The sequence below is a fragment of the Rhinatrema bivittatum genome, chromosome 7 (genome assembly GCF_901001135.1).
Source record: "Rhinatrema bivittatum chromosome 7, aRhiBiv1.1, whole genome shotgun sequence".
NCBI classification, from domain to species: Eukaryota; Metazoa; Chordata; class Amphibia; order Gymnophiona; family Rhinatrematidae; genus Rhinatrema; species Rhinatrema bivittatum.
The window spans coordinates 305,466,525-305,701,073 of NC_042621.1; the positions used below are offsets into that span (position 1 = coordinate 305,466,525).

Below are 234,549 nucleotides of genomic sequence, written 5' to 3' on the forward strand. Positions count from 1 at the left end.
GGGCTGCCGTATAGATATGAAGAAAGGGGTAGGTGGAGGTAAATTAAAAAGAGCAGCAGTTACTACCCTTATCCCATTACCATGCATGATTTTGATGCAATTGCAACATCACGCTCCACTTCAATCAGATTCAAACCACAGCCAGGGCTGGACCCTGACACTTACAGTCCTGATACACAGACATTGGGTGGGGGGACGAGGGGAGTGCCGGACTGCTTCTAAGGTTAAGCCCAACAGCAAAGCCTTATCTGAATGATCAACGCTGCGTGCCCTGTAACAATGTCATGAGCAGTAGTTTTGTTACGGGTTTGGCAGTTGCTTAGTTTTGATTGTAAATATTACTGCCCTTAACATAAGGCTTGGGGTTAATCTGCACGGAGCAGCAGTTACTACCATAAGAAGCTCGCTGCGCAAACTGAATGGATCATGTTGATATTTTCTGCTTTCATTACGATGTTACTATCAGGCCAGTCCAAGTGTTGAGCGCAACAGAATATTTTAACGAGGTGTCACGCTACCAAGGAGGCGCTAGGGACAAATGTGCACCTCTAGCGCCTCCTTGGCAGCAGGCGCCCGGGAGAGGTGGCTGTCAGCGGGTTGTAGGAGTGTCCATTTTCCTGACCTGTGCACTGCCATGGCTTAGGATAATGGACGCTTGTTAATTGAGCTTACCTTTTCCTCACCTGACTGTCGGCGCACTTTTTTTTTTTTTTTAAGTTTAAACCTTTTGGTTCCTCTTGACTTAATACTACCACAGTATTTTCTACTTTTCTGTACACTTTTTTTTGGGCTGGCATTAATTTCTGAACGTAAAAATGGGCGAGTCACGTGCATTTTTTTTTTTTTTGATCTGGGGAGAATAGCTAATAGCTTCATCAACACTGAGCACATTCCTCATCAGCCATTCCAATTGTTTAACCATTTATAGTGGCATATTTGGGCAAAAGCAAAATTCCCATCATTGCCTCCCAGGTGTAGGCTCCCCAGCCTAAACCCATACCTGCCTTCTGCATAAGCTACCCAAATATAGAACCACCTCTGAAATGTGTCCAAAGTGAATTCAGTCAAACCCCCATTCAGATTGCTAAGGGGGAAGATGATAGAGGTCTATAAAATGAGTGAAGTGGAACGAGTAATTTTTTTTTTTTAGTTTAAACTTTATTGATTTTTTTCAATGATTGCATCATGAAAAACATATACAACTATGTATCCCAATATTCACAGGAAAAACATTTACACCAAATATATATTATATATAATTTTATCTATTGGCTTACATATAACATAATAGGGGGAGCAAAGCAAATAATTTTTAAAGAAACTTAATATCTATATAGTCCCAATTTTCCTACTTGGGACTACAGTCATCCATTAATTAATCAATAAATGGATAAAGGAGATTACATTTCTCTTTAAGGACCCTTTACTCTTAAGTTTCAGGTCTCGACTTATCTAACAAGAATGTCTCTAAATGAACTGGATCCGTGAACCCACATTTTTTCCCTTTATAATTTATATAACATAGACAGGGAAATTTTAAGAAGAAAGTTGCCCCCAGAGCCACCACACGATGTTTCAGTGCAAGGAAGGTTTTCCTCCTTGCTTGGGTGGCTCTAGCGACATCCGGGAATATTTGGATCTTGTATCCTCAAAAAGAGACATCCTTGTAGGAGAAAATTTTTTCTGAGTAGCTTATCTTTGTCCTGTTCTGATAGAAAGGCAATAAAAAGAGTAGCCCTATTCTCGATTATGTCTAGAGATTCCTCTACGAAGGTTGCAATACCTAAACTTGGTGGGTTCTCTACATCATTATTTTGAATATTCCTCTTTTTTTTTTCCTATTAAAATAATGTTTTAGATTAGGAATTTTTTAAACATTTCTAGAGGGGAAAGCAATCAAGTAATTGGAAAATTCACCCCTCTAAGATTTGTTTTACCTCAATGAGTTCTCTATGCGTTCTATTTCTCTATGAATATTTAAACTATCTCGCATAAATGTAGTTTCTGAAGATTGAACTAATTGCATCTTATCCTTTAAATCTGATAATTCTTTTTCATATTTTGAAACTCTAGTCCCTTGCTCTTTAATTTTCTCAGTATTAAGATTTATCACAGCTGACAATGATCTATTCATAATGGCAATATTATTATCTAATTTTCCATACATCAGACAATGTAACATTATCTGGAAGATTTTCCATTATAATGCTACTTGAAAGAACTGGATTAGATTCATTTGGTAAAACATTAATTAAACATTTCTCACTCCCTTGGTTTCTTGCTTGAGTTACCAAGCTTACTTCCAAAGGATTACATCCTACCAGTTCTGTCACCTGTTCAGAGGAAGGGCTCTTACTTGGCTGAGGTGGTAAAGGTGGTCCTTCTCCAGGGCTAATGGAGAAGGACCAATACCTCCGCAATTAAACTATCTTATGACTTTTGATTTTAAGTTATGGCCCTACTCGGGCCTTTTTTACTCTATTTACTTCCAAGCTGTAAAGCCTCCAAGTTTATAGTCCTTGTTCAATGTAACTTTCTTGCTCTCTTTCTGATTATAACTTATTGTTCCGTTTTTTGTTACAAGTTTCTATCCCTCGTTCGATGTAAACCGATCTGATATGGTATTCAACCATGAAGCTCGGTATAGAAAAATGTGAAATAAATAAATAAATAATGGAAGCCAAAGAAGAGCTTCCCATTGTTCCCTCATTTGGATCATACCTCTGTCTAACGACATGCTGATCCATTGGGCCAGTGCTGATTTGAGACACTGATGACGACGTCAAAGTCCTTGCCTTTCTCTTCTTCCCCATTCGGAAGGAAAATTCAACAAAGACAGATTCCTGGCCAAACACCCAAACTCACCCGGACTAAGCCGCAGCAATCCACGCGCCGGCGTCGTCACAGTGCCACGCCACAGCAGATTTTGAAGCCAGTGGCCACGCCACTTCGACGTGCTCGGCAGCATCCTCCTCTGCCGCTGATGTTACCAAAGTCCAGGGCTTCCTCTCGGCAGGCAAATCCCAGATCCACCAGATGGTATTAGGGGAAAGTCCTTTCTTTTAGTGGTAGGTCACGGGGAGAGGTGGCAGACAGCCCACTCCTTCTCCTTCTATCTCCCCGGAACGAGTAAATGTTAATCGGTTGTTTGCTCTTTCAAAAAGTACAAAGACCAGGAGGCACACAATGAAGTTATTAGGTAATGTATTTCAAAAATAGAAAATATATTTTTTGCTCAACACATAATTAAACTGTGGAGTTGGTTGTGTGAGAATGTGATGAAAGCTATTAGTGGAGCTGGGTTAAAAAAAAATTTGACAAGTTCTGAAAGAAAAGTGCATAAACCCATTAAGGTGAACTTGGGGAAATCCATTGCTCATTTCTGCTTATTGTTTTTCTAGGGGGGAGGGGGATATGGCCAGGTACTTGTGACCTGGATTGGCCACTATTGGATATTGAGCTTGATGGACCTTTGACCTACTCCAGTATGGTAAATCTTATGTCCTTGAAAAAAGAGACTGGCTATGAGCTTTCAAACTAATGGATGCTTATACCCACCCATTTCCAGGTCACAAAAAGTCTCAGATTTGTAGTTGGGGATAGTCTCCTTCAGTACTGCATGTTGCCTTTTAGCCTAGCATCAGCACCCCCGTGTCTTTATAAAAATGTCTTGCCGTGGTGTCAGTGCATCTAAAGCAGGCTGGGCTTGCACATTTTCTCCTACTTGGACTATTGGTCTGCGAAGAACACATCACAGGTGCCTACCACAGAATTAATGTGCAGAACCATCCAGGAATTGCAGATACTGGAGTTTGTCATAAACTACTGCAAGTCCTACTTGAGCCTGTAATTGCAAGTGCAGTTTAGCAGACTAATGCTAGTCACAACGTGGACAAGTCTTTCTTCTACATCAGAGGGCTTTTGCATTAATATCTGTAGTAGGAGAGGATCCAAGTGAGTTGATAGGTGTCAACATGAGACAGGTTGAGTTTGTAGGATCTCCGGGTGTAAACAGTAGAATTTACTCCCTTGGCACATCTTCATATGAGGAGAGTCCCGTGGACCCAACTCACAGTGACTTCAGGCCACTAACCATCTTCAGCTAGCATCCACATCATTCAAATACTCAAGACTCCCTGGCTGGTGGCAGATCCATTTCAGCCTGACCTGAGGTATACCCTTTCAAATACCTTCAGTTTAAATTGCCCTGAGCACAAATGTGTCCAACCTGGGGGGTGGGAGCCCATGTAGAGAGGCTCTGAATTCAAGGCCTTTAGTCTGCTCAGCAAAACCTTTATCAGGTTAAACTTCCTGGAGCTAAGGGCAGTTTGATGAGCTCTGAAGGTTTTCAGAGTTGGTTGGCCACCAAAATAATACTTTTCCAGACAGACATGGTTTGTACCTCCTGCATCAAAAGTCTGTCCAGATGTGAGACTGGGCTATATGAAGAGAAAGTCCTGGCAGACAGGCTGAACTGGGTCCTGGATCCCCTTGAACCAGGCATAGGAAACTGAATATTCGTGAGTGGGTCATGCCTGTGATAGATATGTTTGCATCCCCTCAGGATGGGAAAGTCCAGCATTTCTGTTCCAGGAAAGAGACTTGAGGCAAATTAGCCTTGAATGCTCTTGTCCTTAGTTGGGGCCAGGACCTACTCTATGTATGACCTCCAGTTCCAGTGCTTGCAAAGTCTTTTTGAAGCTCTGAAAAGACCAGAGGACTATGATTTGGTTCCCACTCCTATGTGAGCCATCCAGCAGGGATTCACACAGGATTAAGGACTGCTGTCCCAGCCCAGCATCAGGTCCCTGGCTCTCCCAGCCGTGATGGTCAGAGAGTAGTAGCTTTGCAACCCTTAGATCTTTAGGAAGATGTGTCGCTTTGTCTTCTAGCTCCAAGGAAGGCCTCCAAGAAGTCCTTTGAACCAGTGTTTCCCAAGCCTTTCCTGGAGGCACACCTAACCATAATGGATATGCATGAGAGAGATTTATATACTTTGCCTCCTTTTCCACTGCCTTCAAACATACTGTGATCACACTACTCAGAAAACCCACTGTCTTGCCAGTTATTGTCCCATCTCCCTTATCCCTTTTGCTTCCAAACTACTTAAATGTGCTGTTCACCATCACTATTACGACTTTCTTTCATCTTAAGCCATTCTTGATCTACTCCGGTCTGGTTTTCACCCTCTACGTTCCACAGAAACAGCCTTTGCCAAAGTCTCCCATGACCTGTTAATGGCCTTTACTTAATCCTCATCCTCCTTGACCTACCTCTGCTTTTGATACTGCTGATCACATTTACTCCTTGATATTCTGTCCTCACTGGATTTTGGGACTCCTCCCTGTTTTGGTTCTCTTCTTGCCTCTCCCATTGCACTTTTAGTGTTTATCTCTATTGCCACCCCTCAGAGATCTGGCCTGGGCCTCTTCTCTGCATACTAATTCCTTTGGTGCTCTGATTTATGTTCTTTATGCTGCTAATTCCCAAATTTACCTCTCTGCACCAGAAACGTCAGCAGGAATCAAGTCCCAGATCTCAGCCTGCTTGACTGACATTGCTGCCTGGATGTCCCACCACCTCCTGAAACCAAGACGGAGCTCCTTATCTCCCCCCTCCCACTCCATGCCTACTGCTCTTCTTCCTCCTTTCTCTATTTATGTGGATAACAAGTAATCCTCCCAGGCCCCTCAAATTATAACCTTGAAGTCATCAACTCCTCTCTCTCCTTCTCTACACATATCCAAAACACTGCTAAAATGTGCCGTTTCTTTCCCTACAGCAAAACCAAAATCTGTCCCTTTCTGAACACAGCAGAAGAACGCCGCTCTCTCATCATCTCTCTCTTAAATTATTGCAATCTGCCTCTCACAGCTCTGCCAGTGAGCCCCTCCTCTCCATTACAATCCAACCAAAATTCAGCTGTGTGACTTCTTTCGCCAAAGCCACTACGCCTATATAACCCCTCTTCTCAAGTTACTATGATGGCTGCGTATCTGTTCCTGCTTACGGTTTAAGCTCCTCTTAGTCACCTACAAGAGCCTTTGCTCTGTGGCTCCTCACTACCTCTCCTCTGTCTCGCTTCACTCCTCCTGGTGCACGGCACGCCGCTCATCGGACAGGTCACTCCTGTCTGTGCTCTTCTCCTCTACTGCCAATGCCTAACTCTGTGCTTTCTACTTGGCTGCACCATGGGCTTGGAATAGTCTTCCTGAGCTGAAGCATTACGCTCCCTCTCTCTAAAACCTTACCTGTTTGAGGCTGCTTATAAATCCTAACCCCTTATTTGTCCTTACAGCCTCATGAATTTTTTAACCATTCTATTAATAAATTAAATTCCCCAAGTCCCTTTGTCTTGTATGTTTGTTTTGATTAGACTATAAGATCTACTGAGGAGGGACTTGTCTCTTGCATGTCTTTGTGTAGTGCTGTGTACATAGAGTAGCGCTATAGAATAGTTTTAGTACTAGTAGGTTAAGCAGCTGAGAGAGAGTAAAAGTGCACTCTTGTCTTTTTACCCAGTGACTTCACAGGCCCTTGATTTTTTCATTTGATTTATATTCCGTATTTCAGGCAGATGGAAGCGGATTACATTCAGGTACAGCAGGTATTTCCCTATCCCCAGAGGGCTCATATAGGGATAGTAACTTTTAAATAGGTGTGTGGGTGCACATTTGTGCATGTGTGTCGGCCTGCAGCGCATGTTATAAAATAGCCTGGCCGTGCACATGCGCACCTAATTTTAAGTGAGTGCACGTGTGGGTGCGCAAATCCTGCTTCTACTGCGTAAGTCGGATTTTAAAAGGACTGCACACCCACACAAAACCCAGTTCACCAGTTCCTCCAGCAATTTGCTCAGTTAACAGTTAAGCCATTCAAACCCCCCCCCCCCCCCCCCCCCCCCCCCCCCCCCCCAATTTCCCCCAGACCATTTAAACCCCTCAGGAATGGCTCTCTCCTTTTATTTTATGACTTACATGAGTAAAATTCTGCAGCAGGGGACCTCAGTGGGAGCTGGCAACATACCTGGACTTGACCAACAATACTCAAATAATGATTTTAGTTATGAAATTGTAACCGAACTTTATTGGCACCTGTTAGAATGTACGATATCCTACGTTTACTTACCGTAGTCTATGTGCCTATTTGTAAACCGTTGCGATGGTATATAACTTAGCGACGGCATAGAAAAGTTTTTAATTAATTAATTAAATCTCTTGGCCAGGCCCCGAAACGCCCACGCCCCATCCAGACCACGCCTTGCCCCTTTTTGGAAATGTTTGAAATTGTGTGGGCCGTGCCATCTCTGCGTGTATGTGGCTGCTTTTGCAAATACGGTCGGCATGCGTAAGCCCAACTTCTCTGCGGATCCCCTAATTTCAGCGTTTGTACCTAAGGCCGCGGTGCAATTCTCTTCCCTGTAGAGCATAGGGAATAAGAACAGCCACCTCCAGCTCTGGGAGTTCAGCTGCAGCTCGCTTGCTTTTTGTTGGCTTCTGTACTTGACATGTGGCTTAAATGGAAGGGAAGCAGGTGAGCTGCCCATAACTTACAGATAGTTTGTTCAGCTTGCAGGAGCAGAACGCAAGCCTTCGGCTTATGTTCTATCTTCTTGGAGCTAGGATCTTTAGCAGTAGGTCTACTAAGCATTTTTCCCATGGCCACAAACGGGGAAAAAACATTTTAGTTCATCTAGTCCTTTTTACTTTCTTCTTAAAGCAAGGCTGTACTATAAGCAGCTGCTATACTGTTCGGGGGCTGGACCACTGGCATGTCGCTCAGTGTCCAAGTTTCCAGCTAGCAGCTACCTGCAAGGACATTGACACTACCACCGCTCTGTTTGCTGTACTGGAGGGAGAGAGACCAGAGTATGTTTGCCAGCCTCTCTTCCTCCCAGCCAGCTGCTCTAAAAACTATAATGCTAAGTAGGTGTGGTGCTGTAGCATGGCACTATACACCTGAGGATTCATTTCACTCGCGGTTGCTTTAGCAGCAGCATTGGAGGAGATGTCGGTAAATGATTCTTTTTTGGACGTGTAAACTGACCCAGCCTGTATAGCAGGTTCTGGATCATAGCATGCTGCTGTGACTCTTTAAGCTGTAAGCAAAGTGTAGGCATGCTGTGCCGAGATCGCAATTGAGATGCACTCTGCTGAAGAATCACAGCACCTACAGCCACCCTGGTGGCAGGATAAAGAGCTAGCCTCGCTTGCCGGCATCTTGGGACTACCAGCCAGCAGAAGCAGGCCAGCATGGACCGCAGGAGTCAAGTGGCACCTTATAGACTAACCAGTCTATTGAAGCATGAGCTTCCCAGGACAGAGTGCATTTCAGCAGCTGCAGGTCCGCACGGGTAGTTGTTTCGTATTGTGCCTTCTTCTGCACCCTGGCTCCTGGACTGTATTGGTTTTACGTGGCTGTGCTGTCATTTGTGGCGGAAGCAGCAGGGAGACGTCAGCTGTACCGGGGCGGCGGGATGTTGCTAAAAGTTTTACTGCAGGCCGTAAGACCCTCATGCAAGGTTTGCTTTGGGTGGGTTTTAATTTTGTTGCTTCTACTAGAAGGGGGATTGTATTAGGGTTTGAATATATTTTGAATTGTGATATTATCCTTTTTATTATGTTGTAAATGACCCTGGTTCCTTTTTCAGAGTGGGCTGGTATAGAAGTATATTTTAATAAAATTAATTTGGAGAAAGGTGACTTGGGAAGGTAAGGAAGTATTATTTTTGCAGAAAGGGTGGGTACAGCTTGTACACTTTTCCTGGTGCTGGGGTGGAAATTCAGAATTTAAGAAGGCCTGGGCGGAGCAGTAAACTTCATTGCATAAAAAAATTGGAAATGCAGGATGACTACCAACTGATGAGCCAAGTCCTATGGATATTTCAGTATTAAAAATGAGAGCAGGTCAGCTGCACTGAGATGGGTTTTTTTTTAATTTTTAATCTTTGCTTGCTCTTTAAAAATAAATATAATATATGAAGACCAAGCATGGAGGCATTTTGCCATTGTTGGTTTGCTTCTCTAAGCTAAGAAAGCCACCCAGGCCTCCTGTCCTGTCTGCCCTGGAAAGGAGGTGTGAAATGGCTTCTGCTGGTTGTCCTGTTAAGTCTCTGACGCTCCCCTCCCTTCCTCCCACACACACACACAGGCGCGCATTCTTGTTGGAGCATCAGGTTTCTGTTTGGCTTACCCTCCGCTGACATCAGAAAGCCAGAATATGTAGAGAAGGGAAAGCAGCCCTGAGCTCCAGCACAGAAGCTATAAACGGCAGTTCTCCCAGCCGCAGACTAAGAACTTGACATTAAAGGCCCTTGGTGAAATCCAACAACAGCCCCCAAGGTTTGTTTTATGTCCTACCAGAGTATCTGAAGTAAATAACTGCTTTGTTATTAGACTTTATTTAGCTTGTCCTTTTGCTGCCAGCCATGGCTACTGGAAGTCCTCCAGTGTGCTTGAAGTGAGCTCTGAGTTGGATGCCCTTTTGACCTGGTCAGCTGAGTAGGAAGCTAACTGCCTCTGGAATTTCAGGACAGGTTCACCCAGTCCTGGTTTTACTGCATTAAGAATATTACCTTTTCCCAGCAATAGCAGACTGAATTAGCCATGCTGTCTGGGAGCGTTGCGCGACCGGCAGTAGGTGAGTTTCTCCTAGAGTACAGAGTTTTGAACTCTGTGCGGCTGCACAGTGAGGTTCCCAAGCGATTGCCCGATTTACCTCAGTCTCTTTTTTTTTCTGCAAGCAGGACTGCACACGGGCTGTTTTCTCCTCTCCTCGTCTCTTCACAATTTTCAAATGTTTTCGATTTTTTCGATTTTTCAATTTTTGAAAGCTTCAGCGATGGCTCTGAAGCCATCGGGATTTAAATATTGCCAATGTGGCAAAATTATGTCCATCACCAATGGACATAATTATTGCTACATTTTCTTGGGCCCGGAGCACGACACAGCCTCACGTAGAGACTGTGGTCGGATGTCGCCCCGGGCCTGAAGACAGTGCGCCGAAAAAATCACGCGCCTATGGTCCCTTCATTCTTCACCAGGCCCGGCAAAGAAAATAAAGAAGAAGATGCCTAGATGATCGACTTCGCTGGAAGGGGATTCGGCCAGGTCGGTGCCACCACCAGGGCCACGAACGGAGGTCGAGGCCTCGATTCCCTCGGGGGATAGGTCAACTGCATCATTGGGGGACAGGGCTCTGTGCCCCCTCATTCCCGCTCCTCGATGCCGAAGCGCTTGGAGCATGGGAAAAGCAAACGGAGCAGCCACATGATGCATGGCACATCCCATGGCGCATCACACGGTGCATCAACGCCACTAGGTGCATCGGACGGTGCTTCAGGGAGAGCTGCTTCGCTATCTGGGTCATCTCAACATGATGTTCAAAAACGAAAACACGTTAGCCATCACCATCACGGTAATGCAAAGCTTACAAAACATCAGGACCCACCTATAGCTCCACCATTGACCTCTCCGCAAGATCCACCTCAACATGAGCACCATTCCAAACAGAAGGCCAAGAGGAAACATCTCCAAATGACAGAATTCCCACGTACCGATTCTGATTTAGAAATAGTTCACCTGTCTACTAATCAATCGTCAGAGGGGGAGAGTTCTCAATCTGATTGGTCCTCTTCTCTGAGAACTCAATCAAGCCACCATATGGAACCATGCCGCCCTTCTCAGGATTTCTCTCTAGGAGCGCTGCCCCCTCCTGCAGAACCACTTCCTACGCCTTCACATCATACATTAGCATCAAAGGTGATGTCACAAATTTCTCTTGCTTTGACTTCTTTTTTCCATGCTCTGGAAGAGATACACCCACGGATTCCGGGTCCACCGTCTCCAACTTCTACTCCACATCCCCCAACACTCCTGCCACCAAAACAGAGAAAAATCACATCCAGTTCCAGAAAATCCAGACTCACCACATTCACCATGGACTTCATCTTCACCTTCGTCATCTACAGGTTTTCCGTCAGATCCCCTCGTTTCCCGAACCATATTCTCCTTCGGAGGATTTATCCTACGCAAAATTTATAGAAAAAGTAGGATCTCTCCTAAACATTGAAACAGGAAAGGTTCCCGACCCTCGGGCGGAGGTTCTCGGAATCCTGAAAATATTTGAAATGCCGACTGAACCAACTGCCTTACCAGCACATGCAGTGTTAGATGCAGTTCTACATAAGATGTGGGAAAAACCCTTTACTACCTCAGTGGCCTCAAGGAAAACGGATTTAAAGTACAGGATGTATAATTCCATGATATATGACTCCACCCAATTACCCCATAACTCGGTAGTGGTGGAATCGGCACTATTACAAGCCAAAAGATCAAAACTCCATGCAAATTCACCACCAGGGAAGGATCATAAATCCCTGGATGATTTTGGCCGTAAGGTATATATGATTCCTCCATTCTGGCCATGAAGATACAACACCATCAATTTTACATAATACAGTATCTCTTTGAATGCTTACAGAGATTACATCCAGTATGTGTGGCTTCAGATAATTCCTTACCACAACCATTCACAGACATGGAGGAAAGTCTCCGACACTTACTCCGTTCAGTTTATGAGTCATTTGAGTCATCGGCTCGTTCTTCAGCGACAGCAATAGCAGCACGTTGCATGGTATGGTTAAGAGCTAGTTCCATAAGGGACGATGTCCATGACAAGTTGGTGGATATTCCTTGTTTGGGGGACAATTCTTTTGGTAACAAGTTTGGTAAGACAGTTACCCTTCTGAAAGAGCAGACTACGGCAGTTCAATCCCTGACTTCTTCAGACCCGCATTCTTCTTCTAAAAGATTTTATCCTTCATACCGAAGAAGACCTTATCAAGGGCACCTTTCAGACCATATAACATGTACGGGTCTCAGTATTATCAACATCAATGTTACCAACCTCAACCACAGCCTTCACGTGGGCGACCTCACCAACCACGTCCACCAAAACCAACTCCAGCAGCACCACCAAAGCCAGCACAGTCTTTTTGAGTTACCCAGAGCCACCATCACCTCACTATATAGGAGGCCGCCTTCAGCTATTTTATGCCAGCTGGGAGGCGATTACTTCAGACCGCTGGGTGCTAAACATCATAAAAGAAGGTCAAAGATTAAATCTGTTAACTCTTCCCACACTTCTGCAAATTTCCTCTCTCAAGATCATATCAAAATATTCAACAGATCTACAGGAATAGTTAGTCAGTCTACAGGTGCAGAACTCAATCTGAGTACTTCCAACTTCATTACAAAATCGGGGGTTTTACTCCCCATATTTTCTCATTCCAAAAAAGTCAGGAGGTCTTCTACTCATCTTAGATTTGAGAAACCTCAACAACCGCATTCAAAAAGAAAAATTCAAGATGACATCTCTCAAGAGCATTCTACCCCTTCTGCAACCCAATGACTGGCTATGCTCCATAGACCTGAAGAATGCTTATTCCCATATACCCATGCACCCTTCCTCCTGGTAGTACCTTTGTTTCCAAGTTCAGAACATTCATTACCAGTTCACAGTCCTACCCTTTGGCCTTTCCTCAGCCCCGAGGATGTTCACAAAATGCTTAGCAGTGGTGGTGGCTCATCTCCGACAGCTCTCGATACAGATTTTTCCCTATCTCGATGACTGGCTGTTGGTAGCCTCGGATCAGACTACCTTAAAGACTCATGTATTCCAAACAATCAATTGTCTTCAGAAGCTGGGATTCATAATCAATTACGAAAAATCCCATCTTCAACCTACTCAAGTTCTACAGTTCATTGGGGTGCTCATCAACACTGTACATAAGAGGGCGTACCTACCTTCTGCCTTTGGGCAGCTTCTCTTCTTGCTTTTCTGCCATCTTCTGCAGCCCGGAGGCTGCCGACGTTTTTGCCACTGCGGTCTGGAGGCCGCCGACATATTTCCTTTGTGGCAGGAGCCATTTTGCTGTAAGCAATGCGGTCCGAAGACCGTCTGAGTCATTGTTGGATCTCTCTTTTTTCTACCTGTTTTGGGAGACCATGTACATGGTCCGCGACCAGCCATGTCGGGCTGCGTAGGGCGCACCGGCCGGCATGGTCCACAACCAGCTCTCATCGGTTGTGTAGGGCGCATATCATGGCAGTACCTGTTCAGGATGGGTGATCTTGTGACTCTTCGTGAAATCCTCATGTACCTTGAGTCATCCTTTTAATTCTTCAAGCAACTTGTCTCCGAGATGCCCTCACGAATCTTGAGTGTTGTTCATTCTATTCGTCTTCGTCTGATGTCTTCATCCTTTGACCACCATTCGCCCTGTCGCAGTTGCTGCTCCATGCAGCAGGTCCGAAAGGGTTAGGAGTAGTCGGAGGACCACTCATGAGACCAAACATTGCGTTGCCTGGATCTCTCTACTGCGTATAGGTGTGGCAGTGCTCAAGGTCTATCTTCACCAGTCTGCACTCGGACGTCTCTCACCTGCCTCGGCGCTTGCTGGAGCTCCTCTTCAGCTGCGTCATCACCCAGGGCACACGTATACCAACAGAGATGGGATCGCTCCCGCGCTCCCATATCAAAGAGTCTCGCTAACTCCATGGCTGAAGTTAATCCTGCTAAGGCTACAAAATGTGCCATCTTGGAGAAGCGATCAACGGTGACCCAAATGGTATTGTTCCCAATGGAGAGTGGTAAGTCTACCACAAAATCGGTTGTGATATGTGTCCAGGGTTCATCCGGCGCTGGCAGGGGTTGAAGCAGACCCCAAGGACGTCCGGCTGGAGGCTTTTGCTTGGCGCAGACAGCGCAGGAACCCACATAAGCTTGTACATCCTTTTTCATGGTTGGCCACCAGTAATACTGCTTTAACATGGCCAAAGTATGATGCTGTCCAGGATGGCCGGCCAGGCAGGAATCGTGCACCCACTTCAACAGCTTCTTCCTTGGATTTCTAGCCACAACCATCCTCCCAGCGGGTACAACATGAGTGGCTGCAAGAACCAGTCTCCCAGGATCAATAATGTGACAGGGTTCGTCAGGCACATCCTGAGGGGAGAAGGATCGGATGTTCTTCTCTGCTGGACGGTATTTCAAAAGGAAATCAAATCTGCTAAAGAACAGTGACCATCTTGCTTGACAGTGATTGAGTCGTTGTGCATGACTGAGGAACTCCAAGTTCTTGTGATCGGTGCACACTACTATCTGATGTTGTGCGCCTTCCAGCCAAGGACACCACTCCTCAAAGGCCAGCTTAATTGCGAGTAACTCTTTGTCTCCGATTCCATAATTGCTTTCGGCAGATGAGAACCTGTTGTTGGGAGTCCCAAATTCAACGTTACGACCTTTACAGCTATTGCAAAATGCCGCAGCACGGGTATTGACCAACAAAAGAAAATATGATCATATCTCACCCGTTTTGAGAGAGCTGCATTGGCTACCAATACAAGCAAGGATTCAATATAAATGTTTAATGTTAACACACAAACCAGTATATGGCAACAACACTGAATGGTTAAATGCTTCATTGCGTATACATACACCAGCACATAATTTAAGATCTTCAGGGAAAGCATTATTTATGATTCCTTCACCTAAATTAGCACACCTGAGCTCAGTCAGAGGGAGGACTCTCTCCCTGCCTGGCCCAAAAATTTGGAATGCACTACCGTTGGATATAAGATCAGCACCATGCATCCAGAAGTTTAAAAAACTCATAAAGACATGATTATTTGAACAGGCGTTCACGAAATAAAGGAAGATAGCAGTTAATTATGGGTATAGATCATTAAGACGCCTATGTCACCTCAGTATTGGCTATATTAGAGAGAGGCTCTAAGACATTAATTATGGGGGTAAAAAAATAAGGTACACTGAGAGTTGGGGATATGGATGGAAATCTACCTTATAAATGGGCTCTGACCGGCCCACAAATGCGCAGTAGAGAGCAGCTCTACCGCGCATGTGCGGGCGAGCACGTCAGCCAGAGTTTGCCTGTTGACAAAAATGGCGCTGGGAGGACCCGTAGCAGTGGTGGCGGCGGCGGCACACGCGTGTGCCATCTGAAGGGGTTGTGAATGAGCTGGGAGAGGAGGGGAGTGACTGAGGGGAGGGGGAGGGAGGAGAGAGTGAGGTGAGAATAGAGGTGGGAGGGAGAATGGGGGAGGAGAGGGGGAAGTGGAAGGGAGAGGTGGAAGGGAGAATGAGGAGGGAGGGGGAGGTGGAAGGGAGAATGAGGGGGGAGGTGGAAGGGAGAATGAGGGGGAGGGGAGGGGAGGGGGAGGTGGAAGGGAGAGGAGTGGGAGGGAGAATGAGGGGGAGAGGAAAATGAGGGGGAGGTGGAAGGGAGAATGAGGGGGAGGGGGAGGGAGAGGGAGAGGGAGGGGGAGGTGGAAGAGAGAATGAGGGGGGAGGTGGGGAGAGAGGGGGAGGGAGAATGAGGGGAAAGGAAAGGGACCGAAATTTTTTTTTTAATGTAGCCCGTTGTTATGGCCTTAACAGCTAGTAATGATATATTAGGTGATGAAATAATACATAGAAAGGAGTAATGTGGAGTGAGCTATTAATTTTAGGATTAATTTTATTTGTTAATTGTTTTTATATTTTTATTCATTTTTAGGACTATTTTACTGTATTGTATTTGAATTGAGATGTATTGTAGGTATCGACAATTATTTGTTGTGCTGTTAACCGACCTGATATCTTGTGAGGAAGGTTGGTATACAAAAATGATCAATAAATAAATAAATAAATAAATAAATAACCGTCTTGAGAAGAAGGAGCAGGGTTGGAGTACATTGGATTCGCTGTACTGGCTCAAAACCGCTCCCACGCCGACGTCCGATACGTCGACCTTGACGATGAATGGGCGATGCGGGTCTGGATGGCGGAGGCATGGCTTTTTTTGAAAAGCCTCTTTGAGAGACAGGAAGGCCGAGAGAGACCAGTTGGCAGGGTTGGCTCCTTTTCTGGTTATTGCAGTGAGTGGGACCGTCGATGATCAATAGTTCTTGATAAAAGAACGGTAGTAGTTCGTGAAGCCCAAGAAGTGGCGCAGTGCCTTCAGGCCTGTAGGTTGGGGCCAATCTCGGATGCTTTCTAACTTCTTGGGGTCCACCTGAAACCCGTTTCTTGAAACAATGTATTCCAGGAAGGGTACAGATTCCTTGTGGAACTCACACTTCTCAAGTTTCACGTATAAGTGCTACTCCCATAGGCATTTTAAAACCTTCTTGAAATCCTCTTAAGTGTGTTTGTAGGTCCTGGGAGAAGATCAGGATGTCATCAAGATACACTACCACACATTGATATAGTAAGTCCCGTAATTTCATTCAGACCCCTATAGTCGATGCAGGGACATCTTTTTTTCCCCACAAAAAAGAATCCTGCACCAGCCGGGGATTTGGAGGGTCTGATAAATCCTTTTTGAAGATTCTCTTGAATATAGACAGACATGGCCTTAGTCTCAGCTACAGAAAGAGGGTAAACTCTTCCTTTTGGAGGCTCTGTATTGGTTTTCATGTTTATAGCACAGTTAAAGACTCTGTGAGGTGGAAGTACATCTGCCGCTTGTTTAGAGAAGACTTCCTGGAAGGAGGCGTATTGTGGAGGTAAACCTGGTAAAGATGGTGTAGTAGGCATGCATATTAGCGGTGAGAATTCTGCAAGACACCGGCCATGACAGCCAGGCCCCCACCGGGATAATTCCAGCGTTGCCCAATTAAACTGTGGCATATGATCTTGTAGCCAGGGTACTCCAAGTACCACCAGATGCATGGCCTTTTCCAATACAAGGAATGAGATGGTTTCAGAATGTAAAGCTCCTGTGTGCAGGCCAATGGCCTGGCTAATCAACGAAACCTCTCCAGGCAGTGGTTCCCCATGGATTGAAGACAATAGCAATGGCTTAGCTATTGGTGTGGTAGGAATCCGTAGCTGTTCTACTAAGCATTTTAAGATGAAATTTCCTCCGGCTCCGGAGTCTATAAGGGCAGGGGTCTGAAACTCAAGGCTTCTGCAGATAAGTGAGACTGGTATAGATAATGGAGAAGTTGGAGTGGTGAGGCCTAGGAGGAGTCCTCCTGCGGATCCTAGGCCTGTCAGTTTCCTGGACAGATGGGACAGGTTTGAACGGTGTGACCTGATTGGCCACAGTACATGCATAACCCCATCATTTGTGGAATTGTCTTTCTTTAGAAGTTAAATGACTTAATCCTAGTTGAATAGGCTCATCTTCTTCTAAGGGAGCAGATGGAAGGCTTGAGGCAAATGGCACAGGTTTAGGACGGTTAGCTCCCGGGACGGGCTTCCGAGGACTCTTAGCCTCTTGAGTCCAGTCTCGAATACGGCGGTGTATTCTCCCAGCCAGTTCCATGAGAGATTCAAGGGTATCAGGCAGATCGCGAGCCACCAGCTCATCCTTTAAGCGAGAGTTGAGACCCTCTATGAATATAGCACGTAAACATCCTGTATCCCAGTGTAGTTCGGATGCTAAAGTCTTGAATTCCATCACATAGTCTGTTAGCAGCTTATTACCTTGCTGGAGATTAAGCACAGTGGATCCAGCGACGGTCTGGCGAGCCGGATCATCAAAGACAGACTTAAAAAGTTTCAGAAATCCTGATAGGTCATTCAGGATAGGATCTTCACGTTCCCATAACGGTGAAGCCCAAGCCAAGGCTCTTCTCTCAAATAGAGATAGGATATAGGTGGTCTTGGAGACTTCTGTGGGAAAGAGGGTAGGTTGCAAAGAAAAATGCATACTACATTGGTTGACAAACCCTCTACACATTTGTGCTTCACCCCTGAAGTGGGTAGGCGTGGATAATGGTACGGTGGTCTTGACAGTCACCACCGGAGACAGCAATTCCTTCACTGGAGTTGCCGAAGTATTCAGTTGTGCATGTAACTGATTGAAGGCAGCAGCCAGGCTTTCCAGAGACCTTTGTTGCTCAGTGGTCCGCTGGGTTAGGCCAGGAATGGCCTGCAAGGCTGCGAGCTGAGCCGAGTCCATGGAGTTAGCAATCTGTTGGGATTGTGGCATATTATGGACTCTTGGTCGAAATGACGATGACTCCTCCCACGGGGAGGGGCTCCGTGGGGAACCACAATGATTGGCTAGACTCTAGTAAGCAGACACTGAGGAGAGAAAGCTTTATTATACTGCAATTGATGAGTAGAATCTTGCCCAAGGAACGGACAGTGCTTTAGTTCAGAGATATCTCAGTGCTCAGATGGTCTCTGTAGATGATGGTCTCACCCAGCTGTAGCAAAGGTCTGGTAGTGTTCCACAGCGCAGGATAGGCCGTGAACCTGAAGGGTGGAATGAGGAGAGCTGGAGCGTAGTGATACTCACAGAGTAGCAGTGCTGATACTCCCTTCGGTAGTAGAATGAAGAGAGGGACCTGAAGTCCCTGGTGCAGGATACCCTGAGCAGAATAGGCCCTCGAGGTGCGAGTACCTAGGAGCGCCGAGAGTTCCTGAAAGAGAGCAGACAGGAACCCCGAGGAGCAGGAGTCCTTAAGGTTAGGCAGATTAACCCCGGAGGGTGAGTAGAAGCAAGAGGCCCCCGAGGAGTGGGTACCCAGAGCTTCCGTAGTAGTGAGATACCCCGGAGGGTAGCGAGGAATCCAAGCGAGCAGCTTATAAGCGGTCAGAGTAGCAAAACCGAAGCCTTTTACATCTCCTGTAACATCCAATGAACTGATAGGGGCAGCCCAGGGAGGTGCAGAAATTGAAATTCAAATGGCACCTCCTCGGGCCGAGAATGGAAGTATTCTTTATTCTGGTGTGCAATTATTACCTCCAGTTCATTTAGATAGTAATATTTGTTCGATGGTAGTACCCGACAATGTTACTATGGCTGACCTGGGTAGAATGATAATGAGATTAGATAATAATGTTATAAAAATGAATGAATCATTGATGACTGCTATTAATACTAATAGTAAGTTAATTGATGATCAAGTGAAAATTGTAGAAAAACATGAGAAAGATATTCAGAGTTTAACTAATAAGATCCAGTTAACTCAGAATTCTGAAAATGTATTTATACGAGATAGTATTACAATGCATAAGGAAGTAGAGTATATAGAAAACTTGTTGCGCTCTAAGAATATGAGAATTATAAATTTTCCAATCACTCGGCTGATGTCCCCTTGGGAAATGTTTAAAAAATTTCTCAAGGAGATATTGTTATATCAAGATGAGGAAATACCCAAAGTTTCAAAAATTTATTACCTAGAGAAAAAGGCCCCCAGAGTCACTGGTGAGCAGACTGGTATTGGGGAAATCCCATCTTCAGTGGGGGTGTCGACCTTCTTAGAGGAGTCAATCGACATCATTAATAAAAGAGCAACTCTCTTTATATCATTTATAGCCGAGCAGGATAAAGAAAATATATTTAAGAAGTTTTTTAGATTAAGGAATATGTTATTTTGTGGGCACAAGTTACAAATATTTCCAGATGTGGCTAGGGCCACACAAGCAAGAAGAAAATACTTTCTTTCATTAAAAATGCGGGTACTTGCAATAGGTGCCACATTCTTTTTGAAATTTCCGTGCCTATGCTTAGTTAACTATCAGGGTAATAAATATGGTTTTGTGGATCCTACACATTTAGAAACATTTTTACTAGATAAAAGTCAACCTGAGGTATAGGGGGAATAATGTCCAGAAAAATAATCAATCTCCCTTCTCTTTAAATTATTTCGTATATACATATTAGAACAAATAGGTAGAATACCTTTTGTTATTATATGTAAGATTGCTTAAATATTTGAATGGTATAGATCTCCCCCAATTATGGGATATGTACTCAATGCAAATGATGATTTAATATGGGTTTTTGTAAAGTAGTTGTGTTATATTGAAGTACACATTTTCTAATTTTCATGATGTATATAATTGTGAAAAATCAATAAAAATTAAATTAAAAAAAAAATAAAAAAAAAATGTAGGCAGCATGCGCGCACGTGCCCTAGGAGGCCTCAGGAAGAAGCATGGGGAACGGGGACGCCCATGCTGGCTCAGAGACGCCGAGGGTTTCAGCAAACTGCAGCGGAGGCAGCCATTCTTCCAATGGAGGAGGAAAAAGGTAAAAGAGAGGTGAGGCAGAATAGTCGCGGCCGTCTGTGACCAACGGACGCAACACTATTAGACCACTGTTAAAAAAAAAAAAAAAAAAAAGAAAAAGTTGTGCAGATCCATTAAACCTTTCATATTATTGCCCGATCTCGTGTCTGGTCTTTATTGCTAAAGTCATGGAATCAATGGTCCTGAATAGGCTGCATAAGTTCTTGCATGACCATCAAGTTCTTGACCAGTTCCAATTTGGCTTTAGAAAAGTTCTCTGTACAGAGAAATATTACTTTACAGTTTAGATGCAATCAGAAGAGGTCTTGATAGTGGACAGAAATTTGTGCTAGTGTTGTTAGATATCTCCTCAGATTTTGACACAATTGACCACCAGATTTTTCTTTTTCGGTTGAAAGAATATGGGATATATGGAACAGTTTTAGAATGGTTCAGATCCTATTGTCTGATAGGTCACAACATATAACAGCGTGTGTGAAAAGTTGTGTTTTCATTGACGTTAATTTTACTTCTACAAACTTTAGCCTAGATTCATCATTTTGCTATAAAATTGCGAAAAATAGTGCCTGCAATAAAAAAAGGGGCGTGGTTAGGGTAATTTTCCTGATACCATAGCTATTTAGCTAAATGCGTGTCACATCTCTTGTGAGAGAGAGAGAGCTTTATACGGCTCTCATATAAGTAAACTATTTATACTACTGTAAGAGGGCCAACTAGTAACTCGGGGTGAGGATTTGGTGGTGGCCTAGGGTTTGGGGAGAAGTTTTATATGCACAGTCAGAGATATGAACAACAAAGTAGACATAGTGAAGATTTTATGTGATTTGGAGTAATGAAAGGTATACAAACATGAGATTTGTACATTGTACTCTCGACCTAGCTTCATAGCTGCTAGATAGAGAGTGCATCAAGGTAGGCCCTAACACCCGCAATAAGGCCCTAACGCGATTTGATGAATGACTCCCTTTGTTTGCTCTAGGATTTTAAGTCACTGTTGAAATATGCTAACTGTCATACGGTAGAACTAGCTTTGATTTTACCAACAATTGATTCCCTCAACTCTTTATACATTGGTCTGCCTTCTTTCACTTTGAGAGAACTTCAGATTCTTCAAAATTCGGCTGCTAGACTTATCACGGGAAGGGATACGAAAGATCCCATTTCACCAGTTTTACATGACTTATGTTGGCTGCCAGTTCAGTGGCAGATAAAATACAAGATTGTAGTAATGGTACACAGGTTGCTTGTTATTGACTCGCTCCCCTGGACCAATGCCCTACTTCATATTTATAACCCAACTCGCAATTTACAATTGGCTCAGAACTTGATATTTTTTATTTTGGTGAAGTAAGACATTTTTACTATGTTCTCTCACCCTAGCTTGATGGACTCTAAAACAGGGTACCATCAAGCTAGGGTGAGATTATATAGCACAAAATTTCATCTTTGTGAGACTTTCCTTGCTCCAAATAACGTCAAATCTTCACCAAGGTGTACTGTGCTGTTCGTATGTCTCACTCTGCATGAAAAACTGGTCCCTAAATCATAAACCACCACCAACACCTTACCTCAAGCTATTAGATGGCCCTCCTATAGGCACAGAAATAGTTGCACACTGTGAGGGTCTCCCCAGAGACACTCTTCTCTCTGTCTCAAGCTCAGAAATGCAATTTGAAAAATTTATCGTGAATTGTGTCACAGCCATTTCGGTCATATTGCACAGCTTAATGCCAGGAAAAAAAATATAGTTATTTCCGGCATTAAAACCATGCAATATTGTCCCTCATTTTCATAAATCCCACCCAAACTCCTCCCTAATCCCGCTCCTTCCCAAAATTTGCATTCGCACCATGCGCTACCATCATTATTGCATGCGTTTTGGCATTAATGCAAGCGTTAACTAATTATTGCGTGCGTTAACGCCATAACGCATTTTGATGAATGACCCTGTAAGTTCTTCCCAAAAATATTTTTTAGTTCTATCTGAATCAGCCATAACACTGCCCACCTTCCTTCTAAAGCCTCATTCCAACAAAGCACTTTGTCCTTTTATGCATAGAAAGGTCATCTTCAGTCAGCACATAATCTCAACTTGAATTAAGCAAGAACTACCAGTGAAGAAGCAGTTCCCACATCGATTTCTGACTGTGTTAGCATTTGTTACAGCAAGGCAGATCTTCCACTTCCTGATAAAATCAAAGCTCATCAAATATGAGCTACTGCAGCTTTAGTCGCTCATCTGCTGGTGAAATATGCAAAGCAGATGCAGGGTCTCCTGGCCACCCTTTGAGCAAGCAGTACCCAAAAACCTATTTAAATGTTAGCTTCAGCTCTCTCTCTGTCCTCTGTTCAAACAGTTGGCATAAAAAAAGAAGGCTATTTTAGGCAGCCCTCAGCTTAGGAGTCCGCACATGTGTGGCTGAATTTGTCTCTGCTTGTCCATGGAGAAAGCAAAGCTGCTTACCTGTATGGACCCCACCCAATCCCACCCTCCTCCCCAAAAAGTTGAAGCTTAATTTGTGGAAGACCGAGGAGGCTTGTGTGGGGAAACCCTGCCCAGGCTGAAAGATTTTTCTGCCTCAGCACCATGGGACGACGTCCCCCCTCCGCGTGGCTGATTCAGTCTGTCGTGCAACTTTGCTTTATTTAATGGGAACCTCTTAAGAATTCCGTACCTATCAATAAATCAGTGCAATTCACCTACGAGATGGGAGTGGGAAGAGGAGCAGGGTTCTCGCTCTTTCCAGGGTCTGTACTGCCCTCGAGCCCCAGCCTTCATGCGCAGGGCTGTTCATGCATTCTCGGCGAGCACGACCTGTCCCATGGCGCTGTGTAACCTGAGAAATAAAAGCATCCACTCTCTGATGAGCGGAATCCAGGGCTCAGCTATTTCTAGCATATGCACAAGTCCAAGGGGAAAAGGCTAGAACACATATACTGAGTCATGCCAGTAAATGGCTTGCTTGCCTTCCACAGTGATTGCTAAAGAGACACGCCCTCTGAGGAAGAAACAGAGGCTGAATGAGACATGCCCATCTGCTGTCCCTTGGTGATTAAAAGGACACAGACGCAGATGCTGTCTCCCTCTGAGGAAAGGAGAGAGTGGGGCCTGTGTCCCTCTCCAAGGAAAATGCAGGCATTTACCAATGCCCTGAGGATATGACAGGATATGTGACAGTTGAAAAGAGACAGCAGCACCTTGACACACTTGAGGTATGAATGCAGCACCCTGAGACACCCACAGTATAAATACAGGATAGACAGCTGAAGAGAAACCTCAAGGAACCAATTATTAAAAAACCTGGTTATGTGGCTATAATATATGTTAAATAAAATGTATACTACACCTTCCTTCCTGACAAAAATAAGTATATCAAAAGTATTTACATAAAAATAAAATATAATGCTATATAGAGAAATCTGTGCATCCCCTCCCCTTAGAATCTGAACGATAAACAAAGAAACAGCAAAGATTTAAGGCGAGGAGTCTCCAGTGGTCTCAACATTGAACAGTGATGGCGTAGACCCAGACCATGACCTCAGGATGCTCCTCTGCCACTGGCTCTCTATATGGTGGTGGTAGCGGTGGCAGTTCAGAAGGAAGGTCTCCTGGTGCATCCTTATCTAGACGACTGGCTGATCGGAGCAAAGTCGGCAGATCTATGTTGACAGTCGATTCACAAGGTTTGCAATGTTCTCCACTCTCTCGGCTGGGTTGTGAACGTGGCCAAGAGTCATTTGAACCCAACACAGTCCCTAATCTACCTGGGAGCGAGGTTCGACACCCGGTTAGGCAAAGTGTTTCTGTCGGAAGAAAGGGTGCTATCTCTTCAGAACCGAGTTCGACAGCTGTTGCAATTACGAATTCCCAGAGTACGGGATTATTTGCAGGTCTTAGAGTCCATGACTTCAACCTTGGAGTTGGTTCCCTGGGCTTTTCTCCATATGCCGAACTCCCCACGGTGCCCTCTGATGACATCCGGAGCAGCTCCCTATTTAAGGCTTCCTCCGCTGCCTCTCAGATGCCTCAGCAATAGGTCGCCTCCTTTGGAGTAGCGATTTGCCTCTGCATTCCTGGTTCCTGATCCTTGTCTCCTTGTTCCTGGTTCCGCTGTGTGTCGTTAAGTTTCTGTGTCCTGTTCCTGGTCCCCGCAAGTTTGGTCTCCTCCTAAGTTCTTGTCTTCGTGGTCTGCCTCCCCTTGCTTTCTTCAGTGTCCTGCCTGCCTTGTTGTTCCTCTTCTCCTCGCCCTTGGGATTGGACTCTTGACTTTGAGTTCGGTTTGTACTTTGACACTGCTTGACCTCCATCTGCCTTTCAGCCACTGCCTGCTCATCAACTTGCTTGAACTCTGCCTGCCCAGACCTCTGCCCGGACTATGATGCATTAGTGCTGAGGTGGGGGCATGCACTGTGTGAGCACAACAGTAGTGTGTTAGAGAGAGTGTGTGTCTGTATCACACAGAGAGCGACACATACATACGGTACATACACATTGTGTCAGAGGGAGAGTACATGTGTGGGTGTCTCTCTCTGACACATACCCACTCTCTCACTCTCAGTGTGTGGGTTTATCTGTGTGTTTGTGAGAAAGTGTGTGAGAAAAGAGTGTATGTCAGTTTATATGGCCAATAAAGTTTCTGAAATCTATAAATCTATTTGTGTGTCTGACATTGGCTGACAGTGTGTTAGGATTGAGGACCCATCTCAGCTGGGGAACCCCCAAGGGAACAGTCCAGGACTCCAGGGGAAGGCTAGACTAGGGGATCTTCTGCCTGTACCAGCCACCTTCCCCGCAGAATGAGCCCTTGGGTTCTGGTGGCCGGCAGGACTCGAACAAGGGAGAGACCTAATGCTAAAGCTGGACTGGAATCCGGAGTGGAGGCAGAAGTCAGGCAGGAATGAAGCAGCAGGCTGCAGGGCTGATGCTGGACAGGCCTGGAGACAGGAGACCGATGAGACCTGGGATGCAGGCTGCAGGGTTGGAGGCTGATGTCTGGTGGGTCTGAAGCTCAGGCAGGAACCAAGGTCTGGGATGGAACACGAACAAGACAGGAGTTAATGATAGTGGCAAGCTTGAGACAGGAGGCCTGGAGCCAGGGAACAAGGCTAGAGACAGGAGGCCTGGGAGCCAGGGAGCAAGGCTAAAGACAGGAGGCCTGGGAGCCAGGGAACAAGGCTAGTGACAGGAGGCCTGGGAGCCAGGGAACAAGGCTAGAGACAGGAGGCCTGGGAGCCAGGGAACAAGGCTAGTGACAGGAGGCCTGGGAGCCAGGGAGCAAGGCTAGTGACAGGAGGCCTGGGAGCCAGGGAACAAGGCTAGAGACAGGAGGCCTGGGAGCCAGGGAACAAGGCTAGAGACAGGAGGCCTGGGAGCCAGGGAGCAAGGCTAGTGACAGGAGGCCTGGGAGCCAGGGAGCAAGGCTAGAGACAGGAGGCCTGGGAGCCAGGGAACAAGGCTAGAGACAGGAGGCCTGGGAGCCAGGGAACAAGGCTAGAGACAGGAGGCCTGGGAGCCAGGGAGCAAGGCTAGAGACAGGAGGCCTGGGAGCCAGGGAACATGGCTAGAGACAGGAGGCCTGGGAGCCAGGAAGCAAGGCTAGAGACAGGAGGCCTGGGAACCAGGGAACAAGGCTAAGGACAGGAGGCCTGGGAGCAAGGCTAGAGACAGGAGGCCTGGGAGCCAGGGAACAAGGCTAAGGACAGGAGACCTGGGAGCCAGGGAGCAAGGCTAGAGACAGGAGGCCTGGGAGCCAGGGAACAAGGCTAGAGACAGGAGACCTGGGAGCCAGGGAACAAGGCTAGAGACAGGAGGCCTGGGAGCCAGGAAGCAAGGCTAGAGACAGGAGGCCTGGGAGCCAGGGAGCAAGGCTAGAGACAGGAGGCCTGGGAGCCAGGGAACAAGGCTAGAGACAGGAGGCCTGGGAGCCAGGGAACAAGGCTAGAGACAGGAGGCTGGGAACCAGGGAGCAAGGCTAGAGACAGGAGGCCTGGGAACCAGGGAATAAGGCTAGAGACAGGAGGCCTGGGAGCCAGGGAACAAGGTTAGAGACAGGAGGCCTGGGAACCAGGGAGCAAGGCTAGAGACAGGAGGCCTGGGAGCCAGGGAACAAGGCTAGAGACAGGAGGCCTGGGAGCCAGGGAGCAAGGCTAGAGACAGGAGGCCTGGGAACCAGGGAGCAAGGCATGAGAAGGCTTTGGAAGGTCACAAGGAGTACAAGGCGAGAACGATTTGGGAAGCCTCAAGGTAGGAGGAGCCAAGCAGACTGAGACTCAATGACAAGGCACTGAGTGTAGACTGAGGCAAAGCTAAATAGGCAGAGAATTGCTGAGTCATGAGGTCACCAAGACTAGAGCTGGAAAGAGGGTAGAGGCAGCTCCCGGAGGACCTCTGGTGGTTGGGAGGCTGCATGACAAGCAGAATCACAACACAGGGTAATTGTCTCATTACTTTCACTAATTCAAGAGCTGCTTGGTTGGCCAGACCAGGACATGCGTGTTAGTATGTTAACTGATTTCAAGGGAAGGAATGGGATCTACAGCTTTGTTTACTCACTGCTGGTGTAGAGTATGCTCTATTTCTTAGTTATTTAGGAAAAAAGTGACATTTATTGTTGCAGTCGGACACTTCTGGCGAGGTGGTGGACCCTTGGGCTGGCCTACCTAGGGTGACAGGGCAGGCCGGGAGGCGGAGCCACAGGCAGAGGTGTTCACCCGGGAACCAGGAACCCCCCGGCAGGAGCCCGTAGGGCACTGGGCCCTCGGGACTTGCAGTAGTGAGAGAGAGTCCAGAAGCAGAGCTAGGTGTAGGCCAGGACCAGAGTAACAGTAATGATAGGAAGTCCAAGGTACCCGGGAAGCAGAGGACCGGTTGTACAGGCCGAGGGCCAGCTGAAGACAGGGCAGCTGGCGGCAGCGGGATCTGTAGCAAAACCGGAGACTGGAGCAGGCTGTAAACTGAAGCTGAGTCTGTAGCAAACCGGAGGCTGAAGCAGGCTGTATGCTGAAGCGGAGTCTGTAGCAAACCGGCGACTGAAGCAGGCTGGAAACTGAAGCGGAGTCTGTAGCAACCAGAGGCTGAAGCAGAAACAGGCCATGTTCAGAGGCTGGCTGCAGGCTGAAGCGGAGTCAGAAGCAAACCGGAGTCAGAGGCAGGCGGCAGGCTGAAGCGGAGTCAGAAGCAAACCGGAGTCAGAGGCAGGCTGAAGCGGAGTCAGAAGCAAACCAGAGTCAGAGGCAGGCTGCAGGCTGAAGCGGAGTCAGAAGCAAACTGGAGTCAGAGGCAGGCGGCAGGCTGAAGCGCAGTCAGAAGCAAACCGGAGTCAGAGGCAGGAGGCAGGCTGAAGCAGAGTCAGAAGCAAACTGGAGTCAGAGGCAGGCGGCAGGCTGAAGCGGAGTCAGAAGCAAACCGGAGTCAGAGGCAGGAGGCAGGCTGAAGCGGAGTCAGAAGCAAACCGGAGTCGGAAGCAGGAACTGTGAAGATCACCTGGAACGCAACTAAGAACAACTATGCAGTTGTGAACCTCGTTGCAAGGCAATGAGAGAGAGTTTGAGCGTCAGTTATATCGGGACTTGGGCGTGACGTCAGCAGCACAGGCGGGGCCAAGCTTCCGGGAGTTGAGCGCTTAAGACGAGCGTCCTCGCGTGCGCGCAAGACGGAGGGGAAGCAGGCACGTAATGGCGGCCGCCACGTGGAGTGAGAGACGCCCCCAGGGTCCAGAATGAGCGGAACACGGCGATTCCTGAAGCGGAGGTAGGCAGGGTTGAGCCCTAAGCGGGGGGAAGCGGTGGAGACCGCAGCATTTATTTTGGAGATATTTGGGCTTAATTCTGCCGGGTTTCAGAGTCGACCTGGCGTGATTTAGGAAGCTGCAGAGAAAGTGCATGAGGGAGTCAGATACCTCTTGGGTCCGTTTTGAAAAAATCCATGGGCTGATATTTTCCTGCAGTGCACCCCTGTCTATCACATCCTGTCTTCATGAAACTACAAATGCGTAGGTTTTGAGAATAGAGAACATCCAAAAGAGTGAGGAGGTGCTAGAATTTAAAAGTAGATTATAAGAACATAAGAACATGCCATACTGGGTCAGACCAAGGGTCCATCAAGCCCAGCATCCTGTTTCCAACAGTGGCCAATCCAGGCCATAAGAACCTGGCAAGTACCCAAAATCTAAGTCTATTCCATGTAACCATTGCTAGTAATAGCAGTGGTTATTATCTAAATCAACCTAATTAAAAGCAGGTAATGGACTTCTCCTCCAAGAACTTATCCAATCCTTTTTTAAACACAGCTATACTAACTGCACTAACCACATCCTCTGGCAACAAATTCCAGAGCTTAATTGTGCATTGAGTGAAAAAGAACTTTCTCCGATTAGTTTTAAATGTGCCCCATGCTAACTTCATGGAGTGCCCCCTAGTCTTTCTACTATCCGAAAGAGTAAATAACCGATTCACATCTACCCGTTCTAGACCTCTCATGATTTTAAACACCTCTATCATATCCCCCCTCAGCCGTCTCTTCTCCAAGCTAAAAAGTCCTAACCTCTTTAGTCTTTCCTCATAGGGGAGCTGTTCCATCCCCTTATCATTTTGGTAGCCCTTCTCTGTACCTTCTCCATCGCAATTATATATTTTTTGAGATGCGGCGACCAGAATTGTACACAATATTCAAGGTGCAGTCTCACCATGGAGCGATACATAGGCATTATGACATTTTCCGTTTTATTCACCATTCCCTTCCTTATAATCCCTAACATTCTGTTTGCTTTTTTGACTGCCGCAGCACACTGAACCGACGATTTTAATGTGTTATCCACTATGACGCCTAGATCTCTTTCTTGGGTTATAGCCCCTAATATGGAACCTAACTATAGCATGGGTTATTTTTCCCTATATGCATAACCTTGCACTTATCCACATTAAATTTCATCTACCATTTTGATGCCCAATTTTCCAGTCTCACAAGGTCTTCCTGCAATTTATCATAATCTGCTTGTGATTTAACTACTCTGAACAATTTTGTATCATCTGCAAATTTGATTATTTCACTCGTCGTATTTCTTTCCAGATCATTTATAAATATATTGAAAAGTAAGGGTCCCAATACAGATCCCTGAGGCATTCCACTGCCCACTCCCTTCCACTGAGAAAATTGTCTATCTAATCCTACTCTCTGTTTCCTGTCTTTTAGCCAGTTTGCAATCCACGAAAAGACATTGCCACCTATCCCATGACTTGTTAGTTTTCTTAGAAGCCTCTCATTAGGGACTTTGTCAAACGCCTTCTGAAAATCCAAATCCAGTACAACTACCGGTTCACCGTTATCCACATGTTTATTAACCCCTTAAAAAAAATGAAGATTTGTTAGGCAAGACTTCCCTTGGGTAAATCCAAGTTGACTGTGTCCCATTAAATCATGTCTTTCTATATTCTCTATGATTTTGATCTTGAGAATAGTTTCCACTATTTTTCCCGGCACTGAAGTCAGGCTCACTGGTCTATAGTTACCCGGATCACCCCTGGAGCCTTTTTTAAATATTGGGGTTACATTGGCCACTCTCCTGTCTTCAGGTACAATGGATGATTTTAATGATAGGTTACAAATTTTAACTAATAGATCTGAAATTTCATTTTTGAGTTCCTTCAGTACCCTAGGATGCATACCATCCAGTCCAGGTGATTTGATACTCTTTAGTTTGTCAATCTGGCCTACTAGGAGGTGTATTGGTGTTTAGGGCCTGATGTAATATTTGCAGTATGGCTTTTTCATAGGTTGGGGGCTGGTAATTATGATATGGAAGGCTTCCTATATTGGAATTGTAGTTCAGTTTATTCCTGGCTTTCTGTGGGCCAAGTCCACCCCCAGTGCACTTTACCATAGGCCTAACACCATATGGGATCCAGTAAACTGCCTTGATTACTATGAGAAATGTTGTTTATTAAGTCTATTAAACTATTATTAGTGAAAGTGTGTTTTGTGCAGTGTAAGCCTATATAATATATATGTTGTTATGGGAAGTTAATAAATTAAAAAATAGAAAAGAATGCATAAGTTTTAATTATGTAGGGAGGGGAGGGAAGGGGGAATGAGAGGCTGTAAGGTTTGTCTAGGGCATCGTATACCCCTGTATCAGCCCTAAGAGAGGGTGTGTCTCACCCATAGACCCCCACCATTCACCAACCTCTCACACCCCCAGGGGGCAGATCCTGGGGAAGGGTGGCAGGCAGGCAACAGGGAATGGAGGAGTCCTAGTTCTAGACCCAGGAGGTGCTGCCCCCAATAAACATATCTCCAGCGCCCCCTACTGGGGACTCCAAAGACTGAGAACAAAAAAATAACAGGCCCAATAACTGAGTGTTTAGAGCAGTGAGCTGCAAACAAGGGAGGCCAAGGTTCAAATCCTACTGGGGGGGGGGGGGGGAGAATTTTGCATTAGTGCAGAATTCCCCCAGGACTAAGAGTTTGCCTGAATGAAGGGTGAGGTGGCCATGTCAGGAAAGTTTCAGGGGGCAATTTTGCTGCCTCAAAGTCTTGCAGCCTGAAGTGGCCGCCTCACCCTGCCTCATTATAGAACTGCTCCTGCCAATAGATGGGGCCAGGATACAGCAGTTCAAGATTGCTGCGTTTGCTGATGATTTGTTGGTGCATATAGGGAATCCTCAGAACCCACTGGAGCACCTGTTGGAGGAGTTTAGTGCTTATGGATAGGTCGCGGGGCTCTATCTTAACTTGGAGAAATCGGTAGCATTGTTGGTGACTGATGACGCAAGAAAGGCTTGCGGGACCGATTTCCCGATTCCAGTAGCGCAGGATTCTTTTGAATATGTAGGGGCTCAGGTACACAGAGATCCCACACATACATGTACTGAATTTCGTTTGCAAAAAATACTACAATTTTTCAAAAGTGGATGGACTTCCTTCTGTCTTTAGCCGGGAGAGTGAATATTTTTCAAATGGTGATGTTTCGTAAATGGCTGTACCTATTTCAAGTGTTTCCCATATGCTTGAGGAAAGGTGACTGGGATAAATTAGATAGATTTATTCGTTAATTTCTTTGGCACCATAAGAAGCCTCGAGTAATGCTCACAAGCTTAATGAAACCATGGGAAGGGGGGGAGGGGATGGGATTTTCAGATTTAAAAGCCGACAAGTGTTGTTGTTTGTAAGGATTTTGGGTGGACCCCTGGACTCTGTGGCAGATGACTACGCCCACGGGGGAAGGTCCGGTGAGGGGTCACAGGTCAGGCTTAGCTTAGGACACACACACACAGTTTATTTTTTTTTAATTCTTTATTTGTGATTTTTAACATTATATAGACAACATTATAATTATCAATGAACCAGTCATTTTCACTTTAAAAGGTATTTGTTTGCTAACCTCTAACGAGTTAGCAAGGACTCGAATCATACTTCTTGGTTACGATTCGCCAAGCTGCTCTGCTTTTCAACTTACCAGGAGTACCCGCTCCACGGGGGCTCCGCTCTCTCTTCTTGATTTCAGATTGCCTGAATACTCAGAAGACTCCTCATTGCCTGGAAGGGATCGCAGACGTGAACACAGTGGGGCGGATTTTCAGAGCCCTGCTCGCGTAAATCCGCCCGGTTTTGGGCGGATTTACGCGAGCAGGGCCCTGCGCGCCGGTAAGCCTATTTTACATAGGCCTACCGGCGCGCGCAGACCCCGGGACTCGCGTACGTCCCGGGGTTTTCGGAGGGGGGCGTGTCGGGGGCGTGTCGGGGGGCGGGCCCGGTCGTCGCGGCGTTTCGGGGGCGTGTCGGCAGCGTTTTGGGGGCGGGTACGGGGGCGTGGCTACGGCCCGGGGCGGTCCGGGGGCGTGGCCGCGCCCTCCGTACCCGCCCCCAGGTCGCGGCCCGGCGCGCAGCAGGCCCGCTGGCGCGCGGGGATTTACGTCTCCCTCCGGGAGGCGTAAATCCCCCGACAAAGGTAAGGGGGGGGTGTAGACAGGGCCGGGTGGGTGGGTTAGGTAGGGGAAGGGAGGGTAAGGTGAGGGGAGGGCAAAGGAAAGTTCCCTCCGAGGCCGCTCCGATTTCGGAGCGGCCTTGGAGGGAACGGGGGGAGGCAGCGCGGCTCGGCGCGCGCAGGCTATACAAAATCGATAGCCTTGCGCGCGCCGATCCAGGATTTTAGTGGATACGCGCGGCTCCGCGCGTATCTACTAAAATCCAGCGTACTTTTGCTTGAGTCTGATGCGCAAGCAAAAGTAGGCTGATCGCGCTTCTTTTAAAATCTACCCCAGTGAGTTCTATTGTAGATAGGAATTGGTACTCGCTCCACGAGGGCCTACATTCCTATAGCTCTGAAGACTCCCTTCCGTCCAAGACGTTATCGCAGGTACGGAGATCAAGAGTTATATTGGCAAGATTGCAGATAGGAACTGGTACTCGCTCCACAAGGGCCCATGTTCCTAGAATCCTTTATAGACTCTCTTCTACTCTAGAAGCCATTTCATATACAGCAATTGTGAGTTCTTATTACAGACTGTTTATAGGAATCAGTGTTCACCTACGGCTCCTGTTCCTGAATGTACTGAAGACTCTCTGTGGCATAGAGACCATTGCAAACATCTACTATTGTGAGTGTACCATCTTGTATCCAGTATACCCTGTCTACTCACTACTTCTAGTCTCTCTCTACAGCTCAGTATTAGAAGGACTTCAGCCCGGTCGGACATATCGACTCACTACTGCCACCACTGGTGGTTCAACTTCCAGTCTAATAAAGATCTACCTGTGTGTTGTCTATACTCCAGCCTAGCCGGTGGTCCCTCTCAGGATCTCCTCCTGGGGGCGGTGTCATCTGCCATCGGCCCAGGAATTCACCAATTCCACTACGAGTGGTATCCTACAGACCGTCACTCTTTGGGAGCCAACCCACTACAGATCATTAGCATCGCCTACAGAGTATTATAAAATTGCTAGCTCCTCCCCTTGGAGGAGCAGCATTGAACACCAGGAGAGTGAATATTTTTCAAATGGTGAAGTTTCGTAAATGGCTGTAGCTATTTCAAATGTTTCCCATATGCTTGAGGAAAGGTGACTGGGATAAATTAGATAGACTTATTCGTTAGTTTCTTTGGTGCCATAAGAAGCCTTGAGTAACGCACACAAGCTGAAAGAAACCATGGGAAGGGGGGGAGGGGATGGGATTTCCAGATTTAAAAGCCTACAAGATGGTGTGCCTGTTCCATCATGTGGGCAATCGGATTATGGACTCAAATGTTTACAAGCCTATGGATATGGAAAGGGCAATGATTTACCCTTATGATCTAAGATTTATTCTCCATGTCAATAGGTCATGCTGGCCATTACAGGCGAAGAAGATCGTACTAATTCATCCCATCATCCAGGCCTGGAAATGGCTGTGTATGAAGCTAAAGCATAGTAATAAATATCACATTTCTTGCCGTGACTTCATGAAGAGGCGTCTAGGTTCTGGCAAGGAAAGGCTAAATGGGTTTGGAGCTTGGGTGTGATGTGAGCAGTTAGACGGAGGTGAAGCTCACTGAGGACTCCTGATGGAGAAGAGGCTTCACCACAGGCTGAGTCAGGTGGCCAGTGAGGAGGTGGCTCGGCTATCTAGGAACAGAACTCACTGGAGGCCTCTGCTGGTGGGGAGGTATCATAGTGGACAGGATCAGGGCATGATGAGGCTGCACGGACATTGTGTGTTAGTGGATGAGTGGACACCTTCAGTGTCTCCAAGGATTCAGCTATTTCTGTCCTTGGGGCGTGCTCTATGTTAGTGGGTGGGTAGATTACCTCTGCTTCGCTCAGGATTTGTTGTCCCTTTCCTGGGAGTTCTCTAAGTTAGTGGGTGAGTGGATGGATTTCCTCTGGTGTCTCCCAGTATTTGGCTGTCTGTTTCCCCAGGAGTGCTCTGTGTTAGTGATTGGTGGATATTTATTTATTATATATGTAGCCCCACCCAGGGGTGTGGCCTGTGTAGTTTTGGATTCCTCCTATGTGAATAGACTGAGAGGGACTTCCATGTGAACCAACAAACACAGTGAAATAAAACACTGGTTTTACTTTTGCAGGAACCAGAGCTACATTAAGAAGCTGTGTGTAATAGGTTAAACACATAAACAAGTACAAACATCCATAACTAGTATGAACAATTTTACAGTAGCATTCTGACCTTAGAATTAACCATGTATCGTTGTATTTACTGATACCTAGGCCTAGTATACCTTTAAATTATCAGTGAGCTCTTTCCTCAGGAGACCTGCTGGTTTTGGTTAAGTAGAAAGGAAGTGAACCAAGCATATACTGCACCTTTGACACTAATAGCTTTCAAGCGTGTTACTAATATCTAAAGAGATCTACACACCATCCTGCCCTGTATCTAAGCTCCTGTGAAGCTCATTCGTTACATCTCTGTTCTATAACCCTGACAGAAACCAGTCTGTCTGCTTGCTAAGATGTACTACACGCTCGATTAATTTTCCTAGAAAAAGCAAATGAGAAACTGGCCACAGGTCCAAAAATTGAGAGAAATCTGAAGATTCTTTTGTTAAAATAGGATGAACCACAGCTCTTTAAAACTGGGAGGGGAAAACATCCTCTTCTATAAAGCTATTAACAAGGGATAACATAAGGATTGAGATTTTGCTCTGTAGCTTTGATAATGTAGACTGGTATCACATTTAAAGGAGAGCCAGAAGGCTTTGTTGATGCCACCAATTTATGGATTTCTTTTGGGGTATGAGAATAAAAATTTGGAAGTAAGGAAGAGGTTAGAAGTTGATCACTTGCCTCCCCATCAAAGTCTTCATCCTGATCTATTCTGTCTGAATACAGGGATTTCTCCCACAGGGGCAGTACAAGACTTCATGGCAAAGCAGGACAAGGTCTTCTGCCTGACCAGCCACCTCCCCCTTGGGTTGAGCCCACAGGTTCTGAAGGGCCGGCAGGACTTTGGCTGGGGCTGGAGACAAGCTGGGTCTAGATGCAAGACAGGCACGGGCTGGAGCTGGAGGCAAGGAGTAGAACAAGGTTAGGTGGGTCTGGAACAAGGCAAAGCAAGACTGGGAACAGACAGACAACAAACAAGAAGGCCAACCAGGCCACAATGCAATGCAAGATAAGGATGGAAGGCCTGAAGGCTACAGGACAAGGCAAGGCAAGGATAGAAGGCCCAAAGGCCAAAAGGCCAGGCAAGGCAAGGAGAGGAGACCTGAAGGCCACAAGACAAGATGAGGCTAGAATGCCCAAAGGCTACAGGGCAAGGCAAGACAAGGACAGAAGGGGACACAAGGCCAGGCAAGGCAATGAGAGGAGACCCAAAGGCCACAAGGCCAGACAAAGTAAAGAGAGAAGACCCAAAGGCCATGGGGCAAGACAAGGTAAAGAGAGAAGATCCAAAGGCCACAGGGCAAGGCAAGACAAAAGCTAGAAGGCCCAAAGGTCACAAGACAAGGCAAAGCAAAGATAGAAAGCCGAAAGGCCACAAGACAAGGCAAGAACAAGAAGACCTGAAGGCCACAAGGTAGGAAAATTAGGTTCTTACCTTTGCTAATTTTCGTTCCTGTAGTACCATGGATCAGTCCAGACAGCTGGGTTATGCCTCCCCTCCAGCAGATGGAGTCAGAGAGAAAACTGAAAGCACCCCCTAGATATACTAGTGTGCCACCTGCGATCCCTCAGTATATGCGATATCAAAGCAGAAGTACAAAACTAACCATCGCAAATGCCACCCCCAATAAATTTCCATAATCGAACGGATTGTAGTGCAAACTCGAGGTCAGATCAAATAGTAACCTCCATGAACACAGACAAACAAACAGAACAGCAGGTTGTAACATCTACAGAAAACACTGACAACCATACAGTGAAGAACAAACACTTCATCCTTGGTGTGGAAAACCACCTGGAAATATAAGAACACGAGCGGACTCCCAGAACACCGTGGGCGGGCGTCTGGACTGATCCATGGTACTACAGGAACGAAAATTAGCAAAGGTAAGAACCTAATTTTCCTTTCCCTGTACGTACCAGGATCAGTCCAGACAGCTGGGATGTACCCAAGCCGCCTCAACTGGGGTGGGACCCTGAGAGTCCCGCTCGAATCACGCTGCTACCAAACGACTGTGAGGACGGACCCCTGACATCCAGGCGATAGTGCCTGGCAAACGTATGCCAAGATTTCCAAGTGGCCGCCCTACATATCTCCTGGGAAGAGACCAAACGATTCTCAGCCCACGAAGTCGCCTGAGCACGCAACGAATGAGCCTTAAGCCCATCCGGAACAGGCTTACCGCAGCTAATGTAGGTGGATGCAATGGCCCCCTTCAACCATCGGGCAATTGTAGCCTTAGACGCCTGAAGACCCTTCTTGGGCCCATTCCACAACACGAAGAGATGATCCGACTTTCGAAAATCATTAGTAACCTCCAAATAGCGCAGGAGAATTCGCCGGACGTCCAGGCGCCGCAAGTCCTTACCTTGGGGAGACCGCAAGTCCTCCGCCGAAAAGGAGGGTAGCTCAACCGTCTGGTTGACATGAAACGCCGAGACCACCTTAGGAAGAAAGGACGGCACGGTCCATAAGGAAACTCCCGAATCAGAAATACGCAAGAACGGTTCTCTGCAAGAAAGAGCCTGAAGCTCCGACACCCTCCGAGCCGAGGAGATAGCCACAAGAAAAACCGCCTTGAGGGTCAGATCCTTCAACGAAGCCGAATGAATAGGCTCAAACGGAGCCGCACACAAACCACGGAGTACCAAATTCAAGTTCCAGGAAGGACAGGGAAGCCTAAGAGGAGGACGCAAGTTCCTAACTCCTCGCAAGAACCGAGCGACATCTGGGTGACATGCAAGGGAGGACCCTTCCAGCTGACCTCTCAAGCATCCCAGAGCCGCCACCTGAACGCGAAGCGAATTATACGCCAAACCCTTCGACAGGCCCCCCTGTAAGAACATGAGGATCTGAGGAACGGTTGAACGCTTAGGCGCAATACCCAAACCAGCGCACCAATCATGGAAAACCTTCCAAACCCTAGCATAAGCGAGTGTAGTAGAAGACCGATGCGCTCGAAGCAGGGTAGACACCACCGCATCCGAATAACCTCTCTTCCTCAACTGCTTCCGCTCATAAGCCAAGCCGCCAGACAAAAGCGATCCGCCAGTTCGAAAACTACCGGACCCTGACGCAGGAGATTGGGAAGATGACCTAACCGTAGAGGGCCGTCCACCGCCAGGTTGACGAGATCCGCGAACCACGGCCGACGCGGCCACTCCGGAGCCACGAGAATTACCGGACCTTGATGGGACTCTATGCGTCGTAACACCTTCCCCACCAGGGGCCACGGTGGAAACACGTACAGAAGAATGCGACGGGGCCACGGAAGTACCAGCGCATCCACCCCCTCCGACGCGTGCTCTCTTCTTCGACTGAAGAAACGCGCCGCCTTCGCATTTATCCGAGTCGCCATGAGATCCAAGTGCGGAGTCCCCCACCGCCGAGTGATGAGACCCATCGCCTCCGGGGAAAGCTCCCATTCTCCGGGATCCAGACGTCGTCGACTGAGGTAGTCTGCCTGAACGTTGTCCACGCCCGCAATGTGGGAGGCCGCTAGCCGCGACACGTGGCGTTCCGCCCAGGCCATCAACAACGCGGCCTCTGTCGCCACCGCACGACTTTTCGTGCCTCCTTGTCGATTTATGTACGCCACTGTGGTCGCGTTGTCCGACAGAATCCGTACCGACCGGCCGCTTACCTTGGGAAGTAGGCGACTCAAGGCCAGACGTACCGCCCTGGTTTCCAAGCGGTTGATGGACCAAGTGGACTGGCGCGCCGTCCAGGTGCCCTGAACAGCTCGGGATTGGCAGACCGCCCCCCAGCCGGAAAGACTGGCATCCGTTGTCACCACCGTCCAAGATGGGGGTTCCAGGGTCACTCCTTGGAGCAGGTTGTCCGGATTGAGCCACCAGGAGAGACTGGATCGGGCCTCCTCCAGTAGAGGGAGCTCCAGACCAAAATCCTCTGATCTGGGATCCCAACGAGATAGCAGAGATCTCTGTAAGGGCCGCATATGCGCAAAAGCCCATTGCACCATCTCCATAGTAGATACCATATGCCCAATGAGCTGTAAATGATCCCGCACCGTGGGAGTCGTGAGAGCCAGCAGGCGCCGTACCAGTGTCATGAGATTGAGCATGCGCTGATGAGGAAGAAAAACCTTGCCCACCAAGGTATCGAATCGCGCGCCCAAAAACTCCAGTTGTTGGGTCGGCTCGAGTCTGCTCTTCGCGAAGTTGACTACCCAACCCAACGACTGAAGTTGACGCACTACCAGGGAAACTGCCCGTTTGCAAGCCGCATGCGACTTTGCCCGGATGAGCCAATCGTCGAGGTAAGGGTGCACGAGTACTCCCTGCCGACGAAGAGAAGCCGCGACCACGACGAGCACCTTGGTGAACACTCGCGGCGCGGTGGCCAGACCGAAAGGAAGGGCACAAAACTGATAGTGGGACCCTAGCACCATGAAGCGTAGGAACCTTTGATGCCGCTCTCGGATACCAATGTGGAGATAAGCCTCCGTCAAGTCCAAAGAAGCCAAATATTCTCCCTTGTGGACGGCCGCAATAACAGACCGTAGAGTCTCCATCCGAAAGCGAGGCACTCGCAAGGCCTTGAGATCCAGGATCGGTCGGAAGGTACCCTCCTTTTTGGGAACCAGAAAATAAATGGAATACCGACCTGTCCGAAGCTGGCCCGGTGGGACCGGGATCACCGCCCCCAGAGCCTGTAGGTGATTGAGCGTTTGAGCTATAGCCAGCCTCTTTTCTATCGGACCGCACGGCGACACCAGAAAGAGATCCCGGAGGGGACGTGCAAAATCCAACTCGTAGCCGTACCGGACCACGTCGAGGACCCATTGATCCGAAGTTATTTTGACCCATTCCTCCCAAAACCGGGACAGCCGACCTCCGATAACGGGAACGGAGCAATGGGCCTGCGCACCTTCATTGCGCGGGCTTAATGGCAGCGAAACTTTGTGAGGAGCCTCCACGTTGAGGCCTCCTGCCCCGAAAGGAAGGAGACCAGGGCTGGGTTCTCGTGGCCTGCTGTCTCTGGGGAAAGGTACCACCTCGTCCCGCACGGAAACGCCGTTGACCCCGAAAACGAGCCCTAGCATTCCCAAACGCCCGTGATTGACGCGGCTTATCCTCCGGCAACTTATATACCTTGTTGTCGCCCAGGTCCTTAATAAGCTGATCCAGCTCCTCTCCAAAAAGCAACTTGCCCTTAAAGGGAAAGGAGCCTAATCTTGCCTTAGAGGTGGCATCCGCCGACCAATGACGGAGCCAGAGCAACCTCCGAGCCGAAACAGCCGATGACATGATGCGAGCCGAAGTACGCAACAAATCATATAAAGCATCCGCGGTATAAGCGACCGCAGCCTCCACACAATTTGCCTGCTCAGCCTCACCCGGAGGAAGCTCCTGCGTGGTCAGCAACTGCTGGACCCATCGCAGGTTGGCCCTCTGCACGAGGCTGCTGCCCGGACACCTAGGGCCGCCACCTCAAAAATACGCTTCAGTAAGATCTCCAGCTTACGGTCCTGGAGATCTTTCAAGGCTATCCCACCCGTAACAGGGATAGTCGTATGTTTAACCACCGCCGTGACAGCCGAATCCACCGCCGGTGTCTTTAGGAGTTCCAAGGCATCCTTAGGCAAGGGATATAGCTTTTCCATAGCTCGAGTGACCCTCAGAGAAGACTCTGGCAGCTCCCACTCCTTGTAAACGATCTGTAACACCTTGTGATGGAATGGGAAGGTCTGAGGAGGAGCCCGAATCCCCGCCATGGCGATATCCCCCGTAGAAGTATCAGCGTCCTGAGGGGGCGCCGTCAGCTCAAGCTCTTGCAAGACATGGAGGATAAGAGAGCTTAACTCCTCTTTGCCAAATAAGCGCAGCACCTGGGGGTCATCCCCCTCCACGGACAGCTGTTCGTCCGCTGCCAGCAAATCCGAAGGCTCCTGGGGACTCAGAACCGGTTCCGCGTCCCCTGCGCCCTCAGCCCCCCCCCGCGGGCGGGAGACACTGGCCCCGGAGGACCCCACGCCCGACGGATTCCCCTGGGGCAAGGAAGGTTTAGGGATCTTGGGGGGAGAAGGGACTTCTGCTTCCCAACCAGATTCAGCCTGTAAGAACGCCTTGTGCATCAGGAGCACAAAATCGGAAGAAAAAGGCACCGATCGTTTTAAATTCCTGGCAACAGCCCCTGAAGGAGGAGGGGGGCGGGGGCTTCCCAAATCGGCCGGGGACCGCAGATTTCGCTCGCCCGGGGAGGGGGGAGGGGAGGTTTCCTCCGCCGATGCCTCCGAGTCTGCCTGCCGCGTGGCCAAGATGGCTGCCGCACTCCTCCCCGATGGAGGAGGGGCCGAAGAGCGGCTGCTAGCAGCGCCGCAATGCCGCGGCGAAGGAGGCAGGGAAAGATCGCTGCGGGCAGCGCTCGGCCCCCGGGAGGGTCCCTCGTCCCCGGGGAGACATCGGGGACAGAGGCCCTCCCTGGAGAGTCGCGCCCCCGCTCCCGCACAGGCCACACAGGCCGAAGATCGCGGCATCACGGGCAGAAAATGGAGCCCTGAAGAAAAAAGGCGCCAAAACCGAGGTGAGTGCTAACCCCTCACCAGCCCAGTGCGCCGGGTGACTAAGCCACCCTCTCCGGGGTCCGCAGAGGCTCTGGCAGGCCGGGGTGTAAGGAACAAGCCCACTGCCTGTTACCAACAGGGCTGTAGTGTCTAAAATCAAAAGTTCCTTTTTTTTTTTTAAACCCCCTTCAGGGTTGGGACCCCTGGAATTGGGGGGGAGGGTGACCGGCCCACCGGTAAGCTCTCCCCCAGCCTCAAGGACCGTCTAGTCCGGGAACGTTCATAGGGTAGGTCCCTATGTGCCTGCCCCACACTGAGCCCAAACCGCGCTGCGCACAACCAAACACACCACAGACAGGACAGAGAGAAGAAAACCAAATGATCTGTCCCCCTAATAAAACGTCTAGTTTTTCTTTTCCCCCAGTACGAACACACTGACCAGGGCAGGACCGCAGGGTTATGCCTCTCAATCTGCTGGAGTCAGAGAATATACTGAGGGATCGCAGGTGGCACACTAGTATATCTAGGGGGTGCTTTCAGTTTTCTCTCTGACTCCATCTGCTGGAGGGGAGGCATAACCCAGCTGTCTGGACTGATCCTGGTACGTACAGGGAACAGGCAAAGATAGAAGACCCAAAGGCCACAAGGACAGGCAGGGAAAGAAGAGGAGACTCAAAGGCACAAGGCAAGGCAAGGCAGAAAGCCACAAGAGCCACAGTGTAACAAGGCAAGGATGGCCAAAGCAAAGAGCCAAAGGCGACTTGATCATGAGGCCTCGAGTGCAGGGAGAGGAAGGGTTTTCTGCGTCATGGTGCCTTCAAGGAGGCGGCTAGAATGTATGAGTGTGGCTCAGTGAGGGCTCCAGCTGGCGGGGGGAATGCCTAGCAGCCCGGATCCTTACACATCCCTTTCATTCCCTGAGCTCCTAATTGTGTTTTCTGTACAATTAGGGGAACTTTTTCTGCTTTTTTTATATGTATTTATAAAGTTGGGGTCTATAGGGCCAGCATGTTAAGTTATTACAGAATTTTATTAAAGTCATGCCATAAAGAAATATACTCCACACCAGTTTCACTCTAGCCTTTAGTTGATTTCAGTTTTGTTCAAGAAATTTATGCTGATGGAAACAGTTGAGGAATCCCAAAGAATTCTCCTATTCACTAGCACATCTCTTTTTCATAGAGTTTCTACATGGACAAACAGGATAAGTCATACATGTGGCTTGACATCACCGCATGATGAATCCTGCTTTCCACAGAGAATACCAGTCATAGTGGTGAAAACACCACATGGAACCATCTTAAATGCCCAGATGTATTCCATACATTAGAAAAGGCAGAAGGAAAGACAAATGACAGCCAGCATAGTTAAAAGGTGAGGCAAATGAGACTATTTTAGCTAAAAGAACATCTTTAAAAAATTGGAAAAAGGATCCAACTGAAGAAAATAGGAAAAAGGATAAGCATTGACAAGTTAGAAGTAAAAATTGATAAGACAGGGAAAAAGAGAATTTGAAAAGAAGCTGGCAGTAAAGGCAAAAACGCCTAATATAAACTTTATTAATATATCTGCAGTAGGAAACCTGTAAGGGAGTTGATTGAACCGTTAGATGACTGAGGGGTTAAAAAGGCACTTAGGGAGGTCAAGGCCATAGAGAAAAGACTAAATTAATTATTTGCAGAGGATGTTGGGGGTTACCTGTGCCAGAAATGGTATTTAATTCTGATGATTCAGAAGAAGTGAAACAAATCACAGTGAATCTGGATGATGTAATAAGGCAGATTGGCAAAATAAAGAGTAGCATATCACCTGGACCAGATGGTTTATACACCAGAGTTCTGAAAGAAATAAAAAATTAAATTGCAGATCTAGTAATTTGTATCCTAAGATTGGAGGGTGACCAATGTAATGCCAATTTTTAAAAGGGCTCCTGGGATAATCTGGTAAACTATAGACCATGAGCCTGACTTCAATGCCAGGAAAAATCATATAAACCAATCTAAAGAATAAAATCACAAAACATCTAGAAAAGCATGGTTTAATGGGACACAGCCAGCTTAGATTTGCACAAGGGAAGTCTTGCCTCACCAATCTGCTACATTTTTTTAAGGGGTTAATAAACATGTGGATAAAAGAAAATTATTACTTACCTGCTAATTTTCGTTCCTGTAGTACCATGGATCAGTCCAGACAGTGGGTTATATCCCCCGACCAGCAGATGGAGTCAGAACAGAGTTTGAGAGCGTCAGCATATAGAGTAGTGCACCCTCTGCTGGAGCTCAGTATTACGCATAGCAAAGCCCAAAAGCAAAACACAACATTTTGGATCCAGATCCGTCCCCAAAAAGGAACAGAGAAAGATATAAGTAAACAAACGGTCAACGGGACCACCAACAGTCAACTTGTGAGGAGCTGTGAACAGTAACAATAATCAGAAACAAACAGAATGAAAGTTACCTGGAAGAATCCGAGCAGGACCTAATGAAACCCCTAGTGGCGGGCGTCTGGACTGATCCATGGTACTTCAGGAACGAAAATTAGCAGGTAAGGAATAATTTTCTTTTCCCTGTACGTACCTGGATCAGCCCAGACAGTGGGATGTACCCAAGCTTCCCTAAACCGGGTGGGGTCCTGAGAGACCTGCTCGGAGAACTTGATCGCCAAAAGAACCCGTGTACTGAGGCGCCAGGTGTAGTCTGTAATGTCTGGAAAAAGTGTGCAACGACTTCCACGTCGCCACACGGCAGATTTCCTGGGAGGAAACGGAGCGAGATTCCGCCCAGGACGCCGCTTGGGATCGCGTGGAATGAGCCGACACGCTGCGAGGCGACACCCGCCCCGCCGCAATGTAAGCCGATGAGATGGCGTCCTTTATCCAGCGCGCAATAGTCGTCTTGGATGCCTGAGAACCTCTCCTCGGTCCTGACCAGAGGACAAACAAATGATCGGATACCCGGAAGTCATTGGTAACCTCCAGGTAACGGAGCAGCACACGCTTGACGTCCAGGAGCCAGAGAGACCGGGGTTCCTCTGGAGCGAACGCTGGAAGCTCCACCGTTTGATTGACGTGGAAGGCCGAGACCACCTTTGGTAGGAAGGATGGCACCGTACGAAGGGAAACCCCGGAGTCGGAGAAACGCAGATAAGGGTCCCGGCAGGACAAGGCTTGGAGCTCTGAGATCCGGCGAGCAGAAGAGATGGCTACCAGGAAAACCGTCTTGAGGGTCAGGTCCTTGAGGGAGGACCCCCTCAGGGGTTCAAAAGGAGGGCCCGACAGCGTTCGCAGAACCAAGTTGAGGCTCCAAGAAGGAAAAGGATCCCTGACCGGTGGCCGAAGGTGATTGGCACCCTTCAGAAAACGAGCGATATCCGGCTGAAGGGGTAGAGAGCAGTCCTTCTGTACCAAGACATTCAGGGGTGCCACCTGAACCCGGAGCGAATTATAGGCGAGACCCTTATCCAGACCATCCTGTAGGAAATGAAGGATCAGCAGGACAGTCGCCTCCATGGTTTGGACCCCGCGGTCGGAGCACCAGGCTTCGAAGACCTTCCAAACTCGAACGTAAGCGACAGAGGTCGAAGGCTTGCGGGAACGAAGCATCGTTGAGATCACTGTCTCCGGGTAGCCTATGTGGCGGAGATGGCGCCGTTCAAAAGCCAGGCCGCAAGACAGAAGAGTTCTGCCTGCTCGAAAAATACCGGCCCCTGACGCAGAAGATGAGGAAGATGGGACAGGCGAAGTGGGCCGTCCACCGTCATCTGAAGTAGATCTGTGAACCATGGCCGACGGGGCCGTTCCGGGGAGACGAGAATTACAGTCCCTCGATGATGTTCCAACCTGCAGAGAACCTTGCCGACCAGAGGCCAAGGAGGAAACACATAGAGCAGTTGATCCGACGGCCACGGAAGGGCGAGTGCATCTACCCCCTCCGCGCTCTCTTCTGCGGCTGAAGAAGCGTGGAGCCTTGGCGTTGAGAAAGGTCGCCATTAGATCGAGGCGTGGAGTCTCCCAACGACGGACGATGAGATGCATTGCCTCGTCGGAGAAAGCCCACTCGCCGGGGTCTAGCTGTTGACGACTCAGGAAGTCCGCCTGAACGTTGTCCACCCCGGCGATGTGAGAGGCCGCTATCCGGACGAGATTGCTCTCCGCCCACTCCATCAGGGGAGTTGACTCGAGGGAGACATGCTTGCTTCTTGTCCCCCCTTGACGATTGATGTAGGCCACGGTGGTGGCGTTGTCCGAGAGGATCCTCACCTCTCTGTGTCGCACCAGGGGAAGAAAACGCTGGAGAGCGAAACGCACGGCTCTCGTTTCCAGGCGATTGATCGGCCACTTTGCCTCCTCTGGCGTCCAAGTCCCCTGCGTGGCGCTTCTTTCGCAGACGGCGCCCCATCCCGCGAGGCTGGCATCGGTGGTCACCACCACCCAATTGGGAACCTCGAGCGAGACTCCCCGAGCCAGATGCGAGGGGACAAGCTACCAATCCAGGCTTTTCCTGGCTAATGGTGGAAGCGGCAGGATCACCTGATACTCCTGGGAGACTGGTTTCCAACGGGATAGCAGGGACGCCTGCAGTGGACGCAGGTGTGCAAACGCCCAGGGTACCATGTCGATGGTGGAGGCCATTACTCCCAGGAGCTGCAGATAATTCCAGGCGGTTGGTTCTTCCAAAGCCGAAAACCGAGACACGTGCTCCCTCAGGGCTTGCGCCTTGTCCTGGCGCAGGAACACCATTCCCCGCCGGGTATCGAAGCTCGCTCCTAAGAAATCCAGGTGTTGCGAGGGCACAAGGGAACTCTTTGGAAGGTTCACCACCCAGCCCAGAGAGCGTAGGAATTGTACTACTCTGGCCACTGAGGTCTGACCATGTGAGAAGGACTTCGCTCGAATCAGCCAGTCGTCTAGGTATGGATGTACTAGGATCCCCTCCTTGCGGAGGGCCGCCGCCACCACTACCATGATCTTTGTGAAGGTCTGAGGTGCTGTCGCCAAACCGAAGGGAAGCACCTTGAACTGAAAGTGTTGACCGAGAATCTTGAAGCGAAGATACCGCCGGAGAATGGAGAAATTACCTGATAATTTCGTTTTCCTTAGTGTATACAGATGGACTCAGGACCAATGGGTATAGTGTGCTCCTGATAGCAGTTGGAGACGGATCAGATTTCAATCTGACGTCAGCACTACATATACCCGTGCACGAGGCTCTGTTCCTCAGTTTTCTCCTTGAAAAGCAATTATGGATATATGTGTGTTTGGATAATTTTGATTAATTTGGTTAACGATTAACTTGAAACTTGATTACTCGGATTGGATGATGAGATTTCTAGCTGGAGACTTCTACGGCATTCAACTGAGAAGCGCAGACACCTGGTAATATGGGTGTCTGAACTAGAAATAAGTATTGGCTTACCGTGCTTGTGGTGCACTCAGGGGGAGGTTCCCCTGGGGCTTCTTGATTGCGAGGCAGCCATGGGCGGACTGCTGAGTCCATCTGTCTACACTAAGGAAAATGAAATTATCAGGTAAGTAATTTCTCCATTTCCTAGCGTGTAGCAGATGGACTCAGGACCAATGGGATGTACAAAAGCTACTCCCGAACCAGGCGGGAGGCTGCCCGTGGCCCATTTAGTACTGCCTTTGCGAATGCTGTGTCCTCCTTGGCCTGAACATCCAGGCGATAGAATCTCGAGAAGGTGTGGATGGAGGACCACGTTGCTGCCCGACAGATCTCTGCGGGTGACAGCATCTTGATTTCTGCCCAGGACACTGCCTGGGCTTTTGTGGAATGGACCTTGACTTGTAGAGGTGGGGGCTTGCCTGCCTCTATGTAGGCCGCCTTGATTACTTCTTTGATCCAGCAGGCAATGGTTGCCCGCGAGGCCACTTCCCCTTGCTTCTTCCCGCTGTGAAGAACGAACAGATGGTCCGCCTTTCGTACAGGTTCCGATCTTTTCAGGTATCGGACTAGAAGTCTGCCGACATTCAGGTAGCGAGGAAGGCGTGAGTCTTCCGAGTCCTTATGCTCTTCTGGAGATGACAGCGAGATGGTTTGGTTTAGATGGAAGTGAGAAACCACCTTTGGCAGGAAGGAGGGTACAGTGCACAGCTGTATGGATCCCGGCGTGAATCTGAGGAACGGCTCCCGGCATGATAGTGCTTGAAGTTTGGAGATTCGACGGGCTGAGCAGATTGCCACGAGGAATGCTGTCTTCAAGGTCAGGAGCCATAGGAACAGACCGCGAGTTGGTCTGAATGAGGCTCCCACTAGGAAGTCTAATACTAGATTGAGATTCCATAGGGGTATTGGCCACTTTAGAGGTGGTCGAATGTGCTTGATCCCTCTTAAGAAGCGGGAGATGTCTGGGTGGGCCACTAGGCTGCTGCCGTCCACTGCCGTCCACTCTGGGTCTGAAGCTAGACAGGGCGGCCAGTTGTACCTTGATGGAGTTGAGAGACAACCCTTTGCTCACGCCATCCTGCAGAAATTCCAGGATCATGGGGATTTTGACTGTCAGTGGAAGGATGTCGGGGTCCTCGCTCCAGGCTTCGAATATTCTCCATACTCGTATATATGTTAAGGAGGTGGAGAACTTGCACGCTTGGAGCAGTGTGTCTATCACTGGTCCTGAGCATCCACTCTTTTACAGGCGAGACCTCTCAATGGCCAGACCGTAAGCGAGAATCTCGTTGGGTCTTTGTGGAGGATCGGTCCTTGCTGGAGTAGATCCCTGTGTGGAGGTAGGCGTAGAGGGTTTCCCGCCAGATGTCTTCGCATGTCCGCATACCACAGCCTTCTTGGCCAGTACGGGGCCACTAGAAGTAACAGCCCTCTGTGGTATTCTATCTTGCAGATGATTCCATCCAGTAGTGGCCATGGAGGGAAGGCGTACAGTAGGTCTCCTGAGGCCAGGTCTGGACGAGGGCGTCGATTCTCTGGGACAGCGGTTCCAGTCTTCGGCTGAAGAACTTGGAAATCCGGGTGTTGGACCCGGTTGCCAGAAGATCCATGGCTGGTGTTCCCCAGTGGTTTACTATTCGCTGGAAGGCTGTTGTCAACAGTGTCCATTCCCCTGGATCCAGACTCTCTCTGCTGAAGTAGTCTGCAGTGACGTTGTCTTTTCCTGCGATGTGGGCGGCTGATATCCCTTGTAGGTTTGATTCTGCCCATGTAATTAGGGGTTCTGTTTCCAGGGACACCTGCTGGCTCCTGGTTCCCCCCTGGTGGTTGATGTAGGCCACTGTTGTGGCGCTGTCCAACATGACTCTGACTGATTTGCCCCGGAGTCTGTGGCTGAACCGTAGGCAGGCTAATCTGACTGCTCGGGCTTCCAGTCGGTTTATGTTCCATGCTGACTCTTCTTCGTCCCATTGCCCTTGAGCCATTAGCTCCTGGCAGTGGGCTCCCCATCCCTGAAGGCTTGCGTCCGTGGTGAGCAAGGTCCATTCCAGTGGGGATAGGCTTGTTCCCTCGCTCAGGTGGTCTTCTTGTAGCCACCATTGTAGTTGGTTCCGAACCTTCGCCGGTAGCCGGAGGGGGGCGGAGTAGTTTTGAGACATTGGGTTCCAACGAGGGACTGGAACCCGATGGAACAGTAGGGAATGTTGTAGGGGCCGTATGTGGGCCCTTGCCCATGGGATGACTCCTATGGTTGATGCCATGAGTCTGAGGACTTGGAGATAGTCCCATGCTGTGGGGAGAGTGGAATTCAACAATGCTCGTAGTTGTTCCATCAATCTCCTTCTCCTTGTAGGGAGAAGGGGGGTGACTTTGTTCCCTTTGGGTGTCGAACCGGACTCCCAGGTATTCCAATCATTGGGAGGGCTGCAGGTGGCTCTTGGGTGTGTTGACGACCCACTCGAGGTTCTGCAGTAATTCCTTGACTCTGGTGGTTGCTTGCTGGCTTTCCTCTGGCGATTTGGCTCTGATTAGCCAATCGTCCAGGTATGGATGCACGAGGATTCCCTCTTTCCTCAGTGCTGCCGCTACTACCACCATGATCTTGGTGAACGTTGGGGGAGCCGTAGCCAGCCCAAATGGTAGGGCCTGGAACTGGTAGTAATGGCCCAATATCGCGAAGTGTAGGAAATGCTGGTGGATGCGATGGATAGGTATGTGGAGATAGGCTTCTGAAAGATCCAGGGAGGTCAGGAATTCTCCTGGTTGTACCGCCCTTATGACCGCATGCAGGATTTCCATGCGGAAGCGGGGTACCTTCAGGTAGCGATTGACGGTCTTGAGGTCCAGTATGGGCCGGAATGTTCCCTCTTTCTTGGGCACGATGAAGTAGATGGAATAGTGCCCCGAATTTTGTTGGTGCGGGGGCACCGGTGTTATTGCCTTTAGGGCGAATAGTTTTGATAGTGTGGTTTCCACTGCCTTCCTCTTGGAGGGGTCGTGGCACGGAGAAATCACAAACTTGTCCAGAGGGATGCTGAGGAAGTCCAGGTAGTATCCCTCTCGGATGATGGATAGGACCCAATTGTCCGACGTTATCTCAAACCATCTTTGGTAGAATAGGGCAAGCCTGCCCCCTATGATTTCTTCCTGTAGATGGGTCTGCTGATTCTCATTGTGTGTTGTGGCTGGGGCCTGGTCCTGAGCCGGCTCCTCTTTTGTTGTCTCTGTTCTGAAAGGACTGCCCCTTGCTGGCGGGGCCGGGGGCTTGGTTAGTGTTTTTGCATGGTCTATAATGCTGGGATCCTCTGCCCTTGGGTGCCCGGGGAGAGGGGCATTGGTTCCTCTTCCTCCTGTCCTCCAGTAGATGGGGTACTGGGGACTTGCCCCATTTATCGGCTAGTTTGTCCAGGTCGCTTCCGAAGAGGAGTGATCCTCTAAAAGGCATTCTCGTGAGGCTTGTCTTAGAGGACGCATTGGCTGACCAGCTTCGGAGCCAGAGCTGTCTTCTGGCTGCCACTATGGACGAGAGGCTCCTGGCTGAGGTGCGCACCAGGTCTGAGGTCGCATCTGTGAGGAATGATATTGCTGGGTCTAATGCCTCGATTGGCGTAGTTGCTTCCCTGGCCATCGCCAGGCAGGCGCGTGATACCACGGCGCAGCAAGCAGCGATCTGTAGGGTCATAGCTGATACATCGTAAGACTGCTTGAGGATGGATTCCTGCCATCTGTCATTGGCATCCTTGAGGGAAGCTCCACCCTCAACTGGTATGGTGGTGCGCTTTGTGGTGGCGCAGACCAAGGCGTCGACTTTGGGAAACCTCAGGAGTTCCTTCGTCGTGGGGTCGTGAAGTTTGGCGGATCCCGGCCAGAAAGGGGCTCGCCTTGGACTCTGCTGTGTTGCATGTGTCCGGGATGGCCAATACCTTCAGACTCGTGGCTACGAAATCTAATAATTCATCTTTTGGGAAGAAGCACGTCATGGTGCGATGCGGTTCCGTTCCTGGAGGGAGTTCCCCTTCTTCCAGGGGTTCTGGTTCCTCCTCCGAATGATCTGTGTCCTCTAAGGGGAGGTATTTGTCCAGGGGCGGCTCATCTGGTGAAGGCCAGGAGGGCCCTGGGAGGTTCTGGGCCACTGGCGGGGGTTGTGGTTGTGCCACTGGTGGTCCTGTCTGTGCGTGGATGTAGGATTGCAGTTCCGCGAAGAATCCTGCCCAGATGAAATTGCCTGGGACCGCATTGGGTCAGGCGGCGCTCCCCGACGGCCCCCACTATGGAAGGGCCGAGTAGGGAATAGAGAGGTCCAGGGTAGTCTTGCTGGTAGATCCAGAGTCCTCTACAGGCTGAGGGGGACCTTGTCTCGGCTCCCCCCGAGCTTCTTCGCACAACAGGCACAGGGCGGAGGTCACCTCGGGCTGTGCCGCTCTCAGGTGACATGCCAGGCAGAGGACTGGGCCTTTAGCTGTCTTGGACAGTGGTGCCATGATTTGCGCGTGTATCCTGTACAGATGTGCGTGCTGGGAGGCCTGGTTATGCGTTCCGGGTGCGCCTACGTTGTGCGCCTAGGAACGGAAGATGCGCGTGTGGCTGTGTGCACGGGCCTAGTTGTGTGCTCGGCACCCTTTGTGCGCATTGCTATGCACACGGCGCATATGCACGCGGCGCTGTGCGCACAAGTATTTTATGTGCCCGGCTCGCTGCTGTGCATATGGCTCAGTTGTGCGGAGAAAGCGGCGACCAAGGGGGGGGTGGAAATGGCGCCGGTGACCACGCGGGCAAGATGGCGGCCCCCCCCCCAGAGGGTCTCTACGTGGGAGGACCCTCGAGCCGGATCGGGGTCTAGCCCGGACGGGGCTGCTCAACCTGATTAGACAGACGCCGTCTGTCTAATCAGGGACGATCTGTGCGGTTATCCGAGCCTCGGAGACCAGAGACTTAGAGAAAAGTTTTCTATCTTACCTTGTCTCGGTGCTTCCCGGTCTCTGGCCGGGCGGTCTTGGGCTGCGGGGGGAGAGGGGAATACCTTCACCGCCGCGCTCGGTCTTGCACCCGCTGCCTTTCAGCCGCTCCCTTTTCAGGGGGCTAAGTCCACGCAGGCGAGCGGGGCTCATCTGTAGGTAAGATTCTTTCTTTCTTTCTTCTTTGAATTTGGAGTTTGGTTTTCTAACACTGTGCACGCATGTGTGAAGTCCCGAACTGCTATGGAGACGGAAAAAACTGGGGCACAGAGCCTCGTGCACGGGTATATGTAGTGCTGATGTCAGATTGAAATCTGACTCCGTCTCCAACTGCTAACAGGAGCACACTATACCCATTGGTCCTGAGTCCATCTGCTACACGCTAGTAAACATCTATTTCACACTGTCGTATTGGACTATACAGTTGCAGGGATAATGTAGATATAAGAAAGCTCCCCTTGACCATGCATCTCCTGCCGCATTGCTAAAAATAATTTTCTTTGCTCCTGCGTAACATTAGCCAAGTCCAGAATAATCCAAATTCTTTGCCCCATAAATAAAGATTGAGCTTTCTGAAAAGACAAAGCACCTGATGCAACATAAATCATGCTCGAAGACAATGGAAACCAACAAGGCAGCTCTTCCAGCGATAACTTTTCCAATACAGCTGTTAAGTGCAAACTAGCAAGAGTAAGTTGGGCTGCTCCTTGTTCCTCATAGCTCCTCCCAGGAGACAGAACATCTGTGTGTGGTGTGGAGGGTGCTCAGTACTTCAGAGAGAAATTTCTTAAACATATCTCTTGGTGGATGGCCCAAAACCTTGAACAAATAATTAAAAAAAACAAACCCAAAAACTGGGAAATTCAAATGCTTGGAGTAGTTTTCAAGTTGCTCCATTTTCCAATGTAATATATTTTGTCCCGCAATAAGGCCCCCATTCATTGATTTTAAGTCTTTAATATCTTTCTCCAGAACCTCCAATCTTCCCTTAATTTCTTTTGAGCAGAATTCGTAATCTTCAGCCAATATAGTCATATTTTGTACCTGACTAGGGCACATTTTGAACTCAATGTATCAAGCCTTACCAGGGCCATCCAGATAGCATCCAAAGACATCACTGGCAGTTTCAACAAGAGAGAAGAGGGTCCACCAGCCACAAGTACCGCTGCTTCAGGCTAAGGCCTTGATTCTCCTCCACACTCTGTTTCCCACCGGTTGCCTATCACTCACCCTGCTCAGCTGAAGCCTTCTCCTTTCCCTCTAGTAGCAACACTGGTTGAGGGAACAGTGACAAGAGACTGGCTCTCTCCATGGGAGCTCCGGTACTTTCATCATCTATCAGTGCTGAACATACCATGGAACTGGAGTCACGTTCTCTACATGCCAGCGCTAATCGGCCAGCAGGGCTCAGCGATGTCTCCTCCCCCAGACAATGGCTAGCCCTCCACCCAAAATGCCAGCAGGACTGCTGCACTCCAAAGTGCCAGGGTTGCAGAAGACAAAGCCATAAATCCTCTACTGCATGAGGGAGGGCTTTCCAGTCCCGGACAAGAAGACATGAACCCTCACTTTCTTTTTGGGAGGCATAACTTCAGAAGGTAACACTAATATAGGGCAAATGCTCAGCACAACCACTCATGCTGCCATCATGCTCCTTTCTCCACCCATTCTTGACCCCAGCTCCAGTTCCTTGGGCCAGTAAGGGCTGGGAGTGCTGTAGAGACACTTAGGCTTCATTCCTGACCCTGGCTCCTGCTCCTTGAGCTGGGAGTGTTGTAGAGATACCTGGACTCCATTCCTGACCCTAGCGCCTGCTCCTTGGGCCAGCAACGGCTGGGAGTGCTGTAGAGCCACCTGGGCCCCATTCCTGAACCTGGCTACGAGTTCTGTAGTCACGTGGGCTCCATTCCTGACCCTTGGCTCCTGCTGCTTGGTCCAGCAAGGGTTGTGACTGCTGTAGAGACACCTGGGCTCCATTCCTGGCTCTGGCTCCTTGGGCTGGGAGTGTTGTAGAGACACCTAGGCTCCATTCCTGATTCTTGGCTCCTGCTGATTGGTCCAGAAAGTGCTGCGAGTGCTGTAGAGACACCTGGGTTTTATTCCTGGCCCTGGCACCTTGGGCTGGGAGTGCTGTAGAGACACCTGGGCTCCGTCCTGGCTCTGGCTCCTTGCGCTGGGAGTAATGTTGAGACACCTGGGTTCTATTCCTGGCTCTGGCACCTTGGGCTGGGAGTGTTGTAGAGACACCTGGGCTCCATTCCTGGCCCTGGCTCCTTGGGCTGGGAGTGTTGTAGAGACACCTGGGCTCCATTCCTGGCCCTGGCTCATTGGGCTGGGAGTGTTGTAGAGACACCTGGGCTCCATTCCTGGCCCTGGCTCCTTGGGCTGGGAGTGGTGTAGAGACACCTGGGCTCCATTCCTGGCCCTGGCTCATTGGGCTGGGAGTGTTGTAGAGACACCTGGGCTCCATTCCTGGCCCTGGCTCATTGGGCTGGGAGTGTTCTAGAGACACCTGGGCTCCATTCCTGGCCCGGGCTGCTTTCGTGGGGCGTGCAGCTGCCTCTACACAGCAGCAGGGGGCGGGGAAAAGCCGGTCAGCGCTGACAGGCTCGGGGGACCTCGCTCCTGTGCCCCTGTTACAAACCGCGGGAGGACGGTGGCGCCTGTAGCGGACGCACGGATAACCTCAGGGCGGCGCTCGGGGACCGGCAGGCGGAGGAGCGCGCTCCGGCACGACTCCGTCGCCATGGCAGCGGCTCGCGCTCGCCTGGTCGCTTGCCCTCCACGAGAGGCTGTTTGGGTGACGGAAGCGGTCACGTGGCGGCAGGGGGCGGGGCGGCGCGCGCGGCGGGCGGGGAACGAAGGCGCGCGCGCGCGCGCGGCACTGACCCTCGGGAGCCGCCGGAGCCTCCGTCCCTTTCTCCCTTCCCCTCCGCGGGGGGCGGCGGGGGCCACCGACATGGAGCTCTTCCAAGCCAAGGACCACTACATCCTGCAGAGCGGCGAGAAGGCGCTGTGGTGCAGCCGCAGGGACGGCGGCTTCGAGGCCCGACCCGGTAAGTCCCGCTCGCTCCATCCCGGCGGGGGGGCCTTCTGGGTGCTGGGTCACTGCGACCCGGCCCCTGTCTCCCTTCCTCCCTGACACGAAGCGCCCGGGCCGGGACCTTCTCCCCTCCCTCTCTCCCCCCGGGTGTGACCGGGCCGGGCTCTCCCTCCCTCCCCCCGGGTGTGACCGGGCTCGGCTTTCCCTCCCTTTTCCTCTCTCTCCCCGGAGGTGACCAGGTCAGGCTCTCCCTCCCTTTTTCACTCTCTCTGCAGGGGTGGCCGAGCTCTCCCTCCCCTTTTCTCTTTCTCTCTCCCCCCCCCCCCCAGGGGTGATTGGGCCGAGCTTTTCCTCTTCCCCCCCCGGGTGTGACCGGGCCGGGCTCTCCCTCCCTCCCTGAGAGGTGAGTCGGGGGGTGGGGGCTCCCCCCCCCCTCCGGTCTCTTTGCCGTGGATCGGCGGAGGTCAGAGCTGGGACTGGGACTCGGCGCCGGTCTGCATCCCCCTGCAAGCGAGGGTGCGAGCGGCAGGGAAGGCGCTCTGACGTCTCGGCTGTAGAAAGGGATGCGGTGCTGGAATTCACCTTTCTCTTTACCTTGGCGCTGATCTGTTCAGAGCAAGTGGCCCTTTGCTGGTTTCTAAGGCGGTACTGCCTGCTTTTTCAGAGGAAGGAAGCCCTGCTGCCTAATTCCCTGAAACTGGGATGCTTTGAAGGATAAGACTTCTCCACAGATAATGCTGTACACGGCCTTTCAAGACCACAGAGCTCCCCTCCTCAGAGGGAATGCCCCTTTGCACTGGATCTAGTTTGGTTGCCTCTATGTTTGTCCAATAACATTACATTATTACAACCTGCAGATAATCCAGTTTTCCCCAGTATGGTTACTGGAGTTCTGCCCACAGGAATGCCGGTCAGCAGCATGTTACCAGGGTTTACACTTTCCATGTATTTTCCTTTTCCCTGCTTTGTTGTGCATCTTGTTATAAACATTTTTTCTATGGAAAAATGTCTGTTCTTTATTTTGAGGATTTGATTCATGAGAGGTTTTAACACATTTAAAACATACATCTAAGTAAATAGATTGAAAAGAAGATAGAAAATAAATGAGCCTGCTGAATCAAACAATACATAAATACAAAACGTTGCTGGATACATCTCTGCAATCCTCAAGGTTTTCTTCACCTTGTTTTCGGTACCCTACTAGTCCCATAAACACGATGGGGAAATATCCTCTGGAGACCTCTGTGGGGATTGAGAGATGTTACCAGGCTAAGCCATTCAGGACTAAAACCTAAGTGTCTCTTATTTATGGCTTTTATTTTCATTTGCAATATGCTCTAGTGCTGCCTTCTTTGTCCTCCAGTTGCTTGCATTAGTGACCTACTTCGCTGCAAGCTTTGATCATTGACTCAAGAAGTCACATATCACCAGTTCCCTCTTTAGACCCGTGAAGCATTCCAGATGTCCTTCATATTCTGCAGTGTACCTGGTCATTTGCATACGTTCCAGGGAAATGTCGTCATACCTGAGATTCCAAACCCTTGCTTTCGAGCGAGGAACCAGGAAGGTTCAGCTTATGTCTGGAAAGGTGCCCTGGCATAATTTCTTTTTATACTTACAACTTCCTGGGGAAGATGTTTTTTTTTTTTTAACATTTCTCCCCTCCCATATTAGTGTGCTTGTTAATTCTGATGTTTCTGGTTATAAAGAACTTTGCTTAAGATGAGTTGAAATGTTTGTGACTCCCCTGCTTTTGGCTGTTCATTGTTATACATTCTCCTTGTTGCCAAGGGTAGAAATTTGTATAATTTCTTCTTCGTCTGTGAAATGTTGTTCTTGTGTGCAAGGTGAAGTATATTTGCTTTTGGATGTACCTTTATTTCCCTTGAACAAATGTTTGGTTTTACCTTTTTGTTTCTTAGTGTATGTGTTTGTGTAAAGCTTCTTTGCTTTCATGAATGCACATGTATATTAAGGGGTTGAGCTGCTTTGGTAAAATTACCTGAAAGCAGCATTAAAGTAAAGGGGATGTAAATGTTAAATGCACTCTGGGTAGGCCAGGTGGCCCCCACAGTCCATATGTGAACCCTCTTTGTTTCCTGTATCTGGTTATTACTCACTGGGCCAGCAGGGACTGGAATTACTATGGAGGCAACCAGTCTCTGGAGGGGAAGTAATTCCAGCCATTGCATTACAGCAACATCTTTAGCTGGGATTCAACATGCATGGGTGGATTATGAAGTTAGTTATTTGATTTATATTTTGCTTTTGCCTAAAAAGAACTGACGCTGTTATGACTGGTTTTTAGAAGGGCGATAGTGGGGCTTGAAGGAAGGCCCGTGCACACTCAGCATTTGGATTTTCTTATTATAAAGGGTGGTGAAGTGGGGCTAGGGTAGGCTGGGACTGGATTAGAATCTCTTGTATAAAGGAAAGCAAGCTAAGCCAAAGCTCTTATTCACTCAAAGGCCTTTTTATAAATACAGTTTTAAATGACTTGTAGTGTTCTTCCAGGTAAGGCCTAGGGGCCAGTGACAGCTCTCGTGGACCCTAGAGTGAGACACCACTCACCATGGCACCAGTATCACGTAAGGCAGATTTAAAGTTCCGCATGCAACAATCGCCTTATTATACATGACCACAGCTTCCTCACTATTCCATCGTGGTAGAGTCAGCCATGCAACGGGCTAAAAAATCAAAGTTGCATGCGTCGGCCCCACCAGGTATAGAGAATTGCTGTCTGGATGAATTTGCACGCAAAACCATTGAGTCTTCCATGCTGTCTGCACGAATCAGTCAGCATCAGTTTTACATATTGCAATATCTGTATGAGTGCATTCAGGTAGTTAAGGGCTTGCTTTTCACCTCAGAAATCTCTGCACAATCTACGCAATAGCCCCTTCTGGACATCGAAAAGGGCATTTGTCATCTACTTCGGATGGTATACGAGGCATTTGAGTCCTCCTCCAGATCATCCGGAACAGCGATTGCAGCTCGCCGGACAGCATGGCTCCATGCCAGCGCAATTAGGGAGGACGTCCACAGCAAACTGGCGAACCTCCCGTGTAAAGGGGGAAACCTCTTCGGGGACAAGTTCCAAGAGACTGTAGCGAATCTCAAAGAGCAGGTGGTTGCGGTCCAGTCTCTGGCGACTCCGTCATCATATCAGGCACTGAGGTGATATTTTACATCAGGAAGTCGGCAGTCTTTCTCTAGATGTCCCTACAGATCCTACGCATCCTACCGGCCTACCTCCTACCAACAGCAGCCTAGACAGCAGCAACCGCAATTGCAAAGAGGAAGAGGTCATGCTAGATCTCAACGCAGCACAGGACAGCAACCATCTGTCCCAGGCAAGCCATCACAGTCTTTTTAAAGATTTAGTGGCCACCACCACAATCTGTAACACCGCCAGGCAGAATCACATCAGAATAAAGGCATGGACTGCCATAACATCCGACCGTTGGGTGCTAGACATAGTAGAACACGGTTACCAACTACCATTTTCACATCTGCTCCCGCATCTGCTAACAATGACCTGTAGGAGCCATCAGTCTCAATTAGCGATGGAAATATGATCGCTACAACAACAGGGAGCCAACCGATCCATTCCTCTCTCGGCCCACAGCAAGTGTTTTTATTCACCATACTTCATCATTCCCAAGAAATCATGGGGTCTTCGCCCAATCCTAGACCTCTGAGATTTGAACAAATACTTGGTGAAGGAGACGTTCAAGATGGTATCCTTAAACACGATATTGCCTCTACTACAACCCAACGATTGGATGTGCTCCATAGACCTGAAGGATGCATATACCCACATCGATACATCCATCTTCATGGCGTTACCTGTCCTTTCAATTCAAGGGCAGTCATTACCATTATGTGGTTCTTCCATTTGGCCTATCGGCAGCCCCCAGAGTGTTCACAAAATGCATGGCAGTGGTGGTGGCCGTCCTCCGGCAGAAAGGTTTGAAGTTGTTTCCATACCTCGACGACTGGCTTCTAGTGGCATCGAGCCCGTTCATCCTTCTGCAGCAATGACAACAATTTAATTCAATGCTTAGATGAGCTGGGGCTGGTCATCAACTACGACAAGTCGGCCTTGACCCTTACTCAAATTCTGCAGTTCATAGGAGCACGACTGGATACCACTTGGAACCGGGCTTTTCTGCCAGAGGACAGACGATTGGAAATGCAACGACTACTGCATGCTCTAAGATTAACGCAGCGATCCTCCGCATGCCAGATACTGTCGGTACTGGGACACATGGCAGTGGCCATCTTCACGGTCTCCAACACGCGACTACACATGCAACAACTGCAGTGGGGGTTGAAACGTCAGTGGAAGCAGCACTCACAACCCTTAACTCAGAAGGTGACCCACACCACAACAATGACAACCGACATAACTTGGTGGCTCAGCAAGACTACGCTAACCAAAGGTGGCTTATTCAGCACTCCCCCACACAACATCTTACTCATCACGGATACCTCTCAAAGGATGGGGGGTGGACTTAGATCTCCTGGAGACACAGGCACTATGGTCCCTCCACGAACAAAATCTACAAATCAGTCTGTTGGAACTCAGAGTGATTCACAATGCTATACAAGCCTTTTTTCCACAGCTGCAGGGATGTTGGGTAATGGTATACACCGACAACCAAGTGGCAATGTTCTACATAAACAAGCAAGGAGGGGCAGGTTCATGGACCCTTTGCAGAGAGACACTGATCATCTTCGACCATGCACATCGTCACTCCATCCATCTGCAAGTGACTTACTTACTGGGAGTAGTCAATACCCGAGCAGAAAGACTCAGCAGGGTATTCTACCCTCACAAGTGGACACTCAATCAAGTGACTCTCGATATCTTTGCTCGATAGGGAATCCCGTCAATAGATCTCTTCGCCATAGAGATCAACGCGAAGGTTCCTCAGTTCTGCTCAGTGTGCCCACTCAGCACCGGGTAGCGCAAAATGCATTCCTACTCCCTTGGACGGAGGAATTGATGTACGCATTTCCTCCGATCCCTCTTATCACCAGAACCATTCAGAAGTGTATCCAGGATGCAATACAGCTGATGATTATAACCCCGGCTTGGCCCTGACAACCGAGGTACACTTATCTACTAGACCTCTCCATCGCGAAACCCATTCGGTTACCGGATCGGCCAGATCTCTTGATGCAAGAAGCGGGGACTCTTCACGTGACAGCATGGAGGCTGAGCAGATCCTCCTGACTGAACAGGGCATATCTTTACAAACTCAAGAGGTCATATTGCACTCAAAAAAACCTTCCACTATATGAACTTATGGATTCAAGTGAAAAGATATTCCTCTTGGTGCACATCAAAAGGAATAGAACCCTTGAACTGTTTGCCAGAAGCCCTTCTGGACTACCTTCACAGTATACAAGACAGGGTTAGCGATGGCATCAGTAAGGGTTCATCTCAGTGTTATTGCTGCCTATCATAGGCCACACCAAGGACATCCAATTTCTCTCCACCCATTGATCTCCCAATTCCTAAGGGGCTTACTTTGCCTCGGACCACTGATTGCTAAGCCTCCAATACCATGGAATCTAAACCTTATCCTGGAACAGCTGATGCTTTCCCCCTTTGAACCGCTTGACTCGGCTCATATAAAATACCTCACATGGAAGGTGGTGTTTCTCGTAGCGGTGACCTCTGCACGTCGAGTCAATGAACTTCAGGCCTTGGTCCACTATAGCCCATATCTTCAATTTTATCACCACAAAGTAGTAATGAGGACTCACCCATCATTCCTCCCAAAAGTGGTATCTCAATTTCACTTAAATCAATTAATTGCACCACCGACGTTGTTCCCTAAACTTCATAACAACGATAGGGAACGTTCGTTACATACCTTTGGGTTGCAAGCGAGCTCTAGCATACTATAAGCAGAGAACGCATTCTCCATCACAATTATTTGTCTCCCTCCATCCCAAGAAGACAGGTACTCTGGTAGCAAAAAGAGCTATCTCTAGCTGGATAACAGTGTATTAAATCATGTTTACTGTAACAGAATTGATCTCCTCCTTCTGCGCCAACAGCCCATCAGGTACGAGCAACGTCAATAGCTCATTTAAAAAACATACAGCCAAGTGACGTTTGCAAAGCAGCCACCTGGTCATTTCTTCCTACGTTCACATTGCATTACTGCCTAGATCAAAAATCGTCTAATGATGCCAAGATGGGCAGGGCAATTCTGCAATCCTTATCAGAGTGATCTCTTACTCGACTCTCCATACTAGAGGGATCACGCAAAGAACTGTCCAGATACATACAGGGCGTGATTGGAAGATTTGGATTCCCATGACAGCATGGCTAATTCAGCCCTGCTATTGACAGGAAAAAGCAAGTTTGCTTACCATAAACGGTGTTTCCGTAGATAGCAGGATGAATTAGCCATGCTGACCCACCCGCCTCCTTGGATTGTTGACATCTTCTACTGGCGTACCTATACTGCTTAATCACAAACTGAGGAGATTGCTGTTTCCTGCACGGGAACTCATGCGCAGCTGCACAGAGCAAAGCTCTGTTTCCTTCTTAGGAAGTTCCGCCTCCCGGGCCCTGATTGACAGTTCCCATGACAGCATGGCTAATTCATCCTACTATCTACGGAAACACCGTTTACGGTAAGCAAACTTGCTTTTCCTTCGCCGACACTGAATGAAATCGTGGTTTAGCCATGCGAGCAAGCATGCCAAACTGAAGCCCAGTAATACCCTAGTAGATTAGGAAGAGCAAATCCTCTTCCATTCTTAGTATGCCATTGGGTACTTAACTTCAACCTAGGGACCCTGCCCTGTCATATAACCCGTGATAACCCATTTATGTTTGCAAAAATATTCATGGGTAGGGTGACTGGCAAATGCTGAAATGGGTACATTAATTTTGGTAAAATATTCATTTTTAGAATCCCAATTCTTCCCATCCACGAAACATTTATTTATTTATTTTATTTATTTATAGATTCTTTTATACTGCGGTACGTATAGTTATACATCACCTCGGTTTACAGTGAAACAATAAATTAGCAACAGGCTTTACATGTAACATTTTAAAAACAGTAAAACATTTAACAGCAACAGGCTTTACAGAAACATGGGTTTTAAAGATAATATGCATACATCATTAAATGTCAACCAATAACATATTAATAACCATGTATTCGCAGGAGCAAATTAACTGTCAGAGGCAAGACCAACGTCACATTAAATACAATAGCCTGAATTGAATAACAGTGGGGGGGTATGGAATAGCAGAATGTAAATACACTTGGCGAGGATAAGAACTAGGAGATAGTAAGGAATAATATGGGATAGCTGAATTTAAGGTTAGATGAGATTCATAGAGTGAATGCTTGTTCAAACAACCATGTTTTAAGGTTTTGTTTGAAGGTTTTGTGACAGGATTCAAGACGCAGGTCCAACGGCATGTTGTTCCAGATTTTGATACCAGCTATGGAGAATGATCGGTCTCTGGTGGACACGTGTTTGATGTGTTTTAGTGGATGGAAAGCTAATTTCGCTTGGTGAATATTTCTAATTGGTCTGTTGGAGGTGCGAAAAATGAGCTGATCAGAGAACCATTGCATCTCTTGGTTGTGAATTGATTTGTGGATGAGTGAGAGAACTTTAAAAGTAATTCTGAAGCATACGGGTAGCCAATGTAGGAACATGAGTGCTGGAGTAATATGTTCATGCCGTCGAGTATTAGTAATTAAACGAGTAGCGGCATTCTGCAACATCTGAAGAGGTTGAATTGTGCTTTTAGGGAGACCCAGTAGTAGTGCATTACAATAGTCAATCTTTGGTAGAATTGTGGCTTCTAACACAGTCTGGAAGTCCTGAGGATGTAATAACGGTTAAATTCTTTTCAATGTATGTAACTTGAAGAAGCCACTCTTGATTGTGGTTGAGAGAATAATTTAGTTTTTTTGATAACATAAAATAAAAGAATAATTTAGTTTTTTTGATAACATAAAATCCTGTCCATTTCTGCATATCTTCTATATTTTCCTGCAAATTGGGGTATAGTTAGTTTTATAGATGACCAACCAGTGTTTAGGTATGAAAATGCCCAGTTATCTAAATCCCGTAACTGCCACTTTAAAATGAGATATAATTCCTGGGATCTGAGAGCGCTGGGCTCCCTCCCTATCAAGAATAATTTAGTTTTTTTGATAATTAATTTTATACCCAGATTCTTCTAATATCTTGAGCAATCGAGGGGCTGATTTCTGAATCGTCATATAGATTAAAACATTGTCAGCATACAAAGATATGCATCCATTAAAAACACACCCCTGAATAACGCTGTCTGTGCGGATAACCTGTGCCAGCACTTCAATAGCTAGATCAGGCAGAGGGGACAGGGGACATCCCTGTCTTGTGTCTTGTCCAATTGGAAAGAGACTGGAGAGAGAGCCATTTGTGAGGACCCTAGCTGCTGGTCTGGAATATAAAACCTTCATCCAATGCCAACTCCATTAAAAAAAAAAAAAAAAAAAAAAAGTTTTGTAGAAATCTATCTGAAACACATCAGGTCCCAGACTCCTGCCTATGCAACTAAACTGCTTTCAACTTCTCCTTCAGCGAAATAGTCTCAACTTCTTATTTTAGTCCTCTGTGACCTTAGGGAGACTGACTTTTTTAAATTTTTTTTTAAATTTTTTACAAGAATGCTTCTGTTGCCTCCTCAGTGCTCAGCTCTTTCCCTGCATACAAAGACTCATATATGTCTTGAATGTACTATTAATATCTTCCAGATTGTTAGAAACCTGCCCACTGCTTTGGCACATGCCAGAGATTAACGTGCTTTATTGCCTTCTCTTGAGCATGCTAGCAAGAAGTTTCCCTGCTTTACTATGTTCATGTAGTGCAGTGATTTCTCTATCTGTTTCACTTGTAGCACCTCTAACTCCCTTCTTTGATCAAATGTTTCCATACAACGTATACTTTCTAATCTTGAAACCTCCTTTATTAGAGAAGCTTGTCTAGCCATTTCGATCTTTTTCTGATGGTTTGTATAACTTATGATTTTGCCTCTCGGTACTACCTTCAGGGTTTCCCATAACGTTACAGGGTTATACAACCCCCCCCAGCCACATGAATTTCTTAAAACTCCCAATTTCCTTTTTTTTTTTTTTATCAGCTGTAAACTAGCTGCCAGGAATGGGTTGATGCCAAGGACTGCGATAGGTGGGTGCCAGTTTCAGTAGGATTGTGATCTGAAACACTACAGTTCAGGACATAGGAAAAGAGGTTCTATGCATGGAAACCTTGGATATATTTAAGTATCTCTGTCATATCTTGCATTTCTTCTAGGGTGTACATGTTTACATCTTCATCTGTCCTCATATGCTTTAGAACAGAGGTTTCCAAACCTGACCTGGGAGGACCCCCAGTCAGTCAGGTTTTCAGCATACCCATAATAAATATGTATATGAGAAATTTGCAGATACTGAGTCTCTAGTATCTCATTCATTGCAGATATCCTGAAAATCTTACTGGCTAGGGGTCCTACAGGACAGGTTTGGGAACCACTGCTTTAGAACAAAGACTACTGATCATTTTAGTGTCCACCCTCTGTACCGGCACCATCCTGTTTCTATCCCTTTGAAGGTGGGGTCTCCAGAATTGTGCACAGTATTCTAACAGGTCGATACTGTTAACCGGCATTTGGACGCGCGTTTTCGACGCGCTAGCTTTACCCCTTATTCAGTAAGGGGTAATAGCGCGTTGAAAACGCGTGTCCAACCCCCCTCGAGACCAATAGCACCTGCAACATGCAAATGCATGTTGATGGCCCTATTAGGTATTCCCGTGCGATTCAGTAAGCAAAATGTGCAGCCAAGCCGCACATTTTACTTTAAGAAATTAGCGCCGACCCAAAGGTAGGCGCTAATTTCTGCTGGTGCCGGAAGTGCACAGAAAAGCAGTAAAAACCTCTTTTCTGGCAACCCTCCGACTTAATAACATGGCGATATTAAGTCGAAGCTCCCAAAAGGTAAAAAAACCAAACAAAAAAAACCCCCAAAAAACTTAAAATGGCCCCGCGGCTTGCAGGTTGAAAACCGGATGCTCAATTTTGCTGGCGTCCAGTTTCCGAACCCGTGGCTGTTAGTGGGTTTGAGAACCGACGCCATCAAAATTGTGTGTCTGCTGTCAAACTCACTGACAGCCGCCGCTCCTGTCAAAAAAAAAAAAGAGGCGCTAGGGACGCGCTAGTGTCCCTAGCGCCTCTTTTTACCGCCGGCCCTAATTAAAATAAATTATAATACTGAATCGCGCGCACAGGAGAGTGGATGCTCGCTCGCTCTCCCACGATTTTTACTGTATCGGCCCGTAAGTGAGGTCTCAGCAGGGAGCTATACAGGGGCAATATCACCTCCCTTTTTCTGCTGACCAGACCTCTCCCTATGCAGCCAAGCATCTTTCTGACCTTTGCTGTCGTTTTTTTCCTCCCATACCCACCACTCATCCTTCTCCTCCCCCTCTCACACCACATTCTGTAGCTACCAGCTGCTCTCTCCTGCAGTTGAGTGAATTGCTCTTCCCTCACCTTCTTGCCCCATGGTGTACATGTCTAAAGTTACTTAGAGCTGCATGTTACAGACAATTGCTGATGTCTTTCCGTTCATTGTGAGAATAGTTATTGCTGTTGCAGGGTTCAGGGTACGTGGAGCCATGTACTGGATGTGGGGAAGATAGTAGTTAATGGCCCCGCAGGAGGCAGGGGGGCAGCAGGGTACCGGAGTTATGTATTCTGCAGCAAAAGGTCAATTGTGTAGCAGTTTCCGCAGCTGTATGATTAGATGACACCAGGACCTGGGGTCTTCCCTGTTCTTACCTTTTTATTTTAGTGCTGCATAATATGAAGATTTTTTTGTGTGTAAGATGCTAAAATATTTTTTTTTTTGACTATTATATCATTTTGTAGCCACTAAGTTGTGGTTTGAGCAACAGAGGAACTAAATTAAGAAGTGCTGCATTGTGCAGTGGGTGCGAATTTGTTTTCTTAATTGAAAGAAGGATAAGCCAAACGCAATCTTTTCATCCCTGGTAGAATTAGATTCCTAAGGCAGACTTGTAGACACTATTTTCAGATGAAAACTTTAGACTTTTTGTCATGTTTTATTGTGCTCAGCTTGGCAAAAGCGTGTTTTTGGTACATGAGAGAGGCGCCCATGGTATCAAACTGATCAGTTCTGAAATGTAGCCGCGTTTAAATAATTAATATACGTTTGTTGTGGAAAGCTGCTTGGCTGATAAGAATATCATATGCTGCAGAAGAGCTTTCTGAGATCATTGTAGCTTCAGGGCTGTGGGTGAAGATTCTCCTATATCTCATGGCGCACATTCTGGGGAACTGTCCTATTTCAGTGCTGTAGTAAAGTATACTGAGCCTTGCTTCTCAAGAACAAAGGAACTTGCTCTCTCTTTGACTAAATGTGCTGAGAAAAAAATAAGAAATTTAGAGAGACTGACTAGATTTTACAGTATAAATAACATTTTCATATATATATTGCAAATGAAATGAAGAAATAACATAATATGCAGTTAGAAGCAACTGGCTGACTACAATTCAAAGGAAAACTATACTAGAGAATGGGTCACTTTTCCCAATGGTGAAAGGTAAATAGATTTGCAGATGATTAAAAAAAATATGATTAAAAGTTAACATGAGTGGATTGTGAAGAACTACAGAAGGACCTTATGAGATTGGGAGTCAGCATCTAAATGGCAGATTAAATTTTAATGTGGACAAGTGCAAAGTAATGCACATAGGTAAAAAGAATTAACTATAGTTATATGCTGCTGGGTTCTGTTAGCAGTTATCACCCAGGAAAAGGACATCTGAGTCCTTTTGGAAAATACGTTGAAACCCTCAGCTCAGTACTTGGCTGCGGTATTCAAAAAAGCAAATAATATTTTAGGTAATATTCAGAAAGTGAAGAATAAAATAGAGGTTATCATAATACCTTTGTATCGAGCCATGGTGGGGGGGGGGAGGGGGGACTGCACCTTAAGTACTATGTGCAGTTCTGGTTGCCCCATCTCAAGAAAGATGTAATGGAACTAGAAAGTTACAGAGAAAGGCGATGGAAGAGAGGTTAAATATGCTAGGACATTCAGCAATTGAGAGGCGATATGCAAAAGGTTTATAAAATAATAAGTGGTGTAGAACAGGGGAATAACTATCCCTTTTCAAATAGCCTTAGAACTAGGGAACACTCCATGAAACTAAACTGGCGAAAGTACTTGTGCACAGAGTGAAAAATCTAGCTATGGAATTTTGTTACTGGGGAACGTGGTCAAGGCATCTAGCACGGTGAGGTTTAAAAGGGGTTCGGATGAGTTCCTGGAGGAAAGTCCATAACCCATTAGCTAGATACATAGATATTGTGAATGAGAGAGTGTTTTTGGGATCTGGGTACTTGAGATCTGGACTGGCCACTGTTAGAGACAGGATGCTGGGCTCAATGGACCTTTTGATCTAATTCAAGATGGCATAGCATATTTTTTTATGAACCTTCTTCATTTGCAGCTATGGAGTGTTCCCTTCTGCTGGACCCCATTTCTGACTACCCTCTCCCTCCCATGTGTCTCGACCACCATAGTGACAATCCTTGGTCATTGGGCTACAGACTGTGGTTCTTTTTCTGGAATCCGGTATGCTTGTATCCTGAACATAGCTGATAGGTGATTGCTACATCTGGCGCAGTGTTTCCCAACCAGTGTGCCATGGCACATCGGCGTGCCTTCAGACCTGATCAGATATGCATTAATCTATCTCTCGACCAAGGCACTTTCCCAGACATCCTCAAATGTGCTGTCATCAAACCAACCCTCAAAAAACCTCAACTCGACAAGTCCGACCCATCAAGCTACAGGCCCATATCCAACCTTCCTTTTATAGCCAAGATCCTCGAAAAAATTGTTAACTGTCAACTCACCGAACACCTGGAAAACCAGAATATACTATCCCCATCACAACATGGATTCAGAAAACATTTCAGCACGGAAACGCTACTCCTCACCGACACAATCCTCAAAGGCCTCGACAACGGACACTCATACCTGCTGATCCTACTAGACATCTCGGCTGCTTTTGACACCGTCAACCATGAAACACTATTACACAGACTAAGTGAAATTGGCTTGTGCAATACCACACTCAAATGGTTTAAATCATACCTATCAGACCGATCCTACAAAGTCAAACTAAATGCATCAGAATCCAAACAAATTCCCCTTCCACACGGCATCTCTCAAGGATCATCTCTCTCATCAACCCTCTTCAACATCTACATCTTACCCCTATGCACACTTCTGTCAGAACTAAACCTATCCTATTTCATATATGCTGAAGATGTACAAATCCTGCTTCCTCTAAAAGAGTCCATTGCAAACACCCTAAAACTCTGGGATACATATCTCCGGAAAGTAACCCAACTACTTTTGCATATGTCACTCTACCTCAACCATAAGAAAACCGAAATCCTACACATAACCAACAAATCCACCACAGCACTCAGCTTCAACCACCCAACATCAAAGCTGGAGACTAAACTAGCCCTCATAGTCAGAGACCTAGGCATCATCATAGATGATGATCTAAACCTGAGAAAACACATCAATGCAGTAATAAAAGATGGTTTCTTCAAACTTCAAATCCTAAAAAAAGTCAAAACGCTTCTCCACACCCACGACTACTTAAATGTCCTTCAAGCGCTACCATTATCCAAACTTGACTACTGCAATGTCCTCCTCCTGGGCCTCCCGGCCATCTCCCTTAGACCGCTGCAATTATTACAGAACGCAGCAGCAAGATCTCTCTCAAACTCCAAAAGATCTGATCACATCTGACCAATACTCAAAAATCTTACTGGCTACCCATCCCACACAGAATACAATATAAAGTGCTAACTCTCATCCACAAAACACTATACTATGACAAGTTTGACTGGCTGAGCATGGCTTTCCACTTCCATATTCCTCAAAGAAACCTTCGATCCACCAACTCTGGACTCATTCCAATACCTTCACCTAAAACACCACAACACTGGATTGTGCTCTAACAATAGCAGGTCCCACGCTCTGGAACAGCGTACCACCTCAGCTAAGACTGGATCCCACAACTCACTCCTTCAAAAAAAAACCAAAACCCCCTCAAAACATGGTTTTTTAAAAAAGCATGCCATTCAGCCACATAATCTCCTACCAACCTCACTTACAAAAGCAGCCCCCCCCTTAATTGCCCCTCCACCTCCCCTCTACCTCCCCCCCACACTCCTTCTAATCTACCAACACACACCCCTTCGCAGTCTCCTCCTATTTGCCACAAGCTGCACACCAACAAATTTCACTCAGACAATGCCCCCCTCCCCATCACACAATCAATATGTCCAACAATTTCTAACAATCATATTAACCTTCAATCACTACCCACCAATTTTACCCTTGAGTCTATTCTCTCCATTAAATCTATTTATAAAACTCGCATACGCCCCCCTATTTATAAAACTTGTATATACCCCCGTAAATCCACCGGTATACTGTTAAATTCTTATTACACTTCCCTGATGCTAATCCATGCTGTAGCAACTATCTCATTACTTTCACTTGTTGTTTGTTAACCGCTTCTCTTGCCTAACACTAAGACATGTTGTTATTACTACTATTAATCTAACTTCTATTGTTACAGACGATACAAAGTTACAATATAAAATAAGATTCAGATTGTCATCCCCATCAAAGAATCCTGCACAAAAACTCTAGAATTCTGGGAAAAGTGCCTTCTAGAAATCGACTGCCTCCTCTCCAGTCTAAACCTAATCCTAAATTCTTCAAAAACCGAACTCCTTCTAATTTCCCCTGAAAACAGTAACATCTCCACTAATCCACCAGCCAGCTTTCAAACATCACAAGTAAGAGACCTAGGAGCTATCATCGATAACCGGCTAAACCTAAAATCATTTATTAGTCAAACTACCAAGGACTGCTTTCACAAACTTCACGTCCTAAAAAGAATAAAACCACTTTTCCACTTTCACGACTATAGAACAGTCCTGCAATCAATAATCTTCTCTAAGTTAAATTATTGCAACGCGATTCTATTAGGTCTCCCATCAGCACACACCAAACCCCTTCAAATGGTGCAAAACATGGCAGCCAGAATATTGACAAACACTAGAAGAAGAGACCACATAGGTCTACACTGGTTGCCTATTCATTATAGAATCTTATATAAGTCCATTACCACTATCTACAAAGCCATCCATCATTACTCTCCGCTTAACCTACAAATCCCATTCAAAAAATATACCTCCACCAGACCCATCAGAGAGTCCTACAGAGAATCCCTGCAGGTACCACACTCCAAAACGTCTCAGCACATAACCTTCAGAGACAGGGCTTTCTCCACGGCAGGACCTACACTATGGAACTCCATGCCACCTGATCTGAGACAGGAACCGTGCCTTCCAACATTCAGGAAAAGACTCAAAACGTGGTTATTTAGGAAAGCCTTCCCAGACTACAGCTGAACTTTAACTCATCTTGAATCGAAAAGCAGATTTTAACATAACATGGTAATCAATAACTTTTCAAATACCATAACTTTGCAATCACCATTAACTGGCAAATTTGTTCTCTATGTTAAATTCCTATTGCCTTTGCTCTGCCCCTAGTTATGTTATTCCCCATCGCCTTTTCATTGCTCCGAGTTTTGTTATATCCCTGTTTTATTGTAACTGCAACTATTTCTCTCAGCACCTGTTAATGTTCTTATTTATATCTCCTTTTGCACCCCTAGTTAATTGTAAACAGGCATGATGCAATTCCAATCGCGAATGCCGGTATAGAAAAACTCAAAATAAATAAATAAGATGCCTAACTCTTATTAGTGCTAACGTTATACTGTAAACAGTTGTGATATGCCAGATTGAACAATGGTATATAAAATATAAATAAAATAAATATGCTATGAAAAAATCACCACTGTTTGATGCTTGGACTCAGGTCAGCACCTGGGCTCTGCTCTCAGTACCTTGCAGCAGTAGACACCAGCAGTGGCTCCTAAACATATAGGAGCTTCTTTATGAGAACACTTGTAATTATGCATGCCTCTTCCTAGCTATAGCATGAGCTCCAGAGCTTAGTAAGTAATAGGCAGCATTCAGGGCATGGATAGCCAGGCCCGCTTTGTATGGTGCATAAAGCACCTCCCCATCTTCCTCTTGAGCTGGTTCCTCTGAGTCCTTCCAGCCTCTATAATATCGCCAGACCTAGTGAGACAGATATGTTTCTTTATAACTTTGCCAAAATATGTCCCTTTTTTTCTGAACACACTACCAGAACCCTGATAAGAAAACATAAGAAATTGCCATGCTGGGTCAGACCAAGGGTCCATCAAGCCCAGCATCCTGTTTCCAACAGAGGCCAAAACCAGGCCACAAGAACCTGGCAATTACCCAAACACTAATGTTACGTTACTCTGTCTTTCCACTCTGCGCCTTGTTATCCCCCTCCCAGGTCACTCTCCCTGTTAATATGTAATTTCAAGCCTTCCTTGTTCAAATGTAAACCGGTATGAGATATAAAGGAGATATAAATAAGAACCCACTAATACCGGTATATAAAAGTTTCTAAATAAATAAATAAGAAGAACCCCTGCTACTGATGCAATTAATAGCAGTGGCTATTCCCTAAGTATAATTGATTAATAGCCATTAATGGACTTCTCCTCCAAGAAGTTATCCAAACCTTTTTTGAACCCAGCTACACTAACTACACTAACCACCTCCTCTGGCAACAAATTCCAGAGCTTTATTGTGCGTTGAGTGAAAAAGAATTTTCTCCGATTAGTCTTAAATGTGTTACTTGCTAACTTCATGGAATGCCCCCCAGTCCTTCTATTATTCGAAAGTGTAAATAACCGAGTCACATCCACTCGTTCAAGACCTCTCATGATCTTAAAGACCTCTATCATATCCCCCCTCAGCCGTCTCTTCTCCAAGCTGAACAGCCCTAACCTCTTCAGCCTTTCCTCATAGGGGAGCTGTTCCATCCCCTTATCATTTTGGTTGCCCTTCTCTGTACCTTCTCCATTACAACTATATCTTTTTTGAGATGCGGCGACCAGAATTGTACACAGTATTCAAGGTGCGGTCTCACCATGGAGCGATACAGAGGATTTATGACATTTTCCGTTCTATTAACCATTCCCTTCCTAATAATTCCTAACATTCTATTTGCTTTTTTGACTGCTGTAGCACACTGAGCTGACGATTTTAAAGTATTATCCACTATGATGCCTAGATCTTTTTTTCCTGGGTGGTAGCTCCTAATATGGAACCTAACATCGTGTAACTACAGCAAGGGTTATTTTTCCCTATATGCAACACCTTGCACTTGTCTACATTGGGCATCCAAATGGAGGATGAAATCTAATCTTCCAGTCTTGCAAGGTCCTCCTGTCTGCTTGTGATTTAATTACTCTGAATAATTTTGTATCATCCGCAAATTTGATAACCTCACTCGTCGTATTCCTTTCCAGATCATATATATATATATATATATATATATATATATATATATATATATATATATAGCAAACCAAAAAATTATTTGGCAATAATGTCTCCCCTAGTGCTAAGGCTTATATACCAACAAATTTCCCAACAAATTCTTGTTAGGATATAAAGCACTGTTGTAACATGTAATAAAATATTTCAAAGGATATGGCTATTTTTAATCCTATAAAAATTTATTTATGATTACAAACAAATGTATGTTTTACAAATTATGAGATACAATTTACTAAAAACCTCACCACAAACCTTAATATTTATAAACCCTCCATCCTATTCTAGTATAACCCTCAAGCTGACCCTGATTAGTTAAATAATCCCCCCTCTGTCATTGACGTTAAAGCAGATCAATGGAAAAGATACACCACTTAGTACTTCAACTATCTTCAATGTTGTATCTTCAATCACATTCCTTAATAAACAGTTTAATCGACTACTAGTGGTGTATGTCCTTTAGATGTCATGACATCTAAAGGACATACACCACTAGTAGTCGATTAAACTGTTTATTAAGGAATGTGATTGAAGATACAACATTGAAGATAGTTGAAGTACTAAGTGGTGTATCTTTTCCATTGATCTGCTTTAACGTCAATGACAGAGGGGGGATTATTTAACTAATCAGGGTCAGCTTGAGGGTTATACTAGAATAGGATGGAGGGTTTATAAATATTAAGGTTTGTGGTGAGGTTTTTAGTAAATTGTATCTCATAATTTGTAAAACATACATTTGTTTGTAATCATAAATAAATTTTTATAGGATTAAAAATAGCCATATCCTTTGAAATATTTTATTACATGTTACAACAGTGCTTTATATCCTAACAAGAATTTGTTGGGAAATTTGTTGGTATATATATATATATATATATATATATATATATATATATATATTGAAAAGCACCGGTCCAAGTACAGATCCCTGAGGCACTCCATTGTTTACCCTTTTCCACTGAGAAAATTGACCATTTAATCCTACTGTTTCCTGTCTTTTAGCCAGTTTGTAATCCACGAAAGGACATCACCTCCTATCCCATGACTTTTTAGTTTTCGTAGAAGCCTCTCATGAGGGACTTTGTCAAACGCCTTCTGAAAATCCAAATACACTACATCTACTGGTTCACCTTTATCCACATGTTTATTAACCCCTTCAAAAAAATGAAGCAGATTTGTTAGGCAAGACTTCCCTTGGGTAAATCCATGTTGACTGTGTCCCATTAAATCATGTCTTTCTATATGCTCTACAATTTTGATCTTGAGAATAGTTTCCACTATTTTTCCTGGCACTGAAGTCAGGCTCACTGGTCTATAGTTACCCGGATCGCCCCTGGAGCCTTTTTTAAATATTGGGGTTACATTGGCCACCCTCCAGTCTTCAGGTACAATGGATGATTTTAATGATAGGTTACAAATTTTAACTAATAGATCAGAAATTTCATTTGAGTTCCTTCAGAACCCTAGGATGCATACTATCCGGTCCAGGTGATTTGCTACTCTTTAGTTTGTCAATCTGGCCTACTACATCTTCCAGGTTCACAGTGATTTCGTTCAGTTCGTCTGAGTCATCACCCCTGAAAACCATCTCTGGAACTGGTATCTCCCCAACATCCTCATTAGTAAACACGGAGGCAAAGAATTAATTTAGTCTTTCTGCAATGGCCTTATCTTCCCTAAGAGCCCCTTTAACCCCTCTGTCATCTAATGGTCCAACCGACTCCCTCACAGGTTTCTTGCTTTGGATATATTTAAAAAAGTTTTTATTATGAGTTTTTGCCTCTATGGCCAATTTCATTTCAAATTCTCTCTTCGCCTGTCTTATCAATGTTTTACACTTACCTTGACAATGCTTATATTTTATCCTATTTTCTTCAGATGGATCCTTCTTCCAATTTTTGAAGGATGTTTTTTTGGCTAAAATAGCCTCTTTCACCTCACCTTTTAACCATGACGGTAATCGTTTTGCCTTCCTTCCACCTTTCTTAATGCGAGGAATACATATGGACTGCACCTCTAGGATTGTATTTTTAAACAATGTCCAAGCCTCTTGAACACTTTTAACCTTTGCAGCTGCACCTTTCAGTTTTTTTCTAACTATTTTCCTCATTTTATCAAAGTTTTCCTTTTTAAAATTTAGTGTTAGAGCTGCAGATTTACTTATTGTCCCCCTTCCAGTTATTAGTTTAAATTTGATCATGTTATGATCACTATTGCCAAGTGGCCCCTCCACCGTTACTTCTTTCACCAAATCCTGCGTTCCACTAAGAATTAAATCTAAAATAGCTCCCTCTCTTGTTGGTTTCTGAACCAATTGCTCCATGAAGCATTTATTACATCCAGGAAGTTTGTCTCTAGCAAGTCCTGATGTTACATTTACCCAGTCAATATTGGGGTAATTGAAATCTCCCATTATTATTGCACTGCCAAATTGGTTTGCTTCCCTGATTTCTCTTAGCATTTCATCATCTGTCTGACCATTTTGTCCAGGTGGACGGTAGTATACTCCTATCACTATACTCTTACCCAACACACATGGGATTTCTACCCATATAGATTCTACTGAGCATTTACTCTCTTGTATGATCTTTATCCTGTTGGACTCTATACCCTCCCGGACATAAAAGTGCCACACCCCCACCAAGTTGATCCTCCCTATCATTGCGATATAATTTGTACCCTGATATAGCACTGTCCCATTGGTTATCCTCCTTCCACCAAGTCTCTGTGATGCCAATTATGTCAATCTCATCATTTGCTGCTATACACTCTAACTCTCCCATCTTACTTCTTAGACTTCTGGCATTGGCATACAGACATTTCAAAGTGTGGTTTTTGCTTGTTTTAACAACCTGCTTTTCAGTTGTTTGGGATAATTCGGAAATCATTAGCTTTGGTGATTTTTTACATATAGGCATATGAACTAGGTTTGCTTTTGGCGGAACCTCTCTGTTGGGATGCCCTAACTCTCCTGTTTCATTAGTATCCTTCAAGGATACATTTCTCCGAACCATGCACTGCTGAGTGACTGTCTGCTTTCCCCCTTGTTCTAGTTTAAAAGCTGCTTTATCTCCTTTTTGAAAGTTAGTGCCAGCAGCTTGGTTCCACTCTGGTTAAGGTGGAGCCCATCCTTTTGGAAAAGTCTCCCCTTTCCCCAAATGTTTCCCCAGTTCCTTACAAAGCTGAATCCCTCTTCCCTGCACCATCGTCTCATCCACGCATTGAAACTCTGGAGCTCTGCCTGCCTCCTGGGACCTGCACGTGGAACAGGAAGCATTTCAGAGAATGTCACTCTGGAGGTTCTGGATTTCAGCTTCCTACCTAAGTCCTAAATTTGGTTTCCAGAACCTCTCTCCCACATTTTCCTATGTCGTTGGTGCCCACATGTACCTTGACAGCCGGCTCCTCCCCAGCACTGTCTATAATCCTATCTAGGTGACGTGTGAGGTCTGCCACCTTCACACCAGGCAGGCAAGTTACCAGGCGGTCCTCACATCCACCAGCCACCCTGCTATCTACATTTCTAATAATTGAATCACCAACTATGATGGCCGGCCTAACCCTTCTCTCCTGGGCAGTAGCCCTGGGAGATTTGTTCTCGGAGGACAATACATCACCTGGAGAGCAGGTCCTTGCTACAGGATCACTTCCTGCTACACCAGGGTGATGTTCTCCTACTGGGAGACCTTTCTGATCCAAGGCAGCACTGGGGCTGCCAGAATGGATTTGGGACTTGGCTACTATGTCCCTGAAGGTCTTGTCAATGTACCTCTCTGTCTCCCTCAGCTCCTCCATGTCTGCTACTCTAGCCTCCAGAGATCGGACTTGTTCCCTGAGAGCCAGGAGCTCTACAATCTCTCACCGGCGGGTAAAAAATCATACATGTGACACTCAATGCAAAAGACTGGAAAGCCCCCCTCTTGCTGCTGGACTGCTGCCTTCATCTTAGTATTATTGAGTTCCTAGTTAAGTTTAGGATACTAAGGGAGTTGGAATGAGTACTTTAAATTTACAGGTGAATTTAGTAATTAATCAGCTAGTGTCCTACAAGGGGATAATTAAACTTTCAATAAGGGCTGGTACAATATTATGTTTTAGATAAGACCCTGATTGATTTTTAATGTGAAAGTGTCTTGTGCCTAAAAATCAGGGGTTGAGTGGGTGGGAAAGACAGACACTAGAATTAACTATCTCTGGCTTGCTTATTACTTCAGACACACACAAACCTGTCCAAATTGTACCATTGTCTTTTATGCTTGTAACTATCACTCCAGTGCTTTCTCATAAATCTGTTAGAATCGTAACGCTGCTGTTTAGAGTTGTAACCTCAAGTGCTTCTTCTGGAGTCCAGCACGGTCGGGGAATACTAACGCAGTGCTTTTGAGCATGAGTAGAGGCATTGTTGTCAGGAAAGAGGGTCGTTTTATAGGTCGCTGTACAAGAATATTGACTCTCATAAAGGCTGGAGTGATGATTTAAAAGTCTGTAGCCACCATGCTTCCTAAGGTCAGCTGGTCTGAACTTGTTAGACGTCCCCTTGACACATTTTAGTACATTTTGTCCAGCAGTTGAACGGTTTTTGCAGTGTGTCCAAGATGTGCATTTGTACCTTCAGGAAACGTTTAACAGCTTTATTTTTCATGCAAGCTCTCTTATCAGTGTAAAACATCTGACTATCTGATTAGGAAATTTTACTCATGACCCTTAGATGCAAAATGTAACTAATCCGAGACATTCCTGGTAGTTTAAAAATCCACAGCTTACATGCTGGGGAAACCCATGCACATCCCCTCCCCTTTCTATACTAGCCCACCCTCACTAACCTCCTGCAAGGGGTCAAATGCCTGCCCATTGCCATGTTAATGGTGGCAGGGTGGACTTCACCCCCCCCCCCCCAGCCTATAATTCCTGTTCTTAACAGTAGTACTTTGTATGATCATGTGGCTGCTTCTCAGATGTCTTGAATTGAAGCTTATCCTAAATGTGCAATTGACAAAGCAGTAGCTCTTAATTGCTATGCTGTTACATTCTGTGGAAGAGGGACCTTAACCTTTGAATAACAGAAGAAGATACACTGCGATAGCCATGAAGACAACTTTTTTTTTTTTTTACTGGTCACCTTGATTATTAGCAGATGACAGGAATAATTGTGTAACTTTCCTATATGATTTTTGTCCTTTCTAAATAGAACAGTAATGCTATGCAAAGCTTGTTCTGTTGAGGTATTCTGAGGTTTTGTTCCGGCTTACCTGCTGAAGAACGCTGCTGCTCCTGCTGCAAGGCCTGCGCGATCGGCGCCGGCGACCCATCGGGGTAAGGCCTTTCTTTAACCACCTCTTACCCGGACGGGGCCACCGCCGACAGCGCGACCACACCAGGCACTGCTACAGGCCCGCTACCCTCGCGGCCGAAGCCCGCCCCCCACCGAGAACCGGCCAATCAGCCGACCGCTGCAAGGCAGCCAATCAGGCCGATCGGGAGGCTCTTTAAATCAGCTACGAAGCCCGCGAATCGTCCTTCTGTTCCGGCTTACCTGCTGAAGAACGCTGCTGCAAGGCCTGCGCGATCGGCGCCGGCGACCCATCGGGGTAAGGCCTTTCTTTAACCACCTCTTACCCGGATGGGGCCACCGCCGACAGCGCGACCACACCAGGCACTGCTACAGGCCCGCTACCCTCGCGGCCGAAGCCCGCCCCCCACCGAGAACTGGCCAATCAGCCGACCGCTGCAAGGCAACCAATCACAAGCAATTTAGCAGTTCCTTTAAATTCTCACTCTCTCCAGGCGTCACGCGCCGAGCGTCACGCGCCGAAGGAGCGCGTCAAAGGGGCCTGCCCCTTTGTCTCGCCCCTTAGTTGCAGCCCCGAGGAGCCCCGATCCTCTCCCGAGGATTACCCACAAATAAACAAAGGCTCCACACGGACGACACCACCCACCTGGGGAAAACTTCAATTACCTGAAACCCAACTAACCTACTGCCGCCTCATCGAAGCCTAGGCCCAAGGAGGACCTATAGACGGTTCAAATAGCACCGAGACCAACAGTGAGTCACTTGCAACCGTCCACTTCTCTCGATTGTCTCCCTGGAACCATTTGACACATGTATCTGTTTCACTAGGATTGCTACCCTTCTATCTATACTACAAGACTGTCTAAGAATACGTATATGGACCACAATACTATTGAATCATAATTTCAATTTGCCTCCTATTTCTCTTTTCTCCCACCCCAAAACATCCCTCTACTACTTTCCCTATGCTAATGTCTGATATCTCAATTTTAAAATTGAATCTTCTATGTTAATGTTTCACTAACATCCCACCCCCCTGCAGTGAACAATCTTACGACTCACACCTATCATCCACCTACCATACTGTAACCCATCCTTTAATCAGCATCATGGGTTATCAACACATCCAACACATTCCCACCATCACACATTTCTACACTTCACACAAAGGGCTCCGAGACACCGACCAAACCATACAACACAGATCGCTTATACCCGTAATGGCCTCTCCCCTTACACAACTGATAGGCTTAATGACCTTCTCTATTCTACTTCTAAATGCTCAATCTATTGTAAAGAAAACCACTCTCCTATTTGACATACTTACTGACGAATCTCCTGACATATGTGCCATTACAGAATCCTGGTTAAAGGATACTGACACTGCTCTAATCAACCAACTCCCCACAGACACATATAGCATCTTCTCCATTCCTAGACCCAAAAAGAAAGGGGGTGGTCTACTCCTTGCCGCCAAAAAAAGATTCAACTTCTCTCTCCAATCTACCCTCCCCCCACCCAAATTGGAGATCAGCATCTTTAGGTCAAACTCTCTCCAACTCTGCTTAATCTATGCCCCACCTGGCATCCTAGAAAAGAACCCCTCCCCCCTCATAGAATACATCTCAAAAAACATAAATATTGCCAACCCAGCCATCATTCTCGGAGATCTCAATCTCCATGTTGATTGTGACCCCCTCTCTACATCATGCGAAACTATATTGTTAGCTATGAATGCCCTTGGATTCAAACAGATCGTGACTAACCCCACGCACAAAGCGGGTCATACCCTTGACCTTATATTTACTAACACCTTAATCCAAGCTGACCACCCCTTTTGTACGCCCATTCCCTGGTCAGATCACTACCGTATTGACACATGGTGCACTTTACAAGATTCCCCCCAATCCTCTCAACCTACAAAAACAATTAGTTTTCGCAAACAGGCTAAAACCGAAGATATCATAGAGGCCCTTTCAGAGGAACTACCTAACCTAGACCTTACAGATGCTAACTCCGCTACCTCTTCATGGTTCCAAATCACCACCAACATAGCAGATAGACTCTGCCCCTCTCAAACCAAAAAAATCAACTTAGAAAAGAATAACAAAAAACCATGGTATGTAAATGAGCTTAAAACCATGAAACTGAAACTTCGTAAATTGGAAAAAACCTGGCGAAAGAACCGCCTCCCAACCACCTTATCACAGTTTCGCACCCATCTACACACCTACAGGAAGGCCACAGAAAAAGCAAAGAAAGATTTCTATGCCACAAAAATCCATCAACTCCAGTTCAACCCACAAGCCCTCTTCCAATACGTAAACAGCCTCATTACATCTCCAGACAGATGCAACCCCAACAATGATGACGAAACTAAATGCGAGAAGCTAGCATCTTACTTCCTTTCTAAAGTGGAATCCATTATGGCACGCTTCACAGCTCATTCTGGCTCCCCAAACCCATCAGCACCTAAAAACACCCTAATAGACTTCACCAATCAAAGCTTACAATCATTACTACTAATATGTACCTTCGAGAAATGCACTTTAAATTCCTGTGTAGGGCATATGTCTCCCCATACATGGCATTTAAATTTGGGGTCAACTCCACGGATCGATGCTTGCGGTGTGGCACTGAGAGGGGCACCTTATCCCATATGTTCTGGTCCTGTTCCCAGACGCAAAGGTACTGGCACAGAATTGCTGCTTACCTGGAGGGCTTGGTGGGAGGGCGGCTGCCTTTCTCTCCTTACTTGTGGTTGTTTCATTGTGTAACTAGTCACCTGATACCTAATTCTGGCTCTCGGATTTTGTTAAAGAAAGCGGGGTTGGTGGGGAAAAAAATGCTTCTCTTGTATTGGCGGGATGCAAAGGGGCCTTCCTTTTGGACCTGGAGAGTACATTTTCACCGACTGATGGAATTTGACAACCTGGCCTCTCGGACCTCAGCGAAAAGTCGTCGGCTGTTTCTACAGACGTGGGATGCTTATATTCAACAGCTGCCCCACAGGGCCAGGAGTTTGATACTCAATAGTGGATGTTAAACTTACCGGACTGCAATAGGGGACTTGTCGGATCTATGGCACTGAACTCTTGGGATTGAACTGCGGGGCGGGAGGGGGGGGGGGGGTTTTGGTGGCTAGGTTTCTGTTTGGATCAGGCTGGTGGTGCCCAGTGGGGAACCTGGGTTCCAGTACGGATTGCATATTGGGTTACCCGGCCACGGGGGTGGAAAATGTTAGTGGTATCTTTCTCTTTACTTGATGGAAACTTTATCCTTTGTTGATGGATGCCTTTGGTTGTATTACTAAGTTCCAGGCTTGTTGTATTTGATGCCCTTTCACCACTTAATAATAAAAATATATTGAACATAAAAAACCCAAACTCTTCACTATTGAAATTCGAAAACACATCTGCACTAGAAATTGAAAACACTCTCAAAAAAATCAAACCGGCCTATCACCCCTCAGACAACCTGCCCACCAACATACTACTCACGAGCCCAGCTACCACAGCCAAACACATCGCAAACATCCTGAACAAATCCATTATTCTAGGCCAAGTCCCAAAGCAACTCAAGCATGCCATTATCAAACCCACTCTCAAAAAAACCAATTTGGATCCCAATGAACTAGCTAACTATCGCCCAGTATCAAACCTCCCATTCCTCTCCAAAATACTGGAAAAGATTATCAACAAACAACTCACCGAATACATTGATGAACACAACATACTCTCCACATCCCAATATGGTTTTCGCAAACACCATAGCACAGAAACGCTACTCATCACACTCTCAGAATCCATACTTAAAGCCATGGACAACGGACAATCCCACATACTTGCACTGTTAGACATCTCCGCGGCATTCGACACCGTCAATCACCTCACACTCATCAAACGCATCATGGAAATTGGCATTGCTGGCACAGCCTTACTATGGTTCCAATCATACCTTAGCGACAGAAGCTACAGTGTAAAAATTGGTTGTAACAAATCCAACCCTGTCAAACTATCTCAAGGAGTACCACAGGGTTCATCCCTCTCTTCAACACTCTTTAATATATACCTCCTCCCCCTATGCCATCTCCTCTCTAAACTGGGTATCCAGCACTTTATATATGCTGACGACGTGCAGATACTCATTCCTATTAATGATTCCATTACAAATGCAATGAAGATCTGGAACTCTGCTCTATCTGAGATAAATAAACTACTCTCCGATAATTTCCTTGCACTCAATACTAACAAAACAGAACTACTCATTCTTTCTTCTCCCAACAACCCCTCACGCAGTCTCCCCCCCACCCCCCCACTCCCCAGCTGCCCTCCTACCCTACAAGTCCGCAACCTTGGAATTATGATAGATAACCAATTTAACCTCAAAAAATTCATTTCGGCCACTATAAAAAGCGGATTCTTCAAACTCCACACCTTGAAGAGAATCAAACCTCTTCTTCACTCCTCTGACTTCCGCACAGTACTGCAAGCTATGATCCTGTCCAAACTTGATTATTGCAATGCTATCCTCCTAGGCTTACCAAAAAGTACTCTACAACCGCTACAGTTATTACAAAATGCTGCTGCACGCATCCTTACCAATACTCACCGTCATGACCACATCACTCCCGTCCTCCAATCATTACACTGGCTCCCTGTAACCTCCAGGATAGTATATAAAGTACTCACGCTCATACACAAAGCCATTCATAACCATGACATGCAATGGTTCCCAGAACATCTCCTGCTTCACACTCCGACCAGACCCACAAGAACGCCTCACCAGGCCAAACTCCAGACTCCCTCTCCTAAGCTCATGAAACACACCACCTTCAGAGAGCGATCATTCATCATTGCAGGCACTGCCCACTGGAATAAAATGCCTTCCCAACTACGCCAGGAACCTTGCCACAAAAAATTCAAGCACAGTCTTAAAACATGGCTGTTCAAACTAGCGTACCCGGACTAACGAATTGACTCCCTCCAAAGATGTGACATGACCTTCCGACTGACCCTTGCCCTTTCTACTTACTCTCCCCTCCTTCCACCCACTGTGAATATACTCCCCCCTTCCCCTCCCTATTACTTTCCCCTGCTAATTATTCTGATTGCATTGATGAACGCCCTTGTAAAAACTAACATGTACATATGTATATAATTCTCGTATTATCTACTCCTGTCCTTGTTTACCCCCTCTCTGTTAAAAAATGTTATTATTGTAAAGCTTGTTGCTCAGTTATGTTACATTGTGAACCGAGGTGATGTTTGCAAACGTGCCTCGGTATATAAAAAACCCGTAAATAAATATAAATAAATAAGGTTGGAAGATAAATGGACTGGTTAAACTGAAATTGAAAAGCACCTTTTAGGAAAACATTTTGGATGAGCTTTTAATGACTTTATTTGGAACTATCTGTGTGTAAGGTGGACATATCAATGTTTTAAGCTCGCTAATCCTTCGTTCTGATGTTATGGCTGTAAGAAAAAGAAGCTTCCAAGTCCATTTAACTTCATTAAGGGTTTGAAAGATCTCATAAGTTGAATAAGAACTATGTTTAGATCCCATTGTGTAGGCATGTTTTTATTGGTGGTTTAAGATGAAATAAACATTTTATACTAAAAGGTACTCCATGCACATAATTAATTCTTATTGAATTTGACTTCAGTCCAGCATTGGATAGATGGCAAAGGTATCAAAGTAATGAAGATAAAGTCCAAAAAAAAATGGATTTTCTTTAATTCTTAAAACAGGCTGGCTAGCCAATCGTTCCTTTTGAGATGAGGGAAAATTTCCCTATTGAGTTCATTTTTAATTTTTCTCTCTTTAGATATTTGTTTCTGAGATTGTTTATCTGTTTAACAAGATCCAGAATGTATTATATTTATTTAGGGATAGAGGACTGGAAGGTATCTCAGTGTGATGTGTAGCAAAAGACAGGCTACTAGAAAGTGGAACACAGCAGAGAAAGAGTTAATGACTTGCTTAAGAATAGTGATAGTTAAAGTGCTGGATATTGCCATAAGAACATAAGAAATTGCCATGCTGGGTCAGACCAAGGGTCCATCAAGCCCAGCATCCTGTTTCCAACAGAGGCCAAAACCAGGCCACAAGAACCTGGCAATTACCCAAACACTAAGAAGATCCCATGCTACTAATGCAATGAATAGCAGTAAGTATAATTGATTAATAGCCATTAATGGACTTCTCCAAGAACTTATCCAAACCTTTTTTGAACCCAGCTACACTAACTGCACTAACCACATCCTCTGGCAACAAATTCCAGAGCTTTATTGTGCGTTGAGTGAAAAATAATTTTCTCCGATTAGTATTAAATGTGTTACTTGCTAACTTCATGGAATGCCCCCTAGTCCTTCTATTATTCGAAAGTGTAAATAAGTCACATCTACTCGTTCAGGACCTCTCATGATCTTAAAGACCTCTATCATATCCCCCCTCAGCCGTCTCTTCTCCAAGCTGAACAGCTCTAACCTCTTCAGCCTTTCCTCATAGGGGAGCTGTTCCATCCCCTTGCTTAGAAAAAGTTACAATTGAAGTATGTGACTCTTATTTTTGCCTAGATAAACTAAAGAAACATTGAAAGATAAGGAAACTCTGCTGGTATGCAAAATTGCAAATGTAGGTGCCTTTTTTTGACAGGAGCTCACTGGGCCCCTCTGCATGCATAGACCCTTCAACCTAGCGATAAAATGCCGTGAACTGTCATAGCTAAATAACAAAATACTGCCTTTAAATATTATTTTGAAACTCTTATGTAGAAAATGCTTTGCTTTAGTTTGAAGGGACTTTGTAAATCAGAAAATGAGGAATTAGCCACTGTAGCTTAGAAATAAGGAACCACATTTTGCCCTAGTAGACGCAGGGACTCTTAACATGTAGCCCCTGGGCCAGCTGTATCTCCTGATTGGGGTGTTGGCTGAGCTTCAAGGACAAGGAAAAATGGACTGCGCCTGTGCCACATATTATATATTATTCACATATTATAAAAAGGAAGCCAACTACATAGAAGGAACAAATGAAACAAGACCTTGAACTGATCTGATTTTCTAGTGCTGCATCTATAAGAATCTGTAAAAAGAGAGACTGCATTCCTCTTCTCAGCAGGACCCTTACAGCCACCATACCTGATTGAAGGGGACCTTTCAGGGGATATATCCTTGTAAATTATTTTCTCAGAATTGTTTCTCTTTTTGGGCCTTTCTCATAAGTGGCCCTATATAATCACAGTATGCTTATTTGAATATTGCTTTTGCTTATATTGCATTTTATTATAATCATTGCTTTTACCATAATACATTATATACATATATATATTATTTGTGTGTGCCTTATTTCCACTGAATACCATTCAGCAGCACCAGAAGGTAAAATGTTATACAGAATTGAATAAAATCCTCCTGATTTTTTGGGAATGAGGAAATAATTCAAGTCAAAAAAACTTTGTCTTGAAAAAATACTTGTTCCATTGTAGAGGCCTGTATTAATTAATTTTCATCTGCTTGAACAATGGAAATCTGCTTTTTGGCATGATGCTGAGATTATGGTGAGCTACAGTATCTAGAGGGTAAGACTTTAAGTTTAGTCGACAACCTTCCTTTATTATGAGACCCCATTGATCTGTTATATTGGCCTATTGGGGGAAAAAAGAATTTAAGCCTTCCCCCCACTTGAAGGGAATGTAGAAATTATTTGTCAAAAATTCTGATTTGTCTTTTGAGATTGTTGAGTAGTTTGATTTGATCTTTCCTTGGCTCTTGGGCATGATTGTTGTAGCTGTAGCTGCTGCTGTTATTGTTGCTGCATGTAAGGCCTTAGCTTTATAGTAAGGGTAGTGGTAAAATCTTTTCCTACTATAGTAATTGTATGGATTCGTATTGAGAAAAGACTGGTATCTCTTTTGAGATTGAAGATGCAGATGTTAGTTTAAAGAACATTGCATTGCTCAACAATTATCCTTACTGTCTCCTTTACCTTTTCTCTGAAGAGTTTATCTTCTGATCAGAGAGCATCAGCTCATGAATATCCTTGCATAGGCTCAATGCCTTCAACCATGCCAACACCTTGTAGGTACTAAGGATGTGCAGCCAAAAAATTTTCATTGCATTCGTGATACATATTCGTTGGGGGTCATTTCCGTTGCATTCGGACGTATGGCGCCCCCGATACGTTGATATGTGAATTCGTTTTCCGGTTCCCATTAAAGTCATTGGGGGAAGGATTTCTAGCCTATTTTTGGCTGCAGAATTGGGGTTTTATTATCAATTTTGATGAAACGTCTGGGGAGCAATCATCACAACAACAAAAGAGCTCCAAGGTACTTAGACTGTGGCAAAGTGGCACCAAAGTGGCATGAATAGCCTAAGGCACTGTAAAGGTGCAAAGGGGTACCAAAAGTGTCAAGAGTGCAGCAAGAGTGTCAAAAACACACCACAGCTTCAATAGAGAGCACCGATAACAGATGCATGAACCCTCGAAGGCAGCATGACAAGCAAAGCGGTAAAACAAGTGGCATTGACATCCTACAGCATAATGAAGGGGGAACATAGCAAGCAGAAAGACTAGCACCAACATATGGTGATATGAAACTTGAATATACATACGACAATTGTCAATGCCGAGGCGGAGGAGGTTACCATGTAAACAAACAGTGGTTCAACATGGGTCAGAGGGTAGATAGATACAGGCAGGCTACACCCGGGGAGAGTTCCCTTTCCTATGAGCAGGAAAGGTCCCCCTAGAATGGGTTCGCCCCTAAACAGCAGTTCAACATGGGTCAACAGGTCCTAAGAGAGAGGCTGCAACACCGTGGAGAGTTCCCTTGCCTAAGAGCAGGAAAGGACTTCCTTGGAATGGGTTGGCCCCTAGAGTGGAGCACGAGCCTTCAAAGCGTGGCGACAGGGAGCAGGGTGCCATGTGAACAGTGGTTAAACATGGGTCAACAGGTCCTAAGAGAGAGGCTGCAACACCGGGGAGAGTTACCTTTCCTAAGAGCAGGAAAGGACTTCCTTGGAATGGATTGGCCACTAGAGTGTATAATGGTACAAATTGTTCGGATTTAATCATTTGCAAACAGATCATGACTTCATAAGCAAGACGAAGGAAGTTCTCTTCTCTGCCCTGAAACTAAAGAAAACTCTTTGTTTTATTTAAGGATCAATGCTGTGAAGGAGTACTAGTTTTAATTGCCAGAGACTGAGGTTTCCCTTTGCAACGAGGGTTCAGCCATTAGGACTGGACATAAGGCCTGGACGGATAGGCAGAGCAGTCGAGGTCAAACATTTGTAGGAACATAAGGCCTGGACGGACAGGCACAGCAATCGAGGTCAAACACTTGTAGGAACATAAGGCCTGGACGGACAGGCACAGCAATCGAGGTCAAACACTTGTAGGAACACAAGGCCTGGACGGACAGGCACAGCAATCGAGGTCAAACACTTGTAGGAACATAAGGCCTGGACGGACAGGCACAGCAATCGAGGTCAAACACTTGTAGGAACATAAGGCCTGGACGGACAGGCACAGCAATCGAGGACAGAAGTCAATCCCACCTAGGGACATAAGGCCTGGACGGACAGGCAGAGCAATCGAGGTCAAACACTTGTAGGAACATAAGGCCTGGACAGTTGACGGTCAGGCACAGCGTTTGAGGTCAGGCCCTTGTAGGGACGTACGGACTGGGCAGTGGACAGTCAGGCACAGCGCTTGAGGTCAGGTACATGTGCTGCAGTGCTTATATTATCTGGAGTGTAGGAGGCAGTTGGAACTGCTGCAAGGCTTTGAATTGCTTTTATTCATCTTGCCATTCACAGGGAAAATTTGGAAACCCAAGCAAAGGCAGGTTTACTTTAAAAAAACACTAGCATTTCCATCAACTCTGGTGCCAGCCTTGAGCGGTGAGGGCTCATGATATCCCCTGTCATTGAAAAGACACGTTCACTAGGCACACTGGTTGGTGGACATGAGATATCGCTGAGCCACTTTGGCTAGGTGTGGCCAGACAGGTATTGCTCGACTCCCTTGTGGTAGAGTCTGCAATGAAGGTGGCTAGAAAAATCAAAAACTTTTTCTTCCATTCCCCAACAAATGAACACAAGCTTATGGATTCCATTGAAAATAAACAATTCAAAGCAACTATGCTGCAATTTAGAGTAGCAGCACATCAAATATAAATGGTGCAATTTTTTATACAGAAAATAAGAGACTTCCAATTCTCTGCAGCCAAGAACAAGGAACATTTTTTTCCTTACTAAATGAAACAGTGGGCATGTGAAACATGGGGAGATCAATTTGGGACAGCTAAGATACAGCTTTTACGTTCTTAACTACTGCAGTACCTACTAGGGGTGTGCATCCGTTTTCGACGTATTGGCGATCCGCAAGGTATTTTGTCCTATCCGTTAAATACGTGGGGAGGCGAAATGCATTGCGACTCCCCATGTATTTAACTTATTATCCGTGTAATTCGGTGTGCCCTGCGGCGCTCACTTTTCTTCATCCCCATTAGCTACTAGCTATCTATGATTTTCACAAAATGGCAGCGCCCATGCCCTACATTCCGGTATCCATGCCAACCTGTCTGACCCTTTCCTGCTATTTGCAGGCTTGCTGCTGCTTGTTTGATATTGTAACTTCAGCTGGAGATTGGTGGGAGGCTTAGTCTTATTCCCCTGTGAAGTCATCAGAAGGCCCTGCATTTCAATCAGTCCATAAAGGACAATGAGTGACTGCCAAATTTAATTGTTACATCTCTGATTAATTTGTTGCATCTTTATGCTATTTTTAATTGATTATTGCTGTCACTTTGTAAATTGCTGCTATTTTATTGTATTGCTGCTGGTTTTTTTTTTTGGTTTTTCACACCTTTCCACTACAATGTACAACTAAGTGAAGATTAGGTTAGATCTGGTTAACATAAACATAAGAAATGCCATACTGGGTCAGACCAAGGGGCCATGAAGCCCAGTATCCTGTGTCCAACAGTGGCCAATCCAAGTCATAAGTACCAGCAAGTACCCAAACATTAAATAGATCTCAAGCTACTATTTCTTATTGATTAATAGCAGTTTATGGATTTTTCCTCTAGGAACTAATCCAAAACTTTTTTGAACCCAGTTACACTAACTGCTGTAACCACATCCTCTGGCAGTGGTTAGGGAGAATCTACAATACTATGTTCTACCCTGACAGTAGGCGGGATCATTCAACACAGTCCTACTTGAGGGTGAGAATATCACACTGCAGAGGTCCTAACTACAAATATTCTGATGCTTGTCATTAGACTTAGAACTGGTCTCCTCTAGCAAATGAAAAGTACAACAGACTGACAAAGGGAGCAGTGGTTTTGCTTTTATAACATTTGCATGTGCATCCAAACTTTGCTTTTTTTTTTCTCTTAGATATCTGAACCAGTAATACATTTGGACAACATGATTATTCTCTGTTCATATGTGCTTTTTTTTTTTTTCTAAAATAACTACCTTCTTGTTTTATCTATAGAAAAATAGAAACCCATTGATTTCGTCTTACAATAAATATTAATGTAAAATGATTTTTAAATTTTATTTTGTATTGATGTCCCGGTATTATTTCCTTATGGTGTTGCATCTATTTCCTTTAATTATTGTGCTTATCCTAACAGGATATCCATAATGTGATACTGTGACCAGGGCTCCCTATGACGCACATTTCTCACTGGCTGACAGATTTTTCTTTCACTGTGCCTGTATTGTGACAGGAGTATAGTTTTTGTCCAACTTTTGAAATCTAGAATGTATTGAAGGTGTGCAGCAGGTGGATCCACGGATATTAGAGATGGGTATCCTTTAAAAAGAAAGTGTGAGCACCTTTGATCCTGGGGCTTTGGCGAATGATTCACAAACCAGGACCATATCATATATTTCTGGATCCAGCTTGGAGTGGAATCTATGAAAATTGACTTGTTCACGTCTCCTTCCTTGGGATTTCAGCCTTGCAACAATTGTGAACTTGCTCAGAAAGACATTGCCCTGGCTCAGACCCCCAAACAGTTTTAGAACATTTCTCAATGAAAAGTATCATGTGGGAATGGTGAGAGGAAGCGACCTAGACTGGTTACATGAAGAGAGGGAAAGTGCCAGCGAGGAAAGGCAGTAGAGAAGAGTTGTAAGCATTTTGAAAGAAATTCAGGAAGAGAGGAGAGAAGGATACTCATCAGAGTTGTGGAAAGTAGCCTGACATGTACAGCAAACCTGCTTGCTCTCTACCAGCCCAGAATGACTACCGGTAACGTTTTTTGAGGGCTGGGATGGTAAAAATGTTTCCTGATGAGTACAGTAATTGATGGTAGATAAAGACCAGTTGACTCATCTAATCAGCTCTGTTTCTTCCCCTCTGGTTTATACCACGTTGGGTAGATGAACGTGTAAATTAGCATAGGCAGACCAACACCAGCTTCCCCACTGCTTTCCATCTGACCTGTCTTCCCTATTCTCGCCGCTGCCCTGTCTTCATCCTAAGTTTGCTTTAGGTCAGGGTAATAAAAATGGCTCTGTGCTGGTTACCCCAACCTTTTTTAGAAGCCTAATGCAGTGATACCCCTGATATTAGGGTCATAATTGTAACCATGATGAGGTAGCAAATGAAGGACTCCATGTGTTGCTAGTACCTACCATCCAGTGTACAGAAAAACATATGCCAAAGAGGCAACTAATGTTGGTATATCCACCGAGAGACAAAATCGAGCCTTATCTTTGGCAGGTCAGACCTTTTGAAATGCCCTTTCACAGGAGCTCCCAGCATTTTTGGGAATATGGACTCCTTTTCAACCTCCAAAATTTTTGTGGACTGTCCCATGCTTCTCTCTAACTTTTACCTGCAGTTACATGCCATGTATAGAAAGGATGTGCAATTGTAACATCCTATTTCACAGCTTTTTTGTTTATCCCTGTTGAACTGTAAACCGATGTGAATTGCATATGAATGTCTGTATAGAAAAGTTATAAATAAATAATAAAGCAGTAATGGCAGATAAAGACCTAGTGGTCCATCCAGTCTGCCCAGCAAGTGGCTTTATGGTAGTAACTTCCATTCCATACAGGTTACCCCCATGCTTTCTGTTAAGGGTAGTAGCTGCTGTGCTGTGCAGGTTACACCAGGAAGAAATGTTACACCTACTTTACCAACCTCAAGACTTCAGGGATCCACAATGTTTCTTATGCCCTTTTACATTCATTTACTGTTCTCATCCTCACCACCTCTGTTATTACATTAATACTAAACTCATTCATAGTATATAAAACTTATTAAATAATGTTTACTGATAGAAACTGAATACATATAATTATAACGCACAGCAGTAAATGTGCAAGAAAGTACTCCTATTCAATAACTTACATAGTGTAACTGCAGGCAGACACAGCTGGATCTGTCTGGATCTAAAGCAACTGGGAGAATAGACTGGTGGAGGAAGACAGAGACTGGCAGGATGGGAGAAGGAGACAGACTGCCTCGGAGAGAGGGAGGGACAATTGGCAGAGATGGACTGGTGGAAGGAGAGAGAGAGAGACCAGAATGGGCTGGTGGAAATGGACTGCTGGAGGGAGAGACAGGCAGAAATGGACTGAGGGAGAGAGAGAGAGAGACTTGTTAAGGATGGACTGGTAGAGGGGGATTAGTTGGGATAAACTGCGGAGCAGGGACAGTGTGAGAAATTGGTGGGGAAGGAGGGATGTTTGAGACAGGTCCACATCACTAAAGGAAAGAGGCTTAGTGCCCATATTTAGCTCCGAAACCCACCACATTGTTAGTTTGCTCTTGGCAGTGATTCAGTGGTTCTCGCCATCCCTGCCTCTTATCAGATTCCATACATGCAGAGACAGGACACCCCTATTCATAATATAAGAGGCACTGCTACAAACATTTTGCACCATTGTTGCAAGGTGCTGTGCATGAATGTACTCAGAACCTATAGGAAACCTGCCATACTATAACATCTTAACTGCCAGATTCAAGCAGTAACAGCTCTACCCATGAAAAGGCAACATTGCAAATATTACACCAGGCCCTAAAACACCAATACACTTCCTATTAGGAAAAGAGAACAAAATCAGGCTGCTATAAATTCCTATACAGAAACTACATGCCAGTAGAATACTTGGTCACACATGCAGATAACAGACAGACCCTGACCAAATAAAGACACCATAAAGTATAAACAGAAACATGCAGACAAATTGAATTGCAGACTGTAACATGCCAGACTCTGTATGCAGTGCAAAAATGGAAAAAAAAATCACCATTCCACATCAAACAAAATTAAGAAATATAACATCAATTGTAATAATAAGCACATACTTATAAAAGGAATATTTCAAAACTGAAGAACAGAATATACAAAATTTCCCAAATTCTAATAAAATATTTGAAAACAGATGCATCAAACACCACTCAATTATTACAATATATATGGATAAAAATATTCCCTCTTTCCATACCTGGGAACTTTTGATTTTTAGATGCCCTGAGATTGTTGCGGATTAGTGTGGGGAGGGGAGGGAAGGGCGCACACTTTCTTCTTCCCCTCCCTCTCACACACATGCTCTTTGTCACTGTCCCTCACACATGCTCTCCAAGCCTGGGTTTAGGTATAGGCAACTGCCTCCAGTGTCAAATTTTTGTAGGAGCTGGAATGTCACTGCTGCTGCTGCCGCCATGCCTTCATCAGGGCCTGTTGCTGCAATGTTGCTTCTCTTCTCTAGTGGCACCAGATCCACGGCAATAGAAGCAACTGGAAATTTAAAATATTCAGTATGTGATTTCCTGCAACTTTCCTGTGCTAATGGGCCCTGCTGTACCCCAACCCCACCCCTATGCCTGCAAAGGATTCCTGTTACCTTGGCAGTCAGCATGAGGGGCAGGGTGCCGTGAAGGCTATAGGAGGCCTTAAGCTGAATTTTTAAAATGTCCAGTTGCTGCAGCTACTGTGGAGCCAGCACTGTGACTTGGAGGGGAGGGGAAGCGAGGAGAGGGTGTGCCCTGAAAGGGAAAGATTTTGGAAGGGGGTTATCTTCATCCCCTCCCCTTCCTGATTGCCTTTACACATGCCAAAGGAATCCAGCCCTGACATGCACGCTCATACTTTCTTCTGCATTGAATGTCACATGTATGATTTTTTTTTTTTTTTTACCTGCTGGTGAGATGCAAATAGCTCTGGAGACTAACATGGTAGACCTGGAGTAGCTGAGGCATATAGGTTTATAGATGAGATCTTCATGGACATACCGGTAGTAGCCAAGTCCCAACTCCAGTCTGGCAGCCCTGGTGCTGCCTTGGAGGAGGAAGGTCTCCTGGTCAGAAGGATCAACCTGGTGCAGCAGGAAGTGATCCTGTAGCAAGGATCTGCTCTCCAGGTGATGCGTTGTCCTCTCACATCAAGGATGTGTTTCACAGGGCTACTGCCCAGGAGGGAAGAGTTAGGGTCGATCATCATAGTTGGTGATTCAATTAATAGGAATGTAGATAGCTGGGTGGCTGGTGGGCACAAGGATTACCTGTAACATGCCCGCCTGGTGAGAAGGTGGTGGACCTCTCGTATTACCTAGATAAGATTTTAGACAGTATTGGGAGGAACCGGCTGTTGTGGTACAAGTGGGCACCAACGACATAGGAAAATGTGGAAGATAGGTTCTGGAAGTCAAATTTAGGCTCTTAGGTAGAAAGCTGAAATCCAGAATCTCCAGGGCAGGCAGATCTCCGGAGTCTCAATGTGAGGATGAGTTAAATAGTGCAAGGAAGAGGGATTCAGTTTTGTAATGAACTGGGGAACCTTTTGTGGAAGTGGGTGTCTTTTCCGAAGGGATGGGCTTCACCTTAACCAGGGTGAAACCAGGCTGCTGGCACTAACCTTTAAAAAGGGGGGAGAGCAGCTTTCAAACTAGAACAAAGGCGAAAGCCAACAGTCGTTCAGCAGCATATGGTTCAGAGGGAGGTATCTTAGAAAGATACTAATGAAACAGGAGAGTTAGGGTATCTCAACAGAGGTACCAGTAACTATTACTTTACATTTCTATAGCGGTACACAACATAACGCAGCACTGCAAAAGTAGTCCATGTGCTTATACGTAAAGAATCACCTGAGTTAAAATATTCCAAATTATCCCTGACAACTGAAAAACGGGTTATTAATACAAACACAAAACATACTTTGAAATGTCTGTAGGCCAATGCCAGAAGTCTAAGAAGTAAGATGGGAGAGTTGTGTATAGTATTGAAGGATGAGACACTTAATTGGCATCTCAGAGACTTGATGGAAGGAGGATAACGAATGGGATAGTGCTATACCAGGCAAACAATTTTATTGTAGTGAAAGGGAGAAGTAACTTGATTGGGGGGGGGGGGTGTTTTATGTCCAGGATGGCATAGAATCCAATCCTGTAAGAGACTAAATGCACAATAGAATCTTTATGGGTAGAAGTCCCATGTGTGTCGGTGAAGAGTATAGCGTTAGGTGTATACTACCATCTACTTGACCAAAATGATGATGGATGATGAAATGCTAAGAGAAATTAGGGAAGCTAACCAAATTGGTAGTGCAGAAATAATGGGATATTTCAATTATAATGTAAAAGATTGTTTTTCATTCTTGATGGACTGGGCTATTTTTCAGAAAAAGTGGACTGGCTAATATAAATATTATGGATTAAAAGAATTGACTATAATTCCTTTTTAAGAAAAAAACAAAACTTTTTTTTGGAATAAAGATTTTTTGAAAGAAGGTGAATGATTGAGAAGACCGGTTGGTTTTGTTTATATGCATACAACATCTGGGTTGCTGACACCTTCTATTAGGCTTATTAGATTTGTATATTTTTCTAAGTTCTCTTTTTGGTTAAAGATTTCAATTACATTTACCCAGTCAATATTGGGGTAACAGGACATGCTAGAGAGATGAAGCTCCTGGATGGAATAAATGGCAGATTTATGGAGCAATTGGTTCAGGAACTAACGAGAGAGGGAGCAATTTTAGATCTAATTCTTAGTGGAGTGCAGGATTTGGTGAGGAGAGTTAACAGTGGTGGAGCCACTTGGCAATAGTGATAATAACCTTGATCAAATTTGAATTAGTGACTGGAAAGGGACAATAAGTAAATACAGCTCTAGCACTAAATTTTCAAAAGGGAAATTTTGATAAAATGAGAAAAGTAGTTAGATAAAAACTGAAAGGTGCGACTGCAAAGGTTATGAGTGTACAAATATGTGGACATTGTTTAAAAAAACCCAAAAACATCTTAGACATGCAGTCCATGTGTATTCCATGCATTAAGAAAGGTGGATGGAAGGCCAAACAAATGCCTATATGGTTAAAAGGTGAGGTAAAAGAGGCTATTTTAGCCAAAATATCTTCCTTGAAGAACTGGAAAAAGGATCCATCTGAAGAGAATAGAAAAAAACAAAGCATTGGCAAGTTAAATGTAAAACATTGATAAGACAGGCTAAGAGAGAATTTGAAAAGAAGTTGGCCATAGAGGCAAGAACTTGTAATAAAAATGTTTTAAATATATCTGAAGCAGGAAGTCTGTGAGGAGTCGATGGGACTGTTAGATGATTGAGGGGTTAAATGGGCACTTTGGGAAGATAAGACCATCGTAGAGAGATTAAATGAATTCTTTGCGTCCACGTTAACCGAGGAGGTTGTTGGGGAGATGCCCATTTCGGTGACTTATTTTCAAGGGTGATACAGAGGAACTGACCCAAATCACGGTGAACCTGGAAGATGTAGTAGGTCAGATTTACAAACTGACAAGTAGTAAATCACCTGGATTGGATGGTAAACATCCAAGGGTTCTGAAAGAACTAAAAAAATATAATTTCAGACCTATTACAAATAATTTGTAACCTATCATTAAAATCATTCATTGTACCTGAAGACTAGAAGGTGGCCAATGTAATCCTGTTACAGGCTGGCCCATGGAAAAGTAGCCTGCCTCCAATGCACTGGGCTACCCTGTATATTAAGAGCTCCAGAGGTGATCTGGGAAACTATAGACTGGTGAGCCTGACTTCAGCGCCAGGAAAAATTGTGGAAAGTATTATAAAGAATACAATCACAGAACAAGTAGATATGGTTTAATGGACTACAACCAGCATGGATTTACCCAAGGGAAGTCTTGCCTTACAAATCTGCTAAATTTTTTAAAGGGATTAATAAGCATGTGGATAAAGGTGAACTGATAGATGTGGTGTATTTGGATTTTCAGAAGGTGTTTGACAAAGTCCCTCATGAGAGGCTTCTAAGAAAACTAAAAAGTCATGGGATAGGAGGCGATGTCCCTTTGTGGATTGCAGCTAGTTAAAAGACAGGAAACAGAGAATAGGATTAAATGGTCAATTTTCACAGTGGAGTGCCTCAGGGGTCTGTACTTGGACTGGTGCTTTTCAATATATATATAAATGATCTGGAAATGAATACGATGAGTGAGGTGATCAAATTTGCAGATGACACAAAATTATTCACAGTAGTTAAATCGCAAGCGGATTGTGATAAATTTCAGGAGGAATTTGTGAGGCTGAAATGATTGGGGGTTCATATGGCAGATGAAATTTAATGTGGAGAAATGCAAGGTGATGCATATAGGAAAAAAATAACCCATGCTGTAGCTACACAATGTTAGATTCAATTTTAGGAGTTACCACCCAAGAAAAAGATCAGGGCATCAGTTGATAGTACATTGAAATTATCTGCTCAGTGTGCTATGTTGGTCAAAGAAGCAAACAACGTTAGGAATTATTAGGAAGGAATGGCAAATATCATGGAAGATGTCATGATGCCTCTGTATCACTCAGTGATTAGACCACACCTTGAGTACTGTGTGCAGTTCTGGTTGCCGCGTCTCAAAAAAGATATAGTTGCACTGGAGAAAGTACAGAGAAGGACAACCAGAATGATAAAGGCTCCTTTATGAGGAAATGTTAAAGAGGTTAGGGCTGTTCAGCTTGGAGAAGAGATGGCTGAGGGGGGATATGATAGAGGTCTACAAAATCATGAAAGGACTTGTACTGGTAAATGTGGAACAGTTATTTACATTTTCAGATAAAAATGCTAGGGGGCACTCCATGAAATTAGCAACTAGCACATTTGAAACAAATTGGAGAAAAGTTTTTCACTCAATGCACAATTAAGCTCTGGAATTCATTGCCAGAGGATGTGGTTAAGGCAGCTAGTGTAGCAGGGTTTAAAAAAGGGTTGGTTAAGTTCCTGGAGGAGAAGTCCATAAACTGCTATTAATCAATAGGGAATAGCCACTGGTCGTCACCGGCATTAGTAACATGGGATTTATTGTTTGGGATTTTGTGACTTGGATTGGCCCCTGTTGGAGACAGGATGCTGGACCTAATAGGCCCTTGGCCTGACTCAGTATGGCATGTCCTATGTTCTGACAAACCTATACATGCATGTTCTCTCACTCGCTCACTGGGTGAGGCCAGGCTTTTTCTTCTCACTTATTCAGGTTGATGGCAGGATGAGCTCCACGGGTTCCCCTGATGGGACTTTACTGTTCTTTGGGCCACTGGTGCTGCTGACTGGAGGCAGCCAGATGCACCTGCTTCCTTCCTTTTTCAGCTGTGTGGGAGGGCCCAGCTTCTGCTCCTACGTATCTCTTTGCTATGGCTGTGGTTATTCCGGCTCCTCTCTTGGAATCAGTGGGCTGGTTGGTGTCTATGTTGCTCTCCCGAGGCCTCCAAGGCCTACTATTTTCTTCAAGGCTATGGAGTCCAGGACACCTGCTACTTCTGGCGCAACTGGGCTGCCTCCATCCCAGCTTCACGGGCTTACAGTATGCTTCCTTTTCCGGCTGACCAATCACTCTACAGTCCTGCCATCGTGCATCCACCAGCCTTGAGGACCCAATTTGATCCACAGGGGCAGCAAGCCATTTTTTTGGGGTGGTATTTGCCACCTTATAGAAATGCCTATGACTGCACTTCTCTCCTCACACAGATGACTGATTTCGTGCAGAGCTTATTCATTTTCTGAGCGGTGGCATTTACCGCAGAGCCCTAGGGGTCAGCAAACCACAGATTGGGAACCACTGCCCTGTCACTTCCACTTAGGGAAAAAACTGATTATATTGTTTTGGAAATAGATTGGTCCATTTTTCTCAAGCTTTTGGCTTGTTTTGATTGCTTTTCTTGGTGTTGTGTTTGCTAATTGATGTCAGAGTACCTGGATCATGCTAGACAATGCTATATTAAGGTTTTGGTTGACGCTAGGGTAATTTGCCTTCTTTATTTGTGTTTGTTTTTGGTTACATTTTGTCTTGTTCATTTTGTATTATGCAATGGTTTGTTTTGATGAATTTTATTTTTCACTTGTGGTCTGCCAAACATTCTGTGATTTGGCAGAATATAAGTACTTGGAAATAATTAAAAAAAAAAAAAAATCCACTAAGGCAAATTGAGTACTGGCATCAGTAGTAGTATGAAGAATTGATCCAAAAAGGATTATGTATACGAGGATTTGAGACAACACTGGTACCTTCATCAGATGGGGTATGGGTGTTTTGGAAGAGCTTTAGCAATGTTCAACCTGACAAACACCAAGTAAGGTCTTTGTAATTTCACTTTACTCATTTCAAGCGTAAACCTTTTCCTATGCCATGTTCTATTCTTATGTCTGTTCAGTGCAAAGTATCATATCTGGGAAAGAATCCACACACATACCAGTGAGACAGCTGGTGCCTGCAGTGTGCCAGCCACTCCAGAATGTCTGCCAGTGAGTTTTTTGTTAACTTTGTAAGATGGGGGTGAGACACATTCTAGTTGAGTACTTGAACACATTTTGGAAAGCTTTCTTGGATGAAAAGGTGAAGGATTCTAGAAATAGATGAAATGGAGAGCAGTAAGTGATGACTGCTAGTATTCTGATGCTTATGGCATTCCTGCCGATGACTGAGACTGAAGAATTATTATTTATTTAAGAACGCTTATAAATAGCCTTACAGATTACAGTAAATCTCTCAAAAGCAATGTACATCGAACTGGAAGAACTATTTAAGAACCATTAAACAAGAGTTGGAACCAGGACAGATGCACAATGCAATTAGTGCAGTCTAGAAGTAGCGACGGGTGTTGGTTAATACTGTGTCAGGGTAGGTGGATACCTGAGTTCTGAAGCCTTTTATTTATTTTCAGTGGAAATGTGATATTCCTCCAACCTGGGACAGATTGCAACTGGAAAGAGATTATAGGGTCAGTGGTACGTCTAAAGTATTTGGCACCAGGGGCGGATACTGCCTTTGGCACCCCCCAAGCCCCCCCTCCATTCCGCCCACTGATCTCCAGTTCCCATTTCTCTCACACAGGCTTCCCCTTTCTCTCCTGCGTACACACACACACACACGCCACACTACCACCCGGGCTTTCTCACACACACACACACTCTTGCCACACTACTATCTGGGCTCATACACACACACTCTCGCCACACTACTATCCGGGCTCATACACACACACACTCTTGCCACACTACTATCCGGGCTCATACACACACACACACACACACACACACACACACACTCTCGCCACACTACTATCCGGGCTCATACACACACACACACACACTCGCCACACTACTACCCGGGCTCATACACACACACACACACACTCGCCACACTACTACCCGGGCTCATACACACACACACTCTCGCCACACTACTATCCGGGCTCATACACACATGCTCTCAACACGCCGCCACCCAGGCTCTCACACACATGCACTCTTGCCACGCCACAACCCAGCATTTCTCTTTTTTTTCTCTCTCTCTCTATCCCTCTCTCTCTCTCCCTCTCTCTCCTAGTCTTCAGCTGCCAGCGGGATGGAGTCTACTACCTCTTTCTCTTCTAGGCACCCTGTCGTCATCTGCTGCCACGGAGCTGATCTTGCGGTTAGAGCTACAACATTGGCCCCGCGTCAGCAGGCGAAGATGTTTGGATGAAAGCACCTCCTGTAGGGAGGTGTGACGCCACTGATCGGATCAGGCAGGGGTTTGATTTATCTCTGGTGGGGGTAAGAGTTGTGTGCAGCTGTGAAGAAAGTTGTGCACGCTCGCAGCTTAGATCAGTGGTTCTCGCCCTTTTTTTTCTTCTGTTGGGACACACCTGACAGATGGTTCTCACATACATGACACACTGAACACATGACAGTCTCGGGGCTTAATGTAACTGCAAATCCTTGTGAAATAGACCCCCAGAACCTTGCTGTACCATTCCATACCAGCACTGTCTTAGGACTCAAATAGCAGCAGCCTTATCTATGACTCGGCAACAATGCAAATATTATATCCTGCCCTAGAACACTAATACACCACCTACTGGGTTAACAGAGTAAGCCATATTACTACCAAGCCCTACAGAAAAGCTACACCTCGGTTACACAGGCAGAGCACAGATCCTTACCTAATACAGAATAAGAGGCTACTAATTAGAAACAGAAACAAAAATAAAAAGCCAGAAAGAACAGAATACAAATATGTAATGTACACTGCCAGTCACTAAAATTTCAAAAATGTTTTTTAACCTTTGCTGTCTGATCTTAGTTTTCTAACCAGTTGGTCCCCCCCCCCCCCCCCCCCCCCCCAAAAAGAGTCCCTTTCTTGATCTTTTTCCAATTCTTTTTACAGGGTCTCTTCCCCTCTCCCCCCCTTCTCTCTCCACCTGTTGTCCCCTTTTGCCCTCAAACACACACTCTCAGGCTCTTAGTCTCACCCGCTGTGTCTCTCTCACACTTACCAAAAAACAACTAGCGTAATCTGAAGTTGTTGTCAAGAGTCTCATTAAATCACATTTTAAACTGATTCTAACTGTTAAAAAGTGTCTTCCTTTTTATTTCAATTCACACTTTCTATTATGTTAAATTTGTATCAATTGTTGATTATCTGCTTTATTTTTTTATATATAATGTCTTCCCTTTCATTAGAAATACCTCATTCTGGCCCGGGATCTGATTGACACAGAAACTTTATAGCCAGTTATTTCAGTCACCGGTCTTTTCCCTTCTTTTTTTAACTTAAAATGCTTTACTTGACTTCTGTTCTGCAGTATGTAATTCGCAGTTGTGAATTATCTGCAATTAGCAGTTCGAGGTAAAAACCACTTCTCACAGTGAATCTCACTTCAATTGCATTCAAAATTACGAAAAACTGTTTTGAATGTGATCAACTTTCAAATTGGACTCTTGCAATCATGACAGCAACCAGTATTTTAACTGGATTGCCCAATGTATCTTGATGCTTGGAACAGGAAAAACTTTGTACGTTCTGTTGCATGCTGATTTGAGAGAACCATTTTAGATAACTTATTTGTAACAGCAAAAGGCAATTATCTCACAACTTGTTGCCGATTTTCTCACAACTTGTTGCCGATTTTAACGCTGCATCAGGGCGGATTAATTACTTTCTCAAACCCCTTGATGCTATATAATCTGCTGTTTGTTCTAATTGTGACCAATGATAAAACAGAACGAATGCCAGCATTTTCAAGCAAGGCATCTTTCAGTCGTTGAGCTTTGACAAGGTGAAAAAGAGGTGGGGGTGCCCTGTTTTTGCAGCTGCTTTTGGGAATGTATGCATTAAATAATTCTTAAGTCCAGTACGTTTGATGTGGTTGAAAAATGGCCGCCTTCTGCTTTGAACTTGAATTAGCCGGTATATAAAATTTTAAGATAAATAGGCTGTCTTGGCACCCTCCTCTTACTCTGAATTGTAATCTGCTGTTTAGTATTTGTTGGTACCATATCTTGGCATTGCTTGTGTGAGGACATAGAATACTTCTGATACAATTTCTTGTTTCTAATATTGATCCTGACTTTAACTTTCTGTCCTATGATCCTTTTTTTTTTTTCTGAGGGAGGTACGGGTGTGGATGTAAGCTGACTTTATGAAAACTTTTACTGTAGACAGGGAATAGAAGAAAAATGGGGAGACATTTGGGCCCATTGTGAGTTCACTAACTAGGTTGGTCTACAGATAACCAAGAGCACTGCTAAATATTTTAACACTGACAATCCTGTAAAATGTCGAGTATTACCATCCTTTGTGTCCTACTCAGGGGGGGAATTTTCTTTGGAAAGCTTCAGATTCTTCCAGTAATTGTCGCTCCTTGTGACCTTGGGCAAGTCACTTTACCTTCCATTGCCTCAGGTACAAAATTAGATTGCAAGCCCTGAGGGGATAGGGAAATACCTACACTACCCAAATGTAATCCGCTTCAGTGTATACTTTGAAGGGCCGAAAAGCAGAATATAAAATAAAAATAAAGTTGATAACAGCTGACTGCAGTAGCAGTGATGTTAATTAGAATTGCCAGCTGGCTCCATTTTTTTTTTTTCATGACAAGTTAATCTGGAATTCTGCAGGAATTGCCGGGTCTCGGGGCCAACTGAGGGGGAGGGCGGGGGGAGCCAGGGGATCCTGTTCTCCCCATCCAAGAAAAGACTTCACAGCCGCCGGGGGATCCCAACCTGCCCGGCGGAAGAAGTAGAAGAGGCCTGAGGTTAGGCCCAGCAGGAGGAGGGCTGCGAGGCCACTGCTGGACCTATTTACCAATGGCCGAGAAGATGAGGTCCATGAGGCCGGCGGTGGACCCCATCCCACCGACGACTGAAATGAAGAGGAGTTCCGCAAGGAGGGAGCCCATTCTCCTGCTCCTCTGTGCCTGCATTCAGTATTCACACCCCGTGCAGCTAGCACTACTTTATGCTCGCAATGCACGAGTTCAGCATAAAGGAAGTGCTAGCCCCGCGAGATTTGACTAGTGCAGGGGCTGGCACATAAAGAGGAGATGCAGAATGGGCTCCCCTAACTGCTCCCAATGGTATGTGTGTGTGAACGAATGAATGAGTGAATGGGAACTTGACTGTATGTGTGTGAATGGGAACCTGATTGTGAGTGAGTGTGTGTGTGTGTGAATGGGAACCTGATTGTGAGTGTGTGTGTTTGTGTGCGTGTGAATGGGAACCTGATTGTGTGTGTGTGTGAATGGGAACCTGATTGTGTGTGTGTGTGTGTGTGTGAATGGGAATCTGATTGTGAGTGAGTGTGTGTGTGAATGGGAACCTGATTGTGAGTGTGTGTGTGTGCGTGTGAATGGGAACTTGACTGGGGGTGTGTGTGTCTGTGTGTGAGTGAATGAGCCTGCCCTTGTGTGAATGAAGAAAGTTTGTGCTGCCCCACTGATTCATGTCAAGTTCAGGGTGACTGGAAATGAAGTTATCAAGTATGTAGGGCAGTACATTTTCCTTTCTTATTAATTTTAATTATTTGGTGTCTTTCTGCCATTTTGAAATGTTATTGCTATTTGGAAAATGTTTTAAATTTTGTATGAGTTCTTAATTATTGGATGTTATTCTGTTCCTTAGCTTGTTGGAGACATTCTTTTTTATTAGTATGGTTTTATTAATAGGATTGATTTATATTGTTTTATCTTATTATTTATTTATGAGGACTAGGGATGTTTGTTTCTCCATTGCTGCATTACATACAGAGTCTGACTTGTTGCAGTTTCCCATTCAGTTTCTGTGTATATGTTTCTATTTATACTTTATGCTCTCTTTATTCTGTGTTTGGTGAGGGTGAGTCTGTGTTCTGCATATTTAACTGAGGTAGGGTACTCTGCTAGCTTGCAGTTTCTATGTAGGGATTTCTAGCAGCTTGGTTTGTTCTCTTTTTCCCACAAGACACATATTGGATTTTTAAGTCCTGGTGTAATATTTGCAGTGCTACCTTTTCATAGATAGGGTTGTTCCTGTTTGAGTGCTGGCAGTTAGTACTGTTGCCAGAGGATGTGGTTAGTGCAGTTAGTGTAGCTGGGTTCAAAAAAAGGTTTGGATAAGTTCTTGGAGGAGAAGTCCATTGATGGCTATTAATCAAGTTTACTTAGAAAATAGCCACTGCTATTATTAGCAACGGTAACATGGAATAGACTTAGTTTTTGGGTACTTGCCAGATTCTTGTGGTCTGGATTGGCCTCTGTTGCAAACAGGATGCTGGGCTTGATGGACCCTTGGTCTGACCCAGCATGGCAATTTCTTATGTTCTTAACAAAATGGTGCCAGCTACGGGGCCAGCCAGCACCATTTATATATAACTGTTAGTGGATGACTCCTGTCCAGTTTTGACATTGAGGTTCAGGGGACATGCCAATTTTAAAAGTTTAGATTGCCGGAGGGAGCATGGCTTTTTTTTTTTTTTTTTGGTAGGGAAGGGGTCCTGCAACAGAATGTGAGTCTGACTGTTTCTGCTGTGTTTTGGAAAAAACAGCATTCTGTATTTATTTAAAAAAAAAAAAAAAAAATGGAAACCAGGAGGAGGGCACCACAGCAATTATTCATATAGGGCAGGAATAATGCTAGCACTGACCTTACCAGTGACCGCTGGTGGATCCCATCCTGCCCACTGGCAGAGGTGGAGGGAGAGTGAGTGACTGAAAGGGAAGGGTGGAGGTGAGTGACTTAGAGGGAAGGGGTGGGGGGGGAGAGTGATTGAGAGCAAAGAGAGGGTTGAGTGACTGAGGAAAGGGATGATGAGTGGGGGTGAGTGACTGGGAGGGAAGGGAAGAGGGGTGAGTGAGAATGAAGGGGGTAGAAGGATTGTGTGTATGTGTGTATAACAGAGAGCGAGGAGGTCTGTGTATTTCCTCCTCCCCTAATGCCCACCTCCTTTCCACTATTCCCTGACAGTCTCAGGATGACCGAAAATCAAAAGTTCTCAGGTATGACCAGGAGACAAAAGTCTTCCGAGTGCAGTTAACCATACCAGAGCCCCAGAATATAAGGACCACAGAGCTCTATGCTCTGGCAACTTGACTGACACACAGCCTGAATATAAATACACAACCAGGCAGAAAACAAGATGGCTGCTGGAGGGAAGTGAAGGGCATAGAGTTGGGAGGACTGAAAAGATAGTCCAAAATGACTCTGTGCCAACATCTGTAGTGCATTGGACAAAACTCAGCGCTTTGAAAGTTTTCAGACTCGAGGAATGAACTGTTTCAAAGTCCAATAGTGATCAGCTTCTCCTAAATAGACACTCATACAAAACAGTCAAGGACACCATACCATTTAGATGCAGCTTGTATTACTGTTATGTTACATGTGTTATGTTTGTGTATATGCCTAGCTGGATATCTCGTGTCAGACAAGATTACAAACGTACTTATTTTGCTCGCTTTATGTAGCTGCCTGTCTCTTGTCCAAATATTAAATCTACACTTGTACTATTGTTTATACTAAGTAGCCACTGTAACTATACCATGATCCTCACTTTGTAAACCAAACTTGCTACAACACGCTTTGAACTCTCCGGTTGGAAAGGCGTGATAAAAATAAACTCTGATTTGTGATCACTGCAGATTAATATCCCTCAGTTTTTCTTGTTTTTAAACCACAAGTTTGTGCTTAAATAACTAATGGCAATGTCAGTTACTTTATATGTAATGATGAGATTTGACTGTGTTTTTCCTTTAGGGTGCTTTCTCTTGTCAGATGATGGTTGGAAGTGTCGTTCAGTAATTGAGTGAATGTATATCCTCAAAAGGAACATAAAAATAGACACTTCACTTTAGAGAGAGGCTCAATCCTGTACAGAGCTGGATTAAAAGACCTAGGAATTCTTAGGTTCAAGGCAATATCCTTATAGACTGCATATAACTGACTTGGCAGAATTCTTGTTCATTTTTGTTTAGTTATGTTCATACATGTAGGGTTTGCAGATTATGCTCAAGGCATAGTTGTAGGTGAAACCATTCTTTTATATTTCAGTTTCTCTGGTCCTATTACTTTAGTATGGCTGCTCGTCAGTTTTTTATTTTTCCTTGGAAGGTCTTTATTCCACATATGTTTGTTTAACTGAAGGGCAAATAAATACAGGGACTTCCCGTTTTTGAGAGAGGATACTGTTCCTTTAGGAGCTGCTTCCATGTTCTTGACCATATGCTGTAGGCCCAGAATTTGGTTCGGTCCTCCCTGCTTGAGAGAGAGAGCTGACAACATTGAAATTGAACTGGTCTCTTTCTTGTTACAAAACCTTGTGATTAGACCTGGGAAGGGAGATGTGCTGGGTATGAAATGTTGAGATTTTTGTGTTCATCTATCTAAGATATTAGGAGGAAGATGACAAGTGTCTTGCATAAGGAGTGAAATCTAATCTTACAAGCGGTCGTGCTCTATGGCTGGCAGCTGGGATATATCCTTGGGAGCATGAACAGAATAACTGAGTAGTTTTTTTTTTGTTTTGTTTTTTTGCCATCTACTATGTGTTTATGTATATCAAATTGAATTGATAGTACCAAGTTTCCAAGGATCTCTTGGCATGATGCAATATAATAATTTATCAGCACTATTACAATATTTAGCATTGTACAAGGTAATTTGCATCTTAGCTATGCCCTTACTATCCAATCTTGAGCAAAAGTTAAGTGATTTTACTTAAGGCAATATGGTGAGCGTGTGGGTAGGAATGGAGCCAGAGTCTACTTGATTTATCCATGGCTACTAACCTATGCTACCAGGTTTTAGGAAGATTAAGGAAGTAGATGTAATGGAATTTAGAAATACTTTTCACAGTTTTTAAGGAGAACCTGTTTGCATTTACCTCTGTAATGTACTTCATCCTAGATGACTGCTAATGAAACTGAGGATTTCTGTGTATCAGTGTGTGGTACTGTAGCAGAGATGTGGAGGCAGCAACAAGATGCACTGTAAACTTAAATTATTCTTTAATTTTAGAATGCTTTCCTTTGGGCAGGCCCAGTGGCTTGGCTGCTGTGTGGGAAACCTAGGTTTTGATTTTCAAGACTGGCTCTTGCTTCTGTGGTCAGAGGCTGAGGATGCCGTGAACACAGTGTTTCCATCCTTGGGAGGGAGTTCCAGCCACACCTACTGTCCAGATATTGGGGTGAATCCATACTGAGAAATGGATGGAACAGTGGTTTGTAGCAACGGATTCCCACTAAATGGGAGGTAGAGAAGTTGAAAGATGGGGATGAGCAAAAGAAACCATCAATAATGCTGAATGAAGGCTTGTGGAGCCATAACTCATTGTGAGAGCCAATAGAGATTTAATTGGCAATCAAGTGAAGCAGGTGGAAGCTGCTACTCTTTGTTAGAAGATGAAAACATTGTCTTTCTGTATGGAACCCCCCCCCCCCTCCACGCAAACAAAAGCCTTGAGCCTTAAGAACATAAGAACATGCCATACTGGGTCAGACTGAGGGTCCATCAAGCCCAGCATCCTGTTTCCAGCAGTGGCCAATCCAGGCCATAAGAACCTGGCAAGTACCCAAACATTCAGTAGATCCCATACTACTGATGCCAGTAAGAGCAGTGGCTATTTCCTAAGTTAACTTGATTAATAGCAGTTAATGGACTTCTCCAAAAACTTCTCCAAACCTTTTTTAAACCCAGCTACACTAACTGCAGTAACCACATCCTCTGGCAACAAATTCCAGAGATTTATTGTGCGTTGAGTGAAAACATTTTCTCCGATTTGTTTTAAATGTGCTACTTGCTAACTTCATGGAGTGCCTCCTAGTCTTTCTATTATCCGAAAGAGTAAATAACAGATTTATATTTACCTATTCTATACTTCTCATGATTTTAAAGACCTCTATCAGATTTTAAACTAGAACAAGGGGGAAAGCTCAGTCACTCAGCAGTGCATGGTTCGGAGCAATGTATCCTTGAAGGATACTAATGATAGAGGAGAGTTAGGGCATCCCAACAGAGAGGTTCCAATAAAAGAAAACGTAGCCCATGTGCCTATATGTAATAAATCACCGAAGCTAATGATTTTCCAAATTATTCCTAACAACTGAAAAGCAGGTTATTAATTCAAACAAAAAACACACTTTGAAATGTCTGTATGCCAATGCCAGAAGTCTAAGAAGTAAGATGGGAGAGTTAGTGTATAGCAGCAAATGATGAGATTGACATAATTGGCATCACAGAGTCTTGGTGGAAGAAGGATAACCAATGGGACAGTGCTATATCAGGGTACAAATGATATCGCAATGATAGGGAGGATCAGCTTGGTGGGGGTATGGCACCTTATGTCCGGGAGGGTATAGAGTCCAACAGGATAAAGATTTTATTTATTTTTATTTATTTATTTAGTTTTATATACCGACAACCGTTTGCACATCGTGCCGGTTTACAGATAACTTACAACCAGATTATATTTATTTATTTATTTATTTAAATTTCTTATATACCGGCATTCGCGATGGGAGTCGCATCATGCCGGTTTACAAATAACAAGGTGTGACAACAGAATAAATACTTAATAACTTAAAAACATTAACATGTGATAGAAGAATAAGGTAGCAGTTACAATAAAACAGGGATAAAATGCAACTTGGAATGAAGAGAAGGCAAAAGAGAGATTAACACTGAGATAACAAAAGAATGACCAAGGTAAATAAAACCAAGGTAAATAAACCTGCCTCATTAAAAAAAAACAAAAAACAAAAAAAAAAACCATTATTGAGTTGTCAAAGGTTGTTGATTACCCTGACGGGAGTTCTTAGTTGCTTGAGTTGAGAGTGGGTTCAGTTGGTGTCTGGAAAGGCTTTCAAGAATAGCCAGGTTTTAAGTCTTTTTCTGAAAGTGGGGAGGCAAGGTTCCTGTCTCAGTTCTGGTGGGATAGAATTCCACAAGGTAGGTCCTGCTGTAGAGAAAGCCCTGTCTCTGAGAGTCCTCTGGTTAAAGGTTTTTGCAGGAGGCGCCTGTAATGAGTCTCTGTAGGACTCTCTGATAGGTCTGATGGAGGTATGTTTTTTAAATGGGATTTGGAGGTTAAGCGGAGAGAGTTGATGGAATGCTTTGTAGATGGTAGTAATGGATTTATATAAGATTCTATAGTGCACTGGCAGCCAATGTAAGTCTTTGAGAATCGGAGATATGTGGTCTCTTCTTCTTGTGTTTGTCAAAATTCTGGCCGCCGTGTTCTGAACCATCTGAAGAGGTTTAGTATGAGAAGACGGGAGACCTAATAGAATAGAATTGCAATAATCTAACTTAGAGAAGATTATTGATTGCAAAACTGTTCTGTAATCGTGGAAATGGAAAAGTGGTTTGATTCTTTTTAAGACGTGTAATTTATAAAAGCAGTCCTTCGTGGTTTGATTAATAAAAGATTTTAGATTTAGCCGATTGTCGATAATGGCTCCTAGGTCTCTTACATGTGAAGTTTGAAAGCCGGTTGGAGGATTTGAGGTGAGGTTACTGTTTTCAGGGGAAATTATGAGGACTTCGGTTTTAGCGGAATTTAAGATTAGATTTAGGCTGGAGAGGAGGTTGTCAATATTTTGAAGACAGTTTTCCCAGATTTTGATAGTTTTTGTAAGGGATTCTTTGATAGGGATGACAATCTGGATGTCATCTGCGTATAGAAAGTATTTGAGGTTAAGATTATATGTAGGCAAAGCCTTTACAAGGAACAGTATGTAACATAAACATAGTAACAGAGTAATAACTAGGTAACTAGGGGAGGGAGGGGTGGGGATGATCGAGACAGAGGGGGGAGCAGGGGGAGGGTAAGATAGATACAAGAGGAAAAAATATGTACAGGGAATATGTACAGGGGATATGTACAGGGAATCAATGGGCAAGTGATATGTACATAGGTTTTATACGAGTATTGTATAAGCGCATAAACAACAGTGAAGGAGGTGAGAGGATGTGTACGGGTTCTACTAAGTGATAAATTATTATGTGCAGGATGTTACATGAGGGGTTTGTGTTTATTTCGAGAGGGAGGTGTAGGTACTGTGGTGGGGGTGTTGGTACAAGATGGAAGTTGGGTTAGGGCAGGGGTCAGGAACCTTTTTGGCTGAGAGAGCCATAAACGCCACATATTTTAAAATGTAATTCCATGAGAGCCATATAATATGTTTAAAACTAAATACAAGTAAATGTGTGCATTTTATGTAAGATCACACTTTTAAAGTACAATAAGTCTCTGAAAATATTACACCAGGCCTTAAGACACCAATACATCTCCTATTAGGAAAACGGACCAAGTCAGGCTGCTATAGAGTCCTACACAGAAACTACACGCCAGCAGAAAACCTCACCTGAATCACGTGCTGTCCCTCACCTAACATAGAATAAAGAGACCAAAACGCATAACAAGAAGCATGCAGAAAAAACTGAATTGGAAACTGCAACAAGCCAGAGTCTCTGTATGCAGTGTAACAAAGGAAAAAAGAAACATCACACATCCTTATAAAACAAATCAAGAAATATAAAATCAGCAGTAAAACTGTACTAACAAAAAGAACATATTTCGAAACAGCTGATGAGTGGAATATCCAATAATTAAAAACTCATATAAAACATTTCCAGATACCAACAAAATATTTCAAAATAGCAGACACAAAGATCCAGTAATGAAAAATAATAAGGATACAAAAATTTTTTTGCTCTGCATACCTGGGAACGTTTGATATCCAGGTGTCCTGAGATTGTTCTGAATTAGCAGGAGGTGGGGTGGTTTGCTTGGAACTTTCTCCTCTCTGTCACATACCAGCGGTCTCTCTCACACTGGCTCTCAATGACACACCTATACACACATGCTCTCAGTCACTCACATATACAAATGTTTTTTCTCTCTCACTTATATAGGCTCTTAATTACACATTTACACACATGCTGTCTATCTTTTCACGCTTACACACACACAGGCTTTCAATCACATAAATACATGCTGTCTTTTTCTCTCACACACAGACTCTCATTCACATGCTTACAAACATGTCCTCTCTTTCTCTCATTTACACACAGGCTCTCAATCACATACTCACATGCTCCCTCACCTAAATCAGCTCTCAATCACACAGACACACATGGTCTCTCTCTCTCATTTAAACACAGGCTCTCAATCACATACTCACATGCTCCATCACCTAAACCAGCTGTCAATCAGACACAGACACACATGATCTCTCTCTTACTTATACACACAGGCTCTTAATCATACATACACATGATCTCTCTCACACACAAAGGATCTCAATCATACACACATACTCTTTCAAACAAACAGGTTTTCAATTACAAACTTACACATACAGGGTCCCAATGGTAAACTTACATTCATGCTCTCTCTCTCACAGGCAGGATCTCAATCACAGACATACTCTCTTTCACATATACAGGCTCTCAATCATTCACATACATGCAATCTCTCACTCACACACACAGGATCTCAAACACACATGCTTGCTCGCTCATTCACTCTCTCTCTCCCCCCCCCGGGAACTCGCGGCAGCAGCAGCCACCTCCCAACGCTAACCTCCTTCATTTTCAGCCCTCGCGGAGGCGAAGGCGGAGTCCCATCGGCCGCGGTTGAAGATTTTCATTTTCCTCCGAGCCGCGCTGCAGTCTTCTTCCCGTCGGACACGCACCCGATGCTCTCCACTTCCTCTTCCGGGCCGCGGGAAGAAGAGAGCACCGGCGTGCTCTCTTCTTCCCGCGGCCCGGAAGAGGAAGTGGAGAGCATCGGGTGCCTGCGCGGGAAGACCCGCGCAGGCACCCGATGACTCCAGCGCTGGCACCCGGCTGACACCCGATGACTCCCGCGCAGGCACCCGGATGACTCCAGTCGGCGTGCTCTCTTCTCCTCCCCCCCGCGGCCCGGAAGAGGAAGTGGTGAGCATCGGGTGCCTGCGCGGAAGAAGAGACCACGCTAGTGTGGTCTCTTCTTCCCGCGCAGGCACCCGATGCTCTCCACTTCCCCTTCCGGGCCGCGGGGGGGGGGGGGGGGGGGGGAGAAGAGAGCCCCCCGGTGCCGCTGCCTCCAGCCGTCCTGCCGCGTTCCGCCCGGGCTGACAGCATTTTAAGCCCGGGCGGCGGAGGACCGGGGAGCAGCTGGGTCAGCGGGGAACCGCGAAGTATGGCGACACTTGTCTGCGAGCCAGATGCAGCCCTCAAAAGAGCCATATCTGGCTCGCGAGCCATGGGTTCCCGACCCCTGGGTTAGGGTGTTGGTGGGTGACGATGATGCTTGGGGGTATGCTTGGAGGAAGAGCCAGGTTTTGAGTTTCTTTTTGAAGGTGGGTGTGGAGGTTTCGGTGCGAAGGTCAAGAGGCATGGAGTTCCATAGGGATGGGCCTGCGAGGGCCCATCCCTATGGAACTCCATGCCTCCATCATACAAGAGACTAAATGCTCAGTAGAATCTATATGGATAGAAATCCCATGTGTGTTGGGTAAGAGTATAGTGATAGGAGTATACTACCGTCCACCTGGACAAAATGGTCAGACAGATGATGAAATGCTAAGAGAAATCAAGGAAGCAAACCAATTTGGCAGTGCAGTAAGGGAGACTTCAATTACCCCAATATTGACTGGGTAAATGTGACATCAGGACTAGCTAGAGACGTAAAGTTATGGATGTAATAAATGACTGCATCATGGAGCAATTGGTTCAGGAACCAACAAGAGAGGGAGCTATTTTAGATTTAATTCTTAGTGGAACGCAGGATTTGATGACAAAGGTAATGGTGGTGGGGCCACTTGGCAATAGTGATCATAACATGATCAAATTTAAACTAATAACTGTAAGGGGGACTAAGTAAATCTGCAGCTCTAACACTAAACTTTCAAAAGGGAAACTTTGATAAAATGAGGAAAATAGAAAAAAACTGAAAGGTGCAGCTGCAAAGGTTAAGCGTTCAACAGGCATGGACATTGTTTAAAAATACAATCCTAGAGGCGCAGTCCAGATGTTTTCCACGCATTAAGAAAGGTGGAAGGAAGGCAAAACAATTACCATCATGGTTAAAAGGTGAGGTGAAACAGGCTGAAGAGGTTAGGGCTGTTCAGCTTGGAGAAGAGATGGCTGAGGGGGGATATGATAGAGGTTTTTAAGATCATGAGAGGTCTTGAACAAGTAGATGTGAATTGGTTATTTACACTTTTGGATAATAGAAGGACTAGGGGCATTCCATGAAGTTAGCAAGTAGCACATTTAAGACTAATCGAAGAAGATTCTTTTTCACTCAATGCATAATAAAGCTCTGGAATTTGTTACCAGAGGATGTGGTTAGTGCAGTTAGTGTAGTTGGGTTCAAAAAAGGTTTGGATAAGTTCTTGGACGAGAAGTCCATTAATGGCTATTAATCAAGTTTACTTAGGGAATAGCCACTGCTATTAATTGCATCAGTAGCATGGGATCTTCTTAGTGTTTGGGTAATTGCCAGGTTCTTGTGGCCTGGTTTGGCCTCCATTGGAAGCAGGATGCTGGGCTTGATGGACCCTTGGTCTGACCCATCATGGCAATTTCGTTTGTTCTTATTATTTTCCCCCTCAGCTGTCTCTTCTCCAAGCTGAACAGCCCTAACCTCTTCAGCCTTTCCTCATAGAGGAGCTGTTCCATCCCCTTTATCATTTTGGTCGCCCTTCTCTGTACCTTCTACATCGCAACTATATCTTTTTTGAGATGCGGTGACCAGAATTGTTCACAGTATTCAAGGTGCGGTCTCACCATGGAGCGATACAGAGGCATTATGACATTTTCCGTTTTATTAACCAGTCCCTTCCTAATAATTCCTAACATTCTGTTTGCTTTTTTGACTGCCGCAGCACGATTTTAAAGTATTATCCACTATGATGCCTAGATCTTTTTCCTGGGTGGTAGCTCCTAATATGGAACCTAACATCGTGTAACTACAGCAAGGGTTATTTTTCCCTACATGCATCTCTTTTGTAGTTGTCCACATTAAATTTCATCTGCCATTTGGATTACTCCTGGGGGAATTCTGTGCAAAAAAAAAAAATTAAAAATTCTGCAAACAAGGATTTAAAATTTGGCAAAATTCTGCATACTTTATATTACACTGTGATGTGTTTTCTGTTTTAAGTATTTAATTTAAAATGCAATATAGAAAAGTTATTACTCAAAGATGCAGAGTTTTAAATATTTTGAGCCTTTTAGGCTCCAACTGCTTCGCTCTCCGCTCTCTCCCCCTCCATGCTCAAGTCCTTCCATTCTATTTCCAACCCCCAGCCCTCTATTCTCACAGTTTGACCACTTTCTCATTCAGGCTCTCACACGCAAGCTCTCACGCCTGTGAAAAGTGCGTGCTCTCACTTTCATAGAGGTTTTCTGTCTTACTGTTTCTCACTCACACACCCTTACATAAGCTCCTTTTCTCTCCTGCTCATACACACCCCCTCACATTGGCCTCCTCTTTCTCTCTCTCATACATACACAGTCTCTCACTCATGCTCACACACATACGCATCCTCAGAAGCACACTGCCTCTCTAACACAGGCTCACGAACTTTCTTACTTCTTATGCTAGGCCTTCTCTGCTGCTAGGCCTTCTGATCTTTGCCGCTCCTCTCATGGCCAGCAGCTACCCCAGGATTGATCTTTGCCATGAACGGGGTGGACTCTGCTCCTGGCCGGCTGCTACTCCAGGCCGGACTACACTTGCTCGTGGCCCACAGGGCCTTTTCTGAAATTATGCGCAAAAAAACTAAATTCTGTGCAGGGGGTGGAATTCTGGACTATTGGATGCACAATCTTCCAGTCTCTCAAGGGCTTCCTGCAATTGATCACAGTCCACATGTTATTTAACTACGCTGAATATTTTTTTATCATCTGCAAATTTGATTACCTCACTCGTCGTATCCTTTTCCAGATCATTTGTAAAAAGATTGAAAAGTACAGGTCCAAGTACAGATCCCTGAGGCATTCCACTGTTTACCTTTTTTCCACTGTGAAAACAGACCATTTAATCCTACTCTGTTTCCTGTCTAACCAGTTTGCAATCCACAAAAGGACATCGCCTCCTATCCTTTGACTTTTTAGTTTTCTTAGAAACCTCTCATGAGGGACTTTGTCAAATGCCTTCTCAAAATTCACATATACCACATCTATCAGTCACCTTTGTCCACATGTTTTTCACCCCTTCAAAAAAAAAAAAATGTAGGAGACATATAGACATATATCATAGTACAGCAATGCACAGAAATAACTAAATGGGCATCCAGACTGAAAGACATGAAAGATGACATTTCTCTCTGAAGACAAGGCAATCTTCCTCTTCTTGTTTCTTGAAGCTCAACAGGCAGAGCATTTCATAGTACCGTGGTCACAACTGATAATTCCCAATTTCAGCTTTAGGTTAAATGAAATTTCTTGAAAGTACTTACTGCTAACAGACTTCCGAGTAGATCTCAACAGATGCAAGGTAGTATAATATGCAAAACGACCCTCAAGGTAATTGGGGCCAGACCCTGGATAACCTTAAAGACCAAAGTTATTTATTTATTTATTTATTTAAAGGTTTCTTATATACCGAGGCACGTTTGCAAAACATCACCTCGGTTCACAATGTAACATAACTTAGCAACAAGCTTTACAATAATAACATTAACAGGTAGCGGTTAATAGGGCAGGGGATGATAATACGAGAAATATATACAAATGTACATGTTAGTTTTAACAATAAAGTTATATAAAGCAATCAGGATAATTAGCAGGGTGAAGTAATAGATGGAAGGGGAAGACGAGGAGAAGACCTATAGAGGTTGGGAGGAGGGGAGAGGAGATAGAAAGGGGCGAGGGTCAAATGGGTAGGGAGAGAAAAGAGAAAGGGCGAGGGTCAGGTGGGCGGTCGGTTGGGCGGTCATGTCAATTTAATTAAACCTTAAACTTAATTCTTAGCCTAACTAGGGGGCCATGCAGGTTCTGTAATGTAGGAGTAATATTTGCATACCTGGATTTCCCAGTCACCAGCTAGGCAGCTGCATTTTGAACAAGCTGGAGAACTCTCAGTAAATTGTTGGCAATCCCAGGTATATGGCATTACAGTAGGCTATGCTACTAAGCAATAAGGTTTGTAGCATCCTGTGAAAATCGACAGGCTGTGTGAAAATAAAAATGCCGTAGGTGCCACAAATGGTGCAACTTATGGAAAGAGGCTCTCCCCACTGCTTTTACATGGATCCTAAATGTAAGAATGGGTATCAGACAAGATTCCCATATTGTGTGTCTGCTTGAAATGGAAGAAATATATAATCAGGTGATTTAATTGTCAGCTTATCCAAATTACCTGTGTCTTCACAAGATTAAGTGGAAGCATGTTGCTCTTCGATGAGCAACTGACACCTGTGAGACCTTCAACTACTTCATATCATCAAAAATCAGTTTTCATTGTACCTGTGTACCTTGTCTGGTCATGCTGCTTATCTTTCTGTTGGAAAGAATGTACTGAAGAGCTCCTAACCATTGGTTCTGGAGAAAACTGGAATACTTTGTTGCTTGAAGTAGGGACTTGTGTGATTTTGAAACTCATGTACTACAATATCTTTGTTGGTCCAGTGAAAGATGCTTGAGTGAACAATATACAGTCCATGTGTGGGCATAGAAAAGACAAGTATGCAGTGGGTACTGAAATGTCTGATCAGCATCATTCTGAGATTGTGCAGACTGGAGCAGTACCCTATCTCAACCAGTCTCTCACCTTTTTTAGTTTTTCTATCTTGGGGCTTTTCCCCATTTTCATACCTTTATTCCCCTATGACCCAGCCATTGTGATGACACAGTTTCCTCTGTGCATCCTGAGCCTGGCCAATAGGTGTTGCTGTTTTGCCCAATGCTGTCAAAATAAACCAGCTCCCCACCACCTCATGCTTTATCCACATGCAGGTCAAAGTGTGAAGCAAGGATGAGCTGGCATCATTTAGACAGTAATAGATAAGACAGCTGGAGGTTTTTGCTTCTCGGCAGTTCAGAGTCTTTATGAAATGTCTTGCAGTGGTAGCAACACATCTACATTATCAAGTAATACAAATTTTCCTGAATCTGGATTCTTGGCTACTCTAAGTTCTTGGGAGGAAGTACTCCGTTCCCTGAACAAGACAATCCATCTTTTAAAATAGTTGGGCTTTCTAATCAATTTCAAGAAGAAGCTAGTCCCCACTCAGTGGTTCAAGTTCATTGGAGCATGGATAGACTCGTTATAAGAGAGAGCATTCTTGTCTTTGGAATGAGCGAACCTCATGAGATCACTTATCCACAAGTTACTCTCCTCTCCAAGGTCAACAACAGAGGGCTCCTGATGGTCCTAGGACATATGGTGAGAGATATTCATAGTCCCACTCACTAGCCTCCGTATCTGTTTTTTCTTCAGTGGGGTCTATGCTTGCAGTGGGATCAGCTAACGCAACCACTGTGAGTGTGGTACAGATCACAGGGGACATGAAGTAAGAGTTGCAGAAGTGGTTACAAATCTTAGTTCTCAAAGAAGGAGCCTCTCTTTGAGCACTCCCCCATGAAGTAGTACTGGTGATGTATGCCTCCACCAGAGGATGGGGAGCCCATACAAGATCCTTTTGAACCCTGGGCACGTGGTCTCTTGAGAAATGTTGGTGTCAGACCAACCTACTGGAGTTAAGAGCAATAAGACGTGTTCTGTTCAGCATTCATACATCTTTTTCAGGGAAGACACATACTGATTCAGACTGACAACTAGGTTGCCATTTTTATGTCAAGAGACAGGGTCATAGCCTCTCTACCAGGAAGTGCTGAAGATTTAGGATTGGGTAACTAAGAATCAAGCTGTCATCCAAGCTGAGACTATCTGCCAGAAATCTCCTACCTATTGGTAGATAGCCTCAGCAGAGTAGAATGAGTGATCTCTACAGCAATCTGTAGCAGACAGCTATTCGATTTGTGGGGTCTGCCATCACTGGATGTTTTGTTTGCCTCAAAACAAAACAGGAAACTAAATCAATTTTGCTCATTTCTACCCAGCAATCTCAGGCTTACTCAAGATACTTTCTGCTCGACTGGGAAACAAGCTTCATGTATGCTATTCCACCAATACTTTTGATCTCTAGAACAGTGCAGAAGCTTCCCCAGGATCGTGTTTGCCTGATCCTCATAACTCCAGAGGGGCCCAGGCAGATATGGCTTGCATGTCTAGTTCAACTCTCCAGCATTACTCCCATACATCTGGAGTAAGACCTTACATTGTTAACTGAAGATGAAGGGATGCATTTATCATCCCAACCTCCCAGCTTTTAACCTAACAGCTTGGATATTGAGTGCTCAATTGCAAATATCAGTTTACCCAGAAAAATAGTAGACAGTGTCTTCCAGAAAGCCATCAACTATAAGATTATGCTTTCAAATAGAATAGATAATAGAGAATCTATAAATAACTGTAAATAAATGGTGCCAACAGAATGCATTGGACCTCTTCTCTTGTGAACCTAAGCATTTGCTGAAGTATTCTGCTTTTCTGATTTAGGTCTCGCTACATCTTTAGTGCATATAAATCTTAGCATCATAGCAGCATATTATGTTCCGGTGGACAGTAAACAAATTTCTCCTCATCCACTAATATTTAGATTCATGAAGGGGCTATGGCATGTTAAACCTCTTATCCAGAAACTGCCGGTCCCATGGGACTTTAATGCTGTCCTTTCTGAACTCATGAAGCCTCTTTTTTGAACCACTGTAGTCAGCTTCATTTAAATTCTTGACATTGAAAGTACTGTTCTGGTAGTGGTTACATCAGCTGGAAGAGTCGACATAACTCCAAGCTCTCATTCAGCATCCACTGTACATACAATTCTTCCACAACAGAGTGGTCCTCTGTACTCAGTTTCCTCCAAATATTGTCTCTGCTTTTCATCAATCAATCAATCAATCCATTGTATTACTTTACCTTCTTTCAAAGACCTCATGTCCATGAAGGGGTTAAAACCCCCTTCAAAAGAGCCTCAGCCACATTGGAAATCTTCTCAGTTCGTGTCATACGACCCTAATAGACTAGGTATGCCAGTCGCCAAGCGTACTTTGTCTAACTGGATAGCTGAGTGCATTCAACACTGCTGCACATTAGCAAGATTGCATGTTACAAACTCTGTGAAAGCTCATCATGTGAGAACTATGGCTTCTTTTTTTGCTCATTTTTGAAAAGTGCCTCTCAAGGACATCTGCAAAGCTGCAACCTAGTCATCAGTTCACACCGGTTACAGACTCAATACATAAAGCTATAGAAATCTGGAAATCCGCTCTCTCTGTTATCAGCAACCTGCTATCCAACAACTTTCTTGTCCTCAACGCCGCTAAAACAGAACTCATCCTCATTTCACCCCCCAACATTTCTCCTCCTCTACCAATGAACAATGATCCCTCCACTAATATCACCTTCCCTCCTCACGTACGCAGCCATGGCGTCTCCCTTGACAGTCACCTTAACTGCAAAAAATTCATCAATAATACCCTGAAAGACTGCTTCTTCAAATTGCACACTCTAAAAAAAAAAAAAAAAAAACTCAAACCTCTGTTACATCTCAATGATTTTCATACCATATTACAAGCCCTCGTCCTATTGAAAATAGATTACTGCAACTCTATGCTGCTGGGCTTACCTAAAAGCACAATACAACCGCTGCAACTACTCCAAAATGCAGCTGCCCGGATTCTCACCAACACCCACAAAAATGATCACATAACCCCTGTACTCAAACATCTGCATTGGTTACCCGTAGCATCGAGAATTACCTTCAAAGCTCTCACTCTAATTCACAAATCCCTTTACAACCAGAGCATGCACTGGTTTAAAGAGCATTTCACCTTTCACAACAATAATAGACCCACTAGAAAACAATACCTGGCCACACTACATACCCCCTCACCCAAGCTGACTAAGCTTCGCGCCACAAATGAAAGGGCCCTCTCCCTAGCAGGCCCTTTCCTCTGGAACAAGCTACCAACCTCTCTCCGCCAGGAAACTTGCCCAAAAATATTCAGGCAAAACCTCAAGACTTGGTTCTTCAAGCACTCCTACACCTAACCGCCCGCACTTTCCATCACCACATTGTATATTTCTCTCCACAGCTACCTCAGTCTCTCACTGTCCTTGCGATCTTATCCCTATACATCACTTATATAGCATTATCTTTGTATCCTTCATGCAATCCTGTGTATATATGCTCTCTCAACGTTTACGAATTTAGTGCTCCACTAAGTTTATTTAAGTTTTCCCTGTAAAGCCTATTGATAATTTTTGTTCCTCCTTAGTTATGTTTTACCTGTAAAGCTTGTTCCTCTTTTAATCATGCGTTACCTGTAAAGCCTGTTGCTATTTTTGTTCCATATAAACCGATGAGATGTTCCCAACGTTCGTCGGTATATAAAAGCCGTTAAATAAATAAAATAAATAACACCTTATGTTCTATTACTGTCTCCAAAACCTCTGAAGGATTGAGTAAATTCAGAAAGGTAATTTTGCTTAACCTGTTCTCACAGTAATCTACCCTCCATGGTTGAAGCTGGATTGCTTACTCAGTAAATGCTGTACTGCAACCCTTAGCTTGGGACTCCTTGTAATGGCTAATTAAGTTTGTTTATTAATAGAAAAAGCAAGCTTGCTTACCGTAAACTGTTTTCCCACAGATAGCAGGATGAATTAGCCATGGAATACCCACCCACCTCCATGAAGTCGACTATATAGCTTGATTTAGTTCTCATATAGACTGAGGAAGCTCATGGGGTAACATCTGCATTGGACCTTATGCACATGCTCAGTAGAGCTCAAAGTTTACCAACTAGGAGAGACTAGTTCATTTGGTGCCTCCATATGATATCACCTACCCCACATGTAATGACTAATTCATTCTGCTATTTACAGAAAACACTGTTTATGGTAAGCAAACTTGCTTTTTGCTGTTCAGGCACTGACTTGCATCAAGGCTTTTTGATACTCTCTGCCTTTTCTTGTGTAAGGTGTATGAGCAGTAAGACATCCTGCCACAAACTATATTTTCTGGTACTAAACAAAACAATATAAGATTTTATCCTGCAACATCCGTTGGATGAGTTAGTTCACAGATTGATCCCACGTTGTGGGCTGGATTAGATGCTGGTTGAGTGATACACAAATTAAGGTGGTGGGAAATAGAATTCACTCTGAGGAAAGAAGGGGATAGTGGAGTGTTCTGGGGCTGATTCTGTTCAATATCTTTGAGTGATATTGCAGAGGGATTAAAAGGAAAGGTTTGCTTTTTGCAGATGACTAAGGTTAGCAAAAGAGTGAATGCCACTGAGGGAGAAGATGAGTATGTCTAGAGCTCCTTCAGATATAGCCTTCAGCTACACAGTGGCAAGCATCCATACTTGAAAATGAACCCAATCATAGGCCAGGGCCTACTGGAAAAGTACCAGTGCTGCTAACTATAAGCCCTATGAAATAGTCACAGTATCTACCTATATATTTGTAATACAGTTAATGCTTGGGTGTGGCATGTCTATTGGGGACTTGCTATTGCGGCTCTGCCTGTAAGGGGTGCTGTTTGCTTCTTATGTGGTCTTCGCAAAGCCACAGGGGTGAAGGCAGTTCGAGAGAAGCCCATGGCCACTAGACCTGGAGGTGGGAAGAAGGTGACAGCGGGGATTGTGTGGCCGGATTAGATGGCTGCATTACATGCTGCCCAGAGGGGAGAGGAGACAGCTGTGGGAATAGAATGGGCCTGCATGGCACAGAGATGATGGGGTCAGAGTGGGAAGGATGGTAGAAACATACTCTGGTGATCTTCACTAGATGTCGGGTAATTATATATGGACAGAGGTGTGAGAAGATTAAACTCTCAGTAAATTCTGAAATGTTTCCAGCTTTGGGTTTTAGTTTTTCCTTGTCTACAAAATGCTGATAAGCTGTCTCATGGGCTCCTCCAAATGAGTATGCATTACAAATTCAATTAGCAGACCTGTAAAACAATTGCTTGACCTTAATGATTACTTTTGTAGTACTCAAGTATTGTTTTTCTCTTCAGAATTTTCAATGTTTAGGCATTCAATTTTTGTGTTTGTTTCTGCAGCTACTGATCTTCTTCTAGCTTGGAATCCCATTTGCTTGGGCCTTGTGGAAGGAATTATTGGAAAGGTTCAGCTTCATTCAGGTATGATTTTTTTTATTATTATTAAGTATATACCACTTACTATGCATTGAACAGAATATCCAGTATTTATTCAGTGAAGCCACAATCATACTGTCTTTACATAAGGTAACCAAAGGGGGAAGGAAGGCAAAACGATTACCGGCATGGTTAAAAGGGGAGGTGAAAAGATATTTTTAGCCAAAAGATCTTCATTCAAAAATTGGAAGAAGGATCCAACAGAAGAAAATAGGATAATGCATAAACGTTGGCAAGTTAAATGTAAGACATTGAAAAGACAGGCTAAGAGAGAATTTGAAAAGAAGTTGGCCATAGAGGCAAAATCTCACAATAAAAACTTTTAAAAATATATCCAAAGCAGAAAGCCTTTGAGGGAGTCAGTTGGACCGTTAGATGATTGAGGGGTTAAAGGGGCAATTAGAGAAGATAATTTAATCTTTCTGTGATGGCCTTATTTCTTTGCTTTGGTGTTTACTGAAGAAGATGTTGGGGAGATACCCGTACCGGAGAAGGTTTTCATGGGTAATGATTCAGATGGACTGAATCAAATCACGGTGAACCTAGAAGATGTGTAAGGCCGGATTGACAAACTGAAGAGCAGTAAATCATCTGGACCGGATGGTATACACCCCAGAGTTCTGAAGGAACTAAAAAATGAAATTTCAGACCTATTAGTAAAAATTTGTAACTTATCATTAAAATCATCCATTGTACCTGAAGACTGGAGGATAGCAAATGTAACCCCAATATTTAAAAAGGGCTCCAGGGGCGATCCAGGAAACTACAGACCGGTTAGCCTGACTTCAGTGCCAGGAAAAATAGTGGAAAGTGTTCTAAACATCAAAATCACAGAACATATAGAAAGACATGGTTTAATGGAACAAAGTCAGCATGGCTTTACCCAGGGCAAGTCTTGCCTCACAAATCTGCTTCTCTTTTTTGAAGGAGTTAATAAACATGTGGATAAAGGTGAACCGGTAGATATAGTATACTTGGATTTTCAGAAGGCGTTTGATAAAGTTCCTCACGAGAGGCTTCTAGGAAAAGTAAATAGTCATGTGATAGGTGGCAATGTCCTTTTGTGGATTACAGACTGGCTGAAAGACAGGAAATGGAGAGTAGGATTAAATGGACAATTTTCTCAGTGGAAGGGAGTGGGCAGTGGAGTGCCTCAGGGATCTGTATTGGAACCTGTACTTTCAATATATTTATAAATGATCTGGAAAGAAATACGAGTGAGGTAATCAAATTTGCAGAGGATACAAAATTATTCAGAGTAGTTAAATCACAAGCAGGTTGTGATAAATTGCAGGAAGACCTTGTGAGACTGGAAAATTGGGCATCAAAATGGCAGATGAAATTTAATGTGGATAAGTGCAAGGTGATGCATATAGGGAAAAATAACCCATGCTATAGTTATACAATGTTGGGTTCCATATTAGGTGCTACAACCCAAGAAAGAGATCTAGGCGTCATAGTGGATAACACATTGAAATCGTCGGCTCAGTGTGCTGCAGCAGTCAAAAAAGCAAACAGAATGTTGGGAATTATTAGGAAGGGAATGGTTAATATAATGGAAAATGTCATAATGCCTCTGTATCGCTCCATGGTGAGACCTCACCTTGAATACTGTGTACAATTCTGGTCGCCGCATCTCAAAAATATATAGTTGCGATGGAGAAGGTACAGAGAAGGGCAACCAAAATAAGGGGAATGGAACATCTCCTCTATGAGGAAAGACTTAAAGAGGTTAGGTCTTTTCAGCTCTGAGAGGAGATGGCTGAGGGGGGATATGATAGAGGTGTTTAAAATCATGAGAGGTCTAGAACTGGTAAACGTGAATCACTTATTTACTCTTTCAGACAATAGAAAGACTAGGGGGCACTCCATGAAGTTAGCATAGGGCATATTTAAAACTAATCAGAGAAAGTTCTTTTTTATTCAACGCACAATAAAGCTCTGGAATTTGTTGCCAGAGGATGTGGTTAGTGCAGTTAGTGTAGCTGGGTTTAAAAAAGGATTGGATAAGTTCTTGGAGGAGAAGTCCATTAATGGCTATTAATCAAGTTTACTTAGGGAATAGCCACTGCTATTAATTGCATCAGTAGCATGGGATCGTCTTAGTGTTTGGGTAATTGCCAGGTTCTTATGGCCTGGTTTGGCCTCTGTTGGAAACAGGATGCTGGGCTTGATGGACCCTTGGTCTGACCCAGTATGGCAATTTCTTATGTCTTATATAGTGAAATGGAGCCATGAAGGATTTCTCATCCATCATTGCTTCTATCATTATTTGTATAGCACTACCAGAGGTACATAGTGCTGTATAGAGACACACAAGGTACAGTTCCTGCTTTTTGGAGTTTACAATGTAGTCAAGACACTCAAACAAAATTAAAAAAAAAAAAGGCTTTGAATTAATAGGGAGGTCATGATTGGCAACAAACTAAACTGGGTGCATTATAGATGGAAATAATTGAAGGGGCAACTTTTAATTAAACCCTTTTTTAAACACAGCAACCTGTAGATAGAAGTTTAACTTGGGTATGCCATACTTTCTGTCCGGTATGCCCGATCTACCCCACCCTCCTTTTGAAATCCTCAAGACTGCAGCCATGCTACTCTATGCATACTGGATTCTTTATTCAGTGGATGAAAAAATTGCCACAACAGCTTTATTTGACCATACTAAAATGCAACAATATTCTTTACATAACATACTTTAATACTTCCACCTCCACTGGCAAGGATATTTAATAGCAAGGGTAAATGATATAATGTACAGATATGCTTTATAAGACAGTTTTACTGCTTAAGATAACCTGTGTTAGCCAGAGTATTGCTCACTGAAGCATATGACATTATACATGTGGCACGTGCCAATCAAACACAAAGTATGAATGGCACTAGAAGAAGGGCTGTCGATAAGCAGGCATGAAATAAAATAAAAAATAAAATAAAAAGTTAAATAAATAAATTAGCCATAAATTGTTACCTGATGGCACTGACACAGACCCAGTGAAGATGTTACTGAGCATGTGTGGGAGTCCATCCTGAGCCCCTCAGTCTGTCTTTGTGTAGTAGCTTGGATGTGTTCACAGTCTATCTCTGCAGTTTTTCTGGTTCTTTTACTGGCTTAGTTTTTCTGCCTTGTTGCATCATTTTTCTTTTCCAAGCTACTGCTTCGGCAGCCCCTCAACAGAATTTTCAATTTTCAAAAAACGTATGTGTGAAATAGGGCCAAGAAGACTAGTTAGTGGGCATTAGATGTCAATCATAGATTCTCATTCAGTTTGCTATTGTGGTCTGAGGCCGGATGATAACTCTTAACTGGTACAGTTGAACATAAGGATAAAAGAATTGCCATACTGGGTCAGACCAAGGTTCCATGAAGCCCAGTATTCTGTCTCCAGCACTGGCCAATCAATGCCACAAGTACCTGGCAAGATCCCAAACAATAAATAGATTCCATAATGCTAACACTTGGCAATAGGTAATGGCTTTCTCCAAGTCCATCTGGTCAATAACATTTTATGGACTTCTCCTCCAGGAACTTAGCCAAACCTTTTTTAAACCCAGCTACATTAACTGCCTTAACCATGTCCACTAGCAATAAATTCCAGAGCTTAATGGTATGTTGTGTGAAAAATAATTTTCTCCTATTTGTTTTAAATGTGCTACTTGCTAACTTCAAGGAGTGTCCCCTAGTGTTTGTATTTTTTGAAAGAGTAAATAACCAATTCACATTTACTTGTTCTAATTCACTCATGATTTTATAGATCTCTACCATTTACTTCAGTCAGCCGTCTCTTCTCCAATCTAAACAGTCCTGACTTCTTTAGCCTTTCAGCATAGGGGAGCTATTCCATCCCCTTTATCATTTTGGATGCCCTTCTCTCTACCTTTTCCAATGCAACTATACCTTTTTTTTTTTTTTGGTTAATATTTATTTGACCAATTTTGACATACAGTTCTTTAAATCATACACATCACATTCATACAGAAGAAGTATACACCAACTTAAAATGCTAGAGCATACAAAATGATACTGTGCTATAAAGCCTTAGCAAAGCAATTGCACCTCATAAACATCAAGGTCATCCAAAAGTATGAAACTTAAACAGGTGATATGAGCCTGTAAAATTCCTTATAAAGAGCCCAAATTTGGATATACTAAAAAATGTTCTCCCTTTAAACCATACCGCAGTCTTTCAAGATCAGCAATTTCCTGCACTTGAGTATGCCAGTAATCTAGATTGGGATTGATTTCCAGAAAATGGCAATAGTAAGCCATACTGTAAGAAGAAGGTGACCCACCAGCATGCTGTACATAACTGGAATCATGGAACCCTCCCATCGACACAATAATTCCAACATCCGCACAACATGCATAGATATGCCCAAAATATCCGCAGTTTCCTGCGTTGCTTGAGACCAAAACTGCCGGACACCCTGACAGTGCCACCTTATGTGCATATAAGTACCAATCTCACCACACCCCCTCCAACAAAGAATACTGGTATGTGGGGAAAGTATGGCATATAAAAAATGGGAGTACGGTAAGATCTGTGCAACAAGTGAACTGTAAGTGTAACGCGTCTAGCACAAATAAGAATGTTGAGCAGATATCCATATATTTTTTCCAGTCTCTGGAATTTAATGTAGCATCCAAATCCCCATTCCAAGTTTCTATTAAGAATTGTGGCATAGATTTCCCAAATTTACTTGCTAGGATGTCCCCAGTATCTCCTCCAAACCATTCAAGGGCCTGGAAGGTCTAGTTGAGTCAAGATGACTCTCAATTGAGCCCCACAACTGACGTAAGTCATAATAATCATGAGAAAGCATTTGAAAAAGTGTGAAACCCATCGACCCTCAAGAGTAGGAAAAGAAAACAAAGACCTTTATTCTTCCAGTACTTAAAAATGAAGGAAAAGAGACAATTGGAGAGGGTAGTGTTCTCGCAGATAGGAGAAATCAGAGACAGTCTTCTCCATCTCCAAATAGACAGCGTAATTGCTAAAATAGGGTATGCCCTGCAACTTTGAGGGGTGCTTGGGAATGGAAAGCACTGCCAGATTAGCCACTACTTCCTGCTCTTTCTCCAAAGCTAAGCAAGCAGTATCAATGGTACAAAGCCATACCTTTGGGCATACTAATTTGGCAGCCCAGTAATGTAACCGTCAGTAAAAAGTCAGGAAAGAGGTCCAGACAACTGATCCGTAAAGAGAAACTTTTATTGCCAGCAAGATGCAGCTAAGACAAAGGCTTAGTACAAACTGCATGCCACTCCCCGTGGGGAGTGAACTTTTATACATTCTTTCAAGTAGGTGTAGCTTATAATCAGACCATTGCACACATCATTTAATAGACATGATATGTTAGACATTTTATAGCAGCAATCATATTAATACAATACAAAATATTATTACAAAATGGTAGTGCGTTTCACTGAATGTCAGTACGTAAGTGCGTAGTGCATGCCATTGCGTATCAAATGTTAGTACATTCAATATGACTGTGCGTTTCAATGCTGGCGTTGTTAATTAGAAATTCTCAGTTTTCTCATTCAACGATTGTTCATAGGATTGAGCTCCTACATTAATATAAGTGCAAGTTGGGCAATGCCATGCCTCCATGTCTTTTGCTTAACCTCCACTGTCCCAACTTTATCCTAGCTTGTTTGTGCTGCCAAATATATTTTCCCATCAAGCTATTCAGTTCCACAAATACATGAGCTGGTAGTGGAATAAGTAAAGAAACTTGACTCCACCCACCCAAGAAATGGGCAGGTAGACCCAAGAGAGCAATTCTTGCTTGATCTTGCCAATCAGTGGGCTAAAGTTCTTGTTAAAAAGATTCCCAAAGTTTCTAGAAATGAAAATCCCAAATATTTAAAACCATCCTTCACTATGTGAAAATTGGAGAGACAAGCAGGAAGAGTAAGCTTGGCGTCATTAGTGTAAATTTTAGATTTATCAAAATTTATTTTCTCTGTGGAGATCTTTCACGAGACGGACAAGAGTTCTAAAAGAGCAAGACCAGATATCTGTGCATTCGTTAAGTAAACTAGGATATTATCTGCATAAAGAGATAGATGGTGTTCTCGTCCACCAAGCTTGATACCGCAAATAAGGTGCTGTCAAAATAGTGCTGCAAATGGCTAAAGTGCTACATCAAAAAGAAGGGCATCTCTGCTGGGTACCCCATGCTATAGGAAAAAAGGAGAAAGGAAGCCATTAATGAGTAAGAACGCCCTGGGACATTCATACATGGTTTTGATCCATCAAATCTATCAGGCAGGCCTACCTGTTTCAAAATGGCAAAAAGAAAGGCCACATCAACCTATCAAAAGCTGCCTTGGCATCAGATACAACTGTAATCCTTTTTTGAGATGTGGCAACCAGAATTCACACAGTTTTCTACATGCGGTCTCAACATGGAGCGATTCAGAGGTATTATGACATTCTCCGTTTTATTTTCCATGTCTTTCCTAATAATTGCTAACATACTGCTTGCTTTTTTTGACTGCCACAGCACACTGTGCTGAGGATTTCAAAGTATTATCCAGGGTAACTCCCAGATCCTTTTCCTGAGTGGTAACTCCTAATGTGGAACTTAACATTGTGTAACTACATGTGGTTTACTTTTCCTTATATGCATCGCTTTGTACTTGTCCACATTAAATTTCATCTGTCATCTGTGCAGTCTTCCAGTCTCACAAGGTCTTCCTGCAATTTCTCACAGTCTGCTTGCGATTTAACAACTCAAAATAATTTTGTCTCCTCTGTAAATTTGATCACCTTGCTCATCATTTCTCCGAGGACAAGCAGGATGGTAGTCCTCACAGATGGGTAACATCATGGGATGGAGCCCGGCAAGGCAACATCCCGCTGTCTTTGGAGAATACCTGTTACAGGTAAGCAACTCTGTTTTCTCTTTCCAGATCATTTATAAAGATATTCAAAGGCATTGGTCACAGTACAGATCCCTGAGACACTGCACTGCTTACCTTTCTCCACTGAGAAAACTGACCATTTAGCTTTGCTCTTTTTCCTATCCTTTAACTAGTTTGCAATCCCCTGTGGATAGGCAGGTTATACATTTTTGAATACATAAATAACCAAGAAATTGCCTCCTGTCCCATGACTTTTTAATTCTCAGGAGTCTCTCATGGCGCATTTTGTCAAACACCTTCTGAAAATCCAAATAGACCATATCCACCGGCTCACCTTTATCCACATGTTTGTTTATTTAAGCATTTTATATACAGTCATTCCTAATAAAGATCAGAACGGTTCACAAGAGACATTCATAGATCATGGTTATTCGATGGTTTGTGGAGATGTATGCCTGTACATTCTTGGGTCAGTTCAATACATTCATAAGTCAGGTCAATGCTTGAAAGAGGAATTGTACATGACATGGTGAGGTAGAGACTGCATAAATAATCATTCTTCACTTTATCTGAGTGGGAATTATTTGATAATGTTTTTGTTTAGTTCATTAAGTTAATTTAGAGACTTCTTTCTTCTAATTGAGTTATGTTAGGTTGTATGGGTCTTTGAAGAGCCATGCTTTTAGCTCCTTTTTAAATTTCTTTTTCTCTGGGGTCAGTCGTAGCTTTCCAGGTAGGAAGTTTCACAGATTTGGTCCAGCAATGGAAAAGGCAAGATCTCTTACCTGTGTCAGGTGTGTGCTTTGTATGTAGGGACAGACAGTAAACCCTTATTTTGGGATCTTAATGAACGTTGGGGATTGTAAGGTTTTAATGATATGCCACTCATATCAGTGTTTGAGTGAATGATGTTAAATATTAAAGTTAATACTTTAAATTGGATTTGGAAGTGAACTGGTAACTTGTGTAATGAGATTAGTGCTGGAGAAATGTGATTGAATTTTTTGGCTCCTAATAAAAGTCTTGCAGATGCATTTTGCAATATTTGTAATGGTTTTAAGAGGTATTTGGGAAGACCTAGAAATAGGGAGTTGCAGTAGTCTAAGTTTGAAAAAATTAAGGTTTGTAATACAGTCCAGAAGTCTATGAAGGTTAGTAAAGGCTTCAGATGCTGTGGAATCCTTAACTTAAGCCAGATGTGATTTGCTTATTGATATTTCTTCATCATGAGGTTCTTGTCAGGTTGTATGCCTAGATCCCGTACTTGGTCAGAGGGTGTAATTTTAAAATCACTGAGGTCAAGAGCTGGTGGTTTAATGATCGGAGGAGTTTTTTCTTAACCAGATAATTTCAGTTTTTTTAGGGTTTAGTGTTAGTTTTAGATGTTTTAGCTCCTGCTGAATTGCTTTTGTATGGGTTAACAGAGTTGATTCAGTGTATTCAAGAATTTGGAGAATGAAATGTAGAACTGTTTGCATAGAGGGAGCATATAAATGTTGAAAAGAGTTGCCGATAGAGCCGAACCTTGGGGAATGCCGGTATCAGACTGGAAGGTGTCAGATATGGAATGACCCAGGGTTACTTGAAAATGTAGCAGGTTGGTGAGGCAAAATTTTCTTTGGAGTAAATCCATGCTGACTGCATCCCATTAAACCATATCTTTCTACATGTTCTATGATTTTGTTCTGTAGAACAATTTCCATGATTTTTTCCAGCACCGAAGACAGACTCAATAGTCTGTAGTCTCCCAGATCACTCTTGGAGCCCTTATATTGGCCACCTTCCAATCTTCGGGTACAATGAACGATTTTAAAGATAGGATACAAATTAGTAGTTCTGAAATTTCATTTCTATTTCTTTCAGAATTCTGCAGTGTGTACCATCTGGTCTGGTCAATTTGCTACTCTGGTTTGTCAATCTACCCTATTACATCTTCCAGGTTCATTGTGATGTCTCAGTTCTTCTGAATCATCACCACTAAATACTGTTTCTGGTATGGGTTTCTCCTCAACATCTTCAGTAAACACCAAAGCAAAGAATTCATATAGTCTTTCCACGATGGCTTTATCTCTCTAAGTGCCTCTTTAACTCCTCTATCATCTAACAGTCCAAGGACTCCCTCACTGCCAGCTTCTTTTCAAATTCTCTCTTAGCTGGCCTTATCAATATTTAACATCCAACTTGCTAATTAATGTTCATGCTTTTTCTATTTTCTTGAGGTGGATTCTTTTTCTGATTTAAAAAAAAAAATTTTCTTTTCAGCTAAAATAACCTCTTATCTCGCCCTTTAACCATGCTGTCAGTCATTTTGCCTGCCTTCCACCTTTAATTCATTGAATGTATCTGGTCTGGGCTTTCAAGATGGTATTTTTAAACAATATCTGTCTGATGTAAGCTCTTAATCTTTGTAGCTGCATCTTTCATTTTTTTCTAATTTTCTTCAATTTATCAGTCTCGTTTTTGAAAATGTAATGCTAGAGCTGTGGATTTACTTAGTCTTCCCTACAGTCATTAAGTCAAATCTGACTGTATTATAAACACTGTTACTGAGCGGCCCTTCTGCCGTTACCTCTCGCACCAAATCCTGTTTTCCACTAAGAATTAGATCTAAAATGGCTCCCCCTTGTGTTGGTTCCCTGACCACCTGCTCCATGAAACAGCCATTTATTTCATCTAGAAATTTTACCTGATATATTTACCCAGTTGATTTTGGGGTAATTGAAATCTCCCATGTTGCCAAATTTCCTAGCTTCCCTAATTTGTTAGCATTTCATCATCCGTCTGTTCATTTTGGCTAGTTGGATGGTAGTATACTCCCAGCACTATACTCTTCCTCATCACACAGGGAATTTCCACCTCTACTGTGCATTTAGTCTCCTGCAGGATCTTAATTCTGGTAGACTCTATGCCATCCCTAACATGAAGCACCACCCCCCACCAAGTTGATCCTTCCTATCATTGCAACATACGGTAGTTTGTACCCTGGTAGAGCACTGTCCCATTGGTTATTCTCCTTTCACCAGGTCTCTGAGATTCCAATTAAGTTTACTTCTTCATTCAGTGCTATACATTCTAACTCTACTATCTTACTTTTTAGGATTCAGGGATTAGTATACAGACACTTTATTTATATTCTGCCTTTCGACACTTCAAAGCAGATTACATTCAGAAACCGTAGGTACCAGAGAGCTTACACTCTAATTCTACCTGAGACAATTTAGAGTAAAGTGACTTGCCGAAGGTCACAAGGAGTGACAGTAGCTTTTGAGCCCTGGTTTCTCTGGGTTGCAGCCCACTGCTCTAACCATTAGGCTACTCCTCTCATTCAGGCCCATGCTGCTTATACTAGCTGTAGCATAGGACTGAATGGAATGCATCCTAGGATACTAAGGGAGATGCAGGAATTTCTGGCAGGTCCGCTGAAGGATCTGTTCCATAGATCTTTGGAGACAGGAATGGCCCTGTGGGACTAGAAAAGGGTGGATGTTCCACTTCATAGAAGTGGTAAGAGAAAAGGCTGTATAGTATACGCCAGTTAGTCTGATCTCGAGGGTGGGGAAAATTTAATAGAGACTTTGCCGAAGGAAAGAACAGAGAAGTAATTATAATCCAGGAGTTTTAGGGTTTGAAGCAGCAGGGATTTACCAGAGCGATTGTGTCAAATGAATCTGAAATTTTTTATTCTGTGTGGGTAGTCAGAGAATTAGATCAAGGGTATGTGCTCGATGTGATTTATTTGAATTTCAGCAAAGCTTTTGATATTGTCCCACAAAGGAGGCTCATTAATAAATTGAACAGCTTGGGAGTGGGTCCCAAGGTGTTGGACTGGATTAGTGATAGATGACAGTGGGTAGAAGTAAATGGAATTCACTCAGAGGAAAGAGAGGCAATTAATAGAGTACATCAGGAATCTGGCTTGGAGCCAGCTCCATTCAACATCTTTTTGAGAAATATTGCTGAGTGTTAGAAGGAAAAATTTGCCTTTTTTGCAGCTGATACAAAGATCTGTAACAGAGTAGACATCCCTGAGAGAGTGGACAGAATGAGAAGTGATCTAAAAAAGCGAGGAATGTTCAAATAGTTGGCAGTTAAAAAACCAGTGCAAAAAAAGTGTTACCTTTGCGGTGCAGAAGTCTGAGGAAGGCTATATAATGGTTGTAGAGGTTTAGGCATGTGTGTGTGTGTGTGTAAGCAGCTGATGACACTGCCCGAGAGAGAGATTGAGCTGATAGTGTCTTATGATCCTAAGATAATGACTCGGTGTAGTAAGGCAGTAGCTACTGTCATGGGGATGCTGGAATGCATAGAGAGAGGCAGAAAAAAGGTGATAATGCCTCTGCGCAGGTTGTTTCTGTGTTTAGTTCTGGAGGCTGTTTCTCAGAAAGGATAAAGACAGACTACAGGCGCTCCAGACAGAAGCAACCAAACTGGTGTGATATCTGCACCAAAAGTCATATGAAATAAAACCAAAACGCCTAAATATGTTTTTCCGGCGATAAGCAGGGCATTTAGCCATGCATAGTGGGTGACGTCATGGAAAGGGTGAGGGATGTCTGGAATGCTGTCTTGGAAGAGGTGGTGGAGCCAAAAAGAATGATATATAAAACTCAAAAACTCATGGGATAAGCAGGGAGGATCCCTAGTGGCAAGAGGATGGTAACAAGGCACCGGGGTAACCTGCACAGAGCAGCAGTGCTTATGTCTGTGCTTCCAAGAAAGGCCTTAGGTTAAAATGTGCATACAGTGGGTTAAAACCCTAAATGACTCCAAGAAAAGCTTTGAGCTAGATCATAAATGTACCAGGTTTTGGGTATGCTTAGGACAGATATTGGAAGGATTGAAAGGTCAGATAGGAAACATTGGGGCATGAGAAGTTGGTATTGGGTTGCATTTGAGAATTTATATGCAAATCTACCAAAAATGAATCTCAACTGGGCAGACTGGATGGACCATTTTATCTTTGTCTATCGTCAGTAACTATGAGCAGAGAAAACATGAATTTTTGAAACGTAATAGCTCCGTTTCTAAGATTTCTTTTCCTTCTGTAAAGCTGATATGAATCATAAGTGAATGGAGCAGTAAAACATAATAGATGCAAGCCCAGCGCTTTTCCATAATTTTATCATTACAAGGAATATGTATGGCAGATTTAGTTTTTACAAAGACGTTCCTGCAGCCTGCGGTATCTGTTATCAGAATATGCAAGAAATGCTTTAATGTAATCGCCTGAAGAGTGAGGAGCTATATTGGATACCTAAGCCTTCAAAAACTTCCAGTATTGGTTAAATACATTGAGGTCAACATTCAAAAACCATTTAGACTTATAACGCATAAGCTTTCCATCTAAATGGCAAATGTGGCATTAATCCACCACTTATCCAGCTAAATTATAGCCGGATAAAAAAAGGCATTTCAAGGGCGTTCCTTGGAGGAGTTATCTGGCTAATGTAGCTGAATATCACATGTATCCGGCCTAGTTAGCCGGATAACTTGCTACTTATCCAGATATCTTTAAAAAAATAAATAAATAAAATAGAGGGCCCTGTGGCCAGACTTCCTCCCACTTCCATCAACAGATAGCAAAGAGGCCATAGCGGCCTTGCAACCCCCACTCCACATCACATCCTATAGGTATCAAATGAACATGTCTCAATCATGCTCATGTTAGTTTCCATCAGTTCTGATAGCTTATTCGATGCATCTATTGCCTACTACATGAAGAAGCATTTCTTCTGAATTTCCCTCCCTCCAGTTTGTATCATGACTCCTGTCCTACTTTATTATTCCTTCTCTGAACTGCTTTCATTCTCTCTCTGTCTTTAGGAAGGTGCGGTCTCCAGAAGGGGGTCACACTACTGACCTGTACAGAGGCCACGTCGCCACCTCTTTCTGCTGTGATAATACCTTTATTTATGAAATTTAGCATATTTTTAACCTTCCCTGTTACTGTGTGCCTTGAGGTCATGTGATTTGGTTGCCCCTGGGAATCTTTCCTGTGTAGCAGCTGCCAGTTCTTGTCCTTTTAATTGATAAGTAGCTAATGGATTTTTGCATCCCAGATTCATAATTTTGCTCTTTTTTTTTTTTTTGGGAGGAATGAAACACAGCTTTGAAATCTTGACCTCATTTTCTAATTTTTTTCAAGACTCTTTTCATTTTTTCCATTCTATTAGCATGTCTATTCTTACAGATGTTTGTAAGGATTTCCAATCCTTCTGCAATTTTATTAATAAAGATATTGAAAATATCTAGCTCTAGCACCAAGTCCTCACATGCCCCACTGGCCACGTTACCTTGATCAGAATGACCACCACTGACCACCAGTTATTTCTGCTGTTCATCCAGTTCCTCCCCCAACAGCCTTCTCTTCTCATCCTATTCTGTCCAGCCTGGTTACCAGCGTTCACTGTACCTCCTTGATCACCCTGTTTGTTACCTCATTAATAGAACTTGATCAATTTGGCGTGGATGGGCAGACTTGACAGTTTTTCTACCACCGTATTACTAAGTTTCTCTGACAGGATGTTCCCTTTGTGAAACCAATGTTGTTTAAGGCCTTCTGTCTTACAGCAGGATCGGACTAAGCTCTCCAGTCCGTGTTCTGGATATGTATTTTTAGGGTCTCTCTTGCTGGTTAACCGGGTTTACATTGTTTTGGCTGTATAGAATCTGTTGCATTGAAGCTGGACTTTAATTTATATTTCTGCTCGCATCGGTTTCATCACTGGGAGCTACACAGTACCAGAAAGGAGCACCTGTTCTGGGGGCGGCGCCAGCTTTGTGCAGTGGGAAGGAGGGAGGGGGAGGTGGGGAACAAGTTGGTGGTAGAGGCTGAAAGGTAATGATTGAGGGGTGCTTCATTCCAAGGAGGACACGTTTTTTCCCACTGTGTGTGACTGGATACATTCCTGTTGTGATATCGAGAGGAAATTCTGCTCATGTCTACCATTTTTCTCTATCCTTAGATCTTCCATGGTGGCTTCTTCTAATTCGTCAAAAAGCATTGATTGGCAAGCTTCCTGGAGACCATGAAATATGTAAGATCACCAAGATAGCAGTGATCCCGCTGTCTGAGGCAGAGCCTCAAGATCTCGAGCTGGAGGTACGGTAAAGTTCTGACATCTCAAGCAAAATAATTCTTAAGGCATTATAGAAACAGAAGCATGATGGCAGAAACAGATCATGTGGCCTATCTGATCTGCCCATCCAGACCTAACTGCTCAATTCTGCAATCCTTACCACTCCCTCACATCCCATATGCTTGTCCCTTGCTTTCTTGGATTCAGCTACTGTTCTTGACTCCATCACCGCCACTGGGAAGCTGTTCCATGCATCCGGTACATTCTGTAAAGAAATGTTTCCTTTGATTACTCTAACATCCACCCCATTTAACCCTAATCCCATGACCCCTCATTCCAGGGCTTCCTTTCTATTGGAAGAAGCCTGCCTTCTGGTCCCTGATACTTATAATATGGTGCTTAAAGCACTGAGCTTTGAACAACTGTATCAAATGGGCTAGAGATCCACTACTGTAACTAATGGTTAAACTCTCTCCACTCTGGGTTTTAAGCTTTATCTCATTTCTGTGATTTCTCTGCAGCCTTAAAAAGGCTGGACTTAGTGCAGTATAAAATCATTCAGGCCCACTATCAGTTACACTATCAATGTTAATGTGTGCTAAATATCACAAACTGAAAAGTTTTTTGTTTGTTCTTCCTTTGTTATTTTTCCCTATGCCTTTCAATTTCATTATCAGAGAGCTTTTGTATGACGTTTCTAGTGTTTTCCTGGTTTTCTTCCATGCATAGGCAAGTTTTTTGCAGTGTGCATAGTTTAGCTGGTTGAATCAATCTATCCATTCTCTGGAGCATGTAATGGCCACACTTGTCCTTTTCGGGCTTTTGGGACTTGCATCTACTTACGGGAACCATTGTGGGGAATAGTTGTATGGCACAAACGTTGAAACATGTCTCATATATACAGTTGGGGTGGCATGAGCCATCGTTCTAGATTGCTAACTATGTTGTATTGATATATTATTGTATTTTATTGGTCTATTTGATTATTTTTATTTATTTATTTATTGTTTTTGTTATACCGAGTTTCATGATAGGCATCACATCAACCCGGTTTACAAATAACAAGGAGTGTAAAGCATAACGTAACGTAAAAAACAATATTTTCAATAAGAACCTTGAACTTTAAATACAGTGAATCAGAAAAAGGGAGAGGGAAAGTTACAAAAAACAAGGAAAATAAACTTGGGATGGAAGGGGAGAAATTGAACAGCACAATACTTACATTTCAGCCTATTGATACATTAGAATAGCAAGTGAAAAAATAAGACTATGAAACGGTACATAGGTAATCAAATGAATAAATATGACACAGTTGTGAATGGTAATAGTATGATAAATATTCAGCAGGAATTAGTGAGAGAGGGTTTGAGGTTGGTTGATTCGTGTTTACATTCCATTATTGCATACGAGTTAGTGCTAGTGAGAGGAGGTTTTATTCAAGGCTTGGAAATGCTTTTTTGAAAAGCCAAGTTTAGTCTTTTCATAAATGTTAAAGAGCATGGCTCTTGTCTCAAATCAGGTGGGATCGAGTTCCAGAGAGCTGGACCTGCTGATGAGAAGGCTCTGAGACTCAAGGATTTATGTTGGTAGGTTTTGGCCTTTGGAATTTGGAGTGATTCTTTGTAGTGTTCCCTGATAGGCCTGGCGGAGGTGAATTTTTTAAGTGGTATTTGTAGGTCGAGTTGCGTGTGTTGGTTGATAGTTTTGTAAATGATGTTAATGGTTTTGTACATGATTCTATAGTGGATCGGAAGCCAATGGAGGTTTTTGAGAATAGGTGAAATGTGGTCAATTTTCCTGGAATTTGTAAGGACTCTGGCTGCAGACTTCTGAACCATTTGTAAAGGTTTGGTGTAAGAAGCTGGGAGGCCTAATAGTAATGAGTTGCAATAATCTAGTTTGGAAAAGATTATTGCTTGCAAGATTGTTCTGAAGTCCTGAGTGTGAAACAGCGGTTTTATTCTTTTCAGGATATGTAATTTGTAGAAGCAATCTTTGGTGGTTTGGTTAATGAATGTTTTGAGGTTGAGACGATTGTCTAGGATGGCTCCTAAGTCTCTTACGTGGGTTGTTTGAAGGAGTGTGGGTGGTTTAGGAAGTGTGTTATTGTTTTCCGGTGATATGAGCAGGAATTCTGTTTTCGAAGCATTGAGTACAAGGTTTAGACTGTTGAGGAGAAGTTTAATTTCTAATAGGCAACTGTCCCAGTATTCCATTGTTTTTGAGATTGATTCTTTTATAGGGATTACGATCTGTACGTCGTCTGCAAAAAGGAAATGTTTCAGGCTTAATTTTGTAAGTAGTTGGCAGAGTGGTAGCAGGTAGACATTGAAACGGGTGGGTGAAAGTGATGATCCTTGCGGCACTCCTCTATTAGAAGGGTGGTATTGGGATTCTTTATTATGAATTTTGACTCTGTATCCTCTGTTTTCTAGAAATGTTTTGAACCAGTTTAGTGTGGCACCTGTTAAACCAATGTTTGCCAGCTGTTTTAGAAGAAGGGCGTGGTTGACGGTGTCAAAGGCCGCCGAGAAGTCAAGGAGGATTAGTAAATATGCTTGGCCTTTATCAATACCAGAGAGTAGGTAGTCCATGAGTGAAATTAGTAGCGTTTCGGTGCTTGCGGTTTTGCGAAAACCATATTGGTTTGGGGACAGAATACTGTGGTCCTCTAGGTAGTTGGATAGTTGGGTGTTTACCAGTTTTTCCATGATTTTAGCTATAAATGGTAGGTTGGAAATAGGGCGGAAGTTGTTGGGATCACATGCATTTAGATTTGGTTTTTTTAGCAGTGGCTTGATTGAGGCAGTTTTTAGGTCATCTGGGTAGATGCCATTGATAAGGAGCAGTTTATAATATCTGCTAGGGTTTTTGCTATTGTGTCCGGGATAAGAAGAAGCATTTTGGTAGGGATTTGATCAAATGGGTGTGATGACGGTTTCATTCTTTTTAATACATTTTGTATCTCTGTGATTGTGATGGGTTCAAAGGCATTAAGCTGGATGTCTTTATTTTGGGGAAGATATGTGTTATCTGGAGACGTAGTGTTTGGAATCAGCTGATTAAGGAGATCCGATATTTTTTTGTTAAAATGAAGAGCCAATTCGTCTGCTTTAGTCTGGGCTTGTTCGGGTGGTATACCTGGAGTGATAGGTTTAGTGAGGCTGGAAACGAAGGCGAATAGAGCTTTTGAGTCAAAGCTGAGATGATGAACCTTTCGGGCATAGTAGTCTCTTTTGATTTTCAACGTGGTACTTTTGTAAAGATGGAGTGATCGTTTGTAATCAGAGAGTGAGGCTGGTGAAGGGGCTTTGCGCCATTTTTTTTCTTTTTGCCGAAGTAATTGTTTGAGTTTTCGTAGTTCATCATTATACCAGGGATGTCGTTTGGATGTATTAGCAGACCTTGTTTTGGTTGTCAGTGGGCAGAGAGTGTTTGCTATAGATTTTGTTATTTTGGACCAGGATTGGAGGGCAGCGTTAGGGGTAGATACTTCAATGAGTGGTAGATCCGAGGTTAGAGCTTTACTTAGATGTTCCGAGTTGCAAGGTTTTCTGTATAGGAAAGAGGGTCTTGAGTTGAGTTTGGAGTCTGATCGAGGTAAGGAAAAGCTGGTGGAGATTAGAGAGTGATCTGACCATGGGACTTTTTTGCAATTTGGTTGTTTTGTAAGAGAAATACCAGTGTTTGTAAAGAGTAGATCGAGCGTGTGGCCTGCTTTGTGGGTGGGTTTATTGATTTGTTGTCTGAATCCCATCGCTGACAGTGCGGTGAGGAGGGCTTCACAGTTTGTAGAGAGGGGAACTTTGTCAACATGTAAATTGAAGTCACCCAGGATTATAGCAGGGGAGTCAAGATTGAGATGCAGAGTTATGGTTTTGATGATAGGAGAGGAGTCTGACTCTAGTAAGCCTGGAGGGGCGTAGACTAGCAGGATTTGGAGTTGTTCTGATTTGAACAATCCTAGTTCTAGTTTAGTTACTGTACTGATGGGGTGGTGTGAGAACCTTAAGGATTTTTTTGCAGCTAGGAAGATACCCCCACCTCTTTTTTTTTGTCTTGGGATGGAGAAGAAATCGTAAGTCTGCATTGGTAATTGGTTAATGAGTGTGATGTCCGTGGATTTGAGCCATGTTTCTGTTATGGCGCAAACGTCTGGGGTTGTGTCCTGCAGTATGTCGTTGAGTATAAGAGTTTTGTTGGTGAGAGATTGGGCGTTGAATAGGATTATGGTGAATAGGGTGAGGCCTAGTAACTGTGTAGTGGGGGAAATCATGATTGGGATGAGTGATTTGTAGGTGCGTGGTCGGTAGTACATTATTGTTCAGGTTGGATCGGTGCTGGATGAGTGCTACTGGAGCTTGGATATGCTGCTAGAGACTGGATGTGTGCTTCTGTAGCCTGGATGAGTGCTGCTAGAGATTGGATGCGTGCTGCTGGAGACTGGATGAGTGCTTCTGGAGACTGGATGGGTGGATGTGTGATCGCTGGATGGATGGATAAGGGTGGGTAATGGCTCTTGCTCTGGGACGCTCCAAGGGGCACGCTAAGGGGCAAGCCCCTTAGGTCGCGCTTCTTCGGGTGCGCGACGCCCCAGGGAGCGTCTGCAATTTAAGGGCCTGAAAACAGTGCTGGGCTAGACGGCTGGGTTGGGGGTGGGAGCAGTATCACTCACCACGTGGTCCTGCTGCTTCTCTTTATTTTGCAGGTTTCTGAGCCCTCTTGTCCCTTTTTTTCTCTTAATTTCCCGGTTCACTGTTCACTGCTGGCTCACAGAAGGGAGGGGTGAGCGGGCTCTTGCCCCGACTGAGCTGTGCCGACCGCACGAGCCCCTGCAGTGGAGGAGGACAGAGACTGAGAAAGGATCCTGGCAGCCACTTTGGATTGAACGTTTGGTTGATTGAACGTTTGGTTGAGTGAGGCCATATATGACATAACTAGGGTCCTTCGTTTTCATCTTAAACTGATTTTCACCCCTAAATTCCCAGATTTTTCCACAGATGTCATTCGGTGTAAGCTGATATTCACTCTGCTTTTAGGCTGATTAAGAAGCTGCTTCAGAGCTGCAGAGGCAGCTGTTTCAAGGCCTCCAGCCACTGCTGGAAGCCCGTGTGGGCCAAAGCACTTGATGTGTTTCGAGTCCCACCCTCCAGTGCCACCCATGCCACGTTTGAAGTCCTGTCTCCTAATCCCACCCCAAAGCAGCCAAAGTGCCTGGAGTCATGAACGCATTTCACGCAGGCCCTGTTCACCAGAAGAACTTTCTGGCAAGCTCCCTGGCCCTGCACAAAAGTGGAAGTGCAGTGCTGTAGAGCAGGGGATCCTCTGAGCTGCTGCTGAGGGGCAGAGAGAAGCCCGGGGGCACCACTGGTAAGGATGAACGCTGCTGCAGTGTGTGTGTGTGTGTGTGGGGGGGGGGGAATAGAGAGGAGGGAGGGATATTCTTGGTGTGGTGAAGTGGCAGGGGGGAGAGATGGGCATGCAAGGCAGGGGATGGGGGGGAGAGATGGGGATGCTCCTGGGTGGGTGGGAGAATCTGATAATGTTTTATCATCCTGGCTTTTTTCCACCAAAATAAACTCCAATCTGACTCTTAGCCCCCTTCAGGGGCTAAGAGTCAGATTGAGCCGAAGCCATCCTTGACCTGCGACGGAAGCAAGATTAGAACGCAGGTCCCGGGCTTAGCAAATCAGGGCATTAGCCATTACTTTTTTCAGGGTGGCCCCAGCTTTATTTATGTTGCTCAGCAAAGTTGTTACAGATTTCATTCTTTGGCTGTTGTGAGAACAAGATGAGGCAAATCAGATGTTAAAAGCTGAGGAATGCTATAGTTAGATTATTTTACACTTTTATGCTACTGTACTTTGCAATGTGAACTCAGGTAGGAGCTTCTGGAGAACTTCAATTGTCTTTTTTTTCCCTTGCAATTTGATGAAACAGGCGGTTGTATAACTATCAATTTACTGACTTGAATCAGGTTACACTTGATGAAGTGAATAATTAATTTAATTTCTTACTGTAGAGAGAACTATTACTGTTTTTGCAACTCCCATATTGTGCTGAGTTCACCTTGTTTCTTTTTTATTCACAAACTACTTGTCCTTGATCGCCACTCGTTTGCAAGGGTAAAGTATCACATCTACTCGTTCAAGACCTCTCATGATCTTAAAGACCTCTATCATATCCCCCCTCAGCCATCTCTTCTCCAAGCTGAACAGCCCTAACTTCTTGTCTTGCTTATATTCCTAGTTTTAGCGTGAGTACCACTCTTATTGTGATACAGGTTTAAGCACTACCTTCACAATTTAGGTGCCAGGATGGATCCACTTCATCACACTGACTGCAGATGCAGTCACTTCTCCGAGGCCAGCAGGAAGGGAATGGAGCAATCTCCATCTCTATTGCTGTGTGCTGCTACTACTATTCAAAGCTTTGCAGCCAGTAGATACTATTGATATATGGGCTACCCACTATTCAAACTGCAAATCTTGGAATAGCAGCAGTAGAGGCTACAATTTTGTTTTTCATAAGTTAGCAAATTAATTCTTCATAACAAGTGAAATAAAAACGCAGTTCAACTCCTGATGGGAAGTCTTCCCACTTGGTGGTATTGTAAGGATATTTTTTGAGTGGATATACATATACATAAAAATATAACATAAGAACATAAGATACGCCATGCTGGGTCAGACCAAGAGTCCATCAAGCCCAGTATCCTGTTTCTAACAGTGGCCATTCCAAGTCACAAGACATGGCAAGTACCCAAACATTAAATAGATCCCATTCTACTAATGCTGGCAACAAACAGTGGCTATTCCTTAGCAAATTATGGACTTCTCCAGAAACTTATCAAAACCTTTTTTTAAACCGTACTACACTAACTGCCTCAACCACATCCTCTGGCTATGAATTCCAGAACTTAATTGTGCGTTGAGTGAGAGAATTTTCTCTGATTTGTTTTAAATGTGCTACTTGCTAACTTCATGGTCTGCACCCTAGTCCTTGTATTATCTGAAAGAGTAAGTAACCCGATTCACATCTACACGTTCAAGTCCTCATGATTTTAGAGACGTCTATCATATTCCCCCCTCAGCCGTCTCTTCTCCAAGCTGAACAGCCCTAACTTCTTTAGCCTTTCCTCATAGGGCAGCCTTTCCATGTCTTTTATTATTTTGGTCGCCCTTCTCTGTACCTTCTCCATCGCAACTATATCTTTTTTGAGATGCGGCGATCAAAATTGTACACAGTATTCAAGGTGCGGTCTCACCATGGAGCGATACAGAGGCATTATGACATTTTCCGTTTTATTCGCCATTCCCTTCCTAATAATTCGTAACATTCTGTTTGCTTTTTTGACTGCCGCAGCACACTGAGCCGACGATTTCAAAGTATTATCCACTATGACGCCTAGATCTTTTTCCTGGGTGGTAGCTCCTAATGTGGAACCTAACATTGTGTAACTAAAGCATGGGTTATTTTTCCCTAGATGACATGGGAGGGAATGAGATGCATTTCATAATTTCCTAATATCTGAAAACGGATCTAAACTAACAGAGAAAGATGAATGGGAAAAATGTTTTCGGATCCTAGCGAGGGTAATTTTAGAGCTCTGTGCGATGGGTTACCTTTTTACATATGTAGCCTTTACTCTGGTGTGTGTTTGTGCCCTGGTATATGTACAGATGTGCCTGCACAGAGTTAGACCTGCTTTGTCGAGGGCACAAGTTGTGCAGGTACGCTTACGTACATACTTTTAAAGTAAAAAAATGTCCAGCTCTGTCCCCGAAATGCCTCTCTCCAGTTTGTGTAAAAGTACGAGTGAAGCAGGGTTAAGCATGTGCTTATACACGCACTGTGCCCTAGGCGATTTTCTAACCAGCCATTTACATATAAATTTCTATGAATTCAGCCCTCCAAGCAATGCACGTGTAAAAAAAAATATTATAAATTGTATGCATGTCATTTTTTATTGCACCTCTTCACTGATGGTTTTATCTAAAGTGACTTAACAGTAATGATGGAGCCCATAGCAATCAACAAAACGGAAAGATATATTTCAGTCCCTGGGATATATTTACATGTACAAAAACAAACCCACAAATAAGTTCACAATTATCTAGCTGCTAATTAGTGCCTGAAAGGCTGGAATTTCTAATTACGATTTATTGCAGATAGCACTGCTATGTTAATGCTGCTTGTGGTAAAACAAATTGCAGTACAGCGCATGATAGTCTATTATCTCATCCCCAATGTACTACAATAAATTCAGTGAGATTAATTATCTTGCACTGCAGTGTGCTCTCAGAGTGGAATTAAATGTATGAAACTGTCATCTAGGTCTGTGGCTTGTGATTCAGCACATGTGGAGCTGCAGAGCAGCTCACAGACTCTTCTTCCTCCTGTTTTTCTCCTACTGTAACTATGAAGAGGCTGATCTCAGCTAGGTAAAGTCTCATGCATAATTTGCATGCTGTAGCGGTACATAAGGTCATATTTTTGCCCTTAAAACCACAAATCCCTAATCACATACTTTACCCATGCAAACAAAAGCACATTCAATACAAATTACGCACTTCTAATTCTGTTCCACCACCCTCAGCCCTGCAGAGATGTGAACACAGCATCCTCCTGCAAATCCCATGATTTTACCCTACTTGTTATATAAATCCTTTGTATTTCTAGACCGTCTTTCCAATTTTAACTTGTGGTGGTTTACAACATTTTGTCAGGTAGAATAAGTCCTGCTTCCAAAGAAATTGCAATCTGTGGGTCACAAGGAGTGTCTATGGGAGAAGCAGGATTTGAACCCTGGTTCACAGCCCATTGCTCTAACCACTAGGCCACTTTGGCCTTTCAGACTTTTAGCCCACCTTTCCAAATGATGAGCATTGCAGCTTTTCTTAGTGTCCAGTCAGATGAATCCAGAACAAGTGGGTTATGCACCTCTACCAGCAGATGGAGACAGAGCAAACTGACATCAGCCTGCCAGTATTCTCCATCTCCAGCAGATGGTGGACGTGCATCTCTCTAATGGGGATTGCTTCGATTTGAAAAAGGAGAAATAAGGAAAATAAATTTGCCCTGCTCTCCTGCGGTGAAAGCAAATGGTCCCTGCCCCAGCTGAGAATTTCTGAGGTGATTTCTATGGTCCCTCAGATGAGTGCCTTGGTCTGGTAGCTGTTTTTTCAACCGGCGTGGACTTAGCTGCTTAAGCAGCTGAAAGGCAGTGGGTGCAGGAAGCCAAGTGTGGCGGTGATGGCGCATGCCCTCTCCCACTACAGCTGGAGACAGTCTCTGTACTCAGCCAGGTAAGGCTAAGCTCAGGTAAGTCATTAAGCTTAAAAAAAAAAAAATGCAGAGACTGAGAAGGAGGGTCTTTTAGTGCAGGGCTTCCTCCTTTCCCTGGTCTCCGTGCTCGGCATGCCATTCTGATGTTTGTCCTTCTCCATGGGAGGTCTAGGTTTGTGGGCAGCCTGGCAGGTCGAGCAGCCTCTGTAGGCTAGGTCCTGCTCTGAGGCTTTTTCATTGCGTGCCTCATGGTAGGCCTCAACAGCATATCGCGCGCTTTCTATAGGCTGCCCTCTTCAGGATTGTTGGTTCGGTGTGTGCATCTAGCTGGGCGTCCATATTGTGCGTCCAGTTTTCTGAAGCTTTGTCGTACCTTGTAGTCTGCGTGTCCAAGTTAAGCAGCGCCTTTAATGGCTGCACACTTACCTGTGTGCACAAGTTGTGCATTTCTGTGCGCTTCAGTTTTGTGGCGCTTATCCTAGGACGCCTAAGTGTGAGACACCTATAATTTTTGGATGTCTAAAAACAACCACCACCAAAAAATTGCTAAATGCACACCTCCGGTCACCACTCAAAGCACTGTCGACCATAATGGCGCCTATCCCTAAGAAACCTAAGCGCCTTTCTCTTTGCACTGCCTGTCATATTCAGGCATCTCAGACAGGAGTGCCTGCTAACTTGTGCCAGCGCTGTTTGGAGGCTTAGGGAAAATTATCTTCCTCTGATTTCACTAAGCCTGATTCTTCCCAGCCAGATGTATTCCTGGGTAAAGGCATGTCAGGTAAGGCACCTGAATTTGGAACTTCCCTAACTGGTTCTTCAGCAGGGGAAGGTAGCTCAGTAAGTATGCCTCAAGGACTTCCTGGTATGGATACGTCTACATTTTCCTGGGTAGAATTTTTCCAGGGATTGCAATTTTTTCTTAAAGCACAGTCCTCAGCTCTGTCCAATGCTCCCAGAGCAGAGGCATATGTATGAACCTTGCCTGGACCTATTGTTGAGGCCGAAGTGCTCCTGGAGCCCTGAGCAGGACTACCCGATTGTGATCTGGATGGCATGGATGATGACGCCGAGTCTGACTCTCTCAAGGATGGTGAAATTCCTCCAAGGTTAGAACCGTATAGAACTATGTTACAGTTCTTTCATGGAGATGAACTCCAGCTCTGATTTCCCAGACCTTGAAAATGCTTGCGGTTCCTGGGGCAGATTCCGTATCTGAGCCTTAGAGAAATTGCATTTTGGTTTCCTTACGTAAAGCCTCTTGTTTTTTCCCCAATATGGAGGCCATTCAAGAATTGATTGATCTTGAGTGGGGCGTCCCAGAGGCTAATTTCAAAGGAGTTAGAATTTTGGAAGTCCTGTACCCTCTGGATCCAGTAGTAAGAGAGTGATTTCGTTTTTCAAAGGTAGATGCACTTGTGTGTGCAGTCTCCAAGCGGACCACTATTCCTGTGGAAGGAGGAGCGGCCTTGAAGGATGGTCATAATAGAAAGATTGAGACTATAAGCAAGCATTTGAAACTGTGGCAAAGACCTTGCAGATTGCTTTTTGTTGTTCCTTGGTGGCTCGCTCTTGCTTGCTTCTCTCCCAGGAGGTCAATGACTTGGGGATAAACTCCAGGGCAGTTATGGAACCAGCCGCTGCTGCCTTGGTGGATGCTGGCTGTGATTTGGTAAGCACTTCAGCCAGAGGGATGGCTTTGATTGTAGCAGCCAGGAGTCAGTTATGGCTGAGAAATTGGTCCACTAATGTGACCTCCAAGGCTAACCTCATCAAACTGCCCTTTAAAGGCTTGTTCTTATTTGAGAGCTAGTCAGAGAAACTGGCCAGTAAGTGGGGCGAATCACCGGTCCTCGTTTGCAAGAGGATAAGCAGATGCTGCACGCATTTAACAGAAATTTAAGAAAAAACTTAAAACCTGGTTATTTAAACAAGCCTACCCTAAACCCCATCTCACCTGCTTCTCTTATTCCGCTCTCCCCCTTGCTAGCCCTGTTCAACTTTCCCACCCTCTCTACACTCCCTCTCTCCTCCGACGTTCATACTTTGCAGTTGATCCTCTAATCTTCTTTTTGACCAAATTAAGATTTTGTAACTCTTTAATGCCTCAAGCCCTTCTCCAACACCCTTAATTTATGTAAATTGCCTTATCCTTGATCACTGCCCCTTTCCCCTATTTATTCTGTTGCTTGCTCATTTCTTCTGCTTTAAATTGCCCTAGTCAATTTATTTCAGTACATATAGTTTCCCTGATGTTCTGTTTTAGTTATTTTTACCCTCTTTATCTTAAGCCAATGTTTCAATTTCCCTGTTCCATGTAACTTCTTGTTTCTGTTAATATTGTTCGATGGAAACTGGCATGAAGTTCCTACGAATGTCGGTAGATAAAAAAAACCTTAAATAAATGAGGTCATGCTAGAGGAACCAAGCGTTTTCGACCCTATAGAGGAGCAACCTTTCAGAGGATTTGACCCTTTAGTCATCCTAAGTCCTTTCATCCCAGACAACCCAGAAAGATGCGCAGGCTCAGGTGGTGGAACCTCCTGAGCCTCCCAATGAAGGTTTGATAACCCATCCCCGGGAACAGGAGATAGGGAGATTCCTCTCTCTCTTTCATCAGAGGTAGGTCGAAATCACATGGGATCAGTGGGTCCTGGAGTGATATGAGAAAGATATGCGATAGTTTCGCAGTGTTCCTCGGGACGTGTTCATGGACTCTTCTTGTCATTGCCCGCAGAAGAAGCAGGCAGTGGAGGGTACACTGGCAAGGAGACTGTGGTCCCAGTGCCCATGTCTCAAGAAAATATGGGGCGTATTCCAATTATTTCGTTGTGCCCAAGAAGAAAGGCTCCTTTCGTCCCATCCTGGATCTCAAAGGTGTCAACAGTCATCTGCAAGTGAAACATTTTTGCATGGAAACCTTACTCTTGGTGATAATGGCCGTGCAGTTGGGGGAATTTCTGAACTCTCTGGATCTGTCCGAGGTCCCATCTCACTAGATCAACGATTTCTGCGGTTCGGAGTTCTAGGAGGCCACTTTCAGTTTTGGGCACTGCCCTTTGGTCTGGCCACCGCTTCCAGGACCTTTTTCAAGGTAATGGTAGTAGATATGGCAGAGTTGAGAAAAGATGGGATCCTAGTCGGTGGAAGAAAGCTGCCTGTTGACTCGCAAGGTGATTGCCCTATTGCAGGAGCTTGGCTGGGTGCTGAACCGGGCCAAGAACAGTCTTCAGCCTGCTCAGTCGTCGGAATACCTCGGGATCTGGTTCGACACGAAGCAGGGCAAGGTTTTCCTGCTGGAAGTTTGCTAGCACAGCTCCATCTGTTGAGCACTCTGTGCCCAACTGTATGGTCCTACCTGCGAGTTCTTGGATTAATGGTGGTGACCCTGGAATTGATACCATGGGTGAGGGCACATATGCATCTTCAGTGCTCCCTGCTGTCTCAGTGGAACCTGCAGTCTCAGGACTATTTGATTCGGCTCCACCTGCCAATGGAAGTCTTCTCCCACTTGCAGCAGTGGCTGCAGGTGGACCATCTAAGGAAGGGAGTTTCCTAATATCACTGGACTGGCTAGTATTGACAACAGATGTGAGCTTCCTTTGGTGGTGAGTTCACTGTCAGGAGCTGATGGTTTAAGGGTGCTGGAATGCAGAAGAATCTCTCTGGAACATCAATTGGTTGGAAGCCAGGGCAGTTTGGTTGGCATGTTTGCAGTTCGGTGACAGGCTGCAAGGTTGTTTGGTCGCCAGGGAGTTACCAAGAGCCAACAAGTGTCGCAGGAAATAGATCCTCTGATGGAAATTGCAGAAGTGCATCTCTAGATGATCTCAGCGTCGCACATAGCAGAAAAAGACAACGTAAGAGCAGACTTTTTCAGCAGGGAGAGTTTGGATCCAGGAGAGTGGGCATTGTCAGATGAGGCGTTTCAGCTGATTCTGGATCGCTGGGGTCTCCCATTCCTAGACCTGGCGATTTCACGCAATGCGAAAGTTCCATGATTCTTCAGCCGCAGGAGAGATATGAAGTCATTGGGGATCGATGCCCTAGTGCAGGAGTGGCCAGAGGACAAGTTGCTATATGCCTTTCCTCCATGGCCCATGTTGGGCAGATTAATTCGAAGAATTGATCGCCACAGAGGGATGGTGCTCTTCGTTGCTCCAGATTGGCCCAGGAGACCGTGATATGTGGATCTGCGGAGGTTTCTGGTGGACTCTCCTCTTCATCTTCCGGCACACAGGGATCTGCTGCGGCAAGGCCCCGTTTTCATGAAGATCCAACTCTATTTTGTCTTACAGTATGGCCCTTGAAAGGGTTCATTTGCTGAAACGTGGATACTCTGCGGCAGTGATTTCCATCTTGCTAAGAGTTAGAAAGTTCTCTACTTCCTTGGCCTATGTGCAGATTTGACAAGTGTTTGAAAACTTGGTGTGAGGATAGAGATACTCTTCCTCCTTTGGTTAAGATCCTGTACATTTTGGAATTTCTTTAGGATGGCTTGAATAAAGGCTTGGCCTTCAGTTCCTTAAAGGTACAAGTGGCGGCTCTCGCCTATTTCAGGGGTCAGGTGAATGGTGGTTCCCGTCGGCTCATCCTGATGTGGGCCCGTTCCTTGAAAGGAGCGAAACATCTTCATCCTCCTTTGCGGTTTCCGGTGCCCCTATGGTAATGGATTTTTTGGCAGGCCCTACGTTTAGACCGCTGCGTACTCTGTCCTTGCGCTTACTGACCTTGAAAACAGTGTTTCTTGTGACAATTTGTTCTGCGCGTAGGATTTCTGAACTGTAGGCCTTGTCTTATCGGGCGCCATTCCTCTGGATGACTCCGGGGGCAGTACAGCTGTGTACTTTTCCTTCCTTTTTACTGAAGGTGATCATTGAGTTTCACTTGAATCAGTCCATCTGTCTGCCGTCTCTGGACAGAGAGAGAGAGATGTAAAGAAGTATTATCTTTGCGACCCTTGGATATCAAGAGACATATTGCCAGGTATCTGGAGGTTACTGAGCCTTTGCGGAAGTCAGATCGCCTGTTTGTCCTTCACGGCTGTACTAGACAGGGAGAGTCGGCCTCACAGACTACAATAGCTCACTGGATTAAGGAGGTAGTCATGGTGGCATACGTGGATGCTGGGAAGCAGTTACCTAGTCAGGTTAGGGTTCATTCCACTAGGGCTCAGTCAGTGTCCTGGGCGGAGGTGAAATTGTTGTCTCCTGTCGACGTTTGCTGAGCTGTGATGTGGTCCTCCTTAAACATCTTTTTCAGGTATTATAGTCTGGATGTTCAGGCCCGAGAGGACGTGGCCTTTGTACATGTAGTTTTGACTGGACTGTGGGCAGCCTCTTGCCCTATTCGGGAGTAGCTTGGGTACATCCCACTTGTTCTGGATGTATCTGACTAGACGCTAAGAAATGAGAAATTACTACTTACCTGATTAATTTCCTTTTCTTTAGGACAGTCAGATGAATCTAGCTGCCCTCCCTTGGCTGCCGAATGATTGTAGTGTGGCCCTCCTGTGTGACTATGTATTATAGGGATTACTGGTAAGTCCCAGTCCAATCCCTAGCCTAATGCTATTACATTCTTGTCTGAGCTCAGTGTTGCCTGTTGGCTGAGTATTGAAATGGTTCTGTTTTTAATCAAGTTTTTTGCTAGTCTGTCCACAGTTGCTTTTGAAGAAAACACTGGCAGGCTGATGTCACTGCAGGGGTGTATATATATATATACTGTGATGTCAGTTTGCTCTGTCTCCATCTGCTGGTAGAGGTGCATAATCCAATTGTTTTGGATTCATCTGACTATCCTAAAGAAAAGGAAATTATCAGGTAAGTTGTGATTTATCATTCAGCATTGTTAGAATTCAGGTACAATAAATCCATGCCCCCAAAGAGCCTACGATCTAAGTGGATACCAGAGTGAATGAGCAATGCTTGTTCAAGGTCACAAAGTGTCCATGGGGGAAGTGAGATTTGAACCCTGGTTCTTAGCCCATTGCTGCAATCACTGGATCACTTCTATTCTTGTAAAGAAATCCCCTCCTAGTTCTGTAAGCTTAGCACTGTGCTAATATAACGTGGGATCATTAATACTGGATGAGGGGCCAGATTTCACAAATGAATGACTGACCTCCCATCAGGGTCCCTATTTTGGCTCAATTATTTTCTTTTTCATCACTGATGGGGAAGAATGGATTTTTGTGGTCTCAAAAGCATGGTCATCTCTGGACATCTGTTAATGGAGATGTAATAAAAAGAGTGAAATTCTACAAAAAATGAATTTGCTAGTTGATGTGGTTGCTTTATTATGGCTTCTTCAGGTATAAGACTGCGTAAGCCACGCTCTGAGTAATGATGATTGGTCTGCCTGCTATAGATAATGCTCTGCTCTATATTTTATCTTCCAGCTTTGTAAGAAGCATCACTTTGGAATAAACAAGACTGAGAAAATAACACAGTCTCCAGATGACACGAAATTTCTTCTGAAGACCCTTACTCAGATAAAATCCAATGTGTCTGCTCCTAATAAAAAGAAGGTGAGAATTTGTCTAAGTTTGGCAGAGTTTGAATTACTGGTTGAACCAGGTGCTTGACTTGAAGGGAATGGGTTCTCATCCTGTGTCATGGGACAGCTTTCATGTAAGCCTTTTTATTTATGTATTTAAGGATTAGTTTGGTGGAATGTGGGTTCACGAGCTGTCTTGGGTTTTTCGCTGATCGGTCAGTGGAAGGGGAATGGTTAGAGCTGCTTTTGATTCTAGACTGGGTGGGAAGGAAGGAGAATAGGTGACTGCAGGGGTTCTTCAAAGGAGAGAAGTTTGCCAGCTAGCACTGATTTTCAGCGCTAGCTGGTTATGTTAGAAGCAAAAATCTGTCCTAAATATAGATGACTGGATTTTAGATGCCTATTTTAGGTGACCTTTCTGCCACTAACCCAGGTACCTTGGTTTGCCTGTAAATTCACCCAACATTGACTTGCCCAAGATCATAGTGAGTATGGGTGGAATATGCAGATTTGAACCCTGGTTTTCTGTTTCTCTGACCAAGGCACTACCCTCTCTTCTATTGATGATGAGGCAGTCTGTGCCTGAGGAGAGGAATGAGCTGGAATTCCCTCCCCCCAGGCACGGTGCAGGTCAAACCACTGAGAATGTCAAGGTAGGAGCTCTAGCCTTGGGAGTTTTGCTGAGTGAAGTTCCTTGCAGTCTGGCCCTTTGGGTCGTTGGAAATGATGGGGCTGAAGAGAGGCAAAGGGTCAGTGTTCCCAGAGGAGTGGCAGATAGTTTCAGTGAAAATATTTCTAAGAAAATGGCAGAGTTTCCACATTTCCAGGATCCCCTATCACCTGCCTCCTACCCTTCCCCAGCAGTTGTCCCCTGGGGAATTGTGTGATGGGTGCATGTGCGACGCATTTTCTCATACTCAAGGCCCCTCCATACAGTCTTGCTTCCTCTGTATTTCCCTCCCTCTCTCCCTTTACCCCTGTTTTCCTCTCATTCCTGTCTTCCACCTCACTCACTCTTCCCCTTCCATTTCATTCTCTTCCCTCACTCATTCCTGCTCCCCTCAGTGGGTTCTTCCTCCTGCCAGGCATTTTTTTCCTTTTCGACTGCTGGCAGGATGGATTCCACTGGCAGCCCCACCAGCTCTGTGAAGAAGTGTATGTTAGATCCTCCTTAAAAGCCTAGGACCAGGCATGTAGCCTGGTCCACCTTAAGCCACAGACAGGAAGGGAGTTCTGCTTTGAGGGCGTTCTCCTTAGAAGGGGATAAGAAGCTAGGCCCAGGGAGTCCTGGGTGGCCCCCAGGGAAGGCTAATACTGCTGATCTGTGAGTTATATTGTGCTCTTTATTTTGTGAACTGCAAAAGAAAGCAGAACTACTTGTTTTGTGTTCTTGTTCAGCCTGAGTTTGTTCTTTGGCTAGGCCAAGACTGCTCATGGTCTCCTTTTCATCAGCTGCTGGGTTGGGCTCTGCTGGCAGCCCCAGGCTTTTTTCTTATCTTCAGATGCCTTCGGAAGGGGCTTTGCTAGTGGCCCTGGGCCTTTCTCTTCTTTGGCTGCCAGTGGGATGAGCTCAGCTGACTGCTCTGGATGGAAAGTGAGGTGGCTGCTGCAGGGGTATTATGGGGGCACTTGCCGCTATCCTATAATTGTCACCTTAGGTGACTGTTTCACCTTGACTAATGAAAAACTGCCTCTGGATGAGGTGTACAAGTTTTCAAGACCAAATGGTTCCTTCTAGCCACACCTGAACAAATGACCTAAAAAACTCAATCACATAACTCAATCAAGAGTTTGTTCACTTGTTCTCACATTTACACTTGTTCTCATATTTATACTAGACCCTATGTTTTAATGTAACGCCTTAGCTACCACTGTTATGTTGTTCTTTTTACTCTATTAGAAGCTTTGTTTTAATGTAACGCCTTAACCGCGATTGTTCTGTTAGATTGTAAACCGATATGATTTGTCAATTGTACAAGAATGTCGGTATATAAGAATTCGAAATAAATAAATAAATAATTAATATATTATCATTTTTGGATATGTTCAGCCAAGGAAAGCTATTGTAGCCTGCAAAGGACCCAAGGGTACTTAAAGAATCTACCTAAATGACCACGGAGCCATTTGCATTTGTTGTGAAGGACAAGTGAGGTTCCAAATAACTGGAAATGGGCAAATATGGTGCTCATCTTTTAAAAGGGGAAAAGGAAGAAATAGGAATTATGGACAAATCAGTACCTGAAAAAATAGTGGAGGAAATCAAGTTGCAAGCACCTAGATGTTAATAAGAAGCAGCCAATCTGGATTTGTGAAGAACAAATGTTGGCAAACAAAATTTTCTTCTCTGAAAGAAGGGATTCATTAGATATATTTACTATCGTTAATTTTAAATTGTAATCTTCATACATCGTTCTATGTAACATGTTTCTTTTTTTTTTTTTTTTTTTATCTATTTATTAAATTCAAAAATTTACACAGGCATTGAATACATACCATAAATTTCAGATAAGATATTACATTCAAAGAAAAAAACTATAACCAGTAAGCATAAAGTATATAAAGAAAAATTTTCACCATGTACATTATCCTAAAGCAAATATTTGTTTCAGTTACTCCGTAAGTCTATCTGATCTCACTATGCAATTGGGAGAAGCAAAAGTAAAATAAATAAGAGCAGAATACAGGTAAATCCTAGGAAATTAAGAGAGTAGTAGGGTTTTTAAACTATCCCGGTACTACTAGACGGAGTTGGTAAATTTTCTGTTTTTGTATTCAGGAGAATTTCTAGCTGATCAGGTTCTGTAAACATATATCTATCATTTCCAAAATTCAGAAAACATTTACACGGAAATTTTATCATTATTTTAGCACCCAATTGTCGAGCACTTGGACATAATGAGAGAAACTTCTTCCTTCGCACTTGAGTTTCTTTGGTGATGTCCGGAAATATCCAGATTTTACCACCAAGATAGGGCTTACTTCTATTTCTAAAGAATCTTTTCAAAACCATATCTCTGTCCTCAGATAATGCAAACTTTACCAAAAGCGTCCCTCTTTTTTCAATTTGTTCTTCTTGAGTTATTTCAAGAAATCCTGTAAGGTCTTCCAGTGGGGGAGGTGTCTCTGTAGAATCCCTTCCATCTTGAGAATCCCCCACCTTTCCATCATTTTCTCTTTTCTTTAGGGGCTCAGTTATAAAGTAAACCTTTTGTATTTTAGGTAATTCTCCTTTAGGTATTAATAGTAATTCCTGAAAATATTTCTTAAGTTGTTCTTGAGGCGAGATTAGTTTGCATTTTGGGAAATTAATTACCCTTAAATTATTATATCTTAAGTTATTTTCCAAGGATTCCATTTTTTTCTCTAGTCTAGAGTCTCTTTGTATTAAATCAGTTTGTATTTGTTTGCACTGATTTACTTGTGCATCCAATTCTTGTATTTTGGTAGAATTAGATAGAACAACTGGATTCACAGCATTAGACTGCTCTTGAAAACCTTTTACAAGCAAAGTCAATTTATTTATCGCACTATCAAGTGTGGCAATCCCGTTCCATAGTGAGTCTAAAGTTACCTTTTCAGGTTTGTTTAAGAGCCTGGTCTCTGTAGAATTCGCCATTATGCCCCTCTGCAACAGTTCTAAACGTTCCAGCTCCGTCTGTTCCCTTCCAGCAGCGGTGGTCGACGGCAGAAAACTGCCTGCACCGCCCTGCATGCCGATGTCTGGCTCTCTCAGGGCAGTTGAGGTCCTTTCGCCCTGAGGCTGCCCGGCTCCGCCTGCTGGTAAGCCCCCCTCGATCGTCTCCTCCATTAGCTGCAACTTCGGCAGCTCAGGATTCACTGGCTCCAGCGCGTTTCCTCGGGCAGGACAGGAAGGGGTAGCCGGTGCGCCAGGGCTCAAAGATGTTTCATCGATAGAGATAGAGCTCTGCTCCTGCTCTAATCTCACTGCCGACTCTCCTGGCGATGCCCCCGTCGCGCCGAAGAACTCCCGTATCGTCGTTTGGATAGAGGTGGGTTCTAGGGGGGTCGAGGTGCCCTCCCTCACCTTCCCCTTTCTTTTGGTGTGGGGCATTTCTTCCGCAGCACAGCGGTAACAGCTGTAATGTATCTCCAAACGTTCGAAACAGGAGCTCAAAAAAATGCAACTGCTCTCTTAGACGCCATTTTGCTTCTAACATGTTGTTTCTGTATGTAAACCGGAGTGAAGGCAACTCTGCTATACCTATACCTGCTATACCTCGGTATATAAAAAATGCTAAATAATAAATAAATAAATAAATAAAATATTACATCTAGGCAGATCTCTATAGATCATAAATATCAACCTTGATTTTTTGGTTTAAACCAATTTTTTTTTTTTACCCATAAATTCCTGAATTTTTTATAAAGGTGTTAGAAGCAGAGGTCAGAAATGGGGAGACTGCAGGAGCCATGTCAACAGGCACAGCAAAAGTGAAGCCTTTGGCCTGGCACAGCCTCATCTTCCCAGCAGTGGCGGCTGCTGCTGCCGCCCACTACTCCTGTCCCAGTCACTCACACAGTGCTGGCCTTGCAGTGCCTCTGTCCTTCTTCCTGCTCTGTGGCTGCTGGGGCCTGCATGATGTCATCAGGAAGAGACCTGATGCCTTGCAAGGCCGCTGCTCTTTAGGTGGTGAGTAAATGACACTGATGGGTCATGCATGGCATTGCAGTAGCACTGGGGGGGGAGGGGGGAGAGAGAAGAAAGTGGGTGAGCGGATTGTGGGAATGGGAGTGAAGGTGGATGGGTGGTCCGAGTGGGGGTGTGAATGAGGGTATTAGGAGGAAGGTTGAGAGGATGGATGGGGCAGGAGATGAGAGCAAGTATGGGGTTAAGGGGAGAGAGGAGGGGCTGAAGGAAAAGAGGGGGAGGTGGGATGCTGGAGGGGGCGGGAGGGTGGAAGAAAGAGGAGGGGGCTGAAAATAGAAGCCTGGTCACTGTTTTTGTCAGGGGGGGGTTATCTCCTCCTGTCCCCTGCTGCTGCGCTCTCCTCCCTCCTCCACCACTCCTATTATATCCTTACCCCTACCCTTCATAAGAAAAACAACAAAGGTTCAGTAGATCTAACACAGTACTGTAAATTATGTTGTGGCCGCATAGCCTTAATTTCTTATTTTGGGGAACAGAGCTCTCTACCTGGCCCTCAGACCTCTCCTCCTTTCTCTCCTCCATTTTCTCTGTAGCATCCCACCTCTTTCCCTATCCCAACTGCTTCTTGCTCTCTCTTCATCTGTCTTTAGCACCCTACATCTCTCCCTATCCTCCCCTTCTCCTCCCTTCAGCACCTCATATCCCTCCCCCATCTCCACTTCCACTTCCTCATGCTCTTACCCCTTGTCCTATCCCCCCAGCCCATCATCCTCTCTTCTCCCTGCTCCCATGCTTCCTGTTACTCTCACTCCCTCTTACCACCACCTCTACCCACCTCCCACACAGGCACAAACATAAGTCATCCAGGTTTATTAACAAAGCTGCCTGACAATGAACATAATTTATTTCATAATAGCAGGCAAGATATATCATCACACACGACAATCTCAGTGATCCCAGTTTGACTCAAACCTGTTACTGTACAAAGTAGTTTTGGTCGCCTGTTATCTTAAAATTCCTTGTGTCTGCCCTTTTAATGTGTGATAAGCTCTGTTTTAAAATAGCAAAACATATAAATCTACCCTTCATGGAAATCTCTCACCCACAAGCTGGGACTGGGAATTGCCAGTAGTCCTCTCTTTCCCCAGATATCCTGAGGTTTTCTCATGCTGCAGCACTTGTGTGTCTATTGCGGTTAGTCGTGTCACTAGTGCTGTGAATCTCTTCCATCCGGTGCTTGTTGCACTGTTATTACAGTAACTTATTGCAGTTATGCACAGCTGTGTGTGTATAAGTGAGATGGATAGTAAGTAAGTTTTTTCAGCAGTTGCTTATACCTTTCCCCAGCTCGAGCAGTGGAAGTCTTGACGTGATATAACCAGCACTGTTCATGTAAGAAACTTTTCCAATTCAGTGTTTACGTGCCATCTGAAAGCTGGTCTTTCCGATGTCTGAGATTTGACACAGTTCATTTACTAAAGTCATATAGGCTCTTTTTTTTTTTTTTAAACTCACTGGCCATTTTGCATGGCATTAATTCAAAATCAACAAAAAAAAAAGTTTCAAATGGAGTTGTAGAACCCCCAACCTTCCACCTTTAAAAAAAAATAAAAATAAATAATAATAAAAAAAAAATTAGCTGGCCCAGCAGAACTCCTATCTTCAAAGGGGCACTGGATTGGAACTCCAACCCATCTAACTGGAACCCCAGTAAGAGAAGACTGTACCTTGTTGGGTAGAGCTGCTCCCTCACTGATAGCCGATTGATTTCTCCACTGTCAGTTGTCAATGCAAGGACCATTCTCCTTTCAGATTTCTGAAATGACAGCCTCCTGAAAGGGAATCTGTCTTTTCACAGTGCTGGTACTCAGTAGCAGACAGTGGGGGAGTGAATAAATTAATAAATCTTGGTAGGCTGTAAGCTCTTAATTTATTCACTCCTTCACCGTGTACCGATTACATCATAAGTTTTTCCCCCAGTTCCATTCTGTAATAGTTTAAAATTGAGGCAAGAGTGCAAGTTAAAGTTGAAGGCTTTTGTAACGTAAATAAAGCATGCAGATATTCTCTCTGAGGTGCTCTTTACATGCTTGTTGCTCTTGTGTCTGTAAAGTAAAGATGAGCTCAGTGGCTCTGTGTTCTGGGAGGAACTCAGTCTTACTTCTGGGTAGACTTCAGCTGTTAGGAATTTCAGTATTTGTTTGTTGAGGGCATTATAGAAGAGTTTGCTAATACTACTGTCGACACAGATCCCTCTGTAGTTATTTGGATTAGTGGTAACTCTGTGTTTATAGATTGGTGTAGTAATCCCCCTGATCATGTCTTAAGGAAGTGGCCGGAATGGAGAATGAGCTTAAATAGCTTTACAAGTGCTTCCTGGAGTTGTGCATTTCATTTAATATCCTATCAGGGCATTGCTTTTCTGGGTTGAAGTATCTGTAGATATGCTTTGATTTCCTGTATTGTTATGGGGGTATCAAGGGGTGTTTTAGTCTTTGATTGCTCTTTACATCAGGTATAATTTCTTTTGAGTATGTTTTTGATCTTGTGTAAGATTATTGGGTTTGATATCTTTCTTATAGGACAAGCAGGATGGTAGTCCTCGCACATGGGTGACATGGAGCCCCGACATGGAAAACTTACGTCAAAGTTTCTAGAACTTTGATTTGGCACACTGAGCATGCCCAGTATGCCTTTATACCAAGTGCCCATGTGGAATCCCTCTTCAGTCTCCTTTTCCACGGAGCTGTAACATCGCAGTGTGAGTGAGCTCACTTTGGCTGTTTTTGGCCTTGTGGAAAACGTTCTCTTTTTCTAGCATTTTTCGTGGATTTTCTTTCCAGTTTTAGACAAGGGCTCCCTCTCAGTGCTTCCCTGTAGTGTCCTTAGTTTTCAATGCTTGTGGTAAGTTTCCTTTTGCAATCAATTCCCCTGTGGCAGCAGTGCTTCGGTGCCCGCCGGCCATCAATATATGCCGGCATCAACTTTGATTTTGCATCCCTTTTGTTTCATCCCATCATGGCACATCCAGTTTTTGACGAAGTCTGAGGACCATGTCCATTACAGACCTCCATGAGATGTGTCCTCTGCCTGGGGACATCGCATGTCGTCCATGGTTGTAGCTTTATGCACTCAAATGATCCCGAAGGGACATTGTCTTTGGCTCGACAAGATGGAGCAGCTCTTTGGGTCGAAGAAGACTGAGCCGTCAGCATCATCGAACTTCAGAGCCTCACCAATGGACACAGTGTCATCGACATAGACTGGTCTGTCAGTGCTGTCAGCGGATAGGGGCGCCGGAGACTGAACATAGTCAATCTACTCCAGGTCGAGGATGTTGGATTCCTCGTCATTGGCCTCAGCATCGAGGAAGGATCGGGCCAAGCATAGAGAGAAGCCGAAAAAACATTGGCACTGGTCCCCATCGATGCACGGTGCCGGGCATGGGGATGCACCGGCTCATGCTGCGATACCCTCGAAGCGACCCTATGGCAAGGAATGCCAGTCCTCCATCGGTGCTGGGTGCTCCGCGACTGTCTCCACTGGTCCTGATGCAAGTCACTGATCCACCTCGCGGGTCTAAAGATCTGGCCACCCTTCTTCCTCCCAGTCAAGATTGGCATTGGCAACGTTTGAGGAAGAGCTAGAGCTGTGAGTCCAGCTGGTGGTGGAACGGGCGCTACAGGGCATCTGTCCTATGGCACCGGGGAGAAGCTCAGTGCACTCAATGGTGCATAACTGACCTAGTTGACATCAGTTCCTGTGACGGCATCGGTGCCTGTTGGAGCACCAGTGCATCCCCCTTTTGATACGGTGGTTGTTGCCTGTTCTTCCAAGGAGGAAGCTCCACCCAAGTTGGCAGAGATGTCGAGGCCTATAGCCCCCCATCCAGCTTTGCCAGTGACTGCACCTTTGGACGAAGGCCGAGCACCTAGGGCCCCATCCCCTGTGGCTTACAGTGGAGATGAAGGTTCCTATGACCCCCAGGGAGATGATACCTTGGAGGGCTCTTGGGGTCTCCTATCAAATCTTTGTCCTCCAGAAGAGTGAAGGCAGTCTCTGCCTGAGGACTTAACCTTCACAGGGTTTGTGAGGGTGATGGCAGAAGCCATCCCATTTGAGTTACTGACGGAGGAGGATGCCAGGCACAAAATGCTCGAGATCCTCCAGTTCGTGGAGACTCCTAAGGAGATCATGGTGGTTCCGGTACATGATATCCTAAGGAGTTGCTGCTGAGGATATGGAAACATCCTCTCACAGTGCTTCCTGTTACTAAGAAGGTGGGCGGGGTCTACCCCGTCCAGAAGGCTTCTGGATTCGATAAGTGTCAGCTGCCTCATCAGTCTGTGGTGGTCGAATCTGCTCTCAAGAGAGCCAAACATTCTTGGACCCATTCCTCGGTGCCTCCGGGGAAGGACCACAGAGCAATGGACATTCTTTGGAGGAAAGTGTTTCAGAGGGGCTTGCTCATTACCCGCATTGCTTCCTATCAGCTGTACTGAGCCAATCCTCGTGGGACATCTGGAATAAGGTTCAGAAGGTTGCTGAGCAGCTACCTCAACAGCAGCAGGACCCACTCATATCACTGGTGTATAAGGACCTGGAGTGCGGGAAGCACGAGGTTTGAGCAATCTGATGTTTTTGAGACAACATCGAGGGTTTCTGCAGCGGGAATCGGTGGCCACAGAATGGCACGGTTGCTCGCCTCTGATCTCTGACCAGAGCTACAGGAATGACTCACTGATGTGCTGTGTACTGGGGATAATCTCTTCGGAAATACGGTGAGGGATGCAGTGGCTCAGCTTCTGGATCACCATGAAAATCTTTAACAATGCTGTGCCAGTACTTCCGGACCTGTTCTCCTCTTCTAGGAAGACGATGAGAACAGGGCAGAAGTCCTTTTCATCAGAGAAAGTACTATGCTCCGCCCCTTTGCTCCCATCAACAGCATCTGGGCTCTCATGGCCATCCCAGGCAGCAGAGAGCCCCTGAGCCCCCAAGCCCCAGCGGGTGCCTTAGTGGACTCCAGGGATGGGGTTTTGACTGGGTTGTAGGGAGCATAGGCTAGTCTCCCATACCTGGGATGCTGGGCCCTCCAGTTGGGGGGCAGGCTGCGGTTCTTCACGAACCAATGGCCCAGTATAGCCTTGGACCAGTGGGTTCCTTCTGTTGTCCTTCAAGGGTACCAATTGAATCTATTGGATGTCCTGTTAAATTGCCCTCTGTGCCCGTTTTGGGGGTCAATGGTGCAACAGGAGGTACTGCTGATGGAGCTCTCCTCCCTCAATGGCCAGAGCAGTTGAGCCTGTCCCACCAGGGCAAAGAGGGCAGGGATTCTACTCCAAGTACTTCCTCATTCCAAAGAACAGGATGACTCCATCCCATCGTAGACCTAAGGCATTGAACAAATTAAAAAAAAAAGAAAAGTTCAAGATGGTTTCTGTGGGCACCTTGATTCCCCTTTTACAAAAAGGGGACTGGCTAGGCTCCCTCAATCTAGAGCAGCACTTCTCAACCGGTGTGTCGTCAAGCAGCGGCAGGTCTGTCACGTGCTACCGGTCTCCTGCTGCTCTTCCCCCCCCCCTTCCTTCACGGAGCGAGAGGCAGGCTATCTTCCACTGCTGCTGTTGCCCCCTGGGTTCAAGCCTGGATGGGAACGGTAGCAGTGTTAGTGGAGGCTGGCAACTGCGGCTGGGCCTTTTCTTCTTCCCGCACCTGCCCCCACCCTGGCCCGGAAAAGGAAGTGATGTGCAGTGGGGTGCGCGGGAGGAAGAAAGAGCCATGCTGCATGAAAATGTAGCATCTGCAGCGGCGGCCCTGAGCAGTACCGTAGGCCCGAAGCAAAATCAGAAGCAGCCAGAAATCGGCACAGGAGACAGCAGAATTAGCCTCCCATGGCCGATGGGATTCTTCTTTCTTGGCCTGAGGGAGCTAGAGGAGGAGGCTGCTGCAGCTACCATTTCTGCTCGGGGGCTGGGGAGGGAAATGAGAGAGACAGCCTGTCTGTGAGAGAATGTATGTGTGATTGAGAGTGTGCATGTGTAATTGTGACTGAGAGCCTGTGTGTAAGTGAGAGCATTTGATTGAGATCATCTATGTAAAGTGTGTGAGAGAGAGCATGTGTATGATTGAGAGAAACTGGTCAGAGAGGTGAAGTGTGTATATAGGAGAGGCAATGGAAGTGACTGGTCAGGGAGATGACTGGAGTGTGTGTGAGAGAGTGATTTTGAGAATGAGAAGCCTGTGCATGTGGAGAGAGCTAGCATAGGAGTGAGAAACATGGGTGTGTGTGACATAGCATGGGAGTGGGAAGCCTGTGTGTGTGTGTGTATGAGAGAGAGAGACTGTTCGGGAAAGTGACTGGTGTGTGTAAGAGAGAGACTGGTCAGGAGATGATTGGTGTGTGAGAGACAGAAACTGGTATGCGAGTGTGACTGGTATGTGTGTGTGTGTGAGAAAGTGATTATAGGAATGAGAAGCCTGTGCATGTGGAGAGAGCTAGCATAGGAGTGAGAAACAGGTGTGTGTGACACACAACATGGGAGAAGCCTGAATATGTAAGACAACATGGGAGTGGGAAGCCTGTGTGTATGAGAGAGAGAGACTGATCGGGAAGGTGATTGTGTATGTAAGAGAGAGACTGGTCAGGAGATGATTGGTGTGTGAAAGACAGAAACTGGTCATGGGGGTGTAACTGGTATGTGTGTGTGTGTGAGAGACAGAGACTGGTTGTGGGCCCTAAGGAAGAGGACCTTGAGGACAGAGCTTCAGCCACTACTGCTCTGGTGTGTGCTACTGGCCTGCATGGAAGAGGAGTAGGAGAGCTGCTGGAGGGGGTTAGTAAAGGTGGCCTTTTAAGTTTATTTTTCTTGATTGACTGCCATTTTAATTACTGAATATTATGTGATGTGTCTGCTGTTTTGAAATATTTTATTGGTGTTTGGAGAATTTTAAATAATTTTTCAGTTTTTAATTGTTGGATATTATTCTGTTCATAGTTGTGAAACATTTATTCTGCTTATTAGTATAGTTTTACAATAATTTCTGTGTTGGAATCTATAGTTGCTTGGCTGGTTGTTTTCTTAATAGGAGGTGTATTGGTGTTTAGGGCCTGATTTAATATTTGTAGTGTTACCTTTTCATAGGTAGGGTTGTTACTGTTTGAGTGCATTCAATAATGCAAGTGTAACTGTGTGCGGATTAGTTTTTGTGCATTACTGCAGATCATGGGAGTATGTCAAGTCTGTTCTGTGTATGTGATCGAGGTGAGGTATTTTACTAGCATGTAAGCATTTGTATCAGTCTTATTTGATGTATTTTCTCAAGAGGACATGCATTGGTGATAAACTGCTGTCTTTTCATGAGTAGGGCTATTGAGCCTGGTAGTAGGAGTTTATGTTGCTGTTACTGAGATGACACTACAACCAGAATATCTTTTTTGTAAGGTGAGTTGTACGGGGAATGTCATAATTCTGCTTTACATCCATAATTATGGGTCAGGAGGGTTCCTGTGGATGCAAACTGTACTTTTACATTTAGCCCTATGATGGTCATGTGTTCAGTGTGTCACGCATGTGTGAACCATCTGTCATGTGTGTCCCTACAGAAAAAAGGTTGAGAACCACTGATCTAGAGGACACATACTCACATAAAGATCTTCCCTAGTCACAGGAAGTATCTCATTTGTGGTGGGAAAACAGCACTTTCCTAGCATGTAGACAGATGGGCTCAGGGCCAATGGGTTTATGCTCCCCTGCCAGCAGATGGAGACAGAGCAAGCTGACGTCACAGTGTATATATATATCTATATATATACAAGCCGTTAAGCCCGTTAAAACGGGCTACATCCCTCTGTCTCTCACCTCCCCCTCATTCTCTCTCCCCTCACTCTTCACCACCCCCTACCTCCCTCCCTCTCACCCCACTCCTCCCTCTCCTCTCACTCACTCCCTCCCCCCTCTCTCCCTCCCTCTCACTCACACTCAGTCCCTCTCACTCTCCCTCAGTCCCCCTCCCCCTCACCCCTCAGTCTCACTCCCTCCCTCCTCTCTCCCTCCCTCTCACTCCCCCTCAGTCCCACTCCCTCCCTCACTCCCTCCCCCTCCCCCTCAGTCCCACTCCCTCCCTCTCTCAGTCCCACTCCCTCCCTCTCTCTCCCCTCTCACTCAGTCCCACTCCCTCCCTCTCACTCAGTCCCACTCCCTCTCTCTCCTCCCCTCTCACTCAGTCCCTCCCTCTCTCTGTCAGTCCCTCCCTCTCTGCCGCTGCCATCCGCAGCCGCTGCCACCCGCCGCCGCTGCCACTGGACGCCGCTGCCACTCGACGCCGCCATTTTTTTTCGGCTCAGACCGACGTGCTTGCCCGCACATGCGCGGTAGAGCTGGTCTCTACTGCGCATTTGCGGCACGTCGGTCATCCTTCGTTTATTAGGTAGGATAGATATATATATATAGAGATAGAGATATAGATATATAGAGAGATAGAGAGATAGAGAGATATATATATAACCCTGCAGTGACCCCAGCCTGCCAGTATTCTCCATCTCCAGCAGATGGTGGACGTACATCTCCCTATGGGGATTACTTTGAGCTTTTTGAAAGGAGAAATGTGAAATTCTAACTTCAGGAAAAGAAAGCCCTGCTCTCCTGTGGGTGATACCTAAAGGTCTTTCCCCCAGTTGAGAATTCCTGAGGCGATTTCTGTGGTCTCTCAGAGGTGTTCCTTGGTCTTATCAGTGTGTTCCTTGGGCTTATCAGTGTGGACTTAGCTGCTACTTCAGCTGAAAGGCAGCGGTTGCAGGAGGTCAAGCATGGTGGTGACGGCAGATGCCCTCCCCCCCCCCCCCCCCCCCCCCCGCAGCTGGATTCCGTCTCTGTAATCAGCTAATAAGGGCTGAGCTTAGATAAGGTTTAAAAAAAAAAACCCACCAAAAAAAACATTTTACCTGAATCAGAGACAGAGGTTTCAGGACTTCCTCTGTTCTCCGTTCATGGTGTGCCATGCCGATGTTCGTTCCGTTGGAGTTGGGGAACTGGGCAGCCTGGCGGGTTGAGTGGTCCCTGGTGGGCTAGGCACCACACTTAGGCTTTTTTCTTGCATGCCGTTTTCACGTGCTCTTGTGTGTGTTCTGCTGCCCTCTATAGGCTGTTGGAGTGCACAGTGTGTTGGCTCTGTGCAAGCGTGGTACGCTCTGTTTTTGGGTGCGCTTTTTACACACACAAACCTTTTTACGCTCTTAACTTGGCGCACAGGTTGTGCATGTGTCTTGCCAAACTTTCTTCTCAATGCTTATTTTTTGGGCGCATTTCATTTTTGAGTGCGAGCCATTCCGAAGCACATTTACTACAGCGATGGCACCAATAAGCAAGAAGCCTAAGCATCTTCCCATTTGCCTATCATATTACGGCTTCTCAGCCTGTCCTGGCTTCTAACCTGTGTCAGCACTCCTCAGACTCTCAGGGAGAGTTGTCTTCCTCAGATTTTGCTAAGCCTGGTATGTCCCATTCTGATGATGGGTTGGTCATGGCCTTGACTGGGAGGACGCCAGATCTTGGTTCTCCCTTGACTGGCACCTCCGCTGGCGAGGGCAGTTCTGTGGGATTCGCACCAGTTCCTTCTGGGCTTGGTCTGGACCTGGCTGCTTTTTCTTGGGTGGAATTTTTTCAAGGCTTACAAGCCTTTCTTCAGGTGCAGTCCTCTTCTTCCCCCATTTCTGTCTGGTCGAATTCTCAGCCGGTGGCTCCTCCCTCTTCCAGAGCTGTGCTTAAGCGCTGGGGCTTGCCTCTGCTCCCTGCAGGTGTTCCTGACTGGAATCTGGTTGGCACTGATGGTGAGGCTGATCCTGATTCCATGGAAGAAGGGGAAATTCCTCCAGGGCCGGAACCATATTGAACAATGTAGCAGTTCTTTCATAGAGTTGAACTGCCAGTCCTGATTTCCCAGACCTTGAAACAGCTGGGTGTTCCTGGTTCGGATGCTATGGTAGAACCGAGGAAGAATCCCATTTTGGTTTCCTTGCATAAAGCCTCTTGTTTTTTCCCTGTGATGGATGCCATCCATGATTTGATTGATCTGGAATGGGATGCCTTAGAGGCAAATTTTAAAGGGGGTTGGACATTGGAAGGCCTGTACCTCATGGATCTGGCTGTGAGAGAGCATTTACATTTTCCCAAAGTGGACGCTCTGGTATGTGCCTTTTCTAAGCGGACAACTATCCCTGTAGAGGGAGGAGTGGCCTTGAAGGATGTACATGATGGGAGGATTGAGGCTGTTCTTAAGCAAGCCTTTGAGGCAGTGGTGATGTTGCGACCGTCGCTGCCCAACATCTCCACCCCACCTACCTTACCTCTGTGGCGACTCCCTCTTTGCTTGTTGGATGTTTGGCTGCCGCGGTGTCATCTTGCCACCCTCCTCCGGCGTCCCCGGACCGGCAAGACGCACTCCGCCATGTTTCCCAGAAGACTAAGGGCGCACGTGCGGCGCGGCCCCGACTCAAGTACCAGCAGTGGCGTGAACCTCAGGGGCGTCCCCCTGAGATGACGTCATCCACCCCGTTTATTTAAGGTCTCTGAATTTGCTAACTAATTGAGTTAGCAAGGAAAGGAAAGGTTTTCTTACGCTCCTAGCTACTCGGCCTCCTTGGACTTACCAGGGTACCCGATCCTCGGGGGACTCGTTTCTCTTTTGCCTTTCAGGTCGCAGTCTGGAACCGGTACTCGCTCCTCGAGGGCCCACGTTCTTGGACCTGCTTCTGAATACCACTTCTGCCAGGAAGTCATCACTGCCTACAACACCAGTGCGTTACCATCCTTCTCTCAGAGCTTTCTCTGGAACCAGGTACTCTCTCCTCGAGGGCCTAATCCATTCCAGCTCCTGGGCTGCTTCAAGAGACTATTGTGTGAGTGTTACCATCAAGGTTCTATTCCTGAACTCTGCATACCCTGCCTACTCACTATACTTAGTTTCTCTACAGCTCTGCCATCCTGGGATCGCTGTTCTAGTGCCTGAGGGACTACAGCCCAGCCGGGCGCTTCCAGCTCACTACTGCCACCTTTGGTGGTTCAATATACTGTTTAATAAAAGAACTAGTGTGTGTCTGTCTCCTAACTCTGAGCCTGACCGGTGGTCCCTCGCGGGATCTTCCCCCGGGGGCGTGGTCATCTGCCACCGGCTCAAGGATCCACCCCCACAACTATCCCAAACAATAACAGGTGATGAATTTATAGATTGCCTCCTGTTGCGCCCTAGTGCGAGATATTGACTGCTTTTCTCTCAGGAGGTTGATGAGTGTGGAGGGAATTCCAGAGTGGCTTTGGAGCCTGCTGTTGCCTTTTTAGCAGACGCAGGCTGTGATTCAGTCCGGACCTCAGCCAGAGGAGTGGCTTCAGTGACAGTGGCTAGGCGTCAACTCTAGTTGCGAAATTGGTCAGCTGACACAGCTTTCAAAGCCAATCTTACTAAGATGCCCTTTAAAGGCTCGCTCTTGTTTGGGAGTGAGTTGGAGAAACTGGCCAGTAAGTGGGGCGAGTCTCTGGAGCATTGGTTTTTGGAGGATAAGAAACAGTTACAGCACCCCTTTGGTATGAGGGATCGTTTCTGGGGTTCCAGGTGTTTTTGGCCCTACAGAGGGACGACCTTTCAGCGGTCTTTCAGTAGATCTCAGTTCTTTTGTCCCCGGCAGCCCAAGAGAGGAGCAGGCTCAGGTGGTGGACCTTCCCAATGAAGGTTTGCTGACCCACCTTCTGGAACAGGAAATAGGAGGACGTCTCTCTCTCTTATCAGAGGTGGCTCGAGATCACGTTGGACCAGTGGGTCCTGGAGGTTATAAGCGAAGGGTATGCACTGGCCTAGCCACCGCTTCCAGAATATTTTCCATTATGATGGTGGTAGCAGCAGCAGCCTTGCGAAAAGAAGCAATCCTGGTGCACCCATATTTGGACGACTGGCTGATTCAAGCCCAAGTCTCAGGATGTGAGCCGCTTGGTGACATAAAGGTGATCTCCTTATTGGAGGAACTCAGTTGGGTGATGAACCTGACCAAGTGCAATCTTCGGCTCTTCCAGTCTGAGTATTTGGAGGTCCAGTTCAACACGGGACAGGAAAGCATTTTCCTACCCGAATTTTTGGACTTATTTAAATAATTTAATGTCAATAAAAATGTTATGTGGTGGGCCTAGCCTCTGTGAGGGACTGTATCTTGGCACATAAGAGTAAATCTCTGCATAGTAAATCGTCAATAATAAAATGTATCAAAAAAAAAAGTGAAAAAATCTGGAAGAGTTGCTAAAAAATTATTTTAATCACTTGGCAGATCTGTTATTGGCATACAGTTTCTTTGTTTTACTGCATGCTGTTCATTTTTACTTGATTGAAAAATAATGTAAATGGTGTTAAGGTAATTGAGATATATAGTTACTGCATGTTTGATATTAATGGGATATTACATTTATTAGAAATTCTTCTTTTAAGAATCAGTGTTCTGTAGCAATTAAATCTCAAATATTCTGTACAGTAATGTAAGAGGCTGTCGTCATTTACAGATAAAAAGTGTTTGTATGACATTCTGCTTTCCTTGATAAAGCCTAGGAAGCTATAAATTGAGTCCTTATTTACCAGGCTTCAGATAAAGCATGCAAGTGATGGATTTAGGTTTTGGTCACTTCTGGCACCATTGATACTGTTGCCCTCTTCCCCTCCCCTGCCCAAAAGTTCAGACAACAGGGAGCAGAAGATCTAAGGCACAGACCCACAGTTTCTGGCAGCAGGAATGAGAAAACTATGAAGATCATGGACAGATGTTTCCATTTTTTATATTAATTATAAAAATAGTTTTCCCAAACTTGCTTGTGTCTGTAGAAGTTTTTTTTTATTGCACGAGGACAGAGATCTCAAGTATCAGTACAGGGAGGGGGATAGTGCGTTGGTGAGAAGAGAGTGAGAAGGAGAGAACTGAGGAGGGAAAGAGGGAACTGGGGGTGTGAAGTAGCTGCCTAGTGGTTAGAGCAATGGGTTACGAATCGGGGAAACCATGGTTCAAATCCCACTGCCGCTCCTTGTGTCCTTGGCCAAGTCACTTCACTCTCCCTTGCTCTCAGGTACAAGCTTAGTCTGTGAGCCCTCTGGGGAGAGGGAAATACCTACAGTATCTGAGTGTAATCCACTTTGAAATGCTGAAAAGCGTAATATAAATAAAATAAAAAAATAAGAGAAAATTTGTCAAGGCTTGAGGCAACATGTATGGAACAGCAGTTATGACCCTTGCTATTAATTAAGTTGACTTATATAATAACCACCGCTATTATTAGCAATGGTAACATGGACTAGACTTAGTTTTTGGGTACTTGCCAGGTTCTTATGGCCTGGATTGGCCACTGTTGGAAACAGGATGCTGGGCTTGATGGACCCTTGGTCTGACCCAGTATGGCATATTCTTATGTTCTTATGAGCCTATTAACAATGGTATGATTGCAGTGGGCTTCCAACAAGTCAGTGGGGGTGCCCTGCATGGAGCGGCACTTGTGACACTAACAGAAGTGATATGGCTGCATTAGACTTTCAAGAAGGCATTGGGATAACCAGAATGGAGCAACCATGGTTAAAACCCAAACTTCATTGAGCATGGGGAGGTCAAACATTTTGGACAAAGGCTTTGCTAGTTTTAGTAGTTTTGTGGATTATTACTGACTTGGTAATAGGACATGGAAGAGGGAACATGTATTGGATTTAGCTTTGGCCTTATAAGAAAATAAAACCCGCAGCCCAGCCACCTGATCCCATTCCTCCCAATTCCCTTAAATCTATCTCTTCCATCCTTGCCAAACCCTTAGCTGACATCATAAACTCCTCCCTCACACACTGAATTGTTCCAGACACTCTGAAATACGCCATAGTCAAACCGTTCTTAAAAAAAACCCCAACCTAAATCCATCAGATCCCGCCAATTTCAGACCCATCTCCAACCTCCTCTTCCTTGCAAAACTCCTAGAGAAAGTCATCAACACCCAACTCTCTGAACCCCTCGAGAAACATAACATTCTCTCCCCCTTGCAATTTGGGTTCCGCAAATACTTTAACACCAAAACCCTGCTCCTCTCCCTCTCCGACACCATTATCAAAGGTCTTGACAACGGCCAATCTAATATCCTAGCCTTACTCGATATTTCCTCAGCCTTAGACACCATTAGCCACAAAATTCTCTTAAGCAGACTAAACGTAACTGGCTTATTTGGCTCCGCCCTCAGTTGGTTCAAATCTTACCTTGACAACAGATTCTACAAAGTTAAAATCAGAAACAACGAATCCATCCCCATCAAACTTACCTGTGGTGTCCCTCAAGGTTCCTCCCTCTCTTCCACCCTTTTCAATATCTACATGTTGCCTCTCTGCCAACTCCTATCTGACCTTGGTCTCTCCCACTTCATTTACGCAGACGACGTCCAAATTCTCATTCCCATCACTGAATCCATCCCCATATCCTTCCAAACCTGGCAAAATTGTCTCTCTTCAATTAATCATCTCCTATCAAATTTAAACCTTGCCCTCAACACCTCTAAGACTGAACTCCTTCTCATCTCTTATAACCAACCCTCCAGTCCTCTCACTGATCCCATCCCCTTCTCCCCTTATACTACATCAGGTAAGAGACCTTGGCGTCATACTCAACTGCAATCTTAACCTCAAATTACATGTCCTCAAAAAAAACTCCAACCTCTCCTTCACCTTATGATTTCCGCACTGTCCTCCAAGCAGTAATCTTCTCCAAACTCGATTACTGCAACTCCCTCCTACTTGGCCTCCCTGCTTCAACCCTCAAACCCCTTCAAATGCTTCAAAATGCCACAGCCAGAATTCTTACAAACTCCCGCAAATGCGATCACATCACCCCCATCTTAAAAGACCTTGATTGGCTTCCTGTCTCCTTCAGAATACTATTTAAGGACCATGGGGACCAAGATGGCCGCTGAGCTCTGAGGTCGTGAGGGCTGCGCTCCCGGGAGAAGGAGATTTCTAAGACGAGCGATTCCAAATAATTACCTTTACGGAAATATAATGCCGCATTCAAAGAGGAAGGCTCGCGTTCGTGACATTACTTCAACTCCTGAGCATTTTCTTCAACCGAGGATTGATGTAGCCTTCACGAGGACGCCGGTACCAAACCCGGAAGCTATGGTTGCTGGGGCAGACAGAGAGCAGCTGCCGAGCCCCTTGACCTCGGAGATCTCGTTGAGCCCGGGATATCCAACACTGCCGGAGCCACCAGGGAAACGCTCAGCGAATGCAGAGGCACCTGGGCACTTCCCCTTAATGCCGAGCGGTTTCCAGAGAGGGGTGGAAGGAATACCCTCGGAGAACCTGCATTTAACGGGTTCCAGGAATCACTCGGAGATGGCACAGCATCGCCCGGAACATCAAAAAAATGGCGAAGGACTCCTGGAGGTAGGAAGCAGGCTGGAAAACCTAACCCCACTTACCACCTCAGTTCTAGCACCCTCGTTGGAAGAAATTAAAAATATTCTAATTACCATGCAGAAATCTATAACTTCCTTAACATTAACTGTACAAGAGGCAATGTTAAAGACACAGAAAGTGGAGGAAACGCTGACTTCGGTGGAAGGAAAAATGGTAACTTTGGAAGGGAAAGTTAGGAAAATTGAAGAGGTTCAATTAAACCTTATAAAATCTGAAAAAATGGTGGAAAATAAAATAGAATTCTTTGAAAATCAAGTAAAAAGAGCGAACTTAAGATTTCTTAACTTTCCCAAAACTAAACTGCAATCACCTGTAGATTTATTAAAAAGTTACTTTATAAATATTTTGAAGTACCCGACAGAAAAGATTCCAGTTATAATCTCTACTTACTATCTTACACAGCGAAACCCTATTGGGAACAACAACATCAGTCAAGAAAAAAGAGAAGAAGAATCGCTAGATTTAACGGATTTTTTGGAAAAATCCTTCGAAATGGAGATAAATTTGAGAGCAACGTTATTGGTTCAATTTTCCTCAAAAATGGACAGAGATGGTGTATTAAAGCACTATTTCAGGTTTCAAAGATTAAAATTTTTCGGACAGTGCATTCAGATTTTCCCAGACATTGCTAGATTGTCTCAGTTAAAACGTAAAAAATTTCTGGAAATGAGGGGTGAGGTGGTGGGAAGGGGGGCACGATTTGTGTTACGGTTCCCGTGTCGTTGCTTTATTTATTATGGGAATGCTAAATATATTTTTGCTGAACCAACACAGTTACGTAGCTATTTAGATGGACCATCTTGTACCTAAATATATCCAGGAGGGTTGGAAAGAATAATAAGGATATTGGTTAACCTCAAGTATCAGCATTTTGAATTTCAATTATGTTTTGATTACCTTGATCTGCTTAATATAATCTTGGTCTCCCTTATTTCTTAAAAAATTTGCAATGTGCCCCTAACCAGGAAGTTGTATTTTCTATAGCAGTAAAGCGAGGTATTTTCTTTGTATTAATATTTTACTTTTCTGGGATATGGAGAATGCATTGAAATATTTACTTGTATTGTAATTAAAAAATTAATAAAGCATAAATTAAAAAAAAAAAAAAAGAATACTATTTAAGACCCTCACTATAATTCACAAAACCCTTCACAATCCAAATATGCATTGGCTAAGCAACTCTCTCTATACTTCCATACCCACACTGGCACCTTATATAGTCCCCCTGCTAAACTCTCTCACCTCATCTCCACCAGAGACAGAGCTTTAATCCATAGCTGGCCCCTCTCAGTGGAACTTAATGCCTCTTGATATTCGACTTGAGCCCTGCACTCAGAAATAAAAAAAAAAAAATTAAAGACTTGGCTCTTTAAGCAGGCCTTTACCTAACTACTCGCCACACCCTTTTTGCTAACACTCGATCCCAACTACCTGTACATAATCCCTTTCTGAGTTGTTTTCATTATGTTGATTCAGTTATGTTACCAATGTTCCCCTTTCTTTGCCTATCCTTCCTCCACTATCCTTTTAATCTCGAAGTTTACACCCTTCTACTTATTGCCATTTTTATTCAACCAGTTAATTTGTTTAATGTAATTTCTACTCATTCTCTTTCATAAGAACATAAGAAAATGCCATACTGGGTCAGACCAAGGGTCCGTCAAGCCCAGCATCCTGTTTCCAACAGTGGCCAATCCAGGCCATAAGAACCTGGCAAATACCCAAAAACTAAGTCTATTCCATGTTACCATTGCTAATGGCAGTGGCTATTCTCTAAGTGAATTTAATAGCAGGTAATGGACTTTCCCACTTCCTCCTCTATCCGTTCTATGTAAACAGATGTGATGTACATACGAACTTCGGTATATAAAAGCATAAAATAAATTATAACAATCGCAAGGGAAGAGAACCAGCCTGAAAGTTGAAAGTTCAGGTGAAAGACATGGGAGGGTAGGAAACTGTTACTAAAGCTCTGTTAAAGCTGGGAAATAGCAATCTGTTATTAATGGAGTTGCTGGATATAGCAATCTGTTATTATTTAGAATAGTTGTGGGTGGATCCTTGGACCAGTGGCAGGTGACCACGCCCTCGGGGGAGATCCCGAGAGGGACCAATTGTCAGGCTTAGTGTAGGAGACAGACACACACTAGTTCTTTTATTAGACAATATGTTAAACCACCAGAGGGTGGCAGTAGTGAGCTGGAAGCGCCTGGCTGGGCTGTAGTCCCTCAGGTACTGGAACAGCGATCCCAAGGTGGCTGAGCTGTAGAGAAACTAAGAAGGTGAGTAGGCAAGACATGCAGAGTTCAGGAACAAGTCCTTGATGGTAACACTCACACAATAGTCTCTTGAGGCAGCCCAGGAGTTGGTATGCATTAGGCCCTCGAAGAGTGAATACCTGGTTCCAGGGAAAGCTCTGAGAGATAGATAGAAACTCACTGATGTTATAAGCAACAAGACTTCTTAGTAAGCAGTATATCAAACCACCAAAGGTGGCAGTAGTGAGCTGGAAATGCGCAGCTGGGCTGTAGTCCCGCAGGCATTGGAACAGCGATCCCAAGGTGACTGAGCTGTAGAGAAACTAAGAAAGTGAGTACATAGGATATCCAGAGTTCTGGAACAAGTCCTTGATGATAACACTCACACCATAGTCTCTTGAGGCAGCCCAGGAGTTGGAATGCATTAGGCCTTCGAGGAGCGAGTACCTGGTCCCAGGGAAAGCTCTGAGAGATAGATGGAAACTCACTAATGTTGTAAGCAGCGATGACTTCTTAGCAGAAGTGGTATTTAGGAGCTGGTCTGGGACGTGGGCCCTTGAGGAGCGAGTACCAGTTCTGGACTGCGACCTGAAAAGAAAGAGAGAGCTAGGCCCCCAAGGAGTGGGTACCTCTAGTGAAGTCCGAGGAGGCAGAGTAGCTAGGTTTGTGGAGAGCGAGTCCCATCCGCAACGATAACTGGAGGTAGCGAATCCCATACCTTGTTAACTCGTCTTGTTAGCGAAAACTGAGACCTTAAATATCTGGAGCTGATGACGTCATCTCAGGGGGATGCCCCTGAGGTACGCGCCAACGCCGGTACATCAGTCGGGTCGCGCGCGCCCGCCCTTAGGCATCTGGTCAACAGGGCGGCTTGCAGCGTCGAGCCAGTCCGGGGATGCCGGAGGAGGATGGCCTGGAGACGCCGCAGCAGCTAGCCTTCCATCAACCCCGAAGGGAGTTGCCAATGAGGTAAGGTGGGCGGAGCAGAGACGTCGGACAGTGACGGACACAACAGAAGCTGATGGACGGAGTATGGGAATTTATATGCTTCTACCCAATGTAGAAGTATCACAACTGGGCAAAATGGATGAGCCGCTCTGGTCTTTCTGCTCTCATCTACAGTGCCTTTTAAAAGTCTTCCCAGCCTGGTACATTTTTCATGTTCTGCTGTCTCAAAAATGCAAATCAAAATGCATTAAAATAGTTTGTTTCACTGATCTACACATCGCAACAAAGGGAACCTACATTTCATATATTTTATTCTACAGATGCTTCAGTGATTTGGTTGATGCCTTGAAGGTGTTATTGTAATTGTGCTGTATGCAGCATTATTTATTTATTTATACGCTTTTATATACCGATGCTCATGAAAAATCATATCGTGTCTGTTTACATACAACTACAGTTGGAAGTACAATAAACAGGGAGACTTTAACCAGGAAAGACAACTCTAGGGTGAGTCAAAAACAAGGGCAGAGGTAGAGAATGAGTAGTAACAAATTAAGGTAACAGCAAAAACGATAACTGTGTTAAATAATGTTGTGAGGTGTAAAGAGTCTGATGGTGTGCTTCAGTTCTTCAGGGAAACGCTTGGCTGAAGAGCCAAGTCTTAAGCTTTTTCTTGAAAGTCTTTTGGCAAGTTTCTTGGCTCAGGTCAGGTGGTAGAGCATTCCATTGTGTGGGCCCTGCTGTGGAGAGGGTGCGTTTTCTGAGTGAGGTCTTGGCGGGGGGTGCATAGAGTGAGCCTTTGTATGTTGATCTTATAGGTCTGGCGGACATGTGAAGTTGAAGAGGGAAGCTTAAATCAAGTGGGGTTTGCATGTGGATAGACTTGTGGATCAGCATTAGAGCTTTGTGAATGATTCTGAATTTGACGGGGAGCCAGTGTAAATATTTTTAGAATGGGAGAAATATGTTCACCTCTTTTGGTATTCATCAGAATCCGTGCGGTAGAGTTCTGTAGCATCTGTAAGGGTTTTGTGGTGGAAGCCGGAAGGCCGAGTAGGAGAGAATTGCAGTAGTCAATTTTAGGGAATATGATGGCTTGAAGAACCGAGCGGAAGTCATGTATGTGCAGGAGGGGTTTAAGCTTTTTTAGAATTTGCAGTTTGTAGAAACCTTCCTTTGTTGTATTGATAAATGTTTTTAGATTCAGCCTGTTGTCGAGAGTGACTCCGAGGTCTCTCACATGGGTGATGGAGGTCGAATGTGGAGCAAGTAGGTTGCTGAGGGCCAGATTATTATCGTTCTGCGAGAGTTGAGGCTGGATAATATGCGGTTGATGGAATGTAGACAGCTGTTCCAGAAGTCGAGGGTTTTTGACAGAGATTCGGTAACTTGAATAAGAATCTGGCCGTCGTCCAGATTCTTATTCCAGTATTTATAGAAGTACTTATTTGTAGAAGTATTTGTAGAAGTATTGTATTTATGATTCTTTATGCATATTTGAAAATATTGTACATTTTAGACAAGCATATCCATTTTGATGACTTCCTACTATGCATTAATTGATGTGTATTTATTAAACACATTTTAATGTTGATAAACATATGTAATCTGTGAAATACAATAACATATATGTAGTTCCCTTTGCGATTTATAGATATAATAGGGACCTCTTTGTGCTTTAACCTTCAATTTTATTTACCTCATTGATCTACACAACATACTCTATACTTTCATTGTGAAAGAACAATTATAGAAATAGCCCAAAAATAAGAATAAAGAAACCAAAAAGACTTAACTGCACACATCTTCCTTTCCTTTGTCATAGCAAACTCGAGTTAGCTCTGGTTCAAAAAATTGCCTTAACACGGCCCATAATAAATTAATTAGAGCCTATCTACATCCTGTCAAGTAGTTGAGCTGATTTTGAATATTCCTAGATGAAGAAACAAGTTGTTTCTGTTGTATGAAGTGAATCTGAAGCAAAGGTCAGAACATGCCAAAAGTACTTTTTGTTAATGTTATTCAAAAGTTCAGACTGTGAGAGTGCTACAAGGAAACTTGTGTGTTTCAATATTCCTTGGGGCACTGTCAGGTCCTCACTGTAAAGTGGAAACAGTTTGGAACCACTAAGACACTAAATACAATGTAATATAGAGGCATCTGTATATCATATATTACCATTTAATCACAATCCTGTAAATACATTTTAATGCATGTGCAGTAACCATAAGTCACAATAGATACAGACTTGCAATTATTAGTATGTCTTTATACAACAAATGGCACATTTCTAATTTGCCATTTTTAACTAAATAAATTGAAAAGGTTGTTCCCAAACAATTGACTGATTTTTCTTGATGAGAATAATGTTTTGTATCCTTCACAGTTTGGCTTTTGAAAATCTTTTAGCACTGAGACCCTTTTACTATCATTATCTGACACCATTCTTAGTAGAATGGATTCTGGTGATAATGTTGGACATCTCAGCAGCGCTCGATACTATTGATCATGACATATTGTCGCAAAAACTTGCTGAAATTGGTATTGCAGTAAAACTCTTGGCTGCTTTGAATCATATATCAAAAATCTATCATATAGAGTTAAAATAGGAACCTTGTTTTCTGAGCAAACCTTATCTACAGGAGTCCCACAGGGGTCTTCCTTGTCAGCTACCTTTTTTAACTTGTATATGCTTCCACTTTGTAAATTTTTGTCTGGACTAGGTTTAACACATTTTATTTACGCTGATGTTGATCAGTTTTTAGTTCGTGTCGAATTCAATTGAATATTCTTTGAAACTGTTAATAATATATCTCTCTTCCATTCAGCAATTGTTGTCACGCTTGAAATTAGTACTCAATCAGCAAAAAACTGAAATAATTTTACTATATAATAAACTAAGCAGTGAGTCCATAAAAGAAATATAAAATGTATTTATTTATTTGTTGATTTTTATATCCCGACATTCGTCGGAACATCATCCTGCCGGTTTATATTGTAACAAAATAACGAGAGAGAGAAATACAATAAACAGGGAAAGGGGAGCAGCAGTGAAGGAGGAGAGAGGACAGCAGAAGGAAGGATAGGGAAAGAGAAATTTGATAGGAACATTTGAAGAAAATAAATTAACAATAGACAATATGTGTACAGTGATGGCAGTGACAGGGAGGGGGGGGGGAGGGAGGGAGGGGATGGTAGGGTAGGCTTAAAGGAGGGTGAGGGGAAACTAATAACAGGAATTTGTAGTTGTGGATCATGCCAGAGATTTAGGGATAATTCTTGATAGCGAACTCAGTATGAAGAAATTTATTTCAATTTGATCAGGGATGGTTTCAGTAAATTACATATTTTAAAGAAATTAAAGACCTTATTAAATTCTAATGATTTAGGACTGTTCTGCAAACCCTGATCTTTTCTAAATTAGATTGTAATGCTCTGTTATTAGGCCTTCCCTCTTCTTCCCTTAGACCTCTTCAACTTTTACAGAATGCGGCAGCCAGAGTTTTAACTGGAACAAAAAGATATGATCACATTACTCTGATTTTGAAAGACTTACACTGGCTGCCCATCACATATAGAATACAATACAAAGTACATTGTATAATACATAAATCTTTATATAATGAAAATATTGAATGGTTAAACGCTTCACTACATATCCACACTCCACAGTGTAACTTACCTTCAGGGAATAAAGGGCTTTTAACTATTCCATCTCTTAGATCAGCCTGATTAAACAAAGTGATAGAAATAACTCTACCACTGGCTGGGCCTAAATTATGGAATTCCTTACCAATGGATTTGAATTAGAAACCAACTTGTAGACCTTTAGAAAAAACCTGAAAACATGATTGTTTAAACAGGCATTTGGAGAAGATTGAGGATAGTGTATTGTAGATATTTATGGCCAATTTTAAAATATTGGTACTTATTAAATATTTTATTTTTAAGTTCTCATTTTTTATCTTATAACATTTAAATTAACTTTTTATTTTGGCTTATAATCTATTTTAAGATTTTAAAGATTTTATTTTTCATAATTGAATTTATGATTTTATATTTTTATGTTAGCTAAATGTTTTAATATATTTATATGTTGTGAACTGGTATGATTGTACCAGAATATCGGTGTATAAAACAAAATTAAATTAATATATCGCTTATCTTTTTATGCACCCAATGCTTTAAAAATATCTATTAAAACAAGCACACCAACCACACATATCACATCCACTCATAATGTCAGTTATATAAAATAAAACCACATATTCATACCACTCAATATAATACAGATTATATCCCTTGGATGTCTATACACACCCTTCCCAGAGTGTATGTTCTTTTCAATAACTTCCCGTTCTCATGAATACCTCCCCGACATTATATCAGGATCCTATATGGATGAAATACTATGGCTTCTTCAGGGGAAATCTCAATATTATAGTAAATATCTGTTTAACACCAGTACTGACAGTGTTACAGCCATCATTTATGATGATTGCAGGTGCATGGTGAAATTGGAGTGTCCCAGCGAACTATGATTGTGCCAGTGAGTCTAATAGGACAATCAGCCCCTGACTGCATCAGTGGATTGGGTATCCCCCGGTGGGCCAGTCGCACTGGTCACGTTGTCTTCATCTCAGCTCCCACTGAGGTGGAACCGTGGAACAAGTTCTTTTGCGGGGTCCAAGGCAGTTCTTGGGGCTGTGACAGAGCCCAACCCAACATGGCCCAAGAAAGGCCTACAGGCTCAGCAGAAAGACACTTCTGGCAGTTGCAGGGCCACATTCTCCCACGTCCCCTCTGGCAGTAAATGAACAGCATGGGTGTGGCCAAGGCCCAGAAGAAAGGACGACACCTGAGAGGTGTGTGTATGTGTATGAGAGAAAGCGCTAGCATGTGTGTATGAAAGAGACCCTGCATATGGGCATGAGTGAGCCCGCATGTGTGCATGAGAGAGAGTGAGCCCGCATGTGTGCATGAGAGAGAGCCAGCCCGAATGTGTGTTCAAGAGTGCCTGCGTGTATCCATGAGAGAGTGCCTATGTGTGAGAAGGAGAGAGAATAAAATTGTGTGGCCTTCTTCATCCAAATCCACAACAATCTCTGGGAAATCAAAAGATGCCAGATGTTTGTTTAGTTAATGGTATGGAGAGCTGGAGATTTGTAAATTAATTTTTCATAATTTAAAATTTTGAGGTGTTATTTCATGTCTAATGTTTTGAAATATTTTATTGGTGTTTGGGAAATATTAGAACGAATTTGAGACTTATGAAATCATTAGGGGCCCAATATTGAAAAATGGCTGTTTAAGTAACTTGGCTCGATATAACTTATCCATCTAAATTACATGGTATATTCAGCGGCAAGTCTAGGTCGCTGAATATACGTATATATATTTGTACTTAGCCATAACAGTCTAATGTAGCTGGTAAACTTAAGCGGCTTAGACCAAATATTACTAAGTTGCATAAGTTATGCGGCTAAGTCGCTCCACCCATTGCCTGCCCACAACTTATGCAGCCAACGTTTTAGCCATATAAGGGACTTGTGTGGCTAAGCAGCAGCCACTAAATGTAAGCGCATATTCAACTTATCCGGCTAAGTAGCACTGAACACGCTTTGAATATTGGGCCCCCTATGTCGGTTGTTTTGATATATTCATTCTTTTCATGGTTTTAATATCATGAATGAGGTCTTATATCTCTTGATTTTATTGCTTGATGTTTTGTGAAGAGTGAGTGTTTTTCCATTGTTGCACTGCATATTACAGCTGGGCTTGTTGTGGTTACCAGAGCATGTTTGAGAGCGAGAGAAAACAAGTGAGCCAATGAGCATATGTTTGAGCAAGAGGACTGTTTAAGCCAGTGGAGCTGTGTGTGTGTGTGTATAAAAGAGAGCGATTGAGGTAGCGAGCATGTGTGGGACACAGTGAGCATGTCTGTGAGAGAGCATGTGAGCCATTGAGCATGTACGAGAGACTGCGTGTGATCTAGTGAGTATAAGTGAGTTTGTGTGAGAATGAACATGTGTGTTAGAGAAGAAAGTTATGCATATCTCCTACTCCTTACTAATCCATGACAATCTCAGGGTGACTGGAATCTAAAGTTCCCACTTATGGAGAGGAAGGGATTTATTTTAGTTGTAATTTTAATTATTGGGGGGTGTTCGTGTCTGCTATTTTGAAATATTTTATCAATGTTTGGGAAGTTAAAAAAACAATGTTATATGTTTGTAATCATTGGATGGTCTTTTCATCAGTTTTGAAATATGTATTCTTTTTATGAGCTTGATTTTACTATTATGATTGAGTTATATTTCTTTGTTATTGTTTGATGTATAGTGAGGAGTATTTGATTTTCTATTCCATAGTCTGGCTTGTTGCAGTTTCAAGTTCATTTTTTGTCTGCATGTTTCTATTTATATTTTATTATCTCTTCATTTTGTATTTGGTGAGGGTCTGCCTGTGTTCTACATGTATGACTATGGTGAGGTTTTCTGCCAAACATATTTGTGGTGTGGCCCCCAACTGATTTGCATGGATGAAATGGGGGTCTACAGCTTTATTTAGTCACTGCTGGTCTAGAGTATGCTCTATTTCCTAGGTATTCAGGAAAAAAGTGACATTTATTTTGGAGATATTTGGGCTTAATTCTGCCAGGTTTCAGAGTCGACTTGGCATGTTGATGCATGTGCTGCAGAGAGAGTGCACAAGGGAGTCAGGTATCCTGTGGCTGGTTTTGAAAAAATCCCCATGGCTGATATTTTCCTGCACTCTGTCCCTGAATGTGGTTTGTGGTAAAAAGAAGCAGTAGCAATGGGAAGTAATGTGATATTGCCATAGATCACTCGAAGGCTGGAATTTGAAACTGTGACATTTGAACAAGAAATACAATTGATATTATTATACTGTTGGATGCTTATGAAGATGATTTGACACCTGGCTATCAAGATCCGAATTGAATTTAGCTAGAGTTGTGAGCAGACCTTAAAGCACATTGAACAATTTTAATTGGGGTGATAAACAGATATTCACTATAATATTAAGATGCATATTAAGTTCAAAATTTTAGAATTTTCACATTTAAAAATCTCCAAATCTCCAAATGCTTGTGAAAACTTCTTAAATGACAGGAAATCTTTCTTGAGCTGTAGCTCCACCAGAAGAGCATTCCATAAGAGAGGCCCCAATGTTGAGAATGCATGGGATCTTGTGAGACTCAGTTGGGCATCACGTTATGATGGAATTTATAATTTCATTGCATTTTCTGAGCAAAGGCTTTGATCCATCAAAGAAATGGGGCCTTGGTTATGAATAGTTTGGAAATTCAAGGGTCAGCAGTTTAAAGTTTATATGCCAAGCTACTGGAAGCCGAACGAGATGGTAAATATGCTCACGATTTGTGCATTTCGTCTAGCTGCTGCATTTTGAATAATTGGTAGTATTTGTAAATGCATACTGGAAATGCCAGTGTATTTATTTATTTATTTATTTAGAGGCTTTTATATACCGAAGTATAGCGGGATGCCTTCACTCCGGTTTACAAGATAACAACTTAATACAATTTTATAACACTGGCACAACTTAATATACTGGTAACTGAGAAAGGGATATAGGAGAGAGGGAGCAACGAATACAAACTTGAAGGGAACATTTTACAACAAACATTAAAATCATAAAGACGGGGGGGGGGCGCGTAGGGCAGAGCTCCTAGATAGGTGAGGGTTGCAGGAGGAATAGATGAGGTGGGGAGGAAGATAAGGGGAGGGACAGGGGTGGACAGCTTGCATATAGGGAAAAAGCTTGCAACAGCTTGAGAACTGCAGCTTGCAGTTCTCAATTTAAAAATATGAACAACTGCTTCAACTTGTGATTTCAAGCTAAGATGTTCATCAGTCACCATTCCAAGGCTTTGCTTCTTTTTGTAGAGGGAGATCTACTTTTCCTAGTGCATGATCATTAATTTGGTCGTTCACAGATTGGATTGTGACTATTGCTTTTGTCTTAGCAAAATTCAATTTTAGGAAATTCTTCCTAAACCAATCCTGACGTTTGCTTAAACAGGAAGCTACATCAGCAATGATTTTAGCATCAGTTGTGTGAATAGGAAAGAATAACCCACATATCATCAGCACAGACATGGAATCCAACTTGCATGAATGATTAAAGATGTGAAACAGCACGGCTGATAATGAGGGGCCTGGTGGCACGCCTGTATTAAATGTTCTAAGTGTAAACAGCTGAGAGCCAACTTTTACTTGCTATGTATACTTTTACTTGCTATGTATGCTTGGCCAGTTAAAAAAGAGCTAAATAAATCATTGAATTATTTCAAGGACAATCCCTTATCCTTGCGGCTGCTGCTGGAATCCAATAACCTTGGCGTGCTATTTGTCTTCTCTGTTTCCTTCTCCGTGTAACCTGCACGGCAAAGCAGTTACAACCCTAGAATACACATGGGGAAGAGATAGGCATTGCGTTTCATGAAGGAATTTGTATGTGCATCTAGTGAAACTAGACAAATTCCTACTAGGCAGACTGGGTGGACCATTTTATTCTTTAAATGCTGTAATTTACTATGTTACTGTGTTGCATGTCTACAACACAGGTAAAAAGCATTAAAGTATATTGAAAAATTCAGCTGCATGACCTATCTACCTCTAATGCCATTATGACTGTTTAACTACTCTTCCCACATCACTAGATTGGCTCCCCATCTGCTTTTTAATAAGATTTTACATAACTGCCATACTGGGTCAGAACAAGGGCCCATCAAGCCCATTATCCTGTTTCCGGCAGTGGCCAATCCAAGTCTTAAGTACCTGGCAGGATCCCAGAGAGTAGATAGATCCCATGCTGCTAACACCCAGGGATAAACAGGGGCTTTCCTCAAGTCTACCTGGTTAATAACGGTTTATGAACTTTTCCTCTAGGAACTTGTCCAAACACTTTTTTAAACCCAGCTATGTTAACTGCTTTTACCACATCCTTCAGTATTGAATTATAGAGGTTACTTATGCATTGTGTGAAAAAATAATTTCTCCAGTTTGTTTTAAATGTACTATTTAATAACTTCAGAAAGTGTTCCCTAGTTTGTTTGTTTTTTGTTTGAAAGAGTATCCCCTTGTACAGGTCCTTGGTGAGACCTCACCTGGAGTATTGTGTTCAGTTCTGGAGACCGTATCTCTGAAGAGACAGAGACAAGAGGGAGGCGGTCCAGAGAAGGGCGACCAAAAAGGTGGAAGGTCTTCATCGAATGACTTATGAGGAGAGATTGAAGAATCTAAATATTAGAGATGTAAATCGGATCCGATTCTGGTTCCAATTCACATCTGTACTAAATATGTACACCCTGGAGGAAAGGCGGAGCAGAGGTGATATGATACAGACTTTCAGATACTTGAAAGGTTTTAATGATCCAAAGACAACGACAAACCTTTTCCGTAGGAAAAAAATCAGCAGAACCAGGGGTCACGATTTGAAGCTCCAGGGAGGAAGATTCAGAACCAATGTCAGGAAGTATTTCTTCACGGAGAGGGTGGTGGATGCCTGGAATGCCCTTCCGAAGGAAGTGGTGAAGACCAAAACTGTGAAGGACTTTAAAGGGGTGTGGGATAAACACTGTGGATCCATAAAATCAAGAGGCCGTCAATGAAGAGTGGGTGGCTTGCCAGAATGACGGCTACTGCCTGGAGATAATACTCTTATTAAATAAACATACACAGGCTTACTGTGACTCCAACATCGCTCTAAGCTACAACAGCAAGAGGAAATGTGGAAAAAAGGATTCGCACTCACAAAGCGGGGAGTAGCTGGCTTGTTACGGCGGTTACTACCCCAAACCAAATAAGCCTGATACTTCACTTTCAATGCATATCCAGCATAGCTCTCTGCTTCAATGGCAGGGGAGAAGAAAAACTGATACTTCACGCATATCCAGCATAGCTCTCTGCTTCAACGGCAGGGGAGAAGAAAAACTGATACTTCACGCATATCCAGCATAGCTCTCTGCTTCAACGGCAGGGGAGAAGAAAAACTGATACTTCACGCATATCCAGCATAGCTCCCTGCTTCAACGGCAGGGGAGAAGAAAAACTGATACTTCACGCATATCCAGCATAGCTCCCTGCTTCAACGGCAGGGGAGAAGAAAAACTGATACTACATGCATATCCAGCATAGCTCCCTGCTTTTCTTCTCCCCGGGAGGGGAGAAGAAAAACAACCAATAAGGGCTGAATAACATAGTCTGGGTAAAACAAATAAGCATGGGTGTAGCTTGCTTATTGCGGCGGTTACTTCCCCTACTACCCCTAACTAATCAAGCTTGATATTTCACTTGGATGCAGCTCCATCACGGCTCTCTACATTAATGCTGGGGGTGGAAGGGAAATAGAACCAAAGAGCTAAGAGAAACAGATAAGTATGAGAGAAAAAATGTGTGAAGCTTGCTGGGCAGACTGGATGGGCCATTTGGTCTTCTTCTGCCGTCATTTCTATGTTTCTGTTTCTATATGTTTCTAAGTGCATTCAGTCTGCATCCACACATTACTATTTCTCTTACTTCCCCATATACCCATGCCAAAACCTTGTTCCTCAAGCAAGCTGCTCTTACCTGTGCTCTTGTCCTACATAGCCAAATCTGTATTCTGTGCTTTGCACTTGACTGCACCAATTACCTGGAATAATCTTCCTGAATACGTCATGCTCCCTGTCTTTCCAGATTCAGTTCCAGCCTAAAAATTAATCTGTTTAAGGTGGGAGTGGACAATTCCAATCCTTGAGGGCCACCAACCATTCAGGTTTTCAGATGGTTGTATTGATTATGCATGAGGCAGATTTGCATGCAAGCTGCCTCAGTTGTATGCAAATCTGTTCATGCATATTTATTAGGAGAATTCTGAAAATCTAACCAGTTAATGGCCCACTCCTGCTTTAACGCCATTTTTTTGAAAGTTTAATTTTTATTTTTCTTGCATATGGCTATCTCGAGTTTAAGCATTTTCTAAGTACAAAAGCTTCCACGACCTCTTATTTCTCTTGTCAGTGTATCATGGCTAGCTTGTAAGCACCATGGAATGGGGACACACTCTTGTGTCTGTACAGTGCTGTCTGTCTTTGAAGCATTATGTAAATAAAAATAGCACTAATAACACTGAGGGCAATTTTCAAAACTACGTGGATACTTTAGCCCATAGACTTTCCATGAATACTCAGATAAGTGTACGTGTACTTTCCCTTTAAAAAGGATAAGCACTTTTTTCTTTTGCCGATACTTTTCCCTTCAAAAAGAGCATATTTTGAAAATGTAAAACTGTGCCCACTGTTGCCTCTCCTGTCCTGACCCTGCCTCTGAACTGTCTTACGTTTACACATGTTGTTGATCCCAGTGGTTACTTCTACTCCTATACAGACTGGGCAGTTTTCCAGGGTAAATAGCCATTGGTAAATGGCTTTTGAAAACTGCCCTTTGTATGTTATATACATAAGAAAAGTGATTGCCCACACTTTTTAACGTTAGTAGCTGCCACTTGCTCCTTTGTCCGTCGTCCAAACTCAATTTACCTGACCCTTACCCTATTACCCATTTTCGGTCGTTATCCTCTATAATAGTAATCACGTAGACTCTGTCCTTGCTTTAAAATGGCCACAGCTTTTATTTTAGACATCCCATGATGAATTTATAGGATACCCGAGCCGGCAGTATGCCGCTGCCCGCCGCGTGCACCAAGCAAGGCAGCCTGACGCTATGGGCCTTGTTCCTGAGCAAGGGGGCCATTGCCTTTTAGGCTTCCCGGCGCCAACGGCTACCCCGCCGTCGTGTGATGACACCAGCACCACGTGTAATCCGACTCAACCGGCCCGGGCACCCGCCTGCCCCCTTTCAGCTGCGACAATTCCCCAAACATAGATATACATGAAACTGTGCTTATTAGCATAGATCAACTAACTAGTTGCGTGATCGAACACATTGGGTGGGTGGGTTTTCAGCCTGCTGTGCGATCCAAAAAGGGATCGCTTGGCGCCTGCCGCAGCCCTTTAAGGGACTGCGAGCGTCATCAGAGGACGCCGTCGGCGTCGCACCGTCTCGGGCCTTCTTCCGGGTTGCCAGGTAGGAGGGGTGCTATGGGGATGGGATTTTCGTCAGCCCTCGCCTTCCTATGTCCTCCCCCCCCCTCCCCCTCCGTCCTCTGTCCTAGTCACCTGCATGCCGTCATGGGTGGGCTCCAGGCAATCGGCACGGGCCCACCTTTGTCTCTTTTTAAATGGATATCTTGGTTTTATTCCAAGGAAGAGCTCAGTCTTTCTGTGCACTATAAGACTCTCTCCCTTTTCTGTGTAGCTGAATAGTGGAATGAGTGTGGAATTGGTTTTTAAGAAGTAAGTTGGTGTTAAACTCCCAGATTCTTGAGATGTATGTTTTATTTATTTGTACATTTATATTCTGCAATATTCATTGTTCTGTGCAGAGAACAATTAATAGAACATTCATTAAAAAAAACCCACTTAAAACATTAAAATTAATAAAACAAACACGAGCATCTGCCATATCCCGACCCCTCAATGTAAGCCAAACTGACGAACCCAGTAATCATAAATCCTGGGTCTTATCTTAGATCTAAAGACTCAGGAAGTAAGTTACCAAGTATGGGACCTGCAGTGGAGAGAGAGTCCTGACTCTCGACTCTAAGTGAGCTGCTTTGACTGAAGGAATGTCTAAGATTCTTGCCAGATGGCCAGAAAGGGTGCAGGGATCTGTACACATTTAGTAAAGTGCTGAAAAATGCACTGCTGCTTTACTGCTTAGAGCTTCATGAATTAGAGTTAAAATATCCAATTTGATACAGGCCTGAATCGCAGAGAAATAACAATGGGGGAGATAGGATCCAGTTAGAATTCCAGTTCCCTGTTAATGGGTGAGCAGTCCAATGCATGGATGATAGGAAGCTCAACAGGGCTGTCTTTCCCCTCTGATTCTGCCAAGCCCGTTCCTTGACTGTGGTTTTGCTTGAGAGTAGGTAGGGATAGTGGAAATCTTATTTCATTCATGTGCATCACTAATTAGATGACTAGGCATTTAGCTACTTTAAGAAAGTTACTCCTGCTATTTACCTGCACTTCAAATTTTCTTCACTTTGACATTCAGAGCTTTAGGAAGAAATCCCATTGTGTTAGCACCTCCTGTGGGCATTCACAATGCTTTGTTTTAATTAAATTTTGAAATTCCCATGGCTAGCACCAGTTTTAAGTCAGCTGCTAGGTGCTGGAGGAGGCAGAATTGGCTGCCTGCCCCTCAGGGAGAGAGGGAGGGGAGAAGCTTGCTAGAGCTGGGCTGAGTCATAGCAAGCACTTGGCTCACATCCAGCTGCAGTGCATGCCCTAACCTACTTCCTCCCCCGTCCCTTCTGACCCAGCCCTTAGAGTTGATCCTTCTCCCAAAGTTATGGATCTGACTTGCCGACTCTCCTGCCTACATATGCAGAGTATCTGAATGTAATCCTCCCTGAAGTGTCTGAAGAGCGGAATATAAAATAAATAAAATCAAATGCCAGAAGCTTTTGACTCTGGAGACCTGTTGCGCATATGGGTATTTATTTTATTTTAAAATGCTTATATTCCGCATCCTCCACCACTGTTTGGTGCCGGATTCCAGCAGTGCATTCATAATAAACACCTCACTCACCAATAAAAAGAAATGACACACTAGGTGAAACCTTCAAATTAAATTTACCACTTAACCATACAACTGCACAAATAGGAAGGCTTTCACATTTTTTCTGAAATGTAAGTAGTCTCTCTTCTCGAAACTCGTCAGTTTATTCCACAGCATCCTTGAAAATGTGTCGTGCAGAACATAGTCCCGCAAGGAAGGAATAGCCAACAATTTTTGCCGCTGTGAGTGAAGCAAACATTCTGCAGTATACAACAAAATTAATCTCTCTTTAAAAAGTTAGAATGATAGTCATATAAAATCTTATGTATTCTTACTAGCACCTTGAACTGAACTCTTTGTTGAATTGGAAGCCACTAAATTTAGCACCCATAATAATCCTCGCAGTAGCAATTTTCCCAAGTTGCAAAAATTGTAGCAGTTTCCTGCCTATGTTAGTGTGAATGTTATAATAAGTGCTGTGTTTTAGGATTTTATCTGCATCAAATTATGGATGTTCCCCCTGAAAACAAAAACAAAAAAAACCCGAAATTGAAACCTCCGTGCATGACTCCACATTAAATTAAGGACTATATTCTCACGAGAAAAGTGGCCTGAATGCAAGCGCACACTATGGAATTTAAACAAAAATATTAGACCCATTGAAAAACACAAATACTGCACATACTATCACATTTGTTAAAATTTTTCAAAGCACAGTTTTTGTGTGAACCAATAAAAACAAAATGGCTTGTGGGAAGTACCACAATGGTAGCTTCCTTCATTGCCTGTGCCATTTTACCTTCCACATAGCTTCATATATCCATTGCAAAAAGAGAGGTAGCTCATTAAGGATTTATAGAAAAAGGCAACCAGACCATCAGGTCCTGGAGCTTTCATGGAGGACAAACTGCATGTCATCTGCGTAGACACTACAAAATTATGTCTAAAGAATCTAAAACCTGGCACAATGGCCATCAATCTAAATTAAATTAAACCGGTAACAGTGCTGAACCTTAGGGTACATCATTTTTCATGCAGAGACCTTTTTCCCACTCGGACTTGCTATTTTTTTTTTTACAAATGAACTAAACCATACTGAAACCACTGCCCCCAGTTGCTACTAGTGATGGTAGACTCTGAATTAAAACCTTATGGCATACTGTAGCAAAGACTGACAAAATGTCTAGTTGGACAAGTAAAGCAGCCTTTCCCTTATCCATATAACTTTGTAATATAATGAGCCTTCCTAAACTCGGATTGGAAAGAATCTGAAACATGATCTTCCAAATAATTCTCCAGTTGGACTAATACCCATTTTTGTAATAACTTGCTGAGGGAAGATAGATATAGGGCGGAAATTAGATACGACTTTAGGCGGAAGCAAATGATTTTTCTGCACTGGATGCACCAGAGCCCGCTTTAACCTATCGGAAACACAATTGATTTAGATCTACTAATATCTTGTATGTGGTATCCGTCATCCCCTGAATAATCCAAAAAAGGGCAGGGGTCGAGATGGCAAAACAGTGATCTCATCTGACCTATTAACATTTGGGTTTCTTACCTGATAACTGGTTCATACTGTGCCCAACAAACTGAGGAATCAACTTTCTCGTCATCTGAATCATCTCCAACAGCTGAACAAGACTGACTTTCTATAAAAAAAATAAATAAATAAAAAAACATCTGCTATCTCCTCATGGTACTCTAAAGAATAATCTTTCGCATCTGCTTTGTCTCAGCCTTTTAACTAGATGAGACAATTCCTTAGGCCAATTTATAATTTTTATTTATTTAGTAAAATTCTCCCTTCTTGTTTGACACACGTTGTTCCTATAATCTTTTAAGGCAATGCTATATGTCTCACTATTCTGAGATCGTGTTGGAGCCACAACCTCTCAAGTCTTGGAGTGTGTGACATACCAATCCTCTACCAAATCCAAAACATTCATCACTGTTGGATCAATATTAGAAAATACTGAATTACCTTGGAATTTATCTAGCTCTATGCTTGGCCAAATAATTTTTACCCTTGTGGCTCCTGAGTTATGCTTTGATGCACCCTTTAGGAAAAATATTTTAAAAATGGTCAGCCTATAGACAACTAATTAAAAAAAAAATATATATATATTTGCTTTCACAGTGGGGCGGGTGAAGGAACTAGATACAAATAAAATAAATGGTCCCTGACTTTTATGGTCTGGGTTACTGACACACAGACATAAGGGGAAAAGCTCAGGATGGCTTCTACAGCCAAGTCCCAAAGCAAAGAACATCAAGCAGCACTGTTTAAATTATCAAGAAGGCTCCTCGCCTAGTAAAAATGTTGCTAGCAGTAATTTGAGTTTCACAGTTGCTTAGTTTTGATTGAGCAGCAGTTACTACCCTTAAGAGAAACATTGGGAGTATCCTTCATGGAGCGGCAGTTACAACCATAAGAAGCTTGCTGGGCGGACCTGTCGTCTTCTGCCATCATTACTATGTTACTATGCTAAGTTATTGCCATACTAGGTCACACCAAGGGTCCATCAAGCTCAGCATTCTGTTTCCAACAATGGCCAATCCAAGTCTCATGTCAGGATCCGAAATGGTAGATAGATTCCATGCTGCTTATCTCGGGAGTAAGCAATGGATTCTTGCAATTCTACCTTAATGGTTTATGGATTTTGCTCCAGAAACTTGTCCACATTTTTTCTTTTAAATGCAGCTACACAGGGATCTTTTAAACAGGACCATGGGTCGCAGCAATTTTATAACGAGCACACATACGCGTGCATGTTATAAAATAGCCTAGGCATGCGTGTATGTGTGCCTAATTTTAAGCTTGTGTGCACCCAGCAGCTTAAGTCTGGTTTGAGTTGCATAAGTGAGGGAATTTTATAACAGGTGCACATCCATGCCATGACCAGTTTCATCGGTTCGTCCACCAACTCATCTAGTCTAGAACAGGGTCCTCCAAACCCCCCTGGGTCTTCAGTTTGTACTCCCACCAGTTACCCAAGACTCCTTAACCCCTCACAGATGCCTGGATATAGTTTTATTAAGACTTACACTTCCATAGAAGAAGTAAAGTTACGTAACACTAGACCTCGGCACGTGCCCAGGCGCATAGGTACTTGCGCGCACATATCTTGGTTTTGCTTTGGAATACCCATTCCCTGCCCCCACCATGACCCTTTTTGGGCCAATACGAGATGTGCAGCATGGGCACTTGCACATGCATCCCGGATGCCTTATAAAATTGGGTGGACACGTAAAAGTGCCAGATTTTGGTGTGTGCCTGGCTTTTAAAATTCACTTTTAAGAGCTTTCACCACATCTTCTGGCGATGTATTTCAGAGCTTAACTCTGCATTGAGTAAAAAAACATATTTTATCTTGTTAGTTTTAAATGTACAACCTAGTAACTTCATTGTGTCTCCTAGTCTTTGAACTCTTTGAAAGAGTAAACAGTTCATGTTTACTCATTCCACTCCATTATTTTATTAGACCTCTGTCATATCTCTTCTCAGCAGTCTCCTCTCCAAGCTGAAGAGTCCTAATCTCTTAAGTGTTTTCTCATAGGGAAATCAATCCTTCCACTTTATCATTTTGATCGCTCTTCTCTGTACCTTTTCTAATCTTGCTATATCTTTTCTTGAGATGTGACCAGAACTGCACACAGTACTTAAGTTAAGGTCACACCATGGAGCGATACAGAGGCATTATGATATTCTCTGTTTTCTATTACTTTCCAGATAATTCCTAGCATTCTATTTAATTTCTTGGCTGCTGTTGCATATTGAGCAGAAGATTTCAACATACAATCAACAATGACTCCTAAATCCTTTTTCCTGAATAGTGATTCCTGATGTGGAACCTTGTATTGTGTAGCTGCTGTTTGGGTTACTCTTGCCTAAGTGCATCACTTTGCACTTGTCTACATTAAATTTTATTTGCCTGCCCAGTCTTCCAATTTTGCAAGGTCCTCTTGCAATTTCCCAATCTTCTTGTCATTTAACAACTTTAAATAATTTTGTGTCTTAAGCAAATTTGATCACCACACACGTTGTGGCCTTTTCAAGTAGAGGATGAGGCCCAGAGTGGCCATGGTGAATCCCATTCCACTGTGGCTTGGGGGTAGGGGGTGCCATTAGTTGGGGCAGGGTGGTTTTTGCCCAGGGTGCCATTTGCCCTAAATCCAGCCATGGCCTTACTCTGCTTTCTATCATTTAACCAGTTCCCAATTCACAATAGGACACTGCCCCTATCCCATAATGTTTTAATTTCCAAGAAGTCAGTCATGAGACTGTTAAAAATTTCCGGAAATCTAGATACACTATATCAACTGGCTCACTTTTATCCACGATTATGCCTTCAAAAAATTGTAGAAGATTGGCTAAAACCATGTTGGCTTTATCCCATTAAATTTTGCCTATCTATATGTTCACTAATTTTGTTCTTTATGATAGATTCTATCATTCTGCCTGGCACAGACATCAGATTCACTAGTCTGTAGTCCTGGATCACTCCTGGATCCCTTTTTAAAAATTGGTGTTACTTTTGTAACCCTCCAGTCTTCGGATATCATAGAGGATTTTAATGATAGTTTACAAATTACCAAAAGCAGGTCTGCAATTTCATTTTTCAGTTCTTTCAACACTCTGGGATGTATACCATCTGGTCCAGGTGATTTGCTACTCTAGTATGTCAGTTTGCCCTTTTACATCTTCTAGGTTCACTGAGATTTATTTCAGTTCCTCTCAGTCATACCTTTTAAATATAACTTGTGGCATGGTATCTGCCTTACATCTTCCTCAGTGAAGACCGAAGCAAAGAATTCATGTAGTCTCTTTACTATGGCCTAGTAACCATCAGCTGATTTGAGTGTCTTCTGACACAACAAAAGGTCAAGTGTATGCTCCAATCGATGCATGGTAACATCAACTGAATTAGTCCCACTGCCTCCATTACTGCCAAAACTCCCTTGCAAGCTGGGAATTATCACAATCCACATGTAAATTTAAAATCTCATATGATAACTAAATTGTCATACCTCAATTGTAACAAAACAAATGTCTCAGCAAGCTGTAAAATCTGAATAATAATCAGCCCATAGAAACATATAGAAACATAGAAATGACAGCAGAAGAAGACCAAACAGCCCATCCAGTCTGCCCAGCAAGCTTTCACACACTTTTTTTTTTCTCATACTTATCTGTTACTCTTGGCTCTTAGTAACCTTTTTGTTCTATTTCCCTTCCACCCCCACCATTAATGTAGAGAGCAGTGTTGGAACTGCATCTAAGTGAATATCTAGCTTAATTAGTTAGGGGTAGTAATTGCCGCAATAATCAAGCTACACCCATGCTTATTTGTTTACCCAGACTATGTAATTCAGTCCTTGTTGGTTGTTGTCTGTGTGTGTGTGTGTGTGTGTGTGTGTGTGTGTGTGTGTGTGTATATATATATATCAACAAGCGTAAGAACTTTGAACACTCTTGTTAAACATCGAAATTTTGTAAACCAGGTGGATGATATATCAAGCCAGACTTGTCCATTCAGCAAACTTAGCTGTAAGCATCTCAATTTCTAAATTATGCTCAAATGATGATCTTGTATTTAGGATTTTAAAAAATATATAAGCATTCCGCCCCCCCCCCCCCCCAACCCATTTGTCCTTCTGAGCTTTGACCCTCATAAGTATATATTGGGGAGCCTAACTGATTTAACAAAACTGAATCAGTAACTATATGCCGTGACTCAGTGATGAACAGTATATCAAGAGCCTGGGTCACAATAATCCTCCTTATCCCTCACTGACCTAACATTCATATATCCTGCATATATTTTGGTTTTTGTTAAGCCCTCATTCAAAAAACTTAGCTTATTCTTACAGGAAGGATATATTAGGCAACACTCAGCACTACCCTTAATAATCCACCCTACAGATCTTCTAAGGCCTTGATACTGACCTTGACCTATAATAGAAAACACAAAATTTGTTCATTTCCTAGGTAAGCTTACAAATTCATGATAAAATGTGACATCCAATTTAATATAAAAAAACCCAGCTTAAACAATTAAAAAAAACCCCAAAACAAAAAAAAACTTACTGCACCAGTATCACACATTCTTCTCTCCACTTCTAAGCAACATCTTTTGTTGATATAAACCAATATGATGTGACTACTAATATCGGTATAGAAAAGCGGCTAAATAAATAAACAAACAGTAGTCACCAAATTTTCTTTAAAACATCAGAAGATCATTTCACACAAAATAAAATAAGTTTTAAACTGAAAAGATTTCCTATCCCACTTGGGCACACAAAGGGGGCAGGTGCTCTAGTGTGGACCCTTAGGTAAGGGCCATCTGCAGGCAGGCCTTTAATAGAGGCAGGAGGCGGAGCATGTTGATGCCACTAGCCAGGGGGTGGGCCCACTTGATATGATCAGTGGTGAAACAAGAACCAAAGGGACAGTGAGAGGTATGGCCCTGCATGAGATTTACACCTTCTCCCCCAGTTTATCAGGGACCAGCTAAAGCGAACTGCAACACTTTCAAAGGCTCCGGTCCCTTTCTCATCTGATCCCATTTCAGGGCACCCTGCCCTTCAGAAAGAAAAGACTTTTCCCATGGGCTTCTGTCGGCTTCTCCGAGATAATTTGCATTACTGCCCTGCATACCTTGCAGCGCCTCTTCGGCTTCTATGGGTTGGCGATCTGAATCAGCTGAGCGCAACAGTGGCCCTTGTTTGTTTCTTCTGAATGGCTCTTGCTTATCTCTTAGGATTGACAGACCCATTTTCAACTGCTGCTTCCATGGAATCCTTCTCCATTTCAGCCTTCAAAGTTCTCATTTGTATATTTACTTTTACCACCAAGAACTGTACCTGCAGTGGCCCTCCTACTCATTGGCCGGTGATGGCCAGGTTTGGGCCCGATACTCCAGTGCCATTCATTTTCAGAGATGTTTATTCAGCAAGTGAGTTGTTACACATTACTTAGAGGATTCTGATGACCATGGCCCCTTTCCTACTTATCTATATCAACCAACACCTTTTCTGAGGTCTGAGCATTGGCATTGAGTGCCTTAACTTGGCATTCTGTTCATTCCGCAGTACCAGTTCTGCTTATCAAAAGTGGTCCACTAGGCATTCACATTCCATGCCCATCTCTATGCCAGTGAGCCAGGCATCTTAGCCATTTAAAGCTTGAGAAAGATTGAGATTGTTTCAGACCCTAAGACTTCTAATCATTTGCTTTACCAGATAAAACTGGGCAGCCAGAGTGACAGCTATCCTGAAGGAAACTTCAGAGGGAACTAAATACTAGATGTTTTAATTAGTCTTTTGCCCCATACCCAATCAGATGACTGGTTTGCATATCAGGACCACCATGGATCTCCACCAGAGTCTCGTCTGGCTTCACCCTGCGCAGGGATCGTTCACCATCTTTCGGGTCTTGTCTTGTGCACACTCATGCTCCTTCTTCCTGAAGGGACAGGCGAGATGGGCCAGTGGTCCACTCACTGATGGATGGGGCAGGATCCCACCTCATTTGGCATAAGCCAGTTTTCACCTTCATTGCACCATGGAGCTTTGGGAAGCCCTCCCAACTAGTACACAGGTTAGACTCCTTGGTCCATGTTTCAGAATGGGTCAGATGAATCACTGACATTACTGAGAATCCCTAGTGCCCTCCCTACCCAGCAGTATGAAGTGGTCAGGCTGCATTGAAAAAGGTTCATACCAGCAGTGGAGCGCCCTGTCCCCTTTATCCTCGCCTCCTCATGAGGGGATGGGGAGTCCAGAAGAGGGCACAGTGACCATTATTTCCTTTGGCCCCCAAGGAAATGGTAACATGGTTGCCAGGGGGCTATAACACATGCCACCAGTTGCAGGAAATGTTCTCTGAGGGAGTCGAGGCCATGTAACCTTCAAATATCTTCAGTGGAATACCAGGAGTCGTCATTTCCCATAGAATGAAAAGCTCAAGGACAAGGAGTCTTCATATGAAGATGGAAGGGGGAGGGAGGTTCAGAAGAAATGTGAAAAGATACTTTTTCATTGAGAGGGTGGTGGACACCTGGAGCAGACTTGAATGGAGATAAGCACTAAAACAGTGGCAGAATTCAAGCATGCATAAGAGACACCGAGAAGCTTATAATCAAACACCCTATGGAGAGTGCAGAGCCGTGGGTCAGAGTTTCTCTTTGACAGTGTAACTGGTGTGTAGATTGTGGTATGATGTTCCCACATATGTTTGCACATGCATGGAGCAGGCACTAACAGACTCTGGAATTTGTTGCCAGGGGATGTGGTTAGTGCAGTTAGTGTAGCTGGGTTTAAAAAAGGTTTGGATAAGTTCTTGGAGGAGAAGTCCATTACCTGCTATTAATCAAGTTTACTTAGGGAATAGCCACTGCTATTAATTGCATCAGTAGCATGGGATCTTCTTGGTGTTTGGGAACTTGCCAGGTTCTTATGGCCTGGATTGGCCACTGTTGGAAACAGGATGCTGGGCTTGATGGACCCTTGGTCTGACCCAGTATGGCATGTTCTTATGTTCTTAACACGCGTGCTGGAAATGACGCATGGAGACTGATTGTACAATCTCTGTATGTAATTTACTTACCCTGAATTAACTCCGCCCATGATTTCAGACAGAAATGTGTGTGTGTGTGTGTGTATATATATATGTGTGTGTGTGTGTATATGTGTGTGTGTGTGTGTATATGTGTGTGTGTGTGTGTGTATGTGTGTGTGTGTGTGTGTGTATATATATGTGTGTGTGTGTGTATATATATGTGTGTGTGTGTGTATATATATGTGTGTGTGTGTGTATATATGTGTGTGTGTGTGTATATATGTGTGTGTGTGTGTATGTGTGTGTGTGTGTGTATGTGTGTGTGTGTGTGTATGTGTGTGTGTGTGTGTATGTGTGTGTGTGTGTGTATATGTGTGTGTGTGTGTATATGTGTGTGTGTATGTGTGTGTGTGTGTGTGTTGTAAATGCATCCATACTTTAACCTGCAGGGCGGCAGGTGGGGACATTTACTTACAATTCTCGCTCTACTTTTCAATCATTAAACTCACCTTCATTCTTTTAACACTCCTATTCTTGATTTTCTTTCCAGTATGTATGCTTATATTCTAATTTCTATAAAATTGTTAATGCTGTAACTTATTTTTTCTTTGTTTTTAATATTTTACCGGTAATTTATTTTTTTCATTTTTTAATCTTTGTAAACTGCTTAGACCTATTTTTTGTATAGGCAGTATAAAAATAATTTTAAATAAATAGGTACATAAATGTTTTAATTATTGCTCCAAAGGGACATTAGTGGCACAGGGATGGAGGAAGACCTATGACAGCACTAGGCAGGCTGGATGGGCTTAATGTTTTCTGTTTTTACTTAAAGGAAACACCGTTGGATTTATTACTACTTTTATGAATCTCTTAGACTTGAAACATTTTCCTGATCTTGTAGTTTGCTATTGCTGGGTGTCTTCATTTTTTTTTTTTTGTTCTCTACCCAAATGAAATCAGCAGGATGTGGCCTCCGGTTCTCTTGGCTGCTTCATTATAACTGAGGACAGGGGGCAGGTCTAAGGGGAGAACTGAGCAGAGGACTGGAACTTGAATGGCCGTTGATCAACATAATAGCTTCTAGAGAGAATTCTTTTAATGTGATTTATGTCTACACCTTTATTTTTCTCAAATTAAAGAAATATTTTGGTTTTGTTTTTTTTTTTTTAAGGTGAAAGAGAATAAAGAGAAGGAGAAGCTGGAGAGGAGGTTGCTGGAAGAACTTTTCAAAATGTTCATGGATTCAGAGTCCTTCTACTACAGTTTGACTTATGACCTAACTAACTCTGTCCAGAGACAGAGCACCAGTGTGAAAAACAGTGTACCACTGTGGCAGAGGGTAAGTGATGCGCTGAGGCTTGACAGCACTCAGATTCAATGTCATACCATTTTATTAGCTTTCATAGTATACAAAACTATAAAGCCAGATAGAAGTGTAAATAACACACACAGAGAGAATAACATATATGGTATTTATCTGTCCCTTCCATGACATTGTATTCACTTTTCATAGGGTGGTGATATTAAATACTTAAGACAGTTTTTTTTTTTAACCTACTTTCCTAAGGGATCATTATGTGTGTAATTTTGTGTACGTTCTTAATGACTTTGTGTCCTATCCTCACCAAATTTTCAGGACATGTCCTGAGGGACAAGAGGCCTCTGATTAGGGTGTCTTTTTCAGATTTATGCATATCCATGGATGCGCACATAGGAATGTTCCAGAAAGTAGGCTCCTTTAAGTCTGGGAGGAACTTATTTAGGTTTATAGCTATTGTTTTTGACCCTAGTCATGCGGATTACTAATTCTTTTTATCCTCCATGGTGTTGACCCCTTGGTGGGCATTTGCCACCTTCACATTAATTAAACTGGTTACAGTGCATCTGTAGCTATAGCTTGAAATATAACATTCCAGGAACTTTAGCCTTGATTTTTCAATGACAAATTCCCAAGACATGTAGCTGGATTTATGTTAGGTGTGACTGTGAATAGGTGCTGGAGAAAGATTGCAGTGGAATATGAAGATAAATGCATGAAATGGCTATCCTGTGCTCCAGATCAGCAGATCATAACCAGTGAGGTTCACATACTTATGCACTGTACGCTCTGGAGGTAAAAATTTAAAACACGCGTGTGTGCTTTCTACACAGGTGGATGACAGATTCTTTTGGAACAAGCACATGATTCAAGATGTCATCAGTTTAAATGTGAGTCCTGGTGCTCTTGGGTTCCTTTCTGCAAATGATTTCTGTTTTTAGTCCTTCCCCTGAACCCTGCAACTGCACTAAGTAGGATCTGGGTGATGTGCAAAGGGTGTTCTGAGATGTAAGTTTCTGGTTTGGGTGATGGATTAAGGAAAAACTTATACTTATCTATGTTTGGGCAATTTTTTATAATTCATAGGGAAGACAAAGCACCTTGCTGAATTTTAGCCAGTTATATGCCACAGATAAAAGAAAAGAAAGTTATTCCCTTTCTCCAAGAAGATTTAAATCCTTGGATAATTTTAAGACTACATAAGTGCAAAGTCTGTGGGTACTTTTTACCCAGTGAGTCTGAGCTGATTTTTAAAGTTAAAAGCGTGTCCATATTTTCACTCTAAAAATTACCTCAGGAAAAGTTTGTGCACACATTTATATCTGCTGAATGATTTTATGGCAGGAAGCTAAGATATCAATAGTTTTAAATGAAAATAATTAGTGCAGATACTTTTTGTGGCAAAAACTACATGCATACTTTTAAAAATGTAAACAAATGCCCATAGTTGTGGGGGCCTTTCCCCTACAGTGAGTTTGTTCATTGAGGCTCTGTGCCTGTACTTCTACCCTCATACAGGGCTGATGCAAAAAAAAAGTTGAGCTGAAAGCAGGTGCTCTGTTCAGCGCCCGCTTTCCTAACGTGCCCCCAGGCACCTCTCCTGGGGGCACGATGCAATATTTAAATTAGGGCTCATGCTGTCGAGGAGGCACTAGGGGCGATTGCGCACCCCTAGCGCCTCCTTGACAGCGTGTGCCAGAGAGAGGTCCGCTGTCAATGGCTGAATTTATCAGCATCCTATTTTTCTAACCAGCGCACATGCAGGGGTTAGGAAAATGGACGCTGATAAATTCAACGTCCATTCTCCCAACTTGACTACCGGCACCAGAAGGAGTGTATAAATCAATATTAAAGTGTCGGGCACTTAATATTAATTTCCTAGCGTGTAGCAGATGGACTCAAAACAAGTGGGTATAGTGTGCTCGTGCTAGCAGTTGGAGACGGATCTGACGTCAGCACGGGTACATATACCCCCGCAGGAAGTGCCGCAAATCAATAATTTCAGTCTCCAAAGCAGTTTGGAGCTACCTCATGTTCGCTGAGCGTGTTTCCAAATTCTAACGACTAAATTCCTAGAAGAATCCTACCTGAAGGCAAGCCCTGCACTCCTGTGGTGATGCCAGGCGCTCACCCAGTTGAGTTTCCCGAGCTGACTTCCATGGTCCCTCGGAGGTAAGAGCCTCGGTCCGGTGGCCGGTTCGCGGCAGGGACCTAGCCCCCGAGTGAGAAGGGCTCGGGCGCGGCCTGGAGGCAGCCTCGGTCCCGGCGTGGACTTGGCCCCCGAGCGAGACGGGTTCAGGAGCGGCCTAGAGGCAGTGGGTGCACTTCCTTATGCGCGGCGGTGTAGGTAATTATCCCCCCCCCCCCCCACAGCCGGAGACCGCCCGGGTTGCAGCCGGGAAGAGCTGAAGACAACCTAGTATTGGAATTTTTGGCGGGATCAGCCTTCAGGCCCCTTCGAGGCCTGTCCCTCCGTTTGTTAACCTTGAAGATGGTGTTCTTGCTGGCTGTATGTTCAGCACACCGCATCTCAGAGCTACAAGCACTATCCTGTCGTGATCCATTTCTCAGAATCACTCCAGAGGCTATCCATCTTCACACAGTTCCATCCTTTTTACCCAAAGTAGTCTCACACTTTCACCTCAACCAAACCATATCCTTGCCTACCACGGAAGGTTTGAAGAAGTCGGAGGAAGGTCGAATGCTACGCCATCTCGACATCGGCAGACTGCTGTCCAGATACCTGGAAATGTTAGAAGCAGTATGAAAGACGGACCACCTGTTCGTCCTGCACAGCGGGAAGAAGCAAGGGGAAGCGGCCTCACGGCCAACCATCGCCCGCTGGATTAAAGAAGTTATCAAGGCAGCCTACATAGAGGCGGAAAAACCACCACTTCTACGGGTCAAGGTTCACTCTACCAGAGCACAATCGGCCTCTTGGGCAGAAGCTAAGCTGCTGTCGCCAGCAGAGATATGCAAAGCGGCAACGTGGTCCTCCCTCCATACCTTCTCCAGATTCTACCGTCTGGACGTCCAGGCCAGGGAGGACACAGCATTTGCGAGGGCAATCCTGAACGGACCTCGGGCAGCCTCCCGCCCAGTCCGGGAGTAGCTTTTGTACAACCCACTTGTTTTGAGTCCATCTGCTACACGCTAGGAAATGTAGAGATTACTTACCTGATAATCTCCTTTTCCTTAGTGTATGCAGATGGACTCAGCATCCTGCCCGGCTGCCGTTATACATGGGGATTCACCGACTCACGGTAAGCCATGTTTTCTTATAATAGGCCATCCACCCTGCCGGGTGTCGACGCCTTCCGGCTGAGAACACTGGCGGTCTCTAGCTACCATCAATCGGTCAGGGTAATCCTGTTCATTAATCGATCGGTCAGCTACAGCTTTTGCAAGGAAGATTACTGATTTGCGGCACTTCCTGCGGGGGTATATGTACCCGTGCTGACGTCAGATCCGTCTTCAACTGCTAGCACGGGCACACTACACCCACTTGTTTTGAGTCCATCTGCATACACTAAGGAAAACGAGATTATCAGGTAAGTAATCTCAACATTTATTCACTCCTTCACTTATTGCCCATTGGTCCCTTCACTGTCACATGTCAATGAAAGGACCAATCTCCTTTCAGAAGGCTGTCCTGAAAGGGGATTGGTCCTTTCCACTGACAAATGTCAGTGACAAGGACCAATGGGCAATAAGTGAAGGAGTGAATAAATTAATATTAAGTGCCTGACACTTTAATATTGATTTATACACTCCTTCTGGTGCCGGTAGTCAGGTTGGGAGAATGGACGCTGAATTTATCAACGTCCACTTTCCTGAACCCCTGGCACATGCAGGAGTTAGGAGACAGACGCTTGTCAACTTTTCAGAAAGCACTGTTTTACCCATGGAAATGAATTAAAGTTACCCTCTTGGCATCTCATCAGTGGATTTGAGACAAGTCTTAGTGGGTACTCATTCACTTTGTGTACTATTGAGCTGTGGAGTATGGTGCCAGAGGATGAGATCAGGATAACCAGCATAGCAGGGTTTAGGGGAGATTTGGACAACTTCCTGGAGGAAGAGTCCATCATACATTAGCAAGGTTGGCTAAAGAAAACTGTTGCTGTCCCTGGAAGTGAGCTGGATCTACTTTGAGATCTTCAGATGCTTGTGGCCTGCATTGGCCACTGTTGGAGGCAGGGTACTGGGCTCAATGGACATTGGTCTGAGCCAGCTTGGCAATTCTCATAGTCTTATGAATTTCTAGTGAAAGCATTAACTTTCAAGAACTCATTCTGATTAAATTTGCAGAGTGCACTAAGCCCCGCCACTTAATTGATGAGGGTGGCTGGAATGTTTGATTTTGAGGTTTTTATTTGAAAATGGATACCTTTTTGCCACCTCATTTCCCTGCAGGAGTACGCTTAAAACTAGAACAATTTGCTTCCAAGACCAGGGTCTTTGCCCTTCTTTTGTAGCAGATTTTAGATTCAGTGCAGGCTCATGGATTGGCTGCTGTTGGAGACATGATACTGGGCTTGATGGACCTTGGTCTAACCTAGTATAGCATTTCTTGTTCTTAGCCAGGGCACAAGCCAGCCAACTGAGGCTTCACAAATGGCAGGCCTAAATCTAGCTGGCCCAATTTTCAGCCATAAACTGTTGCAACTGAAAATGTGCTTTAGATGACTGGTTAAATGTTACCCAGCAATCTTATGCACGTGCAGAAATTTACCTTTCACTAATTCAGTTTTACTTCCAGAACCTTTTGATCTAGTATTAATGACAGACCAAATTATTTTTCATGCCTGCTTTGTTTAAGCAATTTTTAGTGGCAACCAATAAGAGCATGTACAACATGTATAACATAGTAAGGTAATTGACACACTGAAAAATCCAGTAGGCAATAGTACAGAAAAGTTATACATGAAATGCAAACTGTAACAAAAGGTCACCATCATTTTGACAATATAGAGGAGAAAAAATCCTTACCCATCCCTCCTTCCCACCCCCCCACATGGTCATAGTCGCTGCTATCTTGAAGTAAGGAAGCCAGTAGTACCTCATCAGAAATTACACCATGCCTGTTTTTTTGAAGCCTGTAAGGGATGTAACTTCCCCTCCCACTCGCTCAGGTGCATTTCCCTCTTTCCATTCCATTAGTCTCATGTCCCCACCTCCTCTTCTTGCACAACTGCCACAATCCTGCCAGACCTATGGCCTTCGCTTACATGCTTCTGGTGAGGCTGACCCTGCCTACCCCTGACTTGTCAAGTTCCCTCCATCCAAAATGGTAGCGGTCTATAAAGATACATTGACACACACAGTACTGATAGCTGTCAGCATAGGCACCATTGTTTGTTATATGCATTCCTCTTCCTCTTGTAGCTCCTCAGGAATGGATGAAGTCCAGCTGTTCGGGAACTGGAGTGGTATTCTCAGAGATCTCAGGCGAAGGATTTATAAAGGTTAATTGCAGCAACTCCAAGGCTGCCCTGCTTTCTTCTCGGCGCTTCCCTAGCCATGGATGTATTTGGATGCATAGATCTATGAAGTCATCCATGCTCACAAACAGATCTGCTTGCTGCAGCTCATCTTTATCATCCCTTAGATCTTTGCCAAATAATTGATAGCATCTCTGTCATTCGTCTGGTCTGATCTTGAGTGAAATGTATAACTGCAGGTTTTAGCATGCTCAGTGCATCTAAATGGTTTAGGGGTCTGTGAGTGTGTAGGTGTGTGAGGTCATCTTTGACATTCATCTGACATGGCTGCAAACAGGACTCGAAGTCACAGAAGAGCTGCTCAGAGACTTTGAGGAAGAACTTAAATACAAAAAATCTGTAATTGATACTTGGTGTGTTAGGATTTTTCTTCTTTAGATACTGACACATGTTAAGCACCAAATATGCTTAAGGTGATTCTCCACGGACACAAGGACACCATACCAGAATTTATAGAAACAAATATCAATTTTTTATTATATAAGCAATACAGGTACCCTTGGGAGGTACAGAGTCTAGATGCTCAGGAGAAGCACTACTCAGTCTCTCTCCCTGTACATTAGTGAAGTCTTCTTTTTATAGATAACATAGTCTCAATCCCTAAATTGCATGAACCTATAGAAGTATCATGTACACAGTTTCTCATGTCAAAACAAGATGAATTAGACCTATACTACCCTGATCCCCCTTCCAAATTGGGACCCACTTGCCTGATGATCACATCAATCTTCCGTCAGTCCTTTGTCCTGTCATTTTCTTCACCCCCAGAGAGATCTCCAAGACTTAAATTCTTTATTTATATGATTTACAGAATAAATTCCAATTATTCAAATCATTGGAAAGCATTGAAAACAAAAGTCAATACATATAAAGAAAACAAAATATCTCACAGTCAATTATTTTCATCTTTCCCCCATTATCATATTTAACTATTTTAAGCGGTAATATTGTGAGATCTAAGATATAAAAGGAACAATATCTATACAGTTATTTAGAAATCAAAGTATTAGGGAGGATACTTAGAAACATAGAAATGACGGCAGAAGAAGACCAAATGGCCCATCCAGTCTGCCCAGCAAGCTTTCGCACTCTTTTTTTTTTTTTTCCTCATACTTATCTGTTACTCTTGGCCCTTAGTAGCCTTTTGGTTCTATTTCCCTTCCACCCCCGCCATTAATGTAGAGAGCAGTGTTGGAACTGCATCTAAGTGAATATCTAGCTTAATTAGTTTAGGGGTAATAACCGCCGCAATAAGCAAGCTACATCCATGCTTATTTGTTTACCCAGAGTATGTAATTCAGTCCTTGCTGGTTGATGTCTGTATATAGATCCACTTTTCTTCATTCCCCCCTGCCATTGAAGCTGAGAGCTATGCTGGATATGCATTGAAAGTGAAGTATCAGGCTTATTTGGTTTGGGGTAGTAACCGTGGAAACAAGCAAGCTACTCCCTGCTTTTTTTGTGAATGGAAATCCTTTTTTCCACATTACGTCTTGCCGTTGAAGCTTAGAGCAATGTTGGAGTCGCATTAACCGTGTGTATCTTTATTGAATAAGGGTATTATCTCCAGGTAGGAAGATAATAATAAGGGTATTATCTCCAAGTAGGGAGATAATACGTCATTCCCGCGAGCCACCCACTCTTCATTCACATCCTCTAGACTTTATGGATCCACAGTGTTTATCCCACGCCTCTTTGAAGTCCTTCGCAGTTCTGGTCTTCACCACTTCTTCCGGAAGGGCATTCCAGGCATCCACCACCCTTTCCGTGAAGAAATACTTCCTGACATTGGTTCTGAATCTTCCTCCCTGGAGTTTTAAATCGTGACCCCTGGTTCTGCTGATTTTTTTCCGACGGAAAAGGTTTGTTAACTTTGGATCATTAAAACCTTTCAAGTATCTGAAAGTCTGTATCATATGTCCCCTGCTCCTTTCCTCCAGGGTGTACATATTTTAGATTCTTCAATCTCTCCTCATAAGTCATTTGAAGAAGACCATCCATCTTTTTGGTCGCCCTTCTCTGGACCGCCTCCATCCTGTCTCTGTCCCTTCAGAGATATGGTCTCCAGAACTGAGCACAGTACTCCAGGTGAGGCCTCACCAAGGACCTGTACAAGGGGATAATCACTTCCCTTTTCTTACTCGATATTCCTCTCTCTGTGCAGCCCAGCATTCTTCTGGCTTTAGCTATCGCCTTGTCACATTGTTTCGACAACTTCAGATCGTTAGACACTATCACCCCAAGGTCTCTCTCCTGCTCCGTGCACATCAGCCCTTCACCCTCCATCGAATACAGCTCTTTCGGAATTCCACACCCCATATGCATGACTTTGCACTTCTTGACATTGAATCTCAGCTGCCATATCTTCGACCACTCTTCCAGCTTCCTTAAATCCCTTCTCTTTCTCTCCACTCCTTCTGGCGTGTCCACTCTATTGCAGATCTTAGTGTCATCCGCAAACAGACAAACCTTACCTTCTAACTCATCCGCTATGTTGCTCACATACAGGTCGATCCAGTAAAGTTCAGTTGAAGATTTCTCGTCTGTAACGAGCTCGCTGCGCACAATTCGGACGCGTAAGGCAAACCAGCGATACAGTCTCCAGTTTTGCGCGTCCGTAGCGCTTCTTAAAACAGACGCGTAACCCTTCCCGCACCCGGCATGTAAATGAACGAATTAGCTGTATAATGAAGGAATTAGCTATTCCCCTCCGATACCGTAACGGGCACTCAGGTTCTCTCATTAGTAACGCACTGTTTTGCCGCGGCCATAACGTGTTAGTTTACCGCCTCCCCCTAGTAGGAGTTAGGACTGTGAGTCTAGTAACAAATCCATCGACACCGCTTAAGATACTCAAAAACAATAAAACACAATTTAAAAAAAAAGCGATACAGAGATGATCGAGAAAATGTAATGATGTGGGACACATAAAACCTGTCAGAAGAAAAAATAAAAATTTTTAAATACCTGTCGCAGGGCCGCGTGGTTCCAGGCGGCCGGCGGCGGCGGGAGCCGGGTGGTCGCGTGTTAAATCTAGGCCGCGGGCGGTGGGCGCCTGTTCCAGGCAGCGGCGGCGGGGGGACACGTGTTAGTTCGAGACGGCCGGCAGGCGGCGGGTGGTCGCGTGTTAAATCTAGGCCGGGTCCGCACAGGCGCGCATTTATTCACTGCCGGTGGGGGCTGCCGGAGGCAGCCCCCACCGGCAGTGAATGAATGCGCGCCTGTGTGACCCCTGCGATTCGGCGCTCACGGCGTGACGTCACGGCATGTGACTGCCTTGAGCGCCGAATCGCAGGGGTCGCACAGGCGCACATTCATTCATTCACTGCCGGTGGGGGCTGCCGGAGAGGCAGCCCCCACCGGCAGTGAATGAATTCATTCATCCAGGCGGAGGAGCCGGCTGCTTTCGCCACCGGCTCCTCCGCCTGGATGAATGAATGTGCGCCTGTGCGGACCCGGCCTAGATTTAACACGCGACCACCCGCCGGCCGTCTCGAACTAACGCGTGTCCCCCCGCCGCCGCTGCCTGGAACAGGCGCCCACCCACCCGCGGCCTAGATTTAACACTCGACCACCGGCCCCCCGGATCCCGCCGGCCGCCTGGACCCACGCGGCCCTCCGACAGGTATTTAAAAATTTTGATTTTTACACTTCCTGGTGCCTGTCATTTCAAATGTCATTTGAAATGACAGGTACCAGCGCACCCAGGTTAATGTATAGGCGCTGTATTAAGCGCCTATACAGTAAAATGGGTTACGCGGGCATAACCCTTCCCTACCGCTTTAAAGCCGCGGCATGCATTTGCATGCGATTAGAGGAGAGTATCGGGGAGTTAGTGAAGAGAACTGTGCGTGCGGGGAGGAAGGGTGCGCCTGACACTACCTGACACTACCGCACTGTTTCTACCGCGGCCTTACTGGATCGACCTGATAGATATTGAACAGGACCGGTCCCAACACGATCCTTGCGGCACTCCGCTTAACACCGCTCTCTCTTCAGAGTAATTTCCATTTACCATCACACATTGTCTTCTCTCCGTCAACCAGTTTGCAGTCCAGGCCACCACCTCAGCACTCACTCCTAAGCTTCTCATTTTATTCAACAGCGTTCTGTGCGGGACCGTAGCAAAAGCCTTGCTGAAATCCAAGTAGATGACATCGAGCGCTCTTCCTTGATCCAATTCCTAGTCACCCAGTTGAAAAAGTCAATCAGATTTGTCTGACAGGATCTTCCCCTGGTAATCCATGCAATTCTTCAGACTGTAGATAGTTCACTATTCTTTCTTTCAGCAGTGACTCCATCACTTTTCCCACCACCGAGGTGATGTAACCGGCCTGTAGTTTCTAGCCTCCTCTCTGCTCCCACTCTTTTGAAGTGGGGCTACCACCACTCTTCTCCAATCACTTGGCACTACTCCCGTTTCTAGTGATCTATTGAACAGGTCACGCAGCGGACCCGCCAGCACATCTCTGAGCTCCCTCAGTGTCCTGGAATGAACCTCATCAGGCCCCATGGCTTTGTCCACTTTCAGTTTTCCCAGCTCTACCCACACATTCTCCACTGTAAACAGAGTTACATCTATTCCACTCCCTTCCAGTTTCTTGTTAACTAGCAATGGTCCTTCTCCTGGGTCCTCTTTAGTGACCACCGAACTGAAGTATTCATTTAATATTCTGCCATTTCTTCGTCTCTCTACACATTGATCCTTTTCACCTTTCAATTTCACTATACCACTTTGAACTTTTCTCCTTTCTCTGATGTACCTGAAAAATGTTTTGTCACCTCTTTACCTCTTTGGCAATCCTTTCTTCTGCTTGACTTTTTGCCGTCTTGATTACTTTATTTGTCTCCCTCAGTTCTACCAGATATTCTTCTTTGTGTTCCTCCCTTTGGGATTCTTTATATTTCTTGAACGCTGTTCTTTTAGCTTTTATTTTGTCAGCCACCTCCTTTGAGAACCAGATAGGTTTCATTTTTCTTTTGCTTTTCTTTACTTTTCTAACATACGGGCCAATCTTGTATCGTGCGGTAGGAAGAGCTGCGTTAGTGCCTACGGCACCCGCGGTTACCGCCCGCACAGAGCAGCTCACCTACCGCGCGATCCTGAAGCCTAATTATATGTAAATGTAAGCCGCGTCCGAAAAGCCTTAGTCCCGCGCAACCCAGGATACTGGATAGAGCGCCTATACAGGATCCTGGGTGCGCGGGCCTAAGGCTTCACGCCACGCTGGTATCTGTCATTTGAAATGACAGATACCAGGAAGCAACGGCGGCGACAGCGCAGAAGCAACGGCGAAAGGACTTTTCAGTGTCCCCCCTCCTCTCGGAGCAGGGCGCGAAAAGCTGCCTTGCTCCGGGAGGAAGGGGGACACTGACAGCGACGAAGCTTTCCCCCAGCCCGGACACCGGCGAAGCCAGAAGACAGCGGCGGAGAAACGGCGAAACGACTGTCAATGTCCCCCCTCCTCTCGGAGCAGGGCGGAAAAGCCGCCTTGCTCCGGGAGGAGGGGGGACACTGACAGCGGCAAAACTTTCCCCCAGCCCGGACACCGGCAAAACTTACAATTTTGCAGCCATGAGCCACGAGCAGGAACGCGAAGATCTGGCTCCGATAGCTCCTCCCGACAAGATGGCCGCCTGCACGGGGAAAGAGTACAATTGGCCGCTCAAGACGTGATGTCGTGACGTCACGTCTTCAGCGGCCAATTGCACGCTTTCCCCGTGCAGGCGGCCATCTTGTCGGGAGGAGCTAAGGCAGGCCAGATCGTGTTCGTGCTCGTGGCTGCAAAAAAGTAAGTTTTTTGCCGGTGTCCGGGCTGGGGGAAAGTTTTGCCGCTGTCAGTGTCCCCCCTCCTCCCGGAGCAAGGCGGCTTTTCCGCCCTGCTCCGAGAGGAGGGGGGACATTGACAGTCGTTTCGCCGTTTCTCCATCGCTGCTTGTGCGCTGTCAGTGTCCCCCCTCCTCCCGGAGCAAGGTGGCTTTTCGCGCCCTGCTCCGAGAGGAGGGGGGACACTGACAGTCGTTTCGCCGTTTCTTCTCCGCCGCTATCTTCTGGCTTCGCCGGTGTCCGGGCTGGGGGAAAGCTTCGCCGCTGTCAGTGTCCCCCCTCCTCCCGGAGCAAGGCGGCTTTTCGCGCCCTGCTCCGGGAGGGGGGAGAAGAGACAAGCGGCGAAACAACTTACTTGCACGGGGGGAAAGCGGTCTCCGTGGCAGCCCCAGTCCTCTCCCCTCCTCCCGAAGCCAAAAAAAAAAAAAAAGCTTTTTTTTTTGGCTTCGGGAGCAGGGGAGAGGACTGGGGCTGCCACGGAGACCGGCACCCATGATCGCGGCCGGGGCAGGTGAGCGGGGGCTGGGGGAAAGCTTGCCACCTACCCTGACCCCTGCCTCTACCGCCTGGGTCAGGGTAGGCGGTAAGTTTGCAGGTTAAACGCGCGACAAAGCGGCAGGGAAAGGTAGCGTTAGTCGGGGCGCGGGTTACGGGATGCTAGGGGAATAGCTAATTCGCTCGTTTGCATGCAATATCGCGCTAATTCGCTCGTTTGCATGCAATATACATGCCGCGGGCGGAAGGGGTTACCCGGGGAATTTAGGACGCGGTAGGAGTAGGTTAAAGGGGATTCGGGATCGCAGGAAGGGCTAACGCGGCCGGAACGTGAGTTAAAAGCGGCTTAGGAGCAGGGTAAATGCAGCCGCACTTTACAGGATTGGCCCGATATAGATTAGTTGCCTTGATAATTGCTTTTAGTTTGGTCCACTGTTGATCCACATCTCTCTTGTTCTCCCAGCCTTTTAGTTCTTCTTCCAGGTACTTCCCCATTTCATCAAAGTCCATGTTTTTGAACTGCAAAACTTGGGTCTTCATGCTTCTTCTACATATCCTTTGTGTGATATGAAACCATACCGTTTGATCACTGGTGCTGAGGTGGGCGCCCACCTGGACATCAGAGACATTATCTCCATTAGTGAGCACTAGGTTGTGTATAGCTCCCTCTCTCGTGGGTTCCATTACCATTTGTTTGAACAAAGCCCCTTGCAGGGCATCCACTATTTCTCTACTATTGTTATATCTAGCAGAAGGGATTCTCCAGCCTACATCCAGCAGATTAAAGTCTCCAACGATCACAACTTCTCCCTTCTTTCCCATCTTTTGTATGTCTTCAACCAGATCTCTGTCCAGCTTTTCCTTTTGGTTTGGAGGCCTGTAAACCACTCCAATATAAATGGATGCCCCATCATCTTTTTTTAGGTTGGCCCATAGTGCTTCTTTATTGCCCCATCTTCCTTGCAGCTCAGATGCTTGGATATTGTTTCTGACATAAAGAGCCACTCCTCCCCCTTTCCTGTCCTCTCTGTCTTTCCTTAACAAGTTATAGCCCGGTATTGCAGTAACCCAAACATGAGATTCCGTGAACCACGTTTCTGTGACAGCAACAACGTCCAAGTCCGCCTCCACCATTAGGGCTTGCAGATCTGGGATTTTATTGCCCAAACTACGAGCATTTGTGCTCATAGCTTTCCAGCTTTTCTCGTTCAGGTTACTGCTTTTCCTGGACTCCTTTTGTGACTTTAGTTGTTTTATTTACTTTACCCTTTCCCTTTGCAATTGTGCAAAGGAAAAGATTAGTGCCTCTGACAGTCAACCAGCGCAATGAGCTTTTTCCTTTGGTTACTGATCTGGAATTTCTGTATGCATTGGGTTTCTTCTCTCTTCTCAGATAACACTTCAATCTTTTTCTCAAGAACTTCTTCAGTATTTAATACAGAGAAGGCTTTTTGTACTTGTTGCACTTGATACAGTGTGTGTCTCTGCATCACAGGTCCAATTCTACCAGAGCCCACTGTAATCCTGTTTGGTTTTTTTTTAGTTCTTTAATGCCCTGTGGGAGTGGGGGGTAGATTTCTGGGCTGCACAGCTGTCAAGAACGGGTGCCTGTGGGTCACAGATGTTATCCTACCTGAGCCCACTTTTGGTTTTTCTGTGGTAATGGGAAATTAATTCCTGAATAATGTAAAGTGGGTGAGACTTTCTTTAATGGGGCAAGCCCTAAGTTTCCAGATGATTTCCCTCAGAATAAAGGCTCCACATTAGCTACATTGGATAGTCCCTCATTTTGGTAATTTATTTGGTTAACAGCTAAGGAAATACCAATTTATTAGTTTATCTTGTTGCCAATTATGACTTTAGGCAGACTATATCAGAAAAACAAAGCTAGGGGTGGGTGGGCAGAGGGGTAGGGTAGGAGGGAGTTAAACAGTTAAACCTTGGTCAAGCTGGTTTAAGCAGGACACTTTCTGGAACTTACTTGTCCTTCATTATTAAATTATCCCACAGCACTTTATGCCCCAATATTAGTATCTAAACAGAGATTAATAGTGACAGCTAACTACAATAAGAGAAGGATACTAATTAAAATGCTGGAATGGTTGTTTTTATTTTTTTTTTGGTGTTTTTTGTTGTCTCTGGAATCTTAAAACAAACCAATAGTAAGAAAGCAAACAAATTAATATACAATATCTGTAACTAGAAGAGAAAGAGATAAGGAAATGAAAGCACAGAGCAATATATTATACACAGATGTAATAATAAATAATAAAACAGTTGTACCTTATCTGCGCTGGCTCCTGGCTGTGCACACTGAATCTGTATGATTCCTGCTGGTTGTCAGAATTAGCTACCCCCAACCTCTGAGGTAGCCACACCCAAGCTGGTGTTTAAGCAGGACACTTTCTGGAACTTACTTGTCCTTCGCTATTAAATGATCCCACGGCACTTTATGCCCCAATATTAGTATCTAAACAGAGATTCTATCTAAGCTCGAGACTTAGGTCACACTCCCCACATTCTTGTGGCTATTTGTGAATGTACATATATGGTCAGGTTCATAAAAAAATATAGCGGATATTATTCAAACTTAATACGCATTTGCAAGGTTATGTAATAGTTATCTGAGCACCCATCGATCTTGCCTCCTGGCACATCTCAAGCAATGTCCGGGAAAATCCAAATGTTTTGCCCGTAGAACAGTTTTTCCCTATTTCGCAGAAATAATTTTAAAATCATATCTCTGTCCATCAAGAAAACAAAGGAAACAAACTGTTCCACGTGACTCAACTTGTTCCTCCATTGATGTCTCAAGAAAAGCTGTTAAATTACTGCCAACATTTAAAGGTGGGTTATCCAGACCTGATTTGTTTATCTGGTAAATATTTGCCATTGGGGGAATCGCTTCAGAAGAAACTTGGAGGGTTTCTATCAAATATTTCTTAAATTGGTCTCTCAATGAGATCATCCTCACTTGTGGGAAATTTAAAACCCTCAGGTTCAATTTCCTTTGCATATTTTCTAGCTTTCTGAAATTATCAAAGTCTGATTTCACAAGATTTAATTGTACCTCTTGCATCGCTTCAAGTTTAGAGTCCAGTTCTTGAAATTTAACTTCATGCCGTGCTACCACAGGCTCAGTCTTTTCAATACTTTCCTGATTATTCGTCAGCGCTTGTGTTAATGAAGTAATTGCTTTTTCTAAAGTTTCCAAAGCACTCCAAACCGTCTCTAGGGTTATTACAGCTGGTTTAACCAATTTTTGAGTGTGGCTTGTGCCTACCTTAGCTCCTCGACAAACTTCTGAAATTTGTTCAATTTCATTGGTCGAGTCCCCATCCCCCGTCAGATTGAAACCGGCAGCACTTGATTTTCCATCGGCCCATCTCTCCCTTCTGCCTTCCAGGCTCTGTTGTTCCTCCGTTGCCGCAGTGCTGTCCTCAATTACACTCGCAGCAAACATTCCTCTCCCCGCCTCTGTTGCAGCGCCCTTCTCTGGCAGCGGCTGGTGGGCTGACCAGCCCAGGTCTTGGATGTTGCTGCGAGTCGGAGGAGAGGGCGTCTCGGGCGCTCCAGGACTCAGAGACGCTTGTATGTCCAGGGGTGAGGTCAGCGTGTTGGAATATTAGCCTGAGGTTCTGACCTTTTCCCTCTGCTCATTGTGACCATCACAAGTTTTGGACAGTTCTAGCTGCTGTCCAAACATCTCCTGGAATTCCTCCATATTAGGGTCAATAGGGCATTTAACATTTTCATGGCCAGAACTGCAAGCAGGCCAAGGCAGCAGAGGATTCTGGGTCAGTCACAGTCTCCATGTTGGTCTCAAACTCATGCACACATATCACACACAAGCACAGGCTATAATGCCAGCTACATTTAGAGGAGAATTTATCAGGTCAGATTTGCATGATATCTCCAATACACACGTGACATAAAGACACTGAGCTTTTCAGATGATACGCCCTGCTCAGCTGGTAAAAATGTTCTCTTCCAAAGAATAAAAACTGAATACTCTTTAGGCAACAAGTATATCAGATTATTACCTAGAGTTGGTGCACCAGTAGTTATGATTATATTATATTAAGGAGATATTCAATGTAAATTGTAAATTGTTAATTGTTATTTCTCTGGTTATGACTTACTTGTTTTTCTATCCTTCATACTGCCTATTGGTTACCCCCGCGCCCAGTTACTCTCCCTGTTGAAATGTACTTTCCAAGCTTGCAGTTATTATGTGAACCGGTATGATATCCCCACAAATACCGGTATATAAAAGTTTCAAAATAAATAAATGATTAAATACTTTTCCTAGAAACGTCTACCCTCCATTTTTGATCATTAACTTCTAATTATTCATGTGAACTGTTTTTCTTTAGGACGCTCAAGTGGATTCTTGGATCCTTCCAATGATCCAAGGATTTGTACAGATTGAAGAGCTTGTGGTTAATTATAATGAGTCATCAGATGATGAGAAAAGCAGTCCAGAGACCCCACCACAGGAACCCACATGTGTGGATGATGTTCACCCTCGTTTTCTAGTGGCGATTATTTCACGCAGGAGCCGGCATAGGGCAGGCAAGTAAAAATGGTAACAAAATGGTATCAGGAAGCTTAAATGGGTGTCTTGGCAAATGGTGTCAACGTTTGCACACATCAACACATTTCCAGTAGCAGAAGGAATCACAGTTTTATTATAATCACTTCTTGTCGTTATCACCCAGATGCATAGATAGAAGCACAGGAAGATGAGAAGCCTTAACAAAGACTGCGCATATTTCATGGGAGAGCTGGGAGTGCAGCCCATAAATCCTAGAACACTATCAAGCTCTTCCCCTCCTATGAGACAGGTAGAGATGTAGAAAGTTCTTTAGCATGTTGGTGAAAATTGTGTGCTTTTTGAGAAGGTAAGCACTGTTTATAAACGGGCTAACAGCATTACACTTCCTGCCATTTTGTGTGGCTTGCTTTGATTATTTGTATATCCTCAACGTTATGGGACTGTGCTTCCCTGCAGAAGAGTCTCTTAGATGTGCGCCTGGGGAGAGGGCAGGGGCAGTAACGGAGAAGAGTTAGATTAGGAGACTTTAGCAGGGGCCTAGTACTTCAGAGCAGACCCACACATTTGTCCTTCGACCTGTTGCAGAATCAAAGCAGAGATCTGGCATGATGAACAAGGAAGCAGAAAAGGAAGGACACAACAGCTGTCTTTAAATTTTCTCAATTGAGATTTTTAAAAACTGGTAAAATATTGTTGTGTGTTTTCACCCTTGGTAATGATTTCAGATACTTGACATGTTTCCTAGCTGTGCTGTGCATTCCCTTTAACGTTTTGCATTCTACTAGCCTTTCAAGTTTTCTCCAGAAGATTTAACCAGAATTAAAAAATGTGGATTGTGATTAGAGGTTATGGTGATTATTTCCCTTGACTGGCAAATTGATTTTCAGTGCCTCGCAAGAAATGCTGGCTGGTGTTGGCTACCCATGGCTGAGTTTTGTGCTTCTGGAGGCTCAGTCCTGAGCTGCATCCCCTGGAATGGAATCGGTGGGGATCCTTAAGCTTGGCTCAGGGCTTGTTTGTATTGTTTTTGTGGCATGCTGATGCTCTCTTTGCATGTCCTTTGTGACTTGGCTCATAGGCACCAGTTCTGTGGGTGCTTGAGCGCCTGCATATTGGGAGCTGAGAGCTCCATGCTACAGGGAAGGAAGTGCTGCTGTTTCCGCCTCCTCCCTGCAGTCCATTGGCTGTGGAATGTGTGACCAATGGCCTTCGGGGAAGGTGGGGGGGGGGGGGGGGGCGGGACAGGCAGGCTTCCTGAGGTGCAGTGCTGATAGAAGGGCTAGATGTATAAGCAGGGTGAAGAGGGGCTGAAGGAACTGCTGGGAGGTGGTTGTAAAGGGGAGCCTGCAATGGAGAGGAACTGAAAGAAGGAATTCTGGCTGAGAGGAGTCAAGAGGGACTGGGAGAGGAGTAGACACAGGGTGTGAGGGGCTGGGAGAGTAGCAGAGAAGGCTGACAGATAGGGGACATGGGCTGAGAAGAAGGGAAAGGGGGATACAAGCTAGGAGAGAGGACATGGGCTGTGATAAGAAGAGGAGCAGGGGTGAGTGGTGAGGTGAAGGCAACTTTAAAAGGAAGAGAGGTGGAGAGTCCTGGCAAAGGAGTTGTATGGATTGGGTGGGGGACTGATAGCAGAGGTGAACCAAGAGAAGGGTTTATGGTGGAGGGAAAAGACAAGATGAGGCGCGGAGAGAGATGGAAGTGGAAGAAGGGGTGAGAGCAGGAGGAGATGAGGGAAGAAAAGGAGCTGTGGAGAGAGAGAGTTATACACATGGAGGAAAACAAAATGAAAAGAAATAACAGGAAGACTGGAGAATAAGCTTTACAAGAAAGAGGAAACAGAAAAGGCCAAGAGCCAGCAGAGACAGGGGATAGAGTGAAACTATTTGGTGAAGATCTGAGCCAAAAGTGGGGGGGGGCAGATGGGTATCCGCCCTTGATTCCAGCTACCAGGGTAAATTGGTGGCAGGGATGTCATAGGCTCAAATTCTTTTAACAATTGGCAGCTCCAGTATTGAGAGGGGGCTGTGGTCAGGGCTTGAGCTGAGATGAGCCTTGGTCCCTTTGCTACAGAAGTAAATAAAACATGGGCCCTGGTATATCCCACAAGAGACAGCAGTTTTCTCCAGGGTTTTCCAAATCGAGGGCCGGAAGCACCACCTGTAGCTGTGGCCCTGAGCTGGGGAGTATTAACTGCTGAGCTGCCAGGGCTCAGGACATGCAGGTAATGGATTGCATTATGTGGACTCTGCAGGCATAGGGCTGGGTCTGGACTGGAATGTGTGAGTGCCGGGAGGAGGCCGGGATAATTCCAGAAATAAATAGTGCCCGGGCTCAGGGAGTGCAGAGCAGGAAAGTGAGGAGGGGAGTCACAAACTGAAAGGTGAGTGGTGCCTGCTGGTGAGGGGATGGATGAGCCAAGCCTGTAGAGGAGAGAAGCTGGCTAAGGAGGGGTGAGGAGGAGCCTGATGAGAAGTGCAGGGAGGGGATAGAGCGCATTCTAAGGGGATGTAGGGAGTGGAGCTGGAAGAGAGGAATTAAAGCCCTCCTCCAAATATTATAATCTGAGTATTCCCATGCAGGAGGGGAGGATTGAGAGTAGTGAGGTAAGGGGGGAGACTGAGAGTAAAGGAAGGTTGAGAGAGTGCGATGGTGGCAGGAGAGGGAAGAGGCTGTGGTGGGGCTGGGATTGTGGGACTCTCAGTGCGACCCTGGCTTTTGTTCTGGTTCCCAGGTTCACATTACCTGCTGCTCTCTGGACATTTAAATACAGGCTGCTCAGTCACAACTCACTTTCTTCTGTTTTTTTTTCTTTTTTGCTGGGGGCGCTGTAATTTGGGTTGAGTAGAGCTCCCCCAATCATTTTCAGAAGTTGGCTCCTTTGACTTGTTGGGTAAAATGTTATAGACCTCAGCTATGACTGTTTAGAGATGAGCAGGGTAGTGATACAAATTGAAATAATGAAATGTTCCAGTGCTAAAACTCCTTTGCCCAGCTTGCAGAGGTGTGCTTGCTCTCTCTGGTTTTGGAATGTAATTTAGTTCATAGTGTCTGACATTTTTGCTGATATATTACAGGTTAAGATAGAATTAAAGATTCTGAATAAGCATCTGTTGGTTTATCCTCTACTATTACTGCCTCCTCTTTCAGACTCCCTCTGCACTTCTTCCTCCTCCTGTCACATGGGGTACTGGGGCGGATGCCCTTTTTGCACTGACTGAGCGTTGGTTGATGGGGCATACCTAAACGACTGGAAAGCTGATATGGGTTGCCCGTTTGCTTAGGTAACCTAGTTCTCACAGGACAAGCAGGATGGTAGTCCTCACATATGGGTGACATCAGGATGGAGCCCAATCACGGAAAACTTCTGTCAAAGTTTCCAGAACTTTGACTGGCCCCCTACTGGGCATACCCAGCATGGCACTAACCCTGCAGCCAGCAGGGGTCCTCCTTCAGTCTTCTTTTTTTCCACGCAGCAGTAGCCTCGCAGTTTAGGAGCTCTGAACTGATTCCTGACAGGAATTTTCCTAACGGAATTAATTAAAAATACTTCGCCCCACAGGGGTCCCCCCTCTCACTTTCCTCGACCGCGGTACTCTGGTAAGTTTTTTCCACCGTTTTTTCGTTGGTTACCGTCGAGTTTGGCCCTCACGGCCTACTGGCCGACCGTACCGCGGCTCGATTTTTCCATGGCCATGGCGTCGGGGTTTCGTCGGTGCCCGGACTGTACTCGCACCATGTCTATCACAAAACCCTCATGGAGTCTGTGTTTTGTGTTTAGGCCTTGAGCATGATGTCCTTAACTTGCACCAAGTGTGCCCTCATGACAGCTAAGGGTCGCAAAGCCAGAATGGAGAAGATGGGACTCCTCTTCCATGCTCACACCCGACGCCGTCCATCGCATCGACGTCCTCGGAAACCGGCACCGTCGAAGTCGCACCATCGACAACCATCCGGTGACCGCCCGCCATCGACAACCATCCGGTGACCGCCCGCCATCGACGTCTTCACGGCCATCGACTCCCGTATCTCCCCCCTCAAGATCGAGGGGATCGTAGGGAGAAGCATCACCATCACCATCGGCATCGTAGGTCTCGGACCATCGAGGGAGCGAAATCATCGACCTCGCCACCGTCCGAGCCACCGTTGAAGAAGCCCGTCCAGGAGCGGCACACGACCACTCCTGCGACCGGGACATCGAGGCCACCACTCACCTGATCGGGGTTTGGGAGTCGCATTTCCGCCTGTAAAGGTGGTCCCTCCGACTGTGCCTCAGCCTCCTTTTCCGTCACGGAGCCGGAGCTGATTGCCCCAGGTCTCCGGGAAGAACTGGACCGGCTGGTCCAGGAGGCCATCGACAAAGCAATGCAACGACTCCAGGTCCCTCCAGCAACAGAACACCGGCACCGAGAGTGGAACCGGTCACCGACCCGATTCCAGCAGCAGGCTAGCACCGCTGCTATCCCGGATGGAGGCGCTCATGACTGCCCTTCCACCGGTGATTCCCGGGTCTCCGATGGCTCTGGTGCGCTCCCCCGTTGACTGCTTCATCGGGAGGAAAAAACAACCGTTCCACATTCCTCCTTCGGGGGTAGTGCCTCAGCCATCGATGCCATGCCGTCCCTCACCACTGATTTCACTCATCGGGGGCGATACGCACATCGGCGCCATCGATGCCTTCGATGCCAGCACCGATGCCTCCCAAGTTGTCCGCGTTGCCCTCGGCGATTCCTCCGATTTTCTCGGAGCCTCAGCCGGGCCCTTCGGGTATCCAACCACCCTCTCGTCCTACAGGTCAGCCTTCTGATCCTTATGACACTTGGGGTGATGATACCTCCACAGACACCGTATGATTTACCATTCACCTCCTTCTCCTATTGAAAGTAGAAAGCGTTCTCCTCCAGAGGACCTCTCTTTCATTAATTTTGTGAAGGAAAATATCTGAGCTGGTCCCTTTTCAGCTTCAGACGGAGCAAGATGATAGGCACCAGATGATGGAGCTTTCTCCAATTCCTGGATGCCCCCAGAGTGATCACCTCTATTCCCATTCATCAAGTTCTTCTTGACCTCCTCAAAACAACTGGGAAAATCCTGGATCCATAGCCCCAGTACACAGGAAAGCTGACACTACTTATCTAGTACAGTCAGCCCCGGGCTTTTAAAGCTCTCAGCTTGACCACCACTCAGTTGTGGTAGAGTCAGCTCAGAAGAAAGCAAAAAGAACGAAGCCACACTCCTCTACCCCTCCTGTCAAAGAACACAAGTTCCTAGACAATATTGGTCGACCGAGTGTTCCAAGGGGCCATGCTCATCTCTAGAATGCTTCTTATCAGCTGTACATGACCCAATATAATAGGGTCCATCTTTAAGCAAATACAGGACTTCTCTGAAACCCTGCCTGACCATTCCAAGAACATCTTCAAACCCTTGTCAATAAGGGCTTTGAAGCAGGAAAGCATGAGATAAGAACAGCTTACGATATCTTCGACACCTCCACTAGAATGTCTGCAACTGCCATTTCGGCATGGCGTTGGGCCTCTGGCTCAAGTCTTCGGGACCTTCGCCCAGAAGTACAAGACAAGGCTCTCCGACCTGCCCTGTATTGGTGACAATCTATTTGGTGAACAGATTCGGCATATAGTGGCTGAGTTAAAGGATCATCATGAGACTCTCAAAACAGCTCTCATCGATACCTTCTGACTTCCCGTCCTAGACAGCCCTCCAGGAAGGACCCTAAGAAGTCATTCTTCCGGCCAAGGAAGTACTATCCTCCACTGACAAGGACCCGAGTGACAAGGACTTACCATAAAATCCCAGCCTCGCAAGCAAAAGTCACAAGCAGCTCCCAGCCGGGGCCTGCTTCAGGCTTTTGACTTTCACTTGGAGAGCAGCAGCCTAATTCCTTTGCCAAGCATACTGGTGGGAGTGGAGGTCGACTATGCCACTTTCATGGAATGTGGCAAACAATCACAACCGACCAATGGGTGCTGGCAATCATTGCTCAGGGTTACCATCTGAATTTTCTTGCTGTCCCATCAGACTCCCCACCGCTACAAGTGTGGGGAGTATCCGACCACTCGATCCTTCTGGAGCAGGAGGTTTCCCTTCTTCTCCAGTTAAGAGCAATAGAACCCGTTCCTCTTTTGCAGCAAGGCCTAGGGTTCTATTCCGGTACTTTTTGATTCCCAGAAATCCGGGGGCCTTCGTCCGATTCTGGACCTACGTGCCCTCAACAAGTACCTCCTGCGGGAAAAGTTCAAAATGGTAACCTTGGGCTCACTTCTACCTCTTCTACAAAGAGGAGACTGACTCTGCTCTCTAGACCTCCAGGACGCATACACCCACATTGCGATAGCTCCAGCTCATCGCAAGTACCTCCGGTTTTTAGTAGGCCCAAAGCACTATCAATACCGGGTGCTTCCATTCGGCCTAGCATCGGCACCACGAGTCTTTACCAAATGTCTCGTAGTTGTTGTGGCCTTTCTCAGGAAAGAAGGTGTTCACGTTTACCCCTGTCTAGACAACTGGATAATCACCCCAGCCCAGCAAGCAGCTCGATCATCCCTGGATTTGACCCCCTACACACTCTAATTTCTCTAGGATTTCTCATCAATTACGAGAAATCCTATTTAGTCTCATCTCAAACCTTGTCTTTCATTGGGGCAGACTTGGACACCTTACAGGCAAAAGCCTTCCTACCTCAACGAGTACAAACCCTCGTGTCTCTCGCTCACCAGTTGCAGTCTCAGTATACAGCAACTGCTCGGCAATTCCTTGTCCTTCACGGACACATGGCGTCCTCAGTCCATCTCACTCCAATGGCCCGCCTGGCCATGAGAGTCATGCATTGGACTCTACGGTCACAATGGACTCAAGCGACTCAGCCTCTCTCAACCATTGTCCACATCACCGATGCACTCAGTCTGTCTCTCGCCTGGTGGAAAGATCAGAACAATCTCCTCCAGGGTCTGCCTTTTCATCTACCAGATCCTCAACTCATTCTCACCACTGATGCTTCCAACCTCGGCTGGGGAGCTGTGTAAACGATCTACAGACACAAGGATCTTGGTCTCAAGAGGAGTCCAAACACCAGATAAATTTCCTGGACTTCGAGCAATGCGATATGCTCTCAGAGCTTTTCAGGATTACCTATCAAATCACGTCATCCTGATTCAGACGGACAACCAGGTGGCCATGTGGTACATAAACAAACAGGGAGGCAAGGCTCCTTCCTTCTGTGTCAGGCCGCTCAGATTTGGGCGGAAGCGCTCTCCCACTTGATGTACCTCAGGGCCACCTACTTGCCGGGAATGGACAATGTCTTGGGGACAAACTGAGTCGTGTCTTCCAACCGCACGAGTGGTCGCTCGATCCCTCAGTAGCGACCTCTCTCTTCCAGCAATGGGGATATCCCCAAATAGACCTCTTTGCGTCCCCTCAGAACCACAAAGTAGACAATTTCTGCTCCCTCATTCGGAGCGAGCGCTCTCAGCCCAGAGATGCATTCTCCCTCTCGTGGGCAGCCGGCCTGCTTTACGCATTCCCTCCACTTCCTCTTCTCTCGAAGACTCTCGTGAAGCTCCAACAGGACAAGGGAACCATGATCCTGATAGCACCTCACTGGCCACGCCAAGTGTGGTTTCCAGTACTCCAGGATCTCTCCATCCGCAGGCACATTCCCTTGGGAAAGGACCCGCTTCTGATCACTCAGAACGACGGATGTCTACGCCATCCCAATCTTCAGGCCTTGTCCCTGACGGCATGGATGTTGAAAGGTTAATCCTTCAGCCACTTAACCTTTCAGATTCGGTTTCTCGTGTCCTCATTGCTTCACGGAAGCCTTCCACAAGAAAGTCTTATTCCTATAAATGGAAAAGGTATACATCATGGTGTTCTTCACATCCCTTGATCCCTTTTCCTGTCCAACCCCGAGATTTTGGACTATCTCTGGCATTTATCGGAATCCGGTCTAAAGACTTCCTCACTCAGAAAGCATGTCGTGCGGTAGCTGCCTTCCATAAAGGTGTCGGGGATGTCCCTATATCGGTACAACCCCTCGTAACACATTTTCTTAAAGGCTTGCTTCATATCAAGCCACCCTTATGGCCTCCAGCCCCTTCTTGGGACCTTAATCTGGTTCTTGGTCGGCTCATGAAACCTCCATTTGAGCCTCTCTCACTCCTGTGACCTAAAATATCTCACATGGAAGGTGATTTTCCTTCTAGCTATCACTTCAGCTTGCAGGGTTAGTGAATTACAGGCCCTAGTTACCTATCCGCCTTACACTAAACTCCTGCCGGACCGGGCGGTACTCCGCACTCACCCTAAATTCTTACCTAAGGTAGTTTCGGAGTTTCACATAATCAATTCATTATACTACCTACCTTCTTTCCCAGGCCCCATTCCAATCCAGGAGAACAGGCTCTGCATACCCTCGACTGTAAACGGGCTCTAGCATTCTACCTAGACCGTACAGTTGCCAACAGGAAGAGCACTCAGCTATTCGTCTCCTTCCATCCCAACAAATTAGGGCAACCTGTGGGTAAGCAGACTCTCTCCTCCTGATTGGCGGACTGCATATCTTTTTGCTATCAGCAAGCAGGCATTCCTTTTCACGACCGTGTTAAAGCACACTCTGTGAGGGCCATGGCGACTTCAGTAGCACACCTACGATCGGTGCCGCTTCCTGACATTTGCAAGGCTGCCACCTGGAGCTCACTCCACACTTTCGCAGCCCACTATTGCTTGGACAAAGCCGGAAGACAAGATTACATCTTCGGCCAATCTGTCCTGCGTAACCTGTTTCCAACGTGACGTACCAACACCCTTCCGCCTGCCCGGTGGGGTTCCGGATGCCTCTACCAAATTCCACCCCAGTTGTTGTGCCTGTTGCACGCTGTTGGGTACATTTGGTGCATGTTCAGGCATCCTCAGCTTGGTACTCACCCATATGTGAGGACCACCATCCTGCTTGTCCTGTGAGAAAGCAAATGTTGCTTACCTGTAACAGGTGTTCTCACAGGACAGCAGGATGTTAGTCCTCAAGAAACCCGCCCGCCGCCCCGCGGTGTTGGGTTCGTAACGCTTTGTTGTTTATTTTTTCGGCACTGCCTGTAGCTATAAAATAAGACTGAAGGGGGGACCCCTGCTGGCTGCAGGGTTAGTGCCATGCTGGGCATGCCCAGTAGGGCCAGTCAAAGTTCTGGAAACTTTGACAGTTTTCCATGATTGGGCTCCATCCTGATGATGTCACCCATATGTGAGGACTAACATCCTGCCGTCCTGTGAGAACACCTGTTACAGGTAAGCAACATTTGCTATCTTCCAGGATATGCACACCTCATTTTTATAATGTGCTCAGTCCTTCCCCCCCCCCCCCCCCCCACTGCCTTTGGGCTGAATAACATAATCTTCTAAATTGTGTTGGTACCATCAAGGTGTAAGGATTGATGGGAGCGCTCAGTGCCCAAGCTCTGCAGTGTCTTTCCTGACAGCCAACCTCACATGCTCAGCGGGCAGGTGGCTATTGTCCACTTTCTCAGGCAGACATGACATTCTTTCCCCATCTGGATTTTTCCCCATAAGTGAGAGCTGGATAGTGAAGTCACAGGTGTGTGGCTTGCTGTTTTCAGGTATGCGTTACAAGCGCCGAGGGGTGGATAAGAACGGCAGTGTTGCAAATTGTGTAGAAACGGAGCAGCTGATCCACGTCCACAGTCACACGCTGTCCTTCATTCAGACCCGTGGCTCAGTACCCGTGTTCTGGAGCCAGGTTGGATATCGTTACAATCCGCGACCACGGCTGGATAAAGGCAAGTATGCTCAATTCTATCAAACACATCTGACCAGAAGGCACCTCTCTTTTATTAACGCCAGCTTCCAAAGGCTAAAGGTTTCCATAAACAGGGATATGTGGATTTCACCCTGGTTCAGGTTTGGAAATTTCACATTATACCAGATCCACTGGGAAGGTCCGTGATGGACATTTGAAAAATGCAAAGCAAATATCAAAAATCTGCTTTGGATTTACAGAAAATCTGAAGTAGATCTGCCAAAATTTCTTCAGAGTTTTCTTTAAAAGAAGGTTTGAATTGACTCTGCAAATCTGGGATTTATGTATGTTTGTCAGATTGCTTGCAAACCAGTATTAAATTAAGTTCATACCTCTCTGTTCATTAACGGCCGGATTTTAAAAGGGTTACGCGCGTAATCCTTTTAAAACCCCCCCTGTGCGCGCTGAGCGCAAGCCCTGGGGCGCGCGTAAGTCCCGGGACTTCGCAAGGGGGCCATGTCGAGGGCGTGCCGAGTGAGCGGCGTGATTTTCAGGGTGTTCGGGGGGCGTGGCGCCGGCCCGGGGCATGGTCGAGGCCTCCGGACCAGCCCCGGGTTGGGTGATGGCGCGCCAGCAGCATGATGGTGCGCCAGCAGCTTGCTGGCGCGCGCAGTTACGCAGGCCTCTGGCAGGCGTAACTTTGCCAACAAAGTTAGGGGGAAGGGTTAGATAGGGCCGGGGGGGGTGGGTTAGGGAGGGGAAGGTGCGGGGGGGTAGAAGGAAAAGTTTCCTTAGAGGCCGCTCCGAAATCGGACCAGTCAGCCACTTCATAGTGGATAAGCATTCAGGTACTGTGGGTATTTCTAAGTCCCCAGAGGGTTTGCAATCTAAGGGGCTGGGTTTATTAAAGGTTTTCTCCCATTCTGTGTCTATAGGGAATATATAGGCTGATGCAATATTGTGTGCTCAGGCTAGTGGACAGGTTAACCCGCATTGGATGTGTTTTAGACAGGCATCTATAACCCCTGATGCAGTAGGGGGAGATCAGCGAGTCCAAAATGCACGTCTAAATCAGCATGTAGCTAATAGCGCTCATCACATGTAAATGCCATGTTGATGAGGCTATTAGCTAGTACCCCATACCCCCAATGTAAAAATAAATAAATAGGAACTCACCGGATTATAGAGAAGTCACTATCCTTTCCTTCAGCAGAGTCTCCATTAATTTTCCCATCACCGAGTGAGGCTTAACAGGCCTGTAGTTTCCAGGCTCCTCCCTGCTCCCACTCTTGTGAAGCGGGACTTATCACCGCTCTTCTACAATCTTGCGGCACCGCTCCTGTTGTCAGGGATCTATGGAGCAGGTCCTGCAGCGGACAGAAGAGCTGAATGCTGCTGCTCCTGGAGAGTTGGGCTGGAATACGGCACCGTTGGCAATTTCCCTTTTGCAAGATAAAATATGAAATCTGAAAGTGTACTATATTTGGAAATCATGGAACTTCCTGGCTAAAAATAATACAAATGTCATGAAATGGAACTGAAAACGCCTCAAACTCACATTTCTGGGGCCCCTAATTACAGTAAAACGTGTATCAGTTTTACAACACGTGTGAAATGTATCAGTTTGGACACTATTGTAAAGCCATCTGTGCTTCAAATAATTTCCAATTTGTAAGAATTTTTAGCCAAGACACAGCTCTTTGTCTCATATTTTTTCCACAAATACTGCAAGCTCCAAATTGCAGAGAAGCAAACAGTAAATATCATGAGCTTTGTCTCCTCCCAGTAACGTGTGCATACTGTAAATTGGTGACTTTCTGCTCTCCAGGTGAGGAGGAGACCAGGCCTTACTTCTGTGCCCATTTTGAAGAAGAGCTAAAAATGTACAAGAAGCAGGTGAGTTTTGTGGCCTGTACCCGGTAGGTATTCTTTCACGCAAATTTGTGCAACTGTCTTGATGGGCGTTTTCTAGTTTTAAGGCCACACAGCCAGGGGCTTGCTTAATGCACCCTCCAGCTGTCTTGAATAGACTGTGGGCACCATGCACTTACAGTTGAAACCTTGAGCTCTAGTCTGTACTTGCATGTGTACTGAAGTGGGAAGTGTTTTCCTTGTTACCTCTTATTTGCTTATTTTCTAATATTAACGTCCTTCAGTTACAGGTTTGAAAAGTGCAATGGTATCCATATGTATCTTTCTACTAGAAACTCTAGCAATGTTATGTTATTAGTTACTGAATATGTACTCTTTAAAAAAAAAAAAAAAAAAAGTGGGTCAAGGGTGCCCTGCGGTTGACAATGAAATGCTTTACCCTCAAAATACCTGTTAACTTGGTTTTCTGTCTCCAATCTATCTTGAGCAGGTGCTGATTAACTTGGTAGACCAGACAGGAAGGGAGAAGATTATTGGGGATGCATATCTGAGACAAGTGTTACTGCTAAACAACCCAAATCTTACCTATGTGTCCTTTGATTTTCACGAGCATTGGTAAGAAGCATTTCCATTAAAGCAAAATGTTAGCAACATAGGACTTGCTTGCAAATGTTGTAGTGCTTTTAGTATTCCAGGTTCCACTTCGGAAGGGAAGAACTGAAAATCTCATGGCTTTATCTTGTATAGTCAGTTCCAAATAAATAAATAATGGAGCCACTCTGACTTGTTAATTGACTAGCTGCTCACCCAAAACTAAACGTTTTATATTCTGCTGTAAGATAATGGCGAGAACTGGCCTCTGGGCAAATACAGAAGGCCATTTATCCAGAGAGAGCGTATGGCGCAGTGTCTGAATCTTGGGTGGGAACTGAGATGTTTTGCTTCAGTGGCTGGGGCTTGCTTTTTACAGTGTGATCATGTAGTCTTGGCAGAAGTTTTCTGACACACTGAATTTGCTCTTTTTTCCCCCCTTTCCTCCGCATCCTCTGTGGATATTAATTTGTGGACTGCCAATGCTGAAAACCATTAGATTTTGCAGTGGAATTGGTCATAAACCTGTGGCTGTTTTGGTGGTGAACGTGGAGCATTCGTGTGGTGGAAGTGAAAACAGTGTTAGGAATAAGATGACCTCAGATAAACACAGAGGACACTTCACTGTGGTGAAAGTGATGGCGTGGAGGAGTAGCAGGCTGCAAACCAGGGTTCAAATCCAACTGCTGCTCCTTGTGACCGTGAGCAAGTCACTTTACCTTCCATCGCCTCAGGTACAAATTTAGGCTCAAATTTACTAAGTATTCTCCCATAGACAAAATGGGAGAAAACCTTAGTACATAATCCCCTTAGATTGTAAGTCAGGGGAAAATATCTCTGGTACCTGAATGTGTAATGTACGTTGTCACAAAAGGTGGAATATAATCAAATTAAATTAGTCTGATGTCAGTTCTATGATATTACAGCAGGAAAGGAAAATTTAGTAGAAACCAGATGGGCTTTGTGGTCTTTATCAGCCATCGTACTCTTTGAAAGCGGAAAGACATTTTTCTGACATCTGGTAGTGGTTAAGAAGGAGATATGTTTTTAAATAGTTTGGGTAGTAGTAGAGGATGTCTGGAAGATATTATATGTTCTCTTGTTCTTGTGGGAATTTCTGACATTGGGGAGCATACATCTGACTTTTTTACTTAGATTTGTAATTGATGAATTGTTTTTGGATCTAGGAGCCAGCCGAAAAATCTAGGAGCCACCTTGCAGGTATATAGAAACAGAGAAAAACCATATGGCTCATCCAGTCTGCCTATGGATCCAGTTAATTTAGCATTATACTTCTCATCACTTCCTTAGAGATCCCCTGTATTTATCCCAAGCTTTCTTAAATTCAGATACTGTTTTTGTGTCTACCACTTCCACTGGGAGGCCGTTGCACACATCCACCACCCTCTCTGTAAAGAAATATTTCCTGAGTCTATCCCCTTTCAACCTCATCGCATGATACCTTGTTCTAGAGCCCCTTATGTCTCTATCATATCTCCACTATCTTGCCTTTCCTCCAGGATATACATGTTTAGGTCTTTAAGTCCTATCCCCATATGCTTTAGAATGAAAACCAGTGACCATTTTAGTAGCCACCCTCTGGAGCAACGCCATCCTGTTTGTAGCCTTTTAAAGATGTGGCTCCCATGTGTGTGTGAGAGAGAGAGAGATCATGTGCGCTTGTGGGTGAGAGAGAGAGAGCATGTGCGCTTGTGGGTGAGAGAGAGAGAGCATGTGCGCTTGTGGGTGAGAGAGAGCGAGCATGTGCGCTTGTGGGTGAGAGTAAGAGAGAGCATGTGCGCTTGTGGGTGGGAGAGTGAGAGAGAGAGCATGTGTGTGCACAATTACCCCAGTTACTTTGTCTTCTAATCCATGACAATTTCAGGGCATTTGGAAATCAAAAGTTCCAAGGTATGAATAATAGTGAAGTTTTAAAAATCCTTATTTTAATTGTTGGGTGTTATTTGATATGTCTATTTTGAAATATTTTATTGGTGAAGATTTGTATTTGTATATGCTACCTCTGTAAAGATTATATAATTCTTGTCTTTCCCTGTCTCTTTCCTTCCCAGTTTCAACAACCTTGTTATATTGTAACTTTTTACTTCCTCGACACTGGTTAAAAGAAAGTTATTGCACCCCTTGTTATATGTAAACCGGCATGATATGATTGTATCATGAATGCCGGTATAGAAAAGCTTTAAATAAAATAAATAAATAAAATAATATGAGTTTTAATTATTGAATGTTCTATTCATTAATTGTTTTGAATTATTCTTTTTATTAGTATGGTTTTACTAATTTTGTTTTAAGGAAAGGTAATACTTCTGTTTTTCCATTGTTGCAGTGCATACAGAATTTGGCTTGTTGCGGTTTCCAGTTCAGTTTTTGTCTGTTCATTTCTATTTACACTGAATGCTCTCTTTATTCTGTATATTTGAGGGTCTATCTGTATTTGGATGTATGACTGAAGTGAGTTATTCCATTAGTGTGTAGTTTGTATGTAGGGATTTATAGCAGCTTGGATTATTCTGTTTTCCTAATAGGGGGTTTTATTACTATTTTAGGCCTAGTGTAATATTTGTAGTATTAACTTTCATAGGTAGGGTTGTTGCTGTTTGGCTCTGAGGGACATGCTCATGCCCAAGATACATTACAATAGGCCTAATACCATATAGATTCCAAGCATCTCTTGCATTTTTGCAGGGTTTTCTGGTAGGCACCTCAGCAGTGCATGTAAATATAATTTCTCACAGGACAAGCAGGATGGTAGTCCTCACACATGGGTGACATCACGAATGGAGCCTAATCACAGAAAAATTCTGTTAAAGTTTCCAGAACTTTGACTGTCCCCTACTGGGCATGCTCAGCATGGCACTAACCCTGCAGCCAGCAGGGGTCCCCCTTCAGTCTTCTTTTTTCCGTGCAGCAGTAGCCTTGCAGTAAAGGAGCTCTGCAGAGATTCCTGACAGGAATTTTCCTCAAGGAAATTACTAAAAATGTATTTGCCCCACAGGGGTCCGTCCCTCTAATTTTTTTCAAGCCGTGGTACTCCGGTAAGCTTTTACCCGTTTCTGTCTATTACCGTCGAGTTTGGCCCTTGCCTACTGGCCGTCGACTGTACCGCGGCTCAAATTTTTCTATGGCCATGTCATCGGGGTTCCATCGGTGCCCGGACTGTACTCGCACCATGTCTATCACAGACCCTCATAAAGTCTGTGTAATGTGTCTTGGACGAGAGTATGATGTCCTAACCTGCATCAAATGTGCCTTAATGACACCAAAAGGTCGCAAGGCCAGAATGGAGAAGATGGAACTTCTCTTCCGTACTAAACCCCGACTCCATCTGTTGCATCGACGTCGTTGGAACCGGCACCGTCAACTTTGCGCCAGTATCGACCACTGGCCGGTGACCGTCCGGCATCGACATCTCGGCCTTCGACACCTTCTATTCCCCTCAGGACCGAGGGGATCGCAGAGAGAAACATCGCCATCGACATCGTAAGCCTCGGACCATCGAGAGAGCGAAGTCATCGACCTCGCCATCGTCCTAGCCACCGTCGAAAAAACCCCGTCCAGAAAAGGCACAGACCTTTTCGGCGACCAGGTCACCGAGGCAACCCTCACAGGACAGGGGATCGGGAGCCGTGACTCCGCCTTTAACGGAGGTCCCTCCGGCTATGCCTCTGCCTCCTTCTGTTCCGGAGCCGGGGCTGCTTGCTCCAGGTCTCCGAGAAGAACTGGACCGGATGGTTCAGGAGGCCATCGACAAGGCGATGCAAAGACTCCAGGTTCCTCCGACACCGGTACCAATTGTGGAACCGAGCACTGACCCGATTCCGGCAGCATTGGCACCGCTGCTATCCAGGATGGAAGAGCTCATTGCTGCTTGCTCCGGTGCCCTCTCCACTTACTCTGTCATCGGGAGGAGAAACACCGTTCCGCATCCCTCCATCCGGAGTCCTGCCTCAGCCATCGATGCTGATACGTCCCTCGCCACTGATCCAACCATCAGTGCCGATACGTCCGGCGCCACCGAGCCATCTATCGACACCCTCGATGCCTATGCCGGTGCCTCTGATAATTCCTCAGATTCCTTCAGAGCCTAGACCAGGACCTTCAGGTAGCTCACCACCCGTCCCCCTCTAGTTCCTAGAGGGACAGGTGCTGATCCTTATGCTACCTGGACTGATGATTCCTCGCCAGCCACCCATGATTTACCTTCACCACCTTCACCCACTGAAAGTAGGAAACATTCTCTTCCAGAGGACCTCTCTCTTTAAATTTTGTGAAGGAAATGTCTGAATTTGTTTCCTTCCAGTTGTAGACTGAACAGGATGACAGACATCAGATGATGGAGTTGCTCCAATTCCTGGATGCTCCCAAGGAAATAACCTCCATCCCTATTCACCAGGTTCTTCTGGAGCTCCTCAAGAAGAACTGGGAACATCCTGGCTCCATTGCTCCAGTGCACAGAAGGCTGACACTACCTATTGGCGCAGTCAGCTCCAGGCTTTCAGAAAACTCAATTGGATCACCAATCTGTAGTTGTTGAATCTGCACAAAAAAGAGCAAAGAGATCAAAGCCTCATACCTCTTCCCGGGCAAAGAACAGATGTTTTTAGATGCCATTGGCCGCCGGGTTTCCAAGGCTCAGTGCTCATCTCCCGGATTGCTGCCTATCAGCTCTATACGACCCAATATAATAGGGTCATTTTTAAGCAGATACAAGACTTCTCAGATACCCTGCCTCAACAATTCCAAGATCAGCTTCAAACCCTAGTAAACAAGGGTTTTGAGGCAGGCAAGCATGAGATCAGATCATCCTATGATATCTTTGACACTGCCACTAGGGTTATCTGCAGCCGCTATTTCGGCAAGAAGATGGGCCTGGCTCAAGTCTTCCGACCTTCGCCTGAAGTACAAGACAGGCTATCCGACTGCCCTGTATGGGGGACAATCTGTTTGGCGAACAGATTCAGCGAACAGTGGCGGAACTTAAGAACAATCATGAGACCCTAAGACAGCTCTCTCTGATGCCTTCTGACTATTCTTCTAAACAGCCCTTCAGAAAGGACTCTAAAAGTCCTCCTTCCGCCTGAAGAAGTCCTACCCACCACCAACCAGATCACGTGCCACGAGACTTTTTCAAAAAGCACAATCTCGTCAAACACACAAACAAAAGCCACAAGCAGCTCAACCAGGGCCTGCTTCAGTTTTTTGACTTCCACCTAGAGAGCAGCAGCCAGATTCCACTGCCTCACATACCAGTGGGATGTCTATTGTGCCACTTCCACAACATATGGCACTCAATCACCTCAGACCAATGGTACTGGTGATAATTGCTCAGGGTTATCATTTGAACTTTCTCTCCGTACCACCGGACTCCCCACCTCTACCGATGTGGAGAACATCCGATTGCTCCATCCTTCTGGATCAAGAGGTCTCCCTCCTTCTCCAGTCCAAAGCAATAGAACCCATACCCTACTCTCAGCACGGCCTAGGGTTCTATTCCCGGTACTTCCTAATCCCCAAAAAATCGGGAGGCGTTCGTCCTATCCTGGACTACGGGCCCTCAACAAGTACCTCCAGTGAGAGAAGTTCAAGATGGTAACCTTAGGCTCGCTTCTTCCTCTTTACAAAGAGGAGACTGGCTCTGCTCTCTGGACCTCCAGGACGCATACACTCATATTGCGATAACTCCATCTCATCGCAAATACCTGAGGTTTCTAGTAGGCCCCAAGCACTATCAATACCGAATGCTTCCATTCGGCCTAGCATATGCGCCACGAGTCTCACAGAATGCCTCTGGGAGTTGCAGCCTTCTCAGGACCCAAGGTGTTCACGTCTACCCCTATCTAGATGACTGGTTAATCAGGGCTCCCACTCAGCAAGCTGCTCTGTTGTCCCTCAATCTAACCTTACAACTCTAATTTCATTAGGATTTCTCGTCAACTACGACAAATCCTACTTAGTCCCATCTCAAACCTTGTCGTTCATTTGGGACAGACTTGGACACCTTGGGCAAAGGCTTTTCTGCCTCGACAGTGAGCACTCACTCTCGTTCTCTTGCCACACAAGCTGCAGTCTCAGCAATTTGTGACTGCTTGTCACTTTCTCCTTCTGGGACACATGGCGTCCTCAGTACAGGTCACACCAATGGCACGATTGGCCACGAGAGTCATGATTGGACTCTACGTTCGCAATGGACTTAGAGCGTTCAGCCCTGTCGACCATGGTCCACGTAACTGTTCACTCCGTCAGTCTCTTGCCTGGTGGAGGCATCAGGCCAATCTCCTCCAAGGCTTGCCCTTTCAGCTCCAGACCCTCAATAACTCTCACCACGATGCTTCCAACCTCGGCTGGGGAGCCCATGTGGCCAATCTGCAGACAACGGTTCTTGGTCTCCAGAGGAAGCCAAACACCAAATAAATTTCCTGGAGCTTCGAGCAATAAGATGTGCTCTCAGGGCATTTCAGGATCGCCTCTCAAAACAAGTTATCCTGATTCAGACTGACAACCAGTGGCCATGTGTAATCACAAACAGGGAGGCAGGGCTCCTTCCTTCTGTGTCAGGAAGCTGCTCAGATATGGGCGGAAGCTCTCTCCCATTCGATGTACCTCAGGGCCACCTGGTTGCCAGGATGGACAATGTGTTGGCAGACAAGCTGAGTTACATCTTTCAACCGCACGAGTGGTCTCTCAACCCTTGGTAGAGAACTCCATCTTACAACATGGGGATATCCTCAGATGGACCTCTTTGCGTCTCCTCAAAACCGCAAAGTAGAGATCTTCTGCTCCCTCATTCGCAGCAAACGCTCTCACCAGAGACTTCTCCCTCTCGTGGACAACCGTTCTGCTCTATGCATTCCCTCCATTCCTCTTCTCTCGAAGACTCTCGTGAAGTTACATCAGGACAAGTGAACCATGATCCTCATAGCACTCACTGGCCACGCCAAGTGTGGTTTCCAATACTGCAGGATCTCTCCATTCGCAGGCGATTCCCTTAGGGATAGACCCGCTTCTGATCACTCAGAACGAGGTGCCTCTGCCATCCAAATCTTCACGCTTTTCCCGACGGCGGCATGAATGTTGAAAAGGTTAATCCTTCAGCCACTTAACCTTCTGAACCAGTTTCCCGGTCTTGATTGCTTCACATAAGAACATAAGAAAATGCCATACTGGGTCAGACCAAGGGTCTTTCAAGCCAGCATCCTGCTTCCAACAGTGGCCAATCCAGGCCATAAGAAACCTGGCAAGTACCCAAAAACTAAGTCTTTTCCATGTTTACCATTGCTAATGGCAGTGGCTATTCTCTAAGTGAACTAATAGCAGGTAATGGACTTCTCTCCAAGAACTTATCCAATCCTTTTTTAAAACAGCTATACTAACTGCACTAACCAATCCTCTGGCAACAAATTCCAGAGTTTAATGTGCGTTGAGTAAAAAATAACTTTCTCGATTAGTTTTAAATGTGCCCCATGCTAACTTCATGGAGTGCCCCCTAGTCTTTCTACTATCCGAAAGAGTAAATAACCAATTCACATCTACCCGTTCTAGACCTCTCATGATTTTAAACACCTCTATCATATCCCCCCTCAGTCGTCTCTTCTCCAAGCTGAAAAGTCCTAACCTCTTTAGTCCTTCCTCATAGGGGAGCGTTCCATTCCCCTTATCATTTTGGTAGCCCTTCTCTGTACCTTTCCATCGCAATTATATCTTTTTTGAGATGCGGCGACCAGAATTGTACACAGTATTCAAGGTGCGGTTCACCATGGAGCGATACAGAGGCATTATGACATTTTCCGTTTTATTCACCATTCGTTCTAATAATTCCCAACATTCTGTTGCTTTTTTGACTGCTGCAGCACACTGAACCGACGATTTCAATGTGTTATCCATATGACACCTAGATATCTTTCTTGGGTTGTAGCACCTAATATGGAACCCAACATTGTGTAATTAGCATAGGTTATTTTTCCCTATATGCATCACTTTGCACTTTAAATTTCATTTGCCATTTGGATGCCCAATTTTCCAGTCTCACAAGGTCTTCCTGCAATTTATCACAATCTGCTTGTGATTTAACTACTCTGAACAATTTTGTGTCATCTGCAATTTGATTATCTCACTCGTCATATTTCCGGAAGCCTTCCACGAGAAAGCTTACTCTTACAAATGGAAAAGGTTCACGTCATGGTGCTCTTCTCAGTCCCTTGACCCCTTTTCCTGTCCAATCACAAGTTTTGGACTATCTTGGCATTTATCAGTCAGGTCTAACGACTTCTTCCATCAGAATGCATATCAGTGCGGTAGCCCCTTCCATAAAGGTTTCGGGGATGTTCCTATATCAGTACAACCCCTTGTTACACATTTTTTGAAGGGCTTTCTT

At 44.8% G+C, this 234,549-nt stretch overlaps 1 protein-coding gene across 2 annotated transcripts; it reads left to right on the top strand.

Moving 5' to 3' along the window:
* Positions 1-53,864: 53,864 nt before the first annotated feature.
* Positions 53,865-226,205, top strand: LOC115096038 (phosphatidylinositide phosphatase SAC2-like). 2 transcript variants are annotated; one of them, XM_029610525.1, is made up of 10 exons: positions 53,867-54,087; positions 120,876-120,956; positions 134,814-134,950; positions 150,616-150,744; positions 197,392-197,559; positions 198,372-198,428; positions 213,741-213,939; positions 223,555-223,734; positions 225,523-225,590; positions 226,057-226,205. In XM_029610525.1, the coding sequence occupies exons 1-10, from the start codon at positions 53,991-53,993 to the stop codon at positions 226,183-226,185; spliced, it is 1,245 nt and encodes a 414-aa protein (XP_029466385.1). In that variant the 5' UTR covers positions 53,867-53,990; the 3' UTR covers positions 226,186-226,205. The 2 variants fall into 2 exon arrangements, 1 of the variants encoding a protein (XP_029466385.1); XR_003857945.1 differs by lacking the exons at positions 225,523-225,590; positions 226,057-226,205 and adding an exon at positions 214,086-214,211 and having other exon boundaries at positions 53,865-54,087; positions 223,555-223,690.
* The last annotated feature ends 8,344 nt before the right edge of the window (positions 226,206-234,549 follow it).

Coding starts and splice junctions, on each gene's coding strand:
- LOC115096038 (XM_029610525.1), top strand. CDS start 53,991: ATGGAGCTCTTCCAAGCCAAGGACCACTACATCCTGCAGAGCGGCGAG. Junction 197,560..198,371: donor GTGTACCACTGTGGCAGAGG/GTAAGTGATGCG, acceptor CTTTCTACACAG/GTGGATGACAGATTCTTTTG. Junction 198,429..213,740: donor AAGATGTCATCAGTTTAAAT/GTGAGTCCTGGT, acceptor GTTTTTCTTTAG/GACGCTCAAGTGGATTCTTG.